Genomic DNA, 270,394 nt, shown 5'->3' on the forward strand with positions numbered 1-270,394 from the left:
AGTTACGTGACAGTAATTATGATAGAACAATAGCCCAAATGTAGCCACTGATGACTTAATTTTTTATCTTGACTAGTGTGACACTTGATTTAAATACAAACTTTCTCTTTGTAATAGATGTTCAGACTTCAGTCTTTGTGTAGATGTGGTTTTGAAAGCATGTGAAAACATGTTCTGTCACCACAGCTGAGAGGTGTGGACAAGCAAGAAGGCCAATTGCACTTCTAGTGCATGTTAAACTGAACAAATAAAAGCTCTGTAATCCAAAAGGTGGGATTTGGGCTTGACTATGCGTGCCTAGACCAGCTTTTAAATGTTAATTGGGTATATGACGCAACATGGAATTCAGTGTGTATGAACACTTGGGTTACATTGACTTTTGCATCCTTTACTGAACCTGCAATTCAGTGCTGCTGGCAGTGTAGCAAGCTACATAAGATGGTTTTGTTTTGGTGCAGGTGTTAGAGGGAAGCTGTATGTTGAACTTGAATAACCTCATTGTGCATGCTTCTTCAGCTAAAGTGTATATTCCATATAGTAACATCTGGTCAGATGAATAGTAGGAACTTTGGTCTGTTGATGGAAATCATGCCTTGCAAACTGTCTATCCGTCATGTAGTACACAATTTACTTGTACAGCTTAGTTAGGATATCATTCCTTGTATTTGTAGCCTGAGGCCTGCTGATGCTTTTTACAATTGCAGTAGCTGCCACACAGCAGACTAGATAGCAGAGGTGTTTGCATTTGGTGTCCGAGGACTTCTTAGTATGGTGAAGGTGCTATATACTAACTACTGTATCAGTTATGACTAAAATGTCAGCAGTTATTTTTTCTGTGATTGAAATAGCTGCGATGTTTTCTGGTGACTGTTTTGCAAATGGCCATCATTTGGGCAATACTTAATTTTTTAAATTATGTCATTATTTGGCAACACAGTGACTTGTTAGTGTTGCATTTATGATACTAATGTAGGGCACTTGTACCGAATAACATGCACATTTGCTTTGAGCAAGCTGCCACATTGAGTTTTGGTAGTGTTGCACACTCCGTTCACTTCATGCACCATTTTGAACTTAACTTCTTTGTTTTAATTTAGGGCTATTAGCATCTCCACAGTCAGCACCTGGAAACTTAGACACTGGGAAAAGTGGAGATGTTAAAGGTACTGGGACAGGAGGAAGCAGAGAAAACAGCACTGTTGATTTTAGTAAGGTAAGTAAACATTAAATACCTTAGTGTTTAGCACAAATTAATTGTGAAACAAAAAATGTGCTGGTTGTAACTTCCCCCTTAGTTACAACTAAGACATGTACCAGTGTAAAAAAGACATAAGTACTTAGAGATAACTTGTACATACAAGTGTCAGAATATGGTCTAGGCTAAATGTGTCACATGTTTTGAAATTCTTCCCAGTGGGATGGAACATACTGTTTGATTTTCTCATTATTTTGGTAACGTAAGAGTGCAGCTGCTGTACTTTCTCATGCAGATGGAGGTATTTTCAGATCTGCTGTTGAGTCTCATGTGAAAAGAATTTTGTAGATTTCCTTCGATGACTTCTTGTTTGTTTTTCGGTTTGTGGTTTTTTGTTTTGTTTTTTTGGTTTTTTTTTTCTGAAGAGAGCTTTTAAAGAGGATTTGCTGTATATATATTATGAGTTTCGTGTACAAAAGTTACTGTACCTCTTAATCATTAGGAACATATACTATCACTTTCTGAAGGAAACCTTGTAAAAAATCTACTGTAAATCTGTTGTTTTTCTTTCATAATTTAAATTTCCTGGGCAAGTTCCATTATGGCTTTTACTATAAAACTTAGTCTGTAGTGTCATCTGTACTGCGAAACACAGTAAGAGAATTGGTTTGCCAAGTTCAATAATTATGTGTAAGGAAAGCTAACTTACAGTGTAGTTCTGATCTAATCATGGTAGGTACCATATATTCCTGCTCCTCTGTCACAGTTTTTGTATTTTTGCTTGGCCTGTCCTTGTGTACACCTACCTTGTCTCCTGTTGGACAGGAGTCAGCCTCCTGGCACTGTAGTTGTGGCACACTTGGTGTGGGACTCAAGAGGCCATCTGTAAGTTCCCTAGCTAACGATGTACCTGGTGCTTGTGTGTGTGTATGTGAACACAGAGTTCATGTCCTGCACCGCTTTCTAATGCACTTCTGTAATTATGTACAGAAACGGATGTGAAGATTTTCAGCTGTCATATTCTTTATGGATGAAGAGATAAACATACAGATTATTTTTCAAAATTATGACACATTTGAAACACGCAGCTGCGAAATAACTCACTGCATTCTAGAAACCACGTGTAATTACATGAACTCTCTTTAGTTAATTGTGCATAGATTTTGTTAATTTATGTCCTATCATAAAATGTTTGTCATTATAGTATTAGAAAGGTAATTATGCAGTTTGGAGTCTTCTAGGTGTTAGTAATTCTAACTTATAGAAAATAGTTTATTATTATTTGGCTGGATGGCTGACATTCTCTAAATGTGTTTGTCTTTTCTGTACTGTGGGATACTTAATTTGCTTTTTAATTTTTCTTTGTAGCATAAATGTCTAATAAATACTGATAAATGTAATTATGTTACAAAATTTCTGCTAAAAAATGTAAGGGAATAAACACTTGTTTCATCTTTGTATGAATAGGTTGATATGAACTTCATGAGGAAAATTCCTTCAGGAGCAGAAGCATCAAATGTGTTAGTGGGAGAAGTAGATTTTTTAGAAAGACCCATTATTGCTTTTGTGAGGCTCTCCCCTGCTGTGCTTCTCTCGGGTCTCACAGAGGTTCCAGTTCCTACACGGTAAATAAATGCCTGTGAAGTCTGGCTTTACTTATGCAATAAGATAATAATATTTAAGATCTCAAGTAGCTGAAAGTTTTTATGTATACTGTATTAAACTCAGGAAGTGTAGAGTTTTGTTTAACATTATGCCAGTCATTTGCTGCAAAATTTGAATGAATGAGATCTGCCATAAAATTCTCTGAATGCATAAAATATGTTATGATGCTGTTTTAAGCAAGTGCAGGAGTTGAAACTGATAGATGACTTGGAGTAAAAGCAGTGAGTCTTCCAAGCTTGTGTTGCCATTTTAAAGATGGGCATGAAGATTGTTATAATTCCCTTCGGTGTGACACAGCTTGTCAGTGGGGAAGAGCCCACTTAAGTCTGAAAGATTGTCTGAGCTGAATCTCTGTTTTTTCTATACAAATACTCTCTATATGAATAACCTAGGTGGTAGAAAGACCTTTTTTTAATTATTATGTGCTCAAATCTACATGATTAACACTAGAGTAACCAATCTGCAGCTAATACATTGAAGTGGCTTTCAGTCTGCAATATGCCATCCAACCTGGTGCACCCACCCCTACTCCCCCAGAATCATGGGTCTCACAAGTATACTGTGGGTATGTTTACTACAGATGTTCAGAATATCAAAATGCTGGTCCCATCCATGATGAAGGTAGCAGATCATTTCATCAGTCATCACGGAGGACACTTGATTTTTTGTGCACGTTGATGTATCGGGCTGTTATGTGGTGTTTGGCATACATTTGTACATTCATGTTTTTTGGTGTTTTTTTTCAGTGTTTGTTTATCTTTGTAATTTTCAGCTTACTCTTTTGAAAGGCAAAGATATATGTGAGAATTTTCAGAGGATACTTGACATTAGTGCTTATCCTTATTGGGAAATTCCAAAATTTCTGCATACAGATTATTTTATTAATGTAGCTAAAATTATTCTGTCCTAAGTTTTTAGAATGGTGTAGACTTGCGGATTTGGAATAGCATGCTTGAATCCTGAAGATGCACTATCAGTTTCAATAAGGGTAGTAAATTTGCAAAGGAGACATAGAATTGAGCTTTTTTTACTGTGAGATAAAAGATGATGTTACTTTCTTTCAAGTGTGCTGTGCTTGGGAACTTCATTTTCATGGATTATAGGAAGAAGACTGTGAAACAAATGACTGAGGTTTTACTTTTTACTCCTTGGTTTGTATCCTTTTGAATTCATAAGATGCTACTTGTGTTCAAGGTTTTGGTGGAGTTTTTTGTTTCTTCTGTTTTTTAATAAAAAAATAATTGCAATAACTATTACTGGGGTTGGAAATAGAGACTGTCTGTTAACATATGTGTTAGGCTTACTTAAGAAGATTTTTGAAGTAATTTTGCTTCAGATTTGAATTCCTTCCTATAATGACTTTGAGGCAAGTTTTTTCAGTGTTGCAGCAGTCTTTTAAGATCTGAAATGGTAAAAATGATATTTTTACTTCACTACTAAATTTTGCTTAAACATTAGTTTGAAAGACCCCTTCTGAGTACATGCAGATGAGTCAGCCATATTCAGCTCCATTGCTTTCTCCACAGGTTTTTGTTTTTATTGCTGGGACCAGTAGGAAAAGCTCCACAGTACCATGAAATTGGAAGATCAATAGCAACACTTATGACAGATGATGTGAGTGATGTATTTTAAATGCTTGTAGTTAAAGTCTAGAATAATATATTTACCACCTGATTTCAAGAAATGATTTTGGAGTGACAGGTTAAAGAAAAAACCCCCGCAAACTGGTTAAATGAATAACGGTTAATTATTTCTTGTGTTGGTGAAGTAGATCATGGTAAATTAACTTTCCTCTTTGTCTGTCTTGAAGAAATCCTAAATGCATTTCTGAAAAAGTTATTTTGCCTTTGGTGTATAGATTTCATTTTTGTTTTAAATCAGTTAACAGAAAGACTACATAGAACTGGTTTTGATATGAATCACTGTATGTTAAAAAGGACACAACAAACTGTGTAAGTGTTCAGGACAGAAGGTTTTAAGAATGCATGCAATTGAGTCATCATAGGTATTTTTTTATCTAACCAAGGTCAAATAATTAAAATTAGAATTCTTCTTTCCATTTGAAGTCATATATGAAGAGCCCTATTGGTTTTAAAGGCCACAGGGGAATCAGAACTTTTTAAGGTCGTTGCCATCTTACTGAGCAGAATTAGGATGTTTTAAATTCGGCTTCACATTGAGCGCCACCTGCTGAATTGCTGATAATTTTTAGGGTTATCTAGCAGAAATTAAAGTACTTTTTACTCTAGCACAATTTGAAGTTTGGAAATGTAAACCAAAAAATTGTCATTTTGCAGTTGAGTAACCAGCCTGTGAATAGAGTTTTTGTTCAATGTGAGAACTGAATATTGAAAGCTTTAGTTGCATGTTCTGATTTTTTTAGGTAGGCTGATCTGATTTTTAGGAATACTGTAGATCATTGAAATATGAAAAAATATGAATTATTCAGTGGTCTAAAAAGACCTAAATAGGCTTACAAGATCTAATTTAAGATCAGATAATTTAATAGTCAGGTAATTAGAGACAAACAGTTCAGGTTTCAAGTGTACAGAAGCAATTTAGGATCGTCTTCTGCAGACAGTTTTTTAATAGCAAAACTAGCACATTTTCTTCTCTCTGTGTATAAAATACATCTTGGGGTTCAAGGACTGTTTTTTTATTTTATACTGCCTGTTTGTCAATTCAGAGTTTTCTGTTGTCATCTGTAAAACAATGCAGTGGTTTTGTTTTGTTTTTTACTAGTTGGAGGATTGTTTTCATGTGCTTTTTAAGTAGTCTTTTAAACTTAAATAAGCTAGATGTATACAAATGAAGTTTTTATTCTTAATAAAAACTTGTGTTTTGGTTTGAAACTCATTTGAAATACTTTCTGTCCTGATTTAGCACAGCACAGTGGTACAGTGGCTGTAGGGCAGAATTATTCAGGCAATAGTACATGAATTTGATGGCCTGAATATTGAAGATTAACTTTTAATTTAATTTTAAAAGTGAACTCAGTATTCATTCTGAGTTTGAAGATAAAACTGCCTCATTTTATGGTCCATAGGAATGTGCATACAAGTAGCTTTTAATGCAAAAGTATGCAGGTAAAGCAGAAGTCGAACATTTCAGGACCTATATTTTCCAGGTCTTTTAAATTAAAACTAATGAAGTGTAATCATTATATAATGATAACCAGTTACTCTTTCAGAAAAATAAAATAAAAACAAATGTTGAGTACTTTCTTCTTGTAGGTTTTCCATGATGTTGCCTATAAAGCAAAAGACCGAAATGATTTGTTGTCAGGAATTGATGAATTTTTAGACCAAGTGACAGTCCTGCCTCCAGGAGAGTGGGATCCTTCTATACGAATTGAGCCGCCAAAAAGTGTTCCTTCCCAGGTAAAAGAAAAAAAAAAAAGTCCAGTCTTTCTTGTAGAGAGGGGGCCAAAACTGAACACAGGATTTGAGCTGCCAAGTACAGAGGGACAAGCACTGCTCTAGTCCTGCTGGCCACACTATTCTTGATACAGACAAAGATGTCGTTGGCCTTTCTGGCCACCTGGGCATACTGCTAGCTGATATCCACTTGGCTGAAAACCATCAGGAAAGTCCCCACATCTATTTTGCAAGAAAAAGTGGATCGTCAATTTAAGTTAAAAAAAAAAATAAAAAAAGAGAAATGAAGAAAAGAGGGGAAAAAAGACATTAATCAGTTTTCTGCTATGCTGTTAAGTAAATTGTATTTACTATATTTCTTTCTGAAGTACTGAAATGAGTTCATATGAGAAGTAGGAGAATTGGTCAGAAATTGTACCTGAGTTCGTATTATAAATTTCGCTACCAGTCTAGCAATGATCAGCAAGAATATTTTTATTCTTATAAAACCTTCTGTCTGCATGCAGCTTTGATTGAAATGCCTTAATGTATTTTGTCTAGCTTATAGTGTTCACAGAATATTTATGAAATAGATAAAAATTGATCATACCACTCAGTTGTGATGATACAGGCTTAGAATGAGAGCCAGGAAAAGTGAGTCCTTAGAGAGATTGTTTCTTCTCCTTCTCCCTCTTTACAGCTTAGGGGAATTTGGGCTGACGGGATCAAAAGCAGGGGAGAGACCAGTGCTCTTGGTTCAGAAGGTTGAGTCTAGTGGTGTTTCGGTGGAGCCGCTGGAATAGAAGGGGTGACAGCAATGCAGTTTATTGGTGAATTGCCTGAGGCTACCATGTAACTTTTTTCCAAAATAAGCAGGGCTCAAGGTTTTTTGGAAGGAAAATTCAGCTGAGAAATTTATGAGGAGCTGGTGAGCAGCCTGTTCGGGAGGGGACTGACTTCTCATTTACGCTTCAGTTAAATACTGTGCATGTCATAAAGTGCTAGAGGTTTCTGCTCTGGAAATGGTTGAGAAAAAGTATCTCAATATTTCTGGGCCTCATGGTTGAGCCTCTACTGTGTCTTGAAAAGCCAGGCTTTGTTTTATCATGTTTCAGGAACCTATTTCTCGTAGAAAGAGGAAAGATTAATACTGTTGTGCAAGCTACTAGTAAGATCTTTTGGAGAGTGTTGTACAGTTCTTTGTCTGTAAACAACAAAAGATGAATTTGGCAAACGGAGGACTGCTGATAATCTGGGAATATCAAAAAAGGTTTGGAAGGCACGCTGTCTTTTAACTATACTTTATAGTCTCAGAGAATCTCTTTTTTCTTTTTGGTTTTTTTTTCCTTTTTTTCCCCCTGTCTTTTCTGTAGGAGAAAAGGAAGGCACCTAAATTTCCAAATGGATCTACTCCTACAGGAGAGACTCTCAAAGAAGAAGGCCATCATGCTGGACCTGAACTTCAGAGAACTGGAAGGTGTGTTCACTTCCCTAAATGCTAGCTACCATAAAGAAATAGAAGTGATAAATCTTCATCTTAATGATTGACATTTGAACATAAAAAAATCATGCTCTAAGTGTCAGAGTGCATCCTTTGTCCTTTTCAAGTGTTGGATTCTTGCCTGTAAGTGCCAATCTGCTGAAGTATTTTCAAGTCTGTGGCAATGTTTCTCAACACATTTGCGAAGGATTTCACATAAGATGCTGCCTAATTTAACTAACTGACTTTTAAGAGTTGGGTTTTAAATTTTAATCTTCAAGAGCATGCAATTATCATAATTACAGCAGGCATATGCAATTTTAAGTATTGGGCTAGGTACTAAAAATCTCCATTAATGCAAATCTGTTTTATTAAACATATATGAAATGGAACAACAAGAAATATAAAGTGGCAAAAAGTACTTTGGTATTGATTAGCTTTGGGTTTTGGTCAGGTTTCTTTTAGACCTAAAATAAAATTGAGGAATTTCTTTCAGTTGTTTTTCTCTGTTAATTATGAAATACTTTCCAAAGAAATCCCAACACTGGAAATACTTGGTTAAGATTAAACTTTAAGATCTCAAATGAGAGTAAAGATTAAATCAACTGAGAGATTCTGGAATATGTGTGCAGTGTTGTTTTCCCCAGAATAATAAACTTCCAAATGCAATGCATCTTTCTCATACATTTGCGAGAAAGGTGTTACAAGATTTGTGTTGATTTTTACCATTGTGATTTGTTACAATTACTTTTTGCCTCTTTGTAGACACTATGTGGAGCTGAGAAGTTCGTTTCTGCCCACAGATAAAGCTGTTCTTTTTCTTAGGAATGTTTGGTTGTTTTTTTTTAAATAATTAAAATAAATTTTTGTAAGTGCAAATTAATACCTGGTATTTTGGAGTCCTAAAGTTTTTTTAAATTGCCAAATCTTTTTAATATCTTGATATTAACTTATCTGGTTAAACTAACTTACGTATGTTTGGTTTTGTATTTACATTTATAGAATATCTGTGTACTCCAGATGCAAATACCGACCTAAATTTATTTATGGACCTAATCATATGTATGTAGGGAATTCAAATCACTACTCCAACAAGTAGTATTTAAAAATTACTGCTTGGAGTAGTAATATTGAAATGTATCAATGCAGTGGTCTTGGTTGATGTTTAGCATATTTCTTCTGTTCCTTGTTTGGAATATCATAAAACAGATTTGACTTTAAACAGCATTTAGGCAAAATAGTTTGCAAAGTTATTTTTTCAGTATCTAGCCCATATACAGCAATACCTAGCCAGCTTTAAAAAATGTGGCTAACCTGCTTGATTGTATTTGGAATACTGCTGAATTGGAATAGATAATATTCTCATTTATGTTTTTAACTGTTATGATTTAATCTGGATTATGAAATAGCTAATTTGTGCCGGCAATAGGCACTGGCAGTGATGTGTAGCCCATAGTTTTGAACTAGCTAGAATCCTTTAGTGTACAGTTTGACGAGTTTCATCTCACCTATTTAGGCTTTTTGGTGGTTTGATACTTGACATCCAAAGGAAAGCACCTTTTTTCTTGAGTGACTTCAAGGATGCATTAAGCCTGCAGTGCCTGGCCTCGATTCTTTTCCTATACTGTGCCTGTATGTCTCCTGTAATCACTTTTGGAGGGCTCCTGGGAGAAGCTACACAAGGCAGAATAGTGAGTACAAAGAATGGTAGTGGCCAGGCTTTTAGACCTTCAGAGGCAAGTCACTGTGTGCATTTGTCTCATTTATTTATACTTGTATTTGAAGAATTTACCCACAGCACTTGATTAGCCTGCCCCAAAGCAGATCTTCCCCAAAAGGTAAATGCTGTGGAAAATGTGGGGAACCCATGTGAACAGGAGAAGATGCACAGTGGAGGTAAAAAATGTTTATCCTGCCTTATTGGATGAATGGCTTGCATTGCCTTCTTTTTGGCTACTTAAAAGTAATGAATAGCAGTAAAGGTGCACCATCCCACTAGGCCTACTTTAGGCAAAGTCAGAGGCTCAAGGTGGATAGCCAAGAACATGTACTGGCCTTGAGTAGTAGGCCTACGAGGATGATAATGCCTGCGGTGTATGGCGAGCAGTTCATTGTGTGTTTATGTAACGGACAGGATATGTATGTGCTTGCACTAAAGGTATGTTGGTCGCAATAAAATCAAGTGTCTAAGGTTTATGAGCAGAAAATACTCTTCATTGTAAATGATTTGAATGTGAATCATGTCCTTACAAAATTTTGGTAGCGTTATATAACGTAATACCAGCACCTTTTCACTAGAATGTCATTGTACTTGAGTTTTTGGAGCAGGGAAAAATTACTTCGTATCAGCAGTGTTAATAACTTAGTGTCAATTGGCTTATGAGTAAACTAGTTTGAAGTGTATTTTCTGTTTTTAAATCTATCACAAAGAAACAAGGCTTTGTCCTTTCAGGAGAGGGAAGCATATATTCAGACATGTCCTTTACAAATTTTAAGATTCTGGTAAAGCTTATAATGATATAAAATTCTTCTTGATACTTAGATGAAGTTTTAAAGCTTGTATTATATTAAAATTCAGTTAACTCTTCCATCTCTTCCAAATATTTCTGTTGACTCAAATTTTTGTTAATTGTTGTAGCACTTGAAGCTGATAGAAAATGCAGAAATAAATTGTATCTTTTTTGCATGCTGATATCGCCACTCTAAATGTAGGAATTATTATCAAAATGTCAGTGTAAATTCTGAATTTACACGTATAATTATGAAAATATACACTCCTTTTAAAGCTTGATTCTTAAACACCTTCTTTCTTTTAGCTATCTGGAATTGTTTGTGGGTTTGTTCCTGCCTTCAGATACTTGGTGTGCATCATTGAATAAAACATTTAGTTACTGCACACACATGTTCAAGCACAGTAGCTGATACTGTAAGGTACACAGTTTGTCTTTGAAACCTTCCCTCGCATTCTCAGAGGTCATCACGTCCACAGTACTCCTCTCCCTGCTACCCTGACTGAGAGCCCCAAGGTTAATGCATTGACTAACCAAAAGCACTAATTCAAAGGTAATAGAACAAGAGACTGGGATTATATCTTTTTTCCTAGTATAATGAACGAAGGACTCATTTTCATTTTTAATAACCCCAGTTCAGCAAACCATTTTGACCATTTTCAGATGCTTTCCTGAATTGGAGCTCAAGATTGCACAGATACTAGGCTTGCATAATTGCATAATAGCAAACGCCTAAAAATTCCATCAGGAACCCTGTAATTCCATTACAGGAATCTGTAATCCATGACTTCTTATAGTGGTAGGTGATGTAGTTAAGTATTTTCAAAATTAAATTTAGTATAATTTTAGTATTTAAAATTCCTGCCCCTCCCTTTTGAGGTGCATTTTAACTGGTTTATTTTTTAGCAGATAATGTTATAGTAAAACATTTAATTCAAGAACTGAAGTAGTTATCTTAATTCAGTGAAAGAAATGCATTACCAGGTGGGACATTGGTTTACTGCTCATCTATTTTTGGTGTCATGTATACATAAACCAGTATTGTTCAGTAATTTCCCCTGCACCTCCGCCTGTCAGTTTGTTTTTTCTTTTGTAATGCTTGGTTGACTAATGCAGGTTTGATACGGCAGGCCGTATCATGTTTTGGCACAGGTATGTTGCAATATATATATTAATTTTCTTTACAGAGACAGATAATTCTTCCCATAAACTACATGTTCAGTAACTTTTTTTTTTTTTTAAATTTATGTTTTAAACATATATATAATTGTTGGTATGCTTTTCCTCCATAGCTAGCAGGACTAGTAACTTGTTCTAGTTGGATGGCTTTATGTTTCTCAGGAGTGAAACTTTCAAAATCTTTTGTCCATGATATTGTTACTGCAAAACTGTGTTAAGTTATTCTTGTCTCAAACATCAATATTAATTGCAATGTTTTTACATCTTGTCTTGTTTCTAAGTTAATGCGTCTTAAAGCTGTATTTATGCAGATGTGATGCTAAACGTTAACCTGAAAGGCAGCATAGTTACAGCAGTTTCTTTTCCCCCAAACAGAGTGCAATAGAGTCTCTCTTTGGAGCCTCATTAACTGGGATTGCCTATTCTCTCTTTGCGGGGCAACCTCTTACTATCTTGGGAAGCACCGGACCAGTTCTAGTATTTGAAAAAATATTATTTAAATTTTGCAGGTAAGTGATGTTTATATTAGCCCGATGAACTTTTTAACTTTCTAACCTATTAGAATAGCTGTAATTGAAAACATATGTGCGTTAAACGTGTACTTGTCCAAGATGATAAATGCAGTGGCAAGAGACTGAGAAATTTATATAGTTTGGGAAAGCTGTGAGGCACTGATGAACCTTAATGAGAAAATCAGTGATAAGAAGTGTTTAGGACTTTAATGAAAGTTATATTCTGAGTGTATGGACATGTTGGTTTTGGTTCTGCAGGGGTAAGCAAGGGTTGATCAGCAGATCAATCCAGGAGAAACTGTCTGGGTAGTTCTGGAGAGATCATCCCTGTGGTGCTTCCCAAGCTAGGTAGTTGCACTGTCAATCCTAGAAACACCTTGCAGTGTTGCTTTGCTTTGGTGGAAGACGAGACAAAAAAAGTTTCTGTGTCCTTCAGAGCTAACATCAAGGATGAGAAAAGGGATGAATACCTACTGAGCTTGGCCTCAGTATCTTGTTTTCAAATAGAATATAGTATTCATGATTTTTGGCTCAGTTAATACTTTTTGTTTCTTTGTTTACACAGGGATTACGATCTTTCCTACCTCTCCCTGCGAACTAGCATTGGTCTGTGGACTGCATTTCTATGCATTGTGCTTGTAGCCACTGATGCCAGCAGCCTTGTGTGCTACATCACTCGTTTTACTGAGGAAGCTTTTGCCGCCCTTATATGCATCATATTTATCTATGAGGCATTGGAAAAGCTTTTTCATTTGGGAGAAGTATATGCCTTCAATATGCACAATGATTTGAATAAACTGACTTTATATTCGTAAGTACCAAGTTTCTATTTGTTAGTGAAATAAGTAGGAAAATATAGAGACATACCATTTACTAACTAGCAATGGGTGCCTCTTCCAGGAGGGGTAGGAGGAATGCTGGGGGTGGTATGGGCATGAGAAACCTCAGAAAAATTCTATTCAGGATGCAGTGGAATTGAATTCTCTGCCTTAGCTATGGGTGGTTGGAAGGGATGAGGGACCGTGACAAAGCCTGCTTTAACTGCAGCTTTACTAAAGGTCAGAAAAGGAGTTCTGCCTTACTACTTCTAGAAATCAAAGCTTATATTATAGTTTCATGAAAGAGGAGGAGTTGGATTACGAGCTCACACCTGCTAGAAGGAGATTCTGCTCACCGTTGCTGAGAGAAGCTGCTCATTTCACATAGCTTAAATGAAATCAAAAGTGCAGCTGTTCTTTGATTCATCAGCAACACAAAATAAACTGTTTATCAGTGATCCATATGTTCAAGATCAGTATCAGTAATACAGCAGATAAACCACAATGTGAGAACACTTCAGAAATACAATAAGAACCTATACATTTTTAAATTGTCTTCTATTACTAATCTCCAAAAGTTCTAATTGCTCCCACACCAATATTTACCCTCCTGCCCCAGCCATGTGGATTACAGTCTCACACACCATCTTTGAGGAATACAGGTTTCTCTGCTAATGCCCCCCCTCCTGCTGGACATGTACGTCCTCCAGTTTTAGTTGTACCTGTGTGGTTACAAAGTGGTGGTGAGGGAGCCCCCAGCGAGGTCATGTCCATACACCTGAGGTGGGAGTTCCTGCTTGTTGCACTGGGCAGTCACTCCCTAGTTGGAGAGCAGAGTACTCACCATTCTGCTGGGCAGCTGCTCTGCCTGGCTAAGGCAGAGCTCATCTTAAACGCTCCTGGCAAGGTTTTGACTATTGTGCGTCTACTCCAAGATCTCTTCTCACTTTTACAAACATTGATGCTTCTTTGCTACTTTTTTTCAGGATGAAAAGGCAAACACCCTCTCAGACTGCTTCTTGTGTTCTGTTCACACATGACATTTGCACTCACTTTATTGTCTGAACAGCTTTTAAGACCAGGTCCTGTTGCCAGGAATGGGCCATGGAAGTACATTCACTTCCCAATTTCCCTTTATTTACTGGCTGATTATCCCTCTGTTTAAATGGCTCTGGGACCTCACTAGACTCCTATATGAGCATGTTAAATTCACTAATAAGGCAGAAACTGCTCTGTAGGTCTTCTAGCCCTCGCCACCTGATTGTGTTTTGCCACAGGCAGGCCACGAGAGTGGAGAGAAGAAAGTGTGATTTTTTTTCTTTGGTTTGTCTCTGTGAGGTATCACATGTCTTTCAGGATGTGCCACGGTGTTCAGCTTTGATTTGTCCTGTATTTTTTTTCTATCACAAAGCTGTAGGAGATTCAGCCTTTTACAATTGCTCTTTGTCTCTTTTTTTTTTCCCCTCTGTACCCCCAATGGTGAAGAGTGTGCAAAACAAGCATGCTTATCTAAATGAGCCACAAGACAATCTCAATACTCGTACATTTTCTGGTTTTTTTTTGTTTTTTTTTTCTTCTTCTGGATTTCCACTTATCTACTTGGTGGCATCAGTTATCTTCATTGCATTTGTTGAGAAATTTCTTTTGTCAGTCTTCCCTTTCAGCATGCTTGTTTATGTTACTGCCTTGACTAACAACTAAGTATGCTTTGTTTTTTTCTCATGTACTTATGGTTGCAATTCTCTTCTCGTCTGATGATTCTGTGTTAGCAACTACCTTGTATGAATTACTGCTTTTCAGTCCTTTCCTATTTCCTTTTGCTGTTACTGTAGGATTCAGTTAACAAAATATATTTATTTACTAATTTTTAAGTCCCCAAAACATTGTACTTTGCAAATCTAGGTTCTTTCTGCCTTTGCACATTTAGTGGTTTTTTTCCTTCTTTACCTTCACACCATCAAATGTAAATTTGCCCTTCCATGGTTCTTCGGGGGTTTTTTTAGTGTCTTGGTGAATCTCATAGAAAAGGAAACTCATTTCTTGCTTATTACCTGTTTCTTTTCTTCTACATAAATGTTTACCTGTTAAGCTTATCATTTGGTGTACTTGAATTTTATTTGAAAACATCCCATTAAATCAAAATTGTGTTTTGGTTTGAGTTTTTTTTATTTTTTTATTTGATGTGTGCTTCTGTCCAGCTGTCTGACAGAAGGGTTTCTGGTCCAAGTGTGAAAAAGAGTGCAGTAGGGAGGGACACTTTTACTCCTACAAAAATGTTACTAAAAAAAGCATGTTATGTAGTTGCTTTAAACCCAAGCAGTGTATGCATTTATATCTTCAGTTAGCTCACTGCATACTCAAAAATGGTGTCTTACTTCAGCATGACAGGTTTTGGTCATGTATAGATCAGAAGGCATGCAAATATAAGATAAATGGCTAACTATCAGAGCTTTAGAACAGACAAAAGACTTAGAAACTTCTAGAGGCTAGTCACAGTCTAGTTTGAAAAGGAGTTAAAGGAGTTGTTGAAATGTAGTCATCTACACCAGTTTTTTAAATGAAATGGTTTCAATATCTCTGTTTCCTCTTATGTTAGTATGCAGTAAGACTAACTGAAGATTCACTCATTGTGGGATGTTATGCAGTATAGAAGTCTAAAAACCTTCATTGGTACACAGTCATAGAAAACTATTTGTGCCAAGTTTGTTGAATTATTTAAAAATAACACAATATTTGTTAGTATAGGGTTGTTGGAAAGTGGAGTCATTTGGATTTTTGTCTTCATCTGTTACTCACAATATGTAGAAGTCCACATATGTTTTGTATTTCATTTTTTTTTCAGGTGCTTCTGTTTTTAAAAACTGGCAGATCAGTCAAATAGTTAATTCAGTATTTTACCTGCTTCTCATTCTTTAAAATACATAGTTTTGGGGTTTTTTTTGTACTATTTGTTAAACCTCCTCAGCAGTTGCCTCTTTGATTCTTGATTTCCCCCACCATGCCAGTAGTTCGCATGCTGTAAGGAGGAGCCTTGTACTCTGCTTCTTTCATAAAAGGTTGAGATAAACTCCGGCTTAAACTCTTAAGCATTTTTGAATTTACTACAAATTGCTGCATTTTGGCACATACACCTTAAAAGCAGAAAAACTATTTTTTTTCTTCCCTTCAGATGTGTGTGTTCTGAGCCTGAGAAACCAAGCAATGAAACATTGCGTGTGTGGAGGAGTATGAATAAATCTGGGGAAGATATAGCATGGAGCAACCTTACAGTTTCTGTGAGTATCTGAGATCTATGTATGTCTCTGTGTGTTTGTATGTATAAAAAATATCTGCACAATACCAGTTTGATTAATATTTTTTCATCTGATTTCTTTTTTTATTTGAACGTGGATTGTTTTCCTTATATATGTATTTCTGAACCCTCTCATTCCTTCCATGAGGCTTTAAAAACAGTCATTGTAGAGATTTCAGTGAGCAAGTCCAGGGCAGAAATGCTAATATTTTAGTAAATGCTAATACTAATGCTACAGTAGTCTGCTTTAGGTAGCCACTTTAACCTGATAGGCAGCACAGTTGTCTTTCTGAAGTGCAGATGAATATGATGAGGTGAATAAACAGGAACTTTGTTTCTTCCGTTTCCTGGAAAGGATGAACAGATATTTTTAAGATGATGTAAAAATGGAATCTGCAGTAAAAATGTGGTAGCAAACATGTTCCATTAGTTTGTTGGACATTGGTATAACTAGAACAGAATCAAAGGAACTACCTAAATATTGATTGGAAGAAAATAATTATTTGAAATTGAAAATAAGTGTTTGGAACAAGGTTGAAAGCATTACTTTATGAAGTGGATTTTATACCAGTATCTGATTTTGTGGGTAGGTGAAGAGGGGATAGTTTCTATGTGGAAGTGCTCTGGGAGGCTTTAGGGAGAAACACTTTTGCTGATTAGTAGTTCCTTGGGTGGTGTGAGGTGGACTAAATGCAGCTGTGTACAGCCACTTTGTGTACCCTGGCATCTTTTTCCACCTACATCTTTGATTTGGATCTGGTATAAATTTTGTGTTGCATTTGCTAGCTCTGTGTGCCCACTTTAGGCATCTGAGGCTACTAAAGCAGCAGCAGCAATCTGTATATGGGCTCCCATTGTGTCTAAGCCTAGACATAACACTGAAAGTATGTGTTTTCCACAGCAAAACCACGGTGCTTTACGTGGGCTTTAGCAATGCTGTTTTCTGTGTACCACTAATGACTTCTAGTTTACCATAATCACTTAGAATGGCAGTTTCTCTTGGACTTAAGTTTTTATATTTACTTTATTATTTATTTTATATACCTTTTCATCCTCTGAATCACCTTTAGTCTACCTGAGAGATGGAACTGATCCAGGATTTGGTTGTGCTTGTAATCAAACTACTTTTGTTAACAAGAATTCTTGTCATAAGTTACATTTCCAGTGATTACTCCGCTTTAAGACTAGGTTGTGGCAGTGCTGTTTCCAACTATTAGATTTATTGGCTTGTTGATTCCTTGTACCTCTGTGCATCTGCTTTAACTTTTTGCTTTGCATTTCAATAAGCCTTTTGGATAGGGGATCATCTGACCTGGTTTTCTTTTTTATTCAAATCCATTATTTACCATGCATTTCTACTTTGCCAGAAACTTTTTTCTTATGGTTGGATTAATCTTGTTTTACAAAGTCTGTTTGTTTTCCTTAACTGTATCAGAACAAAACAAAATCATCAATAAAGAGGTGGGAGAAACTGAGGAGATGGGTTTTTTATGTCTGTTAGCTTGAAAGTTGATGTTGGATCTTCTGCTTTTCATGGGGTTAGTCCTCAGTCTTTTATTTTATATACATTCTATCTTGCAATGCTTTGAAAAACAGAATAGAAATAATGTGAAAGTAAAGGAATTGGGCATCTCCCAACATTTTGGCATCCTGAAATAATCAGTGATGGCTACTGTGGCTTTTCTGGAACAGACAGCACACATTTTTGGCATTTCAGGGTAGGTAGTGATAAAGGAAAGAACCCCCTTTTTTGGGATTGTGGACATTCTCAAATGTGTTTTAAATCAAAAAGTTGCAAGCTTGATTGAATATACTAAATGTATAAAACATAGAAATTTAAAGAGTTTTTCTCTTTGCAGGAATGTTTAAAATTTCATGGTGTGTTTCGTGGATCAGCTTGTGGCCATCACGGACCATATATTCCAGATGTTCTCTTCTGGTCTGTCATACTATTCTTTACAACATTTTTCCTCTCCTCTTTCCTTAAGAAATTCAAGACTAAACGCTATTTCCCAACTAAGGTAATTCTGATTAGAGACTATTGTTATCTTGTGATAAATACCTTAATATAACTTAAATTGAAATTTTTATTGCGATATTTATTTTAAGACAGAAAAGGAGATTAAACCCCCCAAATTAGCTAATAATTGCAAAAATGAAGACATTAGAGGAAAGAAATCGGCTGCAGAAAATTCAGTTCTTAGTCTATACTTTGGTATAGTTGTAACAAGATGTTCTAAACATTGGAAGACCTAATCCCCTAAGTTAATGGGAATTGCCAGATATCGTTTGGAGAGATAATACTGCTGCTGTTTTCCTCGCTTATCCGTACAAAACAGTTGATTGCTTTCCCAAGACTACTGATGTTTGTAGAGTTCTGAGTGGTTTCTCAGGGGAATGTGTTTTCTAATAGAGGCTAATATGATGATGATCCTTGGACTGATTTACACATTGTCTTGTAGGCAGAATGAAGTGGTTAGATCTTCTGTAAACCTCAGTCTACTCCTGCAAAATGTTCCTTACGTTTAATAAAATTATCTCTGATAATCTGAATGTATTGCAGATTATCTGCCTCCTATCGATTAAAACATCAAATGTATGAATATTGATTTCAGAACTCTTCAGTATGTTACTGACTTAAGCTACAGGAGACTAGCTGTGATGGCTGAGTCCCCTAGTAGGGTTGAGGGGACAGGAAGATGATGAGGGAGTTATTTTGCCTCTTGCAGTAAACCACTTTTAAATGAGGTAATTGGATGAACAGCATTATGAGGTAGTTGAATGTACAGAATGTTTATCTTATGCAACTTCATATGCTGGCAGGCAGCTTAGTGTGAAAAAACAGAGAAAATATATGTAATGTTCAGTGACATAGTATAATGTAGACAGACTTCACTTTTCATAGGGGAGAAATTGTCTTTCTGTACATGCAAATTGTAATGATGAAAAAACAAGACTTAACACAAGTCTTTCCTTTATAGGTGCGTTCTACCATCAGTGACTTTGCAGTATTTCTGACCATAGTAATCATGGTTTTGATTGACTATTTTATAGGAATACCTTCTCCTAAGCTCCATGTTCCAGAGAAATTTGAAGTAAGAAATAAAACCTTTTGAAAATGCTTGCAGTTTTATAGACAATAAAACAATGGAGTTGTATAGAAACAGAAATGTCTCTTTTTTGCTTACAATGTAGTTGATCAAGTAGTCTCTCAGAAAAGATGGATGTCTCACCTGACAGAAGAGACTGCTTTATATTATAACTGAAAAGGAAGCATTCTTTTGTGCAAATGTACAAATATGAGGGATTGAATGGATTTGTTTTAATTTTTTCCACGTAAATGTTATGTTCACTTGTAATAGCTAAATCAGTCTTTTGGTCAAAGCCATTGGAAAAAAATCTGAATGCATATTTAAGAAACTGATCTGTTGTTCGTTGAAGTTGTTTGCAGCAATAAAATCTGCATTCTGTTATAGTCATTTAATTCTTATTGTTGTTGGGGGTTTTCTACAGCCCACCCGAAAAGACCGAGGATGGTTCATAGATCCTCTTGGAAGCAACCCTTGGTGGACACTCTTAGTTGCTGCTGTTCCTGCTTTACTCTGTACTATTCTCATTTTCATGGATCAACAAATAACAGCTGTTATTATAAACAGGAAAGAGCATAAACTGAAGGTAAAGTAATTTTTCTGAAAGCCTAGTGTTGCGTAAGTCAAGTTTATTTTAAATCAGATTCATTCTGCAAATTTATGGAACATTAACAGCAGCTACTAAATAAATGTTTAAATTGACTAATAAAGAACAAATACAATTTTGTAGACCCTCTCAAAGTATGTAATTTTATAGTTATATTTACCGGCTGAGTTGAAAATATGGTATCATATAAATAGAAAGTTTATCAAGATATTTGTTTGCTTAATTTTACAGAAAGGCTGTGGTTATCATCTTGATCTGCTGATGGTTGGTGTTATGTTGGGGATATGTTCTCTCATGGGTTTACCATGGTTTGTTGCTGCAACTGTCCTGTCTATAAGTCACGTTAACAGCCTGAAAGTTGAATCTCAGTGCTCAGCACCAGGAGAACAACCAAAGTTTTTGGGAATCCGGGAGCAGCGAGTGACAGGATTGATGATTTTTGTGCTGATGGGGATGTCAGTGTTCATGACCTCTGTGTTAAAGGTAAAAGTTTTTCCAAAATAGTTTCTTTGTGCTTTTGATTTTGATGTTGTGATTTAGCATTTCATAATGTTAGGAAGTTTTATTATGTTAAGTAAAACATGCCTGGACCCATTCTTTAATTTCTTTTTTAGCAACAGATGTTAGTTGAATAGAAACAGTGTGGGAGGATGTAAGAAAACAAAATCTGAGAAAACTAGGAACGTAGTGAATAGTAAAGAAAGCAACCTTTGTCTGTCATACCTGGTTTTCTTGCCAGCTCTTTTTTAGTTTATTGAATCTATATTACCCAAAACCCGTAGTTTTTATGTGAGTGCATAAATGGGGAGAGAAAAGGAGTGTGATAAAGATATCAAGTTACTTGAGCAGAAGTAATACAATACAGCAGAAGGAACAAAACCATCTGGTTTAAAAGGTGATAGTCAGAAATTATATTGTTCACTTGTTCTTATCTTCAGCTTATTAAACTTCATTTGATGCTTATAGTGTCAAGATTATCTTATGCATCATCATGGTGTAATAGTGATTTTGCTGGTTGTATTGTAGCTTCAGATTACACTTTTTCTCTTAATTGATATCCCTAGTGGCCTTTCAAGGACTTTATTGAAAGAAAACTACTCAGTTCGGTTGGCTTTTTGCTCAGATTTTACTAAAAGCTGTTCAACTTCTGCTTAGTTGTTTCAAATCCAGTAGTTAAAAGGAGAAACAAAAGAGCTGCTCTTTGTTGCCAGAATATCAGATACTGCATCATTGCTAATATCTTTATAGAATTTTGCAAAAGTCAGTTTAAAGACAGATCATAAGTAATTTAATGAGAAACATAGCTTCTTAAATTTAGATAATGGGAAGGAATAAACCTGTGAACACGCAGCTATAGTTTAGTAATTAGAGTTACATATTGTAAATTCTAAAGAATTAGCCATTTGTATGTGTTAAAGAATGTCAAGGTCTGAAAACAATAAGGCTGTACTAGTTACTAAAAATAGGTATTCAGAGTTGACAATCTCTGGTTGAAAAGCTTCCAAGAACTTCGCTATATAATGCAAATTATCAGAAACAAAAGCAAAAATAATGAAATAGATTTATTGTTGCTCAAAAGCAAAAGTTAAAAGTGCTGATTGCTGAAACAAGATGTTTACCCCATGTTAAAACAGCTGATTCTTAGAAACTAATGCTTTTTTAATGGACCTGTGGTAATAGGAATGAAATAATTTCTCTTGTTTTTTATTAAATGCTTTTCTTTTTCAGTGTGAATGACTGTTATTGTTCAAAAGAAGTAAGGAGAACAAAGCCTTGCATCTGTCAGTTGCTGTGCTTTTGTTCCATGTGTGGATTTATACTGATTTAATGCAGTAGAAGTTAAAATATCAAATTATAGAGCTTACAGTGAAGACACTAGCCACACCACACACGCAGTAATGAATCCCTAAGGCATAGTTTTATTCCACACTGTTTAATCAAAGCTTGATTATGTTCAAGTTCAAGCTTGATAGCAGCAGTTTTTATTAAGATTTCAAATTGTACGTTGACTGTCCTTTACTTGAAAGCTTCACTGTAGAAGTTTGATGCAAGTGCCACTGAAATCAGTAGACAACTTTGTTATCTTACTAGGCTTTAAATTATATTAAAGGATAAAATTATTTAATATTAAATTATATAAGATGTATATTATATATTATTATTTAAATTATTATAAATTTTATCTACAGTAAGCTTTAAATTGATCTTACTGAAGCAAAATTTAGCTCTGAAAAATTAGCAGACTTTCATAGCTCAGCTGGTCTGGTGGGGTTTTTGTTTCAACTGCTCCAGAAATGCAAGATAAGTGATCAAAAGTAAGACTTCATATGGTAATTTCATGAAATTGTGCAGAATCCAGTAGTGTCAATACAGTTCCTATCAAATTGCAACATAAAGCAGTATACTTAGCATGAATAAAAATCATGGTTGCAACCTAGAAAATTGAATGAATGGGCAGTCAAGATGGAACTGCTTTTTTAATCCTGGGGATAGCCTTGTTAGTTCTAGATTTTTTTGCTACTCAGTGATGCATATATTTTCTCTATAAATAAAGGGCCTCAGATTTTACAGATTTTACTTGAGTAAAATATAAAGTAAAAAATAACTTGGTCTGTGTCTTTCTCTGATATGGACTGCTATCTTATGCCGTGTTGATTCCACTTTTAACTGTGAGTGTTTTTTCTTCCCCAGTTTATTCCAATGCCAGTTTTGTATGGTGTATTTCTTTACATGGGAGTATCTTCATTAAAAGGCATTCAGGTAAAATCTGATATTAATGAGCAGTTTGTTTAACACTGAAAAGGAAACTGTAACACACCACATTATGTGAGCCACAATAATGCTACTCCATATTGTCTGAATAGTGTGTAGGATAATTTCCTGAGTGTCACAATTCCTACAGTATTGTGCCTTCACTTTCCAGTTCTTTTTAATTTATTCCTTCAATAGTCTAGCCAAGAAACAAATTTTCTGCAATATTCTGGAATTTTTTATTATTAGTGTGAGGGGGGGGGAACCCAACAAAATAGCCCCCAGTTCCACCTCCTTGAATATTCAGTGTCTTTCATTAGTGTTTTATTTGGAATTAGCTTACCTTTCTGGAGTCCCATAAAAATGTTTATTTTCTTTCGGAGAGACATAAAATAATTAATTGAAGTATGATTTCATTTTCCGTGCAGTTTTTTGACCGTATAAAACTGTTTGGAATGCCTGCCAAACATCAACCTGACTTGATTTATCTACGTTATGTGCCACTCTGGAAGGTTCATATCTTTACAGTCATTCAACTCACTTGTCTAGTTCTGTTGTGGGTAATTAAAGCCTCTGCAGCTGCTGTTGTTTTCCCTATGATGGTAAGTTTTCTTTTTTACAAGTTAGTAATTTTACAAGAGTATGTGATTTATTCAGAATCTCTTCAAAAGATGTTTGTTGCTTTAAGAAAGAAAGGAGTGGGAAAGAAACCAAAACCCCTTTGAAACACAAAGACTTTTCATTTCCTGAAAAAAAGCAGTTCAATTGTGAATAGCTATTGAAAGTGGAAATTATTTAACTTTGTGGTAAGATAAAACTAGTAGTAGAAAAAAGGGCTTCAACTACAGATTGAGTGTACTGAAAGCATGTGTGAATTTTTGTTCATTTAAATAGTTAAATATAAATAATTTCATTTGTGGTTCCCTTAAGGTTCTAGCTTTAGTGTTCATTCGCAAGCTCATGGATTTATGTTTCACCAAAAGAGAGCTTAGTTGGCTTGATGATCTTATGCCAGAAAGTAAAAAGAAGAAAGAAGATGACAAAAAGATAAAAGAGAAAGAAGTAAGTGTGAAAACAATCAAACTAAGCATGTTGTAAATTACTAGGAAATAATAGGATGAAAAAGAATTTTAAGTGACCTGAGCATATGACCTTATATACCAAATATACATTTTGAAATTCCTTACTAATGAGATTTAATTCTAGAGGAACTATTGCTGACAGTTAAGGAATTAAGTCACTGTTTCAATTATGCTATTATGGACCGTGAGTCTTATTTGTGATGAAAATTACCAAGCAAAGTGGAAAGAAGCAGTAGTTAACACAAAAATGTTGAGTTTTGTGTCTTTCATCAGATTAGAAGGAGAGAAAATGAAGAGGGAGAGAAAAAGGAAGGGGAGATGGAAGTGGTGGAGTAGGGTTCCTTATCCTGCTTAAATTCACCACAGAACAGTTCATAGTATCAGGGATATGGTGCTCGTGTGTGTGTGTGTGTGTTTTCATTAAAAGCAACTACGAGTTACCAGTAATATAGTAATACAGCTTGTGTAACTTCTCCATAAAAGTCCAGCCTTGCTGTACATATCACCTAGCTGAATTCCTTACAAAGCTTGTAACACCCTCCTTCCCTATTCTCCCATCTCCCTTGCCTGAATAAAACACTTCTAAGAGAAAAGGTCATAAGCTTTTTCTCCTGCATGCAACTCCAGTACCTTATCCGAATGGAATAACTGTCAGTGTGAGATACTTTGGTTTCTGCTGCATGACTAATTTTACAAACTTCTTACTTGGAATTTACAGGAAGCAGAGAGAATGCTTTCAGACAATGAAAGCGTACACCTTGCATATGGAGAAGCAAGTTTGAATTTTCCTGTAAAAACGCTGAAATGCAGGTATAATAAAATGTTGGTCTTTTAAAAGTTTTTGTATCACATGGTGTAATTTGCTTTATATTAAGTTGGTATGGGTTGAATTAATTTTTTTTCCTCCCAAGCTTGTAACTTAGCCATGATTAGGAATTATGAAGGTATATCTCATGATGCTACAGTAGTATTTTTATGTTGCATTGTTCTTTAAAACTGCATCTTAATTATAAATTTACATGACCATCTTGAACAGATCAGATGACTCAATTTCGACCAGCTGTACTAAAGGTGAAGAAGCATCCTTGGTCAGTTTTTATGGAATATTTGTGTGCTACTGTGCATGAAATACTGAGCATTAAGCAACTAATAGCATCAGTTGAGCCATGTGTTTACCAGCCACTTGGATTTTTCAGACGAAGTCTAAGTGTGGAATTCTTTGGTTTACTTCAGTGAGGTCTAAAGTCAGTAACTTCTATGGTGCAAAAACCCCTTTTTACAGGCAACCATTTTTACTTTAGTAAAAGGTCATTTTCTGAAAGTAAATATGAGGACAGGTTCTTTTCCAGAAAAGGGAGTGCTGGAATTTCACTGATGGAAATTCCTTCAGCTTTGGAAGGCATTTTGTCTCAGTACGTCTCTCCCTTACTGGGGGTTGTATTTAACTGAGTTGTCAAGTATTCTACAACTGTTCCAACACACTCTGAAGATGTGACAGATAAGTAGCTTACCACTTTTCTTTTCCTCTCTGAGGGTTCCTGGGTTAAAAATTGGCCTTCCTATGAATCTAGGGTAGTGTCAGGTCTACCTTGATGTGAGTTGGGAACAGGCAGAAATTATTCCTGATGAGTATTACTCGGAGAGCAGGCTTAATCAGACTGTAGCAACTCAAATGAAAATACTAAATGCTAAAGCTTTTTTAAAAAACAATTGAGTTGCTAATTGCTCTCACAGTAGAACTGTGATTTCATCAACTGTGTGCGTGTGTTTAATATGTATTCTGCTGCCTTGTATCTTATGGGGATTCCTGAGGAAAAATGGCTTTGAAAAATTTCTTTGCTGTTCGAAAAACTCTTACGGATAACCTGGAGTAGACTGTGAAGCTTAAGTATGGAACAGGACAGAAAACATACGTACAGGCAACACCTAAGTCTACTGTACATGTAAATGTGTGGAGGACAAAAGTGGAAATAGATTTTAAAAACTTACCATGTCTGAGGGTGAACTTATCTTCTACAGGACTTGGGAGGAGAGTGGTCTGGCAAAAGAACGTTGAAAAATGTCTTTGCTGGAAAAAAACCAAACCTTGAAATCTGTCTAGATAATTGTAATTTCTAGATTTTTAGTAGTTTTAACTCTAACCTGAGATACCAATTTTGAAATTTTATTAACATTTGCTTCTTTGCCCTTGATTATTTCCTGGAAGCCACCTAAAGTAACTGGTTTATGAAAGCCTTAGCAGAACAGCGTGATTAAATTCATTATTTCTGAGCATATGAGTTATCTCTCAAATATTCTCAATGTCTTAGTGGTATCTATGTGAAAAACTTCCAAGATGATGTGTGATTATGGTAGTGCTAGTGAGTTAAATTTTCAGTTTTTTGTTGAAATACATTTTTGAGAGATGAACTCAACTTGTGGCTGTGTAAATATTGAGAAAAGGCACAACTGATGTAAATGATGAGTGACAGTAAGTATAATACTATTGCAAGGAATTGAATACTAACCAGAAAGTATGTTTGTTCTTTAGCATTGATCCCTCAGTTGTAAACATATCAGACGAAATGGCCAAAACTGCACAGTGGAAGGCTCTTTCCATGAGTACTGAGAATGCCAAAGTAACCAGAGCTAACCTGAGGTAGCTATAATTACTCACATGTTTTCTAACTGTGGTCTTGTGTTTAGCAGCTGTACTTGTATTTCTTGAAATGTATATCAAAAAAATGAATATATGTGGTTTTTAACTCTGAGTTACTGATTTTTAGTTTAGAGGAACTTGAATTCAAACTTAATTTTTCTTCATTATGAAGTTTATCAATTTCTATAAGGAATTATTTAATTAAATGTATTATTTTAAATAGTAATTTTGAAATTACTCTTTATTTGCTTAATACAAGTGTTTACTGCTCTGATGGGCTTAGGGTTTCTAAATACTAGAGTGTATATGAGCATGGCAGTGGTTTGATCCTCAACATTACAAATTCGACTGGGAATAATGGTAAGTCACTTTCATTGTTGCTTTATGCTGCCTAGGATCTGCCTTAGGGTTCTCTGGGTGGGTTGCTTGATTCATTTTCCTCAACTCATTTTTAATATTATAAAAATTAAACCTGTCTCAAATACTACCTTCACTAAGTATAAAATATATTTGAATGAGGTACTGGACAGATCAGGAGTCTCAGTTCCCTGTGAGCTGACGTGCATCTTCTGTACTGGTTGGGAGCCTTTTTCTCAGTGAAGTCCCCGTCGAACAACCAGCTCTGGGTGCAATGAATCTTTCTGCTCTTCTGTCCTAGTTTCTTTCCTGTCTGGCTGAATCTATCAAGGGAAATAAACCAAAACCTGAATACGTGGAATATCCTCAACTTCCTGAAAGGCTTGTATTTTATAGGGACTGGTATCTGTGAACTGTTCCATCACAATGCAACTATTGCTTAGTAGTTTTTATGTAGGAAAGAAGGGAGAATGGGCATGGTTGCCTTGGAACACTAAGTTTATGCAATCCTGTTGTCTACGCATCTCTCTTGGTTGATCCCTTTCAGCCAATTCTGTCAAAGGAAGGCATGTTTCAAAGATAAGAAATTGTCAGATTTTGTATAAAATTACATCTCGGTGGAGGAGTTCATGGTGAGAAGGGAGTGTTCATATATAACTGTGCAAGCTATCTCAGGTGCCGTTGAGCTTGCATCATGGAAACAGTAGAAGTGAGTGGCCACTTAGCACTTTTGTACCATCTGACTATTCAGCACGTGTGTTGCTCCAAATTAGGCATGGAAATACGGCTTTGCTTTGACCAGACAGCAGGTCAGCCAAGGGTGAAGAGGAAAAGCTGAAGAGACTTGTGAGTGCAGGCACCATTTCGAGTGAACCTCTAGCCTGTATTTGTTTAAACACTTTTAAAATGTTTAATTTCGTGTTTAATTGAAACATTTTTAAAACTTGAGTACTACATGAACAAGACTGTCAGGAAGACAAATAATAGAGGCATTAGATAGATAACAGAGCATATCTATCAGTCTACCCTCTTCTTTTAATTGTTTTCTTTCATGCTAAATTCTCAGAAATCTGTTACAGAATTTGTGGATGTTTCTAGTACCTTATCTGATAGTTGTTGGGTGTATAAGGCTTGAAGAGATACAGACCTGAATTTTTCTTTCCAGAAGAATTAAGATTTTGGTTTTCAGGTAGTTACAAGTTAGGAAAGCACAAGATGGAGTTGTACTGTTTTCTGAGTAAGTTAAGTTAGTATAGAATTATATGCAGCACTAGCAAATCAGGCTTCTGACAAGTTTGCAATGTTTTTTGATTACTAAGCATGTATTCATTATTCCATCTATTTGTTATGTTTTGCTATTAGACATTTCCCTTTTATTCCATAACATACCCTGCTTGAGCTTAGTACAGTAAAAATTTCATCTTGGTAGAGAACTTCCTAAAACTATAAATTGAAAATAAAAAACTGATGCCAGAAACCAGCTCTTTCAAGAGGCAATCTGATATTGCATCAATCTAGAAAATGTTAAAAGGCAGGACTTCCTTGAGCCTTAACTCTGTTGCTGTTTTGAGATATTTGCTACACTTTCTTGTCTAGTGGGTGCTGTCAAGATTTAGAGATGTCACTACTGCTCAGTCAAAAGTAATTGCCAGTAAATTATTCATCTCAGTTCTGTTAAGGTTTTTCTGTGTAACAGTCTTCATTTTGTGGTATGGACAGATATTCAGTGCTGTGGTAAAAATGGTTCTGTAGGCAGTGCTATTTTCAGATTTATCAGTTTCAAATACTAATGCAAGCATGTCTTTTATAATTCCAGAGGACATGTTGTGTGGGTTGACATTATTTATTAAAAATTATATATTTAAAAAAAATATATTTCTTCTTTTTTTTTTTTTCTGGATCTGAACTGATTCAGATTGCTTTTTCTTTCTCCCTCAACCATCTGTCATAGTTTACAGACTCTGTGGAGTCTGCACACACTTGTATTTTCCAAGGAGTCCCAGAATTTTTCTCTTTGTATGAATTTTTAATACATTTTTTTCCTTAGAGAGCAACTTTACAGATGTGTCATCTCTTCTAATACTCATGCCTCGAGAATCCTTCCTCTTATGCTCTTTCATTTTATCTTTTACTGTCCTGCAATTACCTCGGGACATTCCTTTTTGTCCTTGAATAAGGCACCGTTCAATGGCTGCGTCCCTAAGAGGATCAGTTGTTCAGGTGCCAGCCAACCACTTGTCTTTAGGGTCTTCCACTTCACTTGAATGGACACTTATGCAGGTTTCTAACTGTCCTCTACTGTTGTTGCAAGTGTGGTTCTCCCTTTTGAAAAGACCTAAATGTTTTCCTAGTCTTGTATTATGAACAAAATAGTTTCTCTGTCCAAGAATAAAGCAGTGTTAGTAATATTGCTTGTTAAGTATTTTTGAGTATTTTTAACTAGACGATTTTGCAGGTTGCTGTGTTGTTGGTTTTTTTCTTTTTAAAGATGTTTTGCCAAACAGTTTCAAATCAATAATAGCAATGGGATTGGAAATGGTATTTATGGATGAGAGATTGGCATTTTCTCTCTTTAGGCTTGTACTGTTCTTGTGAATAGTATTTAACAGTTACTAAAATTTAATAGAATTGCATCATGAAAGTGTCTCTATGTAAATACTTCTAGTGTTCTTTGTAAAGTATAAAATGTTTGAAAGTGAACCAAACCTTACATTTTCCTCTTTGTTTTTGAACAGCCCTGAAAAACCAGAAAGTGTGAAAATAGAAGTGGAAAAATCACCTGTTGTGAAATATGTGGATGCTGAAACATCTTTATAGAACGGAACCAAGAGGAATTGTGTGTATTTGTGTGTGTATATATGTATCACTGTAGGATATTATACCATGGAAGTGTGATTTCCAATTTAAGGAGCAACATATATTTAATTCTGCCATTGTTTAGGGCACTGTAGATATGCTTGCGTAATGCGAAGATTTTTCCAATAAGTAAGATGAGTGGTAATCACACTTCAGCTATTTATTTTATTGGGAATTTTATTTTAATTTTTAAATAGGAAGACTGTAATGAATGCTTATTATTTTCAATAATCAATATGTGCATAAAAGTTACATCAGCTTTTGCTGATGGTTACTGGTCCACATGGCTTAAAGTTTTGCAATACCTCTGTTTATAATGTGCGCTACAGAAGTTTGTTTTCCATGCAGGCAATTAGTGCTTGTTTTTTGCAGGGTATACTTTTTTTTGTGGTTTCATAGAACAAATGTTAATGTGCTGTTGACAAGAACTGCTGTGGTTTGTCTCCACTCCATGCTAGTGTTTTCTGGAATCTGTCTCTCCTATTCTACAGAAGTGGCCTAGAGCCCTAAGTCAGATGGTTAGTTAAGCCTTAAAATATATCTAAATACCCTGGTTTCCTGCTTTCCCTTTTTTTTTTTTTTTTTTAATTGTGTCTTGGTTTTTCATTATTGTCCAGTAGCAGTATGAGTGCAGTAATTAGATCCCCAAGTCAGTATTTGCCATTCTGGACACTCCATGTTTACACAATATAATTTGAAATTACAGGCAGCAATTTGGTCTCTACAAAGTTATACATACTTACCACAACAGTACTCTTGAATTCTTTTCTTCTGGTTTTTACTTGCATTTTTTTCTATTAACTTGCAGAGTCTGATTTACTTAGCTCTAAGAATGAAATACTCTAAAAGTTTCATGTCTTCATCAAATATATTTCTTGGGTTTTAAATTTACTGTGTATTTGATTAAATTAGCTGTAGTTTAATTCTGGAATAGGTTTATGATCAGTATTATTTTATGGATTACTAATTGCTTGTGGTATTTGTGTGTACAGTTCTGATCCTCTCCATTGTAAAGGGCATATATGATATCACACCAACTTATTTTTAAACATTTTATTTATTTTAATTAGTATAAATTTTTATCATGTACAATGAATTGAAGAAATAAATATTCATTTATTAAAGTAAATGGGATTTTTGGGGGGCTCTACTGATAAAGATACAGTCAGTGTGCATTTATTATACTTAACATTTTCAAGTTCTAGAGTTTAGCACTATAATATTTGAAATAATGAGAATTTTATATATAAATGAAAATCTTGATCAATTACCTGCGCAGTTTCCATTGTTAATACTTTTTGCCTTATACCTTAGGGGTTTTTTTTGTATTTACTTTCCATCTCTTTACATTCTGTATTGCCACTAGACCTTTCTGGATGTATTGCAATGGCTTTAATTAGAATCTGTACTAATTTAAAATTAGAAGATGCTGTTTGCTATTAAGCAAACTGTTGGCAAAATTGGGAGTTTTATCATGGACCAGTTGAGGTGGTCCAGCAAAAGGAGCTGATTCTGGAGGAAGGCAGACTTTATCTGAAAATACCACTTGAGGTGGAATTTTGGTGCACTTCAGCCAAGTGTCACCTCAAGAGAAGGTAATTGTATATTACAAAAATAAAGCAATCAGTGGGAATAAATAGAAACATTTAAAAATAGCATTTACATTACACGGACTGTTACTGTTCCCTTTAAATGTAATGTAATTATTTAACATTTTTCTTCCTTTTTTTTTTTTCCTTTTTTCATTTGACTGAATTCCAAGAAGACAGTTTAAAGAAAGGAAGTTGTAGTGTACAGCAATATGAATAATGGTATCCAAACTGTCATAACAAAGGCTCAGGTCAGTGGCAAAGCAAGTGAGGTCTGCATTAGCAGTTTGACCAATACTGTGTAATGACCGGTGTTCTTAGATAATAGTGTAGCTTGTGCCTTAGTTTGAGTTTGTGCTCTTTTAGAAAATAACCCATGTTTTCCCTCTGATCAAACTGAGATACAGTGAAACTACAGCAGATGGTTTCCCAAAACTTTCTACATTATTTAAAAAAATAAAAAGCACATATCTGCATGTCAGTTGTTGACTACTAAGTAGCTCTTGCTGAATCGAAGAGAGAAGATAATTTGAGCATTTTAGGTGACATTGTCCACAACACATTACTTTTGTTCTAGTCCTCCCAGTAGTATTTTACACTTAATGTTCAGAGTCCTACAACAGTTTCCAAAGACACAAAAAATTACTATAAGCCTCTTGGATTTCTAACTCTTTAATGCTGGAAATCAGGGTTCTGTGGTGCTGCACACCTTGTGTCTGGCTTCTACTTTGGGAAGGTTAAGTTTAGGTCAATATTACAGGAAGTGGATATATTTCTAGTAAAGTAGAAAGGAAACAAAACCAAAGCCCACAAGTCTAATCACAGTATTTATTTATTGTGTAGATATTTTAATCAGTGCCAGAAAGACCATAACTTGGCAAACCAGTTTACAGTAATCTTTAGTTCCAGTATTCCTAGGCAGTAGTAGCACGTTATACTTGCACTTTTTCCCCATATGAACAGGAGAAGATCTGGTATTAAGTGCATAAATCTCTATTGATAATCCATGGTTAAGTGATTCGCTGCTCATTTTACACCTTCTCTGCTTTAAAATCACGCATGGTATTAAAATGAAATGGCTAAGGATGTAGTTTCTATTTTAGATATATGTTTTGCCTTAATGGATGCAAAAGAGCAGTGATAATTGCTGTGCACTGATTTTTTTTCATAGGGTTTAAGCCCTGTAAAAACTACGCCAATGTATTTCCATTCCAACAGTCAGAGAAAAATAAACAACCCTGCACTTTTTTTAGATGCCTTGGTTTCCTGGAATGGAGCTTAGTGCTACTGTGTACCTGGCTGCAGAGCCACCTCAGGAAGTCCCTCTTTTTTTTTCCTTTTTTTTTTTTCCCCCCTTCTTCTTTTTTCATTTTTTTTCTTTTCTTTTTTTTTTAATTTATTTAAAAATATGAATGTTTACATGAAGTGTAGGTCTTAATTTTGACCACTCCATTTAAATTATCATCTAAAATGTATCACTTAAAATGCAGTTGCATGTTTAAATTATATTCTAGACAAGTCATTCTTACTGTTTTCACATGTATTACAGTGACATGTTTCTCATTCTGTTTACATATGCCCAAGTTAATGACAGTTTCTTCCTAGATTAATTTTGCAGTTATAACATAATATTTTTAAAATTTTTCTGTGAAATGTTCCAAATTGCCAAGTTTGTCATCATAAAACCTTTTAGGGTAGAATTTGGTGCCCTAATGGTGTTTTTTTCCAACCAAGTATCTTGGCCATTTTTTCCACATTTAATGAACGTTCTCCCATAAGTTATCATTTGCTTCATTCACTTGCATCTCTGTCTGTATACAGTAACTTCCTAAAGGCAGGTTCGACAGGCTGTAAAATATATCTGTAACAAATAGTTGTCACATCACAGAGCCTGCACCATTCTAAAGGGTTTGTCTTGTACATATGTTCTGTAAATCATAAGGTAAATGGTTCATGACTTTCAGTTCACAAATTTAGTCTGTCAGATGAGCACCACAGTGAGCTTAGTTTTCTTTTTGCTTTTTTATGATTAGTAATGTTTTAATTACTCATCTAGGACAAAATTATCAAGTACAGTACAAATGTGTGAAATATTTTCTTTATACCAACAGTAATTTATTTTATGGCAAATTTTAAGACTATAGAGACACACAGCTTTGAGTCAGCATAAATGTAGTGCTATAAATAAAGCAAATTGCTCAGTAAGTTTAAGTCGATTTTATTTTATAATGTTTTTAGTGAAAACCTCTAGAACTTTGTAGTTGGCATTGAAGTTAACCTAAAGACACTTTCATATTGAATTTAGTATCTGTTGACATTTATTTGGAATAATGAATAAGTTCGAAAATGGATACTTTTCTAAATTATTTTATTGGAAAGACACATCATTTATAGTGTTTTCTTTTCTATCGTTGCTGATGGTCCTGTGCAAAAGTGTCTTCCAGGTTCAGCTTCTGCAGCTGAACTGAGGTTTTGATTTTAATACTCTTTATTTGAAATGTGATTACATACTGTATGGTTTGAATTTTTTACAACTGCTTTTCTAATTACAGTGACGTTTTCTTACTTTATAACCAAATCCAAAGCAAACGAAAACATTATTCCAGCTGTAGAATCAAAATTCAGTTTATACAGAAAACACAACTCTCAGACTTGTCTTTAATGTGAAAGATTCAGCCTTTGTGTTGTTTTAATTACTGCTAGAATAAAATTATCTTTTGTAACATTTCAGAAAGTTGGTAAAAGCAATAAAAAAATCTCCTGGACTCTATTCAGGCCGTTTCTGTTTTTATTGCCCGGGACCAGGGGCCTGGAGGTGCCGGGATCTGACCCTACGGGGAGGGTTCGGCCATGGCGTCCCCGTGCCCATGGCAACGGCACCGGGCGGAAGCGGTAGCCAGCGTCCCCCAGGGCTGCGGAGCACGACGGCTCGCGATAGGCCGGCGGGCCGGCCCGCTCCAAGAAGAGGGGAGACGATTGGCCGCAGGGTCCCGTCCGGGCGGAGGGAGCGTCGCCGTCGCCGGGCCGCGGAGCGGAGCCGAGCGCGCGCCGCGGCGTGAGTGGGAAGGGGCGGGTGGAGCGCGCGGCGCGCTGAGCGGCCGCGGGGAAGGGAACGGGAGGGAAGGGGGAAGGAAAGGCGGTATCTCCATCCCTCTCCCATTCCGCTTGATGACGTCTTCCCCAGCCCTACACCTTTGCCAGCTCTGAGCATTAGGCATTAGGAGGCATTAGGCAACCTCTCGTGATTCACAAAGGCTCCCAGTCATAGCGGTGTAATTCCCCATAAAGGTCTGACCGGTAGCAAGGGCGGAGAGGATGAACTTCACAGAGCTACGTGTTCTTCTTGAGTTGATACTGAGCTGCTCACTAGACCTCAGAAATCTGGGGTTTTTAATTCCCCCTCCCCCCCCCCCCCCCCCCATCTGTGAACTGCAGATTAACAGGGTGGATTTAGGCAGACTACAGATAAAATATATGCTGTGGAAAACAGCCCAGAGACTGACACTGCGTGAGGTCAGGAATCTGAGAACAGGCCTGTCCATTTATGGCTCCACTGGAACTGAGGTGGTGCAGAGAGAAAACAAAAAACCCAATCAAACCCAAACCAGCAGAAGCTTGAATACTCTTATTTGTTAGGAAAGCAGGAACTTTACATTGGATTCTAGTTATCCTTTAGAGAATCCCCAAAGGAGTTATTAAATAAAATTTCTGATAAATATATATGCATGTGAAAGTTGTCATATACAGCAAACACAGATTTCCATATTGATTCAGTCAATAAAATGAAAGAAATACTCTTCAAACATTGTCTGTATGGGTTCTTCAGTACAATTTCCTAGACACAGACTGTGACTGGTGGGGATCTATTTGTCTGACTGCTGTGTTCTCTGAGAACAAGAGGGGAAGACATCCAGACTTCCCTTTGTTTCCATCAGACAAGAGAGGAAAAGTACCTCTTAGTAACTTTTCATCATCTTTGATGCTTCCTTTGCCATCACTTTGACCATATTTGGAATCAATTTCTATTTTGACAGTAATATGTTGATAAATGCTCTTTTAAGGAGCGAATTTTCATCTGACCTTCATCTGACCCAGTTTATGGTATTAGATACATTCCTGTCTAGCAACAGCATCAAAAGTCTTACTAAAACCAAGATATAACGTATCTACTGTTTCTTTATCCACTTTAAGCCAATTATCTTGTGTATGATTAGATAGTGGAACTCAGCCACTGGAGTGATTAAGGAAGGAGTTCAAGGGTAAATCCATCAACTAGTTGGCTTACAAACTGTCCATATCCAGTAGTTATTGCTAATAAAGATTATAAAGAATGTGAGATGTCTTTTTGAAGAGAACGTTACACTGTAGTTGTTGTTGGTAGATATATCCTCCAACATGTCTTTGTGTTCTTGTTTATTTTGGGATTTGTTTTCACCTTCTGAAGCTTATGTGTTTAAGTCATCTGAGATGAATACTGGATTGGGCCACAGATCAAGTCTGGGATAATTCCTTTGTCTCCTGTTTCTCATCATGTGGATTCTTTCATTTCTGACAGGATTCTTGGAGCATTTCTTGTCCTATCCTGCATTCCAGTGCTATCAGAATGCATCTCCCTTCCTATGGAATTAAATGAACATAACTAATTACATGTAATTATCCCCAGTTAAAATGAATTAATTAATATTGCTCTCATTGTTTTAAATGGAATGAAATAAGACTGTAAAGACATTTTCCTTTTAATGTGTTTCTGTTCTTTTAAAGAGTTGTCTGATCCCATTTTTTTTCTGGCACAACCTAAGTGAGTGTTGTTTGGTTTGTTTCTTACACATTACTCATGGCTGGCTTAATAGCAGGGGGATAGTTATGAGGATAGTGAATAGCCTGGCTTCATGGAAATTTCTACTGGCATGAGTAAAGAAGAAACAGAGGGGTGGGAACTTATCCAGCAACTTCAAGAAAGTCAAATAAGTGTGAGAATAGTTAAGGAATATTTAATGTCTGTTTTCTCTCAGGTTTTTGGCTGACAGAATGAAAAGAGGGGGTTATTTCCTTTTGTCTACCCCTCACTCAGGGTGTGGTGCTAATATACCTACCTGATTTAATGACTGAGGAAAGAGACTTTCTGTGCCTTCCTGCCAGTCAGCAGAGATACTCATCAGGCTACTGTAACAGTGAATTAAAATGGTAGAAGAGTTACTATACTTGAAGGGAGGCATATTGTTCCCTTTCTCTAAATTGGCTCAGGTTGGGTCACATCAGCTGAAGAAGAGGACAGTGGCTGAGGCTGGGAAGGGAAGGAAAGGGGAAAGCTATTTTCATCAGCAGGTGGCTGTTAATGAATGGGTTTAATCTCTGTAGTAAAGCTGAAGGGCACAGCACTTTAAGCTGCATGGATAAATGCTCCTTTCTGGATGTTGTCCTTGCCCTTGTACAACAGAAGTACTTGGGGACAAGCTGCAAGGTCATAGGGGTTAAAATAGGAGAGTTTATTCATAACCTGAATCAGGTTTCCCAGTCCAGTGAGCTGTGCATCTATGGTGATGCTCTGCTGACAGACCAGAGAGATCTGTCTCTATGAAATAGAGGTAATACCAGGGTGAGTTCTCAGGGCTGGGTGAGGGCTCTATCCTTGAGTGAACTACATCCCTTCATTTTCAGGCAGCAGTGCAGGGAATTTGACTTGATGTTTGTGAGGTTCAATTTTGTATAGAGACTTTTGGATCTGTAATGGCAATGGACCTTAAAAATATTAGTCAGCTGTTCCTCTGTTTCATCTTTACCAAGGTACAGTAAACAGCAAAAGCATTGGACTGGCAGCCCTAAAGCAAGGTTGGTCTGCAGCTGCAAAATGTAAATAATCACAGACTTAACAATTTTGGATTAAATCCTAGCCATACTGGGAATCCTGCTGTTTGTGGTTTAGAGATTTAACCCAAGGGTTACTTTTTTTCATGGGATGCTGAAAATTTTAAAAATTTAACTCTGTTTGGTCATGGAAAAGTTGTTTGTGTGTGGTTTTGTTTGGTAGTTCTTTAATTGGTTGAAATCTGTTCTTTGTGAAAATGTACTCCTGATCAAGTTGACAGTTTGTGAGTTTCACACTTTTTCCTACTGTACAAATGTGAGGTGCTTATTGCATCGTGTCATGCCTCGATAATGTCCCAAATAGACGGGTGTACTGGGGAGATGATATAAGAACATCATTAAAACAATACATGGAAATTCTCACGAGGACTCTTAACCATGCTTAAGACAGTGTACGTGTCTTCTCTTAACTTTTAATGCTCTTGAAGCAGAGGAAATAAATGCTTCGAGCTAGCTGCATTTGGTTTAATCTGAACTCAAGAATTTTGTCTACTGACTATTAGAACAGATTCTGTTTATATTAATTCCTTGGTAATAACTGCTGCCACAGAAGTGTTCTGAGGTGTTTTTTAATAACCTTGTTGAGTAGATGCATGGGAGAGAGAGAGAGATTTCTTGTGGATCCAGATCAATCGTTCTCTATGTGGGGACTAGTGGTAGGATAAAGGCTTGTTCAGAAGACTAGAAATGAATGAACTGGGCTTACAGGCCACTTCCCAGAGTGATTTAATACAGTGCATGAGTTCATACTGTCAGCAGTTGCAGTTTGGGTACTTCTGTGATGCAAAATTGTATAGCTGGAAAAAATATGTTCATTTGGGAAGAAGCAGCTTCTTTCTGGTAGTTTACAAATGCTTTTGTTTCCTGACTGGTTTTCTTCTTCTTTACCTTTATGAGGAAAAGGAATAAAAATCAGTAATAGAATTCTACACTGCAGGAGGCTGTCATGTTTCATATGGAAAATTATATTAAAGAGACACCAAAGGCATCATCCAAACGGTCTGTATTTAACAATAGTAAAATGGGTAGAAAGGATGAGACAGTGGAATTATATCCTCATTTTTTAAATTGGAAATACTCTACCAATGTTACAGCTGTATCCAGTTCTCTAGGATAATTTTACAAACTCAGTCTGTTCCTGACCATCCTTTTTTTTTCTTCACTGAGAACAGGATCTGCATCAATATAATTACTTTTGTGGCAGCAAGAGATTCCCCTTGAATATACTCTTTCTGTATCTTTCTGTCTCTTTCTAGGGCTTTATAAGATTTTCAGTGAACAAATGTATGCTGTGCCAGCGACTAGCTGAGAGCTTTTGTGGGAAGTCAGACCTACATGTATGCTTGACTGCAGGAATTTAATACATGGTAACGGCCAATTGAGCTCTGCTTGTCTGTGGAAATAAGCTGTGTGTCCCACTGCAAGGAATGCGGACACTATTGGTATAAGGCATTCAGCTGAGAATTCAGAAGACCTAGTTCTAAACTACTGAAAATTTCTGTTATTCTTTGGCAGAATGATTGTAGATTCATAGAATGGTTTGGGTTGGAAGCGACCTCAAGATCATCTAGTTCCAAGTCTACATGTCTGGTTGCTCACAGTCCTGTCCGACCTGACCTTGAACACTTCCAGAGACGAGGCATCCACTACTTCTCTGGGCAACCTGTTCCAGTGCCTCACCACCCTCACAGTAAAGAATCATAGCCCCCCTCTGCACTCACTCCAACTGGTCCATGTCATTCTTCTGCCAGGGGCCCCAGAGCTGGATGCAGTACCCCAGGTGGGGTTTCCCGGGAGCAGAGTAGAGGGGGAGAATCACCTCTCTCGACTTGCTGTATGCATCTCATTTATTTGTAAGATACCTCCTTTTTCTACCCTTTGTTCAACTTGTTTATTTGGACGATAAAACTGTTATATTCTCTGTTGTCTGGACAACAGCTTGTTTTTGACAACCTTGATGTTAGCTGTAAGCACTGCTGTGACATAAATAGCCAATCCATGGTGAGAAATAAGAGGAAAAGAAGAGGAAAAATCCTAATAAAAATACATGCAATAGCAAGACAGCCAGTATTATCTACCCATGTGTTAATATCTGGAATTCTAAAGGATATCCTGATGTAATGCCCAAGGTTTCATGCTGAGAAAATGGTAAAGCTGTTTTTTTTTTCTTAAAGTTCTGTCAGTTGGTTCTCTAAGTAAACATGTGTTCCTTTTGCTGCAATGATATAATTCTTTGTGTCTACTTTATTTTTAAGGAAATGAGTTTTTAGCCACATAATGATGATCGTAATACACAATGCCTGATCAGGACAAAAAGTTGAGGAGCACAGAAAAAGCAACAGACAAAAAACCTCATGGGATCTCTATGAGGTATAGTATCTGACGTTTTACTTTGAACTTCAGCAAGACTCGCGTGGAATTTGCACTGGCTGCCAAAGCAGAATGCTTTAATTTGAAATGCAATGTAAACATGACAACTGTTACTCTGGTCACAAAGTTTATTTACACCTTTGTTGATTTAAGTCATTCTGGAGAATTTGTAAATTCACAAAATGGGGACACTAGGCAACACCAGAAAACTTTATTTTCTGCCAGTAGCATTGTTGCTTGTTGACCTTCCTTACTCTTATGGAAATACTTTTATGTAACTATTAGCACATGTCTTTATGCTATCGTGTTTTTTCCTAGGGATTATTCTGACCTGAAAAAACTTCAGTCTCTCTTGAATGTTCAGTCAAGGAACCAACAGGTATTTTTCAATAACTGTTATTAAACATGCTTTAGAATTCTAATTAATGGTGATTATGGTTTGTGGCATATACTTAGAACATCGTGTTCTATTATGATTAAACTTTTTTTTTTTTTTCCAATGTTAGACCTACTGTGTGGGACAAATCCCATTTTGAACGGGTAAAAGAATGAAACTGCTCCTCTTCTCATCTTACTACACTATATCTTTTTTATTTTAATGGGGAAAAAATAACTTCATTTTGTATCTTGAGCAGGTTTTATGCAGCTGTTGTTGCATATAGTCAAGTAGTCTAACAGATTTGTTCTCCTCCGTGCCCTGCCACAATGTCACAAGAAGGTAGGCTTAGAGATGTGTAAGTTACAACAAAGGGGAGAGTGTTAAAGAATATAAAATAAGATCAGCATTTTAACCATAAACAGTTTGACTTTGGAGAATAACATTTCAGCTAAAAATATTCAAAGCATAAATATCAATGCATGAAACTTACAGAACACAATAAAGTCTCCTTAACCTCAACTCACTTAGTGAAGCTTGTATTTGCCATTTGAAGCAAAGAAAACCAATATGTGATGATGGGTGTGTGTCTTCGGAATGCCAGAACATTTTTTCCCTTTCTATTCTGTAAAAAGATATGACAAAATGCCTTAAGGATTCATCTGCGTGAGGTAGGAGTTGTGCACTTTCTACGTGGTTGGAATTGTTTCTGAGCCAAAAGCTGAGACATGTGAATTCCGCAACGTAAAATAAATGTGAAGGCTGTGCAAGTGTAGAATTGGGACAGGTAAGGAGCATAGATAATGAGCGTGTGTCGCATATTTTGTTGAGTTTTGCTATTATAAATTTTAAAAGACACCATTCTTCACATTTTGTTTATGTACTTGTTTTCTGGTCTAGCTTTGCGTCAGTTTTCTGCCACCTTAGTTTTGTTTTGAAGGGGTTGTGCGTATTTTATGATGGGAAGTTATAGGTCTGAAGTTCAAGTCAGAACTTGGGAAAAGGTACTTTTACTGGATAATATTCTCATAAAACTTAAAATGCAGTGTTTGCCTAATGATGACTATCCCTTTCCTCCTTAGCTTCCAGCTATGTATTTTGAAAGTGTTCAATCCAGTGTGACAAGAGCTTGTAAAAATGTGAAAAGCAAGGAACAAGAAACCAGTGGTCAATGGCAAGAATCAACAGAAGCTGCTGAGCTTGAAAAATTTAGGTAAAAATAAAAAAAAGCTAATATGATGGCACACTTGTTTCTCTGAGTATCTTTATATTCTGGTATCTAAAGCTTATTGAGGTGTTGAAGGCATTTATATTTGTACTTATGTTTATTACTTATATTTTGATATTAACCCAGTATTTGAGACACGAATGATGTATTTTTAACTTTCTAAACCTAACTGTGAATGTTTCTGCCTTTGTAAGTTTCAAACACTTACTCCCACTCAACAGAGTATACTGTTGAGAGTTACTATACTCATTTTAAATAGTGATCATTTCTTTATTTGGAAAACTTATACCATTATAATAGTCCCAAAGTATGCGTGAGAAAGACTGTTCTTCCATACTGTTAATGTCTGGCAATCTGAAATTGTGTTATTCCATGTTAACTGCTGATATGACATTTCTTATTTTTTCTTGCTAAAGTCATTTTTTGGCAAACTAAAATTATCTTGTGACAAGTTAATTTGCAATTCAGCATTTTCCTTTTTTTTTTTTTGATCTCATTAGTGTGACCTACAAGAATGAGAGAAGTTTTAGCGAATGTCCCAAACACAGGCTGTTTCAAGATCTTTATGGCTTTAGTCAAGAACAGACTTACCCACAGGTCAGTATATCGAACACATTCATATCCGAGAAGGAGGTCCACTCTTTCTTGCCTTAAGCAAAGAATGAAGATGCATGTATAATATTTCATGTTGTTTCAACAATGTATATGGCATATGTGTTTCAACAGTACAACTCTTTGTGGAAACCACCCGCTGCACATCTCTTCATAATCTCAATTTTAAACAACTACTTCTGTATTGGTTTTGGGGAGCAAATGCACAGGTTAGTGGGACAGAGTAAAGAAGAACTGAGTATATGATAAAAATTGGTTGACCAAAATTCTAACAACTGCTATGTTTCCTTGATCATTTATCCATATCTAGTATCTGGAATCTACGATTTGCTTTCCTAATTTATTTTACTGATTTTATTTGTATTTTATGAACGGCTTACCTTTATAGACAGGCCAGTCGTAAAATTCAGATGAGTTTGTGCCACTTGTTCATATTTATTTGTACTTGTGTGTATTATAGGATTAGAAAGGGAAATCCCTTTCTTATGCTGCTCTCATTTAAGTAAGGAAAAAGTGAAAGACCTTAAAAAAATAGTGGGGGCAGATAAAGATATTTTCTGTGAAAAAAAAACATTTTTCAGGATTTCTTTTACTATACTCCACTGCAGTGTGTTGTATTTTTATTTTTTAAAGCCCAAATATATTTTCCAACAAAAACTTTAAATGGTACAGAAGCTTAAAGGAGGAATCCTAGAGCATTTGAAAATATTAATGTGTAACTGCTAGAATTTACAGAGGAACTTAAAAAAATCGCATAGCTTGCTTGGACCTTTATTCAAAACTACCTGGGGAACTAGGGATCTCATAATTGATTATATAAGTGCCAGTGAATTTAAAACTGATCATTTAAGTGATTTATAAATTCAGTGCCTCTTTTTTGCACGTGAACTCAGTACTCACCCGTGGGAGGTCAGTGTCTCAGCTTCATTTACCAGAAAATCTAAGAGTAGCTTACGCTGTGAATTCCCAAGTTCTATTTTTACATTGTGGCATGCTTGGCTTATATTTTGGTTTTCTTTGGTGATCCTTATTGTTAATAATGATATAGCAAAATGAACCTCTTTTATGAAAAATGAAAGCACCCAGGTAAGATTAATGAAACAAGCGTATCTTAGTGGGTATGTAAACCCCATGTCTTCTCTTTGGAACTACTTCCATTTCTTTGTGTCAGAACCATAGACTGTCACCTTGATTTGCATTACATGCTTTGGCTGGCATAACAATGTTGTTTGGGTGCAAGAAAAAATCACCCCTTCTTACTGGCATCACTGTGCGTGCAGAAGTCCTGGTTGCAGGTAGTTCTGTTGACAAGAAGACTGTGATCAGCTTAGCTTAAGTAGTTGGGATAAGGTGCATAACTGAGGTTGAAAAAATCCTGCTGGTGTAAGGTGGATATACACTGGCGTATCTAGTAGTGTGTGTTGTAAATGTCACCATAGTAGAAGGGGCTCTCAAATGTTAATGAGAATGACTGTCCACCATGGCAATATCTTCAGGTCACTTTAAAACCTGGCCTGCAAATTTTGCACACAGGTATATGGTTGCTGTTTTTATTCCAAGAAAGTTTTGTGCTGTTCTGAAGATGCCAATTATGGAATCATAATGAAAAATAGTATTTCTTGAGGCAGAATATTGGCAGAGGGCCTGAGATTTTGTTAGCATCTATTTGTAAAACATTTATTTTTATCAAAGTATTTTTAGCTATTGGCATAATTCCTAACTGCAAATGATAAAATAGGAAGAGAACTGACATGTCCCATAAACTTCTTCTGTTTTTTGGAAATTTATCCAAACAAATTCTATCCTCTCAGTTAAAACAACAACAAAAACACACAGCAAAGATGTCTAATTTTAGGTTTATTTTAAATAGTAAGATGGGGTTATATACCTTCAACAGACAATGGAAACTGTGATTCTGTTACTGGTATTTTATGCAGGATTACTGCCCCTGGGTGCTTTGTGCAAATCTGCAAATTTGATTGTGTTTTCTGCCAAGCCTTGTGCTGGAGAACTGTATGGAGGAATATAAAGGGGGAAGTTCTACGTGGAAATACAATCCTATTTCAAGAACATTTGAACTATAGCTATTTTTAGTTCTATAGCATACATATTTTTACATAAGTGCATTTTGTGCACTGAAGTTTGCTGTGTGGTTTCTCTCTTATTTCTGCCTTTTTGGGCCTTGATCCAAACACTTAAAGTATCTTTATATCAGAGCACACTCAATTTGTTCTTAGAGATAAGCATGTACTTTCCTGCATCAGTTCAGTGATAATAAGTGATGGCTGGCAATGCTCATATAATGAAATGAATTTATTTATAGCTGCTACTAGGTTTGAATATAAACAGTATTAAAAGTTCTATGGTATAGTATGTTGAACAGTTGTTGTAGCTCACTAATCTTCTAGTCAATTGATTCCCGAATCAAACTGTTTTATTTGTTTAAACGCTATTTTATTGAATTTGGTTAATGTTTTGAATATTTCTTTTACAGGGAGTGAGTGGGTTATTCAAGCTCCATCCACCCATTTTCTTAGGGTATTGATCTGCCTGAGATTATTAATAAGGGATCCATGCTATCAGGTCAGTATGTCAAAATATTGTTTCTTGCTTGGATAGGAGAATGCATATAAGCATCATGCATATAAGCTCTGTTGGTGCTTATATATAAAGACATTTGTTCTTATGAATGCATACTTATTATATGTATGTGCCTATATTTCTGTATGTGAAGATGTGATTTGCAAACAAACAGATTCCGAGAGTGATTTTGCACTGTTACTGCATAACTTGCTCAATTTCTGGTATTTCTTATGTAGGATCTGTTGTTGCTAACCCTAACAAAGAAACTGTAAATCTCCCAACAGATGGATGGGTCATTCCACTGAGCCCTAGGCTCTGTACTTGACTTTACCATATAAATATGTAAAATTGCCATAATGTAGTAAGTGAAGTAAACTGAAAGCCACAGTTTTAAAACCTTTAAAATTTCACTTCTGTGTTTTTATCTACTTATTTTAAGTAATTCTTAACTCTGAAGGTGCTAAGCATTTCAAGCGTCCATTGACTTTGACCACTGGAGTCAGAATTTCTCAATAAACAAACAAAGTTTGTTTCCAGGACAAACAAAGCATTTATGTTCTAGTGTTCTCTTTTTCTGGCATTTTCCATATTTTGACTGATTTTTAATTTTTTTTTCCATCTTCCCGTAGGAAATGCTTCACAGCTTGGGTGGAATTGAAAATCTAGCTCAGGTAGAATTCCTCATATACCCTTGCCCATTATGTTTGCATGTCAGTTTATTATGTTTGGAACGAAATACACTGCAAAAAGCAGTGTCCATATATTCCTGGTTTATGGAACAAAGAGAGTCCAGTACTCTGCACATAAGCCATTGGTGTGGTCTTTTTCATTAGTGTACAAAACTGTACAAAGCATCTGTCCTTATATACTATTGCATCACAGAACATTTTTTCATGAGACAGATGCACCACCTACAGGCTATTTCTGTGCATAACATTCTGGGTTTATGAAGTCTTAAAACTTTTTTTACTGGTATTCTTTATTTTTTCTCTTCTTGTAGTATATGGAAACAGTAGCAAATAGCTGTCTCAATTATGGAGAGGAGCAGCATAACGTAGACAAGTTGGTCAACATGACATGTAAGTGTTATAGCTGATAACAGACGTGATAAGGCTACTTACAACTTTTTGTGTGAGGCTTAAAACGTTGAGAATACTTGAGGTGGTCATTAAGTAAGATACTACTAGAATCATTGCAGGCATCAGCACACAAATAAAAACTGAAATTCCTGTGGAAAAATATATTTTGTTTTTCTACATTTAAGTATTTTAGAAATTATTACCTCTTTATGCATTGAACTGGAAGAGTAAAATTAGCTAGTCACGGTTCAAAGAACTTATGCAGTATTTTGCTTTATTATCTAACTAGTAAAATGAAAATATTAAATGGTAAAGATTCAATTTATTTAACTTCTTTTGTTCCATAGACATTTTCCAAAAGCTTGCTGCTGTTAAAAATCAAAGGGAATGGGTCATAGCAAGTGGAGCACATAAAGTAAGTGCTTTATAAAATTACTAATTATATGTAATTAGCTACTTAATGGAATGACTTATGCTTTTCAGATTTGACTTAGGTGGGATTAAATTCCTTACCTTGTCAAGCTTGTAAAGTGAAATAATCTCTGTGTTTGAGAGATATACTAGTTATTTGAGAGATATACTAGTTAATTGGTCTGATACATGGTTATTGGTTGTTTGAGATAAATTTAAATGTTTGGACTAAACTCTTTCATATAAAAATTGGTACTCATGTTTACACTGTCCTGAGCTACACGTTACTATGATACAAATAGTTTTACATAATTTTAAAATATAAATATATTTTAGTTACTTTTTATATAAATTTCTGCTATGATTTTTCACTTGTGAGGTATTCTAAATAGAATAGTGTCAAGCTAGACAGTGACAACCCAGGCATAATGCTATACATTACCATTAGTCTAAGGATCTGTATTTAACCATTGCTGATTTGTGGCTAAACTGAGAAACAGTAGAGGTTGAAATAATTTTAACTCGGGTTTATGATTTTATCATGCTACAGAAAAACATAGGCAATTCTGATCAGATAATATCAGACAACCTGTTTTTAGAGAATCTAGACAAATATGAAGTTTACTTTAGATATAAATCATGAACAGAAATACAGGCAGGGCCTTAAATTACTGTGCTGTTTAAATATAAGCTATATATTAACGGTTTGCTTCAGGAGGCGTGATTTAGAGTTCTGAAATGTCTTACGCAGAAACTAATTTTTACAATGGTCTAAGTTAGACAGATGCTTTAGCAGTCAAAAGATATGCTAATTGCAGTTTGAGAAGAAATGTCCTTGCTTGTCCTAAAACTAGGTGTATTCTAAGACATTTATTTAAGCGTACTTTGAACGTACCTAAGACTTTTAACATACTGTGAAAGGATTTGGTATCTTAATTTTTACTTTTCAATAAATATTTCTATATGCGTTTTGAGTTGTAAAAGAAAATATTATGCTTTATGTTTACTTACCTTGTTTCATGTTTTATTTTCCAGACCTTAGTAAATTTGTTATGTGCCCGAGACAGCAATGTCCTTTTGGGTGCCCTCCTTGCTCTGATTAACCTAGCAGAAAGGTAGGTTCAACTTCATGTGCTGTAATTAATGTTTTCTCTTGACACAATTTTAAAACTGCTGTAGAGTTGTTTTTTTTTTTCCAAAATGAATCTTTGTTTTCTGGAGATCTATGAAATGTTCTTAATTTTATACTGAAGTATGAGAAACTAAGTAGAAACTTTGGTCCTCGCAGCAGACTTTTTGCTCATGTGGAGAACTCTGCATGACTGGAGTCATAGGACCTCTCTTTGAGATTCTTATGCAGGGTTCTGGAATTCCTACTGACTTTCTGCATATAAAAGTATTTGTCCTGAGGTTAATCTAACAGTGCCTCACAATAATCAGGTATAATATTGTTCAGTGGAGTAAATAATAAAAGCATGCACTCAAATCTATGTATATGTACCCTCCTTTCATGAATTAGTGTTTAAATAAAGATAACGCTTTTATCCTGTTGTGGAGGGGGAAAAAAAGGAAAAGAAAGATAGAGCATCTTTCATCTATAGTAGTTCTATAGAAAAAAAAAATACTTCTTCTACATTGTTGTTCTGTTGTCTTCCAGACTTCCCAAAATTCTTGCATTCTGACCCAGTTTAATTTTTTTTTAAAATGTCCATATTAATTTAAATGATATTATACATACATTTTCAACTTCCATTTAAGTTTCTTCACTGAATTAAATGTGTTACATTTGGACTAGGCAAGAAAGTGTTTGGAGTATATTACAAATGTTCATGGAAATTGTGGTTGTTTCTAAAAATGTACCTCATTTGTTTAATTTCTAGTAAGAAACAAAATACATTTGTGTCTTTACTTTTATGCATTTACATTTACTTTTTTTCTACTGGTAAAATTGGAAATTTTTGAACTGTTACTCTTCACCCAATGTATATTTGTGGCTTTAAGTGTTTGTGTGTGCAATATGATATTGTTAATTAAGACTTGATTAAAAAAAAATTAATCAAATGTGTAAGGAGAGAAACTAAAGAGCAATGCATGTTTTTCATATAATTTCATCCGATATAAATACCAGGAATAATCATTTGTAGTCCAGAATGTAGGGAGAAGATAAGTGAGCTCACCATTGTTGAGAACTTGGTGGTGATATTACATGAATACGATTTTCTTTCTAAAAGGTGAGACTTGGTTTGTGGATTAATTGTGTTAAAATTTATTTTGACTTTTTCATTTAGGGACACATTTATTTAGAGGAATTAGATAATGTACCACTTTAGTTTACTCAGGACACTGAAATATCTCTGTATTTTCAGTCAGATATTGATATAACAAAATCTTTTCCAGTAGTTCCGCTGTAAGCCATCTGCTCTCTCTCCGCTGGTGGCCTCCAGTGCAGTCCAAATGAGTTGCAATGTTACAATAAAGTGATAGCAGTCACTTTTCTTGCTGTGTCTCCTCTTTGCTCATGGCAGACATGAGTGGTTGGATGGAAAGCATGATGAACTCTGACAGTCCCTGGGATGCCCAATATAAACTAGTAAAATTGCAAGAGCTGTAGCTGCTGTAGTTTATACCAGGGGCTGGGTCAGACCCCACATCCTTTCATTAAGAATGTGAAAACTCTTTAAGTGTCCTTTCATCTCAGCTAAGACTGCTAGCTGAGCATCACATATATATATTTCAGTAGAAGACCAAAAGACTTTCAAATTTGATAATGTGTGACCACATTTAAAATTCTGAAGAGATTTTTAAAATTTCATGCTTAATTATTTTGCACATATAATTTATTTTATATATTACTAAGGATAAAGAAATTGAATATATCAAGAGATTTTATTTAGTTTGTGGGTTTGAAAACTATTTAGATTATATGTTAACCAAATGTTGGATATAAAAACTAGAATTTGAATGTACACAGAAAGCTGATGAAGTTCATTACTAGTTAAGGATAATTTTAAATTTAGTTATGAACCTGAATTCATATGTTTCATCAAACACACGTGCACCTTTCTTGCTTTAAATGAAAATAGATATCCTTAAGCATATTTTCTGTGGAAATTCCACCTAAATTGAAGTGAAATTAAAGAAAATCTTGTATGAGCCTTTTAAAGGATATGTCCAATCACTTTTCTAAACATAATGTTCAAACCATACTAGAGAAGAATCATGCTTATTTGTGTTATCTGTGGAACTAGGTTATGTGAGTTCCACAAATGGACTTTCCAAGTTCATGCAGTTGGTGCTATTGGCAGTACTAATGCCATTAACAAGAAGGTGGTACCATGGATGACTGCAGTCCACCTGGCCACCTCCCATCCTGGCTGTATATGCCCGGTTGCCTATGCTGACAGTCATACTCAATGTAAATGTAATTTCATCCTTTGTGAAAATTTGGACCATTGTCTTCTTTTTTTTTGTTAAACAATGACTTTAACCAATTTGCAGTGACTATAAGACGTTTTCTTTAACTTCTTTTTTTTTTAGGAGACCTCTTCTTTCTTAAACTTTTTATGTGATTTTTTTTCCCCTTTGATATCTGACAATACAAAGTAATTATGGAGTTATTGTTAAAATTTCTTGCTAATTTTGGTTTTTTAGGCTCACAGCAGAGTTGCTATGACTCCTTTGTGCAGAGTCACGAGTCAAAGAGCAAGTAAAAATGTATGAAGGAGTTCCAGTCTTGCTCAGTTTACTCCATTCTGATCATATCAAACTTCTGAGGAGTATAGTTTGGATTCTGGCACAGGTTTGTGAAGATCCTGAGATTAGTGTGGAAATTCGGATTTGGGGTGGAATCAAGCAGCTCCTTCATATATTACAGGGGTAAGTTTTCAGTCCTCAACTTCATGGCAATTGTATGAGACTGTTTGATATTTTAAGATATATTTAACCAAGCCCTGTTTCATTAAATAGCATCTTTGGTTTGTTCAGCTTTGTATGATGCCTGCAGAATTTAAAAGGCTTTTTAGAACATAATGAGTGAGCAATATTTTTTTTTCAACTTTTCGTATTTCATTGTCATCCTTCAGGTGTTTTTCATATTTTTGGTGTATAAACTAAATAACGAATAAATCATAAATATGTCATTACTGTCTACTTAGTTTCCCAATTAATTAGACACCTATTTAGTGAGCTAGAATTGTGAATATAATTGATGAACATGGTAAAGGAGTTTTCTGCTTAAAGGCTTATTTGCTTTTTCAAAGTGTATTAGCTAATTTAGTGAAAAACATACAAATTTTCAGAACTTCAGAAATGGTTAACAAAGACATATCAAGACACTTATAATTTGATTTTTGTTTTGTTTTGTTTTTTTCTTCCAGGGAAAGAAATCTTTTTTCTGATCCCTCTTCAGTTAGAAGTTTATCTAGTGCAAATGCAGCAGGGACAATCCAGGATCTTCATTTGTCAGATGATTTGAGTCCTGAGGAGATGCAAGAAAATACTTTCTCATTTCAGGCGGATAGGTTTATAAGGTCTAATCCTCTGTTATGTCTTTACATACATTTACACAAAAACATTCAAAATATTTCAAAATTGTAAATTTTATACCTGCTTTAGGGAGTAGGAGCACCAAGTCAGATGTATTTATTTCCATATGTGCAATACCAGCACTTATTTTCAAAAAGCATAGTTTTGTTAGAAAGAAGCAAAGCATGAAGTATTAAGTATATGGGAATTAGATATATTTTTCACCTGTAAAAACATCTTGTATGTATAATTTTGGGTTTACCCTGAGATTATTTTTATTTGATCATGTTTTTCCATCTATTCAAATTTGCTATGGTAGATCAATCATGAATTGATTATGATGGAACTCTGTTTCAAAGTGGTATTCTAAAGACTACCAGTCAGGTTAGGATTCCTCAGTAGTTATGGAGCAAATTCCTTTTAGAGGAGATTTCTCAATAGGAAGTCAACTTCCCATTCTGAAAGCCTTCTGGAGGATCATGTCTTTTTCCAATCACTATAGAAGGACAATGCAAAATATCCTTACTAGAATTACATAAATGTTACCTCTGAAGAATTGGCAATGTGAAATAAATCTAGTATCCAATCTCCCTGTCTTTATCTTGACCCATGCATTTTTCCATCCTATTTTCTCCCTCTGTCCCATTAAAGAAGGGGAGTGAATGAGCAACTAGATGAGCATTTGGCCCTTTGCTAAGGTTAACCCCCACCATATTATCCAAATATATGTATGAATCTGGCCCTAAATGTTACATCTGAATTTTTATTCTAGCTTGTTGTGCTGTGATTACTGAGCTGGTGCTCAATGAGACTAATGCTTACCAAGTTGTACAGGTAGGAAGGGAAGATTTTATTCACTTAAGTAAGCTACTATAGTTTATAATTTCAATTAATTGTTGTTGTTCGCTATCATAATTTAAGAGATTGCAAAATATGCCTTTCTATAACTTTAGTATTTCTGTTTCTTTATAGAGTTACACACAGAGACATAAGCACAAAGGTATCAAAATAAGTGTCTGGTTGTCTGGAAGAATAAACAGCATTATTCAGACAAGGTTCATTTTGGTTGGCATCTCTTGCTGTGCTTTTTTCATATTCGAAACAGGATAGTAAATAAGAGTAGTCACAGAATTAACTGAGAAATGCAAATTCTGAATTACATGAAGTTTATTAAAGCAAACTATGCGGCTTAAAATTGACGTGTTATTTCACATCAATTTATCTTCTCTTAAGGGTGTTGTATTTCTGAGATAACTTCCTGTCATTCCATCTCCAGGGGTAAACCATTCTTAAAATCCCGGATTGTATTCCGGACCTAGTCAAAGATAAAAGTAATTAGAAGATAAATAGCAATGAAAACCTGTAGCCAGCTCTTACACTCTGAATGTTAACTCAGTGATCAAAGCCTTCAACTTAGCCTAAAACCCAACTAGAAGTATTCCTCAAGGAACTGAGGATCCTTAAATATGACCAGGAAATAAGTTTGTGTATATTTCAAAACTATTGGTTAGCAGGAAAGGAATGAAAGTAAGCCTAGAAAAAAATATTTTCTATGATTCTTAAGCACTAAAATCATCAATAAACAATTTAGACAACTTTTTATCTGAACAATGTAACTACATACATTTTAGGCTGAGTCTGATTTCATCAAAATAGAATATCACTTGCTTAAATTAAATGATTTTAACATAGAGGTTTTCTGTGTTGCTCTCACAATGCATGGTAACTGTAGTCAGTAAATTTCTTAAAAATTGATGGTACAATGTGCAGCCTGGGAAAAGATGTTTCAAACTTAACTTCTCCTAATCATTCTGTTAAGACACTGACTTCTCCATTTGTCAAAACACCAGCCAACAATTCCTCTCTCAGATCAGGACATACCTTCAAGCATGTTCATTTCCATTGGAGTTCCACCGTACAACAGCCACTGTAATTTAAAATCCTCCTTCTTTCTCGGTGCTAATACAACTTTGAGAGTTGCATGGGGAGCAAGATGAAGGAACTCACTTGGGTTAAAAACAGAGGAAGAAGATTTGCAGCTCATTCACTTATGTGCTGAGGAAGTCGATCTAAGTGACCTCTAAAGGTTTATACCATTTAGTGTCAAAGGACTCTTGTTTCAGGCATTTGGGAACCTTTTGCTTCTGCTGTAATTACCTTCAGGGGGCCGGTGGTGGTCTAGTGGTTAGGTTGCAGCACTCTCACCACTGCGACCCGGGTTTGATTCCAGGCCAGGGAAAAACTCCCCCGGGCAGATGGAGCTCGTCAGCCCTGTAAGGCCATCCATCTAAGAGGTCACTCTAAACAAACCTACGTCCTGAGGACCTCACTGCCACTGTCCAAGTTTGCTCGACCCCGGCAGATGAACCTCAGGATTAGAGGGTGGGCTCAGTTCAGCGCACACTGTGTCTCACCTAAAAAAATCCACTGCGCAGGCTCGAAGGGTAATGACCTTTCCCAAATCTTCGTTCGCGAAGACTGCCATACCAATTGCCTTCTACCCATCTGTCTTGTCTCCTTGCCTCAACTTACAGCCTTGGTAGCAGTCTGCAGTAATTCTGGTAGCAGATAGAATGTGCTTATGATACAATGGCTCTATTGCACCATCTAAAACCTTAGCTTAAGTCTACCTTCATGAACAGTTGAAGAAAACATGAAAAAAACTTCAACAGAGCCTCAGCAGAGCTGGCGCATATTTCCTTCAACTTTGCTAGAGAGGAGTTTTCAACAGGGAGCTTATCAAGTAATTGGGAGCACTACTCTTAGCTAAATGAACCAGGACCCATCTCTCAGACCAACACAGTGGATACATTAATGGAGGACACATGGTTGTATGAAAATGGAAGCTGAAATCAGTATGGTTTTCACAAAATCCTGCTGAAGGCACAGACTCCTCAGGCTATCACTTTTGGTGTTTCTCCAATTTGTATTTACTGAGACTGGATTTTTTGTTCCTGACAATTCAGAATATTCACATGGTGATGGGAGATCTGTTGCTGCAATTTCTTTCACCTCCAGAGATGGAAGCATTGCTTCATTATCCGTTCAAAAGCTCTCTTTGCAGTATCAGTTTAAATGGAACAGTGATTTAATTCTTTTGTAGATTTAAGTAATTTGAACTTATATTTTTAGATGTTGAGAACCTGTCTATTGGTATTAGCTTCTGATTTATCTGAAGCAACACTGATTCTTATTGGTGGTTTCTGTGCAAAGGAGCACTATTAATATTGACCTTTCTCTGTTTCTAGGCAAATGGAATATATACAATAGCAAAGCTGATTTTACCCAACAAAGAAAGGAATGCTGAAAAAGCCAGTTTATTACAGGTAACTGTAATTATTATGATTGGACATTGAAAGTCCCAAACAGTTCCTGAGAATTTTTTATGAATTGAAGTTTATTTTATAGTGAAAAAAAAAGTCATACTTAAAGGGGAAACCCCCTCCACCAAAACAAACCCAGGAATAACAAATGGCCCACGAACTAAAAGTTAAATTGTGCTTCAATTTCTGGTTTTCTGTTATGATTTGTTTCTAAAACCTTATATAGTGTAAAGGAAAGTGAATATTTTTCTTGTGATAGTCTTTCCTCCAGTTTTTCAGGTTGCCCAGCATCAGATCTTCTTTGTAGTGCCTTCATTGTCATTGAAACTCACTGTAAATTTGACACTGTACTAATATCTGTTTATTTCTGGAACATTCTACTGCAGCTGTTACATGACATATAGGAAAACAATCACATGAAGTAGAAAAAATGTAAGTGTAGGATAAATACAGACCCACTAAGCGTAGAATGCCTCTTGGTTTTGCATGTCATTACCCCCATAAATGTACTGGTTTGAGTCAACTTAGGCTAAAGGTTATCAGTAGTAATTAATTATCTGGTAGCTTTTCTCAGGCTCTGTGAAAATGTGGGTGTCTCTCTAAGCTATAGGAAAGTAGTGGGCTGGGGTTTGGGGATGAACACAGCTGCTGCTGCTCTGGTTGCCCTTCTCTGGGCAAGTCTGAGAAAGTCCTTTGCACAGGTGGATGCAGTCAGGATCCTGCCTCCTACCTGCTCTTTGTTCTGGCATAGCCTTACACTAACATGGTTACATAGCTACTCAACTATCTAATCAGGTAGGCGTGCTTGAATAGTAAGGGAAGGCATTTCCACAAAAAAAGAGTTTCGTTCTAGTGTCATCTTTCTCATTGCAGTTCTTCTAGATTAGGGCTGGGGAGCTGATTCAGTGCAGTAGGTGTCTTTCTACTACAACAGAGTTTTATAGTGCATTTCAGTTAAATCATCTTAAGGATGAGATAAATAAAAGTCTTCCTAAAGGATATATGAAACTAACATTGAGTCTAATGAATTGGAGCATATGCACACTACAGTTGCCTCACAGAATTGTAAGGAGTTTAATTTATGCCCACAGAGATTTTTAGATTGCAGCAGAATGTGTTGGAAATAACTCACAAGAGCTACTAAGCAACTGTAGCTGGGTTAAACATGAAGCCAGTGTGAATTAATAATGGACTTCATGATCACATATGAAAGCTAAATCTGTTTTGGGTAAACATTAAGAAGTATATTTTTATGAAACCTTATTCATATTCTCCCACAGCCATCTGTATTGCCTTTGTCATTGTTACTGCTATGGAATACAGTGGCAGCTATTGAAATACCCTTTTTTAATTTCTTAGGTATTTTTCTTAGAATTTTTTGAATGGTGGTCTGGTTTCTTTACTGCCCCATTGTCTATGTTTTCAGTGATTAAATGTCAGCTTCTTTCTGCCATGCTACCTTAGTGATCTTACTCCATGACTATCTTTGTTTGCTCAGCCAAACTAAAGATGAGTTGCATAAAAGCATACATATTAGCTACCTGCCAGTGGCTGTTTTAAAAATAACCTTCCTTTAGAAAAGATCATATTGGAACAAAGATACATAAATATAGAAACTGAGATACATAAAGATCCCTGTAAATATGATGAATTTAGGATTAAAAAATTGAGTGTTCTCTCTTTCTCACTCTAATTTTTTTGTCCCCTGCTAAAACTTACAGTGTTCTACACTGTATTTTTCAGAAAAAATGCAAAATGCTTTTTCTACCGCAACATTACAAACCCACTGATTACATTTACCTTTTTCAGCATTGGAGAGGAGATCAGTCTCAAGTCTTGAGCTATCTGCAAACAAAAAGAGATGATTGAGATTTAAATGTTCCTCAGCATGTGCTATTGTCACCGTTTTTTTTAAACATTTTTTTTCCCTAAATATTCCAGCATACTTTTAAAATACAGGAGGAGCTTAATATATTTTTATTCCCTTTGTTGTCGGGTAAATAAGATAATCTATCTAGTCATTTAAATACCAAGTATACCAATGTGTAAAGTCGAGGGGAATCCTTGTTGTTTATCAGTGGCTTTTCCATTTGTGTATAAATTTCTTATTAATGTAGTACTTTTCCTGTTGTAGTGTTATGCTTTCAGAGCCCTGAGATTTCTCTTCAGTATGGAAAGATATCGGCATGTTTTCAAAAGGTACGGTAACCAAATGTTTTGTGAAACTCCTTTAGGATAGTTTTCAAAAGTCCAATCAGAAAGACCTATTTTTTAAATGTAATTTATTATTAACAGGAGGAAATAGCAATGGGCAATTTCTGTCCTGTCCACAGCTACAAATAGCCAACCCTGCACTGCATCAGTGCGAGTCTACAAGATTTAGATATTCAATGTGGGGACTTGTGTGCATGCCAGACAACCTGGCTCTGCATGGGCTCCTTCTCCCCCTGTGAATCAACGTTTTAAATATGTTGAGGACAGATTCAATACTGTTGGAGATAAAACATACTTCTGCCCTGAAGACTAGCAGATGCAAGTTGCAGCCCTCAATAGTAGCAATTAACTGGGAGCAGTAAAATTTTTTCTCTGAGCCCTCAATTCCTTCACATGGGAATGACTTTGCATCAAGCTGTTTTACTTAGGAGTGTTGTTGAAAGGTTTCGATCAATAAGGACAAAATGTTTTTCATCAATTACCCATTTTTACTACTAAGATGACAGTTTCACCAGGTTGGCTGCAAAGGCCATGTGCAATATAACAGTGTGATTTGTGGTATAAGAATAGTAATCATAATGCTTAGGAGCTCTGCCTGTCAATAGTGTTTCTAGTATGTTTTTAGTATGTATCAGAAATTACTAAAATTCAAATATAACTTTTGTGTTATATTTTATTTTTTAAAAGCAGATTTTGTACTGAAAGTACCCTAGTTTGTAGTGAATTGTCATGGTTGCTGACAGGTTTTTGCAGAATCTGGGCCAATTTGCCCTCTTGATTTTTCCAAATGCCTTAATCTCCTGCATTTCTACTTCTGTCAGAACATTAAAAAGAAACAACTTCTTTTCAGCATGTAACTAATCAATTATTGCCTACTATCTGTTAGCTTTTGCTTTTCTCAGTCCTTTTCATCTTTTAGACTAGACTTCTTCAGCAAAAATTCTAATATGGGTGTCATCATTCTCTGAATGCAGAGAATTGTTAATCCTATCACTTAATGCATTACAAGAAGAAACTCAGATACTGTAAGAAAAAAAATAGGAAAATTACTGGAAACTCAGTGGAGGCTGAAGTCTGACTTTTAAAAAGTCCTTTAACTGCTATGTCTGTAATGTTAGAGGGCTAGTGTCTCAATAGATTAGTAAAAAATAAGTGTATTATTTAGGATGTTCTGAAGTAAGTTGTAATAATAAACACAGACAAGTCTCTGCTGTAGATTAATAGCTACTGTTTCTAAAATATATTAAAAAATTATACCTTTGTAGACTTTTCCCAGCTGACTTATTTGAAATCTTCATTGATATTGGACATTATGTGTGTGATATCAGAGCTTACGAAGGGTTGGCATCAAAGCTAAGTTTGTTAAAGGTAAGTAAAAACCTTAAACCTTCATAGCTTTAAGAAGTTGTATTCTTGCACATTCTTAGCACAAGAAAGGCACGAAATATTTTATATTTGTTTATTTGTCATTTAATTTATGACTAAGAGGATGTACTGAAGCAAATTGCTGAAAGTATTGAGAGTATGAATCAGAATAAGGCACCCACAAAATATATAGGAAATTATGCAATTTTAGAGCACCTTGGCAGTGGAGCTTTTGGAAGTGTATATAAGGTAAACTTCCCTTTTGCTATTATTTTACAGATTTGAGGGGAGTTTTCACAAAGAGGGTCTAATACCTGTTTTAGGCAGAACTGTCCTTTGAATTTCAGTAGGAGAATGTAGGTGCAAAAAGGCCTTTATGGATCTGGGCTTGTTGTTAGTGTTTACTGTGATTTTGTTTGTTCCATCTTGTATTTGTAAGGTTGACCAGCATATCTCTTAGGTTTTCTACTTTTACTTTCTTTTAGTTCATTTCCACAAATGGCATTTCTATCTATTACAAAGGCTAATAAATCTGTGTAAAACCACAGAAATTCAAGCATGTTTTATCTGAAAAGCAACACTGAGCACAGGTAATGTCACTTCAAACACTGTGCAAGTTCAGCAGTGTACTGCTAATCTCTATTGTGGGACTCTGTTTCTTCTATTAATCACATCATACACACATTATAACGTTTGTGAGAAAGCCCTGGACTTTGAAAACTAATTCTATAGCCACAATAACATTCTTTCTATCCCCATCCTATATTAATTGTACAAAGGTTATATCTTATTTATAGATTAGGAAGCATAATGGACAAAATCTCCTGGCAATGAAAGAAGTCAATTTACACAATCCAGCATTTGGAAAAGACAAAAAAGACAGAGACAGTAGTGTAAGAAACATTGTCTCTGAATTAACCATCATCAGAGAGCAGGTATGTCTCACAAACTCTGATTTGATGTGTGGACATTCTCGTATGGAAAACTGCCTAGTGGAAAAGGACCTGGGGATGCTGGTTGACAGCTGCCTGAACATGAATCAACGGTGTGCCCAGGTGACCAAGAAGGCCAATGGAATCCTGGCTTGTATTAGAAATAGTGTGGCCAGCAGGACCAGGGAAGTGATTGTCCCTCTGTATGTGGCACTGGTGAGGCTGCACCTTGAATCCTGTGTCCAGTTTTGGGCCTCCCACTACAAGAAAGACATTGAAGTGCTGCAGTGTGATCAGAGAAGGGCAACAGAGCTGGTGAAACCTATAGAGTGTAAGTCACGTTAAGAGCAGCTGAGGGAACTGGGGTTGTTTAGCCTGGAGAGAAGGAGGCACAGGGGTGACCTTTTCACTCTCTAAAACTAACTGAAAGGAGGTTGTAGCAAGGTGGGGCATCAGCCCAGGGAACTAGTGATAGGACAGGAGGAAATGGCCTTGAGTTGTGCCAGGGGAGATTTAAATTGGATATTAGGAAAAAGTTTTTCACCAAAAGGGTAGTCAGGCATGGGAACAGACTGTCCAGGGAAGTGGTAGAGTCACCATCCCTGGAGATACTTAAAGGATGTGCATATGTGGCACTTGGGGACCTGGTTTAGTGATGAACTTGGCAGTGCTGGGCTAACGGTTGGATGCAATGATCTTTAAGGTGTTTTCCAACATAAATGATTCTATATAGCATGACTCCCAGCGGCTTTTGCTTTTTTTTCATTCAATCAGTACTGTATTGGCCCCCTTTACCTGAATTCTGCTGATAATGAAAACCTGCTTACTGTAGTGTTAGCAACAGTGCAAATGCTTGTTACTAAAGATTCTTACTTTATATGTTGGCAGTATTTGAACTTTTTTCAGAGATTCTGTAAATTAAGATTGTGATAAAAAACTGATGAGTCTTTGTTGCATTCAGTCAAGTCTTGGTTTTAAAATACAGTGAGAAGATAGTCTTTTCTTGTAACTGAAAACTAGAAAAACAAACTAATCATTAGTGCTCCTGAGCTAAGAAAGCCAATACTTTGATACAGGTATAATTACTTGTCTTCAAACTTCATTTACTCTCTTTCAATTATTAAGGGGAGAGAGGAGAGGAATCATACTGTATTTTCCTTCTGGTTGCTCTAGTAATGTGCAACATTTCTCTGTGTTTGGGGTAGCAATGAAGATCTGCTGCACTGCAGTTCATAAACAACTTTGTGGAATCCTTATGATATCATTCCTTCCAATGTGTAGCTTAAACATTATAAATACTGTGCCATCAGTTTAACTATTCTAAGCATTTACATTTCTTTCCTCATTGTAGCTTTATCATCCAAATGTTGTACGGTATTATAGAACCTTCTTGGAAAGTAAGTATAAATGCAGAGAATTACCACATTTTACATAATGAAGAAATAGAAATATGTCATAAAACCACTTACAGCTTGTCAGGAGTCAAATTTGAGCAATAAGCTTTCTTCAAGAACTGCTACAGTTCAGACAGGCTTATATTCCTTTAAAATTGGAAAAATGGTGAGAAATTATATTTGTTTATCTATCAGTAAAACTAGATGCAATGTAAACATATGGCAAGCATCATTCTTCTTCTAAAAAGATCCAAAATTTAGAACTGAAATGCTAAATAGGGAGAAAAGCTATAGTGAGTCGTAGGATGAAAGATACAGATTGCCCAGCCACATTCTCTTAATTTTCTTTTATAAAGAGTTATCTACATACACCTGCCCCCTGAGTGATTATCAGACAGTGATTTCCTTATAGTTGCTGTGACATAAATTGAGGAAAAAATGGAATACCAAGGAGTAGAGTCATGATTAAAATGTATCTGTCCGTACAAATTAAATTTTTAAAAAGTAAAAAATAATTTCTAAAATATATTTTTACCTCAAATACTCTATTTTCAAATGCCTTCTGTATAAATATAATGTTCTATTAATTTTCTTTTATGTAGATGACAGATTGTACATAGTCACGGAGCTCATAGAGGGGGTGCCATTGGGAGAACACTTTCACTCTTTGAAGGAAAAACAACAACAGTTTACGGAAGACAGAATATGGCATATATTTATCCAAGTAAGGACCTCCATTCCTTTTACCAGAACTTTCCTGGATGTAATTGGTAGCACCATTTTTTTAGGCTAATAAATGACAAAGCAATACTTATTCTATCAGATGCTAATATCAGCTATGAATGTAATTTTATATGCCTTTATTAAGATTGTAGTTAAAGAATCTTTGTAAGGTCCTTTCTGTTTGTTTTTAAGCTTTGTCTAGCTCTTTGTTATTTGCATAAAGAGAAGAGGATTGTTCATCGAGATCTCAGTCTGAACAATGTCATGTTAGGGGATAAAGACAAAGTTACAATTAGTAAGTAGAACTGCTTTTCTCTAAGACAATTTCTTGATGTACCTGAGAAGCATTTCTTTACTGAAACTCTCAGAAGGTTTCGGTTTCCTGGGCCATTGGTCACCATACTTGGAAGCTAGTAAATTATTGCCTTGTGATCCTATAGTATCAAATGGCATGGGTTGAAAGGGGTCTTAAAGATCATCTATTTTCAATCCCCCTTGCTGTAGGCAGGGACACCTTCCACTAGACCAGGTTGCTCAGAGCTCCATCCAACCTGACCTTAAAAACTTCCAGGGATGGAGCATCCATGGCTTCTCTGGGCAACTTGTTCCAATGCCTCAGTGCCTTCACAGTAAAGAAGTTTTTCTAATATGCGATCTAAACCTACTCTCCTTCAGTTTGAAACCATTCCTCCTTGTGCTGTTACTACATCCTCTTGTAAAAAGTTCCTCTCCAGCCCTGATTTTCTGTATAGACTGGGAATGAGAAGCTGGAGAGAAGTGCTGCAGGAAGGGTCCTGGTCTATGGCAAGTTGAATATGAGTCACCAGTGCCCCGGCAGCCAGGAGGGCCAACCGTGTTCTGGGGGGCATCAGGCAAAGCATTGCCAGCTGGTTGAGGGAGGGGATTGTCCCGCTCTGCTCTGCACTGGTGCAGCCTCACCTTGAATACTGTGTGCAGTTTTGGGCACCACAATATAAGAAAGATACTAAGCTGTTAGAGAGTGTCCAAAGGAGGGCAATAAAGATGGAGAAGTGTCTGGAGGAGAAGCTGTATGAGGAGCAGCTGAGGTCTATTCAGCCTGGAGAAGAGGAGACTGAGGGGAGACCTCATTGCAGTCTACAACTTCCTCGTAAAGAGAAGAGGAGGGACCAGTGCTGGTCTCTTTGCTCTTATGACCAGTGACAGGACCCAAGGGAATGGCATGAAGCTGAGATGGGAGAGGTTTAGGTTGGATATCAGGAAAAGGTTTTTCACCCAAAGGGTGTTATAGACTGCCCAGGGAAGTGGTCACAGCGCCAAGCCTGTCTGAGTTCAGGAAGCATTTGGACAAGACTCTCGGGAACATGGTGCGATTGTTGGGGTGTCCTGTGCAGAGTTGCAAGTTGGACTCTACCATCCTGATGAGTCCCTTCCAACCTAGCATATTCTGTGATTCTATGATTCTTCTAGGCTTCCTTCAGGTACTGGAAGGCCACAATTAGGTCCCCTGAAACTCTCTCTTTTCCAAGATGAAAAAACCCAATTCTCTCAGCCTTTCCTTTTAGGAGAGGTGCTCCACACTTCTAATCGTCTTGGTGGCCCTCATCTGGACTCACTCCAGCAGGTCAATATCCTTCCTGTGCTGGGGACCTCATAGGTGTTTGCAGTACTGCAGGTGGTGTCTCACCAGAGCAGAGTAGAGGGGCAGAATCACTTCCCTCGACCTGCTGGGTGCAGCCCAGGGTAGGGTTGGCTTTCACATTGCCAGCTCATGTCTAGCCTTTCATCCACCAGCACCTCCAAGTCCTTCTTGGCAGGGCTGCTCTTGATCTGTTCATCCCACAGCCTGTATTGATGTGGGGGTTGCCCCAACCCAGGTGTGCACTTGGTCTTGTTAAACTGCATGAGATTCCCATGTACCCACTTCTCAAGCTTGTCCAGGTCCCTTTGGATGGCATCCCATTGTTCAGGTGTGTCAGCCGCAACACTCAGCTTGGTGTCATCTGCAAATTTGGTAAGGGTGCACTCAGTCCCTTCATCTTTGTTATTAATGAAGATATTACCTAAGACTGATACCAGTATGGGCACCTGAGGGACACCACTTGTCACTGATGTCCACTGGGGACTCTGAGCCATTGACCACTACCATCTGGATGCAGTCATCCAACTACTTTTTTGTCTGTCTATCAGTCTGCTCATCAAATTTATCTCTCTTCAATTTAGAGAGAAGGATGTTGTGGGGGATTGTGTCAAAGGCTTTACAGAAGTCCAGATAAATGACACATGTAGCCCTTTCCTTGTCCACTGATGTAGTCATTCCATCATAGAAGGCCACTAGGTTGTTTGGACAGGACTTGCCCTTGGTGAAGCCTGAATTGCGTCCCTGTCCTCCACCTGCCTTAGCGTAGCTTCTAGGAGGATCTGTTCCATGATCTTCCCAGGCACAGAAGTAAAATAATTGCTAATACAAACTTTGTGTTCATTGCCACCAGGTGTCATCAACCATGACTATATTTTTTTGCAGCTATATATGTCAAATATGATGGAGGAGATGATTTAGCCCGAAAAAAATTAAGCTGTAGCTATGCTTCAGTGCCTGTTTTTATTTACATCAGCAAGAATATTGAAATAACCAGATTACATAGCAAGCACTAATGAACATACAAAGTAAAACAGCTGTCAATTTTATTCTATTCCAATTCTACCATGAAGTTGCTTAGTATCCTTCAGTTGTTCCCAGTGATCAGCTGCAGTGAGGTGCTATTTGTCTAAGCCTGACTAGTGAATATTCTTGATGTATGCTTCTGTAATCACCACAGTGTGGAGGCGGGAGCCTAGGCAGGTTCTAGGATAGGCTTTGAAAGCAGTATGTGTGTGAACAGTACAAAGCATGGCATAGCTTTGGTCTTTGAGTGAATCAATACAACCTGGTACACACAGCAAGTCTTTACAGGCAATTCAGATCCTGTAGTTTTTAAAGTTCCCAGAGAACTACTGCATGCTTTCTTACTGCTCATGACACAGAAGAAAATAAACTATTTGAATGCCGCAGAATTGTTGTGAGAAGTCTTTATGCAAAATTCGATCTCTCTTCTTTAAATCTAACAGGAAGGTGTAGGTGTATGCACACACCCATGCACAAAACAATCAGCTATAAATATTCAGCAACTGTTGTTTCATAGTAAATATTTTTACCTGATGATGTACGTACTTAAATTCATTCATTATTAAATTGTACATGCCAAAAGCCCTCTAATTCATAGTAATGATATAGTTTTGAAAGAAGGTGATTTAATAGAGCTTTGAGTGATGAAAATAAATATTCAGAATATTAAAGTATCATATAAGTGTATTTTATATCATCACACTACCACTGAGGGGCACTCTTGTCTTGATTTAACAACTTTTCCTTATCTCTGGTCCAATCTAAATATAAAGAAGTGTAAGCGTACTTTCAAATGTAAGCTCAAAATTGACAGAAATATAAATGCTTTTTAATGGCAAAGATTTACGGGAGTTGAGGAAATTGGAAGAACTGAAACTTATTTGGACCATTTCTACACTGATTGGTCAAAATTATTGCAATATTTAAACAAACACTTTATTTGGTCCTACAACTAGTACCAGTGTAGTAACCATTGAATTTTTGGAGGGAGCTGAAGACCTTTTATCTATTGCTTCTGAATTTTAGTGAGCCCTGTTTTATGACCGTAATGAAATTAAGAGTAATTTACTTTCTATCTGACGACAGTAAATCTCTACTCTATTGGTGCCTGCTGGGGTATTGTGCCTTAACTCGTACCGTTTATGAGTATGCCAAAGACTGGAGCATTTTGTGATCTTGATAATTATATCTTACAGTTTTTGAGGGTAAATGTACTATCCATTTGAGAATTTCAAGTGGTTCTTGATGAAAGTTTGTTCTGGCCTCAGATGTGAAAGAGTTAATTTTCCTTCTAGTAGCTGGTACTGTGCTGTGTTTTGAACTTAGTATGACAATAATGTTATAACACACTGATGTTTTAATTGTTGTTAGGTAGTGTTTACTCTAAATCAAGGACTTTTCAGTTTTCCATCCTCTGCCAGTGAGGAGGTGCATGGCAAGCTGGGTGGGGGAGCACAGCCAGAACAGCTGACCTGAACTAGCCAAAGGGATATTCCATACGACAGAACACCACGGCCTGTATATAAACTGGAGGGAGTTGGCTGGGAGCTGCTGATCGCTGCTTTGGGACTGGCTGGGCATCACTCAGCGGGTGGTGAGCAACTGTAGTGCGCATCACTTGTTTTTCCTGAGTTTTATTCCCCCCCCCCCCGTCTCTGTCTCTCTCTCATCATCATCATGGTAATAGTTATTATCATTATATTTTATTTCGTTTCTATAATTGAACTGTTCTCATATAAACTGTCCAGTTTTACGGGTTTTTTTCCCAATTCTCCTCCCCACTGGGGGAGATGGGGAATTGAGTGTCTGGTACTGAGTTGCTGGCTGGGGTTAAACAATGACGAAGTTAATACAAAATGTCAGATGAATATGAAGCATATGCTAAAATATTAAGAAATCTCTGCATTGAATTTATCCTGTCAGCTTTTATAAAAAGAGAAGGTCTGCTCCAAGATCTACTGAAAACTGTAGTTCTGTGTTTACAAGCTGCACAGTCATCCTAAATAGAGTTAGTTCAATTTTCTGGAGTCTTTCAGATCTGAAAACTGACCCAAATGTTGCCTTGATCTAACTAGAATAATGTTTCTGTGGACTACCTGTGAAGCGGTGTTGTGTGACTATGTAATCAAGTTATGGCCCAAATTATTTTGTTCCATTAAAAAAAGTTTGTATATCTTATAATGCTGCTATTTTTTCTTTTCCTCAATCAGTTCTTCTGGAAATAGTAACTCTTGTTAATCTCTTGCTATGAGACTCTGCAGGCTGATGATATAACGAAGGCAGCTCATTCCTCTGTAACTAATGTTCTTCAAAAATGTTGTCTTTAGAGAGGCACCTTAGCTTCAGAATCTCATGGTATATTTTTATTTAAAAAAATGAATGAAGTGAGCAAAGTGCTTCTATAGATTAAGACTTTAATTTTGCAGCAGTCCCAGCAATGAATTGCTTTAAGAAAGTTCTTCAACCCACAAATAGGCATTTTGTACCATGTATGTGACAACGGAACCTCTCACATTCCAAACCCCTTGAAGATCTCTTATGCAGTTTCTGCATTTAGGCTGGTTGAAAAGGAAAGGAGTGCATAGTGTGGGAGACACTCCCACCTTGCTGTCAGAGCACAAAACAATAAACCTGCTAAAGAATTATGCTTGTTAGTCCTGAATTCATAAAGAAAAATTCTACAGGTGGTCCTTGCAGAAAATTCCAGCAGGGAGCTATGGAGAAAGGTGGCTGAAAGCAAGAATTCATGTAGAGAACTCTGCAACTGGCCTGGCACAATGTAAGATTAAGTTGAGGGACCTTTTCTAGTGATGGTCTCTGAGTATCATGTCTATAGATCTTACTGAAAAAGGTTGCCTGAGCTAATACCTCATGCTCTTGTGGGACCCCACCTAAGTACTATGTCCAGCTCTGGGGTCCTCAGCACAAGAAGGACATGGACCTGTTGGAGTAAGTCCAGACGAGGACCACAAAGAGTATTAGAGGGGTGGAACACCTCTCCTGTGAGGAAAGGCTGAGAAAGTTGGGATTATTCAGCCCAGAGAAGAAGAGGCTCTGGGGAGACCTTAGAGTACCTTCCTGTACCTAAAACCGGCTACAAGAGAGCTGGAGAGGGACTTTTTAAAAGGGCATGTAGTGATAGGACAAGGGGTGATGACTTTAAACTGCGAGTAGGCTTAGATTAGATATGAGAAAAAAATTCCTTACTGTGGGGGTGGTGAGGCACTGGAACAGATTGCCCAAAGAAGTTGTGGATGCCTCATCCCTGGAAGTGTTCAAGACCAGGTTGGATGCGGCTTTGAGCAACCTGGTCTAGTGAAAGGTGTCCCTGCCTTTGTCAGGGGAGTTGGAACTAGATGACCCTAAGGTCCATTCCAAACCAAACCCTTTTATGATAATAATATGAAGAATTTTTGAATATTTGTAGTCACACTGTGTTTTCTTTTTCTTAAATAATGTGTGTGGTTAGATACTATTCTTATTCGGGTCTTTCTTTATTGTTTTGGTTTTGAACTTATGCAAGGTACAAATAAAAATGCTAAGCCCAGGAGGTGCTTCATTTTGATGTGAAGATTATATAACTTGCTTTGTATTTCCCAGGACATCATTTACACATATCAATTAAATCTGAATTATCCAATATTTTTCAGGCTCTTCTAAGTTTGCATATGCAAGGAGACATTTACAGTCTCATCCTAGCCAGGCTGTCTCCGACTGTAGAGAACTTTAAGTGTGTTGCTGTTATGTAGTCTCTGGAACTGCCCACTCTACTAATTTTCTGTTTAATTTCTGACATAAATTTGATAGGAAGGTGTCCATAATTACTGTGTTTTATGTTAGTACAGCATTTAATCTTAATCGATTCAGCTACAAATGCTTGAAAATATAAATACCAGATTATGCTCACCTGCAGTTTCATAAAATACCTCTTTCTAAATTGATAGAAAAGTGTTACTGAAACTGTACATCTCTGGTCAGATTGAATGTCTAATTTATTGTTTCTGACACACAAAAAAGTAGAATCTTAGGCAAAGCCTGGATGAAAGTTGTTTTGTGTAGGGTTTTAGAGATTTGTTGAACTGGTACTATTTGTGACTTTCAGTTTAATCTGACCAGCCTTTTTGTAGAAGACATTGAGAAGTTACAGCTCTGAATTGAAAATGTGTATCTGCTTTTATTGCAGCTATATTTTACTGCAGCTGTATTTTGTTTCTGTTACAGTGTGTTTCTGTCTAGAGCTTCATAGCTGCATCTGTTTGTAGGACAAAACAGAAGACTCTGTAGATCATCACTTTTCCTCAGTGTCATTTAGTTGCACCAAGGTTAGACCTTGATGGTCAGAGGGCTGTGTGGAATCACTTTGACACCTTTCGGAGCTGATATCAAGGAGAATTGTGAAGGATCCCATACTCTCTTTTGGGCAGCATGTTCTGTTTAATGTTTAGTACACATTATAAAATAGCAGCAGAAAGGATCTATATGAATCAGAAACCTAGGATTATATAGCAGCAGAATAGTTGTTTTGAGACAACCCATCTGTCTGATATATTTCTAATTATAGCAGGCAGCCATGCAGTGTCAGAACAGTGAATTGAATGAGACTTGGAAAGTTTAAATATTTGCTGGATGCTGGAAGAAGGTGTAGTGGGCTGACCCTGGCCAGATACCGGGTACCCACTACAGCTGCTCTCTCACTCTCCCTCTGCAACTGGATAGAGGAGAGAGAAAAAAAACAAAACAAAACAGTTAAGAATTCATTAGTAGAGATAAGAGCTGGGAGAAGTCAGTGACAGATTACCTTCACAGGCAAAACAAGACTCAAAGTGGGGATGGTACTTATATTTCTTACTAACAGGATAAGAACCAAAGAGTGAGAAATAAAACAGTCTTAAAAACACCTTCCCCCCACCCCTCCTTCCTTCCATGTTCTCCCTCCTCCCCCCAGCGCTGCAGGGGGACGGGGAATGGGGGTTATGGTCGGTTGTTGTTTCTGCTGCTGCTCAGAGAGAGGAGTCCTTCCCCTGCTCCCGTGGGGTCCCTCCCACGGGAGACAGCCCTTGATGGACCTCTCTGGCATGAGTCCATCCCTCAGGCAGCAGTTCTTCCCAAACTGCTGTCCCGTGGGTCACTCCCCAGGGGGTGCAATCCCTCATGAATGAGCTGTACCGATGTGGGTCCCCCACAGGGGCCACAAGTCCTACCTGGGAAAAACCTGCTCCAGCTTCCCTCCCTGGGCTTCCCTCTTCATGGGCTGCAGGTCTCTGGCACAACCCTGCTCCATCCTGGGCCTCCCATGGGGTCACAGCCTCCTTCATGCATCCACCTGCTCCAGCATGGGCTTCTCTGTGTGCTGCAGGTGGGTCTGTGCACCCCGATGGTCCTCCATGGGCTGCAGGGGCACAGCTGCTCCACCATGGTCTTCATCACGGGCTATGGGGGCCACAGCTCTGGCACCTGGAGCACTCCTCCACCTCCTTCTGCACTGACTTAGTGTCTACGTTGTTATTCCCATGTTCTCACTCTGCTCTTCCCTGGCTGGAATTTCTTCTGCCCAACAATCTTCTGCTCTTAAATATGTTATCACAGAGGCATTACTATTCCTTCTAATTGGCTTGGCCTTGGCCAGTGGCAGGAAGTCCGTCCTGGAGCCAGCTGGTATTGGCTCCATGGGACAGGGGAAGCTTCTAGAAGCTTCTAGCAGAAGCCAGCCCTGTAGCCCCCCCGCTGCTACCAAACCCCACAGAAACCCACTACAGAAGGCTACCTGTTAATTTTGAAATTCAGAATACTTGCTTATTTAGTGCTTTAGAAGACCTGTTGGTTCTGGATTCGATGCCATGCCCAGAGAAGCAGTGGCCATGAGATAAAGTGGATATAACCAGTGTCTGTTGTGTGTTGGTCACTACTTTTCAAAGTCACTTGAATCAGTGCTAGTTTTTTAGCAGGTTATATGGCTCATTTAACTAATAGTCATTGTCAGAATTGCTACCCTTCATACTAAGGCTCAAGGAAATGCTTTATTTTCAAAGCTATTTTCAGAATAGGCTGAGTGGAATCCTCCACTTGTTTATGTTGACACTGTAAATGAAACATTCTGGAAACTCTTGGTGGATTAATGGCATGATTGTATCTTTACAAATCGTAGTTCTAGATGTGGATAAATGCTTAGGTTCTAGTGCAGAAGTTACAAGCTTCACAAAACTGACAGTAGACTGCTTACAAAGCATTCACAGACTACTCTGAGTTGGAAGGGACCCACAAGGATCATAGAGTCCAACTCTCGAGTGGACTCTACGGGGATCGAACTCACAGACCTTGTTGTTATTAGCAACATGCTCTAACCAACTAAGCTAGAGATATTTGATAACAGCATACAGAAAGGAGAATGATAGAATAGCTAGAAGGTTTATTTGGGAATGAGGAGAAATTAATTCTGTTCCCATTCTGTTGATGGGAAAGAGTAGAGTAAGTATGTACTACTGTTGATTAAATTGCAAATTGTCTTGATTTTGGCATATGCTTTTAGGGAAAATAAAATTAAACTTCTAATTTTATACTCTGAATTAATGTAACTCAATAAGTTGCTGACAAACTTTCTTGCTGAAGAGAAGCAAAGGAATTTTGCCTCATCCTGAACCCTTCAGTTTAGAGAAAGAAACTGTTCAGTGGGTACACAATGAAAATCTGACATGAGCAGGTCTGAAGTTCACATATGTGATGAATTTGATATTCCATTCATCCTCCTTTTTTGCTGTGCTTTTGGTTTTTCTGTGCATATTTGATTTTAGGAGGAATTAATGGCGTTTTCAAATAGGGTTCAAATATAAATTAAGGCAACAAATGTGCCAGTATGAAAGAAGTGTTGTTAAGATGTAATATCTAGATAATTTTCCTCTTGTCTTTACTGTAGAAGATAAATCTACTAGTTGAAATCATTGGGAAATGAAATAGCAAATGAAAAAACAGATATTTATTTGTCAATAAAAAGAGAAAAAAGCGTTGCATGTATCTAAAGCGCTCATTTAAAGAGACTGCTAAGATTTAGAAAGTTTTTGTAATTCGCCTATTATGAAAGCTGAAGACATCATTCTGTAGGAGGTTAAGATACTAGTCAAGTCAACCTACTTATTGTTCCATAGTTCTATCTTCCCTTCATGCGCTCTTCCACAGAGTGTTAATCTTTTTTGAAGCTATCTTACTTTGTTATCACTTACTCTGCTACTCTAAACACAATATAAACAAATGAAAACAAGTGAAGAGGGGTGGTTCAGATTCTAAAGGATTATGACTATCATACTGTGTTAATTTTTCTTCCTATCTGAAGACTGTCTTGCGTGGTTGTTTGACTATTTTTTAATGAATTAAAAGAAAATTAACGTTTAATTTACTAGATTCCTGATACACAGTCGAAAAACTCTCAAGACTTAATGTTTACAATCAGAGTTCAAAATGTAGTAAATTTGATAATACTGTGGAGAGGCGTGTCTATTGATAATGAATTGCCAGTGAAATTGCATATCTAGCCATAGTGTATAAAAATCCATCTAATGGTGAAAATTTGTTAGTTTTTTATTGTCTTTGAATAGACTAAAAATAATATTTTATTTTTAAGGATGCCAAGCTTTGAACCATTAGAGAAATTAGCTGTAAAGAAATTGCATCAGTTGAGGTTGCACAGTAGACAAAGCACCAAAAACTATTGTCATGGAAATCTTGTTTTAGAAAACTTGTTGGCTAGGTTGTTTTACCTACCATTACTCCCAATTTACAAACTCTAGTGTTAGGATGGTACAAAAAGTTGTAGTGGTGTTATGCATGTAATTCACATGAACTTGAAAAATATTAAAATAGTATTTAAAACTGGAAAATGTATAATTTTTCCAAAATGAAATGTGCAGATAAAAGCAATCATTATTTTGCAGCAACAGACAATTCTTTTTTTGGGCAGATAGATCATTCCATTGGTACCATTAGAGCTCCAAGACTGCTTCCTCAGGAAAATGGGCCATCCACTAGTTGGTTTTTTTTTTTAATTTCAGATGTACTATAGAATAACCATTGTTTGCTTTGTTTTTAGTGCAAAAGGAGTAATTTTTAATTTCTGGGAAGTAGAACAAGTCAAAATGAGGGAGTTTGTTATTTTGGGAGGATAAGGAATTTGCCTCAGTAATGCCGGTTTTATTCCTGCATTGCAAAACTACAGAGAGCAACAAGTGTCAGACAAGTCAATGATTTTAGGACTGCAATATTGGATTTGGGACTAGATTAAAGTAGCATGGAGATAGCCTAGAAAAAGGGTGAGCTAAACATATCAAGACACAAGTGTCGTGCGATCTGGTTTCCAGAGATTGTGCAAGAGAGATGCAGGAATAGTTCGTTTTTATATCAGAGGGCTACCAGCTCATCTTTCTTTGAATCACTTAGATCAGCTTATAATTTCCACTTTGGATGGACGGATGCAGCAAGCATTTCTGCATCCTGATGTTGGCAGTGGCTGGATGGCTTGCTTACCCTCTCCTTTCCTCCTGTTCTATTCTATCTCTTTGTCTTTGTTCTTTCCAGACTTTGTTTTGGTTCATCTAATTTAGTGGTTTACAAAGCTTTCACTTACTTTCTGAGTATGATTCTCTAAGGGCTCTTCCATTTTTCTCTGGTTACTTTTATTCTACTGATATTTATCATATGTCAGCATTCATACAGTTCCAGCAAGTACTCACAACACTTCTGTTAATTGGTAGGTTGCTTTTTTTTGTGTGAGAACAGAAACTGTAAGAAAATATTTGGAAGCTGTAAGGTTTTTATTTTTTTCTGAAATTTCTGAGATTTGTGATTAAATGCATCTATATCCTCACAAGTATGTGTAAATTAAGTCTAGCCTCTGGAAGGTTAGGTCTAGCTCCCCATACTTAAGAGCTATGTCTTAATGCTTGGTGTACCATTAGTTGAAGTAACTGTGGACAAATTGAGATAGTTCAGGAAGAATGTTTTCTTTAATAAGCAGAATTTTGAATTTCAGAAGTGACCAATAAGATCATATGATTCATTAGATCAGATCAAGGATTTATGCAAGTGCCTCTCTGTGCTAAAGGGTGACATGTTGGTAAAGTTCATAAGAAGTTGAGCAAGAATTGAGTTATCTTTCTCTCACAATTCCTGTTTCAGGACATTGATAAATATGAATTATTGCAGTGGGTCCTCATTAATCAAGCTGCAGTTCATAGCTGAAACAATGCTTAACAGTTAACAGGGGTCATTTTCCTGTATGGTCATATCTTCATTTAATGATATGCAAGGCAGGCCTCTCACAGTTCTCAGAAGGTATTTCGTTTGTTTGTTAGTTATTGTAGCAACTTTTGGCATCAAATACCAAATAATCATGGAGTATTAAAACTTGTAGACCAAATTATAAGCTGCAGATAGATGCTTACATAAATTAAAAGAAGCAATTTCACTAGTTTGACATGCTGTTCGACATTTGCCAGTTCTTTTTCACTCAATTCTGTATTACAGGCTTTGAAAAGCTACGAAAAAATATTTATGCTTAATGTAAAGCTGATTGTCCTGTGCTTTACATTCCTTAGCTCTGGCAGCACCAGTTGTATATAGGAGCTTCTTGCTGGTGTCAAGACAATTTAGCAGAATTTGGAAAAGGCAGTTGCCAATTAAAGGTTTTTTTCTTTCCATTTCTGAGGACTTGAGCCTAAAAAGAAGAGACTATATTTACTCTATCTGGCTGATTTTCTTGCTTTCTTCCCCCCCACCCCGATAATAGCTAATGTTGATTTAAAATAGACTACTTCCAGAACTGAAATATCCAGCTTTCATCTTTCCTTTACTAAGTCTTTCAAGCACCAATTTGTTGATTGTTGTAATGTCTTAATACTCTTTCTTCATAGAATATAATGTCTTAATACTCTTTCTTCATAGAATATTATTTGAAGGATTCCAAAGGAGGGAATTAAGAATGATTCACCCTAATTAATTCAAGGAAGTATCAACATTGCAAAAACCTCTGGTCCTTTTGGGATTAATATTCCCTGGAGTGAACTGCCTTAGCACTGCCTTAACTCAGAGGCAAAAGGAGGCTTCTCAGGGATCCTGTTAATTTAGTATTCTTTCTTCTTATATTTCCCAAACACTGCAGAGCTAGTCCTTTGGACATTTTGTTCAAAGAAAAATGATCTGTGTCTTGGGTATCTAGATTTGGGTTTCTTATCAAAGGCCCTTTCTGAATTAGAGATCTCCTCTTTTTCAGATCCTGAAGGCTTGAACTGAGCAAGAACCAACAGAAATTAATTTTTCTTACCTGTATTTCTTCTGATCTGCAGCTTTTGATGAGTGGTAACATTCTGAAATAAATTTTTTGTGAATTATGTCACTCAAAGCAATTGGAATAGGCATGGTATGGGCTCTGCCTAAGTAGAACAGGAGTCTTAAAATGTTTTAAACTATGTTATTTACACACAAATCTTCCCACTTCTGAAGTAGTATTAGCATGCAAAATTTATTAACAGGGTTTAACAAGTACAATAGCTTTCTTTTGATCTTTGTGCTTGGACTTAATGAATTAGTATGATGTATCTTAGCTGCATTGTTGAGACAGCAGTAAAGTACTGAATTGAAAAAATAAAACTTGAACTGCTTGCATGGAACTTTGATTAAAAATATCATCTCTAAAGACTTTGTGTGACATTTTGTGAAAGACTACCTAATAATTACACAAAAGGCACTTATATTAACATAACTGCATGATCATCTAAATCTACAGCTTTTGTCAAAAGGTAAGGCTGAGATTCAGCATTATTTCAATACCAAATGCAGTCTTTGAACATGAACTATCAAGTTATTAGATCCTCCTGTACTCATTTGAAATTAAATTTCTGAGAAAGTCTGCCCTTCTGCTGTCATAATTTCAAGGAAAGTGAAATAATTAGCATTAATTTGGTCATTAGATCACTGTTTATTAGATACTCACCACTGTCATACAGTTTACTGAAATATATTAATAGAAACCTGAAACTGGTCATATAGTTTGGATTGAAACCATTAGAGGTGTGTTTAAATATTTTTAAGGCGGTTAGGCCTGATTCAAACATAAGTTGCTGATGAATGTGGAGACAGAAAGATAATATGGTCCACTTCTGTGAAATGTAAAAGATAAAAAAAAAAATCCCAAACCTCCTGTCAACCCTTTCCTAACTTTTCAGCTGTTGTGAATGAGCACTGATTGTCACGCAGAGAGGGTGACTATTGAGATGTGAATCTTTTTTTTCTTTATCATGGCTGACTTTGGGCTTGCAAAGCAGAAGCAAGAAAACTGCAAACTTGCATCAGTAGTAGGAACCATTCTATACTCATGGTAAGCATTCCTGCATACAACATTCAGTCCAGTGACTTCTGTCTTCACGGTTACTCTTTTGGAGCAGATAGGCAAGTTACAATGGAATAAGGAACAAGGTGCAAGGTACCCACCCACAGCTACGCTGCATAATTGGTTGCGTGCCTATTTTATTGTCTATTCTTGCACAGGGTAGTTACTGGGAGTTAAGTTGTTGCAAAAATGAACTAACTGTGATTGTGTAGTAACTAGTTCACATATATATATATATATATATGGAATATCCGTATAATAAAGAAATGTGGGTGTAAAGTATAAAAAGATACATGTAAATGGTATCAATTACCATCACCACATGTGATGGCCTTACACCTGTGAGAATGCTTTGCCTGTGCTGTAGTAAGTAAAGGTTCCAAGCTATCAGGAGAGCTACTGATTGCTCTGAGTTAAGAGGAAGTCAAGAACCTAGGCACTTAGCAGTTGAACATAATTCATGATGCCACTTTTGAAATTGTGGCTTTTGAATTCCTAGTGCCAGTATGATAATGATTGACACTTATTCCCCAGAAATCACTAAATCCTAAAATGGCTTCAGGGGTGAGACCTTGTAATATGTTAAATATTCAAGTCCCATACCTTGAAGACTAATCCTTGGAATTTTTCACAGTGAGCAAAGGCAAGGCTGCCTCAATTGGTTCTCCAAATACTCCTGAAGCATAGCACAGTCTCTGAATGACACTCAATCTGTGAGTGATAGTTTGGGTAGTTAAAGAGTAATAAGAGTTTGGTGCAACTAGTTATGTGCCATCTTTTTCAGCTTCTCTGAAATAATTGGTTTTGTTCAGTTATAACTGGGCAGAGAAGCTGTTGATGAGAAGTTACTGTGCTCTTCTAAACAACAGTTTAAAAGTAGACGTGTCAGAGGTGTCAAAACCATGCCCCAGTGACCCTCAGGGTCACTGAGTTGTAATTTTCTGATCCTATGTAGATTCAATTCCTTTTATCCCGTTAGATGCCTGTGTTTCTGTTCACTGATGTCTTTTGGTCTTTAATATTTTGTAGGAAATTTTTGTTTGAAAGTAGTGTTCTGTAGATTTAAATACTCTCTTTTTATATATAATTTTTGCTTATACTATATTTATTATTATTCTCATACCCTGTCTTTGTACATGGAAGTTCACATAAGAGCTATGACTTTGGCAATTCTCTTTCTACCTCTTCGTCCAGTTATTTGGATGCAGGATTGAGGATAAAACGTCACTTACATGTTGCAGTCTCTCAAGTGGTCTTTTGGGACATTAGTTGTCAGTTCTACTACACAAGCAAAATCATAGAAGCAGTGATCCTTGTCTGTCTGCAGTCAGAAAAAAGAACAAGGGTAAAGTACAGATGTCTTTGTATTTAAAATATATGCTTGAGTAATATTTAAAATGACAGGCTAAAATATTAAAATCTTTCCAATGTCATAATAATTTAAGAATGTTCAAAAGGCTTTGCAAACAGCTGAATGCACTGAATGCCACCTTCAAGGTGCTTGGTTAGTACTGTGTATGACAGTGGGCTTTATGAAATAGAAACCTGTTCACAAGGAAAGAAGTGAACTGATTGAGTATTTTAACACAAGTCTTGAACAGAAGTCAGAGCCTATAGACTTAATCAGTGCTTGGACTAGATTTTTTTTGTGGTTTTTTTTTGATATGATTTAAGTAGATGTGAAAGGCTATAAAAATCAAAACATTGGGACTGCATATCTACCAATATTAGTTTTTCCAAAAAAGAAAAAGGAAAGGAAGGAGAGAAAGAGATATGAGACAGCATTTTCATTTTAGAATGGTAGAAATTGCTTTCTTCTGAATTGACAGGATAATAGTTCTGGGTATTTTGAGTTACAACCCACCATTTTGGAGCAGACAATATAGTACAGAAACAAAACAATAAATAATAAAAGTAGCGTCTGATGCTTATTATTTAAATTTGGCTATGCAGCGTTATGCAGAGTGTTTCAGATAAAAACATATCACTATATGTACCAAACATAATTGTATTTGGGCTTGACTGAATCAATTTGCTAATGCAATGTTTTAAACCCTGTGTCATCATAAAGTAACAGCAGACAGTGTTTTATGTTTAGAGAGAGGGCCTCATATAATTATGCTTTGTAATTGTGATGGTTTTTAATTTTACTTCATACTAGGTTGTATTCTACTATCATACTAATTAAATTCCTTTTAATTGGTTATATTCCTGAATTAAAGAATGCAGCAATGTGTATGTTTAGAACCCCAGATGTATTAAATTGATGTGTTTACACTTAATACATTAAAAATTGTGGAAAAAACTGCTCTAGGGAATTTGTAATGAATCCCGAAGTCTTTTCCCAGCTCATAAGTCACCAGAAACAATCTGCTCCAAGTTAACGGTGGCAGAGTCTTTATTATCGTGCTGTCTTGAAGGCCTTCCCAGAAGAGACACAGCAATTGTCCATGGTTATAGAGAATGATGTTTCCTTTCACTTATACCTTCCATTTCTTTGTTTCACAAAAAGGACTGTAACTTACGAAAGAGACATATAGAAGCAGATCAAGATATACATATATATAATTGGATATGTATAGAAAAAATTTAGATAAACTCTTGGAAATGAAATAAATTTTGAGATTGGGATGGAGTAGAGAATCCCATCATTATTCCTTGAGAACTTTACTGATCTTGAAAAGCTGTTGAGAAACTGTGAGAAGACCCCTCAGAAGTCATGAAGAAGTGGGCAAGAAGATTCCACTTTAGTTGACGAACTAACTTGATCTTTCTGAAACAAAATTGTTCTCAACTGTTAGAAAACTGTTGCACAGAACCATGTTAAGTAAGATTTGGCTTTTTGTGCTAAAGTTGAGGAGTTTTCTTGCTGTGGTGTTTTGAGGAAACTCTCATTTTAGTGATAATTAGAGGTACTATTTTACTTACATCTTCTCTGGTGTGGAGGATAAAATATTCCTTGTTATTACTTTTTGTTTACGGACTACACAGTCAGTCTGCATACTGTGTTATGTTAACCAAATTTCTTTTCTAGTACTGGTCACTGCTTCTGTTTATAGCCATATCTTGTGAGAACACTGCATAAATCAGTATTGTGATATGATTTGTGTGATGTAGTCGCCATCACAAAAACATGGTGGGATGACTCGTATGACTGGAGTGCTGCCATGGGTGGCTACAAGCTCTTCAGAAGGGACAGGCAAGGTAGGAGAGGTGGAGGGGTGACTCTATATGTTAGAGAGTCTCTTGACTCTGTAGAACTTGAAGTCAGTAGCAATAAGGTTGAGTGCCTGTGGATCAAAATCAGGGGGAAGGCCAACAAGGTTGACATCCTTGACAGAGATTGCCTCCAAAAAGATGTCAAAACGATTTAATTTTATATATTTTTTATTAAGTAAGAAGTTTGTCTAGTTTCCTGTTACCTCACATTTGAAATGTACCACATCCAGTGTGACATAGCATTATATGTGAGAGTAAAACTGGAAATGATGTGAAACAAAGTAATAAAGGATGAAGATACCTGTATTTATCTCTAGAAAAAATGTTTCAATGGAAATTATAGAAGTCTCCACCATAAGAGATAACTTAATACTAGACAGGAGAGAATGCAAAAAAAAATCTTGAACTAAAAGAAAGCAGGCTACTTTGGAAGTGACATGGACTAACCCATAGAGATTTTTTTTTTCTATCATGAGGAGAGTTGTTTTACTCACAAAAGGCTTATAAGTAGCTTAAAGTCGTATCATAGGTTTTTTACTTCAAAGAGAGTGTGAAAACAATTTTCTGTACTTGTTTTCTAACAAGTGAATGGTGCTGATCTGGCTTCTAAGATGTTACTTTAATGTTAGGGGCTAGGGTGTAGTATGTAATAATTTTATATATTCCATGATGAATTTAAACTGCTATGTTGAAAAAAACCCTGCTATTCTAGTGCTGTAACACATTGTAAACCAGCAGTGTACTTCTTGGAAATAGTTATTTCTATAGAACTTGTATAAATTGTACAGCAATTATTTTAATGTATAATAATTATTATTTTATTATCTCTATGGAAGAGATAATAATAATGGATGAACACTTTTTATTAGAATAAGATTAGTCATTTCATCAAACTAATTTATGAGCTTGTAAATGTCTTTTAGTCCAATGTTACTGGTATTTGCTTGCTAGAATTCTTCTTTCCTTTTTCTTTTAAGTACTGTTAATTGAGCTACATTTAGATAAACTATGCTCCTATGACATCTGAACTACAGGACTTAAAATACTTTCAGTGAGTTTATTTCTGCTTTTCCCATTCTCTTCTATCTTAGATGTCAGCTCTATTGGTACCTTGGCAAAACCTTACTGTTTCTAAATCTTACTATTTCTTGTTCTGCTTTACTTTGTTGCTCAGTATATGATGTGCTGTTTCAAATTCTAGTGCCATTATACGTCATTTTGCTGTCTTTGATGCTTCCTTAATAGTCTGTTTGCTGTCTTTGATGGTTAGTTAAAGCTGTTTGCTCTGTTTATTTGCGTTTTGGGCTTTAGTTTCTGGTGTGACCTTTGTTCAGTTACTTGCTTTTTCATGGTAGCCAGATTTCAAACCTCTATCTCAAACCTTATCCTACCTTCTCTTTAGTCTTTGCTCAGTTTTCCATGTAGCCTTACTTTTTCAGCTGATGTTTGTAAGTGATCTATCAAATAATTCATTTTAATATAAAAAAAATAAATTATATCTAGATTATTATGTTATGAGTCTGTGTGCATGTGTCATCTCTTAACTTCCATAATGATTTTGGGGGGCATTTCGATCAATGGCCTTTATTTAGATTTGGGAATTTTAAATTCTATGTAAAAGAAGAGAATGAAGTTGCTGTTTTATTCAGGTAAAATCTTCATCTCTCTGCTGTCTGCTTTCTTTCTGGGTTTTTTGGTGGGTTCTTTTTTCCTTTTTTTTTTTTTTTCCATTTAATCTATACTGAATGTGATTGCTAGACAGAAAAATTGTTATTAGTTAATTATTTTGTATATTAGGTCCCAGTAAATCCAAATACTTGCAAAGTCATCTAATTCATACCTTACTGTGAAACACAAGTTACTGTTAGAAACAAGTCTCTGTGTGGCTGGGATTCATCTTGCTTATATGTAGCAATTTAAAAGCTGGGCATCTTATTCCAGTCAAGCAGCTAGATGATTACTGAAAGTAATGGAAAAAATAGGCACTTCAATAATGAATTTCATCCCATCTATCTTAAACAGTTATTTTAGGATGAGATGAATCAACCACCTGATGTGCCTATCTCTCTTCATTTGCTACACAGGGATCCGAGCATAAATCTGACTTAGAGGAGTTTAAAGTTAGGTGAAATTGACACCTTATATGAAATCAGTTATTATAGATTGAGGTTTATTTTAGAGTTGTTGTAGAATTGGATTTGGTACTGTTTGTAGATCTTTTTGCAGATGCCTACTTTTCCATATCTCCCTTTGAAATATAAAGACTTATGCCATTTCTTTATAAGCTTGGTTAGCTGGACAAAGGCACTGACTGAAGTTCATTCCAAAAGGCATATATCTCATTTAGAAAAATCCTTTGCCATTTTTTTAAATGTTCAGATTTCTGTTCCACAGATAAAAGGAAAAAATATTTTCTTGAGCAGTTTATACAGTTACAGACTTAAGGCAGTTCCTTAAGCATTTTACATGAAATTTGGATATTAAGTCTTAGAAGTACCTGTCAGATGTATGTTAGCAGTACCTTTTTAGAATATGAGTGTTTCAGGGTTTTTATGTATATGGATAACACTTTGCCACAACTTACAGATACAATTTGTCTACAGCGTTTCTTTTTAAACTGACAGCTTGACAATTTGCTAGATATTTTTGTATAAATAAGAACAACAGATGTATGGACTGTACAGTGATGCTTGGTTTTAATAATATAAATAACAAATCACACTGAAAGGAAATTTTATTTTGTAAGTTTCAGAATCTGGCTTATACTTCCTCTTATTGTTTCAGACTTTGATCCACAATATGTCTGAAGGAATAATGGTGTAAATTAGAACTGTATTGTGTTTTTCTGTTTTAAGCCTCCCAGAGGATCTGTATGTAATACTGGAACACTAAATTATGTATTAATGATACTTTGATTTGTCCTTATAGCTTACTCACAGATGCATATGATAATCTTGAAAATTCAGAAGCATAAAAAAGTTGAAACAGCTGGGCACAGAGTTTAGTTAGATAACTGTATTTTTGTTACAGTGTGAAAGGTGATACTTCATTACATTCTTCAGTAATAGTAAGACAACTGAAGAAAGAAGCAGCTTGATCTTCAGATCACATTTTCTAATAGAGCCTACAAGGCTTTTTAAATTGTCCTTGAAAAAAAATTATTAAAAAAGTGAAGGCCGAGAAACACGTAGCAATTTTAAACACTGACTCCCAGCAAGTCTTTTCTGCAGATTGGCAGGTACAGCAGGTAGACGAGAAGGCCAGATTCCAACTGAATTGTATCTTTACGATATATTGTATCTTTATGAGATTTGTATCTTTATGAGATATTTTCCCAATATACCTAGACACTCTATCGTGATGATGGGAAAAAACATTGCAAATAGATGTGTGGTCAACATAAAGGATACTTAAATGTTGATACCTGGAATCTTGCATTATGCTGAGAGTTCTCCCAGTTTTTGTAGACAATGTAACTCAATAGTACTGTACACCGAGTGCTCCCAAATTGCTTTGTTTTGCAATGAAACGTTCTGGCTGGAAAATTCTAGACACCCAAAATATATCTTTGAGTAGGAGTATGGATATACATATACACACATAACACAGTCATTGGTCACAGCCGGCACGGCTTCAGGAGAGGAAAGTCCTGCTTATCAAACCCAATTTTATTTTATGACAAAGTAATCCAGCTAGCTGATCAAGGGAAGCCAGTTGATGTAATCTTTTTGGATTTCAGTAAAGCTTTCGATACTGTCTCTCACAGGATCCTTCTGGGCAAAATGTCCAGCACAGCTGGATAACCACATCATGTGGTGGGTGAGCAGTTGGCTCACGGGTCGAGCACAGAGGGTGATAGTGAATGGGGTAACATCAGACTGGTGAACTGTCACTAGTGGGGTTCCACAGGGCTCCATCTTGGGCCCTGTGCTCTTCAACATCTTCATAAATGACTTGGATGCAGGACTGGAAAGGATACTAAGCAAGTTTGCAGATGACACAAAACTGGGAGGAGCTGTTGACTCCCTCGAAGGCAGGGAGGCCCTGCAGAGAGACCTTGACAAATTAGAGGACTGGGCAATCATCAACCATATGAAGTTCAGCAAGGGAAAGTGCCGGATTCTGCACGTGGGATGGGGCAACCTGGGTGTTTATACAGACTGGGGAATGAGATGCTGGAAAGCAGTGCCACAGAAAGGGACCTGGGGGTCCTGATCAACGGTAAGTTGAATATGAGTCAGCAGTGCCCTGACAGCCAGGAGGGCCAACCGTGTCCTGGGGGACATCAGGCAAAGCATCGCCAGCCGGTTGAGGGAGCGGATTGTCCTGCTCTGCTCTGTGCTGGTGCAACCTCACCTTGATTATTGTGTGCAGTTTTGGACACCACAATATAAGAAAGATACTAAGCTATTAGAGAATGTCCAAAGGAGGACAGTGAAGATGGTGAAGGGCCTTGAGGGGAAGCTGTATGAGGAGCAACTGAGGTCACTTGATCTGTTCAACCTGGAGAAGAGGAGACTGAGGGGAGACCTCATTGCAGTCTACAACTTCCTCGTGGGTGAAAGAGGAGGGTTAGACACTGGTCTCTTTTCTGTGGTTACCAGTGACAGAACCCAAAAGAATGGCCTGAAGTTGTGTCAAGAGAGATTTAGGTTGGATATTAGGAAAAGGTTCTTCCCCCAGAGGGTGGTTGGGCACTGTAACAGGCTCCCCAGGAAAATGATCACAGCACCAAGCCTGACAGAGTTCAAGAAGCGTTTGGATGATACTCTTGGGCACATGGTGTGACTATTGGGAATGGTCCTGTGCAGGGCCAGGATTTGGACTTGATGACCCTTGTAGGTCCCTTTCAACTCAGCATATTCTGTGATTCTGTTTTCCTGTGATATATAGGTATGCACATATATATTGAGACATACATAAACATGCAGACACACACACACAGTTATGAGAAATCAATGAATGTTCATACTTGTAGAGAATTTAATTCAGTTTAGATAGCATTAAACAGATACTGTCATACTTTTTTTGTTTGTTTGTTTGTTTAATTCATTGTTCAACAATGTCAAATTAAGCATGGATTGTTTTATCCAGTTAGCAACACTGTTTCTGGTATAACTACATTGAAAGGAAGTTGTCATATTGATGTCTTCCGTGCTTTCAAGTACATATGACATTTTACATTACAAGAATTCTTGGCAACTACTTTTGTTCTACTGCAACCATTGATACTTACACCAGAGACTTTGAAATTGCCTGGTGGTGTCCCAGCAAGTACGGACATATCTAGGAATTTTTGGAAGATGTTGTTTTCCATGTATTCAATCATGAGAACATTTAGATATGGATTTCTTGGGAAACTTTGATGTCTCAATGAACATCCATGAAATACATCCTTCAGCTTTAAAGATACTTTTTAAGAAGACACTTGTGCAATGAAGTGCATTGCTCTATGAAATTCAGAAAGCGCTGAAATTAGCACTTGTTTTCTCTAGCACTAAAGGTTCATAGGTGTAAAAGCAGTGGAAGTATAATGGTCTGCACATGATAAAAAAGTGAGGAGTTCAAAGATGGAGAACATGTAGCAGTTGAATGTAACTTGCTGGTCTTCTACTTCTGAGTATGAAAACAGGAGTCCTCACAATAAGATTCTTCTGCTCTTTTCAGCAGGTTTTTATATAGCCTTTATTCTCAGAACGAAGAACTAGTAAGAGATATGCAGAAGTTTTTTATACATTTTCTGTGATATAAACTGTGTCAATGAAATGATTAAAGGGAAAAAATCCAATTGTGAAAAAAAAAACCAAACTGCAACAGCCATACTCCTGTGCAAACACAAGCATTTGCGTAAACGTAATGATAAACTAGATTAAAGAACTGAGCTGGCTAAAAAATAGTTTGGGTCTGTGGTCTGATGTATAATACAGCTGTAGAGGTACTTGTGCTGGAACAGGAGAGCAGACGGTGGTGGAAAAGAGTGAGTGGGAACAGCAGGAGCAAGACACCATTTGACTGTCAATATTTTTCAAATATACAGCCTAAACAACTTACCACATGTGGGGCTGTCCTGGTCTTCACAGTTTCATGTGCGCTTTAAGTTTTTGATGGGGAAAAAAGTAGGTATGAGTGACTGTTTGCACTTAAGAATTGGTAAGAGGATCTGGTGCTCTGAACATGCTTCTGCCTTGGATATTTAATGACTTAGGTATGAAGAAGGTTTTTGTTTAACAAAGCAATAGGAGTAAAGAACAATGGAATGAACTTTTTAAAAAATGTCATTTGATTTATATTAATACGTGATCTGGGTGAACTAGAAGTGAGTTGATGGCAGTTTTTCATGTGTTCTGGAACAATGTCTTATTATACTGCAAGGTCATAAATTATTTTTCAAAGTTAATATATTTGACATCTTTAAGCAATAGTATATAAAGTTAGCACACATCAAAACTTGAAGGTTTGTAGATGCAAAGAAATACAAATCAGTTGTCGAAGGTTAACTGGATGTCCATATCTTTATTTTCAAAAGTGTGAGATGAAAAACCCAAAAAGTAAATTATAGAACATGTGGTTCTGCTTCAGACAGAGGGGTACTGAATTTGTGCTGAAAGAAAGCAGTGAGTTAGTGAGTTCCCTAAATTGTTGATCAACAGCAGTGTAGCTGAGATTTACAGTGGTTTATTGCTAGGATCTTGGTTTTGAACATTTTTCAGTGATTATTGATGTTTTAGATTGAGACACTTTACACAAATTTATTACTAGTTGCAGTGAAGAGTGTTCTTCCACATCAAACTAGTGTTTAGGTTTTTTTGAAAGACATTAAGAAAAACATAAGGCAGGTATTATATAGTCAGCTGTATCCTACAGCTATTAGTGGCCTGTCACCGAGTGTGGATTAGTTTTGCCTCTCTGTAGACTAAATTATATGAATATAGAGGAACTTTCTGGGCAGAGACAGGCAATGCTTGGACTAGAAAATAAAAATATTGAGATTACACTGATGAGAGAGCTTACACATGAAAGTGGCCTCTCTTAGCTGACTTCACCCTTTTCAAAATTACATTCCCCACCTGATGGCAAGAGGATTTATGACACTGTAAAATTGCCATCTGAAGGTAGTAAATTTCTTCCTGTACATTTTAAAAAATGATGGAAATGATGAATTTTTCTCTAAATGTCAGTAGAAGTTTAGAATGCTTGAAAAGATGTCTTTTGTGAAGAAAATTTTATATATATATATATATATATATAAATATTTAACATAATTTGTAATGAGGAAAAAATGGTAGCAAGTTAGAAGGCAACATACTAAATTATTATAGACTTACTTGGCCTTACATTCAAAATAGAAAACTGTGAAAGTAAAATTTTTAACTAGCAATTGAAAATCCTGTTCCTACTTCATCACTCAAGGGATAGACAGAATATTCCCAAAAGGCTTGTGTTGAATTCTTCATGTAGGTGAGAAATGCAAATAGCTCACAGCAGTGTTCTCAGGAGCTCTTTATTCAAATTGTCAGTTTTGTGGCTCCTGTTTCTTCTTCCATTGGTTTTACTGGTAATTATTGAAGCTATAATATTGAACGTGTATCTGTAGCTTACAGCAAACTAGCCAGAGAAAAACTGTGACAAGGAGCAACTGGGTTTCTATTTTTTTTTCTCTTTTGGGATGATGCTGGTGGTGAGCAGCTATTTTTTTTTTCCCTTATAGTTTTTTCCCCTTCTTTCTGTGACTCAGAGAACTGATTATAGAGTAAATGTAGGTTTTTTTCACACTGGTTTCATAACTGTCTAGTTGAAACCATGTCTTATTTGAAAATAGTCCTCATACTTTATAGAATGCCATATACCAGCATGTTCTTACACCTGTTGGAAGCACCAGTGAACACTGTACTAAGATAACTCACAAGTGGCTTATTGAAGTTCTGTGCAGATTGGGAAATCTTCACTGGTTTTGCCCCATATAAAGTCATAGTATTGACAACATTTTTTAGAAGTTTTAGAAGCTCTAGGAAATTCCCCCATCTCCTCTTTTCTTCCCTCTCCAAATTCAGGACTTCTTTCTTCATTTTGAAACTTCTGTCTACTAATAACTAATGTGAACGTGAACTAATTGAGTGAGGATAGTCCTCTATCATATAGCTATGTGTTAGTGCAAATGTAGCAGATTCAGTTTTAATTTAAAAGTATTCTTAAAGAAAAACCATGACGAAATAACATCAGTAAGCAAAATTATAAATGAAAGCTTGATTGCAAAAATATCTCCAAGGCCATGTAGAGGTGATTTAGTTAAATGTGTTTGATATCTTACAAGTAGCACAAATACTGAAAAGATTTGGTTATTATAATTTTTTTTTAAATCCTAATTAAAAATGTAGGGTAGTACAGAAAGCTATCTTCTGTATTTAAAGTAGCTGCTTAAAATTTTGTAGAAGTAGTTCAGAAGAAAAAACAAGTAAGTCTTTGGATTAAGCAATGGCTCATTTTAAGGCTGTTGGCATAGAAGACTTTGTTATTAAGAATAAAAACAATGCTGGTATATTGAACAAGAGTGAACTTTCTGAGGAACAATTATAAAATTGTGTGTTAGATGCTGAGAATTAGGACACTTATTCTGTAGATATAATTTTGTGTCTTTCATTTAGAAGGATTTTTGCTGCGGACATTTTTTTAGTAAAGGACCCTCTCATAGTTAACATAATGTTCCTGGAGTAAGCTTTTTCAGCTTGAATATGTAATTTGGAAATGACCAGTTATTTGTAAACTTAGATGAAAACTGTAGTGATTATCTTGAATATATTAGCTGCAAGAATTAAATTACTAATTAGATAAGTGTCTGCCACCACTTTTAATAACTGTGGATATCAGAGAGCATGGCATCAGTACTGCTGCTTTGTGGCAGTAAAAGCAGCCCTTGAAGCAATGGAAATTTCATTCTTTATCAGCTAGAGTTCTCCCCTTTTCTGTGTTCTGTTTTGACACTGAATGCATTTGAAACTGATGCAGACATCTGTTTGCTAAAAATTTAATTAGTACCACTGTCCTTTTTCAGCCAATTGAGATCTCTTAATCTAAGAATTAAAGAAGAATCCTACCTTTACAAATAAACCTAGAAAAGGTCATACCACCACTATACCCTTAAGTTTTCAGTGTTTGTGAGTAAGGCTGGTTCTACTCATTCTTTCTGGTCTTGACCAGACAGTGACAGTTTATACACAGTTGTCAACTGAATTAGGCAAACCATATGTACTCCCACCACCCTCCTGTTTGTGGGTGTCAGTGTACAGGAACAGAAGTGGGTACTTTCTCTGCTTGGCATCCCTCAACAGCGTGGATCCAAAAGATGCAACTGGCTGCAGAACTGTTTTGCTAGTCAACAAGTACTGTACCCCACCCACATTTCTAACTAGCAGATGGTGAGGCAGGCCTGTAGAGCATGGTGAGGGATTTCACTACATCTCTTAAAAGTAAATAAATAATATTTGAAAATCCTATTAAAAAAAAAATCTAAATTACAGTATGAATTAGCCATAAAAGTATAGCATCGTATAAGTATGGGATTTTATATTTGCTCTAAAACTTTCATGGTCACCTTAAAAAATATTACTTTGCTAATTTAAAGTATTTCTTAAGCATGGGACACTATTTTTTATGGTGTTGGTCATCCTAATGCTCTAAATATCAGAGACTTCTGACTAAGACTTTTGTTCTGGAAGAAAAGATCAAATAGTACTCTGCTGCAAGTCCTCCTTTTGATTAAAAAAAAGGAAAAAGAAAAAGGCATTAGATGTGCATTTAGAACACGAAATCTTTCAGCATGAATAAACAGAACAAATTACTTCATTAACTTCCAGCTATTGTGCATTTGTGTGAAACCATGCTAAAACTACAACTTTGTCAGCACTATATTCTTTCTGTGATTTCCAAATCATAGTATTATTTTTTTCAAGTCTGTTTGCTCTGGACATCAAGCAAGGTTCTTCTCTGCTGTTCACAAACACAAGATTCTGCAGGCCAGCTAATGGGTGCTTCTGTTTCTCTCTTGATTGTATTCAACTTACTCTTCCTGTGAGTGCTATGCATTGTGTGGCATTTTGCATAGTTACATAGATTTGGCTTGAATAATCTCAATTTGGTATTTTAATATAATTTAGTCCTTTAAAAATAGTCATTTTTAACTTGATCTCTATGCATGAAAATTATCACTAGAATGAAAGACTGGAATTCAAGTCAGATTTATTTTTCTGGATAGGAGCATGCTTAGAACTTTACAAAGACAGGGACTTTGCCTTACTGAGCTCACCATCTATCTAAGTTGCTATACTGATGTTTGCTCTAATAGACACTTCTAATACATAAAAATGAAATTTCCACAAAGTCGTGAGTTAGTGTCACAGACAGTGTGATTGCAGAAATGCTGTTATGTTCTAACACGATATTCAATATCCCATATTCCACTCTATTGTTACGTAACAGCAGCAGAAGATTCAAGAAAAATTGCTAATTAGGTTTCCCTCAGGAATCTGTATCTCACTTGATCAATTTTATCAGAAGTGTGTGACCTGTCAGTTTCTCTCACCTTCCTGCACTGTGACCTCTGTTCTGCCTTTCTATTCTGTTAAATTAATTTAATTTATCTTATTATAATTTATCTTGGGACTTCGTCCCATTTATTTTAAAAATCCGTTTTCTGCATTTTATACATAGCAGCAGGACATCTCCTAGCATCATTAATTGAATTTACACAGTACCTCTCAGCTCCAAAATAAGGCATTTTACCAAAGATATCAGTAGTATAATTATGGAGTTGATATAGTGGTTCCAAATTCTAAGCTGAAGGGGGTAATGTAAACAAGTAGGTTTTCAAGTTGATTTTCAGATGAAAGAAGTCAAGTAGTTTTTGTATCTCTGAATGATTACAGAGAGAAAAAAATAAGTGAAAAAAACCCTCAAACCGCATCCTGTGATATGACTCTTACATACTGCTAAGACTTGACCTCCAACATCAGAATATACCTACTAATATACTGAAGAAATTAGAAAAGGGAAGTGGAGTCTGAAATTGCTGCCTTCTTCCATTTGCTTTAAATGGATCTTTACAATATTTTTTTGTATTGTCATCTGAGTGTCCACGCTGCATCCTCACACAAATGCATTACAGCAGTTTTAAGAGGATGAAAATGATACAATGAGTAAAGTTTATTGACTTACATTAATAGCAAACCTGTATCCATTAGCATTCTAAATATGGGAGTTGAATTTAAATCTTTCTGATATCTGAATTACAAGACAATGTGATATACTTATCTATTCTCTAGTCCATTTTATTGAAATGCCATCACTGTAAACAAGTTCTAAATCCTGTAGTTCACTTGTATCCATTAAGTCCAAAGACATAAAATGAGTGGAAAGGACAAGCGAACAACATAAAAACCACTAGTGTTATGAGAAGAACTTCAGTAGAGGTCGAAAAACTATTAATTGTGCTTCCTCTTAAAGAATTTGGCTGATAAAGGAAATAAATGCAGCCTTTTGAATGTAATTGTGTGTGCTCTGAAATTATGTTGTAGTGACTAATTAAATATTGGGTGGGGTTTTTTAGAAAATAAACCTTCTTCTAGGTGAATTCATTCAATGCTTGTGACTTGCATTGCTTTCTACTTAGTCCTGAAGCTGTAAAGAGTGAGCCGTATGGAGAGAAGGCTGATGTCTGGGCTGCAGGATGCATCCTTTATCAGATGGCAACTCTGAACCCACCATTTTACAGCACCAATATGCTCTCCTTGGCTACTAAGGTATTCAGATTTGCGAGATCAATGTACCAGTTATTTCTGCATGTGTTCGCCTGATCTGTGGGACTTTGTTTAAGGTTATAGGTGCACAAACTGCTCTCAGTTCTAATGTGTGAATGAGCACAAGTATTTATCACTGTGTGAGTTGGTATCTTGCCATTCTAATTGCAAAAATTGCTTGTAAATATTAATCTCTTATTACCTCTCAGACTAGCATATTTTACTCATTGCATTTAGTGATAGGAGCTTCAGATATATAAAATTGCTTGATGTAATAATATTGGATTTTCTACAGCGTTGTGTATCTACATCTTCGGAAGATTTCATAAATTAAAATAAATAATTGGGGGTTTGTGTTTATTGTTTCCTTGATTTTGATATTGTAGCACTTTAGTCTGCAGTGATTATATACATTAATGTGGATACCCTATTGGAAGTGATATTCTGCATTAGAAGATGTGTTCTAAGTTGTTTTGCAAGTTAGAGCTGATGATGTGATGCCCATCAATAAAGAAACAATATTTATCATATGGGATCTTGAAATAAATAATGGAGTGTTTTTCTTCAACAAACTATAGATTATTTATTTTTCAGATAGTAGGGGCTATGTATGAACCTGTGCCAGAAGGACTGTACTCTGAAAAAGTGTCATTTACCATTAAGAGGTAATTACTCATCTCATTTTATTTCGACATCCTTCTGAAAAGATGTTTTTGTTTTCTGTGCTTCCAGCAGAGATGATGTGACAGTTTGCAGACTTAAGCAACTGCCAGTATTTGTCTCTGAAAAGGAAATATCTTTAGATTTAAGGAAAAACAGAGGTATCTCCTTACCTCAATAATAACATCTACAATACAACTGCACACATGCAACAGGAAAACATACGAGTATAGTCAGCACATTCATTTAGCCAGTATACTCTTTAGATTTTTAAATTTAACAATATCAGCACTGGAGTTAATTCCCTACACATCAGTTCTTATCCCCCATGAAAATAAAGCATTTTGAGCAATATTCAAATACAGATTATGGTCAAGGAAGTACCCCAGTTACAATATATTATTTATAGATCACTGTGTGATCACATTCATAGTTTTTCTGTTTATTTGACTGATGGAAATATGTTTTCCACTGCCTTATAATCCCCTTAGCATGATAGCAGAGATAACAAAGCAGAGAGAATGCAGTAATGGAGGAAAAAATGAGACTGTATTTGTTCTACTCACTCATCACATATTTCTCTTAGCTATGTTTACATCTTTCTGGTGATAATGTCATGTGTAAAGCAAAGCACAGAGTGAAGTGGAGATCTAGCTCCCTTGATTTTTTCATTTTAAAAAAAGCCCCACTTAGCACAAACATGCTTATACTTTCTCAGATATGCAATTCCATCTCTAAAAAAGCACTTAACTGTACAAAGACTAAGGGTTTTATACTTTGTTTTGTTGTACAAAAAGGTTTCTATTATTTAAAGACCCTGAGAATGAAGGACAACAATGGCGAGTATAGGTGCTAATAGTACTAAAATTTACGTTTAGGAGATTTGGAAATTAATTTTAATGAAAATATTAAAATTTTTATATTACCTAATGATTTCTCTACATATTTTAATAGCATGAGAAGTGTAAAGTGTTGTTTGTTTTTATTTGTTTTATTTTTAATATTATCTCTTACTATGGGTTAATTCTTAAATTAAGGCTTTGTTTAAGTTGTGAGATATTTAGAAAGAATAAGGAACATTAAAGAAAAGCAGTAATAATGAGATTTTAGTTATAATATATGTGAGGAAAAATTAACAGAAAAGGAGCTATTTTTGAATGACTGAAACACAATACATATTCAAAGATGAATGTCAAATAGAAAAATAATTTCTTGATCATGATTAGAAAAAACATTGAAAGCTTAATGTTGCAACTGTAAATTTGCATTTAGCGTTATTATTCTTCTTCAGTATTGTTATTAAAATACAGTTTTATTGGATTAAACTACAAAAGAAAGTTCTGGAATCATAATCACCGAAGTTTTTCAGAGCTGAACATCAATCTAGTTGGTGTTTAGTCATAAATCATTTCTAGATGCATGGGAAATGGAAATAGAATTCATGAGAAATGTATTATAGCTCACATTATTCTGGGAAATTTTGACCAATTTCAGTGGACTAAAAAGAAAAAATTAAAAAATCCCAAACAAGAATATTTCTTAAGGGTGAAAAACTTGCATCTCTTCAAAAGAAATATAAAATTTCAAGTAAAACAGATTTTAAAAGTTATGAAAATTATTTATTGTATTTGAGAGAATTTAAACAAAAAAGATTAAAATCAAGGAGTTCAAGTATTGTAAAATATTTTCAGAACTGCTACTTCACATGGCAGTTGTGTTTTATTTAAAACTGTTTTTAAAATAATAAACCATTCTGTGACTTTCTTTAAAGAAGAGTGTTGGGTTATGTGTGCTAGCAGGTCAGTAGTACTCTGTAGGGAAATTGTAGTAAATTATCAGGTTCACTGGACTTAAGATTTAAGAGTTTTGTAGTGCATGCAGAACTGTCCCTATCAGCTTTTCTGTCCTACATTGCATACAAAATATTCTGGGGATTTAAAAATAGACCTAATAGTATATTATTTCAGTCACTAAACAGCTACCTAGGGTGCCTGAAACAAGAACCATAGAACTGTAAAGTAATTTAGATTGGAAGGGGCCCCTGGAAGTTGTCTAGTCCTGAAGTCCTTTGTTGTAACAATACGATCTCTCACTTCTCTTGAGATTTTTAACTCCACAGTCTGATGGCTGCTGTAGCCAAGGCTGTCCTTAATCTTCACATCCTTGTCTGGTTCTTCCTTGTCTGTGAGCAACAGATCTGGCAGAGTGCCTTTGCTAGTTAGCTTCTGAATCAGCTTCACCAAGAAATTGTCATCAGCAGATTCCAGAAGTCTCCTGATTGCTGCAGTCAACCATTCCATCAGCAGATATTAGGGTGGTTAATAGGCCCCAATGAGTATGAGTGTCTGCCATCACAAAGCTTCCTCCATCTGTCCAACAAAGGCTTCATTGACTTCCTCTTTGGTTTTATGTGGTTTATAGCAGGTGTCTACCACAATGTCACCCATGTTGGTCTGTTCCTCTGATCCTCACTCGTAAGCTTTTGACTATACACAGTCAGGTTGCACCCACCCTGACCTGAGCCTTTCCTCCTCACTGATAGAATTAAGGAGATCACCATCTCTGTTCAGTGTCCTTCACACTTGATCCCAGTGCACTGTAGTTACTTTCAGTGTGTTCAGAGTCGACCCTGATAGTGTTATTTGTGCCCATATGAATGAACAGCAAGAAGTAATAGCCCAAGGGTCAGGATGAATCAGTAGTATCTCCACAATGTCCTGAGTCCAAGCAACAGACATCACAGACATCAAATCAGATCAAGTAGATGGATGCCTCTGTTCCTCAGCCTCAAATGACTGTCAGCTACTGCATCTTAGTTGTGATGTGAACTCTTGATTCAGACTCACCTGGCTCTGATGTGTCCTCCATTAGGTCTTATTCTTCCTCACCTTTTGCTAGGTCACTATACCTATTCTGTAATTATATATCTGTAGTCAGAGGAAAAGCCTTCCTTCTCTTGGCAGAAGTCACAAGTCTCCAATCTAGCTCCTCTTGGGAGCCTCCATCCACTGATTCTTTGAGGGTAAGCTCTAGATTTTCCTCCTTCTTTGCATTGTTTTGAGAACATTGTTTGTCTCTGCAAAGTCTCTGTGAAAATCGTGACTTTCTCCTGTAAATCCTTCTGACAACACACTCCTTCACAGATGCTTTGTTCAGTGGTGCAGCTCCTTGACTAGAGCACAGTCGCCACAAGGGAGGCAATGTCTCTCCCAGTCCCACGAATAGGCCCTGGGCACTCCCTAGTGTGTCTGGGGGTGCACAGCTGCAGCCCCTAGTTGCAGTTTTGTCTGGATTGGTGCCAAGGATAATTGTTCCAGCTGATACCAGGGGCTGTGCTGTGGTATTTCAACAAGGCTGCACAGCATCAAACTCCCATGCAGAGTGAACAGAGTGCTGGCCTGCATGACTCCATAAATACCAGTGGAGAAATACAGTGGTGAAAAATGTTTTTTTTTTTTTTTTAGAAATAAGTAAATAGAGGATATTATTTCTGTAGCTGCTTGACTCCTGATGCAGAGGCACGTCCAGACATAGTGGAGGTCAGCTCACTGCTGTCTGATGTTATGATGAAATACCTGGATGTTCTATCCACCTCTCATCTCATGTTGGAGAAGAAACTGGATCAGGAGAGAAGACGAACCCAGCAGTACTTCCTGGAGGCTAATCGAAATGCAGTAACCTGTCACCATCAGCTTTCCATTTTATCACAAGTAAGTACATGTATTAGACTTTATTTTTTCTTATCATTGTTTGCCATATCTGAGAAAATAACAAAGCAGAAAATAAATCAAAATGAATCCTCTTGTAACATTTTTCTGTGCAGGCTCTTTAATTTATTTTTAACAAGGTATTCATTAATATTTTTTTTGCACATGCTTATGCAGGAAAAATGACAGTGTCTTAAAAACCAGTATCATTCCATGTTGGAAAATGGCATTGTTATGGAGGTTCTTGCAGTTTTGATAATATCTGATAACATTTAATTATTATTGCAGCCTTGTGAATGATTTGTGAATAGGAGAATATACACCTGGTTAGGGTGGAACGAATTGATAATCTTGTGTATGATTCATAAACGATGACACCTAGAAAATGGAACTTACACAAATATAATTTTTAAATACAGATTGCTAAATACAAACCCTTGATGCTGATAAGGTGTTTGCTCATGTTTTCTAACTGCCTGATACAGTTCTGCAGAAATACTTCTTGCAGTTCTTCCATTTGCTTCAGGCTGTGTTTTAAGCACCCTTCATGAAGGACATCAGTATTTTACATAATGAACCAAACTTGTATATGATCTCAGAGAATTTATTTAGAAAATACAAGGATAATGTTTCTGTGTAGCAAAAGCGCACTGTGAAAATTATTGTTATGGTAATTGCAAAGCAAAGTTATAATTTACACAGCCACTCTTGTCTGTTCAGAAGTTGAATCTATTAGATTCCTTTTGTCAGAGTTCAGTAGTTTGCACTGAAGAAATTCTGTGTAGGAAAAAGGTTTTCAGGAACACAATTTGGTCCCAAACTCCATGGTCTTTATGTTCCTGGCTAAATGTAGCACTTGTAGAAATTGTTAATATTTTTTTTCAATAGTTTTTTGACCTATCAGTCTAAGATCATTATTTTTATTATACCCTTTTTTTTCAAGGAGAAGAATGCCAAAAACTTCCAGAAAACTTTTAACAAACCACTCCTTTTTGAAATGTAAGAGGTATTAGGGTGCAAGAAAGATACAGAACAGAATTTTTAACTTAAAACAGTACAAGCAATTTCTTTCCATTTTTTTTTTTAATTTTCTTACCCTACACATTTGGAAGTTTGTTGTATTTCATTATTTTTTCGTATCTTGATATAGTCATTCTCTTGCATAACTGTGATGAAATTTGCAAAAAAATGTGCTATAAACGGAAAGATGCTAGATTTGGGATTTACATGCAATTATCTTGTCTTTAGAGAAGAGTCCCCTATCCAGACGTTTGTAAGATATGGTAGAACTGATAGTTTTTCATAGAAGGTTAGAGTACTTCTGTTTTGTATAAATACTTTGAAAATACACCTATCTACAAAAAGAAAAGAAAAATGCCTCTGTATTTTGGGTGATAATTTTGGGTGATAATTTCTTCTTGAGGAAGAAATACTGTAGTTCTAGTTCCACTCCAGTAGATATTTTATTTTGTATATTAAGGGAACATGAGATTCTGACAAAGAACCAGAGGGGAATATAGCTTAGTACTGAGAAGTGGGAGACCTAACTGTGTGTCCTTGCTGTAAATAAGATAGAATAAACAGGCTAGGATCTTCCAAATTTCAGGGGAGTGCTGCAGAGCTTAGAAACAGAAGGAGCCATGTTGTTTCTTTCTTCCCAGTACTTTGGAAAATTTTATGAAGTTGGAGAATTTCTAACGAAGAGAATAATTTTTCCTGAAAAGTTTGTCTTTTGAAAAAATAGGCAATATTCTGACTAAAAGTGCTAGGAAGAATTTCAAGCAGCTGCTCCTGAAATAAAAACTCTGTGAGGTATAGACAGCCTAATTCATCTTAGTCAAGGCCCCAGCTATTCCACAGCCAAGTAATTTGTCATTTTTCCATGGTGTCAGAGAATTCGGTGTTTCTGCCATGTAGTTCACTGTTTTGTTGAAGCCAACTATCTTACACTTTGTTTTCTCTACTGAAATGTACTTATGGCCTCCTTTTTCATCCCAGTTGTGTCATATTGTGAATGTTTCTGAAATAAGGACTGTACTCTCTGTCCTGCTTTGTGGAACTAAGCAACAGAGATCTTTTGGAACCAGAGCGGAATCTGTTTTATCAGTATTGTAAGACTAGTTTGTAAGCAGGTAAGTAGGCAATTGAAAGGCATGTCAATAGATGATGTTGAAGTATAGTTATCTTGTGTGATAAGTGTAGCATAAAATCCATGCTTGAAAATAATCCTAGTAAAAAGAATCATTATCATCTTCCCACATAAATTCTTATTTTTTGTTGTTTTCCATAGAAATTGTTGTTTATGTCAGAACAGAAGCAGATGTATGGGTGACAGGTCTTTAATAAAGTTAGTGTGTTCAGCTCTGAAAGGTTAAGGTTGCTGACATTATACAGGATAAAAAGGACCCAACAAGTAGTAATAATGGCAATAATTTTCTCTCACATTGTACCTCTCATTTCAAGGTGATCAATATTACATTTTCATGTTCAGGGTAGGAAGAGGTGGAGAGGAAAAAGGTATTTTATGTAAGGTCATTGAACAGACTAGTGGCAAACCTGAGTTTTCTGTGTTTCAAGGCAAATAAGAGTCTCAAAACAGTAGTTGATCTAACTAACAAATTATCTTTCTAGTGTTGTCCTTTGAAGAAATGAGTGTGTAGCCAAATAGTAATTTGATTTCTTTTTTGAAGTATATAGATTTGAAAAATTTGTTTGGTCTGTTTAGAAAAAGGTGAAATAAGTCACTTTTCTTACTTTGGAAATATGTTTCATTACATGGGCATCATCCATGATTGTTTCATCTAGCATATATCCTGAAGTGTTTTTAACTTTTTTTCCATTGCCATATTTTTAATGTAAAATATAAATATACCTAAAACAATATAGAATGATGAATATTCAGATCTGTCCTGTCTTTTGAATGTGGTAGAGAAAAATGTAAGTTTTATAATTGGAGTCTGTCAGCTAAAAATATATAACAGAATATGAGCCATTTGTACCTTCTGCTACTCTCAGAGAATATATTAAAAATGGGCAGACATGATAGACTACCTGTCTGATCAGAGCAACTTCCTTTTCTTAGTTTCTGTAGTACTGATTCGTGCATGTGGCACACATATTCTGTCACATTTTTTCTCTATACCAGCTAATACCATGTTCTTTAATTTTTGTATTAATAATGTCACTAAATATTCATTTCATTTTTAAATTAATCTATGCAAATCCATATATTCAGATCAAGTAACCAGTTAAGCAGAGTAGAGGGAAACTAAGATGCTTAGGTAATGGGAAAAGTAAGTCCAACTTTTTTTCTGAGTGTAGTCTGGTCTATGGAGTGGATCCACATTCCAGGTTAGTCAGGGCTAACAGAGTGTCAAAAGTCATTCACAGCACTTGGTCTGACCTGGTCTATTTAGGTGACCCTTAGCTGAGTGCTTTGTCCTAATGTTCAAGTGCACAAGAACTCTTATTAGCCAGGCTGCTCTCTGCATTTTTTTTGTTTTCACACCTGGATGGGTAAGTCTTCCCCTAACCCAGCATGCTGGGGGGTTGTGGCATATAGGCCACGGTGAGTCATCTTCCGTTTAGATTGGATTTTTAGCTGCAGGTCAGCACTGGCCCTCCCAGGCTAATCTGTAGGTATCAAGGTGCTGTGCTTCTGGTGGACGATGCTGCTGCTGCTGGAAAACACACTGATTATTCTGTTTGCAGGCAGCCTGGCTACTGCCTATGCTAAGAAGCCTGCCTGCCTCTCTCCTGCAGAATCTGTTCAACTTGTTATTGGTTAGAAATACTGAAAGAAGCAGCATAGCTGTTTTCAAACAGGACTATATCTAAATGACTAAATCTGAACTAAAGAGCCTGGCCAGACCTGGAATGGCTGATGGGAGTTTCCTGGCTTCTCTTTGTGACATAACCCTTAATAATCTACCTCTAGATGATTATGAGTTGATTGCATTATGTCTTTTCTGGATTGATTTAGCAACATGAATGAGTCTTGAGAAATGCTGGGATTTCTTTCTATGCCCCTTCTATCACAAAGACCATAATGTAAGTAAATGTGAAGTCTTTTGTAATGATACCTGTAAATAGAGACCATGCTACTGTTACCAGTCTTCTTCATCCACAGGAATGGATTTATCTTTTTCTTCATCCACAGGGATCTGTGACCAAAGGCTGAAGGGTTAGAGATCATGATTTAAGAATCTGTACTTTTGTAACCACCCTGCAGGCTACTGGCAACTCTTGTAATTCACAGCAGCCATCGATTTCCTCACAAGAAAGAGGACAGGATTGCAGCTATCTGAAAGACAAAGAAACACAAAATGATTTAGCTGCTTTTTCACCAAGTCATTTCCCCCCACACCCAAATTCAGTTCTGCTCTGTTGGCAATTGTTGTGCTAATAATCATGTTAGTTTCTAAGCATCACCACATGCATTACAAAGTAGTACTTAATTAGCAATTCAATTTGAATTAATCAAGTTTTTTTATTAACTCAGAAAAAGACATAAAGATTGGATTAATGTTCATTTTAATTTCCTTTTTCTTTGTGTTTAGAAATAGATTTTGTGCAATTCAGCCTTTTGGTGCATAAAAGATTTTTTTTTTTCTTAAAACAGCCATGTATGTGTGCAGCAACTGCTTTTGAATCAGTTGAAGCAATGACTATGCTTGGTTTTAAAACACTTAGAAGGCAACAGGTTATTAATATTGCAGAAATAGAGTCCTGTATTTATGTTAGATTAGAATATTAAAATATTTTTATTAAAATTTATTATTAAAATGTATTAAAAATGTATTTAAAAACTGGGTGATAATGACTGTGCACTGCTGCATACAGTTCCCTTTGGAAATGAGTGAGGACTCGGGAATGTCATGAAGACTTAACATTCCACCAATTCTTTCCTTCTTCCACCTTTCACTCCACTGACACCATTCTGTTTTGACATTTATGTAGCAGGTACTAGATTTAAAGTTTAAATGTTAGAAATGTTGGCGTGATAAAAAGAAAATAACCTTTTTAGATTTATACTGTGTATGTTTGGAGAATAGAGTAATGATATAAAAACTGTTTTGCAGGTATATTTTTTTTAAGTGTTGCTGAACGTAGAAAATAGTCATCACAGCCAAATTACTACCTGTGAAAACATATGATCAGACTCTTAAGGACAAACTCATAATATGCTTAATTCAGCTTCAATTTGTTCATACATCTAAATACTTTAATAGAATTACTGGATATAAGGCGGGAAGAGTTGTCAGAGATTATCGTGTCCCTCTGAGCTTTAGAGCTACCTGTCATTCCTGGCAGGTATTTGACCAGTCAGTCATAAAAAAGTCATGTGATAGGAACAGTTTAGAAACAGCAGAGATGCACAAACTGTCTTTACAGTCAGCAGTCACATCTGATTGAGTCTTTCTTTCCATTTGAAGATAACATCTAGGAAATGATGAAGATGCCTGAAGCATCCTGGGCATACCCACAGCACATATACACTGTGCTATACACAATATCTAAAGTTGGTCTGATGCTTGCAGAAAATTTTGGTCTTACTTTGTATACTTGACAGAGTAGATATGATATGCATGTCTTGTTTCCAGGAGATACTAGATGTACATCTGCATGTGCACTTGACATTTTCAGATCCAATCTTAAGTGCCATAAAAGCACTCTGAGAGCACTAAATCCAGAATATCCCCAGGACACTGCATTTGCTGAGCACATTCAGACCAGTTACGTTGCGTATGAACACTTATTTCTCTCTTCAGGATCCCAGATAGAGGCAATAGTTGAACACTTGATTACTGAAATTGTCCTCCTGACAGTGGAAATATGTAAAAGTTATGTCTTTTCTCTTTTATGTTGGTTCCCCTCTCTGTGATTTTTTTTTTTAATACGGACTGAATAATAAAAAATGTGGAGAGACAGGAAAAGAAAGAAATGAAAACAATCAGAGGTCTACAAAACACGACTTAAAAAGTAAGATTGACATAATTTTAAGTGTAGTGTTCAAAATTGTACCTGATTACTCCAACTGAGAATCTTATTGGTATCAACTAGAAAGAATAAACAATTCTTTGGAATTATTCTTTATACATCCCAGTATGATGTTCACCTTTTCGTAACAGCATGGTGTTGTTGAGTCATATTCTGTTTCTCATCCATCAGAATCCCCATATCTTTTCCTGCACAGCTTCTGTCTGACCAGTCTTTCCCCAATCTGCACCTTTGTACAGTTGTTCCCCATTGCTCATAGAACTCTGGTTTCTCTCTATTTAAACTTCGTAAGTTCTTTTAGTTTCTCCAGTTTCTCAGAACTTTCTTTGACACCTATTGTCAGTTTTACTGACACAGCTCTGTGTATGATGTATATGCTGCAGGATGATATATGATGTGAATGTATCGCAGTCTAGGCACCTTTAACAGGCACTCTAGCTATCCATTATTCAGATTATCATTGTAATTCAGTGACACCATTGAGTTGTTTTGGAACAAGGTCAAAAAGGATCCTGAAAAATTGTGCTCGCTACCCATTTTCAGTGTAACAAACACTGGAAGCGCTTACCAAGTTGAGTACAATTTTTATGGTCAATTATACAACTAACTGATCATGATTTTGTCTAGGTCACACTTCCCTAGCTTTCTTCTAAGATGTCATTAAAAAACATTGTCAAAAGCCTTGCTAAAACTCTTATATATAACATCTACTTCTTGTTCCTAATGCACAAGAACTGTTACCCTCTTACTGAAAAAAATACATTGTTTTAGCATGTTTTTTCCCCTGACAATTTCATGTCAGCTATTATTCATTTTATCGCTAACTGGTAGGTTTTTACAAATAGTTTAATAGTGGAAATAGTTCTGGTTTTTTTTCTTGAAATAGAAATTCAATTGATTAGCATAATGCTGTAATTGTAAATGTCTCAAATAAAGAAGATTAATTAAACACTGTTTGCAAATGCCACTAGAGAACTCTATATTTCTTGAAGATAGAAAAGTTAATTCTTCTGGACAGTAATATGACAAAACAGAGCTAAACAAAAGATCGATATCTTTATTCTACTTGGGTTTGTTAGATTTTTTTAGATTTCCACTGGAAGTCAAAAAGAGCAATTTAGGCTTCACTTATCCAAAAATTAGGTATAACTTGAGTTTACAGTAGTAATGGTGACCAATGAAGAGACAAATGTACAGGATATGGATGAAGATAGAATTTTTTCTTCATGGCTAGGACACAAGTTTCCAGAGATGCTTTTGCTCAGTAATAAAGATAGATGAATGCTGGAAAAAAAATTAATTGGTTCATTATTTGAACATTTCTTTGCAGAGGGACTTATTTCCCCTTAGCTTTTGTTTTCAACTGTGTTTGTTTGTACTAGAAGGCAGAGTTTGTTTCAACAAAAGTGGCAATCAATCTGATGCTTGGGGAAACTGAGACACTAGTTTATTACGAAAATGTGAAAATAAACTGAATCAACTGATGGAATCTCCATAAAGATTTGTAAAATACTGGAACGCTAGAATCAAGTGTAGGTATGAGCATAGTTCAAATGAATATGTATCAACCTAAACATTCAAACTCCTCTTTGAATGTTTGTGATGTTTTGAATATGCCACTGTTTCATAGATTTCTTCAAAAGATAAGTATCTGTCTACTTATCTGAAAGAAGTATGTCTGAGACTTTGAGGCATATGAAAATGATTGCTTCACTGTGTTGGAGAAAAGTTTCTCCATCCTCTTCTCATAAAATTATGTCCATATGTAGATCCTTATGTTCCCCCTCCAATGGTGACCAAAATCATTGAACTTGCATCGCAGCCTCCTCTAGTCGGGGTACTTTTGTCCCTCTAAATCATCCAGTTGTCTTACTCAAAAAAAGAAAAAGCAGTATATAATCTCATTTTTGAAACTTATTAGCTATTTTCTAGGTGGAGCAAAATATACACAGCAAATGTATTTATTGCTCTCAGATTACTAATGAATACTATAGTTTTCTATGTTCAGCTGTTATGTAAATGGGCCAGATTTTGTGTATAGACAGGTTATAGCTTTACAGTTTATTTGGCTGCTTTAAAGCTTTAGAATATGTTTCACTGATCTCTGAGCAGTTTCTATAGCAGGTCTGACAATTATTTTTATCATGAGGTCTGTGGAATTCAATTCACACATTTTGAACAAGTTTCCCATCTGGATGGGCTGCTAGATCTGAAACCAGTTGGTAATAGCTGTCTTTTTGATATTTTTTTTTCTTCAGCTCCACCTTATTTAGAAGTTATTGTTAACAGTTAGTCTTTTGAGTATGAGGTTCAGTCCTGTAAATGTTGAAAGGAGATTTAAGTTTGAAATGTCCATTCAATTTGACCCTTCTCTGTCTTGACTTTGTTTTCTTTAACGTAAAACAGGTGAGTTGGTTCTTTTCAGTAACTGTGCTCTGACTGTTCAGGGTACGATGTGTGCTCATATTCCAGGACTAGACTGCTCTCTTCAAGTGAACTAGAGAGTCATCATTAGTGGTTGTCATGCTGTGCTACACTCCAGTCACTGCTATTGTGACATCTTGGACATAAGCTCAGTCCAGTACTTAAGTATAAAATGATCTTTTCCCACCCGAATTTAAGGAGAAAGGCTTGACCATCCATCTCTTACAAGTTAAGTTATAGATTTAGGAGTAGAACCAAAGATGGGGAAGTAATTGAAGCAGACCTATTACACAGACAGTGTATAGTCAGTGCTCAGGGGTGCAGTTAGGTTTCTGAGGAGAAAGGTTTTCTGGTGCACCCACTCTGCTCTTTCCTGATAAGATCAAAATACTTCTTGGGAAAAACTTTGAAAGAAGTTGACTTAGATAAAGAACAAATTGTCTTAGGCAGACTTGGTAAAAATATAAGTATTTAGGAATGTATTATCTCCTGAAATTAATATTAAAGATACTAATTTGTTTAATCTGATATATTTATATAATTTATCTTCTGTCCTCCTTTATCACGCTTTGCTCTGACAAGATAGGGTAAAAAGAAACATGAATTTATTTACACACAACAGAACTAATATGTGAAGACTTGGAACAATATATACAGAGATCATAAAACATCTTCCTTCAAAATACGTTGCATTAAAATAGAAGCAATAACAGGGATCAGGGATTTCTATTCTTTCTAGAAAAACAATAAACACTGACAGCAACAGAGGCAGAATTTTAAACTTATTAAAGAACCTTGTGCTACAAACAGGACGCAGCAGTTAAATGTTACAGGCAAATAATTTATATTGGATGTTTTATTTTCCTAGCTCTGCGTTTGGTCATTTCAGCCTTGGGGTCTCTGACATGGCATCATGTCAAGTTAATTCCATATTTTATTACCATCTTGGCTGTTATGCAGGTTTTGCGTTGTCCGGAACTGGACTGCTGTTTATTATCTAAGCTGGAAGAGAGTAAATCTACCAATGCTCGTACCTGGGAACCTGCTGTCTTTGTCCAGTCTTCTGTTTTTGTTCAGTGTTTGCTTCTGCTCTGGCATTTGTTTCATTTTTTTCACTTTCAATGCTTGTTGTGAAAAGATTGTCATCAAGAACAAAGATGCTTTTATGTAAAGACTAGAAATATTTTTTTTTGGTTTGAAAGTTTTGTTCTAAATTCAGAATCAGTGACTGAACCAGTTACTGTACAGTCCTGGACTAGAAGCTAAGTGGGAACAAAAAGAGTGTTTTTATGCGTGTAGGCACAAGTGACACTTTCATTTTCAGAATTTGTAATAAGTTCTGGAAAATGACAATATATAACATTTCCTTTTTGTTCTTTGTTGTCAGAAAAATTATGAGAAGTTGAGTCTTCATAGTAGCAGCAATGGAGCAGCCAGTTGCAAAAGTCAATTTTCAGAAAATACTGACCTTCCAGTTGATGGTTGTCAGTCTGCATGTGGAAAATATGAGGAAGGAACATATGAAGAAATTCTGGTAGAGGATCACAGGACTATAGAGGAAGGTAGGCATTAGCAAAAGAAGCATCAGGGTGCTGATGCTGGTCAGAGGTGGGTTAAAAGCTTCTTTGTTTTGATTTTTATGTGCAGGTATGTTCTCTGAATTAGATGCTGAGCTGGATATACTTGACTACTCAAGCAGCTCCAGTTCAAGTAATTTGAAAGAGTCTGCTATTGGTAATATTCTTTAAGAATTAAGTGTGCACTAATTTCTAACAGCAAAGCAGTCGTTTATTCCAGAATGTTAGGGTATTTCATTATTTGTTGCACTATCTGAACTACCTAAGTAAAGAAAATAACTGTGCCTCTGTGGCAGCCATTTCCAGTTTAATGCATTTTGCATCTCATAGTCTTTGTGTAGCTTGTCTCCGTATTTTGCAGTAACGTCTGTGAAAGCTGGAATATTATTGGGCGACTTGACAAAGAAGGTAGTTTTAAATTTGAAGCCCTAAGATGACTAGTACTGATAAGAAACAGATGGAAGAGTGTGAAAAATAAAGTTGAAAGAGGCAGGCTTTAACTGTCTACATGAATTGGCTGAATGGAATTGAAGGAAGGCTTAATGATTAAAACAGGATTATGTGATAAAACAGAGCATTAATTCTGCTTATAGTTATTTATGGTAAGCAAATAGGAAAGCATCAGCTGTGTTGGGTGTTATCTTAAGTAACAGTTTTTTCTGATTATGTTCCAAATATGAAAATTTAAAAGAAAAAAACAAAAACACAGCTCTAACTGCTTTGAGTCACTTGCAAAATTGTGAGCTACCATGATGTACCTATTAAATGGGATGAGATTATGATTAGAGAAAATCAAAGAGCATTTTATACTAGAAAAAAGAGATGGATATTAGAGTTGAGCAAAATTTAAGATTTCCATTCATCCTGTTTAGTTCTGAAAGAAAATTTGTGGATGATTTAAAATGTACTTTTTAGTAAAGGGAATGTAGTCGTGTGAAGATTAACAAATATTATTGGTACAAGGTCCCAGGCTTCATAAAACATAGAATAACATTACTTTATCTGTTTGTAATCCTATCTGCTAGCTGGATTTCTTTCAGATTTTGGCCCAGGTGCTGAAGAAATATGACTACTTTTAATTGAAATGTCTAGCCATTAGCTCAGGGCAAATAAATGATTTAATAATTCTATTTAAAATCCATTAATATGATTTGCTAATTGTAACTGGATAGCCTGCCTTTCTAATGGCTGGAGGACCTGTGGCAGGCCAGCCCTGAGATTATTATCAAAGTTTTCTTTAAAAAATAATAATTTTAAAAAGCACTTTGTTGGTTTCTTATGCTAAGAGAGTAGCAGGAGAATGCTACGGGATACAGGGAAGCCTAGTCTAACTGTGGGAGAGGGCCTGCATAAAAGGAATCCCTTGAGGAAAAGCAGCTTGCGGAGACAAATGTTCTATTTTGTGTTTATACTGAAAAATAACTCATTGTGTGTCTCACAGAAATGTAATTAATTGTGAACTAGTTCAGCGTTGTAAACAGACATTTGAAATCTTTGTAGTTTGTAACTTGCCACGCCCAAAACATTAGTGGTAATGATTTCCTTGTAGTCTATTTTGCTTGACTGAGGTCTGGACATTAACAAAACATCAATTTTTTCTAATATTTGAATATTATGGTACCAGGTTTCCATATTTTTAATTAAATATTTTAAGTGGAAAGATCCAGTTGGTTCCTGTCAATCGCAGTAACTTTAATCAGCATTTCTAGAAATCATTATTCATTTTTCTCCCAGCATAGAGTTTAATTATTGTATAGATACTTCAAGATTGCTTTTTCAGAAAAATAACTCTGTAGTCTTATGTTCTTAAATCACCTCTAGTGTCTACTTAATGTTGAAGTCAGTGTTGTATATTGGTTGTAATTAATGCTGGCAAATGTTTCTTCTTTTCAAGGATAAAGAAAAGGTAGCTTTAAAAAAATAATTATAAATTCAGGATAATTAGGTATTACTTGGATTATGCTGCATTCATTACTGATAAATGGCTAACAGAGTTTGCATTATCAGCCATGGTTTTTTCAAGCATGTCAGCATTGCAGGGGAAAATGTGACTAATTTTCATCTAACTAACTTGGAAACTGCTAACACGAAGATGTGAGTTTTAGTTATGGGTATATTGATGAGGACCTTGAAAGGATTTGTCTAGTCATGCTGTCATCACATCATTCTCAGAATAAACATGATCTGCAACCGTAGAAAAATATCAGTCTAATTTAAAATTAGGGCGGTATCTTGTGTGATATGCTGAGTTGTTCATTGGCACTGAAGCTGGTATGCATTTGACAGTGTAATGGGGGTAAGCTTTTTTTATAGTCCACTATTGTCATAATGTTTTCAATAATTTTACATACTCTGATTTTCAATTATCCTTTAAGAAAAGGATTATTCTTCTTAGTCTAGACAATGTATTTCTACAAGACCAACTCCTTTACTCTCAAGATGGCCAAATGCAGGGTATGTAGATTCTGGAAGAGTTATTCCTGGTACTTGAAATGATTAATCCTACAGAAGCAAGATTCTATATATTTCAGAAGCATAGAGGCAGTAGTGACAGATGCATTTTTTTTTCCCCACCTGAAGTCCTATTAATTTGAAAACAGAAAGATTGACAGAGGGTAGGGCCATACTGAGTCAAAAGCAATGAAGAGTGATGGGATGATAAAAGTTTACTTGCTGCTGTTTTTTCTTGTTTTAAAATTACAAAGTTCCCAACTTTACCTTAACTTAGACACGTTTAAGAGATTTTTACTTGCTTTTGGTTTACAGTGTAACTGTACCTTCATTTCTGCTGGTAAAACCAAGTAGCAGGAAAATATATGATATATCTTAATGCATAGTAGTCCAGCAGAGCTAGTATGTCAGTTGAGTGAGAGTTTAAAAATTTACTCTATGTTTGGGAATGCTTTTTTTTGGAAAATAGTTTTTGTTTCCCTTAATCTTGTTCACTTAGACTGCAATTGGGACAGCATCCTAAATACAGTGAAAGACATTACTGTGTAAAACATTGTAAAACATCCTATTAGAAATCCTATGACCTTCCTCACAATAAAAATGAAGCATGCAATATATTCCTTTCAGAATTGCTCAACCACTGGCTTTTCATAAGGCTAAGAAGTCTCAATGTACAGTCCTACTGTGCTGCTGTATCTTTCTTAGAAGTTTTTTTGTTACTTCATAATTTAATTTATGTTTTCAGTGTTTGGGGTAACCTTTGATCTAACTTGTGACCAATAAGCAAAGACATTGATATTCAGGATTCCTTTCCTGAATTTCTGCAAAGCAATAGTATTCAGAGTTACCATGTAATGAAGACATCACAGATCTGCCTGAAGAATATTCTAGTGCTGTAACTGTAGAGGGGTCTCCTATATCTTTCTTTGAGCTTTTAGAAATATAACATGTTTACACAGTGCCAGGACTTGAGTTTTGTGCAGGTGATGCTCATATCCAGTTGAATCATTGGGGATTCTAGAACTAGGATGCTCTCAAAATAGGAACTCTGTATGTTGTATGTAGCAAATGATTGGGCTCTGAGTTTAGGTCATCGCTTAGCTCCACATTTAACTACTTTTGAGGATAACAAGGAACACTGTATGAAATGAAACTCCCATTCAGTAATGTTGCTTGCTGTCTGGAGTCAGTAATCTGCAGTCAACTACATTATATCTTGCAAGTTCTGTGATCACAGAGCTGAGCTTTTTTTTTTTTTTTGGCTTAGACCAGTTGCATTTGATGAGTTTAATGTTTTGAGAGGATATTTCTTCTTTCAATAACATGATTAGATAGTCTTGTAAGTCTTTAGGATAAGATTGTCTGACATCTGCTATATATGATTCTTTAGACTGTGAAGGGAAAGCTTAGGAAATTCCTTGAAAATTATTATTGCATCAAGAAAACTATCATTTGCACAATGGGCTGTCTGTGAAGAACCTTGGAGATCTTAGTGTTTTGTAGGCTTGCTCTTCCCGATTTATCTAAGATTCAGATTTCTCTTGAGACTTTGGGCTAATGGGTCTGTGTAGAAAATATCAACTAGAACAAGATCTGCTGAGACCCGGTTTTCCTGCATGATGCTGGAGTTAAGTTCAAAGTATGTTTATGTCAACTTCTGTTGCTGTACATGGAGTCCCTGCTAGTGAGAAAAGAACTTAGTTGTTTACTCTGCAAAAGGGCTTAATTAATGTGCTTGGGATTGGCCATTCCAGTGCACAGTGGTTTAAAGGACAGCTTACTAAGAGTATTTTGAATAAATAAAGGTAATTTGACCTTTCTCCTGAATAGATCATTAAACTGTCATTCAAAAAACCACATCCTTTGCTTCCATTTTGTTCAAAGAGAAACACCGAAGTTTTCTGCTGATGTGAAATCTTGATTCAGTGTTCCTACCGGTCTGATCAAACTTGAGAGGGTTTTCAGAGATTTTTTAGATAACATAGAAGTGAAAGTTAAAGCCAAAGCAAAAGTTATTATCTCCTCAGGTTTTTCTGATCTCATATCGTGTTATAAACTCTTCTCTTGAAATTACATGGTTGGGTGCCTGCAAGAGCAAAACACTAAACTGCCTATTAAAAGGTATTTATATGATTTGCACTTATTTCAATGCATGTTAAGAAGTTAAAGCCTTAGAAGTTGCTTTAATTACATCCGCTATTAAAGACCAAAGTAGCAGTCAGAGAAGTTCTTTATGCCTCATTTAATTTTTTTTTTTAAATGTCCTCAAGGAATCTTCATAGAGCTATTCAGAATAGAGAGGCTGATGAGAATTAAAAGCTTTGGCTTTTGCGTGTCTTTCACATTCTAACAAGAGTGGGCACAAAATAAGAGAGATGAAGGATGTGTATTTCGTTTTTCCTTGAGATCCTCTCGAACTGAGAAATATCCTCTTGCAAGGCATTTGAACAAAATATATTGCCTTGCTCTTCCTATCCCTGTCAAAGGAGTAACCATGGTAAAAGGAAATACAGTCCGGGTAACCCTGGGCTGAACATCAGGATACACAATGTGCTCCGTGACTTGTTAGTTAACTTGTCTGCATCTTAGTGGTTTTTCTTACTCCTTGTCTGGCTTTGTATGACTAGCATAACTCATACACAGAAGGCTAAGTATTATAAATAAAGTCTTTAGTGTTACGTGTGTGTATATACACATGAATGTTTGTTACAGTGATTTTTACATGTTTGAATCTCCTTGTGATTAGTTATTGAATAGATTATTTGGCTGTGTTTTCATAGTGACTAACACATAATGAGATTTTTCTCTCTGATGTAGCTGCTCAGTGGGTCTCTAACATAATAATAAGCAATAAAAATAGGGCTGAAGGATGTTTGCTATTGTTTAGTGATGTTCTGCATCATGATTTCTGTGGTTTTTTTGGTTCTGTTTTTTTGACATTAGTATTTTCCTAACTTTAGCATATGAATCAGAAAATACTATGTCTCTGCCATGTACAGTGAGTGGTGAGACAGATTCTGGTGTGAAATATCACGCACTTGTAAATACACTCATAAACTGGCAGATTAGCAAGTCAAATGTGGTGAGTCATCAAACTGATCAAGCAAATTTGGATATGAACCCTTTACTCATTGAAAGACCATTTATTTGAAACAGCCAAAGGGTATAGTATTTCAAACCCAATTTTGTGTATGAATACTTGGAAAAAGGTGTGTGTGTTTTTTATAAAATTCTAGCAAAGAGCTAGAATTCAAACTTAGCTTTCTAGCCAAGTGGCTTCTGGTACTAATTTTCATGAATATATTCACGTAATATATTGTGGTGTTTATTGTGTCTGAAGTTGGAACTCAAAATCCTTGCCCCAAGCAGCATGATTCAGGTTCAGTCAGTGCTTCTACTTTTGTATTTGTATTATTGTGTCTGCATCCTAAGCGGGTAAAATATCTGTTCCTTGAATAGGCACAATCATATTTTGCATGTCATTCTTTACTTTCTAGACAGTAGACACTGTCTTTGTCTATTTTTCTGTCTCAGTAAAAAGGTTAATTGAAGTACTTTTGCTTCTATGAGGGCCTAGTTTATTTGCTATTACATAGGTCAGTTTTTCTTACCTAACAGTCTTTTATGCTAGCTACTACAGAATTTTAACATCTGTTTTCCTAAGCAAACCATTAACAAGGAATAAAATTATTTCTTTTTCTTTCATTCTCTGTCTGTCTGTGTTTCTCCTTTTTAGGGAAACAGATTTGGCCTAAAAATGTATCGTTTCTTTTGGTTTTAAAGTGTGACAGATGCAAGCCTCCTTCAGGATTTTTTTTTTAAATTCAAAGGATATCAGAAAAGTAAGAAAAATAGAGGCACTATATTTCACAGTACAACACAAAGTATGTTTGAACACAAAAAGATTTAAGACTCTCAGAAATGTGTTTGCTCTACTGTTGCTCTAGAACTAATATAACTACTGTAACAAGACCAACAATGGGAAAATTAGTATAAATGTGACATAAAATCTTCTTTTTCTTATTTTCTATTTGAGTGATTAGTTCTTGTTTAATGGTAATGCTTGCAATGTTAGTAAGTGTGGAAAAAAATCTCATGTAGACAAAGATGAAGGGAATTTTATTAAAATCCATTAATTGTATGGGAAAATTGTTCTAGAATATTCTAATCTTACTATTCAGACTCTCAGTTAGCAGAATTATCTTTTCATTAAACATGCACTTATTCCTCATTCAAAATGAGATACTATTTGTAGGATAGAGTGGTCTCATACGTCCAAATTACCATGAAAAGATTGGTTTTACAGGAGTGTTTTAAGGCAAATGCTTAAGACTAAGATTTAAGGCAATGCTTTCCAAGCGTAGAAATAATAACATTACCCTTCCTTTTAGACATTTTTGGCACTATGCACTAATTATGTTAATGTTTACATACAGTTTTATTGCTTATTAGATGTTGGACCAATAACTGATCTTCAAAGTCTTAAATTCAGTAGGATTATATAAGAAGTGAGGTATTGTAGATGTTACTGCATATGAATAATTAGCTAATAGAACGGTGACAATAAAACCCTGGTGGAACAAGGTTTAGACAACCCCTCAAAGGTCCCCTGAAAAAGTGGACTCTATCCAGACTAGCGACAATGTTGTGGTTATAGCGGTAGCAGTAACTGTAATAATTGAATGCAAATCTTCTGTGGACATCTAGTCAATATGTATTGTTAGTATCTGTGAAATTCTGAAAGTGTTTCTTAAAATACTGTGCGGGGCTGAGATTTTAGTTTATGATTTAGGAAAATCTTCAATGCATCAAACAGTAACTCGATAATCAAATGGGGTTTGGAATTTATTTTGACACCATGTCTGGGAAATAGAAAATATTAACATGCATGTTTTGGTGTCTTTTTAAGCAGAAGATAATATTTATGTCCTTGTTTCAGATATAATTAAACAAAGTTTTAGTACTTCTGGAAGACAACCAAAGATAAGGTAGGTGTGATTTATATTTTTAATATAAATTATATAATCGATCACTGTTACGATCAATTCCAGTTGTTTGATTCACGGTGAAACAATTCTGCAATTCCCTTCGTGAAACATTTCCTTACTTACCATTACAGAGTCATATTGTATCAGCCTATGACACTCAGTCTGCTTGAAGATGTTGTAAGAGGGTGCTTGCACTCAAAAGCTTTACATGATAAATAGTTTTAAAAATGGACTTTGCTACATCAGCTAAACCGAATTATTTGGTCAGCCAAATTCTGGTTTTGTGTTTTTAAGCAGATGTTTTTCCATACAAAAATGTGTTTGTGTATTGGATAGTGTGGAGTATACTGTAGTAGTGTAGAGTAAGATCTTGTCCCTTTGAACTTCTCTAGACATAGAAACCCATTTTTTGTATTGTGGAGGCCCATTTACTTCAGAAAAAGAAACAAAAGAAGCAGAATGTGTCACGTCATCCCTCTTCCTCTTCTAAAGGTCTTCCTTATTCTTCTGTTGTTTATTTAGTACTGCATCAAACACATTCCTGACCAACCATTATTTTTTCTGATCTCCTTGGCACCACTCTTACTCACAGGCTCTGTTCTTTGTTTCTTTATTTCTGCTTTTCTTTCATATCTGAAAAAAAACCTCAAAATGACTCTTGGCTGCATCTGCCTCCTGAACAATTTTTTTCTTTTCACCTTTAACTTAGCTATGTAAGTATTTATAATGATGGCATTGATTCCTCTTGTGTTTCTCCACAGACACCATTTTAACCAAAGGCAATATTTTATTTTTGCTTTGAGAGTGGTTCTTAGCATGTCACCATCCAGTCTGTCACTTATCACTTCACAGCTTTAGTCCTGTTGCAGTCAGTAGTGGCAGCCTCCTCATGCTTGTGTTGAAGCAAGCATGTCTTTTTCTCTCTGTACAAATTCACTAGTCCACAAATCTCTGTCCCTCACATAATCATTAGAAAAGCTATCTCCTTATCTATCTTCATAACTACTCCTTGAAACTGTAGTTTTCCCTACTGCCACAAAAATATATACAAATTCTTGCCATACTCAGACTATCACAGCTGGCACCCATCAGGACATCATATCGGTTCATTCCGTTTCCTCTCTGTTCATATTCGTTTTTTGTTACTTATTTCAGCAAGTGAAATCTGCCAGCTGGGAAAGAGTTTGTGTAGAGTACAGAGCAGGATCTAACATTGAAACATGTAGACCTGTATTTCTAACATTGAGATATTGCTATCCTTGTGATGTAATATTATTTTTTTCCCCCATTTTACCAGTACTGTATGCATTATTACTCGTGTTTTTCTCCTCTAAACAATAATTGTTCTTCATGTTTTCCATCCATAAGAAGGGTTAACCAAAAGGTCCTTAAACATGTACAAGTGCATAATCTAGTGGATTATTGAGTTTTCAGTATTAAAATCCTCTCTACAGACTTTGTGTGTTCCAGGCTGAAAACTGAGCAGGGAAAGAAACTTTTATTTAGTAGAAGTTATGCTGGACACGCAGAGTAAGCCAGCCTTTATGTAACTTAAAAATGCACAGTTAAAAACTAGGGGATTTGGACAGATTTCCTTTAGAGGAAACATGAGATGTAGTCAGGAAATACTGTTATTTTATTTACAGTCGTTGATGCCAAACACAATTAAAACGTTTTTTTTTTCCAACTAATGAAAGGGATTATGTTGACAGTCCTGGATCAAGATTGCGACCAGGTAATTTCATGCTTGCAAGAAATTAAAACTTTAGCTTAAATTAAACCTAACGATTTCCGAGTTTTAAGCATTATTACGTTATTCTCCTGTTGCATATAGAGTGTTTTCTCATAGTCTACCAGTTGCAGATCTTTACAATATGAAATGTTATGGTTTTATCTAATATTTGTATTTTAAAATATTAGAAAATGAGACAATTACATTTCACATACAAGTATGTTGTCTGAAATATCATTAAGGTACTTCTTAAAAATATGAATTCCAATAGTAAATCAGTAAGACCTCATTTTAATGGTCATTATCCTGGCTAAACTTCTGCTGAATGCAATTAGAATTTCCCCTGAGAAATGAGTTTTCATAGAGCCCTTGTAAACTATCATGTATTTATACATCGTGATTGATGAAACAAGTTTTCTATTTGAGGTACTTTTCTTTCTTACTGAGAAGCTTCACATACTGTGAGCTGCTAAGCTGTGATTTCAGAATGCATATTGTCTGAATTAAATAATACTTGAAAGAAAATTATTTTGAGCAGTTGAGATATTGATCATAAAAAAGTGCTTTTTGTCTATACTAAGTTCTATTTTACATTTTTCATATAAAAATTCTATTACAATTTTTCATTATGCAGTACAAATCAAAATTTGATGTCAACCTTCTGCAGTTTCAGTGCTGTTTACTAAAAAGTGCCATTATAATAACAACACAGTTAAAACCCACTATCCAGCCGTAATGTATCAGAGATATCATGATTTACAGACAAATGCTTTAGCCTTTGTTGATATTTTCAGTTCTGTGGGTAATTTGAGTAGATCCAATATCTTTTTTCAGTGATGTTTCCCTTTTGGATAAAAGTCTTAAAAGCTTTGATCAAGTCTTCAGCAGCCTATTCACACATGTGTGCCCTCATCCTCCAAATAATGCTATACTTCTGTATTTAAAAACAACCCAACAAACAAGAAACTTGGAGCATCTGGAGTGTATGGACTTTGAGGGTACTCCTGAAGTTCCTAGCTTAACATTGGGTCTTCAGCTGTCTTTGAAACACCTGTACACTACAAGTAGACATTACATCTGGTCCTCCTAGATTTTTAGGTCATATAGTTGCTGTCATACTAGAAAAGAGAGAAAGTTCTGTACACTGAATAACAGGGAAATCCATGTTATATTCTACTCAGTCATTTTTGTTTGCTGTTATCATTCTAAACATATTTTTGTTCAGAAAAAATTCTGAAGACACACAAAAGAAAGGGCACTGATTTGTTTTCTTTTGGTTTGTTATACAAGCCATTGACAGGAAAAGAGAAGACAAATACCACAGAACAGGGAATAGCGAAAAAGATAACATGCCAAGAAAATAAAGGTTTTCTGACTGTCCTAATGAAAGCTGAAGATTCACAGGTCATAACAGCAAGACTGGGGATTGAATAGAACAGTGTTGAAACAGTTGGTAGAGAGGTGAAAATGAGGCAGAAAGAGCTAAATCCAAATTGTTTTTCCAGGGGTATGTATTTTAGATTATTACAGCATGGCTTCCACTGTCACCTTGACCAGAAAAAACAATCTAAATTCTTCTCTAAGTGACTCAGAGGAAATGCAAGACTTTTCCTCTTACTCATCATTAAGACAAGACTTAGGGAAAAAGTGTCAAACTGAATTTCACTTGACTCTGTCAACACATCTGCCAAAAGGCCACAAAACCCCCCCAGTAACAGCAATGACATCATCATCTTCCTGATCCTACTGGAAATGTGTCCCTCTGTGATGGAAAAGGACATTTTCTGTAACTCTCTATTTCTGTGATAGCACGGCTCAGAACTGAATGGTCCCTAGACACTTCAGTTTGTGAATGTCTGTCTTCTACTTCTTGTTAAAGTAGCCAGCACAGAAATTCAGCAACATTAGCATTTATATCTACAGATTTTAAACAATGTATGCTATTACTGTACTAAGGCAACAAAATGAGCTGCCCTCCTGATTTTACTCGTCATCTACAGCATCAGCAGGAATTGCTGTATCACAAAGGAAGGTGTGTCAGATCAGTGACCCCGTTCAGCAGATTCTTATTCAGCTCTACAAAATTATCTTCATCACTCAAGTATGCATTACTGTTGCTTCTGACATTCTATGCTTTTTAGTTATTTGCTGTTGTCAAAATGGTGGTACTGCAAAGTGCTGCTAATTTAGTCACTGTTCTTTAAAAACAACAGAACTTGACATTTTTGCAGATGGCAGGATGCTTTAAAAATATATCATTTAAATAAAGACTAACCCTGAATATTAGTATGTGGAGGATGGCAATAATTGAGTCATGTGAAAAAAAATCAGTGGCTCACCTCAGAAAAATGGGTTGTACAGTAAATTATTTTTACAACATTCCGTCATACTAGCAATACGATTATTTAAGGTGACAATATCATATACTGACTTGGAGAGTATATAAAATGCTTTCCTCTATAGCAATAGTTCCTAAATAACTTTAAAGTTAATACTTTCATGGGATTTTAGTGCAATAGTTCAAATCCTGAATATGTTAAATGTTTTGAAATGTTTTTAAATGTCAGATCTTTTTCAAACTTAAGACTTATTTTAAAATTAAGTTGAAATGCTTCGTAATGAAAGAGAGCTGAAGTTATTTCATGCTGATTCCAAAGCAAAAATGGAGCTGATACAAATCTACATTGAACTCTCCACTAAAAATGTGATGGAAAACTTTTTATTCTCTGGAAAGATGGCTGCCATGCAGCTACTTGCTATTCTTAAATAAATATCTTTTTGTTTTCCAAAATGAAGTGTTTATCTTCGGCATGTGATGTTTATCACCTCAGGGATTTTCAGATTGATGAGCCAAATTTGTTCAGTTTTGTTTAAAACAGAATAGCATAACTGAACTTGAGTGTACTTTGCATGTCTCTTTTCTTTCTTTTTTTTTTTATCCTTTTTAGCTGTCAAGCTTGTCAAAACAGGTAACACAGGAATTAAATTATCCGAGACAAAGAAATAATCATAATTTAAAATAATTGGAAATTATCTCCCTCTCCCACTAGCAGTAACAAGGCAGTTCAGTCTTTACATGGTATATTAGGAGTATGTCCAAGGTGCTCATTAGTGAACCTCTCCTCTCTGTTGAAGGTTTTATCAAGTGGCCTACTAATTAATAGAAGATATCACAACGTGGATGCCCAATAACTGAGAACTAACAGCAGCTCACAAACTGATTCAGAATTGACCAGTGAAGCAGCAGCAAGAACTTTGGTGCTTTTGGTGTCATTTGGTTTCAGAATGGGAAAGCAGAGAAACCAGGATCCATACCTGTGCTTGTTTACGCTGTACTATATGCTTCTCTTGTACTTGTTATGTTCTTACCAGTCTAAGGTCAAATATTTTTTATAATATATAGCTGGTTTATCAAACTCTTTTACATATTTCAGCTGACAATTCTAAACTGAAGTTTGCAAGGGAGAGTTCTTGCCTGTTAGTTCTTGGCTGCTAGCAGCCTTCTCAACCCAGTTTCCATGGGAACAAGAATCAGAGTGATCTCTGGAAAACAATGTAAAAAAAAACTTTTAAAAAAGCATTATGTAAATCCTTGGCCTTTTTTTTTTTTTTTTAACTGATCTGACAGCTGATTTCCTTAAAACAAAAGCTAAAATTGAACACTAGTGCCTAAGGCAACTCCAAGTTTCTGAAGCAGTGGACTTGTTTTTTACTGCTTCTGCTTCAGTATATCCCAGTATGCCCACGGTACATTAACTGCACACAGTTGATTGCACTGGTATGTAATCTATAGAGCATCTTGCAAGCCTTTCCTAAGGCATAATTTTTTTTACTGGCTTATGGGCTAAGGAACATTCAACACCTGACTTAAAGCGTATATGTAAGGCCTTATCTGCATGAAAAGAGAGTAGTATCTGTCTGTAACCAAAAACCTGTATGCAACCAGCTGTCTGGTGAAGTCTTTTGTGCGTAGAATGTGACTTTGATCTCTGGTTTGTCAGAGCAAATCAGGACTCCTGTGGGCCCAATAAAACTGTTCTGGATTTATAGCTGTCTAAAAACAGTAATTTGTTAACAGTGTTAACAGTGGGATAAATGTCTTTATAATGTGTACTGTGTCAGTGTTTGAATGTGAATTGTTAGTGGTCAAACCCTCCTTAAGTAGTCAAAGAGCTTCTGAATGCAGTGGAGTGGCACTTTATGAATTTATATCAATGATGTGAGTATAAAGTGTATACTAAATGGTAGAAAATCATATTTTTTCAAACGGTGCCTGCAGGTATAAGCAACTATACAGAAACAGCATAGACCATGGTTTCAAAAAGGTAGTAACATATCATCCAATTGTTGTCAGACTGAGTTGGTGTCATTGCAGTGCCCAATAGTGAAAACTTTACATTTACTGCTGCAGCATAAAAAATATTTAAAAGGAAAAGACATCCTTTGAACTCTATATTAAAGACTTTAAGCACTATAAAGTATGATTTGTACTTTTTAAAAAAATGTAAATGTAGATGAAATATGTATTCTTTTTCAACCAAAAAAATACAGGAGGAAAAAGTATACAAAATAAATTATGCTTTATAGACAAGTGAAATATAGATTACTTCCCACAGGTAGCTTCTAGCAAAAGAGACATTCTCAATTGTATTAACACCCATAATGACCTTAAAAGAGCCTGTTGAAGCAATTCTATGCACATTGAAGGTCTAAGCTTCTTGAAATTCCATTAATTTCAACTGAATCAACTCATTACAGCCATACAACCATAGTCTAATGGTTGATGGGCTTTATCTATAGAAAGTCATAGAATCAGCTGGGTTGGAAGGGAACTCTGAGATCATCAAGTCCAACTCTTGATCCACTACCACTGTGGTTACTAGACCATGGCACTAAGTGCCACATCCTGTCTTATCTTAAAAACCTCCTGGGATGGAGAATCCACTACTTCCTTGGGCAGCCCATTCCAATGTCTGATTACCCTCTCTGTAAAGAATTTCTTCCTAATATCTAACCTAAACCTCCCCTGGCACAGCTTAAGACCATGCCCTCTTGTCTTGCTGATAGTTGCCTGGGAAAAGAGACCAACCTCCACCTGGCTACAACCTCCTGGCTACAACCTCCTTTCAGGGAGTTGTAGAGAGTGATGAGGTCTCCCCTGAACCTCCTCTTCTCCAGGCTGAACAGCCCCAGCTCCCTCAGCCTCTCCTCATGGGACTTGTGCTCGAGTCCTAAATGTCCCAAATACTAGCACTTTGATCAGGGAGGCAAATCTAGTTGTACCTATGTTAGCCTTGTTATTATGGTGTTTACCTTCAACGCTAGAGGAACTGAGTTATATGATAAGCGTTGGCTTATCATAGTGGGTAAACCAAGGAGCCTTATTATAATATGCTATTAAATCAAGGCTTGTGCTGTTGTTTATCACCATGCTGTTAGATATCAGTGTTTCTTTTTGAAGTGTAGATCCTTTTTTCAATAATGGTACTGCTGCATGGATCACCTTTATGGAAGGTGTAACTGAGTGGTGGAAACATCTGTTTCTTTGTTTCATATAGCTTCCTCCAGCTTTGCAATGCAGCTTGAAAAGGAGAATCATTGAGAGGTTCAAGAAGTCCCTCTTCAGTCAGCAGAGCAATCCTTGTAATCTGAAATCAGAAAAGAAAAAGGTGTAGTGCACCATTTATTACATTGAATTTGTCCCTTTTTCTATTTGAATTATGCTATTGATATTAGTATCACAAAAATATAAGTGTAAGAGTCAATTTTTAAAAGGAAATATTTAGAATATTCTCTAGATATCTTTTATTTGGCAAATATGGAGGTTCATTAAGTAAGTAGTTTCTGTAGGTTGGTTTCAAGTTTTTGTCTCATCACTAGAACATTTTTTGTAAATGGAAAGGACCCGCAAGCTTCTAGCACACAAAATCAGACTTCATCTCATCAGAACTCATAAAGACAAGAGGAAGGGAAATGCAACTGGAGTTTATGTAAGCTCTTAATTTATGTAAGCTCTTCTTAATTTGTTAATAGTTTCTCAGTATTTTTCATGTTTTGGAATGTATTTCTACTCAAACCACTAATTTTAAGAAAGCAATGTCCCAGAGAGCCTTGAGTATAACATACTTTGTCCCATGGTTGCATAGTGTGTCAGCAACAGTTTAGTGTCATCATTTTAAAACCACTGCAGATTTGCAAGAATGGCCTGACTAAAGAACCGTGCCTACATATTTTCCAATGACAGGCTGGATGCTCTCCAACAGAGAAAGAACTAACAATAATATCAGAATTTCTACATGTTCCTTCAAAATCTCCTGAGAACACTGTAATCGGCAAAGGATCTGAAAATTACTTCCATGTCATCTGTGCACTGGGGGAGACTGAAGCTAAGACTGAATTAGTGACAAAGCAGTTATTAGGTATTTTATTGTACCTAAAATTTGATGACTAAGGTGATTTATTATCATTCACATAATTCTCCTGTGTGACCTAATTTGATTGTTACCTACTTATGCTGAATTGTGGAACCTTCTGCATCATTGTTTGCTACAAAATAGACTGACCCCAAATGCTGGATCCTTCCTATGCTTTTGTAATAATTAACCTCAGATGCTTAAGCTTCATGGAAGGTGGTTACTTAGTGTTTACTTTGGTTTACATTGGTAGTACATTAGAAAGATAATTAAAGATGTTTCTTTCTGAGCTATTGGTTTCATGCCAATTTGAAAACTGTAAATCAGGCTGCGACTTATATATTAAACAATTCTTGTATTTCACCCATAACGTTAAATCTAAGAAATATCTGCTCATTGTGTATTGAGTTGATGTTTTCAGAAAAGGATGCCCAAAAATAGGGTAAGAAAAAGGATATGTTTACTATAAAATTAACCTAATTTTCAAGTGTCTAGAAATAAATGAAACTATTCATAAATGTTATCAACAAATGTGAAATGGTGTTAGCTTTAAAACTATTGGATTTAAACCTCAAGAAAAGGGAAGAAATACTCTATTTAAAATGTAAATGGTAGCAAATTTAAAATGTTTCAAATGTTGTGTGCAATTCTGGGCATTTCCAACTTGAAGGAAATAGTTATAGAAACTATTAAAAGCGACAACAGGAAGTGCTGTTAGAAGGTTGGAGAATTGATAAGCATCGGTAAATAAATGTTAGGTGATTTACCAAAATTACCGCCATAAATGCACTGGGTAACATGGATATCATTTGGAGGTAGTGGAAGGAACCTAAATAGAGAAAAGAATTAGGTTGAACTCTTCCAACAAGTGTTAAGAGGTTGTGCAATTTCTGCAAATAAAATTTAAAAATAAAGCGATTTTAACTATGACAAATTAGAAAACCTAATTAGAATAACAGACAAAAAGATTCATCCACTCATCAGTGGTCGGGTAAAGGTCTTCCAGCAAGAGATAGTCTTCTGTTTCTGTAACTGTAAAAGTGTTATCATGCTGCAGAAATCATAACTGGAATTTCTTTCCTGCACACAAAGGTACTTTCCTGTCAGAGATGTTGCCAGTGGATGTTTTCAAAACTAGATGTTTTTAAGTTTAATATCAATATCCTTGTTCATATAATCAAGTAGTTCAACTGACTTTCAGGTTTCAGAAGTTCGGGCATCCCTCCAATGGGAACATAGCCTTGAATATAGCCTTGAATATAGGCTTGCAATTTCACTTGAAGACCCAGTTTTGAAAACGAGTTATCAGCTGCTTCTCTCCTTGGTTCAGGAAAATACACTTCCCTGTTAATCTTCACACAAATGTATCATTTATGACATTTTGTTCAGATAGTTTGAAGAACTCAGTGCTTTATACTAAGTGCAGATTGGCAGCTTGTAATGTTCAGTCAGTGTTTCTGGAGAGAAAAAGCTAGAATGTTCACAGTTGTGTTCACCACTTTTTGATTAATCTAAAAAGAGTTGAAATCTCTTGACTTTTGATTGCACTGGGAAACATAGGAAAGGGTAAACTGCCTCAGAAGTCTGAAGTTTTGGCAAATGGGAAGGATGGAGATTTCAGTTGTCTTTCTTTTCTTTTTCTTCCCCCCTCCCCCCCCCAGTTGCTGGAAGGTTCTCCTGAATTGATTGAGCCCAACATCTTCACAGCAGATTAGCATGTGGTACTTCTTTCTTCAGGTGGAAATATGTTGCTTCCACATGATAGAAAAAGTAAACAAAGCATCAAAACTTCTGTAGTGGCATATAGGTTTCTAATAAAATGTATGGTATCAAAGCAGAAGGAATTGCTGCTCCAAGATCTGTCTTCAAAGGCAACTGATTTTCATTATCAGGGTTTTTTTTTGTTTTGTTTTGTTTAATTCCTGGTGAGATGTGCAGTTCACCACTGCTGGAAATTTCTACTAATTTAAGAGAGTTTACTTTGGAATTACAAAGAATTATAAAAGATGCAAGTACTTTATGGTTCATCCATGAAAATTAATAGAAATGTTTGTAACCAAAAATGTCATACTTAAGATTTACCTGTCCTTGCACATGATTTTTAAACAAACTCTGTTCAAACCCTATGTTGTTCTTTTGTCATGTTTGGAACAGTTACAATGGATTGGTTTAATTATGTAGCTAGATCAAGCCATACAAACATAAGGAGGAAAATATGTGTATGTGTGTGTGTATATATATATATGTATATATACACTTCAGAAAATATAACAATATATATGTCAAATATACTTTGGAGAAGTGATACTCAGCATGACAAATAATAAACACCATGTTTAATCAAACCTACAGCTGTGGTATCATCCAGGGTGGGGAACCACAATTCCTGGTTCAGAGACTTGTTTTATTATGTGCTTCTTTGTGCAATGGACATAAGGGAAAAGTGCAGCCTGTATTTTGGTAACTGTGCCATTTACATTCTTCTAAATACAGGAAAAGCTGTGTTGAAATCCATGAGCTAGAGGATACAGTAACATTAAAAATCTGTGATGCCAGAAAGAAAAGTGAGAAGCTTTGGTTTTTATGGGCTTTGTGTTGAAACATTGTAGTTACATCATTTACACAGCTTATTGCAAAAACCAAAATTAATACTAGATGTCAAGGGTGATATTTGAGTAGGAAATGAGTTCCTAACAATCACTTTAAATATAAGCATTATTTTGTTCCCGGAGACAATGCAATTTTTGAGATGCTCATTATCAGTAATTTTTGAATCTCTTAACCTGCAGACAATACTTTTGTCCTCACAAATTGCTGCTGACTCTGTGCCCTTCCCACTATAAATTGTAAGTGGGAAAAAATAAGAAAGTTACATTTCCATGTTCTGTTTGATAAAGTCTTTATTTTCCATCAGTTTGGCCACTTTCATAATAAGCGCATCAAATGTTCGCATCATGCAAATGTTCACATTAGATGACCTCACCTTTTCAGGGGTTCATTGTGGTCAGTGGAAGTTACTGATAATGAAGCATCTCTCTTATCGTTATATTTGTAGTGGAATTGCTAAGAAACTTATAAGGGATCATAAATTCCAAATTCAGTAGTATAACATTACTTGCCTTTTTCTTTAAGGCATGGTTGGCACTTCTGACATGGCAGAAGGGGTGACATATGAGCAGTTGCAGGTAAGCTGTATGTATACCTATATGTATTCATTTATTACTGTTAATGAAGATAATTTACTGAAATTAAGTTCTTTTTCGTTGTAGACTCTAATTGAAGAGGTTCTAGAGGAAAGTGATTATTACAGTTTCTCTTCTAACAGGTCAGTCTAGTCAATTTAAAAAGAAAGAATTAATTATGATGTGCTAAAACCAAATGTATCATTGTCCTGTTTATGTGATTGCAATTTCACTTTAAACTTAGTGCAATATGTGGTTTATTATAATGCATGGATGCATGGACTGGAAGAAATGTATGTGGGACACATTAGCTAATCTAAGCAGGTTTTTTCGGCCATATCTGTTTTCTTCATTCAGATGAAAGAGTAGTAGAAGTATGGCAGCAATTTCCTCACGTTTTTCCACATATAAACCCACATCTGAACAAAAGGTTCACTGCATAGAAGTATATTTTACTTTAATAGTCTACCATTACAGGGTTGAAGGGATGAAGCTGATATATTTAGTAAAATACATGAGTACAGCACAAAAAGCAGTATAAGTGGTTACTAGCACAAAAGTGCAGGGGATGAAAAAAATGTAATGGTCTGTGAAACTAGGCAAATGCTTTGTCCTGGAGATGGTACATCTTTTCTGTGGGAATATTTTGAGGAAAGAAAATATATGAAACATATCAATATAGTCCACAACATAAGCCTAGCATTTCTCATATTTTTCACCTGCTAGCCTGTTATTTATCTTCTCAAATATTCTTTAGTGCAAAAAACCATTAACTACTTTCATCAAGTAGGTCTATTCTTGTCTTTGCAGTAGTCACCATTTTAAAGTCTGAGAGACTGCAGTTAGTTTTCTAAAACAAACAAACATACACCCACCCCACTCCCTTCCCCCCTAATAGAAATATTAAGAGGTTTTAAGAATTTATACTTCCTGTTGCCTCAGCGATATTTTCCAGTTTTTTTTAATCTCTGTAAACTTTCTGATATGGATTGACTCAAGTTTGAAAAATTTCTAATGATATTCTGAATATTTCTATAGGCTACTCGTTAAATTGGAATTCCAGCTTGCAAGTGTCTTGCAGCTGCCAGCTCAAAGTATTGAAAAATCATGATTCAACACTCCCAAAATAAAATATTACTTCAATCTCTAAACCTTCAGGGTATACTTGAATTATGTTTACAGATTACTGTTTCAGCCATGAGGTCTGACAAATTTGTTTATATGTGTGTTCAAATTCGAAAATTTTTGTCCTAATCCCAAGGTCCCAGGATTTGGTGATGTAGAAATAATATCACACGACTTATGAAAAAGAAAAATACTCTCATTTTTAACATCAAGATCTAAAAAGTCTTATTGTAAATGTACAAATGTGTTATAGTTGTGTAGACATTTATCTCACAGACTGCTAAAAAGTGTCTTAATTAATTGTAATGAAGCAGCTGTGTGCTAAATATGGACTTCTTTTTTTTTAGAAAAGCCACTACAAAGTTATCTATTGAAGGAAATCATAGAGTCACAGTGTATCTCATTTTAAAGGATCATTGAGTCCAAATCCCTGCTCCTCACAGGACTACCTAAAACTAAACTGTATGAATAAGAGCATCATCCAGACACTCCTTGAACTCTTGACAGGATTTGTGCCCTGATCACTTGCCTGGGGAGCCTGTTCCAATATCCAACCACCCATCCTAATGTCCGATCTGAACTTTCCCAGTGCAACTTTGTTCCGTTTCCTCATATCCTATTGTTGTAAATTTCATTGCTGAAGTGTAAAGGCTTCTTGAGATTGCAGGCACATATACTAATCCTTTCAATGTCTAACACAGGAGTGCCACAGAAATGCACATGAGACCAACAGCAGTGAAATAATTAACAGTATTTTTCTCCTGATTTATTCAGGATTACTTTTTTTTTCTGCTGTGCTGGAGTTCCCTAGAGAGTAGCAGTTCTGCAGAAGACTAAATTCAGATTCTAATTTTTTAAAAATTTTATTTTAAAGGAGACATAAGAGAACATTCTTCATAGCTACACAGGACAACAGTGTAGTATAAGGAATTCTTCTCTATACTATGTTTATTCTGCAGAAAGAAACAGGTAAAAGAGGAAGAGGTGCATTTTCATGCATACATAAAGTCTGGAGAATGCCAGTGGATGTTCAGCATCCTTCTTCACATTGGTGGATGCACTATGTATTTGATTTTTGTAGGAACATAGGAAAATTGGAAAGCACATTGTGTTTCCCCAGAGTCATGCCCTTTCTATGTTATCCACAATCAGTGTTGATTTGTGTTTTTTACATGGCACTTGTAGTGAAGACTTGATTGATTTTGGACCAACTAGATATCATAAGACCTAAATTGATTTTGGAATGAATTTTGGAGGAATGGAGTGAAATGTTCTCATAGGTACGAATCTCCTTACAAGTTAAGATTTATGTTGTCTAGATTTGACTTTTTTTTTTTTTAGTTGCTTAGAATTGATAATGGTGTGCAATAACAGCTATTGTAGACTTTGACCAACTCCACTGCATGTGTGTCACTATAACATGTCCTGGCTTTTGTTGGCAGATATAAAACAGTCATACTGCAGCCCTGTTGTTGGTCTATCACCAGCAACTTGATTTTTCAGTATGCTTTTTGTGGTGGGTTGACCCTGGCTTCATGCCAAGTATCCACCAAAGCCGCTCTATCACTCCCCTCTGCAACAGGACAGGGGAGAGAAAAATATAACAAAAGGCTAGGAATTGAGATAAGGACAAGGAGAGATCACTCATCGATTACTGTCATAGGCAGAAAAGACTCGAATTAGGAATATTAACTGAATTTGTTACCAAAAAATCATAGCAGGATAATTGAGAAGTAAAAAAATTTTTAAAAGCACCTTTCCCCACCTTTTCCTCCTTTCCAGGCTCTACCTCCTCCCCCACAGTGGCGCAGGAAGGTGGGAAAGGGGTGTATGGTCAGTTCATCACACGCTGTTCCTGCTACTGATCAGGAAGAAGAGTCCTTCCTCTGCTCCAGTGTGGGGTTCCTTCCACAGGAGACAGTTCTCCATGAATTTCTCCAGCGTGAGTCCATCCCATGGGCTACAGTTCTTTATGAACTGTTCCAGCATGGGTCACTTTTCCACAGGATGCAGTCCTTCAAGAACAGCCTGCTGTAGTGTGGGTCCCCCACAGGGTCATAAGTCCTACCAGCAAACCTTCTCCAGTGTGGGCTCCTCTCTCCATGGGTCTGCAGGTCCCTTCCTGGAGCCTACTCCAGCACAGGTTTCCCATGGGTTCACAGTTTCTTTTCGGACATCCACCCACTCCAGCATGGGTCTCCTTCACAGGCTGCAGGTGGATCTCTGCACTCCCATTAATCTTCATGGGCTACAGGGAAACAGCCTGTTTCACCATGGTCTTTCACCACAGGCTGCAGGGGAATGTGAGCTCTGGCACCTGGAACACCTCCTCTCATTCCTTCACTTGACCTTGGTATCTGCAGAGCTGTTCCTCTCACATATTCTCACTCCTCTCGTGTCTGAGTGCAATTAAATCTGCACAATAAACTTTCCTTAAATATATTATCGCAGATGTGTTACTATCATTCCTGATTGGAATTGGCCAGTGGTGTGTCCCTCCTGGCACTGGCATTGGCTCTGTTGGACATGGGAGAAGCTTCTGGCAGCTTCTCACAGAAGCCACTTGTGTAGCCCCCTCGCTACCAAAACCTGGCCAAGCAAACCCAGTACATTTTGAATCCTGTTATTTGCTGTGATGCATAATTTTGTTTGGTTCCCATCCCCACTATTACATTAATTGTTTCCCAGACAAGGTTCTACTCCCAAATAACTTATTATTTTTTCCTTTTCTTCCAGGGAATTGACAGACCACACTTTGGCCTTGGCTGTCAAAAACTTGTTTATATTTCCAGAGAACTTGCCATGTTTTCTGTAGTGTGTGCTGCTTGGTGCCAATCAGAGCTTTCAGAACTTGAGCAGTTTGGGTTGCTTCTTTTTTTTTTTTTTTTTTTTTTTTTTTTTTTTTTTTTTTTTTTTTTTTTTTTTTTTTTTTTTTTGCTGCTTGCACTCTCTCCAAATAGCCAAACAGTCCAGTTTTGATAGCTGTCCAGTATTGAATGATTCATTTGGCTGGCAGACATGAATCATTAGGTTTCACCTTGAACTCTCCAGCAGCTTAAGTGAGCTAGAAGAACAAATCAGTCTCCCAAGCTGCGCTGCAAGTCGCTTATTGGTGTCCACCATTATCTGGTTTTATTCCATCATGCAGTAATTGGTTTGCAGCCCTCTCTGCAACATCCTTTCAGCCATTCTTGCCTAAAGCTGTTTTGAGCCTTGCTCTACTTCCTCTCCTTTATACACAGTGAAACACTTCAGAAGCAACTGCAAATTTTCTGGCAGAAACTTAGTACATCCTGTGGCTTTCTTGGGATCCCTTTCTTAGAAAAGTGTTCACAGAAAAGCTTTAGAAAAAAGTACTAGGAGTAATGAGTATCTATATCATTTGCTTTAGCAACATATAGGACAATATTTTAATATTTATTTTAATATTTATTTTAAAACTTTCTTAACTTATGTTAAAAGCTTTTAGTTTAGATTGAGTTTTTCATTTTCTAAGATAGGAAGTTGTAATGATGCAGCATGTGTGGGCCTTTCGCAGTGGAAACAGTGTGACAGCACTTCTAGCAGGAAACAAATTGCCTTCCCTTCAGCCCATTATACATTTCTAGCTCTTCCAGTAGTAATGGGAAGAAAAAGAACTCCAAAGGCTCAAAAGCCCCTGGAGGACACATCAAAACACCACAAACTTAACTTGTGTTTCTTCATTTTAAGGCCAAATTTCTTCACAGTTTCTGGCCAAGTTGACTAGACAGTTTGTTGTAAGGCTACAAGTTGAATTCTGGTTTGGAACAAAGAACTGGGGCATGTGTGCTATGGCTAAAAGCACTACTAAATGCAGAATAAACAGCTAGGTATCATTATAATATAATCTTTTACCTCATTGTGGAGCATACTTTATAGAGAAAACATTCTGATAATATGTTTTATTTATTTTCAGGTTTGGGGAAATTTGTGTGTGGATTTTGTTTCTTTCCCATAACTGTTGCCCCTTGCTGTACCCTCCTGAAATTCCAATAATGTAAGATGGGAAACCAAACCTTAAGTGAGGCAATGACATGAAAATTGTAGTAGGACAAAAAAACTCTATAAAGGGTTAAAAATTATTCAAGTAACTTAATCAAGTGATGAGAGAAACATGAATTCTTTAGAAACTGAGACAGCTTCATAAGAAAAATGTCATGCTTTTTTTCCCCCCCATTTTCATTATAATAGTAATTACTATCTCAATACCAGTCATTTCATGGGGATTAATGACCAGCTGAGGATAATGACCCTGAGCTTTATCTTGGATAATCAACTTGTGCCCATTTATCACTAATCTCCTGAAATTACTCAGCACTCCAATTGTATTACTTATTTATACAGAAACTGGGTAAACAGGCAAAAAAACCCCCCCAAAACTCCTCCTGTAATGTTTCAAAATTATTCCATTCACATCCATTTTTTCTCTTTTTCACCTTCTGATTTAATATTTTACTGCACAAGAGACAGGCTCCTTGTTTGTGAAGCTATTTATGAATAGAACAATGAATGCTTGTTTCAAAATTTCATCATTTTTTTTATATTGAAGTACGCATGTAATACCCAAATTCATGTAGAAATCTATTTTTAATAAATTGCATGAAGAGACCTAATCCAAGCAGAAACTCAGTTATATGAAAAGAAGATTTGATATAAATAAACAAAAATAGCAATGGTCAGAGGAGAGTTGTGTTCAGCTGAGGGCTGTAGCTCTGTCGTGGTCTAACCCCCTGGGCAATTCAGTACCACTCACTCACTCCCCTGCAGTGGGACAGAGGAGAGAATTGAAAGAATAAAAATGAGAAAGCTTTTGGCTTGAGATAAAGACAGTTTAATAGGTAAAGCAAAAGCTGCATATCAAAGCAAAGCAAAGTAAGGAATTAATTCTGTGCTTCCCAACAGCAGGCAGATGCTCAGCCATTTCCAGTAAAACAGGACTTCATCATGTCTTATTGCTTAGGACGACAAGTCCATAACTCCAAATGTCCTGCCCTGCCCTTCCTTCCTCTTTGCTCCAGCTTTTATTGCAGAACATGATGCTATATGATGTGGAACTTGCCTTTGGTCAGTTGGAGTCAGCTGTCCCGGCTATGTCCCTTCCCAAATTCAATAATTGAAACACTAGTGTGTTGTCAACACCATTTTCAGCACAAATCCAAAACATAGCACCATACAAACCACTATGAAGAAATTTAACTTTATCCCAGCCAAAACCAGTACAAGCTCATATGACCATAGGTCTGTTTGTCAGAAATGTTGTTTCAACATTAGTTTTGTAGGAAGAAAAATTATTGCAATGCAAGTAAGAATGGAAGGAAACAGACTTCATAATGAAGTGCATATATTGATATGTTGTCATATATAATTTTCTTAACTTTCTTCAATGCAGTCTTTTCCATTGTTACTGAATTTTTAGAAATAGAGAAGCAACTATTCTTGTAGTTAAAGAGAGCTATTTTCATGAAGAGGAAAACCATCAAGTCTAGCTCTAATGATATCTATGCATTTTTAACTACTCAAAGAATAGCTCAAAGTATTATTCCCAGAGGGATTATATAGCTCAGGAATGACAGCAAGTTCTGAATTGTGCCCTTTTGAGTCAGCCCTCATTGTATTGGTTCTGTGGTCCATAATTTGAAAATAGAAATGCATTAATGGAGCTTTTTCTATCTGCAAATTCTTACCATGTTAATTAAGTATTCTTTAACACTTAATGCATCTCTTTAATTGTGTTAGATGACTAACGGATTCAAATTTGTACTTAGTTTAGTTAATGTTTTTTTAATGTTCTAGAACCTACCAAACCAGACAATAGATGACTGTACACAGCTCCAACACTCCTGGTATATAAAGTGGATTTTTTGACTTAGTGATATCTAGGTGATTTAAGACACTGCTACTTTTTATTCCCTCCTGGCACCCCTTCAGCTAATGTTGCCAGGCGTTTTCTGATAATTGTTTTCTTCCAAACGGTTGTCCATGTTGAGTCCTACTTCTTACACATACAAAAGATTGTTTTAGCCAGCAATGTTTATTAGAGTCATACCAATGTTCTGTTGAATTGTACTTCTACCCAAGGAGGTAAAAAAGTCTGCCAAAGTTCAGCAGTACTTTTTAACTATAGTTGTGATTATTTTTTCTTTTTCTTCTTCTTCTTTTTTTTTTTTTTTTGTAATTTCTAAACATGAATGGCTACAACAGTCTTTCATTCACCCTCCTGCAGTTCTGATGGCTACCAGCTGAGTGTCTGTGTGGCACCATTAGTATGTCGCTCTATTTTCTCAGGCCAGCATTAACTACACCTTTTAAGTTAGCTGTCCTTCCACTAAGAGGCAGTATTGGCCTACATTTCCTAAGTCACAGATCCTACAGAAATTAGAAGCAACACGAAAACCTGGGGTAGCAATTGATCCTACCTTCAACTCCATCCAGCTCCTAGGGGTAGACAGTGACTAATACTTGTCCCATTGATTAATACAGAGAGTTCCACCAACAATGAAACATTTGGCCAGGAGATGGATTAAAAGATATAGGGTTTGCTTCTGCACATGGCGATAGTCACACTGCTCCTTTCACACTTGCTAGAGACATAATTTTTACCAAATTGTTACAGCTGCACAAATGTTGGCTATACTCAGAAGCTACATGTGCCAGGCTTCATGGTAATGGTTGAAATCTAGAGAAATGATGACTTGTAAACTAGGAAAATGTATGCCTTGGATCCTAGGGTATTAGCAGCTGTACATGTCAAAATCAAATGCCCAGGTGTGAAAAACTTACTGCTAACTGTGTTTTTAGAGAATTACAGGAATATTCTGGTCACTTCAGGCATGACCTGAATGACAAAAAGAATTGGAAATTTTTTTTTCTGGTATTACAATACCATAATAAAGCACTTTTCCCACTTTGCTTAATAGGTTTTTTTTTTTTAAGTTTTTTTCCCTACGAAGCAGAATGATAGGGACTGTAGCAGAAACTACAGAAACTACTATTGCCCTCTAGCTGTTAGTTAGCATCAAGACTGATAGATTTGACTAGTCTTAGGTCTGCTAGGTATAAGAGGTATAACCTGGCTGTTTTTCATGACATTGTGTTGTGCAGAACAGAGAAGTGATCCAGGGATCTGTCTGGTGCAAGTACCAGAACAATCTGATCATGTGGTAGGACTGTCATTGATGCAGAATCTCTCCCCTCACTCAGCTGAAGATTCTCTTTAGCAATGAGATATGTGGAAAGGTGCATTTCACCTCTTGTTGGAAAAAATGAAAGATCATCTGACCTGAGTTTAGGCTGCCTGGTCGGTACAAAGTCACTGATACAGTTCAGTAATGTACACATGAAATTAAGTGGTCTCCTGACAATGGTAATGCCTGAAGTCCACACTGTCTGTTAGAAAATGTGCATGTGTATGAAGCTGTCTGTCAGCATTTGGACTGTGGGAATGACTGTTTTCAACAGCAGGCAGATGGCTCTGATCCCTTGCAGAGATCACATGCCCTGAGCTCTCAGACGTTCTTACATGAGCTCTCCATCTTTGAATAGAAGCATCTGTCATCACAGATTTGTTTGGCCAAGATAAGATGGGTTTGCTGTTGCAGTTCTGAAACAGGTCTTTCTACCAGTTTGAGGAAAAGACTTACTTTGAGAACGACTTCTCTGTGTCTGAGGTGTCTGCTTGGTGGAATTCTTGCTTAGAACATAGATAAAGTCTGTCAAAGAACGTCAAATAAGAAGGCACCTTCCTACTTAAGATGGTTCAGAAAGCTCAGTGTAGTCTGGAATGATTCTTGTGCAAGCAGACTGTCTTTGGACTAAACACTTTAAGTTGAAATAAAGGGAAAGTGGTGGTGGTGGGGGGGATTATTTCTTTGATTGGTTGGTTTTGAGGCTTTAGTGGTTTGGTCCAGCAAGGGCAGATTAGCTGGTAAGAAGGTAATATCTTTCCATGTCATAGCAAGATGCTGTTGTAAGGCACTTGGGAGCTCTGAGGCTGAACAAAAGACAATCTGAAAGTTTTTGAAGAAATGGAAGATGAGATTGGTTTCAAGTGTTCAGAAATCAGTGCCATAGAAAGGTAAATCCTTTTTTACCTGTTTCAAGATCTTCTTAATGACTATGGCTAAAGGAGGAATTGTTGTTACGTAGGTAGCTGTTGATATAGAGGTGCAAGATAAAACAAAAGCTGTTCTAGGATGTCAATATAGTACTAACTGGCACAGTGTTCCTCTAAGTATTGTAATTGTGTCCCTTGTCCTTAAATACTCCCTTTTTACTAGCAGAACCTCCATTTACTGATAAGGGGAAGTCAGATCTTCGTTTTTCTGACATGGTGCTTCATAAAGATAATTCTTAGACCTCATCAGATTATCAACTCCAGTTTTGAAAATTCATTTGAAACCTCTTTTTTAAGACTGATCATGTGAAAATTACGTTTATCTTACTGGGACATTTTATCTGTAAACCACTTCAGTCTCCTGAGTTTCCCATGTTTCCATGGAGTCCTGTAGTTCTAGAAATCTGGGCCATGGAAGGAGCTGAGAGATTTTAGCTTTTACAGCACTGAACAAAGGTATTGAAGGTAAGAAGCTTTGCCCTACGTTGCTTGACCATATTAAAAAAAATCTACTGTTGTTTTCTTTATTAACTTGTGTGTTGTAGCAAGGATTTCAAATTGGGACAAGAAAATACAAGACAAAAGGAGATCCAGGAAGACATTACTGCAGCCTTTCAATACTTACAAGGGGCTTATAATAGATAAGAGATAAATTTTTTACCAGGGCCTGTAGCAACAGCATAAGGACAATGGTTTTAGAGTAGATTTAGATTGGACCTAAGGAAGAAGTTTTTTTCGTGAGGGTGGTGAGATGCTGGAACAGGTTGCCTAGAAAAGTTGTGGATGCCCCATCCCTGGAAGTGTTCAAGGTCAGGTTGGATGGCATTTTGGGAACCTGATCTAATGAAAGACATACCTGCCAATGGCAGGAGTGTTGAACTACATGGTCTTTAAAGTCCCTTTCCAGTCAAAGCCATTCCCTGGTTCTAATTTTTGCACAGGTACAGTGCCCCATCAAAGATTATGTTATCCACATACCGGGCTGAACGGAAGTCTACTGTCAGCCTTCAGTCTATATGTTTTGTTTTTCCTTAAATGCACTTGACTTTACAACTTTAATAACAATCTTTCAGCGTAGGGATTTCTATCTGCATGTGTTGAAGTATGTTTGCAAAGCTGTAAACTACTTCTCATATCTTTCCTCATTCCTGCAATACTTCCATATCTTTCAGTACTTCAGTAATCAAAATAACACTGCTTCCTAAGGAACCATGTGTATTAAGGAATGTTTGAAAGGTCTTTGGATATCTGAGTTACACATATTGTATGCAAGGAGTCAGGGAAAATTTCAGAAGAGGTCTTACACTTGGATTGGAGACTGGTGGAGTTTTGAGACAAAACTAAGACAACCTGTTTTACTTTCTCACAGCAGTGATTGTGAGACGTCTTTATGTCATATTTTCATAGAATAATTATGACAATGTAAGACATCTTGATTATGAGACACGTTTCACCAATATAGAGCTGACAGATGCAGCTCCATCACTTTCTGTGCTAATTTTCTATGTAGCATAGAAGCAGGCTACAGAGGAATTAGAAAAGGAGAAAGAAGTGGTGTTAAAGACTTGCTTTCTACTAATTCTCCATAGTGCTGAAGTCTGGAGATGTTACATCAGCAACATAAGTTAAAGCTGGCCCACAAATAGATTGTGTTGCATTCAGGCTTCATTGATTATCTGTGGGAGAACTTTGCACCATGCTGCTCTAATTCTATTTGTGTGCAGTGCAGACTAGTCCATAAATTTTGAGTCAGAGGATCATTAGACAAACTAATTCCCTGTGTGTAGCATAAATGATAAAATTTCACCCAGAGATTTCTGCATCAAACTGTTGTAAGCTCTGAACTGAAACCATTTCTTTTGATAGACTTCTGGGGTTCTTTGGCTTCTGCATTATGCTCATACATCAGCTTTCTGCTGATAGCACAGAGATTGATCCCATACCTGGTGAGTGTGAATAGTGGGAAATTCTTACTTCCAACTAATAACTGATATTTTTCCTCCCAGGTGTCTCTACTTTCCAAAGGGAACAAAGAACTATCCAGCAAAAGAAGAGAATATGTGATTCTGAACAAAGGGTTTGGAATTGTTCCTAATGAAGTCAACCTGCCTGTACTTCAGCTGAGACTGATTACTAAAGGGTCAAGCTTTGCTCATTAAATAACATCCAGATGGAATACCAATGTGGGGCAGCTTCGAGACCTCACAGGGTATTTCAGGATGATACTCTTTAGCTTTGTTTACAGCATAAGCACTTTGCAAGGAACATTGGGAAAAATGCTTTCAGGTTTATAAATTAGGAGAAAAGCACAGTTCTCAACAGTAAATACCTTCTCTTTTTAGAATATGGTTTGCATAGTCAGGTTTTCTGGAACAACAGTTCAGTAACCTTATTTATGTCCATTTATGTCTTCTGTGGGAAGAAAAAGAGCTTTGTAACATGACCAGGCAGAAAATATATCTAGGTTCACTCTACCAGAATTAGAGACAGATTAAACACCATCAGTATGATTTTACTATTTAGAAGGAATTTCACTTCTTATATTTAGGTAATTGCAAATTCTAATGCTGGTGTGACATGTTAATTGTCATTATTTGCAAATGACATAGCTTCTGAAATCATTGTTATTTTAAAACCAGCTGGCTTTACTGCTGTTTCAAAATGTCTTCATATTATATGTCTGTCTTTAGCCACACGTTGTATACATCTGTGTACATAAAATGTGTCATGTACATTTGTATACATTTTATATACACGTATGTTTTACTGTTTAACAGACTTAAGTAAATTAAATACATGCTTTGCTACTAATCAAAATTGAAGTACTTAAGAGCACTTCCAGAATTTCAGTATTTATTCACTGTATTAAATGTAGATAAAAATGTCTCACTGCAGTAGCAGAGAAGCTGTGTTTTTGTCTACAGTTTAGTAAGGAATACTTATTAATAACAAAGGCTTCTCTCTACAGTTGCTACTGTGGCAATCATAACTATTGCAAATAACCAGGATGCACTTGGTGATACAGTTTTATTATCTCTGTTAAAAATTATTAGCCTTATAGTCATCACACGATTACTTATAAGTAATTTCATGCAGATGTATGTTGTGTACTTTTTTCTTTATTTTTTCCCCCAGTGGTTTGTTTGTAACTATAAACAGCTAATTGGCATTCATTTCCTTACAATTTAAGTGTATAATTTACTTATAATGTGTGACTTCAACATCCTGAATTGTGAAGCAGTGAAAAAGGGCCCAGTGGACAATGTAAAAAATAATAATAATAGTAATAAAATCTACCCTCTTTTCCCGTGTACATGGTGTTGAAAGTCTTCAGGAGCTGCCTTTGCATCCATACAATGGTAGAATACTGATAGCAGAGGTCTCTTAAGGGTCAAGACATATAATTTCTAAGGTATTACCACCAGGTGGCTACAGTTTGCACCATGAATCACCATAGAAGATGCGTTTTCTCCAATGTTGCCTCTAAAAATCAATTCCTATTTTAGTTCAGCATGTTAGTTTTGCTTTTCTAGAATGTAGAAGGGGAATGCAGTATGGTTAAATCTGATGGATTATAAAGTAAATCCATGCTGTATATGACTGCCAATAGAATTGATTACATGGATATTTTATCAAAAAATTCTTCATTTAAATTCAACCTTGATATGTTCTACTCAAACTGTGTATGAATTCTCATAATTTTCCACTAAAATAGCATATAACCGATCTACACTGAAAGTAACCTTTTAATATATTTTTTTCAGAAATGTCTTATAATTCTAAATTGTCAGAGTGCATTGAATGCCTTAGAAATAATTTGGACTTTATTTCAAGCATGTTTCATTGTTTTTATTTTGTCTGGCTTTGTATGATGTTAATTCATACTTGATGGCATTATTTTTGTTGAGAAATAGAGTATAATTAATTACTCTTATTGTGTTTTTCTTAATGTATTTTTAGTGCTGTTAACTTTGAAGGAAATTTTGTACTTGTTTTTCTGACTGTGAGGAGTGGAATAAGCTCTGGTGGCCAGCTGAGGAGCAGACAAGCGGTGGATTGGTGGCACGTGCAGCTGCGACCACCAAGGGTTTGATTTAAAGCAGGAAATCAGTGGTCTTTTCTGTTCCTTTCCCAGTCTGTGTTCGCTAGGAATTTTTTCCCTTCCTGCTTGCAACAGTACTGACACGCTGACTTGAAAGAAAGAGTTGGTTCATTTTACGTCTAGGACAATCAGTTGCTGCAGAAGATTCATTATCTAATCTGTTAAGTCATTTATGGTACTAGTGTGTAGATGCTCTCCAGTGAGATCAGTGTCCATCGTATCTCTGACAGGTATAATTTCTGTATGGCTAAATTTTGTACAGAAAATATAGATAAAGCATCTTTAGAGAAACAGAGAAACCAAAAATAAGTTGCTTAATATAATTCAGGAAATCATCAGCAAACTTGAGAATGGAACCTACATCTCCTGAGTTCCAGTCCAGTGCATAACTAGTATCCTTCAAGGTGTGGAGCTCTTTTTCTCATGTGTACATCTTTAGTAAAGTTACATCTTTAGTGTAACTTGTGCAAAAATCAGAGAAACAGGCATAGCTGTACTTAATTAGCTAGTTGAAAAAGATCCTGCAAAGTGTGTTACTAACCATGCTGAAATGTTGTACTGAACTGCAGTTAATTTTTGGTTATTCATTAGCCTAAACTGTGATTTATGTAGGCCTTTCCTACAGTTTGTTGGCTGCAGTGAAGTATCTGAGATTATGTAGTATTATGCCTTCTATTATTCATGCACTTACTTTCTACAATCATCTGATTACAAGCACTTTGTCAGGAGAACATGTTGTGTGTATATGCTGTAGTCTGATTTACATATGTTGTGCTCTATCTGAATCATTTCACAGTCTCATTTCATATCCCTGAATAATCAAATATTGACATTGTATCAAATCATTAGTTTTATTCTATAAGGTAATTCTTGTTTATGGTCACAGAATAATGTATTTAAAGACTGTTTAACGTGCTTGTAACTTTTAGGATTGCTGCCTGGTAATTGGTATTTCGTATCAAGAAATTTGACAACCAGTTATGGAACTTATGGAATTATGTTAGTTAAAGAAGAAAGGCCAACAAATTTCCTTATTAAAAACAAGAAAACTTCTAGCGGTGACCTCCCTAAACTGAATAATATACACAATTTTAGCATGTATCAATTCTGCCCTGATTTTAGGAAGAACCAGCAATTCTGAATGAACTGCATTTCAGGAGATGTGAAAAGAGGAAGCCACTTGAGAATATCTGGTTTTGAATATATGAATTCACCATGCACTTGAATTAAAAAACTTCTCAACTGAAAGTTTCATCATTCAATTTGTCTAGACAGACAACAGCAATTGGAAACAAAGCTCTTCTAATTAATTCTGTTTCTTGACTTGCAGGAAGCTAAATCACATGAATACTCTATGTTCAACTGTTCTCAACAGGAGATGCAGAGAATTGTAATGAGAAAACTAGTCATTTTACAATATTTGACATTTGAGTCTTCAAATTTCCTATCGAGCTAAAAACTTACAACTAGTAAGATTTTGCTTCCCTAGTTGAACTCATTGTCCACTGTGATATTTTGACTTATGTTTCTAATTTGTTTCTAATAATGCCAGTCAGGACATATTCCTTGACTTAAGCTATAACTGGACTTAGTCAGTTTTACTCAAAATTTAGGTTTGCCATAGCTTCATTACTGTCTTTTGTCTGCCTTCATCTCCATTTGTGCAATGTAAGCAAATACAGATAGTGTTGGACCTTGCCTGAGCAATGGAATCTGTAGTCAGCTACATTCCAAATCTTGTTTATAGACACTAAAGATGCACACATTTTCATGTATGTATACATGTAAATGTGTATATATGTATCTATATATAATATATATGTGATTTTAAAAATTAGTATAGTTGAAATCTTAGCAGTCTAATTCAAGAATCATTATTAGTCTAGATCTGTTGCAGGAAAAGAAAGAATACTAATGCAGTTAAATTGCTTTGCAAACATTTTCTAGCTTCTCCCCATTCTGGGGGTTTATGCTCACCCTTCCCCTGCTTCTTTGTGTCCCAAGGCCAGTAGTTTGATTCTGGTGGGGTAGTTACCATGAGTTGTCGTCAGCTGGAGTCCTGTGCCAGGAGGAATAGGATGTTCTTACTGATGGCTCATTCTTCCTCTAGGATCCACCACTTGGCATCATTTTTATACATTTGCTAACACATTTTGCCCCCTTTGCTATTTCTTCATTGGTCTGCAGCTCCATGATACGTCTGTTTTATAATGTATAGTGCATTTTACATGTACTGGACACTCTTTCTTTGTTGTCTCAGCTACCTCTAAACATAGTTTAGTCCAGGTCTGCATTTTGTTACTGTTTATGGCTGAGTTGTTTATAGCCGCCGATGCCAAGTGTGTGCCTCGTCTCTTACCATGCCATTCCTAATTCCTCTGTATCACATCCTGTGTCTTAAGACCCAGCTGTCTTAAGGCCCAGCTGTCTTAAGGCCCCTACTATCAGACCAGGCCTGTATCTCTTCATACTGTATCATTGTGCTAGTCTCATAAGTATCTCATCATACATTGAGTAAATGCTTTTTGCAACTATCTATATAAAACTACGGTTGTTCAAAGATAAACAGCAATAAAACAAATTAGAGGTATTGAACTGGTCAGTTAGAGGAATCACAAACACAGCTATTCCAACTGAAACAGCATACGCCTGAAGGGTTGTGTATCTAATATCAGTTGTGATCCTTTGTAGTCCAAATGCAGCCAATGAAAATAGACTGTGGACAGCAGTGTGCCAAGCAGAAGCAAGACTGACCAATTTTTCATCTGTTAGTGGTATTGGCAGGAATGGTCCTCTTCTGAAGACCTCTAGGAGCCACCAGGACCACAGTAAACCCCAGAGACTTTTGTAAAGCTCTACAATGCAGTCTGATAGTCTTAAATTAAGTTGTGCTGGATGGATCATTTCTACAATTAGGTTTAAATTCCACAGCATAGGCATTAAATAAATGAGTGAGGTGTAGCACTCTGCAGACAGCTATTTTTAGAGATGTCTTCAGTGAGGCCTAAATTAAGGTTGACCTATTTGTCATCTTCTCTTTGAGACAGACATTTACCATGCCTCTTTACATACAGTTTGAATACTGTCTCTGAATAAGAAAGCCTGGCAGTCAATTAGAGCTTTGCCTTGAATGACCTGCCCACTGACTTTCAGAAAGATTAAATGATGATGAAATAATACTGATTCTTTTAATTGAAAAATAATTATAGAATGGATGGAAAAAGATGTTCCTTACATGAAGGAATAATGGACAGTGTCAAACATCGTGTTCCTGAACCGGTTCAGCAGCAGCAAACTAACTTCTCATAGCCTTGTTCTCAGTCAGAAGTGCTGAGAGAGAGGCTGGAGGAAATCATTGGGTACAAACCTTTTTTTAACAATAGGAAATTCACTTTGTGTTCAGATTTCACTAGGTGACAGTGAGTGTACTTGACAGAGCAGCATTTTGGGACAACTGTTGAAAAAATCCAGTCATTGCAAAGCATGACAATAATGATTCAGCACTGTTCTGCTGAAATCACTATCCATTATGGAGTATTTGAATGTCTAATCAGGCTACTTCCCTTCATTTATTGAGACATGAGACTGCCCAAACTCACAAAATAAGTATTACGAGTATTTCTAAGAATGAGTCTCCAGGCTGATGCATTTTCTGAACCCCTTGGACTTTGCACTGGTGTGTCTAGCACTGAGGTGACACAGAGAAGCTCAGGATATATTGCTATAGAACCTGGGGATCAACAAATTCCTACAAGGGAGGAAGTCTTTCAGCTTTTTATTATCAACGTAACATAGAAAACCAGCTAATATGGCTGCAAGAGCTCTAGTAAGAGCTAGAGCAGGGAAAAAACAACCAGCACACTGACATTATCCTGGTGAGTACTCAGGGGGGACTTTGTTGAAGCTGCCACTGTAAAGGCATTTTGTTTGCAGACTGTGCCCTGTTGCAGGATGCCAGGAAAATATATATAGCTTCCAACAAATGGAATTTTCTTAGAGTTATTAGTAGAAAAAATATAGTCTCCACATAACTGAAGCTATGCTCAACCCATCTATTCTTAACTTTTTATCACCTTCTGTGGCTTGTTTTTGTCAGCCTATGAAGAGATAGTATACTAATATGTAGGGGAGAGATTAATTTCCTCGGGTTATTTTTCAAGATACGTTCTTTGATTTTGTGTATTCCTCTGTAGCTGCACTGTTCTTTTGTATACCTCAGAAAGATCTAGAAGATATTCTTCATTTGTCAGCCAAACATGCTTGGCAACAAGCTGCATCTTTTGTTTAAACTGAAGAGGGGTTTGCCATCTTTTTTGAATGTGTGATTGTTACCCCTGCCTCGTCTCATTCCTATTTATCAAGACTGCACATTGTAAAGGTTTGCTATTCACTGCTTTAAAGAGACAACCCAATGCATTGAATTCAAATAAACTTAAAAAAACCCCTGAAAGGTATCCTGAAATATGTTACACCATAATTTGTAAGAGAAAACACAGTGAATTTTGTACTGAATTTCCGTAATCATCACTACAGCACATACTGCTGTTTTTTCCTAAAGCAAATTATATATATCCTCTTCATTTCAATGTGTTAAGTGCTTGACAGTAATTATTCTACATATTTGCTTCATTGCCAAGTAAAATATTAAAGCTGAAATACCCTTAATGGTAGGGACTAACATCCTGTAGCTTTGACTCAGGATGTCAGGATGTTTTGTAAAAAGCCTTTAGATTTGTTGGTATTTCAATATTATTCCTTTATGTTTGTGGAATTTTCTTGCAATTTTCTTTTTCATTCAGTTTTAGAGGGAGGTGAAGATTATTACTGTGTGTCACTGAGACAAAGTAGATACAAAAGGTGGGAAGAAGACTAGGAATCCTGGTAAATATTTTGAAATTTCGTTATTACATTTGAGAGTTTTGTTTAGATGAGATAAGGCACTTGTATTTTTGTAACATATTGGAGGACTTTAATAGTAATTTGCATTCCTGTACAACTTCCCATTTAAGGCTCTGAAGTGCTTTATAGACATTAATTAACTAAATCTTTTAGCACCCAAACAAGGTAAAGATTAAGATCCTCATTTTACAAATGCAAAAGCTATACAAAGAGAGGGATGCTTAGCAATAGCTTAGCTCTTTTATCCATAGACCAGAACTCTGGTGGAAGGTTTTGTTGAGTGAAACAGCACATATGGATGAGAAGAGCAAGTCCTTGAGAATTTGTTTTGAACGCTATTTTCATGCCAAGCTTGTAAGATCAAGTTTCTTGATTTTTTTTACTTGTATTTTAGCAATTAGATCTTCTTTCTTCCCTCAAAATGGAGATCTTGCATCAAAAAACGTTCTTATAATTATTTACTTGTTTGAAAATAGAAACTTTTGATGTATTCCTGAAGAAGAGAGAAAATCTAGTTTCTATGAACTTGACTCACTTTCCAGTCTTGTTGCGTACATCACAGTTAATAGTTTGTTTAAGAAAATAAAACCTGGAAGCAGAAATGTAGTGATATAAAGCTGTGTTTTGACCTCATTCCTAGCTGCTGTTGATGCAGCTGATTGTGTGGATGTCCTAGTACCGCCACTAGTAAACTGAAAAAACCCACAAACAACAGAAGGGAAAAGCTAAAGTGGTGAATGAGGATATGCAGATACATCTTTGCAGAAAAGGACCTGGGAGTCCTTGTGGACCAAGTTAAACATAAGCCAGCAGTGTGCCCTTGTGGCATAGAAGGTGAATGGTATCCTGGGCTGCACCATAGGGCTTTTGCCAGCAGGTCAAGGAAGTTGATCCTTCGCCTCTGCTCAGCACTAGTGAGGCCATCATTGAGTGCTGTGTCCGGTGCTAGCTCTCCAGTACAAGAGACAAGTACATAGACATTTTGGAGTGAACCCAACAAAGAGAGTCCAACAAAGGGCCCCAAAGATGATGAAAGGACAGGCGCATCTCACAAAGGAGAAAAGGCTGAGGGAGCTGAGACTGTCCACCTGGAGAAGAGTAGACTCAGGAGGATCTTATCAAAGTGTATAAACATCTGAAGGGAATGTGCAAAGAGGACAGAGGCAGGCTCTTTTCAGTGGTGCCCAGTGATAGGACCAATGGCAACGGGCACAAAGATGAAGACCCAGAGGCTCTGTCTGAACACGCTTTCACTGTGAAGGTGATTGAGTGCTGGCACAGTCCAGAGAGGTTGTGGACTCTCCATTCTTGGAGCTATTCAAAAAGCCTCTGGACATGGTCCTAGGCATTCAGCTCTAGGTGACCCTGCTTGAGCAAGGCAGTTGGATGAGATGATTTGCAGATGTCCCTTCCACCCTGTAGTTCTGTGAATTTCCATTATAGCTGATCTGAAAAACCCAGAAGTTTAGAACTGGTCTGCAAAACTCAGTTTTTAATCACTCCTATGGATGTCAGCATTTCCAGTTGTAATCACAAATTATTCTATACACAATAGTCATGAAGCAATATGAGAAAACTCTGCAGGCTGACATTAAGACAGGTTTTTGAATGTGAAAATTCTAACTGCTCCTGTGTGATAGTCTTTCTTGGTGGTACTGACTGTGCACGGAATGACTTCTGGTTTTAGTTTTTCAGTGGTAAAAGGGAAATGGTACAATGCACTGTTGAAAAAATAAATAAAATACATATAACTCATGAAATGTGTTATTTAAATAGGATTGTCTAACAACAGTCATTAAATCAGTCTTTTTTTTCCTTAATTTGTTATAATCTAAAAATTTTTCTGTAAAGAACAGTAGGAATTTGAGAAAAAAAACTACAAAAGGTAAAAATAAAGGATTCTGGCATAATTTGTTATTATACTGCTGATAATGTATTTTTATAAAACTGAAAATAACTGGCAAATAAAGCGGCAAGGAATTGGTAACATTTCAGAGGGCTGAGAGAGAAAGATTGCCCATAACCTGCTAAAGCAAAGACCACAGTATGAATGCTTTTCTCGTGTTTAAATTTTTTTATTAGATAAGGGAATTTAATATTATTTATTAGGAGAAAAACCCAAAGCTGTATCTCTGTATCAAGGATTTTCATTGGATTAGTAACAGCTTTTGTATTAATACTGCTTCCTTTTGTATTGCTTTCGTGACTTGTTTTTCTTCTTTTGTGTGTATTTCTTAGAATCTCAGAGACAACATTTGGGCCATTTGGAAACATTCCGCTCTAGTGTAGAAATGTACTCTGCAGTGAGTGTTGGATTGTACACAGGAGTGTAGGCTTCCTGTCTTCCAGCTGAGCTTCTTGGAAAATGTCATCCATTGGTACACAGTACTACCTAGCTTTTTTTTCTTGATGAATTGTATGTTATTTAATTGTTTTTTCTGTATCCTTGGGATTAGAAAATTCATGTGAGGTATTCTTTTGTTCTTATTATACAGTGAAACCATATGTTTTACATGAGGCCTGGAAAAGGCAAGTAAAATCTGATCTTTCTGTAGTTTCAACCTCTTTTCTTGGAAATTCACAATTACTGCAGTAGTTGTGACTTCTCAACTACTGTGCCTCACACACATACCTTTCCTTCCTTATTTAACTGTACTTTGTTCACTCAAGCTTGTTGTACCATCATTAATATCAGATCTGTACAGTAAAAATCTCTCTGTGTAATTCTTCTTTCTAAATGTTCAGGATGTTGTTTATTCATTCATTTCTTACTTATAGTAGGTATATGTTGCTGATTCAAGAGATGCTTATTTTGTTCTCTGTTAGTTGGAAAGCTGCAGGTGTTCCAAAGTGCCATCAGATGTTCTCAGAAACCTGCTGCCAGTCATACTCACTAAAACATCAGAATTTTTATTCACAGAATTTAGGGACATAACAAAGTTTTCTTAGAACGTGGGGAGGCATAAAATACTATTTATGCCTTTTTAGAAATGTACGTTAGGTATGCAAATGCTAACCCTCCAATTGTTTTGTATTTTATTTTACTTGCTAATACTGACAGCAATGTCTTTGTTGATTTTCTGCAAATTCCTGTTAGCTTTTTAGCCTGTTCCTCGGGTCGAAATTTAATAATGTCTTTTAAACACATTTAGAGTTTTGTTTTTCCTTTTTGTTTCTGGATAGTGTTATATGCTTCATTATTGTTAGACTTTTTATTTAATATGCATTAGCCTGAAACATTCCATGAAAAATGTGTGGAACGTGAATTTTAATATATTGCAGAGACTTAATAGGTATTAATAGAGCAATAATGCAGTAGCAGACACAGACCAGATTACAGCTTGTAAATTACAGCCAATGTACTGAGGGCAAACACCATTAACAAAACATAATTTGAACATTAAAGAGATTGTGTATGTAATCAGGACATCTGCCAAAACCATATCCAAAGATGTAGAGGTCCTCTAGCACACTTCTTTTGCAGCATGCATTTGTACAACTCAATGTCTTCATCTGTCCAATTGAATTAAGTATTCTAAAGTACAGCCAGAAAGATAATTGCTACAGGAACACCAGACACAAATACAACTTAAGTGGAGGTAATGTTCGTAAAATGTGGTCTGCTGACAACCTCGGATGTAGATCTCTTTATCTGCATTAGCTGATGGAGTGATTCCTGTGTCATGTGGGGCCTCACAGAGAATGAAGAGAGTTGGCTAGTTGCTTTGCTACTGTTTTCAGTCTCTTCCTGAAACTACAATGGCTTAAATCAATCACCTAGATAAGAACAAATTTGAACTCAGTGTTGCTTGAAGAGGAGTGTGATCTTCCTAGCTGGAGCTTGAGTGTGGCCGAAAATCAGAAGGGAGGATCATTTGCATTTTGTATTTTGCCAAGGTTTCTGACAGTTTGCCTGCTTTGAGATTTCTGTTAGCAAAGGAATCAAATCTTCCCAGTTCTTCACTGATCCCTGTATGAAATGTTGTCATTTTCCCCATCAGAATCTCCAAACACTCAAGAAAAATCCAAACCCAGGACCCAATTCCATGTTGATAAAGAATTTTGAAAAATTATCCTAGTAAAAGAGTGAAATGCAAGATTATCTCTCTGCATTGGACAAAGTGCCTGAAAAGTGTTGAAGAACAGATAGATGTAATGGACATTTAATCTTTTGCACAAGTAGACTTTTGTATGCATTCTGTCCTTGCTTTGCCTGATGCAACTCACTTGAATCAGTTCTGTTGATAGATTTTGATATATGATGTCTATCAGTGGGGAACAATCTCTTTGAACTCAAAACAAATTGTTTCATGGGAGCTGGAATTTCAGATCATTAACAGATCATAGATGGTAAATGACAGGCACTACTTATATAAATCCATTCTCAAAGAAGTGACTGAGAACAGAAAGGCCAATTAAAAAGCTATGGACTAGTCATCTAGTTAGAACATCATCACAAGCTCAACAGCTGTTTCATGCCTAGCTCTGCAAGTCATCAGTGACTTAAGGCGCTGATTTTCTTGGCAAGCCACTAAAATTCTTGAGTTTACTCTCTATGTGACTCAAATGCTAATAATGTACTGTTGATAGGTTTGAATCCTGCCTCTGATCATGTAACATCTTTCTGCAGTGGCTCTTAGATGCCTCCTGCTCTGTTTTCCCTGCCTAATTACATTTTGTTTCTGTTGCTCTCTAACACTATCCTGTGTAGTGAACTTGTAATCGTTTCCACCAAAAGTGGGCTGACAGCTCAGCTCTCTTACAAGGGCTCCACATACTTCTCACAAATCAGGTCTTTCCTACCTTGAGGACTAAAGGGCAGGGCCATTTCCAAGTTGTGTGATACTGATAGACTTCAGCATTTGAAGCAGCTTCCCCCTTTTTTCACAATGACCCTTTTAAAACCAGTTTTACATATTTACATTCCACCGAAAAGCCAGCCAGAGTCTTTTGACCTGAAGTGTTTGTACCCCCACATTTTACTTAATTGACAATATGAAGGCATTTAAGTGATCAGATGCCTGACAGTAGTCTTGAACATTGATAGAAGGGGACAGGAGAGGAAGTGTCATAGTGTTATTTCAGTGTGAGAGTGTTTTCTTTGGATGTTCAGGTACATTTTTCCTTTGGTCTTTGTTCAGGCTCCTACCTTAATTTCATGCTATTCAACCAATTCACAAACCCAATTTTTGAAGCTTATATAGAAATCATGGCAACTTATCAGAGTGTGAACCTGTCACTCCAGCTATGCTACAGCTCTGTCTGATTTAGAAAGAGCTTCATTATGCTCTACACACACCATAACCAGAGCAGAAGTGCCAGTGGTGCATTGAAGCTGAATGTTTGATTTGGAAGTGACTAAAGAAGGGTTTTCCGTTGTTCAGGCACCATGAAAAAAAGGAATTCCTATCCTTGAGGGTACTGGACAATGAGCATCATATTTGCTTATACCTACCACAACAGGAACTACCCAGGAGAATTAGAGGTCAGAATAACAGATTAGAGCAAGGTCTTTTTTCTGAGGCCTCTTCTGCCTCCAGTCTGTCAGGCTCTATTCATGGACTTCAGTTATCATCCATTAGTCCTTCCCTATATGCTGAAAGGACCACTATCCTACAGGAAAAAATATGTCTTGAATCACTTTAAGGCTTTGTAGCCCTTTCAGGTTCCCCTGTCTTAATATTTGTATGTGAAGGTAACTCATGCAGTAAATCAGGCAACTGTTGATTAAATTAGAGTGACCTGAGAGGAAAAAACCAAAACAGATGCTAAGGAATTATTCTTCAAGGAAGCGTTTTAAATGGCTCAAAATCTTCAAACTGTTGCTGAGCATAGCTTGAAAATGAATTCAGAGTTTCAATTGCCTTAAGGCCCATAGGCAATTACTGGAATAGGCATCTGCATGACATGCTTTTAAACTCTATATGCATTGTAAAAATGAGGCAGGGGGTAGAAGGTGGGGTTTACAGGCATATGACAAACCCAAGAGGAATTCCTAACAGAGGAACTGTATGCTGATCTTTTTCTAAACCCACAGGTCACAAAGTGCAGGAGGAGATGTTAGCAAAATTTGTTTCACATTAAGAAGGCATCATTTCAGATAATGCAGGAGAAATGAATGTTATTGAAGCAATCAGACTGTGAGTGTTGCTGTCCAATAAAGCACTGCCTAGAATTAAGTGAATTTACTGAGAGCAGTGATGGAAAATGACTACTGCTATTATCCAGGTAAGTTTTTGGCTCTGGTAGCAAAAAACAAACTCTTGAAAACCTAGAACAAAATCATGGAGTTTAAATGTAAAGTACTGAGGCATCCATTCTTGATCTTAGATGTTGGCGTTCTCCCAAAATTTTAGAAAAGTGATGTTCTTGATTCATAAAAATGGTACAAAAGGTCGGTTCAGAAACTATCCTAGTTTTGATAATCTTGTTTGAATGGGTAAAGAACAGAGGAAACATGCCAACTTTTTGTTCTCACTGCCACTAAACAGGTTCCACAGCAGTTTTTTCCTGTCTGTCAGTACAGATCCGCTCTGTATTCTTCTCTTTTCCTTCCTGTTTATTCTTACAGGAAGTGTTAGACATCTTCTTTATAACAGAATTCTTGGATCGAAATGGTGCTATCTTTCTAATATTCCTCTGAAGCCTTTTTCTTTAGCTACTGGTTGTCTGAATTGAAGCTTGCTATTTTCACATCTGATTAGTGAATGCTCGTCATTTAAAAAAGCAGAGTAAAATGGAAAGGAGATAAAAGCTTCAAGAGGAATGGTAAAATAGAGGCATCTGCATTCTGTTTTCTGATCTTTAACCCATGAGACCATTTCTCAAGCCATGAAATGTTTAATCAGTGTTTCTAACTTTCATAGTGCTTATTTTACAGAAGGTCTTCTATGTGCCTATAGTTATTTTGGGAAAACACTGCTGGATTACTTGCATGTGTGGACACTCTTTAATGCAGAATAGGAGAACCTGATCTCTTTTAGTTCAACATATCTGTAAAGGAATAGCTTTAGCAATATCCATTTACATAAAAGCAATGAAAAATATTCTGTTCTGTAGCTCATTTGCTAGAGAAATTGGTGCAAGACATATTTTCCCTTCTTTCTTTCTCTATGCCAATAGGATCACTAAAATAATAGAAAATAAGTCTGGAAAGGATTTTGAGATTGATTATTTGCCTCAAGGTAGGACCAATTAGACTTGATAAACTTCTCACAGGTGCTTGTATGTAACCAGTTATTCTTTTTTACAAACTTCAAAGGTTGGCCTTTTACCAGTCTCTAAATGAGCAAAAGCTCAGTTATTCTGAGCCAGAGAAATGATAACCAGATAGGCTTGCAACTTTTAATAATTTGTATCCACTCTCTAGCTCCAGTTGAACTCGTGTTGGTAATTCATTGACTAATAGTTTTGATAATTCACTTGACAGCCAGAAGTTATGTTCTATTCTCTCTCAGGAAGACTCAGGCTGCTGCATCTGGGGTTACTGAGCTGCTACTGACTGTTACTGTTTAAAATTTGCAATTATTATGGATTCCGTCAAAACCCATGAGGTGGTTATGTGACCAAGAAAATCATATTGTAAAACTTTCCAGGTGCCCCAGCCCAGTCTTTCACAACTGTTAACATTATGAATGTTTCTTGTGGTCTAAGCTGAGCTTTCTCATTTTAAAGTCCAGTTTAAATTCCTTATTTATTATCCTCTTTTTTTAATGAATACTATTACTTTTCTCTTTGCAAAAACCTTTTGTATTCTTGAAATCTGTGTTCTTCTGAGTCATCTGTAGGCTTCCTTTCATTGATTTCTTAGGGAAAAAAAAGGTAGAGAATCTGACTACCAAATTGTTATATTTTGAATATTAGGTAGCCCTTGAAATTGATTTTAACATTAAATAGTTGTGTAAAAAAAAGCCCTCCTTATATGTCCATATAGAGATTGTCGTGTATGAGGTAGAGACTTAAGTTTCTGACATGTAATTAAAAATCAAGAGAAAATCAGTGCTCATAATCTTCAATGTAATCTTAGCCTGTCTGTTTCATTCAGCTTACAGGCTAAATATTGCTTCCAGAATTGTGATCTGCTGTTAATGACATGATTGTGTCAACTGTACCTACTACGTTATACCTAGCTGGTGTGCTTGACTCTTGTTCTCAGCAGATCATCTGTTTCTAGATAGCCTGACACATAGTTATTGTTTAGCTTCCCAGGCATCATTTTAACACAGTTGCAGGTAAGTATGGCTTCATGACTTTAGATAATGCTGCTGTGTTCTAATTACAGTGGCTACAGCACTACGTTAGTAGGCCTTGCACGTCTTGTTCTGGCGTGGTTGGATTGCTCAGAAAACGTAAGAATGATTCTATAAACTCATAAAAAAGGTTCAATCTTTCATTAAGGTAAAGACTGTAAAACTATTTTGTATGTGAATTCTAATGCAGGATGGTGTTTGATATGAAAATATATGTTCAAGCTTTTGTAGTAAGCTGGTACATAGTTCTCAGACAGCTTTTGCAGCTACAGAACCTGTTTAACTGATGGACTGTTGGGTCTAAATCATTTTCAAATTGCTTAGGTCATAGTCATTTCAGTGAAAAAGAACGTTAACATATGATCAGTGCTTTCCACAACCCAGCAATGTGAATGAACATCAAAGCTCAGGAAACTAAAAGCCTATGAAAAGCAAGATGAAATGAGATGTGCCATGTTAAATATTTGAGAACTCTTATGTCAAATGATTATTGATGAAATAATAAGTTCAGAGCCAGAATTCATCACACAAAATCAGTTTTGAGTAGTCACAGGAAAATATCTTGCTGTCGCAAGGTTAAACTAGAGCTATGGTTGGTATAGGGAGTGGTCTTCAGGTTTAAACACTGATGAAACAAGAATTAACAAAGGTATACAAAAAATAAACACTTCTGTGTTTAGTTGAGAAAACACTGAAAATTACCTAAGCAGCAAGAATGGGAAAATAACTGGATATTACAGGGAATGGCATAGGCCAGGGAACAGGTTGTCAGTACTGGAGCTTGAAATAAATGATAGGTGAGAAATGGAAAAATCAGTCAGAGGAAAAAGAACAAGGTAAGGCAGAGTAAATGGAAATGTTATGAAAAGCAATGGCATGAAACATGGCATGGGATTGTGAACTGTGGTACTGGATCATATATGATCAATATATGTTCCTTGCACTACATAATCAATGTATGTACACAGGTTATCACTTATTTTTACTGTTTACTGTACTTCATTAGTCAAGTCTAAGAAGGTTGGTCTTTTTGGTTGTTTGTTGTTTGTTTGGGATTTTTTAAATTTGTTTTGGTGATCTAGACCACACCAACTAAGCAATTAAAATTTAAAATTTTTAGTTTGGATCAGAACATTTTTCACTTATGTTAGAATATGTTATGTATACTCTAGAATATGAAGTCATGTGGGTCCTGTTTGTGTAGATCCTCAGAGGTGTCACAACCCAAGCCTAAGAGGACTAGATTACATGTGGTTTGGAGGGAATTCTATTTCTTTTACAGTTTTTGCTGATTCCCTGGAAGGAAGTTAGATTTATTGGTCTTACCTATGGCAATCTTCCAAAAATTGTCATCAGATTTCCAATCCTCCATTCTTCAGATAATATGTCTGATTTAAGTGAGGGTTTACAGCTCCTGCTTAATAGCACAATTCCTTTAGAACTCTTCAGGAATATCTGTTTTTTGGACATTTTTTTACACTACTTCTACTGATTTGTTCTAAAAGGCCAAGTGCTGGGTCCTGCACTTTGGTCACAACAACCCCCTGCAGCGCTACAGGCTGGGCACAGAGTGGCTGAAGAGCAACCAGGCAGAAAGGCATCTGTGAGTCTGGATTGACAGGAAGCTGAACATAAGCCAGCAGTGTGCCCAGCTGGCCAAGAAGGCCAATGGCATCTTGGCCTGGATCAGGAATAGTGTGGCCAACAGGTCCCGGGAAGTGATTCTTCCCCTGTACTCAGTGCTGGTGAGGCCACACCTGGAGTACCGTGTCCAGTTCTGGGCCCCTCAGTTCAGGAAGGATATTGAGGTGCTGGAGCAGGTCCAGAGAAGAGCAACAAGGCTGGGGAAGGGACTCGAGCACAAGTCCTATGAGGAGAGGCTGAGGGAGCTGGAGTTGTTCAGCCTGGAGAAGAGGAGGCTCAGAGGAGACCTCCTCACTCTCTACAACTCCCTGAAAGGAGGTTGTAGCCAGGTGGGGGTTGGTCTCTTCTCCCAGGCAGCTATTAGTAAGACAAGAGGGAATGGTCTTAAGCTCTGCCAGGGGAGTTTTAGGTTGGATATTAGGAAGAAATTCTTTACAGAGAGGGTAATCAGACACTGGAATGGGCTGCCCAGGGAAGTGGCGGATTCTCCATCCGAGGAGGTTTTTAAGATGAGACAGGATGTGGCACTTAGTGCCATGGTCTAGTAACCACAGTGGTAGTGGACCAAGGGTTGGACTTGATGATCTCAGAGTTCCCTTCCAACCCATCTGATTCTATGATTCTTGGATTCTTTACTACTGGCTCTTCAGTTTGAGACACCTCCTCCTAGCTGCTCCTTCAAAGCACTGTATGAGTGAAGAAACTTAACTAAGCTCCTCCATAGCAAACATCAGTGCAAAGCATTCTTTCATCTGTACCCCTACAAGTGTGCTTCTTTACATCCTTATGACCTGAAATTCTCCTGTTTCTCACACATTTTAGAAAGATGTTGTTAACCAGTAGAAGGTTGCAGCTGTTCTATCATATTCTATACTTCTAATGTGCCAATCCTAAATGCTGGGGTTTGGCATGGATGTGAATTGCTGTCTTTGAGATTGTCTTTCTTTAATAGTCATGGTCACTATATCAGTATCATTTTGATACAAATCCAGTAATGTACTCAGGAAACAATCAAGCCTTGCTTCTCCGCTTCTGGATGTTAGTTGTTCCAAGAAAATGTAGTTTAAATGGTGTAAAATTGCTTATTATGTGATATTGTGAAATTTGCTCAGTATGTAGGAAGATGAAACTGCTCCATAATTAGTCTTTTGCACTTGCACTCTTATTCCCAGCCACTCCTCTGGATACTTAAGAATATAATTATCTTTATAATAATAATAACAACAGCAAAAATAATAACAATCCTTTTCAATTTGGGCATGGAAAATTTGCTCTGTATGGACTCAATGCTTCTTATTGACATTGTTAATTTTTGTGTCCTATTTGACTCTCTGCTTTCTTTAATATGTAAATGCTCATTCAGAGTTGTCCCTACTAGGTCATTCCTATGTAATTGGTACACCTTCAGTATTATGATGAAGACTATACTTTTCACCAAACTTTTGAGATATCTTATTATCACATACAGCCAAGCATTTCAGACCATCACCTCATTTTTAGGCTCTTACAAAGTATTTGGAAGGGTGATCTTGAGCTGATCATCTGTTTTTGTAGACCTGCCATAACAAGTTTTATTTATTTGTTGACACTGTAATTCACTGTTTCCTCTTAGACTTTCATGAACTTCTATGTTAAACTTTATTTGAAAATTTAATCTTTAGTTTAATGACTTAATCCTTCAAATACCTGTTACATCATGTTACTCTCCTTAACACTTGTTTTTTTTAAAGTCTTAACTGTAAAAACTATTCTGTATTGATTTTGATTTCAGATGTGAAAAAATTATTTCTGTTGTACAGAGGCATTTCTTTCTTTATACTCTCCATCTATCCAAGCTTTCCCAAGTCATAATAAATTAAACCTTCTGTGTCCATTACCATTTTCTGAACTATGCCTTGAACTAACTCAACAGGTCGTCTCCTCTTTGTCTGGTCCTAGTCAAGCCACAAGAAGCACTTCAGAAAATTGCTGTCACAGAGATTGAAGCCTTGAACTGTCTCATAGTAGCTATGCTTCTCCACCTGGAGCAGCTCCTTCTATTGTCTTCTCCCTTGACTGGAGTTCCTGTTACATCCAAGCTTCCTCCGTTGGTTTACTTATTTTTAGCCTGTGCCTGTATACTCTTAGCATAATATACATGGACAGAAAAGCTTGTGGTAGGCTGTTTTCCACCTATGAATTTCATGTAAAAGAGATATTTTGCTGGCTGCCCATCTTGGTACGTGAGCCAGCAATGGAGATACCATCCCTTGATTTGATTGTTGTAATAATTCCTTGATTACATGTTTGTCCATGTCTAGGTCAGTTGCCAACTAGGTGAACGTAGTTCACCAGGAAGATGGTAACATATGGATGTTACCATCCATAGATGTGTAATAGATAGATAGAAAGATCAAGAAAATCCTTGGATGAGTGTGGGAAAGAATTAGAAGATTGTAACAACTGAGATCTGATATGCAGGAGTCAACTGGCAGTACAGAGTCAAGCCAAGCAGGCAAGTTCAGGTTCAGGGGGCATCTTAGCACAAACGAAATGATTTTTTATGGCTGCTTTAGTGAAGCTTTCATTAAAGTCTTGGCAATAGCCCAAAGCCAGTCTGTGTTGAAGAGATTGAAGTGCGATTGGAAAAAATAATCTTTATGCAACAACTGAGTCAGTGCAGAGGAAGGAGTGTGTGTTTTTCACTTGTGTGTAAAAGAAAGAAGGGGAAAAATCTCTCATCTTTTGCATATCCAGGAAAAACATTCAGGATATCATTGTCTTGTGGCTTGTGTGGAGTTTCGTTTGCAGTGCTGCCTCAGAAGGCCTCTGTATAGTGAAAACACTCTTACGCAGTTCAGGATTGGTTTCCTGAAATCATAAACACTGAACCTGCAAGTTTTGTTTGCCAGGAGGCAATCAATCCATGGGCAGTTTAAATCCCTCTGCCACATGGTGTTTGTATTTGCTGATGTGCTTCAGACAAGCATTTTCTTGCATTCCGAGGTCTGTGCAATAGAGATAAGCCTGACTTCACACTCCTGAACAAGCTTGAAAGGGCACTTTTTCAGCAGGAAGGAAGGGATGGTTCTAAATTGTAATCCAAATTGCATCTCAGTCTGGAAGCTTGAACCTATCTCTGTTTTACATGCACTGACCCTCACAAGAGCTGAAAAGATTTATGTTTCTTCAGGACAAATAAGGTCAATGGTTCGTTTGCCTGGCATTTCTTTTGAGAGCCCCTGACCATAACAGGCATTTGTAGTTCCCTCACAGTTAAGGCTTCACTTGCATGTCTGACCTTTTTGACCACTGTCAGAACATCACTGCCATTTGTCAGTGCCTCTGACGCTTTGTTTCTGAATATTTTGTTGTGAACTGGTTATTGAACTTCTGCTGCTGCCAAGAGATGTGTGGTCCTGAAACTGGTGACACAGACAGATGTCTGTCACCTGTGCACTGGGGAACATCAAGCCTAGAAGGCCATGAGGGATCAAGATGCTTAACTGAGCTGTGACAGCCACGTAGTGTGATGGTGGTGGCCCTGTGCTCTGGCTGGCACAAGCGAAACCCTAAAAGTGAGACACAATCTTTGTACTGCCTTGAGACTTTAGGCACTTGAGTTTCATTTCTTTGCCTGTCCTTTCATTATTGCTATTAACATAAAGCAATATCATTAATATGGTTTAAATTTCTTGAGTGCACATGACATCAACCTGCAAAGATCCACAAGTAACTTTTATAGCAACAGCTAACGTCTTCATTTCAGAAATCCAAAGAACTACAAATGAAATTAATCATGGCATAGCCTTCTAAATTTGATATAATTCAATATTAATCAGATTTAATAAACAAGAGGATGGATCAAGGCATTGCTAATAGGATACAGAATCTTCAAGCCCCCATCTGAAAGTCAGTGCTACTTACAGATTAGTGAGGTGGTTTCTGTGAATTGAATCTGGCAATATCATTGCAATGTCTCTGGCCATATCTAGGGTGGATATATTCTGCAGTTCACTCCACTAAGTCTTCATTATTCATATTCAGAGATTGGCATGAAAACCTTGCATGAAAATCAGGGCATAACGTGGGAAGGTGCACCCAGTTGTGTAGTGGAACAACTGAAATACTGAACCTCAGAGCTTGGAAACACTTGCAGGTTGTGTAGGTTGATCTGTGACTGTAGATATACCACCTTCAAATTAGCTCAGGAGGTGGTTGCAAGAATGGTTGCATTGACATCATCTTCACTGCTCATCAGAGCTTGTAGAGCCCTGGGCAGATGGGAATTTCTTAGAAGTTTTTGCAGTTCTCTGTGGGTGAAAGGGGATTCCCTTGGGTATCAGCTTAACAACTTCTGTAGATATTCCAACAGTTTGAGAAATAACCAAGATAGCAAAAGAGTGAAAAATAAGATTCTTGTCAGTGAATGTATTTTTATTACTTTGGATTCTACAGGTGTTGTTACTTCAGCTGTCACCACAGTATCTAAATAACTTCCAGCATTATGTTAACATGTGAATAATCTCAGTCAGGAGTATATTTTCCTTCTTTCATACTCTTTTCATCCTGAGACCAGAGCATATATTTCTATAAGGAAAAAAATGGAAATGAAATTTGTGTAAAAAGTGTACCTAATTTTTTTCTTTTGTATTGTTGTCTATGCATATATGTATAGATAGAAAATATTGTCTCTCTATCTATTATACATACTATATATTATATGTTAATATATTTTATATGTATTTATATCTTGCCTTTTTGAAGCCAATGATGAGGAGATTCTGCAGGCTTCAAGATGGAGATGCCATTTGAGGTAATGATCAAATGCAATGGAAAATTTAATATATGAAGCAAAGACAGTGTCAGGAGCAAATATCTAGTTATCGTCATGACCGGTATCCCAACCGAGTTGCAGGATGGATGTCTGTTGAAAGAGAGACTTTTGAAGAATACAGAAGGATTACAGCTTTGCATTGATCTTGTACCTAAGCCAGTGAAAAAGAGGTGTTCTCTAAGTATGGCAGAATAGCCATGAAGTATGTTTTCCACGTCATTCTCCTAGAGAACCTGATTGCTCATGGCTTGGATGGATGCATTCCTAGCTGTGTAAAAGCTGGCTGGCTGACTGAGCCCCGACAGCATTGGTGAACGGAGTTACGTACAGTTGGCAGCCAGTCACAGGTGTTCCCCAGGGATAAGTGTTGGAGCCAGTTCTATTTAATATTTCTATCAATTGGATAATGGATGAGGGGATCAAGTGCACCCCCAGTCAGTTTGCAGACAACAACAATTTTGGCCAGGACTGTTGATCTGCTAGAAGGTAGGAAGGTTCTACAGAGAGATTTGGACAGGCTGGATCAATGGGCTGAGGCCAGCTGTATGATGCTCAATAAGGTCAAGTTCTGGGTCCTGCACTTGGGTTGCAACAACTCCATGCAGTGCTACAGGCTGGAGAAGGAGTGTCTGGAAAGCTGCCTGGTGGAAAAGGACTTTGGGGTTGTCATAGGTTTACTCATTCTAAAAATCCAAGCAGAAATTTTCCTTTCCCCTGTCCCACTGTAAGAGAAGGAGGTTGAACGAGGAGGGGGAAGGGGTAATTAACTATACAAAAAAACTAGCTGGCAGACCTGCATTCCCGGCTAATAGCCCATCTAAAAAAACTGCAGGAAGGGAGGAGGAGTTTTTCTCCTCTCCTTACAAAACAGGGAACACTTTACTTTGAGCCTTAAAGGGGACAAGATGTATTGGAAAAGCTCGGAGGCCATTTTGCTCTCAGCCTGGTCATCTGTCTGTTCTCTGGCCTCGGTTTGTCTACGGTCTGCTCTGTTCCAGCCAAATCTGCTCAGATTTCATCGTAGAGTTTGTACTCACTGACGAACAAAGGAGGAGTCCTGTCTACAGCCAGCCGCTGTAGACAGCGTGAGTTTAGTGGGAAAGAAACAACCTTTCTTTCCCCTTTCTTCCCCTTCTCCTCCTTGGTGTGGGGAGGTGATCTCCATTTCGGCTTCTCCCGTGATCCAGGGCCCCCACACGGCGACCGCCAGAGCCCAACAGCGCCCCCTGCCGACCAACACAGGGCAACTGCAGGCTCTGCTCCTCCAGAGATCCAACAGCGCTCCTGCCCACCGTGATTAGAATCGCGCTGGAGGACAGAGAAGTATCAGACTGTTTCCTTTTTGAGGGGGACTTTTTGGGTACAGGATTATTGCTTAGCTGTTTTTGTGTTCTGTTACTGTTTTTGCCAATATACATATATCCTTTAATAAAGGGTTGTTATTTCTTCCTTTTTCCATACTTCCTCAATTGGAGCCTCTTAATTTCGGGTTTACAATTGCTAAGAGAGAAGAGTTTGGTCTACCTCATAACTCATCCTCCTTAGCAAAACACTCCAGTCTCTTTAAACTGAGACAGGGGTGCTGGTGAACAGCCAACTGAACATAAGCCAGCAGTGTGCCCAGGTGGCCAAGAAGGCCAATGACATCCTGGTCTGTATCAGAAATAGTGTGGCCAGCAGGACCAGGGAAGTAATTGTCCCCCTGTAGTTGGCACTGATGAGGCTGCACCTCGAGTCCTATGCCCACTTCTGGGCTCCTCACTGCAAGAAAGGCACTGAGGTGCTGGAGCATGTCCAGAGAAGGGCAACAGAGCTGGTGAAGGGTCTGGAGCACAAGTCTTATGAGGAGCAACTGGGGTTGTTTAGCCTGGAGAAGAGTAGGCTCAAGGGAACCTTTTTGCTCTCTACAACTACCTGAAAGGAGATTGTAGGAGATAGGGGTCAGTCTCTTCTCCCCGGTAAAAAGTGACAAGATGAGAGGAAGTAGCCCCAAGTTGTTCCAGGGGAGGTTTAGATTGGATATTGGGAAAAATTTCTTCACTGAAAGAGTTGCCAAGTGTTGGAGCAGGCTGCCCAGGGAAGTGTTTGAGTCACCATCCCTGGAGGTATTTAAATGACATGTAGATGTGGCACCTGGGGACATGATTTAGTGGTGGACTTTGCAGTGCTGGGTTGATGGTTGGACTCGATGGTCTTAGATGTCTTTTCCAACCTAAACAATTCTGTGGTTCAATGATTCTGTAATGTACATGGATACATAACTTTCTTCATGGGTGTCTGTTTAGGATATGAATGGAAAAAAATCCTGGGGGTTTTCAGTATGTGTGTGCTTGTGTGTCCGTGCCTAACACAGGCAAAATTAGAAAAACATCCAAAACTGCAAGAGTTGGAAAATGGCCAAGTAGGATGGGCAAATATATCAACTTCCTGCCTTGTGGTGGGGAGATCTCTAAAATCCTGCAGCTTCCTCGAAGACCTCCTAGTGTTCAGTATCTGTATGTAGTCTTCTCCTATATGCTGTATTTCATACGGAAAACCAGAAAGAGTGCCCAGTGTAACAGTAATCCAATCCCAGCTATCTCCAGTTCTTCTTCTACAAACTCCAGTTGTAGAAGACTGCCAGGCATGGATCAGAAGGGCATAAATCAAACTCTGCTTTTATTTTTCCTTTCCTAAAATCCTCTTTCAAAGAAATCAGAATTGTATTTAAGATATGAAAGAACATTTATCTTCTTTGCTGATGCCCTCCTCTGTTAGCAAAAACATACAGTAAGTACAGGCATATGGGTGAATTTGCACAGCTAACACCTTTGAAAAAATGTTGGGTTGTTTCCCAATGTTTGTTCTCTTCTACAGTTAAACTTTAAATAAATGAGTTTTTATCTCACTTCTCTTTTGGGCTCTTTAGAAAGGATGAAAGAATTGATTTTTGTATGATCTGTTCCCCAGCAGTCTGATAGGCTCAGCTACCAAAGTCAAAGTTTTGTCACTGTCTCAAACAAGTCACCCATTAAGGTAGAATGTATAGAATTGCCCAGTTTCAGAGTTTGATGTAGGTCTTACTTTGCTTGTTTACTTTGTCCATCTAGACCTTTGTGTGGAACAAAACCTGAAAATATGAAGCAAATAAAAGGATAAATTAGAAAATCTTGTGTTTATTTTTAATACAAAATATTTTTAAGCAAAAAAATGCAACATTGCTGAAGGGCCTGATTCATTGGCTTTGCGTACTTCAGGAGTGTCAAACTGAATGCAGGTTCAAATACTTCACTTGAAAACTTTAATTTAACTGTAACAGAGAGATGGCCAAACTGGTTCTTTACCTGCATGTAGCCTCTGGTGCCACGTCTATATCACACAAACATCAGAAGGCTGACATGGAGTTCTTGGAATAAAATTTGGGTTGTGGCTGTGGAAACAGGGAATGTAACATAGGCTGTGAAAATATTATTTCCAAACCGTCCAAGAAATTCACCCTTTGGGTCTGAGATGCTTGGATGTGTCTTGTGGATTTTTTTGTTTAACATATGAAGAATCTGACACATACTTGAAAGAGGAGAAAGACTGGTCATCTCTTGTCAGAAAATATGTTTTCCCCATGTTGTTTAACTTCTCATTTTGATAATGCATATTCTTACTGCTTCAATTTGCATTTTGCTAACTTTTTTGTCCCTGTATACAACTACTTCTCAGGGTAAGCTGGAAGCTGCTTCTGTCAATAGTCTGCAGGCTTTGTTTTTGATTTAGGAAGAGGCCAAAGGTAATGATGATTCTGCTGTGATTAAGAGCTGGTTTGCAGGGAGATGAGAAACTTCGGTCTCCAATGAATTATCAGCTCAGTTTTTGTTCAGATGTCTGCTCCACCTGTCCATCTCCTGGAGAAGAGCAGACAGGCAAAATGAGCAAAATCCTTACTCCATTTTCTAGAAGGAATAAGAAGAAGGTGCAGAAAAATCCCAGCAGCTCTACCCTCTTGTACCTCTCCTGCCTCATGTCACCCTGCAATAACATAGCTGTTCAGTCCCTTTTGACAATGCTGAGTCTTGAAAGAGAAGAGTATGGATCAAAAACCAGGAACTGAAAGTATGACACTGGGAAGTAAAAGTGGTGGTCAGGCTCTATTTGCCTCAAAATTGCTTGGAAAGGGAACAAGGCTCTCTAGAGAAGGCTGAAAGTAGGCAAATATCACTCCTATCTTCAAGAAAGAAAATTTGGAGAACTATAGGCTGATCAGTGTTATCCTGATGCCCGAGAGCATGAGGGCATGAATAATCCTGCAAATCATTTCCAGACACTTGAAAGACAAGAAGGTGATTAGGAAAATAAGTATGGATTTATAAAGGGCAAATCATACCTGACCCAATCTGATAGTCTTCTATGATGAGCTTGGATGAAGGGAAAGCAGTGCTGTAGTTTTTCTTGACTTTAGCAAGGCTTTTGACACTGTTTTCCCTAGCATCCTTAAGCCAAAATGGTGATGTATGACCTAGATAAATGAACAGGGAAATGGATTGAAAACTGACTGTACCAATGGGCTTAGAGGGCACCTGTGACACAAAGTCCAGCTGGAAGCTGGTCACTAGTGAAGTATCCTCAGGGTCAATATTGGGTCCAGAACTGTTTAAAACTTCACTAATGACCTGAAGTATGAGACAAAGTACACCATCGGGAAATTTGCAGATGATAGACCAAATGGATGTGTTCCTATTTAAAAGAAACTCAACAGGCTGGGGAAATGGACTGACAGGAACCTCATGAAGTTCAACAAAGGTAAAAGCAAAGTCCTGAGTCTGGGGACGGATAACCATGCACCAGATGTGGTGGGGGCTGACTAGCTGAAAAACAACTTTCTAGAAAGGTACCTGGGGGTCCTGGTGGATACAAAGTTCAATATGAACCAGCAATATGCCCTTGCAGCAAAGGAGGCCAGCAGTAACCTGAGCTGCATTAGGAGGAGTTTTCCAAGCAGGTCGAGGGAGGTGATCCTTCCCCATATTCAGCACTGGTGAGATGCATCTGCAGTGATGGGTCCAATTCTGGGCTCCCCTCTCCAAGAGACATGGACATACTGGGACAAGACCAACAAAGGGCCACAAAGATGATTAAGGGACAGGAACACCTCTGCTATGAGGAAAGGCTGAGAGAGCTGGGAGTGTTCAGTCTGGAGAAGAGAAGGCTTGGGAGGATTTTTTCCATATGTAGAAATACTGGGTTGGAAGGGAGGAGAACACGTGAGTAAGAAAGATGGAGCCAGACTTTTCTCAGTGGTGGCAGGCAAAAGGCATGAGACAATGGGCAATTATTCAAATGCAGGGAATTCTACCTAAACCTAAGGAGGAAAAAAATCTTTATGATTAAGTGAATACTGGAACAGGTTGCTATACAGAAGGGCTATGTAGTCTCCATCCTTTGAGATAGTCAGAACTCAGCCAAACAACCTGTGCAACATGTTCTAGTTGACTGTGTTGACCTAGATGATGTCTGTAGGTGGTTTCTTCCAACCTCTACCATTGTGTGATCCTGCCAATCAATATGTGGACTCATCTGTTCCAATTGTCAAAGAGGAGTCTGAAAATCCCATACAAAAACATCTTGCTGTTTCAATGTCAGTGATATTTTTTGTGTGAGGGTATTTTTTTATATTTTTTTAACCTTTGGGGTTGTCACTAAAAACTAAGTATAGATGTGTTTTCATGATGAAGCCTGGCAAGATAGAAATGGTTTCCTCTTTTCTTCAAGGATAAATAAAGATAGAACCTTACCAACTGTTTAGCTGGCTACTGAGACTCCTTAGGTGCTGAGGATGTCTGTACACAGGAAAACTTTTCACTTGGGAGACCCACTAAATACCTGAACTTCTAGCCAACTAATAACTTCCTAGATCAATAGCGGTGCTCAACAGAGCAACATCTTCCCCCTTCTCTTTCTCCAATATCCTAGCAGAGAGATGTATGTCAGCATTTGTGCTGGTCCCAACTATTCCAGACACTGCTGGACACAAAAGATAAAAAAATCAGTTGAGAGCAATTGTGTGACGGTTGAATAGCTTTCCTGCAAAGTGAGGCTGAATGGGCTGGAAAAGTCATGGTGGAAAGGGGAATGTAGAGGTTAATAAAATAATTTCTGTTGTGGGTTTGGTGGATTGGAAGCAATTACTTGTGGCTGCTCATAAGAGGAAGCACTGGGGACATGAGCTGAATTCCCTACACCCCACCTTCCCCCTTGCCCACAAAGAAAGGAAGAAAGAGAGAGGTATTTACTCCTCTAGTGAAATTGTGGCTGTTATTGTCACAGGAGTGCAACAGTGGTGAGAACTAAAGCAGGCTCTGAAAGAGTTGAGATGTGGAGCAGGAGGAGCAGCTGCCTTTCAGTCTTGATGGTCTGGATGATACCTGTGGCAGAGAAAGCTCACCAGCACAGATGTTATGAGGTGCCCCATGCAAAGATTACCTCTAAGCATACAGTCCAGTCTATACTTAGAGAGAGGACACTGGGATAGAGAGTCCTTTGGCCTCACCTAGTTAAGACTGTGCTTCTGTACTCAGGCAGAACGGTATAGCAGACCTCAGAACCTCGGAGCTGTCATTCCCAGAAGACAGCTAAATCCTGCTCTTATTTACGCATTTTGGCAGTATAAGCACAATTTCCACTGAATTAAACACAGATCAGCACTTGTCCATGAGAAGATATTTTAAAACCTCTTAATGCAATTAGAATTGTATTAAGGTTGTAAAATCCATTACCAGGACACAGGAGCTAAAGAAAGTACCAGTAGCAGGAGCAGGTGATAGTGATGACATGCAACATCTTTTCTTCCTGCTGTCATTCCTTGTGTCCCTAAGTACTGGCATCTCAATTATTTAGTGTCACGTGACAAATACTGGTGTGTTATGTTATAACTATTGTAAGAAACTGTGAAGGTAAGGTTTGGAGTCTTCATTATAACAAAAATGATTAGGCATGCTTTCTGTATTTTTGCCTGCAGTATTTTTGTCTTGAACAGTGTCTGTCATCTTTCCTTTTGGTGATAATGTCATTTTATGGTTAGGCATTGAAACCCATTGATTATAGGAAATAATGTGGAAAACTCCTAGATACATGCTAGTCTCCATTTCACTATAAATAATGAGTAATCAGGAAGCTGAAATATATTTGTCTTGTTGGATTTTTTTTTTTACCTCTTTTAGAGTCCATTTCATTTATTTCTGATTAATGTTTCTGAGTTGGGAGCCGTGAATAAGTCAAGAAGAAAGATCATAACTGGAGGGACGCCATACTGTCTGAAGGTAATTTGTCTACTCTTGTTTATGGGTTATGACTAGTAATGGCATTCTTAGTTATCTTTTACACTTGAACAGACAACTTAATTAATTCACATACAAAATTTTGAATCCAAGTAAGTGGTGAGTATCTCATAAAACCCCCTTGCTTTTAGTGTTTTCTGAGGCACTCTCTCATTTCAGAGCATGATATAGCCATGATCTGAGGCAGTATCCTATTTAGAAAAGCATAAACCTGGACACAGTTATTCTGCTCTCAGGGATCTTACTTAAACTTTAGGCTATACAGATCAATGGGGTTAAGAGTCTTTATCTTCTTTGATTCACCGGAGAAATGATATTGCCTGTCTACAGACATACAAAGGCTTTTTGATCGTATTCTTACCCTTTAAAACCCCACTGTTTCTCAGGTTCTTTCTCTCCTAATGCATAGTCCTTAACATACAGACTCTGACTTCATTTACATAGTCCACCCAAAGACCTTTGTGCTCTCCTTTCTAACCCATCACTCTTTATCCAGCTGTCATTAAATTAAATTTACATACACTCCATCATTCATAGCTCCTTAACTTGCAGCACGTGTATTCAGCGGCAGATGGAAGCAGGAAGAAAAATTGCCTCTGCTGCCAGGTTACATTTCCCAAGGTAGAGAGAGGTTATAGATCAGGAATGAATAAGGACACTTAATAGGAAAATGCACACAAACTTTGTTGTACTGTGGAGGATGCTTGAACAGCTGTAAATAAGCTGTACTTTTGGAGTACTGGTCCATGAACAGTTCCAGGGACAGCTTCCTTTGTTGCTCTGTGTTGGCCAGTTCCAATGGTGAGTTTGTGCAGGAGTAGGTATACCCATTAGCCAGAGTACAGACAACACTGAAGTGGACATGAAGGCCATCTCCACCTTTCTGCAGTGGACAGCCTTGACCCCAAAATTTAAACCAAGTTTTCTTAAAAACTGAAAACATAAATATTCCATATACCACAAAACTCCTGGTTTCTGCTTCAGTTCTGGATGCATCTTGCTCCACAACTACTGCCTTTTGTCATTCCTTTGGAATGGCAGTAGCTCAAAACTTCCCTTATCCAGTCCCCTCTGGATTCCTAATGGTGAATGGTGACATAGCTTCTTTGTGGTTGTACTGGTTTAAAGGTAAACCAGCAGGGGAAATGAACTCAACTCAAAAGAGAGATTATAAGTCAGGATAACAATTTAATAAAATAATACAATAAGTACGATTATACAGACAAACAGTTGGTTTTAACCCACAAAACCCAAATGTATAACCCAGCACCCTGGGGCATGAACAGAGTGCTGTTCTTTGGGCCCTCTGAGTCCAAAGTAAAAGGAGAGGGGAAAACTTGTTGGTGAGAGTGCTGTTGCAGTCTGGTCAAGGGTGGTGATTGCAGTCCGGTCGAGAGTGATGGTTACAGTCTGGTTGAAAAGTGGTGGTTGCAGTCCAGTCAAGAGTGGTGGTCTGCAGTTTGGTAGAGAGCGGTGATCTGCAGTCTTCCTCGGATCCCACGAGTGGTTCCAAAAGTTCCAAGACCCCAAGATTATATATTCTCCAGTTCAGGCAGAAATGCTCAGTACTTCCCTCAGGGCGGGAAGTTCCACAAAAGAGTGTGAGGACAGGGAGGCACCCTCCTATCTCACAGGCCTCTTAACACCCAGTTTATAGCCTGAGGAGTCAGGCTGCTCTGGGCAGATGGTGTAAATGGTCTATTGATAACAGTTTCTGGGAAATGGCATGGAAGGCTGTAGAATACACAGTTTTGGATTACACCCATACAGTGATGAACTGGTCCCAGCTGTTCTAACTAGGACAGTGGTGGAGAGGCCCCCCTGACATAGCACTGAGTTCACTGGCTCATGTGATGTCAACTCGACTGCCACACAGGTATCTGGTGGCTGGGCTGCTTAAAGAGTCCTGCTTCCTGACATTCACTTGCAATCCTGTACAGCTCCACTGTTGTACTGGCATAACTGATCACGCAGCTGGCTGAAAAACAGTTTTAGGGCTGGATCCTTTCCCTCCCCTAGTTCTCTGACAGACCTTGTTATCAGTGCTGTCAGTGGCACAGGGATGTGACAAGGGTGGCCTCTGTGGGGAAGCTCTGTTTAGCCAACAATGCAGCTGGAATACAGGTTAACCTTTAATAAGCAGGAATAGCACAAAGGAGAGCATTGTCAGTACACAGAACACTGTGAGAGCTGAAAAGTCTTTTGGCAGAAGGAGAGTGACATTGGCAGTTTGAGCTGTGCATGCAGAGTATTCATACATATGTTAAGAAACACAGAATTTGGAAGTGTAGCACATGGAAGACCTACACTGCCAATGGATTTTGTGGTTCCCTTCAAAGCCAGGTATGGGATCCTGTCAGCCCATATGTACTGTTTTCCCAGAATAGTTGACTGCTTCAGTACCTGGCTAGAGTAAGAACCACACATATGTGAATGCTTGTAGAAACTGTGTTTATGAATGTCCAAATCACGACAGGATTTAATGAATGAAGATATGTCACACTAAAATATAGGCATATAGTGACATAAGACTGTGGGACCAAGAGGAGTGTTACCTCTCATTCAGCCAAGAAGTTGCTAGCAACTCAGTCAAGTACAGAAAATAGTGACTGGACCCTTAAAGTACCATTTCCTTTTTCTTCCTTACTTTTAATCCTTTTCTTGTTATCTGCTGAGTAAGACAGAATCAAATAAATTTGATCACCACCCAGAAAGAAGGTGGAATATTGAGGGAGGTGGAAAATATCAAAAGGGAGGTTGGCTGAAAAAAACTGTTGTTAGCATGCTTCAACAGGAAGATGGTTTGATATGAGTCAAGAGTGCAAATAGTCAACCTTTCAGATATGGTCTGAATAGTGGAGGCATGAACAGGCTTTTCTTTAATTTCTTCACCTGTATTTTTTTATAAACATTTGAAACTGGGTTGTTTCCTTTGTAGATTGGAAATCAGTGCTTTATGCATTTCACTTTACCCTCCTTTGACCTGATAGTGATTTTAAGGTAACTGGTTAACACAAGATATTTCTCATCCACAGGTGAGGTTAATCTTTAAGTCAAAGCCCTGACATGTGTGAAGAAACACTCAGCTCCCTTACATCTCACTCAGGGGTCAGGTACCTACCAGCAGCTAGAGTAGGTCAGCACAGAACCACGTGAGCCTGTTGAAGGGCTGACACTGGAAAAGCTGGGTGGGGAGAAGTGTCATCTAGAGAGGGTGTGTAACTAGGAAGGCTCCCCAGCTAGCCACAGGTCAGCAAAGAGCGCATCCAAATCCCTTCTGTGAGAAATGTGAAACTCTGTGTTATATCACCACCTCCCAGGCACCCATCCCGCTGTTCTAACAGGTGTGCCAGTGCAGAGCAATGCCAGGAGAATTCTATTGATAATGGGAGTGAAAGTGGAGGTAATGCTGTACAGCAGAGCAGAGCTAGCAGCTGGGATGAGTCAGAGCAGTCAGTTTTAGCCTCCTAGGACAAATAAGAGTGCTTAGTTCTTCCTTCCCTAATGCCTTCCTTTGCTGACTTAATGTCCTCAGCATCTGATAAAGTATGAAGAGAATTAGATTATTTCTCACTCTTGCACATTGGGGCATTTTAAGAGGAAGCCATTATCACAGGTACATATTTGCAATTTGCAGTTTTGCTGTCCCCAGTGTCTTGAAGTTGGGGGCAGAGGCGTTCATCACCTACCTGTTACATCCCCAGTGAATGAGCAAGAAGATAGAGGATTTGCTGAGAGGACACTGAGAAAAAACAAGGAGTATTTCCAAGTGTTAGAAGAGAGCTTTACCAGGTGCTAAACTCACTGGCCCAGGAAGTTGATTTTGGGGAAGTCAGCAGTGTTTGCTGAAAGAGTCCTTCCGTAGTTGAAGTTCCAGAAAGTTGCCTCAGGATTTGATCTAATAATAGATCCCAAATGATGGTTATGGTAGAAACCTAATTTCCAGCTGCCCTGCCTTGTCTATAAATTAGGACATTAGCCTGCTACTCACAATTTCCTCTTGCCATTTGTAAGTACCACGGAACAACAGGGTCTAATGTAATATGATATGGAAAGTTTTGAAGTAGATTTTAATGGAAAATGGAAAATGAAATGATGGTCCTGTAAGGGCTGTAATAAGAAGAAATGTATTCTTCTTGCCTAATGAATTTACTGGGAAATATATTGCCAATTATGCTCAACTCTTTCTGCATAAAGTCACCAACTAACAGACGTGGTTATTTAAAGAGCTGCCAGCGCAGGGCAGATGGGAAGAAAGGAGTGGAAATGCAAAGGCACTTCTGAGGCTGGCAGATGCATCAAAAAGCGGAAATAAGGAGAAATGGCTGTTACTGACGAGGACAGACTGACTGCTAGAGAAACCATGTTTCAAATATCATCTTTACATAGGTGATTCTCCAGAGGTTTCTGGCGGGTGCTTCATGCCCTTGGTTAGCATTTCACTGACATGGGAAAGGTAGAAAGATATTTGAGACTCTAGTATTCTGTTGTCAGGATCCTTCACATCAAAACCTTGGGAAAAAAATGAGGTTGAATTTCGCTTTGTTTCTTTTCAAACTGTTTCTGAATCTTGCACATGTCTGTCTCTGTAAGATGAGATAAACCAGACTTTAATCTGCAGAAATAATTTCTGTAGTCCCTCAACTGACCCTGAGATTAGCTCAGTTGGTTGGAGCATGGTGCTAATAACACCAATTAGGTGGGTTGTGGGTTTGTTCCCTGTATGGGCCATTCACTTAACAGTTGGACTTGATGGTCCTTATGGGTCCCTTCCAACATAGAATATTCTGTGATTCTATGAAAACAGCACTGCATGAGGTTTTCCTGGAAATTAATCTGCATAATATCTTGAAAAATAGAATTATCTCCAGTAACTCTCACCCTGCAACAAATGAACTGAGCTTATATGAAGTATATTAACAGGGGCAAAAGGGAGTGCACATTCCACTCTTTATTGTCCCTCTATTGCACTAACTCTCCATTAGAACTGTGTCATTAATCTCGTGAGAATTTTGCTGATAAAGCATCGGTTTCTTAACCAAGTCAATGCATATTTGGTCCTGAATCCTTAGCCCATGTTAATTCTCTATGCATTACATTACTGGTTGTTTTTTTTTTTCTGGTGTAAACACTAAGTTAGATGGATTAGACAGGTTTTGGCCTAACTAAATTCTTGGCCAGAGCATTAAGCACAACATGAAAAATCAGCCATGAAAATCAATCACAAGGATTGGATCACAGAAGTGGATATGGTTGATCTAGTTTTACTTGCTGAGTGGCATTTCCAGGATAAAAGGAGAACATTATTGTTTAAAGATACCATAATGAAGTTTCTGCAGCTTGAAAATGAAGCAACCCTTAATGTGTTAAGTAGGCAGTGCGGCATTCAGTAACATAAAGAAGCCTTCAGTAAAATAAAAAAGGTCTTTTACCTTTAGGCTTACAGCTAGAATCAGCATCGTTGGATTACTGTGTGGATGCAACTTTCATATACGAGTAGTAAAGGGCTTTGACTCAACTTTCTGTAAGTTTCGTGGGTCTTATATTAATATTGAAAAGTGTGATCCTTTAATGACTTTGTTACTTCTCTGGAAATGGTCTGAGCTTTTTCTAAAATTCTTCTCCTTCTCTACTTGTTTTTTTAAACTTATTCACCTTGATCTGTCTCAGTCCTTGGGACCCACAAGTGTTTGACAACTGTCTGCCGTTGTAGGAGGTAGGCCTTTACCTGAATGAGTTTGGAATTATTTTATGTAATACTTGGGAAATAAAAGTTTGTTTTAATACAACGTGCTGACATGCAGAAAAAATAGTTCACTTGCTTCAGTTATGTAGGAGGTCTCAGGTTGAATAACTCACCTCAAAAACTGCACTCAGGTTGCTTTTCAAAGTCTCCTTTTTCAAACATTTCATGACTGTGAGGCATTTATTTATTTCTGCTTGATTCATTCCAGCTCTGAGTGGCAGGCCTTGTCTGGATGAAAAACACAAGCATTTGACCATGGCTGGGAGTCTTTTTTCTAACTCATGAATAGCTTGGCAGCATTACCAATTTAGCTATCACCTACTTTTATGCCTGCCTGTGAAGGACTGTTTTCCAGGGGGGATTGTCTGATAAAGCACACATATGTGTGTCTGATAGACACAAACATGTGTAAGTGCATTCAAGATCCCAGAAACACCACCTCCCACAGCAGAGCACTGTGCAGAAAATCCGGGTCAGGCACTGGAAACTATAATGTAGTCATGTCAGTACATTGCAGTACTTGGGCTAATAAACCACATCCCTGAGCAGGTCTCTGTAGTGTAGGAGCAGCACAGCTTTGATCTTCCACTTCCTTTTCTAATCCTGGAGGTGGATCTCTTGTGGATTTTGTTTGGACAGGTGAAACTGCCCCATGCACCACAGCACTGGGCTGCTTCTCCAGAGGTGTGGGCTAAATTGAGAACTACATGCAGACACTGGTTTCATATCTCCTAGATGCTTCTTCTCCTAAGGCCTCCTGTTAAGAAGGAAGGATATGAGCAGATTGACTTCCAGAAATGCTGACAAGAAGTTGTTCTCATTAACTTCGATGGGAATAGTCCTGCAAAGGAGCTGTTTTTGACTAGTGCCTTCTAGATGCTAGCAGTCCCCATATATTCCTTACTGCAGAGACATGCCAGGTTTGATTAATTCTGCTAGGATAGTACAGACCAGGATGCAGTAGAAGTAGCATGTGTGTATATGTCAAATTGCTAATGACAGCTCTGCCTACACTTCATATTGAAACAGTTCCAAGATGTGTCAGAAAGAAGAGGTATATAATAATTGACAGTGAAGAAAGCAATGTGAAATTTAAGCAGCCATCATCAGAGCTTGCATCTAAAAAGCAGAATAAGATTACTGTGAGACTAGTTAATGAGTTGAGAGTCATGAATTTGAACTAATATCTGACTTGATTGAATCCTTGCAGCACCCTCTCAATCTGCAGATGAAAAAAGGGAAATAGTTTACCTTTCACTATGGCAGTGCAAACAGATGAGATATTGATTAGAGACCCCTTAGTTAAAAAGAAAAAAAGTGAGAAGATGGACCCAAATACAACAAATGTCTACATCTCAGAGTAATCTCAATAAGGTAGAGTTATTGCAAGGTTTCCAAATGATTCACAGTGCCTGAAGTACCATGTTTTCATGTTCTAGTTCTCTATTTCTTGGAGATTTGAGTTTTCTTATCTGATTTCAACTCAGAAATTATTTATGGTAATTATTTGGTCAATTGTTTTAGCTAAGGAGATATTAATCCAGAAGTTTCTGGGTAGTCTGTTTCTATGAACTGATCTTTCTTTAAAGCTTTACAACAGCAGTAAGAAAATATTCTTCAGTATTCTCCCATATCTGGCCATTTCAGAACGGGGAATATATCACCTCCATCAGCCCAATCCCTGCTCTGCCTTGAAGGACTGAAAAATCCCCAAGTCACAGGAAACTGAACCTAAGGAGAAATGCCAGGCGATAGAAGATGAAAAGCGATTGAAGTGTCTTACATATGCACATTACGGTCTCTGTGGGGACGCATTTGCTGTCCTTTGAAGTCCTCCATATGGACTGTTGAAAATGTCACAGCCTGCAATTTAGCTCACTAAGAAATACAAGATGTTTTCTTCCTTCTTTCCTGTAGATCTTTCTATCACCTGCCATCTTCTTCAGCCACTTCTAGAAACTGCAAAATTAGGAATGACAAAACACGCAAAAATGAATCATAGGTAGAAGTGACAGCTCAGAAATATCAAAATGTGCTGTAGGTGGGACTTGATTTAAAATGGAACATGAAAAAAGAGCAGGAATTCTTTGGAAAAAAAAAGTAATATGCAGAGAGTGGAAATCTGATGCCTCTGAAAATCCTAGTAAGAAAAGAAATGGCAAAAAAATCAACACAGCCAAGAGAACACCACAGAGATCTATGTAATTAAACAGCTAGATGTGTTAGAATTTGGTGATCCAATTTGCTCCTAGACATTAGCTTCTGTTGAAGTCAGACCTTTCCAGATGTCTGGTTATTTCTACCTCTTTAAGTCTAGGGTCAATTACTTTGGTTCACGTTTGTTTCCACTGTAAAGGTTTACGTGCCTTTGATGACTTAGCATTCACAAGAAAAGACAGAACAATGTTTTGTTTATATTGTTGCAATAGCTAAAGCTGAGTCAGCTGTTTTAAATATAACTTTACAGGGTTCTCTTTTCATTCTTTAAGACTCAAATGTTTTTTTTTTTCCTTAACAATGCCTGCAATCACTTACAGTGAAGTCTGTGAGCCAAAGCAATCTGATAAACGATGAAAATTGAATCTACTATTGTGAGCATTGAATCTGCTATAGTATCAAGGCCTTAATGCTTGGAATTACAGGAACTACAGGAACTACCTATATATGGTCACAGTGCAGCTGGCATTCAAAGTATCCCTCTGGGGCATGCAGTGCCACAACTGTGTTTATTTCTCCATCTTTAGGTAACACTCTCAGACCTCATTTTGCTGAAATGACAACTTTGAAATCTTCCCCATAATAAAGCAGGGCTTCATTTGTATCTTACAGGTGTTCAGACCTCAGTCTTCTGCATAGCTGTGACCTGCATCTAGACCAAAAACCAACCTCTTTGTTTTCTTCATGAAAGAGATGTTTCATAAGAGAGACAGCTCCCACCCCAAAGAGCTTGTGGTTTGCACCTAGGCCTAAGATTGTGGAAGGATGCCACTAACAGGTAAGAAGGATGCACAAAGTAGCAGTGACATGGCTGTGGGTTCTGGAGTACATAGCAGCCTTGAGCCTACACCTCTGGGGAGAAACTACAACGGAAACCACAAAATTACTTGGAGATAAATGTGCTTCTACACACCTTTTCATGACTCTAGGACAATGGTAAGCTCTGGCACACTGTATCTTTTACCTTTAATTCTGTTGTGTCAGATAATGCCTTCAAAATACCTGTAATATGTAAAATCTCTGGGGCCTTTGGGCCTTTATGGTTTCCTTGTCACCCTTGTGCCATTTGGACAAGTATTGCAGAAAAATGATGAAGGAGGTTTTTGAGTCTGAAGAAATTGATTGAAATCTTTGATTTCAAAGAGCTTTATCTCAGGGCAACACAGCTGAAGTCAGTTCTTCAGTTCTGGAGAGATTGGAGCCAGGGAAGAAGAATTAGGTAAATATTTTGAAGAATTTTTCCATCTATATGACTTTATAAGTCAACTTTCTCCTCTTTTTTGATTTTAGAGGGTAATCACTTATCTAGAGAATAGACAGCCTTGGGCTGATCTGAAGCAAGACTTCTCTAAAAGCATTTGCACTCTCATGCTGGTTCTGAGAAACATCAGGGCAGGCTTCAAGAAACACTGTAAGGGAATACCAAAGCTTCCAGGGAAAATGCAGATCTTTTCCAGCTGAGTTGGAGCTACCTCGTGGAACTTGAGCTGAAACCCAGTGTAATTTTATGCTCCTGGACTGGTCTGAATGTGCATTCCCTTTGACTGCAGACCAGCACACTAATGCTAGGAACAGCATTCTTGTTCTATAAGGAGGGGAGTTGTTTGCAAAGGGGTTTTAAAGCGTGATGGGTTTCTTGCAAGTGTGAAACGATGTAATGACTAAAATACTAGTCACATACCATTCTGTTTTAAAATATGTTTTTCTCTTGCAAGGGAGGAAGAAGTTGAAAAGTTGAAAACACTATATGCTTTTTATTACGTTTCTTCTTCATATGCCCTGTATTGGCTTTTATCCCCTGAAGTATTAAAAAACAATATTTTGAAAACCACTTCAAAGAAATCAAAGAGCACCCCAAATTCTCATAAACACACACAGTTATACTGTGTATATATAATGTTACATATGGCCTAACTCCTGAATTTGCAGCCTAATCTTCTCTTGTGCTGGGCACATGAAATCTCTAAAAGCAAATTACTCAGCACTAGCAGAAGAAATGGACTCTTTGCCCGTGCTTTCTGCCAAAACCCCTATGCCTCACACAATATCATCCATATGGCTCAGACAGGATGAGATCCCTCCAAGGGATTAAACACTATCCCAGCAATTCTTCCCCTCCACTTTATCCAAAAACTGCATGAGCACAACTGTCCCTTTGGCAAACTCAGAGGTGATAACAGGCAAGAAGGGTGAGGGATGGCTCTCACAAGAGGTGACAGATCTCAAATGAAGCCATAGAGATAAACTAGGAGGATGGTCAGAGGCACAGGTATTTGGACAGGATGTTAGAATATCTATGTGGGTTGTTAAGAAATGCACATGGCGAGAAATATTTTGTGAACCATTTCTTCAACATGGGCTGCTCATGTTATACAAGCAGAAGCATTCCCTTTGTGAGTGCCACCACAGGCAACTGCTCAGAAACCTTGGAAGCACTGAACCTGCATGTACAAAAAGACTCTATGAAAGCAATGAGAAAAGAAATGAACATAGGTCATGAAAAATACAGAGACTACCAGTAATATATGATGAAGAAGATAAGTGACCTCCTGGCTATTCTTGGCCATAATCTTCAGTTCTTTGTCTCTGCTCAGGGTTATAAAGCTATAATGCTCTTACTTCTGTTTGCCACAGTCCTCACAGACAGGTGAGAGGGCTCACCAGGGTGGGTTTCCCTGTGGCTTCCATGAGTCTGATAACCAGCTGATACTCTTGTGTGACTGCTGTGTATCTCCTGGTCTGCCCTTGCCCTGGTGCTGGTTCTCATTCTGCCATGAGGCTTGGTCTGGTCACCCAGCTCCTCATCCTAGCCTAGTCTTTGTGGCTTAGCTCTAGGCATGTGAATGAGGTGCAGTGCTACCTACCCTACACTGAAAGGGCTGTGCTGACCTTCTTCATGTTGGCAATGTCAGTCTTTGCAGGTCCTACCAAAAGAAACTCTCTGTAGGTCTATATACTATGTAGTTCTCTCTTTAAACCCTGCACAGGCCTTAGTCACAGTCCATCTTGGAGAGATTTCAAATTTAAGTAGAACAATTAACAAAACCTAACAGGCATATAGGAGCTATGCTGCTATCTCTTTTCTTCTTCCCTTTGTCTTTCTTCCCTCTGTAATTATTCACAAGACTATCCAACCCAAAACCTGAAAGAAAAGACATCCCTGAGAGGTTATGGTCTGAGATAGGCTGTTTTATTTGATGCTGTAATTTCCCTTTGGCCATGCCACTTACACTTGTTGCAACCTCTGCGAAATAATATATTGAAGCAATGATATGGTGATAGGGACACCTTAGGCTTTGTGTGTAGGAGGCTGTAAAGAGATTAGTGTTAGTGATTGGCTGTATAATGCAAACTAGATGCATACGTGTGAGTATGGCTATTCCTCTAAAGGAAATATTTGCAATCTTTCCATAACTCATGTTTTCTGCAAACTGTGAAGCGAAAGGTGTCAGCGTTAATTCTGCTTGCATGTCAAGGTTTTTTCCCATGGAAAATGTCCCTCTCCTTTCATATTTCCTACAGTGTTTCACTGTCTGAAGTTGAGAAGGACTTTCACAGTTCCTTTACAGAAACTGCTGTAGCATTTCCTTTCCCAGAAATGCTGCCTTCCACAGGTAGCACAAGTGTTTGTGCTTTCAGAGCTTTATCCAAAAAAGTCAGCTGTGTTGCTGTAGCACTGTTTTTGCAAGCAATGCCTCAAATACATGCATCTTCAAAGACCAGGGACATAGAAGAAACACTGTGTGGGTAGATAGCCAGTATTGACTTCCTCAGTCCTGCCTGCCTTTCCTAAAATGGTCTCTGAAGTGATTTTTTTTTCCAAAAAGTACATGATTGTAGTTAAGAGAGAAAAATGAGCTGTTAATCAGAAACAAACCATTTGCTCTAACAGCTCAGATACACCTGGGGCAGAGATTGCCATGTGTGATACATCCATATTAAACAGCATATGGGCAGGCTTTTCTTTTCATGGTTGCCTTTATCATTAAAAATTAGTATCATTTTTGCACAAATGGCTTCAGCCCAAGCAGAGTCTGGATGACTCAGTTGTCCACTACATCCTCAATTACATTTGGTGCTAAAGAGGAAAGGTACTTTGCTTCAATCTGCAAACAGGATATGCTGAGTACTTTTTGTGCCCTTTCTCTGGACCTGCTCATACAAAATAGAAATGCCAGTGATTAATATACTGAAACAACTGTTTTATAAAGGACACTAGCCACTGATTTCAGAGGCTTCTCTCCCTTTCCTGAGTGCTCCAGATTCACAGAGCAAATACCTGTGTCTACATGAAGTTTCTTTGAGGTATTGTTATGATATGAAATTACAGCTCTAACTCCAGGCGGTTGTATGTCCTCACATATATTTACTCTGGTTGACCCACCAGGCCTTTCAGGCACATGAGTCAATTTAATTCTGTTGACTTCAGGGCCTTATCAGGTCACATACTAACTCTTTCAGCAGTAGCCTGTGCTTTGTCTTATATTCTGTTTAGGTCTCACTGTGGATTAATACCATTTGAAGATTTACAAAAGCAAATGTTAAAGGCAAACAGCACTATTGTTACACAAGCCTCTGACAATGAAGTAAGGATAAAATTAGAGATCAGTGAGAACTGTTATTTCCTTGGGCATTTTATGCATTCATACACACCCCTAGCCTCACCTCCAAAAGCTACAGCCAAGTCTCAATAATAATGCAATACTCCCATGTGTAAGGATTCCTTTGGTAGACTTCAAGGTAGTATAATCTTGCAGAGAGCAGATGTAAATTCTCCAAAGTGATTAGCAGAGAATTCTTTCAGTGCAAAGGAAGATAATAGTTGAAAAAATTATGGATGACTTGAAAAGGAAGGGACATAATAGATAAAATTCCTCCAGTTTTATATTAGATGGGCTGAAAACTGCAGTGGTTCAGGAGCTGGTTTATGGACAAGCTGCTACTATAAAGCTGGCAACTTCCATGGGAGTGGCATGGCAGAAAACCAAAAATAGGAACAATCTTAGTGAATTTTTATATACTGCTGCACATCTACCGGAAATCTTGGAAATGCATTGCATTTCCAGGAATCCCATTCCCATCATCACTGAATTTGTCATAATGTTCTGGGAACACTTTCCTGAGAAAAAAATTTCAGATATCTGTAGGAGTAAAGCATCAGAGTTCAGTAGCTGAGAGATCTGTGCTAAGAAGCCACAGCACACCACTGCTGGTATGCTAGAAACACTTATATACAAGGAAGAGCTGACTTAGATTGGGAGCAGGATTCCTTCAGCAAAATTTGACCTCATTCAAGTTATGGAAGTTCTGTAGGTCTAATCAGATTAATTTTCTCTGACCTATCATTCTAATGCACGCAAACATGCACACATACACGCCACTCCCCTTGCCCTTAACTTAAATTATCCTTAAGAAATTAAGACTCTTCCTTATTCTGAATATGGAAGACACTGTAAGCTCTTTGAAGAAATGAGACATGATATTTAAATAAGGAGTTTAGCTGAAACCCCAGTTTTATTTCAGAAGAATATGTTTATAAACAGTTTTCAGTTCTTTTAGAGCCTGACTTCAACAGAGAGATTGTTTCTGGCCCATGTTAATTCGATGAGAGCCCTATCTCCAACTCACACTAATTGCATCTCTGCTTAGGTGGCTTCAGTGATTTCTGGGAGATATCTTCTAAATAGCATCTGACAGAACAAATGCTATTAAATATGAGTAAGAGCACTGGAATCTGGGTATGTATCAAGGTGAGAATCTTGACTGAAAGCCCTTGAAAATGAATTAGTCTTTCACAGTCCTTTTCTCTGTCACCACTGGTCATTTTCTACTGGCTGCTGTGCTTCCTGTTGTTGTCCATGTTCCTCGTGCTGCCTTACCCTGCAGATTTACCATTCTTTGTCTTTGACTCCTTGTCCCCGCTCCTTTTCCTTTCCAAGGAAATGATGAGATGTTGAAGAGACTCAGTTTATCTACTTTCAAGACATCCAGGGAGAGCTGGATCACATTGAAATATCTCAAAAAAAATGCATCTCTAACTAAGCCATTTACTACAATTCTGATTTGAGGTGCCCCGGTCTCTACTGTGCCTGCCAGAAACTAATTTTATTGAGGCAGGAGCAAATGAGACACCTGTAACCTGACAACATTCAGAGAAATACAATTGATTTCCACAAGAAAGCCTGATACTCCAGCATTGAAGGCTCGTGTTCGAGGAAGCTTAAAATCTTTCTCAACTGCACTTAGATTAAAGGAAAACAATCGATGTGATGGATAACTTATTTCCTGGAGAACCAAACTAAGGAGCAGTGCTCATTTGGGACAGTGCATTTCAAAGGGGTTTCATTCACTGAAGGGTTAGAATTCATCCCCTCATTCCATAGGGCAGGAGATATGAATATATTAAGACCAGTTGAATGACTGTGCTGGGTCAAATGGCAAACACTTATGACGCTTCCTCCTACATCTCTCTCAGGCCCCAAATATTTCCACTTCAGGGACTTCCTGATTTTTCATTATATGTGTAATTCTCACTATATTTCTTTTTCATGAACATGTACTGTTTCACTTTGAACCTATGTCAATTTTTAGCACCCTTAAGTAGTTTAGCAACAAGTTCTCCAGTCTACTGTTTACTATGTGAATAATCAAAATATTTTGTTTGTATTGGATCTGGTTCATGTTATCTTTATTTGATGCTCTCCAGTTCTTGTACTAAAAGACACTGAACATCAATTCCTATCCATCCATGACACTCTGATTTTGTAAATGTATACTACATCATCCCCACTTATCCCTTTTCCAGACTGCAGTGCTTAGACTTAATATGAATAGGCTTTCATGTCCTTGATCATCCGTACTTCTTGCCTTTCTGTCAGCTTTCTCAAAGTCTGAAGTAACAGACTATGGATTTATACGGTCACAGAATAGTATTACATTTTGTTCTGCATTCCTTTTCTAATAATGCCAAACATTTGATTTCCTCTGTTGTCTGCTGTGGGGTATTGAACTTTTGTTTCAATGGAGCCACTTATAAGAGCCTCGGGACATCCAGAGGGGGTGAAAGCCAGTTTAAAGCCCATCATTCTTTGTGTGAAGTCAGAATTATTTTACCCATGTGCCTCACTTTGCATTTAGCTGTACCAAACATCTTCTGTCATATTATTACACATTTTATTCTGTTTCTCAGTCTTGATCTGAGACTTCATACAGCCAGCCTGCAGGCTGACTTATAAAGGTGGTGTTGCCAACAAGTTTTCTTGTTCCCCTATTCAGCCATTTCCAGGTTTTCTTATGAGTATATTGAACAGTAGAGGTGTCAGCACAGACCCCTGAAAAATTCCTCTTAATTCTTCCCTCCATTGAAAGAACTGATCATTTGTTCTCTTTTCTGTCTTATAACCATGCATGAAATTCCCTCTATGAGCTGCATTTGGTGAGGGTCTTTCTCAAAGCCTTCTGGAATTAAAAATAGACTGTATTATCAGATAACCCTGCCCCATATACAAGCTTGTTGACATCACAAAAAAAAAAAAAGCAGGATTATGACCTTTTATATAAAGCTTCTATGACTCTATCAGTGTGGATTATTTATGGTGCAATGCTTACGCAATTGCCTGCTAACCCTTCATAGCTTCTATTTGTTTGTCCAATATGGACATCAGTCTGATGTTCCTGTAATTCTCCACTGGGACCTCTGCATCACATATGTTATCCTCCAGTTTTAAGTACCCAGACTGTTTTAAATGAAAGGTTACACAAGTCTCCAGCAATTCAGCTATTTCATCCTTGAATTGCTTTAAAACTCTTGAGTGATTACCATCTGGTCTTGGCAATGTATTACTGTTCTTTATATCATTTTTCCCAAACTCCTTCTGGAGTCACTTCAGTATATGTAATGACCTGAACTAACCCGCGAGTCTCTCTTTACTCCTGGGTAGGCCAGGGTGTAGAGCATTTGAGTGACTAATGCATTTCTGAAAGCAGAGATCTTGCTGCTGGTGTTTGGTTTGGGCTGGGCTATGGTTTGGTTATGTTGCATCGGTTAGCCAGTAATTGCATGTGTAAAGGTACTCTGTGAAGGAATGTAATAGTGTAGTAGTGAGAAGGTCATTTTTCATCATTAATTGTCAGGGTGGCTGTGCTTGGAACACTGGCTGCGTTGTTCAGGGACAAAGTGCCACGAAGCCAGTACCCGCACTGAGGTAGCCCACCCAGTTACCCCCACTAACATCTGCTGTCTGGCTACAAAACCAGTTATTCTGTGGAAGAAGAGACATTAGTAAGCATCGCAGGAGCAGGGTTAAGGAGCAGGAGTTGCATTCTGTGTGTTGGTGGGTCCCAAGGAGTGAGCCCAGGAAAAGTATTTCCTTCTTACAGCCTAACTACAGCCTCCAGAGAGCTTGTAGCTGAAAGTAGGACACACAGGATAAGGGCTGCTTGGAACAGCAAGGCATCACATACAGCTCTTCACGAGAGCAATTACAAGTGGCTTTCCTTATGCTTAGAAGTACTTGGAAATACGAAGAATTTCTTAAGGCAGGGACAACTTTATTTTGGTTATGCTCATCTCAGTTTAGACTGAGTCCTTGCGTTGCAGCACTGGGCGTTGCATTTGGCTGAGTCCGGGGGTTGAATTTGTGTATTGGCACCAGTTTCATTCTGTGTCTGCACCAGGTGCTTCCATGGTTTCTTCTGCCTCCAGCTCAGGGGAATGAGGAAAGGCTGCAGAGAATGGATATTGTGGAGCAGTGAGGGCTGCCTGTGCTTCCCTGGAGGTCGAAGTGGCCTGAGGGAATGCGTGTCTGCTTGCCAGCTGATTTTCCCTGGCTCAGCGGAGCCAACCTACATGACTTCCAGGCTCCGTTTTCCTTCTCTTTGCTTTTTAATAAAGAAGAGCAGTTGAGTCAGTTCATACTGTTCCTTCAAGCTTCAATTTTTTCACTGTCTCCATAGTGAAAAGGTTATAAACTTTCTCCTGTGAGCTTTCAGCTCCATGTTGCTTCTGGCTCTGTACATTGCACACATAGAAGGCACTAAAAGCATTCAAAACAAATCCCTGGATATATAATTCTATAATTTGTCGTGTTAAGCCCTGAGAGAGCATCTTCTCTATCTGAATGAGAACAGAGTACTGTGAGCTAAGAATTTTGAGTCAAGAAATAATAGTGGCTACTGACAGATGACTTGCTTGAGTGAGTTTTCATTATCAAACTAAAACATAACAGTTAAGATAAGGCTTAATAACAGGTGTTTTTTTCCTTTAATAACACATTACACTGAACTGATCTCTTGATGGTCCACTAGTCTCATCAACTCACAGCTGGTTTCATGTCTTAATGAGAGCTGCTGAACAAGTGGGCTGTGTTCTGGATTGTACTGAAGTGTGTTTGCACCCTGGCAACTCCATATGATTTAAAAAAAAAATCTGTTTGAGGTGTAGCATTATCTTAAGAAAACCAACTCTCTCCTGCTGTACATAGTTAATAGTAGAAGGAGCGGTGAAAAATAGCATGAAATTGCAGGAAGATTTATGTTAGACTTACAGGCTAAAGGAGGGGAAGAGAGGGAGAGAGAGGATAAGATTTTAGAGAAGTGGAAAAATCATGACGAGAAATGACAGTAAGTTTGTTTAAGGGTCAGATCTATTTCCCTGCCTTCGGCCACCTGAGGGGTAGATGCATAATCTACAATGCTCTGCCATTCTGGTTCATGGGAAAAATGTGTTTTCTACTCCCAAGATAGAATGGAATGCCCCGTTAGAGATGTTTATGTTCTGTGTGAACTGTGGAGGAAAGCTAGGCCAATGGATTGGATGGCTAGTTTTAGCAAAGATGAACTCCAGACCTCATCTAGTCTTGAGTAAGGCTTTTAAGGTTTGGTTTTCATAGAAGCGGCCATGCAATTCAATATGTGGCAGTATGTGTCTGACATGCCACCAACTTCAAGATGCACTTTTCTTCTTGCAATTAATGCAAGTCATTAAGTTATTGTCTGTGAGGATTTTGCAAAACTCTGTTATTGACTTTGGATCTTTCCCTAATTCCAGCTCTGATGTCTTGGAATAGCTGGGAGGAGACTTGCTAAAAAGTCAGCAGTTGTGCCTGCAGACACTGAATTCCACCTGGTGAGCTGGATGCTTTTGTGACTCAAAAACTGTCTCTCTAATTTCAGAGTCAAACTTTTCCCATTACAGAAAACATAATGATATCTGAATTGTAGGTGTGTTGCAAATATTAATGAATTAATGCTTCAAAAATGCTATAGAAAATGTAGAAATGCCTTAGAAAAGTGTTGTCATTTTCTATATTGTTTTAATTTTTAAAGATCTTTTCACCACATTAATTAAATCAACTAATTAAACTAATCCTGTAGTGTAATTCGCAATCCCCTAATAGATCTCCTTTGATTTGGATCTCATAGATTTTTTTATTTTTGCTCTTTTCTTTGTCTTGCTCTCCTGACAAACTATAACAAAGCACCCGTTTAGCACACACTGGCTTTTCTTAGGAGTCTCTGTGCTGGGAGTGGACACAATAATCTAGAATAAGTATTTCCAAGCTCTTGCTATTCCCAGCTGTTACTCAGAGGCAGATCAGCATTTAAGTCCTTCTTTGCTCTCTCACTATACTGAACTTGGTACTCCACAGGGTCTAAGTTTAGCTCTCATTTTTCAAATGTCTTAATACCCTAATATCCAAGGAACATGTAGGTAGTCTGTAGGTAGTGAACCTGCAGTTAAAAGAGATGGAAATGCAGGTGTCTCACCTTCTCTTTTTCTTGCCCTTTCCCCACCTCATGCAATTAAAAATTCTGAGGTATCTTCCCATTGCCTCTCCCACTATAGCTGAAACACATCTTAAGCTTGTACAGAAGGAAAAGGCTGAATGGGGCCAAAATTAGAGGGGTTTGAAGAAAATGGTGCAGGGAAACTGCAAAATAGGAAAAAAAATTATTTCTAGATGCAGTGAAAAGGGTGAGGGAGATTTTTTTTTCCTTACAGCCATATTTTTGCCCCTTTTACTCATAAGTGGTTTAATTCCTCACAACAACAGTTTTTGGACAATCTTTCATTAAGATAGTGATTTCCCAGCAGTTATTTCAATATGAAAAACTGAGATTGTCATATGGAGGTATACAAAACTTTGTGGTTGAATTCACACACAAATACTGGTTTTTGGCTCAGAAGTCATTGGTTTTCACACTTCATTTGTTCCCATCCTGCCTTTCCAAATAGCTGATTTTGAAATGATTTGATGAGTACCCAGATCAAATAGGGAGTGCTTAGGTCCTACCATAAGCTGGCATCATTTCTCCTCAAGGCTTACTGTGAATGCTGTGTTGCAAATCTCAAATGCTGCATTATAAAACCATTTAAAACATATGAGAGAACGGATTAAATAATAGGTTTTGCTACAAACTGTATGATGGCCAGTTTCTGTTGAAAGGGAGCTGACTTGCCTGTGCTTTTAAATGATACTTAAAACTTGTTAAAGTCTATGTTTCAAGTTACAGTTTAGCTAGGTAAAGGTCAGTTTCGAAGATGATCTGTAAACGTTTAATTAAAATCTGGTTTTACTTTAAAGCTCTTCGTCATATTTCAAATCTGTCTATTAAATGCAGTTTTAGCATAGGTCCATGGTTTGGATTACTGTCAAGCGCGCTGCTAACTCTTTGGAATTGCCTTGTTTCAACCCAGAGCCCATCTTTACTACAGAACATTGGTCTGAATTTCTAAAGTTACTTAGATGGAAAATGGTTTTGAAAAAAGGGGCTTATTTAATAGCTGAAAAGGCTCACTCAGCAGCTCAGGGATCAGTTTTAAGTACTCAGGTTAGAGAGATATATATACCTACAGTCACATAGGATTGCATAGATTAAATTACATATACTGTTACGTAAAAATTCCTTTTTGTCTTCTGGATTTGCTCATCTCTTACTAAGTCAAGCCATAAAGACATATAGTGTTTGTATATTTTAGCAAAAAAGGCCTGCACTTCTTGAAAAACAGAAAAGCAACTTTGAGCCTTCAATGTTACAGTCGATTAGATTCCCTGATGTTTGCCCTGATCATTTTTGTCACAAAAAGCGGCGTTGAAAGAGTACATGTATTAGTTTCTCATAAGCATGCTGTGGTTTAATCATGGCCAAATTGCAAAATTCATTAGGCAGTTTAGAAAGAATGTATTTTCTTCCAATATTTTACAGTTCTATCTCTACATTCAATCTCCCTATCACAACATAAGTCTTCCTCAATGGTGTTAAAATTTGGTGATTTCTTCCAGGCTTATAGCTTGAGGTGTATAAGGGAGCGGCACGTGAGACCTGCCAGGGCAGTTATCCTGTGGTTTCTGCATGCTTCCCGTTCCCAGGAGGCCAGTGGGAGCCCAGAGCTCAGTGATGGCAATGGGGACCTTCACATTGCCCTGGCAACTGCTCTGGCAAGTATGTGAAACTTAGGATGTTAGCGAGGCTACCTTATTCCCTTTTCTACATCCCTTGCAAAGCAAAGTGTTTCTCTTCATGAGATCAAGTCTAAAGATCAGTATTTGATTGTGTCATTTGTGTATATGAAGTGATCCACAAAAATGGACTACACACCACAGACAATCTTATAGGAAATAAAAAGTAGAACATAGGTTTCTCTGTGGTAATGAAGAAAATTGAAATGTTTTTTCTGCAAAGTAATGTTCTTTCTATGCAATAAACAAAATACTTTCTCTTTGCTTTCTGTGTTTATGTGTTTCTGTGTTCTGTGTTTATGTGGTAATGAATTATAAAGAGACCTTTGTTTCCCCTCTGCATATTCCTAAGAACATATTCCTTTGTTTCTTAGGAAGAAGACTAAGTACACCATCACCAGATACTTTCATATGGATTAGTGATTAATGCTCCTTACTGTAACAGCAATGGCTAGATGTCTGCTAATGCACTTCCAAGTGTTCCCAAAGAGTGGCTGTGGATGCACTCTCTAGATTTGCATTCAGAAGGTAATGACCTGATAGTAAAAGCAAATTAAATTGGACTGATCCAAATATATTGTCACTGAGTCTTAAATCCGAGTCACCTACTGGGGTTTTATTTTGCTTCTGCTGTTTGCTAGGTAATGAAGGATTGACTTCTAACATTCATTATAACATGGCATTATTGTTATGAGTGAGAAAACACTCTCATGGTAAAATCTTCTATTCAGCTGCATAAAACTTTCTAGCAAAATTACCCTTTGGGCTGAAGCTACTTATTCTTGTTCTTCTCATAGAAGTAATTTGTTTTTAAAAAGTATTACAATACTCTTTGGCGGTGGGGAGAGAAATACATTAAAAAGAAAATAAAAGAAAAGGAATTACCTTGTTACAGAATGTGATTCTTTGATCATTAAGAAATGACTTACAATTACAACTTCAGACTTGCTGGGTTTCATACCCAAGGAGCACAGGTGATTGTTCTGTGTTTGGAAAAGTTTCATTAGTTAGAAATATCAGTGCAGTCTTGCCAATTCCATTTGCCTTTTCAAGGCAAACTGTGAGTCATTCTGCAAAAATATGTTTCTTCAAGTGTTTATGTTTGTGCAGGCAATGGGATATTTCATGTTCACAGAGGACTGCGTGGCTAACAAGTTATTTTGTATATGTAAATGTGTGTCTACTGTCATGTAAAGCTACACACTAGCACATAATCTTTGTGACTTTTTGGAGTTCCATTGGAAAAATTGGCCCTTGGTATTTATTCTCTTACTTCTCTTTTCCTTACAATAGTTTGTATGAGTAGAACCCCAAATACAGCACTGAGCAGCAACAATTTAGAGGTTATTTTGGTGGATGTTGTTTTCCCTGTCCAATATGAATTGTCTTGCCTGTATAAACCTTAGAAAAAAGAAAGCAACATGACAATGAATTTTCAAGAACACAGTTAAAGATGAAAGTAAACCAGTGGAATTGGGTAGACAAATAATTTATGAAATGAAGAGGTTTTTTTTTCATTATTATTTTCACATTGCAGTGGATTTGAAAGAACATCAAATGTAGCATATGAGGGGAAGTAGAGCCATGAATAAATTAACTGGTTGCTCCATTCCTTGGTTTTGGAAAGTCACAGATGTCACTGTAGGAGTTGTGGCCAGGAATAATAGTATGTCAGTGAAATTACTTGTAGTACCACAAGAAGGGCCTGCTAATGTAGTAGGGTGAACAGGTGAGAGAAGAGTACTTGGAATGTCATTGGTTTGCCTTTCTGACTGAGACATTTTATTTCAAATTATGCGGTATGTCTCTTGCTTATAAAGAGAGACTTTGAGGAATTTTCAAAATCAAATGTAGCAGTAAAGCCTGCCAGACTTTTGAGTCTGGGCATGTCTGCATTCTTCTGCAGCTGGCAATAGCACACCATAGTGACAATCACTTGGAAACCTAATATTCTGCTCTGATAACTTTATCCCAAGTCTCTGTGGCCAGATAATCATGTGATTTCCCTTCTCTTTGATGCACACAAGGAAGTATGGTCTACTGGCTGGACCATACTCGGAATTAAGGGAAATTGCGTCACCTGCAATCCTATTCTATCACTTTGAGGTTAAGCTAAACTCAGAAACAGTAAGGTGAACTGATCTTCATATTTTTGGCTCATCACTTCCAAATTTGGTGCAATATTTAGGAATTTTAAAGAGCTCTGTTTGGCTCTGTAGGCGAAAAAGGGGGGTCAGTTGTGATTGCACGACATTTCTCTTTAGGTCAAGGCTGACATGTTTTCAGCTATGATGATGATAGTCTATGACCAGAAGGAGATGTTCTAGGAATCATATTGCAGACCAGAGAGATTAGTAAGTCAGTAGTAACTGGGAAAACTGATTTTAAAAAAGTTCATGTGATTTTATGGGGAAGAGAAATTGAAGTATTCTCTCACAACAAACCAGTCCTCAGTAACGAGAGCTGTTACCCAGGGGACAGGTAATAAACCTATAGGAAAGAAAGCGGAATGTAGCTAGAAGAGAGAGAAGGGGGTCAGAATTAGCAGCAGGATTTAAGACACACTGCAAAACCTATCTAAGACACAAAAAAATCAGATGAAATGAATCTATGAATTTCCCTTTGGCTAGTGTCCCTCAGTAGAGTCTGAGGCTCATGCCTAGTCTTTTTGGTCTTCATTTCACTATGCACCAGATGTTTTGGCATGGCCTGTGCCTCAACTTGACAGAACCCTGAAATACACAATGACAAATACATGGGCAGTCATATGAATATGTTAAGGTATTTCATTGTGTCACTGATCCTTAGTGCTTTAAGAGATCTGGTTTTATATCTCCTGATATTTTGAGGTTTATAAATTTACAACAGAACTGTAAACCAGGGCCAAACTTGGGTGCTCAATACCTAGGATTATAGGACTATTTTTCCTCCAAAGGCTGATCCCTTCAGTCTGTGTCCCAGAACTTGGAGGACATAGCTGCAATGCATTAAATCTTGATTTACCTCAAACTAGCAGTGGCCTAGGTTCTTGCAGCTACCAGAAATACCCTCTTGTATCTCAAAAAGATAGCAGAAACACTAGAGTGGGAGATAAAAACCTCCTACACTACTTCTGTGATTGAAATTCTTCAAGAGAATAAACCTTTCTCATTTTAATGACCAATGTTTGAAATGTAGAATAGGCCACCAAAAAAAAAAGTTTCGTAATCCTCTGCCTCAGTGCGAAACAGGCCCTGGTTATCAGTTGTATAGATAGCTTAAAAAAGCAATGAAATTCAACCAAAGCTGCAAAATCCACTTTTAAAGCTATCACTCTGCCCAGAGTTCGCACTTTTGTGCCTTGCTTTAATGAAAACTTTGCTCAACAATGGGTGATCTTACAGGATACTAATGAAAATTTATATTTTAATATTGCCACTTATTATGTTCTGAACTACTTTTGAAACAGGTGTCTCACTCCTCCTCTCTTGCTCCAACAGTTGAAAACATACTGTCAGGCTTTTCTTTTTCTAGCTCTGAAATACCTAGGTTCCCTGAGAGTTACTGTTTTTCACTGAATCCTGAAACATTAGTGAGAGCTAACCAGTTTCAGCCAATGCACCACTATAATCAGTGAGAGCAGTCCATTCTAAAAATGCAGTCAGTATTTCATTCCTTTACCCTTAGCACAGAAACTACACACATTTCCCAACCCTACTACCCCATTCTGTGCTCCCTATATCAATTCTACCCCCGAATTCCAGTAGAAATGTTTAGTCTCCTTTAAGATAGGCCTGTTGTGTTTGGAGAATGCTTGTATCTTAGCCTAAACCGCAGAACATGGTCAGAAACTGGATGTACCCTTTGTGCTCTGAAGAAGATGAAGACTGATGAAGAGAGGGTCTTAAAGACCCCAGCCCCAATTCCCAAGGGGCATGACTGAGGGTGGTCCAGGGCAAAAGCCATGGGGTGGAAACATCTGGGATTGGACAGACAATATTATAAATTGTAACATCTTTACAGAGGGGCTTGCATGCGCATTTTGTAATCTTATGCCTAGGCACAAATTAAAACCCTTATCTCACCTTCAAGACTAATTTGCTTCGGAGTTTTTTTCTCCCTAGATTTTCTTTTAGGCATCAATTTACCCTCTGCAGCTCTGATTCTGGTGTGAGAGGTGTATGTGGCTGTAGCTCTCCCTCAGGTCAGAGCCTCACTGTGGGTACTTTCTCTAGGCCACCAGCTCTGTGTGGGGATAATGTTTGTCACAAGATCAGTCTAGTCTTAGTGACCTAGGGACCCATGGACTACAAGGCATTACTCTTTTCTTCGTTTTCTCCCCCACGTGAAATTTTGCCTGACAGAATCCAGGCTGTGCTGAAGGCAGTGCTCTGAAATGTGCAATAAGTTATTTTTGCCTTGGCAGTGCTCTCCAGACATAGCAACAGTATTTGAAGACAAAGGGCATGAAGCAGTAAAATATGCCAGATTTGAGTATTTGACCAAGATACTAATAAATCTGGCAGTGTTGGCAGGGATACATGCCAGTGAGCTCACATAGCAAATGTATGCAGATGCCTCTTTTTATATTGAAATTACCTCTTTTTCTTTTCCATGAAAGAGGGGAAGAAGTTGTTGGCCTTTTCAAACCGCTAACATTTGGATTTATGAGCATGCCACCCATATTTTTGTGTGGGGAGGACTGCCATCTCTAGTCTTGTCACTGCTAAAATTAACTGGCATCTTAGGCCATATAAGCTGCTTATTCCCAAATGTCAAGTCACTAGGGGCACTTACAGCAAAGAGAATGTTAATGGGATATTTCTGACAATGAGCATTAGGTATGGGAAACACTGGAGCAAAGAAATGCATGTTTGAAAGCCATCTAAGTACCTTAGGCACCAGCCAGAGCGTTCTGTGGTGGGAAGCTGGTGAGAGGCACAGTTGTACAGAGGGAGTTGTGAAACCCAGTCATTTCCTCATCCTGAACACTTTGTATTAGCTTCCATTCCTAGCACAAGGAGCACTTATTCCTCAGCTTGTTCAGCAAAGATGTTCTTGACTTAGCTAGCCCATCAACCCATCTGTAACAGAACCTTATGACTGTGGCCATCTCATTCAGATTTCACAAAGAAAATTGCTTTCTTCTACCACAAACAAGAATATAATAAGGGAAATACTGCACCATAACAACTGTTTCATGTTTCAGAAGTGAAGCCTGGGCCTAATCAGACCCTAACTTGATTTGCTGAAGTCAGAATCATGTCAGAAAGAAAGAAAATGTATGCTGTGCTTGAGATTAGTATTTTGTATGTTTTTACAACTGACTAGCTATAAAAGCTAGTCATGTGAAAGGAAATAATTTGCCTATGAAGCCTCACTGCTGTGTGCAAGCTGTTTTAAAAGGGACGGTGGAAATCTGGGATCTCTCCTGCACTTGCCTGTTGGGAGGGCAGGATTGTGTGAACAATTTCTCCTGCATTTTTGTAGGCCTTGCCTTGACATGGCTTGGCACAGACAGTAAAAAACACTGCACAATCAACATGGCTTCAGGCTCTGAAGCTGACACAAAGAAGGATCTGTGCCAAGATTAAGGAGGAGTCCCAAAAGTTAAACATATGTTCTCACCTTGTATAAGCACCTGCCATAATCCAATTAGAAGCGGTCAAAAGAGTACGTTTGTATCGTGAACACTTTCATGTAACCAATAATGTGGAAGAGAAATCGCGCGCCGGGGTGTAGAAACAGTATTTAAAGAGCATCTTTGTAAATAAAGCAGACATTTTGCGGATCACATTGGTCGTTTGAACTTTGTCCTGAGCCCCTCCGTCGATACTTGCCCAGACCACTGAAACAGATTTGCATGACAGCTCCTCTACTGTGTAAAAGGTGTATTAGATTTGAGATCTGGCACCTCCTTTTCTCCTCTGAACTCCAAAACACACCTGGGCAGTTCACTTCTCTCCCTTCTCATAATGCTTATCCATCCTTAGAAAAGAAACAAAAAAAAAAAAAAACCCTAACATAAACCCACCTGAAATATCACCCTTTTTGGCATTTGTAGAATAGACCAAAACCAGGTTATCAGTTTCTTTCATTTCCCCTTTCCTACCCCCTTTCACCGTTCCCCACTTTGTCCTAATCAAAGTTAATACATTCCAAATAATATCTATGTTGACATAGGAATAACTTGGTGTTTCTGAGGAGAATGTTTGCTAGGTAACCTTGAATGCAGAAAGTCGATGGGGTCTGCAGAGATGCATACCGATGTCCTAGTGAGGCAATTCCCTGGGGAACACCGTCTCGTCTCTCTAATTGGGGGAACTTGACTTAAACGGCAGCTGGCCAAGTGCAACTCCAATTACTGGAACCACTTATGCAAACCTCAGGAGACATGATCAGGTTTTCAGCAGCAGATGATTTGGGGTAAGTAAGTACTGGAAATTCAGCAATGCACACTGGGCTTTTTTTGAGTTTGACTGTCAGGGCTTAAACTTAAATCTACTGTTAGTGCAACTACATTTTTTCTCATGGGAATGTAGAGAGGTCAGTTCTCAACTACACTGTTTCAGCTTTTACATTCTTTAGTGTAAAAGCCTCTTCTTGGGAGAAATGGATACAGAAAAGTATTGTCTTAATGAACTGACTGCCAAGTCCTTAGCAAAGCTGGACTTTTTGAAGCCACATTTTATAGCAGAGATGCATTGAGATTCCACCCATTCACCCATAAACCCAGTAATGAACTGCATTACAGTGCTGATTTCATGATGTTTCTGTCTAAACAGCTTTCCATAGCCACTATTTTATTCATTTTTATATTCTGCCTCTTCTTCCTGGTATATATGTGCTGTCTAGCTATCTTAACTAAGGCCCAACCTCCTCATTACTGATCTCATCATAGTGTATGACATTATGACAATTTTATGCATACAAATTTTCACATGGTTTGCTTCTCTTTCTTGTCAGCAATTATGAGCTGTCATTAAAAGTGTGAGAAATGGTTACTGTGCTGTTAGAATTTTAAACTGACAGATAATCTAAAGGGAATTACATAAAGGGGAAGAACATAAAAACTCAGAAAAACAATGCAGAAGAGGAGAACTTGGAAATAGATGAAATAGTGGAAGAATATAAAGAACAGGAAAATATAGTTCCTAGTCTCATAATTTCAGTTTATTCTCTGGTACAGGTTGCCGGTGACAGTTTTCTAGTCACAGTTTAAGCAGATGTATTTGGGAAGAGGGAAGGGAGTCTCTATATAGTCAGCTAGACCACAACATAATCAAAATCAGCTACGGCCATGTCATATAGATTGACATGGATGTATATTTGTGGTACCTCAGCTATACATATAGGCTTTCTGTACAGTAGCTGTTTCACTCTGTCACAATGTCCCATAATGATACAGCTCTGTCACTATATTGTATTATATACTGGACATCACTGTTACACATATACGGTATTTCTAATTCTTGTTTGCTTCCACAGGAAACTAAAAAGCTATAAATATAGTGGTATAATATTGCCTATCACAACCTACATCAGTATTTCAAGCTTCTTGCCTAATCAGTTAATGACATTTCTCTGTTCTACTGAAGAGAGAGAGTGAAGCCTGTGAAAAAAGCAGTCTTTTCATCCTGAGACAGGTGGGGAGCACAAAGAACTGAGCAAGCACCAGGAAGGGCTTCCCAGACCCAGCAGTAGGCTCAGGATGCAACTAATGTGTCCAGGCTCTTGCATCACCGGTCAGAAAGAAAGATTGTTCATGGGTGACAGAGAGTCTGCTGAGTATCTTGTCCAGCAAAGAATGAATGCGACTGAAATGGCTGATGGATATCATCACAGCAGTAGTATCTGCCAGCAAAGGATTTATGACAACAGCTCTAATTGTTTTTACTGAGAGGGAGAAATCTTCCTCATAAATAAGCCACTAAATTGACTGCTTGATTCTGGTTGTTATCAGAATTTATTTGTTTGCCATAGTAAGCAGATTCTGGATCAACAGGGGCAAAGACGGGGTTAAAAGGGACTCCACATAAGAAAGCTGAGAATAGTCAAGAGCAATAAGGCCTGTAATCTCTGTCACGTAGTTATGCCTCCTGAAGCCTCTTTTCTGCAAATGCGTTGACTATTCTTTGCTATGGAAATTTGTTCGTTGACACTGTTCTTTGGGTTCTCACAGGATTTTATGGAGAACAGAAAAAACCAAATGATCCTATGTTTATAAACGTAAAGAAAATGTCTGGGGTGATGTAAATGTAGATTCTAACAGAGTGGTGGGCTTTCTTTTTCTGCTTGTAGTGCCCAGACCATTTCCATCCCATCAGCTGAGGGAAACATTACAACCATCATTATAAACAGACATGAGATTCCTACCATTCAAATGTATGCATGTATTGGTCTAAAAATGCTACATTCTAGGGCTGAGTCTGGGCATGATTTTGGTTCTACTAGGGAATATTCATTGAGCATCCTAATATCTGGGGATATCAGGGAGAGAGATTCAACACCAGCTCTTTAGAGAGTTGTGTAAAAAGGAAGGTTATTGTTCTGAAGGATTAAAAGGAAATTAGGAAAAACAGTGTGTCTTGATGTGTCTTGAGAATACTCCAGACAATTATAAGCATGAGCATGTCAAAGCAAATTCCTATGCTTTCCCCCCCCCCCACCCCAGGATATGCATTGTAAAAGCAGACATTCATCTTGATAGATATTTGTCTCATTTAGAAATGAAGGCAGAACAAGCTACAGAAGACTAGTGGAAAAAATTGGTAATACAGTTAGGTAAAACTGTATAACGATATTATCTGAAAGGAGGAAAAGGAGATTTTTCCTGATCCCAAGATGTATTGCATACCTTCACATAAGCAGATAGCTGCAGAGGTAAGTCATAAATACCATTGCTAAGTAAGTGTGAAATGGAGTCACGGGATATTACTAGTCTTTGACATTCTTGGATAAAAAATGTAATGAAATCAAAATAGAAAAATGAGAAAGGAGGCAAAGAAATTCTCATTTTTCTTCCACATGCAGGTGGAATCAGCCTACCATGTAATTCTGTATCGGAAGGAAACTCTATAAGCTAACAGACCCCTCCATCTTTCGTAACTGATCAAATAAGGCATTGCCTAATAACAAGAAGACTGCAAGAAATTTTAATAACATCAGGTTATTGAACAAGTGAAATACAGAAACATGACAAACCTCTCCTTTCAGGATGTTCAATTAGTTTATGTTATTGCTGACTCAGGGAAGGATGGTCCTGGGCTTATCTTTCTTGAGTAAAAGCACAGAGACCAGATGCCAGCAGATATTGAGCATCCAGAGCATGTCACCACAACGGCCCTTTCTTTGAATCTTTAATTTATGTAGCATTTACTAGATCTCTTGCTCAAGTTTTTACCTTTTTTCCAGAAGACTGTGAATAGTGGCCTTTCAGCTGCTGCTATGGTTTACCAGTTTTCAATCAGAAGCTGGAAGAAGTACTAGCTGGCCCAGGAGCCCAGAACGGAGACATTACCTCAGCATTTGAAGATGGATCTTGAGGTTAGTGTCTAGCACAGACCTGGGTTTTATTTAGCAATGAAGAGAAGTGGAATAAGTTCCTGTCTCTGCCACAAGCCTTCAGGACAAGTAGAGGGAAGTATTCAGGTAGTACATCCAGGCTGATACGAAATGGGTTACAGTAACTGTGTCCAAAATGCTAATGATTGTAATCTGAAGTCTGAAATATTATGTACCACAAAATGGTAGAGATCTGTCTAGACTTTGATTGTGGTGTGTGAAAAAATAATCTGTCTTTCAAGTCGAGCAGCACATTGGCTGATTCTTGAATAAAACCAGTCTGGATTGTGTAAATGAATATTTTCCTCACTCATATGCTGTTTGTATGTTTTGAACAGAACATGAGTATTTTTAATTTTTCAGCTAAGAATTTAAAGTGGCCATATGACCAGTTTTGAGACTTTTGGCCTCTCCTTTTGACCCACTTTTGAGGCAGGGTAACCGAAGTTCTTGTTAATAGATCCCTTGGGGTGGATTATTGTGAAACAACACTGAATGACCAATATATATGTGAGCCAGGTTTATTTTAAAACAATTTGGTTGTGGTGGAAAGGAGGTATGTTGCCATTTTTGTTCTTTTCCAGAAAAATATTAAATTATCTTGAAGAAAATATACAAGGAAAAGAAAGAAAGAGAAGGAAAAGACAAGAGTAGATAATGGAAAGATATCACCACCAGATCCAGCAAAGAGACTTAATCATTGCAATTATGATGTCTGTGGCCTGAGTGAAGGTCACACTCTTGATCTGTTGGGGGTGGGGGCCCACACAGTAGAGTTCAACAGGTTATGTATGTTCAGGCCTAAGTGTGAACTTTTACATTATCTGATACAACACTGTGGAAATGAGGGGCATGGGGGGAGGTAGGGGTGGGAGTGTGTGCTTTAGGGGGGGTCTTTGATGGTTTGTGGCCCCTTCTAATGACATGTTTGGCCCTGCTTCCCATGACTGTGTGCTTGTGCCAGTTGTGCCTTATCAGAAGGGAGGAATACCTTCAGGCTTACATGTGAATGCCCAATACTTTCCTTGGGGGGAATTTTTACAGTGTTAGGTGCAGTTGTGCCTTACTGGGAGGGAGGAAATCGGAGTGATAAACAGCATTACCCCACCTCCAAAGGATCTGCTTCTTATCTTCTTTTCCCCTTATCTGGCTTGAAAACACCTTAACAGTCCCAGGTTATCAGGGAAAAACTGATCACAGGGCTCAATCAGTTTACCTAAGCAAAGTTCAGCCTATTACATTCAATGTATTTTAATGTTCAGGGGATAATTAAATGACAAATCTACTCTCTAAGTGAATGAACAGCTACCACTATATCAGTGGGAAAACAGCTCTGATTTTGGCTGAATTATAGGCTTTCAAAGAAGTGAAATGGTTGGAGTGCAAAAGTTCATAAGCACTGAAATCCCAGTGATTTGTAAAGCACTGAAGCCTAATAGGGCCAAGATTTTGGCTAGAAGATATGAAAAAATGTACTACTAGTTCCATTTTCAAAAGTTGGCCAAGTCTGCTGGTGACCGAAAGCTGTGTTATGGTCTATAGGAAGATTTTTGGACCAGGGAGGTCATGGTTTCTACTTGTCCAGTGTCCTGTTTCATGACTCTGTCACGTTTTGTGCATATTTTCAATTCCCATCCTTCCTCTGTGCTTCTTTCCATCTGTCTTTTCTGTGGCCTCTCTCATCTCTATTTATGTCATAGTCAAGCCAGTCTGGCAAAAATAGGAAGGAAAATATCATTGTTAATTTGCAGTCAGATAAGTCCTGAAACATGTCAGACCAGGTGCTGATTGGCTTCATCCCCAGTTCTTCCCCTCCAGCTTCAAAACTAAAAGGTGAAGTTGTGAAGCCTGTGAAGGCTTTGCACGCCAGGTATTTTCATCTGGGGAGAAACAGATTGTAATCAAGAGCTGGCTGAGTACATATAACATATTCTATAGGAAAATGCATGTCTTTCATGCAAAGGAAGGCATAGATTTGTGCAAAACATGACAAACACCAGCCATAGGAAAAATACTAGAGCTTTAAGATGTGTTTTTAAACAATTATAAGTTAGAAATTTAAAATAGGATTGATGTCAAGAACCAAGTCACACAAGACTCATAATTTAAACATTTTTCTGTATGCCATCTCACAATGTCAGAAGCTTAATTAAGTTTGGCTTTAAATTCTTCTAGCCTAAAAAAATAAATAAGTGATGGAATTGAACTGGCATGCCAGTGATTTAGAAATAGCTTCTACATAGTCAAGGGCAAGGAGCTCATTGTTAAATTCAGTACCAATCAGAGGTTTTACATTGTTTTGAAGCCCAAGGAAGAGGAAAAAAGCATTCATTTTTTTGAAAACTTAATTCTGTGAATTAAGACTTTCTCATATGGTCTCAAAATTTGTTCAGTGAGTTCTTTTCACTTGCATGAGCTACCTCAGAATTGCTGTATAAAGTATGCTGTTTGCTCACCAGTAAAGACAGTGACTCCTCAAGGGAAAGTAAAATCTACTCCTCATAAGATATGAGGTTAAATACTACATCCAATGAAGTCTATAGGAAAGTGCCTGATCAGTTTAGTGCAGACAGGTTTTCTTCCATGTGTATTTGTTGATATCAAGAGAACCTTCTGGGAAATAATAGAAAATAATGAGATTTTTGTGTTACAGAATTCTCTTCTTATACAAATTAATGCCAAGGCTACTTCCAACTTTTGTGCTCGATCAAAACCATAGATTAAAAGTGTAGTCAGGTGTGTAGGGTGAACAGGCCTTGATGTGACATCTCTGCAAAAGATTGAAAAATAGTGTGACATTTACATTTTTACAGTGTGCTAAAACCTGAACTGAATGTATCTGGAGACTTCAGAGCTGCAGCTGCAATGGCTTTTCTGAAATAGAAAAGGTGCTGAGACATTACTCTTTTTATCTTTCTAATTTCCACTCACTAAAAACAACATAAAGGCAAGAAAAGAAAAGAGGCAAGATTATGGCAAACCAATATTTCCAGATGTTCCAGGTAAATATTTACTTCTGAAGATCAGTTTCTCCCCATCTCAGCACAGGTGCTTATCATATCAGGTGCCATGTCTTCAGTGCTTAGGACTAATGATATTCAACTATTTTCCTCACCTAAGTATGCCTTAAAATCCTAATTGATCGCTGAAGGTAAGATTCAAGTCCTAACAGTGCTGGAACGGGGAATACAGGGACATCTGAGTAACATGCTGGAAGATGGAAGGCTTAAAGTGTTTGTAATTTTGTCTTAAAATACCATGAATATTGAAGGTTAGTGGGCCTTTTTGTGTACAGAATGCAGCATAAATAAATGTGCATTGCACAGGTGATGGTGAACAGATTTCTATTCCTCAGAGACTGTTAGACCAGTCTGTGGGTGCTGTTTTGGCAAAACTGTAAAGTGAAAGATGCATTCAGTTCTCTATCAGTTCAGGTGCATTATAGACCTATCTTTCACCAAGTGCTCTTTCCTCCAGCATTTAAGCTTCCAAGGTTGCCTGACCATGCATTGACTTATGCTTCTGTTCCCTTTTATTTTAAATGCAAGCTTTCTTTTGCAGCTTGTCTATTTTACTCGTATGTGAGTGAGCTTCTATTTTTAGCATGATCTTTTTGTTGATCATCAGTAAACCTGTCTCATTATTTGCCTATTCTAGACACTAAATATTCGATGCTATTGATAGCAGAACATAAGTTCAGTCCTTGCAGTTGTATTGTCTTTCCTTAGATAAGTCTGTAGGAGAAGTCTCTTTGATTTGATTTTTTAGTTTAATTTGGTAAAAGCTTGACTGGATGTTTCATTTTCATTTTACTTCTTTTCCTGAGTTAATTAACATATTCTTTTTGCTACATCCAGTGAAACTGATAAGAATGCCTACATTCCAATTCAACTGAGGATATAAAAGGAGCCTCTTGGTGTCTAATTACAGCAAGTAAGAAAGAGGGCTGAGGCTAGAACTGATTTATGGACTAGTGCATCAAGTAATCTACCTACTGTAAGTCACTGAATTTCTAAATGGCAGCCTATGGAGGTAAAAAATCTAGAGTACTTCTCTATATTTTCTTTTCATGCCAACAAAATACTTAACTAGGAGATAGAAAGTTATTTTGCATTAATACACCTTTTCTCATTTTAGGGAAAAAGGGAACCTTCTGAGACAGTATAAGGATAATCCTCATTAAGGCGTTATTAACAAGGCATATTATTAGAACTGTTAAAGCCATTGCCCTTGATTATAAATGAGTAAATTGGTTAATGAGAACAGTAGTTAATTGGGGATATTATTGCTAAATGGGGAAATTATATGAAAGTTAAATACATCACAGTGGATCTTCTACACAATTAAATATCTAGGAGGAAAGAGATTGAGGAGGAGGGAATGAGAAAGCAGCAGTCATAAAGTAGAAGTGCATTTTAAAAAGTGTATTGCAAAAGTCTATTAAAACGGAATAAAAGTCAATGGTGCATATTTACTCTGCTGAAACTCACCTGAAGCTACTTCTTGCAGACTATAGACAGAAAATCTCAAACTCCATCACTGTGCTGAAATGCTGTCTAATCACAGAGCCATCTGGTAGGGATAAGATTTGCCCCCCTGCAAATGTGATGCGATGTCTTAAGATCCAGGCATCACATCTGTCCTTCCTCAGGCTTCTTCTTTCACATGTTTTATCCACTGTAATAACTCTGAGTGTTTTGAGCAGCTGTTTGCTATAAGGATTATATTTTTTCTGTCTTTTGCAGGCTTAATTGTACTTCCTTTTCCAGTTAGCTCTGCTGAAAATTGCATGCCTTCCTGCCAATAAGCTATTGTGAGGGAAAACAATGCACATACACATTATATCCAGGGACCTCAGGAAATCATCTGGTCCAATAACCCTTCTCAAGCAGGGCTACCTAGACCTGTTTGACCAGGACCGTGTCCAGACAGCTTCTGAATAGTTCCAAGGATGGAGGATCCATAACCTCTCAGGACAACTTGATGAAGTGCTCCACCACTCTCAGTGATGTAAAAACATAAAAAAGTGATTCCTGATGTTCAGACAGAACCTCTTGTGGCTTTGTCTGTGTTCATTGCCTCTTGTCCTGTCACTGGATATCACTGGAAAAAACCTGTCTCCCTCTATTTTTCACTCTCCCTTCAGGCATTTATACACATTAACGAGATACTCCTTGATCCCCACCTGAGCCTTCTCTTCTCTAGGTTAAACAGCGTTCCAGCCCCAACCATCCTATGATTCTGTGTTTTCTCTTAGGCAGCTAAAATACACCCTGGGTTAGTTGCGGTTGGAGAAGGTTACCTGCCTTTGGAGAAGAAAAGGGTACTGTGGGGAAGGAAATTGCCTTATCAATTCTGTCTTGAAACCACAGACATGGAGGTGGGTGTCCACACTACCACAGAACTCAGTACCAGGCCCAACCCAACAGCAGGCAGAATCATCTTGGAAGGTTTGCAAGAAAAAGCAGCACTCCTTTGGGAATGGTTTGCTTTGCCAGGTAAATCATGTGGACAAGATGCTTGTTCAGCTTGGAGTGTGCCTAGGGCCACTCTCTGTGGCTGTATAGATACAGTCCAGCAAATAATACAAGTAAACACTGATTCTGTACCTTTGCTGTCACCTCTAGCCATGCTGTGTATTTTTAAGCTTGATCCACAAGGAAATCAGTTCGGCCTAGGGTTGTCAAAAGCAGTATGACAAACTTCTGACTGGAGTTCCTTGCAGCTCCTTAGGTGCAATGAGACTACGTGGCAATGCCTTTATCTTTAAGGTGTTGCAGGCTACTGCTGGGGCAGTTTGTCAGCCAGCTGCCTTCAGCTTGTGTGTAGTCAGGGTTAAACTTGGAGATGAAGGGATAGGAGGGTACAGCTCTGGCAACACACTTCTCGACTTAAATTAGTCTCCATTTAAAGCAAGAAAGATGCACAATTTAAGGCCTTCAGAACTACATTGGCAAGTCCTGTCTTAGCAGCTTGTGGAATATTTAAGAGTTTAAGGTGTATGGCTGGAGTTACAGTAGAAGTGCTAGGTGTGACTCAAAGCTGGCCACTTGAGAGCACTGGTGCTGCTAGCTGTAATTATTAATTGTCTATGGGGTGAACAGCCTGGGGCACAGGCTGTCATTTATAGTGGCATGTGCAATGAACTGCTTAGTTTCCAGATGAAATTGTAACACAAACACAGATGGAGTGATCACATCCCACCCACTCTAATTAATTCTTCTTGAAATTCCTAATGCAGTATTTTCTCTTCCAGATTTCCCCTTTATGAAGAAAAAAATAAAAAATGTTCTCTGGAGTGTTGTTGGAAGAGGGGAGGAAGGAGCTGTATGGCTCCCAAGTGACACATTGACAAACCTTATACTAAGACTATGAAGGACTGAGGCTTTCTTCAACTTTAGAGCTACTTTGGAAACCCAAAGACACGGCAGGAGTGGATGAAGAGGGAAGGGCAGGAGATCCGTACTGAACAGTGTTTTCCATTCAGTTGCAGAAAGCAAATCCACAGCATGCTGCCAATTTCCTGTCATTTGTTTGATGGTGGTAGCATACTGTGGAGCGCCAAGCTGAGCATCCCATAGATCTCCTGCATAAAAAATGTGTGGGAAGTTGATGATACATGTCTTGTAACAAAACAACACATAAGGCCTGTGCATCAGTGAAGTCTTTTTCTATCTCTTTATTTTTTAGTATTACCCTGAAGAAGAGTTTGAGTTTGTCATCCTAAAGCTACAAAACAATTTGGTTCTTATGTGAGATAGTAAAAACACCCTGCAAAAAACAAAATGTGACGGAAATATTAAATATCAGATCATAGCTCTGTGAAAAGAGTAATGTGAATTATCCACAGATAAACTCCCAGGAATACTGTTTAGCTGGGGCACCTCTTCTTTTCTCTGATCTTATCTGTCAGAGATTGTTCTGGTGATGTATGTTTCATTTCATATCTCACTTTAAAAAAGCAGTCAATCTTTGCTCTTCCATTTTCCCACATTGCTATGAGTTAATGTAATGTTCTTTATCTTGCCTGATGTAAGAACAAAAATCCTAGAGCTGTTGCTCTCCCCCTACCCTCTCAGTCATCACAAGAGCTGGTCATGGTTATGCTCTGCTAAGCTGAAGGCCCAAGAGGGCTACTATGTTTCCTTCTAAACCTCCATAACCATTTTCATTTTAGCTTAAGCAGCTCTCAGTTTTCTGACAGTTTTTAGCCGCTTGTTCCTCAATTGCTTCAACTATGTCTAGGCTACTTCAAGGAGAGAGAAGGAATTTGAGAATAAAGGATGCCCTTTAGGCCTCTATCCTGTTGAGGGAAGGTTAACGTATTAACATAAAACAAAGAACTGACAGTTTTGGCCAGGCACATCCATGGCCTTTTTCCACTGTAGTGTTTAAATACCTCATAACTACCTGTGAACTTACCCTTACTGTGCTACAGTCAACTTCATAAGTCATTGTTCTTAACCCCACCCGCTATAAAAACCATAGAAAAATGTTAATTAAAATTTCCCAGATCGTGCCCCTTAAATTGACATTGAAACCAAGAAGTTGGCTCAAGTCTGAGTCACCAACCTGTGTTTTAACAAGGCCTTTCTCCCAGCTCTCCTAGTTGTTTGTCTGGTGGGGCTCTGCTTTTTCCTAAGCAGGGTATGTACACTGAAAGGCTTGGGGTGACCTGTTTTATGCTGAGTCCCTCATGAAACTCATCTCAAGTGAGACATAAACTTAAGGCTTTTTCGGGATATTTTGGACATCTTCAAACAGCCAGCACCCAAGCTGTGCGTGCAGGGAAACCCATTACAGATTTCCTGAGATGTAAAAGAGGATCTTGACTCCAGATCTGCTTGAAATAGACAACATATCAGCCAGAGAAGGAATATTCTGCATAAAATTCACTCTGAGTCAAGTTACATCAGGAACAAGACAGCCAAAATCAAACTTCTTCCCCAGCTAAATTACAGATACTCATAAAGTCTAGCTGCAGGCTCACATAATTGAAGCTAATATGCTAATTGTAGCAAAGCCTGGACTCCAGTCAGAATATAAAGCCGTGTTGCAACACTGGTAGATGATCTGTGGCATTAATGGGTACAGAGTGATCTCTTTTCTTAGAGCCCCTGTTGATATCTTGTCTGTGCCACCATGAGCTGCCACTGTCTCTCTCAGGGGGGCTAAAATGTGCTGTGGTAGTGACAGCTTATTGTGGGTGGGAGTTGCCCACTGAGTTGCAACAGGAAATTATACCTCCATCTTTAGACTTCTTTTAGATGATCCAATTATTTCTCTGATTTTCTTGAAAGATAGCAATGGGCCACACTTTGAATTGGTGAGCCAATACAGACCATGAGACAACAATATACAGAGGTTTTGGTACAGAGACAGGATGGTGCCCCAGAGCCTTCATAAGATCAGTCTGTGAAGAAAGACCAAGGAGTCAAAAGGAGCCTAGAACAGACAATGGAAGATCTGGTAAACATCTGCACTAAACTGGCCAACATGGCAATCCCTTGTTGGAGATAAAATCTCATGTGGTATAATTAATGAGTAATGTTTTATAATGTCTCAGTTTGCCCCAAAGTCTCCAACCTTTCTTGATGGACATATGTACAGTTAATCACTTCTCCTACGGCAATTTGACATCCTGGAGCCCTGACCCTTTGGCAAGTAAATCCTAGTAGTATAGACAACTGCTTGGTACATCCTCAGTGCCAAGGCTCCCATGGCACATCCAACTAGTGCTTCACTCTCAGCAAGGAACTCCAGATAAAGTCAGGATGCGGGTTCTTGACTACCTGAAGACTCAAATCTCCTTGACTGGGCTCTTCTGATAAATTTGGCTGAATAAATTTCCTTTACTAGACCTGTAGTCGCTGATGTTGCTTCTCTCAACTGAAGTAGGAGTGCTAAGACGTAGTGTGTTCAAGTTCCACTGCTATTAACAGGTACTTTTGTGTGTATATCAAATATGTTTTCAGGTGCCTCCACAGACGGATTAAGCTCGGTGGTGCTACAAATGACACAGTGACTTCTGGACAATCTATTACTGTGCTCACAGTGAAGGAAACTAGATGACAAGGTCTGTAAGGAGCAGATAGCAGATCTGAGGCAGGTCTGTGTGTATGGAACACACAGTGTTCTGTGTACCCCAGTAACCTAAGAAAATGCATACTGGGCTAAGGTGTTAGTGGTACTTTTCCACTGAAATTGCTGCCATGTTCAGCCCTTGTCTCACTATGCCATCCTGCCTGTGCAACTGCAGAAAACCTTCCCTCAGTCAAAGGAAGTACTGGAAATTTTACTGCAGATGAACCTGTAAGTTCATAGGTTTAGTCTAAATCTTGTTATGGTTTTGCCTATAAAGGCATAATTTTATAATAATAAAATTATAGATTTATAATTATCATTAATTTTATTATAAATTAATACACTTAATAATTAATACATTGTTTTTGTTACATGTAACATTTGTGTAAACACAAAATATTTTTATCTCTTTATATGACATAAATATAAATCAAATGTAATTTTTTTCAAATTAATGTAGTTCTTGGCTATGGGACACGCTGGCATGGAACAGAGGAGATTTGACCCTGTAAGCCAAAGCCTAATTGCATCTTGAGATGGTAAACTTTTCCCATTCCAAACAATAAGTATTGTAAACACTGTTACGTCCCAAATCAAGGTCAATTATAAGATTGCAGAAGGCAGTGCTTTTCACTAAAATATCAAGGCTAAAATTAAACTATATTTTTTTTTTTTTGAAAAGTCATCATGTTACAGAAAGCAACAATGAAAAAAAACCTTTAATCCAGAAGATGGTCCCTCCTCTGATGCGTGTAGAAAGAATGCCTAAGCACAGCTCATGTCACTATATTCTCCTCAGTAACAGAAAGCTGGTGGAAAAGATGATGGGGTTTTTGGAGTACCAGCAAGTACTGTGTTAGTATGTTAGGCTTACATGTGAATGGAAATATGGGACACACATCTGCTCTAGATAAGTTTAGGTGATTTTGTTTTCCATTTTGGTTGCACATTCAGTTTCCTGTGTTGATGAAGTAATTACCAGTATGCCTCAGGGAAAATCAAAGGATGATGCTGGTGTACTGTCAGAACTGTAATTTTAGTTAGTTAGTTAATTAGTTAGTTTAACCCAGGGTGAAAAGTGCGAGGTAGCTGTATGTCTGAGATGGATATACATTCTTAATGATTTCTCTAAAATTAATTGTTAAAGCATATGTAGCCAGATAATTTGCTGGGGGCACCACCCTGGGGTAAAGACATTCATTTGTCTAGGGGCAGTTTTAGAGGTGCAAATTTGTTCTAAATTTACTCCTACAGTAAGCAGCAATATTGCTTAGCATGGGGTTAGTCCACAAGAGCTATTTCCCATTAACAACTATCTGCTCACATCAGCAGAGCAGCTATTTGACGCTGAGGCTGCTATGACAGCTACTTGAACACATAAATAGAATCACACTTTATAAATGTGACAGTATCATATGGTTGAATGAATGGAAGTGCTGAAGTAGGAAAAATTTCTCTTGCCTCATAATTATGTGTGTGTTAGTATTACATTCAGTGAAGTGGTAGGCCTGGTTAGACCCAAGAATGAAACACTTTTGGCAAGCTTTAATTTAAACTATATCTGTGATAAAATTATTAAATTCAGGTTTGTGATGTAGATGAGTACCAGCACTGTATCTGTGCACATAGCCAGTGCATTTTGCCTTCAGCTCCCTGTCTGATCCAAGAAGTCTTCAGGTGATCTCTGCGTGGATGAGGCAATGAACTGACTTGAGTCAATGCGATAGATTGATCGCTTACTTGTTTTGCAGCAGAGCAACTGACTGATTACTACAGCTATCTAGGTGGGAATTTCAGATAATTTCCTGTTGTGCCTAGACTGGGTGATAGGCACTATTTGTGTGCTTCAATGTTGGTGAACTCCCTGGGGAGGAATCCTGGGCAGTCCCAGTTATAGCCTTAGTTCCTGCAGCAGGTGAGGGAACTGGCCAAACTGTACATGGATAAATTAAAATAGTCTGCAGAATGCAGATGCAGAAGTGTCTTAGGAAATGTTCAAGATTTGACTAGATAACTACCTAAGCAACCTGAACTAATTAAGGGAGTGCAGCAGGAGTTTGGATTAGATGACTTGTATAGGTCCCTTTCAACCTAAATTATGCTCTAGTTCTGTGGTTATAGGTAGGACACTCTGTATGTAGTATGAAAGTTAGATGATGTTCTATGCACAGTTTTAAGATAATAAATATAAATAGATCCTATTTGAGAGGTTTGATTCCCCACATGACTGAAAATGTTTATGCAAAATACCCCAGTGTTTGTCCATAGATGTCTGTGCAGTGCAGCCCTGCAAGCTTCCACTGACTGGAAAGGGATGGACTATTGGAAATTGTGTATTGGAAATTGTGTGAACCACCAGAGTTTAAGTGGGTTTTTTTTCTGCATCCTAGATTGTGCTTCTGGTCCTGCTTTGCATAACAACACGGGAGTGGATGGGATGTTGGGGTCCTGAATTCTTCTCAGAACCCATTCAAGGTTATCATTGTGTGATCAGGAATGAAGGAGTTGGGCAAGAACTGGTTAGTTCCAAGTGGTTTTCTTGTGGGTTGTCTTTCCATCAATATGGCTTGTTTAATATAATCATTGCGAAGAACACTAGTGGATTTTCTTTAGGAGGTACAGGGGGAAAAAAAATGTCAGTCAAAAAACCCAATGAAAAGCCCAACCAAAATGCAGTGGCAAATTGTGTGAATTTGTGGTACTTGTTCTATAGCAATGGAAAAGATTAGAACAGAAACTTCTCAGCAGGTCCTGTTTTTTCCCCTTCAGAACAATTATTCAGATGACCTAAATACTTATTAAAATTTTCTTTTCCTTTCTGTTTTACTTTTCCTTGTCTACTCCAGTCCAGATACCACAAAAGGCTATGTCTCTATGCTATGATGAAGACTCCAATTTGTACTTCTGTGTGCAAGAAGATATAGCTCAAGAGACCAGCAGCAGAATTTATTTTCTACCATACACACAGACACATATATGAAAATGACATATTTCAAGATGTTCCAAATATTTCCTTCTCAAAAACACTGATGCCACATTCCTGCAACACAATATCATATTCTGTAGGTGTTGCGGACAGATTATGCCAATCAAACACTGGAAGCAAGAATATTTTTATGTCATTCTCGCACAGTCAATCTTATCCCAGAGATAATAGCAAGAACAATTTTTCTTGAAATCCTGATAAATGCACCATTTTCTAGATATGACTTGATTTCATGCTGTCTTGAAAGAGTTATCGGCTTCGATTTTTTGAAACCCTGTGCACAGCATAAACAGTGCAAAGTATTCTTTCCCATTTGTAAAATATTATTAGTAGCCCTTGGAAACTTTGATTTCTATTTAATCTTCTGCTTCATACCTTCACTGATAGTGAAAATCATTATCAAATGCCATTTTGATGTGTTACCTCATGCAGTGAATTACTGGAGTCAACTGAACAGTAACAAACAGAGTGAAGGCTGGTCTGCTTGCAGACCTGTATAACTTCACTGATGTCAGTACTATTAAATTTATCTATGTCCAACTGGAATTGAACCCAGATCTTTATTTAGTTTGCTAGCAGGCTGTAGATTTACATTCTCAGAGTCTGTTCCAATGTCAGGTGAAGTCAATGACAGCCTGCACTGACTTTAAGTGGTTTTAGATGAGGCCCCAGTTCCTCAATGTGATTACATAAAGGTCATTTATAGGTCTTTTTTGGTGAAAATGATGGGTGCAAGACAGTAGAGCAGATTACCATGTAGCCAATGACTGTTTCACTGGATAGGGCTTTTCTGGCTCTGAAGCTGGAGCAGTCATACATGGTAGTCAGGAGAGGTAGAGGGGGAATTGTCCCTTTTGACCAGGTTTGGTGATTGCTTTTCCCTTTTTCATAGGATGTATGTTTTTACCTGATTCTGAAACTTTAAAACTGTAACTTTAATTGGCTGGGATTTACATCCACTAGGAATCTGACCCAGAGGTTTTGTACCTTTCTGATAATCAGCAAACCAGAGTATATTGACAAGCCCTGCAACAGTTCTCGTTAACTGCAAGCTGTTTTCCCTGATTTTCAGTGCACAGCAGGGCCATCTGTTATACCAATTCTCCAGGGTCCTGAACTTCTTACTCCACCCCTTAAAATCACCTGGAGCACATCATCAGTGGCTTCCAGCCAGCAGGTTCCTGCCCTGACACACAGACCTCTCTTACTGATTGTCTTAGTGCCTCTGGGAGCCAGGTGTGACAATTGGACTCCTGCCTTTTCAGAAAACACTCAGGACATTAAATAAAAATAAAAATAATGTACTGTGCATGATTTGTCTGCAGCATTATTTCTTTCTTGGTAGTCATTTTGTGATTGCTTTGTGTTTCCTTTTGCCAGGTCCTAATCAACCCAGCAAATCCATAATCATCAGAAAGCAGGTCTGGACATATGGATCCACAGAATTGTTCTGATCCCAGTTCACATTCTCACTTGCTAGATACTTGCTGAACAAAAGGAGATCACATAAATGCTCCATAATTCCACGGCATCCTTTGGCAAGTATTTCAACTCGCACAAAGAACCATTTCCTTTGTTATTTGTTCTGAATCTGGCTCTCACCAGATCATTTGAAGATCTACAGTTCTTGAAGTAGAAAACACTGTTCCAGTTGCTTCCTGTTACCATTGTTGAGCCAATCATAATTTTTTTGGGATAATTTTTCTGAATTCAGAAGTCATAGCCTGCCTCAGTTGCTTCTTATATGAAGATGTTTGCTGTTTCAGATCATCCTTCTTACTTTTCTTTGGATCTTTTCTAATTCTAAGTTTTCTGACACAGGGAGATTAAAACTGCATATTTTTTAAAGTGTAGGCAAACCATGGATCCATACAGTGGTATGGTAATATTGTCTATTGTGCTTTATTTTTCTTACTAATTCCCCTTATATTATATTAGGTTATATTTCCCCCTGACTGCTACTGAGCAATACACCGATGTATTCATGGAATGATCTCACTTCTGACTATTAGTGCTGGGCTCAGAACCTATAATTTAAGACATTAGAAGTACTTTTGTCCAGCACTCATCCCTTTATATTTATCTGTATTGAAAGCTCTCAGCTGTTGTGATTCTACCCAGGCACTCAGTCTTGTAAGTTGTGCAGTTCTTCACAGACAGTTCATTTATCAATATTCTAACTAGAACAGGCTCCTGCACACATCACTGTAGACCTTCACTGCTTTCTACCTACTGTCATGGTTGTTCACTCCTCCTCTCTTATTTTTTAATGTTTTTTAGAAGTGCTAAGGAAACTAAATGAGAAGAAATTTGCCAAAGGTGCTTTCAAAGTACAGATGCACCCCACCAGCCAGTTCACCCTTATTCAGCTCCTTGCCGACTTCTTCAAATAACTACACTGAGCCTGCAAGATAAGGCATACTCTTTAAAAAAGCCCATGAGTACTCTTCCCTAAGAGATCGTACTTATCCAGGTGTCCGGTCTTTGTGATATTAGCATGCTGTTGAAGACAAGGACAGGTATTAGAATTCCATATTTGCACTTCCATGGTTCTCCCTGAAACAGTTTTTTTTTTGTTCATTTAGTATCATATCTGATGTCTTCAAGTGCTCAGGTGTGTGAAGTTTAAAGCATGTTATCCACCCCTTTTAGTAAACAAACTACTTCATTGTGGAGCTCTTTCAGAGCTATTGGGCGAACGACATCTTAATCCTGACAATTTGCTACTCTTGTCCATTTTCTCAAGGACAAAAATAACCTCATCTATTTTACAGTCAATTTAGTATCACACAGATTTTGTAACGAGGTCTCCCACAAAAAGGAGTGTCAGCACGGGAATTGTGCCTATTTTTTCTGTTTTGTGTGTTGATTCTAAGGTGCTGTTTAGCTTCTTGGCAATCACCTCACTCACTGAATCTGAGCATTTTTTTATATCCTGATCATTCACAGACCCAAAAGACTCTCAAGCAAGCCCATTTTCCCTCATGTGCTTCAAGATCTGTTATTGTGCTTTTGCCAAGAATTAGGAGAGCAACTAGAACTAGTGATGGGAGTTATATGTCCATGAGAAGTAGTGGATAACAGAAAACATAAAAAAAAATATTCTGTATAGTTTGGGCAATTCTTTACTTCTTGAAAATCGATCTATTCATGACCAAAGACTATCTGTACTTTCTGTCTCCTGCTCATCTTACACTGGGGGAAATCTCGGGTTTAGATCCAGGGCCAGCTGCACAATTCAAGTATTTATCATCACATATTGCCAAGACCAAATCATACCAGAGTGCATTCGTGGAACGATGATAGATAGCCAGTGTGATACAAACACTCTTTCAAAGATCATGGAAATGTTGGCTGCTTTCTTCTGTGATTTTTCATGAGTAGGATTCAAATATTTATTTACCAATTCAGAAAAACCTTATGTTCCTTTAAAAGTACAAACGACGTTAGAAAAGTTCTGGAAGAAACTCTAAGTTCCTGTTTCACTAGGACTCTTTCATTTTTAAGTAGATTATTATAAAGTGATATTGGCAATTGCCAAGGCAATTGCACAGGGTACAACTCTTTCCATCAGCTGAGCAGAGGTAATTCGATTGAAAACCTAGGTGCATTAGTCTAATTCAATACTGTACAGAAATGTACAATCAGTTATACATCATATCATCTCAGCACTGTGTCAGATCAATATCTGTTTTCAGCAGGAAAAATATGCAGGTTGTGCTGAAGATATGACTAATGGGAATGCTTTTTGGAGTGTGTGTGCAGTTTGCACTGTAAGGAAAGATGACAATTGGTTTCATCTGAAGTAATTACAGCTCAGTGAACACTAGCTAGGCAATTACTCAAAGGAAATCCTCTTGAGGAAAGCATATCTCAGCTTTGAGAAGAAAACACATCCAATATAAATTTCTTATGTGTGGTAGAAAAACGTTTATTCTTCAAAAAGAAATAAAAAGCAACAAAAACAGAGTAACAGACGATTCACCAAGTCCCACAGAATGTCGTGTTTCCTACATGGAAAAAAAAATCTTCATTTTACACTGTCAAGTTTTAGTCTCCATGATGCCATGAACTTCTTAGGAAGTTGACAAAGTGCTTGGTCGTCTGCATTTCTAATACTCAGTGTCTCCAGAGAGTGCTCAGGGAGAACAAAGGATTATGCATTGGGTAAGGTATGCATGTGATGAATGCGTTTTATGATATATGCTTTATGAAACATTGTGGGAATGTTGTATCTTGAAATAATCTTTGAATGGTTCTGACCTCCAGGAAGATCATTTTAAGCAGGAAAAAACATACTAATTCAAGAACATGCCTAAACATCCTGAATTCCGGATGTCCCCGGGGAAGCAAAAGAGGTATTTTGCATGTGGTACTTCAGAGTGCAACTCCAGAAAGTGACATAATAGGGGAATGGTGCTAATAATTAGAACTTTTTTCAAAGCCTTGGAGTAAGGAGCTAAGAAAGATGAGGAAAAGGAAATTCTGAACTAAAGAGATAAATGTAGTGCCAGGTGGTGTTCCCAAGGCTCTTCCCTTGGATTAAAAGACCATCTTCTATTTTGGTCTGCTGTTACAGGTATAAGCAGAAGCCTTAATCCCAATCTATCAAGACTCTGCAGAACTACCCAAAGGAATTTACTCATCAATAAAGCCTTTTTTGGATTGTAGTATTCAACCTGCAAAGAATCAGGTCTTTTAACGAAACCTATTGACAAAGCTTATAAAACGAAGACATTATGTTTTTGTTTTTGTTTTTGTTTTAATTTTTTCCCAAGACCGCCTAGAAATAAAATCACAGCTATGGCACTGCATAAATAACTTCTGCTGTTTCTTCTACTTGTAACCCAGATGAGGATCAATTCACAAGAGGAAAAAGAGCTGTTTTTTTGAAGTGCTGTTAATTACAAAGTAAAAATGAAATACTAGACACAAACAGATATAAGGGTATTTTATTGCTGAATTTTAGTACCAACTGTAAGAGGGCTGTGAAACATAGATTCTCCACACAGGTCTTGGAACTTTCCAGGCAGGTATCATGGCAGGGCTCCTTACAAACTTCACTGCAAACTCTCCTCCAGAGGTCGCAGAGGACTCTGACGCAGGGGAACTTCTGAACTACTGAGTCAAACCTTCCTTTGATGAAACTTCATTTCTCCCTACATAGCTCTGATCAGTGGTCTCCATCAAAATAACATTTTTACATTGGTGTAGAGCTTTTTAAACTGCAGAATCCTTTATTTCTTTATTCATTTTATATGAAGAGAAATTTAATCCTAACAAAAAAAGAAAGTATGATATGTGTTTTCAGTGTAGTTGAAATTTACCTTGAGGAATTACTCTTAGGATTAGCCTGTGTATTCAAGCTCTCAGACAGTAAAGAGTATTTTATCACATGTATTTATTATAACTAAATAATAATTGTGTAGAATACATATCTAATGTCTGTCTTGGTACAGACCAGGCATATTAAGTCTGAGTTTAAATACCATAGCATTTTTCATTGGTTGAGCTACATCCTTACAGAAATTTTAATTTTGGCACAATGGCAGTAGTAATTTCTTCAGTAAATCACAATACACTCCCTAAGTAGAAAGAGCCTTGCAATTTCCCTAATGATTGGAAAATAATTTTGCAGGATCAGTAAAGGTAGCACTAATTGTTATAAGGCCATATGCAGTTTATGCAAAGAACCTCAGTTATTCACAACAGACTATTAGACAGCTTGAAAGTGGAATCCATAATAAGTGTAGCATAGTTTAAGAGAACAACTTTCTTATTGCTAAAAAGTATGAGTGCAGAAAGTGATGAAGTGACTTCAGAAGTAATGAACTGCAGAATGCCAGGTCACTTCATTGAGATAGCAATGTGAATAATTTTTTCCAAGGTCCACTTAGAACTAGACTGTTTTTGGTAAGCGCAAAAGTTTTTTTGTTTTAATTTAAAAGGCCACTGATATCCCAATACACAGAGATACTAAAATGTTCCAACAGTTGTTCCTAACCATATGAGCAGATGTATAGTCCATTAGTTGCTGTCTATTTTGTTGCTTATTTTGAAGGCATCATGAAATTGCATCAGGAATATTGGAAGATATAAAAAATATTTAGCTAGAAAATAGTGCAAAAAAATTGAAAAATTTGAAAAAAGTGTTGAAAAACAGACCGTGGAAATACTAATTTAGGGAGATAAAACTATCTACATATTAATATAGTTTGAAAATTAATTCCAATTATTCCAAGTAATCTCCTGATCCACATACTGCATAATACAAAATGGGAAGCTGTATATGACTCATTATATGGCCTTGAATGTATACAATGAACATTTAAATTATTTGTCCCATTTTTACTAAATGCCTGTTATAATTACAGGGCAGTTTTCATTTTGTCAACCTTGAGTGCACAGAAATATTGAGGAATTTCTCTGAGAGGTGGCTATCTCCAAAACCCAAATTAAGAAGTCTGAAAATGTTTATCTTATATTAGAAGTTGTTGTATTTTAGGCTTAATTTACTTATTTGGCTAAGACAGGGATGATGAAAAGACTTTTTGAATAACTGATACTTTATTCTTTAATCTTCCTTCACAATGATGACTTTTATGTCTTAAAAGTAGAACAATGAAAGCTTGTAATGTTGTAGTTGATAAAATACAGAAAATTTTTTTCCAAAATTATGTTCAGGAAATACTAAGCATTTCTGAAGGACCAAATTAAAATCTGTGTGCAAACTACTAGCAAACAGAACAGTGTGTGGTCACCTCAGTGCCACATCTGTGCCAAACCTGTATTCTGGAATAGAATGGCGTTCTGCCTTCCCCTTGTAGTTCTTTCGTATCTCTGAAATTAATTTTTTACAATCCAACCTCAAATGCAGGACTAAAAAGAATATTTTCCTTTTGTGAAAAAATTTGGATATTTTACAAAAAAAATACAGAGTATCAATTCTCTTAAGACAACAAATAGGTTAGTTTTAGTTGCACACAAAAAGATTTTAATGGATTGATTGAAAAGAATCAAGAATTATAAATACCATTTTAAGTGAAAAAAATTGAATTTTATGGCAATGAATTTTATGATGAAGGCATCAAATGTACATTTGAAGAAAACTAGATGATATGCTGTGAAACAGTGTTTTTCATAGAATAAACTAGATTAAACTTGTAGTGAATTTAAGCTCTTCAGATGTTAAAGTGACACATAGTACAGCTGATAAACCTAAGCACTTTGTGTAGACACCTGAGTGTTGCCTAACATAACTTTTTACTATTCTTTTAAAGGAACTCCCACCAGCTCCTACATTCACATTTTCAGTTCTTTGCCCTCTTCATTTTCTTGATGTAACTAACTGTGGGTAGTGACCTGCCCTGTAAGCAGGACCAGTGAAATGAAGCTGGTTGAAAAAAATCCACAAACATGTTCTCTGGGGAAAGGACAGCCTTGCCCTCCAGAGCGAGACTTGCCTGCAGGCACCCAGCAAGGGTGAGGGTGGACTTGACAGAAAAGATTCAGCATAGATCGGTGTCCCTGGAGCTCCAGTGATAGAGAAAACAGCTGGCATTCCCAGCACCCTCAGCTTTGGCCGGACCATGCAGATTGCTACATCTTTGGACTTTAACAGGTAAATGAATATGGCTCTGAAGCTGTATCTGTTTGTTGGCTTTCACAGGGAAATCTGAGAGGGTCACATAGGTGGTTTCAGGGAAAGCATGTTTCCACCCATTTGCTAGCTCTGAAATGCTTCATTGCTGAAGGTGCACAGTTGTGCTTTAGACAAAATATGTTTTAGACTAAGCCACCACAGTGAGCATGTCACTCAGTGTAAGTAATGAAAATGCCCTGCAGCATGGAACCATCCATTTAAACTTTTCTGAAAGAAGGTATCTGTACCAGTGTGGGTAACAGCAGTCCAGACTTCTCTTTGATGGTAGCTGGAATTATGAGTACTTTAACATTATTCAATGTTAATGTCTGTTAGTTAATTCTTGTGTTAACTAATGATGTATTGTTCCAGGTAGCAGCACACTGTGAAAGGTCAGTGAAACTCTAAAAAGCAGTCAAGAAAGATAGTTAACCAGTGAGCAATTTACTGATTTTTCTTTTGGTAGTAAATATGTTTAATTGTACAAATAAAAGAAGTTAGAAGTGATCTAACTTGTTTCTCTCCAAGGAACAGTACAACGGCTGATCATGTATTTGGTACTGAGCACTACAGAATGAATCTATAAGAAAAAAAACTCCTCGGTTACAGAATACTCATATACTAGGGAGAAAATACTGTGAGTGAATCATCTATCTAATATAGCAAGCAAGGGCACAGAAAGAACCATGAAGTTAAAGAGCAGCAAATTCAAACTAAAAACAAGTCACAGATTGTTCTGGTAGGAGTGATTGAAACAAACTATCTGGTGAAGTGATAGATTCTCCATCTTTCAATGACTTCCAAAGCAGGCATGTTCTCTGAAGATGTGTCTTTTTTGCCAATGACAAGTTAATCAGAGGACAGTTTGAAGGGCAGTAGCTGATGAGCTGAAGATCCCCTCTGGCCTCAAACTCTCTAAACATGGCACACTGCACAGATCTTACAGACAGAACACAAAATACAAATGACGCCACAGCTTTCTTTTGCAAGCTAAAGGGAAGAGGAGCAACAAAGGCCACAGTGCAAATGGAAGCCTGAGAGAAGTAAAGCTCCTGAGCAGGTATATCTAAAACAAATAGGCTGTGGGATATAAATAGACTACAGTCCAAGGGTGAGAAGAGGATGTATGAGCTTCTCTATGATGCTTTACACAAGAGATCCCGTATTAGCTTAATTGTACATTAATTCAGATACGATATGCATAAACCATATCAAATCCACAAAGCTGCTACATGAAAACAGCTGGAGTACTCTTTAATTATAAGGAACGCATTCCACATGGGATGATGGGGATCTGAAATGAAAATTAAAAACAATGCTGTAAAATGTTGGACTGGTACAATAGTGAAGGCACCTGTGGCAGGTGCCTATCTGCATATACCCACTGCTTGCCAATTCCCTAATTTTTCAAGGCATAAGGATCTGACAAGCACACTACATGTTCACCTGGTGCATAGGATAAGGCTCGGTGCTTTACCACTGGGAACAAAATATGCCTTATTTTAAGGTCTTAACTCATGACTTTACCACACCCTGCCGAGTTGGTCACATCACCTGCACCTAGGGGAAAAATACTAATTACCAGCCTTGCCCTTGCACCCACATAGCTCTCCTGTCTGGTTTGGGAAGCTGTGTTGGCAGTTCTGGCGTGTGATATTTTTTATGCTCCCGTAGGCAGGCAGCAAAGCTGTAACAGCAAAGGTGGTAGTGTCTGGTTGTCTTCTTGAAACAGTAAAATGTGAACAATACCATGTAGCTGCACCTCTAAACTGTTTTTTGCAAATGTCATTACAAGATCTATGAGGGAAGTTGGAGGGGGCAGGGGAAGTCTCAGGGGAGTGATTCACAACCCCCCCCCCCCAAGTCTATACCAAGGTTTTAGTCCAGAAGTAATATTTGTTTCCAATTTCATTACCCATATTTTTTTTTATTATTTTTACGTAGAGCTTCTGCAATGTGCCATTTTGCTTGTACTGCTAAAATCAACTGTCCTTAATCCTTTTTTTTTTTTTCCCTAAACAGGAGTCAATGTGATCATTATCTTGCAAAGGTTCAAATCTTTGTAATTTCCTGGGCACTGCCATTACACTGATGTTATCAGTGGAAGAGCACAAGCTACTCTGAGCTGTTACGGATTCATCATTAGCATAGAATCCTATTGATTTTCCATATCTTTTTTCCAAGGCTGAGCTACATGGACAGCCTAGAATATAATCATTGAGCACCAAGTTTAAATTGAAAGTACTATAGCTTTTCAGTTGCCTCAAAGCAGAGTGAATAGCAGGAAATATTCACAAATATGTGAATCTGAAGATATGGGTTTGACTGTTAAAATTTTTTTTTTTTTACTTCGTGGTGGATAGATGTTTTCTGATAGGTTCTTTTCAAATGAAAGTTAGAGACATATGATTGTTTTGTTATTTTGTTTTGTTTTCTTTTTCTTTTTTCTTCCTGCTAGATATTCAACAAGTAGTACTTCTTTTTCAGATCTTTTATTCTATTCTGTCCTTAATACCCAGCCTTGGTTACCTTCACGCAGCACAGAAGGAGTTATATAGGTATTAGTTGGGTATTTTCCTCCAGTTTATAGCTCTTTTCCTTCGCTATCAAAGGTCTGTTCAGTGTTGAGCATGTCTCTCCTTTTTGTTTAGCTTTATTATGTATGGAATGTGGCTCATTGGCACTGTATGCTCTATTGCTTCTTGAATTAGGCAAGTTCTGAGTGGATTGTTCTTTGAATGTTGCCTGCAGATTCATATGAGTACATCCTTCCCTGGGGATGTACATAATCTTCTCCTTTCCCATCAAGGGGAGTGTAATTACAACAGAGAGTGGTGTGACAGATGTGAGTATTATGAACAGACTGTCATTGCTTTCTGAACGACTCAGGCACCAGTTTTCCCTTCTACCAAACACTGATGGAATGTTCTCTGTATCTCTGTATTGTCAATTATCATTCCAGCACTGTATTTTAGCCAAGTGCATTGCAATGTGTATGATCCCTTCTTCCTTTGCTCATTTGTTCCTGTCTCCCTTCCCCTGCTTTAGTTGCAACTACTGGGAGCCTTTACTAGTTCTTAAATGGAAGTCGGTCTAGATTTGCTTTTATCAAGTATGTCATCCTATCTGTCATTTACTGCCTTTTTATTCATTTCTGGGTGCTGTATTATTTTTCTATTAATAGAGAACTGTCTTGAATATTTACACCTTTTTTTTGTGTATGTTTATGTAGCTGTTCAAGTCACACAGCTCATTGCTCACTTCTCCTCAGAGTCCACGTTTTTATTGCTACAAATCTGTAGCAAAATCGGAGAAGCACTCTACCTGGCACTTACATGAACATACAGACTGAAGACATTTTATTCTTAGAGGTCCCACTTCCTTGTAATTCATTTCATGCTAAATAAAATGAAGGGCTATCCATTTTACCTCTGACCTGGAAAATGAAAAAGAGAAGAAAGCTCAAAAATGAAAGCAAATCTCCACTGAAGTTTAAATGCCTTCTTTTCAATGCCGGAGTTTTTTGGATCCAAATGCAAATGGAGCTAGAGGACCCTAATGTATACTTTAAAGTTATTCTGTCAAATCTAATTGCATTTTTTTCTTTTGTCCCATTGAGCAGATTTGTGTCACTATAGTACAGAAAATATTAATAAATATTCTTCCATATAAAGGCAACTCTCCTAATATTTCTGAATTATCTTTTTTTTTTTTTTTTATTACTCAGAAGTTCAAAGTCTGATATCTGGGCAAGTATCTTAGTACTCTTAGTTGTTAAGCAAAGGGAATCCTCTTTTCTCTTGCTGCCCTGCAGTATGAGAAAGCAGTGCTCTTGCCAGTGCCTGAATGCACAGTACTGATGCCTGAGCCATCAGTGAGATCTTGGAGGCTGAAACCCATCTTCACAGCTAACTGATGATCAGGCCAAGGGAAAGATAAAATTTGAATCTCTCTCCCCTACTCTGCTTTCAGCATCTCCTGTCTCCAGGTTTGGACTCCCCATTCTCAGCCACAGCCCCAGCACTTGGAGGGGTTTGACAGACACACTTTGGTGGGCTGATTCCACTCTGCATACCCTTGGCTGGAGGGCATTGCCACTCTCACAGAGCTGACAGGTGGGCACACCACAGCAGCACAAGTGCCCGGTCCTTCAGAATAACTCAATCCCCTCTTCCCAGCAGTTTAACATGGGACTTCAGGTTGGCACTGAAGCTGCTGAGATGCAGAAGCATGTGCCATGCTGCTGATGTGGAGGAGGGTAGCAGAGGCACAGGTGGAGATGCAATGTGGACAGTTCCCCGTGTTCATGAACTACCTGTCTAAGGCAACCTCTTTCCCTGTGGAACAGAGGATATGGGACATGCCATTCCTTCAGGGAACAGAATAAGGGGGCACAGCTCCTAGTTCTGGTCAGATATTACAAGAACTGAGCATATGCCTTTTTTCCAGCAGCAGCTTTGTGAGTGAATTGGTGGGTAAGATTTGTTTGGAACTGTATAGAAAAATTGTTAGCAACAGTCTTAACTGGACAAGAAAGGCCTGCATTCACAAGGTAATTTATTTGGGGTAAATCACGAGTGTCTCCAATCTGCTTCAGTGCAGCTGTTTACATGAGGTGCCACCAAACCAAGAAAGAGGCAGGAAGGACAACCTGAAAAGAATGAGGTGAACAATTTTCTTTCTCAGTGGCTGCTGTTACTGTGTTGGCTGTGTGACTGTTAAGCTCTACAGTCTGTTAGAATGAGATTTGTTTCAGATCCAAGCATTTTTTCCACGTTTTGGGTTCATATTTACATTTGTTAAGGTTAATAGACCTGACAATTTCTTCGTGTTCTCACCAGGGAGCAGTCACTGACAAACTGTGGGAGGGACTGGAACAATATTCTCCACAGAAAGTAAAATCTGTGCCTCACAGGGCTGTTACACATTCCTCCCTAGTAACAGTTCTCAGTCCTTGATGGTGCAAATCAGTGTAGTGCCCCTGAATTTACCTCAGCAATGCCAGTTTGCACTTGAAGATTTAACTGCCCTTACTACATCTTCCTCAGTGTTCTTCCAGGAATCATGGTGGAGCCTCAGCATTTCCTAAACCCACTTTCTTCTTTTTCTTCCAGAGTGTTCTGCTTTCTAATTCTTCTGTGCTTGTGCTACAGAGCCCCAACACTATGTATTCTATCCTGCCTTTAAGACCTCATCTGCAAAAAGAAATTTTTTAAGAGCACAGGTAGAAAGGAGAGGTGAGGCAACAGATGCCTTTGGCCACTTGTGAGGTTGCATGCCTTTAAATAGAAAATAATACAGGAAGCCAAGAAATTCATTCAAGAGAGAATTGAATTGAATTTTTAAGGGTAGTACATAATCTGGAGAAGTATGAATCTGCATTTTTCCCACTGGCATCAGGGCTCTCAGGAAATCTGAGGCAGAAACATTACTGAGTCCGAGACACTATTCTTTCAGCTTTCTTCCCAGACTCCATGGAGAACCACACAGGTAGACTTTAAAGATTCAAGCAGACAACTAAGATCTAAGCAGTTATCTCTTTTGAGATGACCTCAGTAAGTGGCCGTATGCCTGCTCTTAAACTTAAATAAATGTGGGCTAACATGCATTAGCTAAATGAAGAGATTTAAGGTAAAATATTTTATTTGCATTTAAAGCAGGATAAATGGTATAGGCAGATCCTGTGACTAAACTCATTTGTGGTATCCTGCCACTGTGGGAACCAAATCCAGTATGTGAGTCCGCATAGAGAGTACTCTCTCTTCTCCTTCTTCCAGGTTCAGTACAAGGAGGCAGGAACTGAAAACTGGTGACAGCATTTAAAAGTCCCTGCTTTACAGACTAGGTAAAAGGAAAGTCAGCCTTTTTTAACGCTTTGTATCAGCCTCTGTAACAGATCATACTGCTCTTTCCATAGAGTCCAAGCAACAAATGCTGCACATGGCCAAGTACTAATCATAGTTGTTTATTTGCAGACCAACCTTCCTCTCACTGTGCCTGTCTCATTTTGCTGCCTACAGCTCCACGCCCCATATCCTCTGGCATTTTGGAAGCCCAGGAGCAAAAATGTCATAACTTGTGATCAGTCCACCTTTGCAATCTGATGTCATGTCTTGTTTACCATGTGGCTTTTGTTTTCATCAAGAAGGTCTAGTGCACATTCTCTCTGCGAAGTTTTAATTTAGTCCTTTGTTGGACAAATCTCATATGGTGACTAATGCAGGAAGAAAGACTGGGTAAAAGTCAAATAAGGTCTCAAACATTTGGCCCCGAGTGGAGATGCTAACTATAAATGCAAATAGGAAAGGTAGACTGGGGGAGAGAAAAAATTCCGGCTTCCATACAGCTTTTCTTCAGAGATAAATAAATTCAGAACATTTTTAGACACAGGCTGAATAGAGTATAATGCTGTATTTGTCTTCAGCTTTTATCACAACTGAGAAGAGTGAAAAATTGCCTCATCTGTAAGGGCTTGGAATATAATGAGCAAGAATGAGCTTCTCTGTCAGTCCTAATAGCTTTGCCTCTGAACAGATAACTGCAGTGGGGCAGATGTCACTTCTTCCAGCAGTTACTGAGTAGTGCTAGTAAACTACCGAGTTTGCCTCTGCAACTCAGCTCACTAGTAAGAAATACTGACACCTTCCATGGTATGCTGTGGAGCATCAGTTACAGACATTTAATTGTAGCTACAGATACATATAAAGAAAGACTACACATGTAAATGCATGCAGAGAAGAGAAAAAGGCTAAAAAGTGTGTAGTTTACAAACTGTTGTGCTCCATCATCTTAAATACATAAAGTAAAATTTTATTTGAACTAAACTTTGCATAGAGTAGCACCAAATTTGCTTAAAATATCTCTCTATACTAATATATTAATACATGCATCTAAAACACAGAACATATATGTATATGTACATACATTTGTATATGTACAAAATATATATTTACATATGAACCACAAGTTCATCCTGAGCAGCACTGAATATGTTATTTTAAGTGCCTAAACCCACAGGTTTATTTAACCTCTATACTTAAAGAGCAGTAGTACATGATCTTATGTGCCACTAGATGGTGACTTGTGTAATGAGTTATTGACTTTTATCCTAAAGCACATTTCTCTTTTTATTGGAATGAAACAGAATCACAACATTACTGTCTGCATTGTTAATGATTTACATGTAAGTATATTGCCATAAACATCCTGCTGGTTATGGGGATCTAAGGCAAAACTACGGAAAATTAAGGTGAACATGACCCCTGCTAGATTCCATTTGGGGTTTTTAATCTTTGCACAGTTCAAAACTTTGTTTTGTTTTTTTTTGTTTTGTTTTGTTAATTGGGGTGCAGGATGTCACGTACAAATGATTAGGCTACAATTCAGATGTCTCCTGAGACAAAAAAGCATCCAATTACAATTATGTAATGCCATGTGCATCATCTTGTATAAACAGTAAGCCTTCACACATCAAGCAAAACTGTCTCTCTCCATGTGTGTTGTGTTCCCACTCAGAGCAACCTCTCATTTTAGCTATCTGCTATTAAAAGGCTACTTCAGAATCATACTTGGCACCTTTCCCTACATGGCTGCAGCAACGAGATTGAACAAAGGCGCTTTGTTTGGCAGCTGTAGGCTCATTCTTCAGCTGGACAGGGGATCAAACTCTTATCAACAACAGGCTGTACTGCACACTCACTCACCACTTTCCTCCAATGACACTTGTTGCTATTAATACTCTTCATCTTACATAAATGATGAGAGCCTCAGATAAGTGGTGAAAGTTCATTGATGACCATGCACTGAATAAGGAAAAGTAACATCACTCTCTCTCTCCTGTTAATGCATCATTGAGATTGGAAACTATTAAGAGCTGAATTTGTCTTTTTTGTACAACATATTTTGCAAAACTTCCTACAAAGAGGGAACCTGTCTCCGACTGTTTAGCCCAATCTTTGTCAACAGCAATGCAAGTAATAATAATAATTCATTGCAATAAGAAATGACTTCCTCTAATTTGTTTGTTATTTAACAGACTGTGATATATACACATTATGGCTTTCAAAAGCAACTGAAGAATGAGACTGTCTTGAAGACCTTCATTCCTGAAAATCAGACTCCTTTAAGAAGACTTAAAATCTGCAATCACAGATCACTTTTGGCCTATGCAGTAGACCTCCTTTCTATAAGTGATTAGTGAATAGTCTGTAATGGCTGTTCCTGTGATTTGTAGCCCAAGAGTGTGACTAGGTATCTCCTTGCTTTACCTGTGCTCTCCTGTTGGATGACTGTGCCATAACAGGGGTCTTGTTCTCTCCACCAAATCAGATTTTCTTTTCTCAACAAGCAAACTTCAACCTGTGAACTAGCATTTGTTTTCTGGGAGCATTAACACAAGCTGAAGTTTTCTTGCGCCAAGGAAAAGCCAAACCAGGCCTTGGCTGAATCAAAATGTGTCTGAAAAACCACAAAGGCATTTGAACATCATTCTGGTCTTCACCTATCTCCACTTTTGATTGATCTATTATGGCAAAGCCTTTTGCGTGGCTGGACTCCAGGCATTTTCTGGTATGGTGTTTATCAATGTCTTGCCAAGATGAAACATTTCTGAAACAAGATTAGCATCAGTATTTACAAGCAGAGGGTTAGCTCTAGAAATAGCTCAATCAAAAGATGTCAGATCAGGCAGCTATTCATGGGAAATTATTTGCAAGGGACACATTCTCCTCTCCTCAGTTATGCTTAATGTTTTCTTCCCAGCATCAGATTCACTCTCCAGTTCAAAGCTTAAATGAGGAAAATTCATAATTGCTTCCTAGAGTACAGCTCTGTGTATTTTCTGCTACCTTTCTGCCTGCAAAACTGCCTATTGATTTCTTAACATGTGTATTTCTGTTCTAATGACTAATGACTAAGCCTTAAGCTATTCCAACCCTGGCAAAACAGGTTGTGTCTGTGCCACACTGAAGTGGACATAAGAGGAATTTTTTTTAAAATGGAAATAATCTCTTATTGTGTCTTGCTAAGCAGAGACTGCTCTTGTCCAGCTGTGTGTGGACAAAAGAGATGGGAAATGTCCTGGGAGAGCAGAAGCTTTGGAGGTACACAGAATTTATACTGAGTTCATAAACTATTGGTCAAAGACTTAGACTATCCTAAGTATGAGCATGGTTTTTAAATCTAGCTTTCTACTCTGAAAGGATGTGTTTTTGAGAGACACAAAAGTCCTTTATTTTCCATTCTGAGGAAACAACAACCAGTATCCTGGCATTCAGAATGTGTATATGGCCAAGCCTTTTGAATGCATTATCACTCATTTGCAATGTCCTGCTGTGAGCCTAGTGACACTGTAACCTCAACCCATGATGTGACCAAAACTGGCCTCAGGCAGAGTGCATATCTTCTGAAGCAAACACTCAAAATGCAACAACAAAACCAAACCCAACACCAACCCAAGTAAGTAAAAATATCGGGTAAGGTGAAAGTGAGAAGAAATTGATGATTGTTCCTTATGGGGTTTGAAACAATAGCTTTTGCTAGACCCTAATCTATATTCTACCTCTCTTTTCACTGTAACTTCTCAGATGACTTTTTAAATGCAAGTTGAAAATTGGTAGTTTAAAAAAATTGCTCCCATTAAACTATTTTAGAGGGTTACAATCTAATCTGATCAAGAAATATGTTCTAAATTTACCTTGTTTTTACTAGGTAGAGGGATTTTTAAAGACTGATATGGTATGGCAAAATATACATGCACATGCCTTGTAACTGGTATCAGCTGAAGAGTTAATCCTTATAGAAAATGTGCATAATATCGACTAGAGCTTCTGTGATTTTCTGTTTTCCTGTTGAATGAAGTATCTGGGAACAACGAATGGGATACATAGCTGCTACTAATGCTGTAGCCTGTCCCTTTGTTTAATTACTGCAATTAATCTTAATCTGTCTTTGTTTGGCAACAGCTAGGTTAGGAAGAAGCAGCTGAATGCTTTTCATAGAGACTGTTGTTTTGATCACTAAACTCACAGTCTTTTCTTTGGCAGATAAAAATATGCAGCATTTTATTGCAATCTGAGTATATGCTGTATGGTTCTCCAAAATACAATTGTCTATTACTAAGAGAGTGGGAAAAATATTTGCTAAAAAGGAATTTTTTTTGTATACACAGTAGAAAAATGAAATTCAGTGTGTCTAGAACATTTTGCCCTGTTCTGTCTATAAAAATGACACAGCTGTGTTGCACATTGTATGAAGCACTCACATAAGCATTTAATTCACTCATTGTAAATTGAGCTACATAAAGATGATGTAATAATTAGGTCTGAAACAGATGGAAGTCCTACTTTAGATAATACACCCACTAAAATAGCACATGCTGGCTTCCTTCAATTCTATACGTTTTAGTCTGTAAAGCTGTATTTTTGATCAGATGACAGTTGCTGAAAATAATAGGCAAGGTTTGCAGAAAATTTTCTGAGACAGAAGCTCTTCATTTTTTTCTGTGCTGCATTTTTGTAGGCATTGCTGTATATTCATAGAACTCCGTGTACAATTTCTTGGTTGTGATTCTAGGAAAACACAGTGAAGGAGTAGCAATCTCATGGAAACAAGTTTAAATTTTTCCTTTGAGTGTCAGTGAATAGAATTTTACCCTATGCAGCCTGAAGGACCATGAGCTACTGTGGTCTCATATGGGCAAAGATCAGCCACATGGGTCATCTGGTCTCTGTCTACCCTTGATTATGTGAAGAACAAGACTGTACATGCATAGAGAGGGTGGAGCACACTGTCCAGATAGTCACAACTACAAAGATAAGCCCTCTTTTGCAGGTGGGCCTCCAGTATCCCTGTAAGAAGAAAAGGTTCTTTTGCTCCATTTGCAGTGTTCATTCTTATGAGAGTCCAATTAAGCAAAGTTTCTACTGTTTTCAGCTCCTCTGGCCACAAACAAGAGCTGTGTCCCATCTGCCATAGCAGAACTTTACGTGGGAGAAAACTGGAATATAATGCAGCATTTTGCAGAGCAGGCATTGCCTCATGAGCGAGCAGGTAAACACAGCTTCAGCAGGTTTCAGTGACAGCCTTGGTAAGAAAACGCTGGGTGTGGTGACAAAGGCATCAGGTATTGTAAATGCTGCCGAATAAAGTTGATCATGATACATTCGCAATTCCTATGCATTAAAGAAATTCTAGAGATATAGGGACATGCTAAAGTTTGACACTGTATGGTAGTGGCTAGTGTGCTCAGATCCTAGGATCTGGATGACTTTCTTTTCAGAGTGACTGGATGCCTGACCTCTCTTCCAAAAATATTCAAAATAGTAAGAAACGACCTGGATCTTCTGACCTTCTACATGTCCCAATGACCTTCTACTTGTCTACATTTCCTCAGCATGGGAAAGACATGGACCTGTTAAAGCAGGTCCAGAGGAGGGCCACAAAGATTATCAGACGGCTGGAGCACCTGTCCTACGAAGACAGGCTGAGAGAGTTTGGGTTGTTCAGCCTAGAGAAGACAAATCTCTGGGGAGACCTTAGAACAGCCTTCCAGTATCTAAAGAGGGCCTATAAGAAAGATGGGTGAAAAACCTTTTAGTAGGACCTGTTGCGATAGGACAAGGGGCAATGGCTTTACACTGAAGGAGGGTTGATTTACATTAGATATAAGGAGAAAGTTTCTTACAATGAGGGTGGTAAAACACTGGAACAGGTTGCCCAGAGAGGTGGTGGATGCCCCATCCCTGGAAACATTCAAAATCAGGTTGGATGGGGATCTGAGCAACCTGATCTAGTGGAATATGACCCTGTTCATTGCAGGGGGTTTGGACAAGATGACCTTTAAAAGGTCCCTTCCAACCTAAACCATTCTATGATTCTATGATTTTATGTCGTCCCTACTGATGGCCAGTTGTGTCTCACATGGTTCTGCTTGCTATGAGGTGACCTTTTAGCAATTATACATTGTGTTGCTTACAGCCATGATAATGCAACTCAGCCAGGACTTGTGTTGGGGAATTTGTTTGGAAAACATGGTAAAGTCTGTAGAATCAATGTGCTGAGGTTTTGAGTTGATTCTTGATTTTGTGTTGACTGGGTTAGGCAGGTAAGGCTGAAGAAATCCCTCTTTGTACTTGTACTCCCAGTCCCTTTAACAGGGCTCTCTGTGCTCCAAGGGAGTGCAGTCATGTTTCAAACCATTGCTCAGACTCAGAATGAATGAGAGCAGACTAAAGAAACAACTAGCATTAATACCCCTCAATTTAATCAGTACAGAGTCACCCAGCAGCCATCACCTGCTCCCTGAAGAACCAGTTCAGCACTAGGAGCACATGTGCTTGTGTTTTGCCAGATAAACTTCAGTCTGTGCTTGCAAGATGTCCTCCATGGGGATGCAAGTCTAAATCACATAAATACACATAAAATGACTCCATGAGTGATTAGTTAAAATCTAAGAATTTTAAAAGCAAGACATGGTGGGTTTGTTCACTTGAGGAAACATTCAGCATCTATTTATTATTACGAACAAACACCAGCAGATTATAATTACTATTTTCTTTTCTTGTTACTCTGGCAATCGTAATTGTGCAGAGAAAAACTATTTGTGGCCCAAAGAGCTTTCAAGCCAAGCATAAGACAACCGATAGTAGATAATAGTGATGGAGGTGTCCACGTTGTCTCAGAAGTGAAAATAAAAAAGCGCTATTAAAAAAAAAAAGGAAATAAAATCTCAGGACTGAGCACAGTATTGCATCCGATCCCAAAAGAAAGCTTGTTAAAAGTGCCTGGAAAAGATGGAAAGGAAATGAAGAGCTGGATTTTTCACAGAGCTGTTACAGCTCTCAGCACTGGTACTTCTCTTACCCACTGGCTCACATGTAGGCATCTTCTGTTGGGATTGTTGCCTCCCGGGAGCAGAAGAGCACAGACAGACTCTGAGGCTTTGTACCATTTTAAGTTTGGGATATGGGTGTTATTCATAAGAGGGACTGAAATCAGACCTCTAGGTCATCCCAAAGAAGTTTTCACACATCCTATATACTGCTCCATAGCATTTCTGCTGCATTCGTGATGCATGCTTTGTAGAAAAAAAGCATTTTGTGTAAGCTTCGAAAAACAGTCTTTACTGCTGCCCTTTATCTTCACCTGTCAGTCATGTTCATAACTGCAGGGAGAGGCTTCTTTAGTATACTGCAGAGATGTGTCCCTTTGTTTGGTTTACAGATTCTTCACCAAGAACTTGTTTGTTATTTGGCATTATTAAACAGCTGATTTTGCAGTAGCATATTTGAGCCATGAATTGTTTGCCAGCAGTTTGTAATAAGCCAAGAAAGAGCAACAACATATAATCAAATCCATTATGACTACATTAAGATTACAGTAGAGAAAGGAAATTAAACAAACAAAAGTATTGCAAAAGTACAGCTAAGAACAATGAAGATATCTAAGCAATGTTGTAAACACTTATTACTACTTACATAAGGTCCACATGTCTGTTTACTCTCAAGCCTGAGACTGAACAGACTTTCCTTTTAAGGTTGCCCTCAGATAAGGTCAACCTCTGTTAATATGGAATCATATTGAATACAAATTTGTTTTCAGCAGCTCTCTTAGCATTATTGAAACCATTCCTTAAGTGACTTTATCAAGACTGAACTTCCTTCAGTCTTGATGAATTTTATTATTGAACAAACAACAGAAATGCAGGTGAGATGTTAAAATCACAGTGAAATCTATCAACCTTAGGAAAAATAAATATTGAATATAGATAAATTTAAAATTTAAAAGAAAATACTAATTACCATAGATACATAATGGAGAACAAGTATTTAAAATGCATTAATGCAGATACACTTGTGAGTGCAGAAAACAGTACTGTGTCAGTTCAGACCTGAATGGTCACCTTCTTCTTGATGTGGGGAGAGAACAGAAGGCAAAAAAAGTAAGTAAATACAGACAAGCCACTAGCACAGAGGAGCCCCAGGCTCCACAGAAGGCAAATGGGAATACTTTTTGTAAGTCAAATCTCTTTCCCACTTCTCCCTTACATTTGCTGTGGGAGAGGCGTTGGAGGTGGCTGACAACACCGTCCGTCTGCCCTGCACACCACGCTGCCGGCCAGCCCACGCACTGGCAGCAGCTCTGTCTTGTCAAAGTGCAAACATGAAGGGCAGTTGCAGCAATATGCAACGTCCAGCCAGCAAGAGAGGCATCCTGGCTACTGAGAAGCATGTTTTTAAGGGAATGACCTCATGCAATTATTACTATAAAAAGTCTGCCTTTCTCTGCCAGCACCTTTTGATGAAAATTTTAATAGCAGACTTCAGATTATTTGACCATAAAGTGGATTGAGACTTTGTTCAGTCGGCTATTCTGCTATTAAGATCAGTGGCTTTCCCGGGACTGAATTTGTCTAGAAAAGAATTATTCCTTCTCAGAAGGAAGGATTGTATTTCAGTATTTTGCTAGAGAAGGCTGCTGAGGCAGAAAGAGAATAGAGAGAAAGGAAATATATAGCATGCTGTGCAAATTATATGGTCCTCCTTTCTTCTCTGCATAATTCAGTCCTCACCAGATTTTAGCAGACAGGCTGCACTCAGTTTTCCTTTGAGAAGCTGTTGATTGGAAATGTCAGCTCTCCCTTGTTTCCCTGCTGTAGAGGAAACATGCACCCCCAAACACAGCAAATGATTCCCTCAGAATAGAGACTCTGAGTAGATGGAAATCATTACTTTTTCCCCAGGTTTCTCCTCTGATCATTTTGTCATTTAGTTTAGAGTTAGCATTAAAACAGAAACTAGCTGCTTGAGGTACAGGTAAATTAAGCTTATTGAGACTGAAAAGACAAGCTCTTTTTGTCAGTATGTTTACACTGAAGTAAAGCTGTTGGGAAGAAGTCATGGATCTGTCCCACTAGGACAGACCTGGTCATACAAGGAGGTGGCATTTCTACCCTCTCTCTACAGGGCTTTCTGCTCTCATGTAACCAGGTAGTAAAAATTAGTTGGAGAGGAATTCTTATTCCTCTTAGGCACAGCCCTATTAATTTCAGCCAGCATTACCACTGCCCTCTGGGAATTAAGTCAGTATCTTTGAAAATTAAATTACGGGGAGCATTGCTGGATATGCAGCAGTTCAAGATCTGAAGTGCCTTTCAGGCTTCATAGAAAGAAAACCACTGATCATTTCTTCATACACAGAGAATGGCATGATGGTGAACTTTTTTCAGTGAAAAAGCTGAGAAGATGAGCTAAGAACATGGATGTGAGTTGTCTGGGAGAGGGGCTCTGGTGGTAAACTGTTCAGTGGGAAGGGAAGGCTCATGGGTCAGCACTTGGCCCCAAAGGGTGGTGTAGGAATTTTGGTTATCTACAACCCAAAGCCCTGCCTGGTCACACAAAGTTTGTAGCCTGCGAAAGCCCAACATAGCAGCATAGCACCTGTCCAGTGTATGCCTGAGCCATATTTTAAGCGTGGGCCTGAGCCCTATTCACCCATTAAGAAGTATCTGGGTGCAAGTCCTCTGTGCAGTGCAGAGATGCAGGAACAGGATGATCAAAGCCCAGGACTGAGTCATCCCCTACCTCTGTGTGATCAGGACACAAGCAGCAGCCAAAGCTGTCATCACTTATCCCATGCCTGTGGGAAGCATTGGGTATTTGGTGTCTGGTAGGGTGCCTCTCTAGAGAGACCCAGCATTACAGGCTGTGGAAGCACAGAGATGAGCTAAAGACAGTATGACAAATGGGCACTGGAGATTAGGGGGCTTCTGCTCATGCATTAGCCCATACTGCTGTACTCTGTGACTCCTTTACTGTGCACTCGGATTATGCTTGCATTCTTGATGATCTATAAATTAGATTAAAAGCAGAGAGATAAATCCTGCCACATAGGATCAGGTTGCTGAGGTGTCTGTGCCAGTATCCTCCTCTAGGACCAGCTGCTCTGAAAAAAAGGCTCCCAAAACTCAGTAAGTGGCGTGTAAAGGAATAAACTCCTCCTTATTCCTCTCTCACAGAGACTTTGTTCAGCTTGAAGTGTGGCTATGTTTAGAAACATTCAGAGTTACTTTTTTTCAAGGGGGGAAGAATTTTTGTGCAACATTAAAAGAAAAACTAATTAATAAAGCATTTTTATGGTGAAAATTAATTTGTACTTATGTATGTTTGTGTATTTTGCTGTGAATACAAACATACAACATCCTCCTACACCTATTTACCTCCACCTAGACATATATACAAACTATATATTTGCAACACGCTCAGTTTCTCCCATAAGTTAATAGGGAGATCTCTATCTATCCCTGTCTTGGTATACTCTCTCTTCCCCTCTCTTATATCACTTTAATAAAAAGCCAAAATTCAGAGGAATATAATAATGCTGTACAAACATTTAAAATGTGAAAAGAAGTGAGAGAAAAAATGTTTTGCTTACCCAAAACTGTGAGGGATAAAATGAAGTCTCATCACCTCTGTGTAAAGAAGCTGAGATTCAGGTCAGGTATAAACCTTCCCCAGTGCTAAAGCAGATCAGGTTGTGGAATTAACCACCTGAAAATATCACTGAGTCACATCAAAGGAGGGGTGATGGAGCTGGAGGCTGTGGAAATTGTGTTGGCATTAGAATGCAGCTGTAAGGCTGGCTCAGCCACCTGACGCTGCTGCCTCCACCTGGGGGTCAGTTTTTATTTCATGCACAATTAAATGTGACTTTTACTTCATGTAACAGGCTTGTTGTGCAACTCCTGGTGCCCCTAGAGTGAAGTCTTAGGTATCCCGCCTCAGATGGAGGGGCAGAGGGATGACTGTCCCAGCTCCCTGGGCTGTGCACTCCCTGGAAGCCTAGGAGTAGCAGGACAGCTCCTTTGTGGGCAGGGCTGGCAACAATGGAGGGAGGAGTAACAGCTGCTTCCCACCTGCAACAGGTGAGACATGAGACCAGCACAGTGGTCACATGGAGCTGTGCCCTGGACTGCTGCTGTTCATGTTGACTACCAGCTAATGAGCTGGAGAGAGCAAATAGCAGAGACAGGTAGAAAACAGCTGGCTTGGCACGGCTGTAAGCATATCAAGCACAAACACTGATCAGTCACTGCCATTTCCTGATGTCAGATTGACCAGTTTACCAGGTGCCAGCAGCCAGCACCAGTGGGAGGAGGATTCTTGCTCCACCACCTGCACTGAGTCAGGGAGCAGCCTGCCCAGTGGAGTGAGTTCCTTTGTGTGCAAACAGAAGATGCCATGTACCACATGTGTTTATGTGTTACAATTTGTGTTTCTCTCTAACTGTACTTTCCTTCAAATTACTTTTTTCTGCTGCATCTTTCTCACTTCCATGACAGCACATTCCCAATGTCACTGGCAGGTGCTTATACTGACATCATGGGAAAAAAGGTCCTTGGTCATGGTAACGGTATACAGTCATCCTAACTGAGCTGTCCTGTGATGTCTTTTACTTGCCTGGCCTTTCTTCAAGCAAACACTGACTTCACTGAATCACAGAGTCACAGAATCACAAAATCACAGAATGGCTCAGGTTGAAAAGGACCAAAGTGGGGTCATTTGGCCCAACCTCCCTGCTCAAGCAGGATCATCCCAGAGCACATGGCACAGGATTGTGTCCAGACAGTTCTTGAATATCTCTGGTGAAGGAGACTCCACAGTCTCTATGGCCAACCTCTCTGAAGCTTCATGGCCCCCTCTAATATTGGATCAGAATGCAATTGAGTCACTGTGACAGACTGTGTTACACACAGTAACTCTACACAGCAGTTTGGAATAGGAATTAAAAACAACCCCACTCTGAGTTTATCTGGCTTGGGGATGCACAGGATGTTACAGTGTGTAACAGCTCCTTCTGGGACCCAAGATGGAAAAGACACTCTAACAAGTTAGAGGCAGGCGCTGGGCAGGCTGAAAGGAGAGGCTGTGTTTGGGTGCAGTCGGCATCATTCCTACACAAGCTGGAACTGGGCACTTCATCCTGGATGCTTTTGGCAAAGGGAGTGCAGCTGGCGTCCATTCTCAGCAGGCTCTGAAAGCACAGGCTGGGAAGAAGGGGGTGTCTGCAGTCACCCCAGCCTCAGGGTTTCTGGCCCTCGTGCTTTGCAGCAGCTTTGTAACATCTTTACCTCTCTCTGGTACCTGCCTAAGCTCCTCCACGGGGCTCTGTGTGTGAATAAAGGAATCTTTATTTATTTCCATGAATTACAGAGGAAGTCTTGAACCACTATCACCTGGTCACCTGCCAAAAGTAACTGAAGTTATGTGAGGTGAATGACGTAAAAGAAACTGTTCATAACAAAGGCACAGGAGAAAGGACTACTTAAGACTTATAAATAACCAAACTAGTTGTTTAAGACTGGTGGCAATGAAGTTTTTCCAAACTAATATCCCAAGTACTATGAATAGTTAAGACTGAAGGTCTTAAAGAACCTCTCTGTTTTTCAAATCTACTGTTTTATTACAGTAGCAAACAGAAGGACAAGCCTTACAGATTGAGTACACCTGAAATAGGGATTTGTAATGAAAGCAGTGGGTTCCTAATCTGCGTCAGGCTGCTTCAGGCTTATTTTTGAGAGTGCCACCAATGTATGCATAGTTAATAAAGAGGGTGTAGAAGGGTGTAGTCTGTGGTTTATGGTTATTGTATGTTATGTGCATTGCAGGTGCTATCTTTCTGCTTAGGGATGTGTAGCTGGTCACTCAGCAACTCTAATCCTGGAGAGATATTCCTGTTTGGCTTGCATTGCATTTGCATGAACATCCATCATTATATCAAATGAAGATAAATTGCTGGGAAGAAAATTATTTAAAAGGAGGTTCAGAATAGTTTTCTGAGAAGAAGGCTGTGCTAAAAACAAATACCTATTTATGCACATGCATAGTGTGAGGATTATCACATAAGGAAAGTAGGATATAATGCAGTTAAGTGCATGTGACGCTTCTCCACACCTCTACATGCCACCGTGGGAATTAGCTTCCTTTCCTCTATAAACTCCTCCTTGTTCTGGCAAGAGAGGGTCTCGAAGGCAGATGCCAGCACTAAATGAATTGCCCAACAACCATTGTTACATCCCACTGAACTGCAGAGACTTTCTATTTTCATATCTTCTGTTTTTCACTCCTATAAAGAAACACTTTGAAGCCCAAAGATGGTTGACTTGCAGTAGACAATCACAGCCTCACCTGGACATACCTGCATGCCTTTCCTATTTATCCTACCTTTTCTTAAGGGCAATCTCTCTTGCTAGTGAAGAGTAGGACTCAGTCTGTCATCAATATTGTTTACTAGAATCATGTGCTGTTCTCCCGCTAAAGAAAACCCAAAGTCACACAATCTCCTGGAAAACAAAAAGAATACTTTACATATTTATAGATCTCTCATCAGGCTGTACTAATTATAGGCTGTTGCCTTCTGCTCAGACTCAGAAAAAGCAGTATGCACAAATATTCAAGTGAAACAAGCATGCAGTATCTTGCATGCTTCTGTGGTTAAAACAGTGCTTTTAAAAGCTGAAGCAAGTATATGTTCTGTGTGTGAACTTGGAGCGGAAGAGTATATTGTAATTTCAGCTGAGAATCCAGCCAAAACCCCCAGTAAAAGTATTGCCTGAATGAAACACCTCATATACTATGCCTGAGAACACTTTCAACACCTGTAGTTACAGATCTGTGCCTGCGAAGTTTGCCTTTGCTTGAAGAGTAATTAAATTGTTCCCACCTTCCTGGTGATAGATTTGCAAGTCCAATAAATTACAGGGACAAGCAGGTAATTAGACAGCTAAATGTTGTCATTTACAATTGTATTTAACCTACAATCTTATGCTTACAGCTGAACGTTAGAAAGGGGAAATGTGGACTCACAGGCTGTTTAAATGCATTGGGTCCATAGTGTCTGACTAGGTCTAAACTGATGAAACAACTTTCCCTTATATTTCCCTTATATTTCTTGTTGTCTTGCTTTGCATCAGCCCCTTGCACATTTCCCATTCTCATTAGACACAAACCAAATCACTTTCCCCTATTCCCTGCTACGTGGTTGGTTTGTCTCTCACTCTAGTGAAATGCCCTTCCTTTTTTCCCCCCTGTGATTTGAAAAATGTCTCATCCCTTGTCGTTCTGCTCTGGAAGGTAAGTTTTGTTAGGAAGTCACAGGTCATGTACAAATACATTTGCACTAAAGGTTAGACACTTGCATCATCCACTTTCTTAGCCGGCGGTGCTCAATAGCTAATATGTGCAGTAGCTAAATAGCAGCCTTATGTTTTTTAAAGGTTACATTGCTTTTAGCTTATCTGCATTATGCTGGGCATGGCATTACTGGCATTTCATGTCATCAGGGTTACCTTTATTCTGACAACAATACAGAAATACCCATAAGCTGCAATATGATTTAAGCTCTTTATGATGGCTATGTTTAAGGTAGCCTTACAGAAAAATGCAGATCTATCTTCAGTCAGAAAAGTAAACTTTTCTCAGGGCTGTGGTAAAAATGTGAGGTCTCTCCCCATTCCTTTCTTCATTTATTTCAGTCTGGAAAACTATCAGACTACTTTCCGTATGAGATAATCATAAGATTTTTATGTCATATTTTAGTCAATCCATTTTGCTGAACTGAAAGAAATCAATACAGAAGGTAGAACACTTCTACAGTTGTAAACTAGAGGGGAAATAAACCAGTTTCTCCCTGTGTGGAATCAAATATTTCTTAGAGTCACACACAAATGAATGAAGAAGAAAAAAAACCCCAGCACATTCCTACACTCTCCCCCAGTAAACACCAAATTAAAAAAAGGAAAAGATCCAGAAGGTAGGTGAGTTTCTGCCTCTTTTCTGTGTCTGTGGAGAAAAAAAAAAAAAGGAAAATTGTTCTTTTGACTTAAGTAATAGCTCATTCAGTAACAATTTTAGATGTAGGATCAGTTATCAATATACTTTGATTCAAGACAACACTTTGAACCACATGTGGAGGGTAATTGAAGGCCTGGTACATCTAATGAGTTGTTAATTTCTACGCACTAACTTCTAAACTAAGCCTCTTTTGTCCATACACAAGTAACAGCTTCAGATTACACAAGCGGGACGCTGCAATCTGTAGGGTTCAGAAAAGGATTGATGTACCAGGGTTTGCAGCCTCTTTCTTCCAGCTTCACAGATTACGGGTCATTTGAGAACCAAGGAGATCTGTGGAGATGAAGCAGGGAAATTTGGCATTAGTGTGTCACTACACATGAGAGAACAGTTGTTTGTTTTGATGCTGTACAAAATCCCAGTGCAGATGATGAGAGTATTTCCTCCCCTGGAATTCACCACGACTTTTGCAAAAAAAAATACAGCAAAGGACACTACTGAACAAGATGAAATATGCAGTAGTCAAACAAACCACAACTTTGATTGAGATGGCAGAAGTGAGGTGCTAACATGGTTTTATTTAATATGAAAGGGATTTAAAAATAAGCATTTGCCTAGCATCAGGGTTTAAAAGTGAGGTGGAGGAAGAGCACCTAAAATTACTTGAAGATGGGACTATGGGAAGAATTGCATATTATTAGAGTCAGGTCAGGTGTCTGGACCTAGAAAGAAATGACAGGAAATATTGTCTAATGCAGCAGTAGAGATTCTCCTGTGGGGGTTCTGGTGAGTGAGCTGAACCTGAATCAGCATTGTGCTTTCACAGTCACAAAGGCAGATCAGATCCTGGGCTCCATCCTCAGGGACATTACCAGAGAGATAGAGACGTGATCATCACACTCTATTCAGTGAAGGAGAACATTTCAATATCTAAGGAGGTTTATTTGGTAGTAGACTTGAAGGAGGGAATGGTTAACATAAAGAAACACATAGTCATGGCTGAAAATAGAAAAGAGAAAGATTTAGGTTAGACATCAAGAGAAGTATCAAACCTGGTATATGACACTGACTTGTGAAATAGTTCCTCACAAAATGTGGAAACAGATGTTGGAAAGAAGTCTAAGAGGAGAACACCTCGGGAGTTAATACCGCTAAATATATCTGTCTGGTTGTGCCTCTTCAGATACAGAGAGAGAAGACCTGAGTGGTTCTTCCCATCCCTTAACTTATTGTCTAGTACCAACACAGTAAGAAATGCAGCCACCTGCTATATTGTGTGCCAGGTTAACCAGGGACAAGATTTCATCCATGAAGATCTCACTTTAATGTCTCTCCCGAGGTCTCTCCACTGGTGTTAGGAAGCAGCTTGCTTTACATTTCAACCCCATTTATGAACCCACTTGGATATTAAATAACGATATGGTACCTTTATGAAAAAATGACTAGCTCTTTGTTTTCTATTGAGAATATTTTATATTTTCAGAATACCATGAGGAATATGTTGCCAGAAAGCAGAAGAAAAGAGCTCATGAACCTTAAATGTATAAGTGAATCATATTATCCCTCTTGGTAAATATACAATGGTTTATTCCTTGACAAGGAACATTCATTCACCTCCGTTTCTGCATATTTTTCATATTGAGTGAGTAGGCAGGCTGTGATAAGGGGTACTTGATTTGACATTGCATTTATTTATGACCTAAAAAACTTCCTATAGACCAAAAGGAGTGGGCAAGGGAGAGAAACTGAGAGCTGGCTTAACAGTTGAATGTAGACCTAAGAGACAAGAATTCCCCAGTACTAATTGTACTGCCTTTACTGATTTATGGAGTGGCCTTGGGCACTGTTAAAACTTAGCAAGTGTTTTGAGATGGAATAGAACTATGTGTTTCTATTAATGTGGTATAATGAGGCTTTAATTACGGTAAAAATGGCTACTTGTCTGCTGGGATGGAAAAACTATTGTAGATGTGAATATATAAATACATTACCGAAGCTGAAAAGAAAGCTATTGGTCCCTCTTAAATGAAATCTTGAGAATGGGCCATAGAGCAGTTTCAGTAATTATTACAATAGAAATGGTACGTAGTTTTGTATGTGTTGATGTTGCCATCAAAGGTAAATACACTTTAATTAATTTTAATTTATAATTCTTTCTGATTGAAAATATTGTTTTCATTCCATGCAATTCATATAAACCAATATATACTCAAGATTAGTGGAAACTTGGCCATATATCCTTCCCACTGGAGTATTAAGCCAACTTTGACATTTTATATATTTTTAATTAAATCTCTATGATCTTTGCAGGTCAGTGTTTGCTCTGACAGATTCTTTAGCTTGAAATTCAAAGGTAAATTATTTTAACAAATGTGCAAAAAGATTAAAAAGTGAATCTCTTCAGTGTTGAGACTGTGTTGTCTGTTATCTCTGTTTTGAGCAAAACAGATGGTTCATATTGCAAATGATGCACGAATAGGACTTCCCCAATGTGATGCAAATGGATCTGTGAAAATGGATCTGGCATTGTACGGAGGAAAAGAGGCTGATATTAGAAGAAACTTCTTGGACAAACATCAGTAATGAACATGTTCTTTGATTATGTTTCACTACCTTTTAAAAAGCAAAGCATGTTCAGAAAAATTCATCAGAGAGAAAGATGTCCTTTCAGTGACTATTTGTTCCAAGAAGAATAAACCAGCTCAGTAAGTCAGTGCCTGGTGCTGCTGCTGATTCCCATCATCATCTTTGGCAAGTTCATTTACTCAGTGTCTCTGGGTCAGCCTTTGTAACACAGGGGTCAGAGTCTCCTACTGTTTATCATCTTTCTAATGTATTCAGACCATGCATGTTTGGGGCAGACATTTTTCCCCAGTGGCATACTGCTGTATTCCAGAAGTTGGTAACCAGCAATAGTGTGATGGGAGCAATAGTTCCCTGAGCTAAAATGACCTTTCACGTGCACTGAATTGTATGGAATAGATCTGTGGTTGCTTATAACACAAAATTAAAAGCCATTTAATAAAAATAAAAAAGTCATTTAATTTGAGCAGAGTTTCTTACCTCACTGTGTTCACAACAAACTATTTCATTGAAATACACCATTGCCCTTTAGGCAAATGAGAATCAGGTCTAAATTCCTCTCTAAGTTCCCAGTTTAGAACAGGACTTAATGAACTTCCAGTCTGTTCCTACAACTGTCAATATATGTGTTTCAGTGATTAAAATGAAACACATTCCCAGGTTGGCAGTATGCTGACCAGATTTACATGCCCTTTTCAGTTACTGATTCTTCTGGTTCTTGAGGAAAATTCAGATTTACCTCAACAAACCAGTATGCAAAAATGGGCTCTTGCCCTTAATCATGGTATGAAAAGTGCCCAACAGCCTTGTTTTAAAATGGAGCACCCCAGTCACTCTGTCACCAGCTGCTCTTTCGTGTGTTTTATTTCACTGAATATCATAGATCACAGAATGTATCATGTTGGTTTTGTAAAATAGATGAATGAGTTATTTATTTGGGTGTTTGAGCATGCTAACTAAAGGTTTTACAAATTTATGACATGTCTGGGAGAGCAGCTGCAACAAATTGAGCTGAAGTATGGGAAAAGAATGCTCATAAGAAGTAAGAACCCCAAGTTTTTGATTGTACTTCTATGTGCACATCAGACTATGTTGCAGATTCTGATCACAAGGGTTTACTTTTGTGTATTTGTTGCACCTATTCCACATGCACCCCCAACATGGTCAAGATTTGCCTCTCCCTGTTAAGTGCCATAATTGCCTGAAAACCCTTCCTTTTCCCTATTCAAAATTATGGTTGCCAAAGAACATTAAAACCTCTGCATTTGCACAATTTCCCACAGGACTGATGAATTTCAACCTTGTTTGCTCTGTGACTTTTGATTCAGTGCACACAGGTAGAGAGATCAGAGATGGACCCTACCAGGAGGAATCCGAGAAACCCTGGCATCCAGGATGACCAGCTGGGAAGGACAGAGAATGCTCGTGCAGGACTGAGAAAGGAGTGGGACAGAGCATGTGGAAAAAAGGAGGTATGGAAATTTGAAATTATAAAAAAACCCAGAAGTTTGAAATACCATGAAAGTTTGCTTGGTTTTAGTTGTTGAACATTATACATCCCGACCTCTCTCTGAGCTTGCAGGGGTACCTAATTCCTGTATTACTGGCTTTATGGTATACTAGGCACTCTTGTGAATGCTTCACAGCTCACCAAACTGGAAGCCATGGCAGAGGTTTGCTCCTTGCTTAATAGAAAAGTCTGATCTTGAAGGGGGCTTATCTGGATGAAGTAGCAAGTGATGCAGGCAAACCTCATTAAATGGAATGTTCAGTATTCTGTGTGTGGAATCACATCCATTTTCACAAGATCTAGAATGATTCCCCCGACTTTTCATGGCTCTTTAGCCTAAATGCTCCATGAAGTCTTTGTACAACCAACAGTTGCTGCTTTTTTTTCTGGAGCGAGAAGAGAATGTACATTTTTGCATCCATTTGTGTGGCTTTAGGGACTTTTTCTGCTTTTAACATTCTGTGTCAATGCCTCAACCTGAGTCTGCCTTTGGCAGCAGCCATTGCACTGAGGGGCCATGCAGGCAGAATAAATAACAAGGAAGTACTGAGAGGCTTTTCTTTATACAAATTGCTGTAGGCTGTGAAGATAGGAAAAATTTTCTCAGCAAAGAAATGTCCCCCTTGGCTGCAGCAGCTACAGGAAATAGATCTGTTGTTGCTAGTCTCTGTTCTGGGAAGGGACAGAAGAACTTTTTGATTTTCTTTGCTTTTGCTCTATAGTCTGCCACAGCAGGCAGCATTAGCAAAACCAGACCCATTCTGATCTGTTCAAAATATCACTATTATTTCTGAATGCTGATTACTCAGGCAGACTGCAAGGCAGAGCTGTGAGAGTTTCAAAAGCAGGACAACAAATCATTGTACTGGAGTGGCAATGACACGAAAAATGGAGGCAGGGTACAAGCAATTCTCTTAAGAGACCCAGAAAAGCTATGAAGAAAAAGGATTGTGGCTGAAGGACAGCAGTTAGATGAAGAAAGCATTTACTCAGCACTTTTTAGACTCCATCTAGAGTATTGTGTCCAGCTTTGCCCCCGGACCCCAAAACAAGAAACGCACTGATGACCTGGAGCAAGTTCAGCAGAGGAGCTCCAACATGGTCTGGTCAGGAACACTTGCCTTGTGAGGAGAGGCTGAAAGAGGGGAGCTTCTTCTATCAGGAGATACAATGGTGTTGGAAAGACTTAACAGCTGATGCATACAAGGTCACTGGAAAGATGGAACCAAGCTGCTCATGTCTGGGCATTGCAGGTGGACCACAGACATTTGGAGTCTCACTAGGTTTAAGGAAAAGTTTTTCACTGCAAGGACAGTCAGGCAGTAAAGCAGCCTGTCCAGAGAGGCTGTGCAATTGGTCTCCACCCCAGGAGGCTTTTTGAGACCCAACTGAACAAACCCTCAAGCAACCTGATCTAAGTTCCAAGCTGACCTTGCTTTACACAGGGGCTTGGACTAGAGACCTCCTGACCCTTCCCACCTGAGTTACTCTGTGATCCTGAATACCAGACCCTTCATCACACTAAATGTAATGGCAGCTCTGCACAGTTCACTACACCTCAGTCATCACCCAAAACTTGCAGCCACTACACTAGCTCCTAATCTCAACAGGCAAACTCTCAAGCCTCCCTAGGATCTTTGCAATATATTGATTTTCTTAAGAGACAAATCTTGAAAAGTTAACTTCTGCGTCTTCAGTGAAGTCACAGCAGTTTAGGGCTCCAGAGAGCATGAAACAATGGTTTCTACTCAGAAATGTGCCCTACTTGTGGTATATTAAGACTGAAACCTCCTGTTTCTGAGGCCATGAGTCCTCTTAAAAGTAGGTTGGTGTTGGGTGCTCTTCATGGCTTAGGTGGGCCATCAAAGTCAAAGGCTGAGGTACCAGGAGTAGTTTGAGATGCTCTTTTCTTTCAGACTGTGACAGAGGAAATGGTATTAATCTTCTTTTCACACTCCCTGTTTTGATGTTATTATACTCATATAATGGTTCTCTGGTTTAAAGCTTCTAATTTAATCCAGAAATAAATGTAAGGCACAGAGCTAGTGCAATGTAACAGTGTTAAAGAGGGGTAAACAACAGCTATCAGTGAAAATAGGACCACTTATAACTGCAATAGACAAAAAAGGAAAGAAATTGTCAGTAGGTTTTCCATGCTGTACTCGGAGAAAAGCAGGTGATAACCCTATGCCACCTTAAATGTTTTCCAGTTCACTGAAAAGCAAGGAAAATTCTACCATCTCTTTAAGAAGAATGTTTATAAATCATCAAACCTGAGTAACTTGCACCAAAATATACAGCCAATTATTCAATTTTTTGGTGATGGTACAGTAAAAAGGAAAAATGGGTTAATATGGGCAATCATCTTGCTATCCTGACGTATATCCTGTATGGAAAAACAAACAAGATTTAAATATTTAAAGTTGCAAACAGAGAATAAAGGTGGGAATACCATTTCATGACAGTCAATATGATGCTATTAAAAAAATAAATCTTGTTGAAACAGCCTGATTTTACTATGAATTATGTGTTTGGCTGATAAACACTGTTGTGTAGACATAGATTTCTATGGTTTAATGTGTACTATTTGCTGGCATAGGATAATTTGAGCTTTTAAAAAATGAGCAACTGCATGGCAAGGTTGCAAAAATGAGCAATTAGTGTCAATAAAGCTTGGATAAGATGAATTTAGAACTTGCTAAATGGCAGATTGCAAAGCTGTTGCTAACATGAAATTTTCTCTGAATGAGTATGTTTCTAGTGGCATCCCATGGTGGTACGTACTAGAAACAATGTTGACCAACTAATTTCATCAGTGATCTGGAAATAAATGCAACATTCCTGTTGATTTAAAACAAATCTGTGAATGTCACAGATGCTGCTGGAATAGAAATAATGACGAGGGACATGACAACCATATGAAATGGTGATTAGGTGTAGGGAGTGCGATCAAATAAAATTTTTTAATATGGCTGAGTTACACAGGCATAGACTACAGGCTGTATCTGCAGTGTTGGGGAAGCAGCAATGCCAAGAAGAGTCTCAGAGTTGCCACAGTGCAAGTAGAGTCCCACTGTGATGCTCTGGCAATACAAGCAAATGTAATGTCTGGCTGCATAAACATGAGATAAACAAGCAGGAACAGGGAATTGATTTCACTGGAACTGAAATATTGCTTGAAGTTCTGATGCAGGCATCTTAAAAAACATGTTGAAAAATGAAAATGTGCAGAGATGATTTGAAGCCTGATGAGTTTGAGAAAATTCTGAGAGGGTTTGATCTATTTATTGTGAAGTGGCTTGATAACAGCTGAAGCAGGGAAAAAGGGAAGATTGGGCTCAGTGAATTCTTAATCTAGTGAGAAGAGTTCAGCAAGAAACAAGAACAGGGGGTTATCAAGCTCAAGTGTTGGAAGCCAGAAATGGCTGTAGTACAAGAAAGTGCATTATTTTTTTAACAGTGAAGTATAAATCTTTGAAAGAAATTACAAAAGTCATGGTGAATATGTTTCTAGATTTTCATCTCTGTCAAGAAGAAAATACTTTGAAAAATAGGTTTTAGTTAGATAGAGGTCACTTAGTGTAGTAGAAGTAAAACTCCTTAAGCAAGAAGTTGATTAAACAGACAAAAGTCACTCTGAGATCTTCCCTCCTGTTACCCCCTAGGTCTTTTGGAGATGTCCAGTGGATGGGCTTGTGAGGGTAATTTTATGCTTGTGATTGCGTTCTTGGTTTAAAAACCTACAGGGTTAACCCACAGCTGTGGGGCTGGCTGTGCTCTAGAAACACTGGTTATACTCATATTTTTGTTGCATGCTGAATGGTTATCACAGTCTTCTTTTTCTGAATGGAGAATAGCCATCTTTGTCTTTCTCCCAAGTTCTCCTCCAGGCAGGGAAGAAACACCAGGAAAATATCCTGCTAACAGAAATTTGTCTTCTGAAACTTGTAAGTAAGAAACAATTTGTGAAAGAGGTATGAGCCATTGTGTTTTCTCCCTGAAAAGATCCCTTTCCATATTTATTGAGTCTGGCCTTATTACAGCCATCTCCATTTGGCAGGAAAGTTATGTATGTACTCAATAACAGCAAACATCAATGAAATGAGCCTTTAGAGCCCCTCACTGTGCTTGACCCACCTTCATTGATGCAGTGGGATGCAAACTGCATTTCCAATAGCAGTAGCCAGTGGACCTCAGGGCCAGACAGAGGAAGCTGCCTCCAATTGGGGAGAGAAAATCTGAACAGTTCCCAGGTGCCCCAAAATAACTTCTCAAGCAGTCATGGTTTCTGGAGGGAAGGCAGAGCCGGCACCGCTACAGACATCACCCAGCTGAAGTGTACATTTGGAGTGGCACTTCATCTGTCTCAATAAAATGGGGACAGGAGTCACTTACCTAAATGTAGGTCACCTGTGCTGACTGAGGGGGGGGGTAATGGTGGAGGGAGGTGTCGATACTGAATGGAGCCCAAAGTGTGATTCAGCCCACCCTAAAATAGACATCTAAATTAAGACAGAGGTCTGCTTCCTAGAAGTGTCTTCCCTCTCTGTTGGCTGCACAGGGAGTTTTCTAAGTAGCTCAGCTACAGACTACTGTGCTGCAGATGTCTGCTTTCATTAACATTTGGGGTCTTACAGCCAACTCAATTTCTGCCATCTGTCAGCACTGGGACAAGGCCCTCATGGACCACAGTCCCACTCATCGTGTACCATGAAAAGGAGCAGATGTGATTTCATTGTGTTCCACATGCACAAAACGCATATTCACACTGGCTGGTGAGCACTTACTGCAAGCAGTACAGGGAGGCAGTCCAGGCTTCGATCATCTAGTCTTTGTTAGTAATCTTTGGACACCACTTATAAATGAGTGAAAGTGATTTTTAATTTTTTTACCCTGCTCCTTACAAATGAGGATTGATCCAACACTGATATCAAAAGGCAACAGGCTCATTCCACTTATTAACTGAGGGCAAAGCAAAAAAGCCAATTTGAACTTTGCCCTAGAGATGCATGGATAATATGGTGGAACAATTTTTCTGTGTTTTCTGATTATAGACTGCATCTAAAAGGTAAGGTAGGACTGCCACTTTGCCAGAACCAAAGTGTCACCAGTGCTGAAGGAGGACCAATGGGCATTATCAGAGGGCTGAAGGAGGAGCAATGGGCTAGGTCCTGTTGCAACTCAGTGCTAGGAGGTGAAAACAGCATTAGTGAAAAATTTGCACAGAGCTCTGGGACTTTTTGTGTGCTGTGGGATGCAGCACTATTTTTGAAAGCTATAAAACTAGTCAAGTGACTTGAAAACATCTCATTATGTCATTCATTGGGAAAAATATCCTCTCTATCAGAGATGGGCTGTGAAGCAGCATAACAGAAGCCAAGATTAGTTCAAGATTCCTAGCATTTGTAGGAGCTGGATAAAATTTTACTTGCATGAGACTATTTCCTTGCAAATGTAAGACTGTAGTTACAATGTGACGGAAAAGAGGAGAGGAATTTGCGGTTGGCTACTAGAGAATAATCTGACATCAAAGAAAATCCTGAGACTGGCAAATTTATACAGTTCAAATAAATGAGAAACTGCCTAGTAAGCCTCTTAAAATGACAACAATGCTTGAAATGGGCTAACAAATGAGTTGCCATGTAAAAAATGGCACTGCAGGTGACACCAGAAGCAGCTCTTTGAGCAGCTTCAAAAAAACCCACATCATTGTTAATCTTTACTTGAAAGAGGACCTTAGATTCCTAATACAGAAATAACACATGGCCTAAAATAAATATTTTTCTCTTTCCAATATACATCTTCTGCCTTTCATTGTGATTTTCACTTTCATTTCTTGGCTAAGACCAAATTAAGAGTCAGTTGTAAATACCCTTTTTCTCTGTTGTCACATGCTGCATGGGCAAGAAGATGCTGAGTGAGCACTGTGCTTAAAAACATCTTCATCTTCAGAGACTAGACACAGAAGATATGTGATGGAGAGAACCCAAGAGCATGCATTATTTCTGTAGTGAAATAAAACCTGCAGTAGTACTACTAGAGGGAAGCATCTTGTTGGTGGTATCAAATAAAATGGGACAAATACGTATGGCAAGTACAGCGTCTCAACCCACACTCTGTAAAGTGAGACCCAGTCAGCAGGCAATGGTGACAGGCAAATCAGCAGTGATGTGCAGGATCTGTTCCAGTGGAAGTGAATATTGGACTGGGCCTTGTTACATGAAAGCATAACTGATTAATCAAAACTGCACTATTGTGGACTGTGGGAATTGCTAATGCAACTAAGGTCCATGGCCTTCACCATTTGTGTTTATTCCCAGATGCATTTGCTGGAGCCAAGATGCTGCTTACAGATCTTCAGTGCACAGGTAAAACCTTTGTGCTGGGAACTTTTAGTTCATGTTCCCAAAGCCCTACTCTGTGCAATTTCCTCCTCTGCCATTTGCTCTCAGTATTCTCTCTCCCCCAAGTTTTGCAGTATCATTGCTGTGACATCTCCAGCGTGATCATACCCGACATTATCCTGTCTGTTTTTTTCTTCCTGAATGCCAGTCACAGGAAATTCTCATATGAAGGTGGATTTGTGAAGAGACCGTCGTCTCTGTGTGTTGCCTCTGACTTGTTCCCTTTTTGCAGTTCCTGTCATAGCTCCTTGCTGCTCAGTCTCAGTTCTCTGCTGAGTCTAATCTGTGTCTTCCCCCTGCTTCTTGACTCGAAGTACCTTCAAAGCTGTTGCTCTGCATAGCAAAGGAGACAGTCCCATTTTATTACTGTCCTTTAAAAGCAATAGCTCTGTGCATAATGTTTACTTTCTTGGGGGCTGGACTAGATGATCTAGTAAATGGACTGGATTTGGACCAAGGGTTGGACTTGATGATCTCGGAGGTCTTTTCCAACCTAATCGATTCTATGATTCTATGATCTCCAGAGGTCTCTTCCAACACTAACAATTCTGTGATTATGTGATTCTCCCCTTTTAAGTCACACCTTCCTTTGTAATTTATGGTGGGCTCTTCATTTCTCATCCCAGATTTAGACCTTGGGCTTGGAAAGAACTGACATTTCTGTCACCTTTCCCTCAGTAACCAAAGTCATCTGCTTTGATCTGGAAAATTTATGTTCTCTCCTGCACAAGTTCAGTAAATGCCTTTAACCTAACTGCGTTCATTCCCACTGAGGTAAGAGCTTGGAGGTAGTTGTCAGAGGATTCACCAACCTGCCCCCATATTTCTCTCTTTCCACCACAAGGTTCCATAAAGTCCCACATTTTTCTGCAGACCTACCCCTTCCCTGTGGTTTCTCTCAGGTCAACCGGACTGTGTGTCTCATTTGTTTCATCAAAGGGTTTGTTAGCATGAATCAAATAAATCCCTTCAACACCTTCTTTAGACTGTTTCTCATTGAAGACACCTCTTTTTTTCCTTCTAAAAAGGAAATGCTAGAAATATATTTTCACTTTCTAATACTGCAGCCCTTCTTGACAAGTGCTTCCTTGGAGTCAGTGGAATTTCCCAGAGTGGATGTGAGAGGACAACTACGCTGCTCAGGGTCATATGGCTCCCAACCAAGGTGTGCAATTTCCCCTCCCAGCTCTGCTAGAATGCTGATTCATTCATTACAGGGAGCCGGGAGTTGAACAGCAAGGGGAAAAAAACTGCTTAGTTAGGCGCTCTGTGAACAAATTTTTCCCTTCAACTAAGGGGAGAAGATGCTGAAATGTGAAATGATCTTCCTGCTCCTACTAGGGATCACAGTGTGGTTGGACTTTATTTTTAGTTCTCTACCTCTTTTCTTGGCCATTTATTATTTATCTCACATCTTGGGAGAGGTCACTCTTGATCATCACTTTCTGAACTTTCAGGTAGTCAAAGACTTCAGCTCATGCCTTTTCCTGCTTCAATTAGGTATGGTCCAATAAGCCTGACTAATGCTGGCAGACTCCCAGTTTCATCTGCTAAAAAAAAAAGGCCTAATGTCCATTATTTTACCCCCAAAGTACTCCAGATTTCCAGACAGCTTTCAAATTTGAAATTAGGAGGCATAAACAAGCCAGTTGATTAATTACAAGAGGTATTTTATACATCAGATTCCATTTTTCAGCTGCTAAGGAAGAGGAAAGCCTTCTCATCTACCAGAAGTGTGACTTTTTGCTCCTGTGGCTACTTTGCAGGCGAGCAGGCTGCTCTCTCTTTAAAATTCCTGTTAACAAAAAGGAAAGATTTTCCAGTACTTTTTTTTCTCCTCTCCTTTACATGCGTAAGAGAGAACTACACTTTAAAATTCCAAGCATCTTGTTTCCTCATGTGTATGCTTTTCTTTAGTGGGAGCCAAGCTTCTCTGCCCCTATCTAGAAAATTAGTTTTGAGTTTCTGCTGTTAGTAGGCATGCCACAGCATGGAGGGCACAATTCAAGATGGACTTAGAAACAAATTGCATTTTCTGGTATTTGTAACCTGCATGACAGATGGAAGGTTTATGCTGCACTTAGACACTAGCTAGCCCTTAGAAGGAAGTTTACCTTCCTATTCCTCCCTAGGCTTAGCTCAGTATCTGGGGATCTGCAAAATCAAACATTCTGAACCTTCTACAGAAAGACAGGAAGATTCAAACACCCCCCTCCTTCCCCCCCTCCCAGAAGATTGTCAATGTACAAGCACAGAGCCCCTACTAAACTGATTTCTCTAAAACCGTAAGAATTGCCTAACTAATTTGAGGAAACAATAGAGAACAAGCAGCATGAGGCTAAGGAGCAGTATGCCCACCCCTACTGTCCTTGCTAGTGGTTCTTTTCCTGGATGACCATGGAATGAACCAAAGTGCCTTCTGCATGTTGCTCTTTATTTTTCTCAATTCAACTTGTTGGAGGCTAACAAAACCCCAGCATCAAATGAGCACAGCCAGAGTTCATCTTCACTGGAGGGAGGATAGGAAAGCCTGTCTCCTGCTTTCCATGAAGGGACTCACCTATAGCTCCAGCAGTCATTCCCAGAATCTGTGTTGCTCCCTTGTTGCCTCTGTAGTGGTGTCCCACCCCAAGGCTGCTCAAGCTCTCCACGCTGGTGGCAAACTCAGCTTAACCATGGCGTTAGAAAGGACATCACAGGAATCCCCCAGTATCTGCCAGGTTAGTGTCAGAGATGCCAGGGTCCTTGTCTCTCCCTCCTAATAAGGGTCTTCATGACTCCTGCTAGTACTGACTTCATGGGGCTGGGACACCCTTCCTTTACATGCAGGAATGATATCTTTGCAGGTGCAGTCTGAATCTGCTGCCCTTCCTCTATCTCACCCACAAATGTCCCCCTCCCTTAAGCTAATCCTCAGTCCCAGTCTGAGAGATACAGGAGAAGGGAGGACTAGGCCTACATAGAGTTTATCTGTGGTATCTCCCTAAAAGCATCCTATGCATTTGAGCAACTTCTTGCAGAATTTCCCCATGGACATAAGTTTTTAGCTGGCTTGTAAGAACATCATTTTTTCACCAAGTGTATTGGTCTTACCACCAACGTAGAAGCAGTGGCAAATTAATCACATCTGTTAATCCCTATCCCTGCATAATTCCCAAATGGTTAGAAGCTCTGAGTGTAGAAGACAGCAGGGAAGAGGGCAGGACAACTGAGCAATGCCATGAAAAATGAAAGCTACCTTGAAAAAAACATTAGAGTATAATTGAAAGCAGCTGCACTTTTTAGTTTAATGTCCATCCTGGATACAAAATTAAAACAGTAGCAACATTTGTAATAAAACAAAGGCTTAAAACATTCCTAAGAGTGAGATCTCACATATCACAGACCTGATCTTCTGCTGGCTTCTGAAGAAAGATACCAGGGCCACTTGAAAAGTGCTAAGTGGTGTCATATTACAACATTTCAAAGAAAGTCTAGTAATATAAAATTTAACCTCAACGCTACAATAGCTACAAAAAATGACTGAAAATATTATGAATGATTGAAGAAGAAGAAGAAATTGCGGTAAAACACATACTCCCCTCCACTACCCCACCATGCTCTGCTGACAAAATGTCTGAAACTTATGCACAGGGAAAAAACCTTATTCCTCTAAAGTAAGATAATAAACTAGTCATGGAAGACTGTGGCAATGAAGACACTGCATCCATATTTCAAGTGTTTTTGTGACTGATGATGACAGATCCTTTCCTGGCTGTGAGTGGTATAAGTAGGAACTAATTTTCTTTGGCTTTCCTTGGGCATACAGAAAAAAAGGCACTGAAGCATAGATAATATGGTTGGCAAGTGACTTCTGTGAGTTTTCAGTAGGACAGATCTTTAGCTTGCATATATCAGCATAGCATCATTGCCTTTATATATTAATTTAACATCTGCCCCAGTTTATCAATGGTTCTGTGACTGTTCTTTCTGAATGGACATTCGGGCATATCCCAACAAACAAACCCCCAAAAGAGCTGTCTTAAACCAATGGACCAAAACAACTCACTCCATGGTGAAAATAAATGTCAGAATGCTATTCAAGGGCTCCAGACCAATGCGAGCAACTCAGTCTGGGATTTGTTCGCAAGAAAAATGAAGATTCAGGGCATGGTTTAATTAATTGCTACCAGGACATGGCTGCCCACTGTTGCATCTCTAGCTTCTATGCATGCATGCCTCTGTCTACTAAATGAAATCCAGTACTACTATTCAAAATCACTCCCCGATACAGGGAGGGCTATAATTAGATTAACCATCACTGAGCAAGCATGTGTCTAATCCTTTACTTGGATTCCTCTATCGATCATAACTATTTCTTTTTTTGGTATTCTGTCCAAATATATTCTAAACATAAAATTCTGTGTTTGGTGTTGACAGATGAGGAATCAGGGGTGGAGAGTAGGGGTTGTCTTACTTTTCAGTCAGCAACTACTAGCTCGACAGATTCTTGCCCATCTGACTGCCTCTCCTTGGACCTGAGACTATTTCCTCCCACAGGTGCTGAAACCTGTACATTTGGAAGCCATAGCAATAGGAATAAATTGTTATTTTGGGTATTGAAGCTTGCCTCAAAGGTTCACATCTGTCTCTCCTGTTTATTACCTACTTAACTGTTGGCTGTTCCTTGGCTCTCCTGTCCTTCAGTCCACTGGAAATTCATCTGCTCTTAATGAGGTGTCAAAAATGATTGATAATGCCTCTGTAATTTTCTCTGCCTGCTCTTTAAGAACATTCAGGTGAGACTATCTGTCCTTGCTCATATGTGAGCCTTTAGTTTGTCACCATCGATTTCCTCATTCTCTTTCTCAAACCCAAACAACTGGTTTCTTAATTGTTTTCTCATTTTCTCATCAACTGAATTGAAAGTACAGCTTCAAATGCAAAGCAACAAATTCTGTACTTGCACACACTTTGCTTGTGAAATCTCACTAAGGTCAGGGATAAGTGCAAGATACAAATCAGAGCACATGTTAACCTTAGAGAAAAGTGCTCTTCTATGCTTCTAGCTATTTCTTCCAGTTAATATGTTTGGATCCCAAATTGGCTTTGATTCCTGTGCTTTCGTTTGCTGTGCCAGTCTGTATAACTGGGGGCCAAGTTTCTGTATTAGAAGACAGATTCTACCCTTTGATGGATTCAGTTTCACTCCTGAAGGCTTTGGGTTGAACTCCATGCCCAAAGCAGATGGTGAAGTCAGATTTACAACCCCAGACCTTAATTTGGTGTGGATGGATGCTCTAGAGCACCTAATTTGCAATGAAAAGGTAAAATTTTTTGCTTTTGAGGTAGGTAGGGAAATTTTATCCATTTATTCAGATTATGATGCCTTGGAAAACATTATTCCAAATTAAGACAGTGGCAGAAGAGGGGATGATAAAGGCTGTTTTCACTGAAAAATGAGTTTAAAACAAATGTTGATGTATAGAATATCAGAAAGTTTATTGTGGATTTTGTCTTCATAGGAAAGATTCAATTCATTTAAACAAACACAAATTAATTTCCTTTGATTACCCCTGGTTGTAGGGAAGAACCACATGACTGCACCATTTTTTTTCACCAATTTTTTAGGAGTGTAACATAACTGAAAACTTAAGGCATTGAAACTGAACAGCAAAAGGTACATGACATAATTTTAAAAGTATCAGGTCCAGTTTTTAGGAATTAATTAGAATTCTTTCTATAGACTTTGGTGCACAGAAGCATCCATTCAATATATATACCAAGGCATATATAGTGGGCTCTTCATCCTGGTATTAGAGAGGAAGCTTCACTGAGCATATTTATTAGGTACTCCTCAAGTAGGCTCATCTCACCCAATCTTAGATATTTAAAGCATAAACATTTATAACAATAATTAACTTAATGTAGTCTCGCTCCAGTCAATGGAATAAGCAAGGCACGTCCTATCTGTCGCTTAAGCATCACCTTCAGAAGAGGAGGAATTGTGCTCTAAAGCATCTCTTTTTCTCCCACTTAGGAGATAACTCTATTTGGTCAAAGGATCTCTTCAGTCTTCCTCTTCTTCATTTCTCTTGGATTTCATGAAAAATCTGGGCTGGTCATTTAGAGATAGGTTTCTCCATGGTTGTTTCAGAAATCTGGTTAGGGTTTCTAAGATTCAGACAAGAGGCTAATGGTTAAGTTTTTGGTTGCCTTACTTGTGGAATAGGAGTGTTTCTACTGGTATGAGATGGAAGCACAGCTCCTAGCACCCTTGCTGCCATTTTCAAAAGGAATCACTACTACAGCATGTCCTGCTGCTTTTTCTGGCTCAAGCCTAATGAAATCTGAAGTTTGTTATACTGATCCTTCCTTTTGTTTCTTTTAAGATCTGTTTTTGCAGTTCTGATGGAGCACTGCAAATAATGGTTACAGTTTCACTGCTGTCATTACTTTTTCATTAAGTTCTCCCACATCATGCAGTAATTGGGTTTCCTGATTTGGAGTCCTGAAGGTTCTCAATGTTCTTTCAACATATCAGTCATGTTAATGTCTATACCCAAATATGTCTTGTCCAGCCACTGGCATAGATCATTATGCACCCTGCACTTCTGCTCTAGGCAAGTCCCCTTCTATCCCAATCCAGTTATCTCTGACATAGATGAATTTTGCAGGCATTCTAACTACCCAGAAGACCTAATGTTGGCACCAATGAGAATTTTGTATGTACCACTTTTTGTCCCAAAACTGAAGAAAGCACACTACCATTGTTGGCTGGGAGGATGCCACCCTGAAAACAGTATGCTGCTATGCACATTGCTCTGCATAAGCAGAGGAACCTGCCCAAAGCGATCAGGTTCCAGTTTGGTAATTTTTGTGGTCAGAGTGATGACCTCTATAGCAGTTATCCATGCTGGCACTGAAAAGGAGTGTTTAGATTATTTTTCAACACATCTAGTGATCTTGACTTGTGTACAAGAAAGCCAGAATGTTTTATTCACATTAAGCCAGGCCTGGAAACATGTTATTTCATGACAGACATTTTAAATACAACTTCTATGCACAAATCATGCGGCGGTTTTACTTTGGTTTTGTTTTTGTTTTTTTTAAAGTGCATAGATACTCAAACTTACACTGAAACTTTTAAACCATTTAGCTTAATGCTTATCCACTTCAATGATTTCTTTTTTGACTTTAGGTTTTGCTCTTGAAACAGCCATCTTGGGAGGGGGGACATTTTTCCTTGTGTTTTTGGAAGAGATTTAGATAAATCGGAGACTAAGCATGAAGAGCCTGTACAGATTAAATTGGTGCTTTTTAGATCTTCAATAAAGGCAACAATGTTCTGGATCATCTTAGAAACGAAGGCCAAACTGTTAGACCAAAAAAAATTCCAAGCAGGAAGAAAAAATACGCACCTTCATAACTGCACAGTGAATCCCACCCACCCGCCTCCCCATGTTCACTCAGCCTGAAGCAACTACAAACTACTGCGTGTTTGGCTCTGGTCATAACACCCATGCAATTACTGCAGGTCCCTTGCAGTACGGTAGGTAATGAGGTGCTGATAATGCACCACTCACTGAAGTGGATATTTCAGAATCCACTCCACTGAGAACACCTGTGTGGGGAAGGTGTCCATCCAGGGCACAGCTCTGACCCCCGCTTCTGGGCACCCACTCGGCCTCCATTCCGGGCACTTCCCAGGCCTAAGTGAATAATTACCTGTATTTCTGAGATGCAAACATAAAGCTTCCTCTCTGCTAATTGCAAATTACTTAGATTTTGGCAAAATATTACTGCAAAAAGAAGCTTTGGAAGCATTAGTGGTAGAGTAAATAGTGCTGAGAAGGCAAGCATATAACCCTGAAAAAATAGCATGTTATTCAGCTATCGGAGTGACTGACATGTTGTTTAACTTCAGCACTTTCTTGTTTTAATTAAACATGTCCCTTTCCTTCTTTGATGAAGAGACTGTCGGCTAAGGAGCATAATGATTAAAATAAAAATTAATTATTCAGAGTTTCTGAGGACAAAGAAAGATTTCTTTCTCAGTCAATTTACAGTAAGTCAGTCTGCCAGGGCCAAGAATCAGGACTAAGTGAAAAGAAACCCAAGTAGGTAATTAACAGCAGTAACAGCAACACCAGAGGTGGGAGCTGAAAACACCATAAACATAAATGTTCTTCAGATGCTGTTTTTGTTCAGACTGACTGGAAAATGAGAGCAGTGCACTTTTTCTTCAGAAACTCATACTGAACTCTTTACCTTTGCCATACAACTCACTCCAACCTTATTCTCAAGGTTTAATTTTAGATACACACCTTCACAATCAAAATTGTAATTGCAATAAGTTGTTGTTGAGAAATAGGCAATTAGATATAATGTTCCTAATGTGCCAAAATCAGTGCCATATTTGTGAAAAGGGCTTCATCTGTCACTGGAAAAATTGTAGACCCATTACTTACTGTTTTGTTCCTATTTTACTTGTTGTTTATTTTAGGGTATTAGATGGTCATTTCATTGTGGGATTCAAGAAGTCATGATAAGGCTGGCACAGCTCAAATTTCAGCTGAAAAACAATAGGAGTAGCAGTTTATAGGTAAAGTGATGCAGAATCAAAGACGCAGCACAAGAAACTGATAGCCTTATTTTGATCATGGCAAAATATAGACTGAATACTGATGTGAGGAACTCTGATGCTTGAAGAGCCTGAAGTTGCCTAAAACATACTGCAGCCCATCCAGATTTTTGATTTAGCAGGTTTTTGGGAGAGCTGCTTTTTATTCAAATTTAAGTTACTTTGTGCATATGAAGTTATCTCTATAAATCATATTGGACATATATTTAAAACCAGACACACTTGTGAGTAATTCCAGTTTTATACTGACACAGATATATCAGTACTGCTTGTTTCTGAGGATAAAGTATAATAATTAGAGATAAAAAATACATTGCATAAATAAAGTTATGTGTGACATATCATAAATTAGATTAGAAAAGGTCAGATGATAACAAAGCCTGACTATATGCCAAGACCTCCAAATACTCATTCAGCTATTAATTGGGTGCTTCACACAGAAGAGCCTTGGCTCTTGGCCATTATATTTGACAGTACAAACTTGGTAACTCAAAGGGAGTGCTCTTTGAGGGTCAGATGGATGCTGCTTTGGTTCCCTTCTCACTTCTGTCACAAGCAGCCAGTCTGACTACAGACAGAGACCAGAGCCACATCCATGGCTCTTTCTCACTTCTTCAACATTTGGCAGTGCTTAGCTGGCAACTACCTTGTGAATCAAATGACTTCTGTCAGCCCTTTTAAGAAATGCAGAAGCTGGAGATTAGGAAGGGAAAGCAGCCTTTTATGTCCCCTCCTGGTGGTAAGGATCCTTCCTAGAATCAGGCAGAACCTGGCTTTCCAGTAAATACTCTTTGAAACATGATTTTTCTCTCAACAAAGGTTGTCAAAGTAATTAGCGTACAGCATTCACAGTAAGATAGGATCTGACCATTAAACACCTCATTTAAAAAGGAAAATATCCTCCTTATGTGTTTGAGGATTTTGCCTTCACTGGGGTTAACCCATAGGTCTCCCGCTAGCATTTTCTACTCAATTAGTTCTTTCAAAGGGGTTATTGAATCTACAAAAATATTGCGTAATCTGGGTTAAATCAGGAAATAGTATAATGAGAACAAGTTACATGGGAAAGAGAGGTCAAAAAAAGCAGCAACAGGAACTCAGAAGATATGAGGATATAAATAAAAGGACAGGTGCTATCTTCAGTCATGCAATGTGATTTCGACTCAGTAATTGACCTAAAAATAGAGGACACTAGAAGAAAACATTCTGAAAAGCACAGTAGAGGCCCTAACCTCAGCTGGTATAATTCACAGAAATGAGTACAGAAGTGAATCACTATGGCAGAATAATAAGAACTTACATATTTATAGAAGAAGTGGCAAAAATAGCACTTGTCAAAAAACATTACTCAAAGCTAGAGAAAAATGCTTATCGAAGTAGACCACATTCTGTGAGCAGAGCTGTGATTACTATATTATGATTACAGTAAAGGCAGGCGATGCATAGATTAGGTTAATTTTAAATATAAGTTAAGCAAGAAACATTTGGTAACTATGATACAGATGGTAACAAGCCTAAAAAAGAAGGGATCATGTTTATATTTTCCTCCACGGCAGTATTTTTGGAATGACAATGGCTGAGACAGAACAAATACCTAAGTGGATCATGCTCGGCTGCATATATATCTGATCACATTTCAAACCTTGCCAGTTATGTGTTGGATATAATTATCTCAGACCCAGGAGAATTACTGAAGGAATTTTACTTATCAGAGGCAACTGGTGATTTTAAAGGATGGGCATTCCTCATTGGCCTACGGAGAAAAAGACATGAAAGCCTAAGATTGCCTTAGACAACATACACTTGAATTTTAACCTTCTTGCTTTGAGGTGAGATATTAGATCTCCAGTTTTCCGTGTTTCAAAACAGTCCTGCTCAGCTCCTGAGCAATTTCACTGTAGAGAAACTTTGAGAGACAGAATAGGTGAGAAAATGCTACTTTCCTCTTCAGTTAATTTTTTTTCATTTGAATAGAAAACTTTCATAAAGTTGGAGGAATTCTGCTACAAGAGGAGTAAACAGGAGGAGAAACATGCTTTTTGGCCGGTATCCTGCAGGCCAAGAATACTGCTAAATCTGTGCTTTAATTACTAACATTTTATGCAACTGTCTATAATTAAAAGCAGAGTTTTCACCCAAAATGTATCTTATGCAAGCAACATATGTTTCGTGCAACTGAGCTTAACTGTTCCTATCCACTGAAGGAACAACTTAATTCCTGGAGAGCTGAGACCAGACCGTCTCCTTACAACGCTGCTGTGCTTCAGGAACCCAAGCTCAGTGTTACCACTGCCAGGTTCGTAAAGACTGAGTGCAATACCCTTGTTGTTCTAAAGCAGCGTAGCACAGGTTTAAACCTACAAAGACTGTGACTCCTGTTTTAGCAGGACTATTTGACTTGAATTCATGCAGCGCCAGGATAATTGCATCCAGAAGCAGTTTTCCCCCACGGTGGCTAAATGCAAAGCCCTGTAGCAGAGACAGCTCCCCAGATGCATTGCTGGGTCATTGCATCCATTTTGCACATTCATAGCTGAGCAGCTTTTGTATGAACCGTTTCAGAACAGTGTTCTTCAGCATAACAGAGTTATGATAAAGGGCAGAAAGTGCTCTTGTTTCAATAAAGTTAAGGAATAATTCAATAGCACAAAAATCACACTTCTTAATTGAAACTTTTAATAGCTTTCAAAATACGTTTATTAACAAAATAGAGTTCCAGCCTTCTCAAAGATCAATGAAATCTGTATGAGCGTGTTATTTCTTTCAGAACTAGCAAGGCCAGAAAGTGTTATGGAATTGCTATGGTTATTGGCTTTAAACGGAAGCCAACAAATTATAAAATAGCTAAGCCAACAGCTTTGATTCACTATACTTGCTTTGCAACTGAATAGGCTAAAGTGAAATAAAACTAATAGACATGCCTCAAGGTTAAAAGATAATTTTTCTGCAGAGTAATAAAATAACAGATATAGTTTTCTTCCAAGAGAGGAATGACAACAACAAAAAAGTAAAAAAAAAAAAAGCAGGAAAATTTCAACACTACTTGGAGCTGTTTGCAAATCACCAACAACAAATCATCTCAAAAAAAAAAAGTCAATTTTTTTCACATCGTTTTGAACTAACTCTCCTCAAATGCTTAGAAACCTCTTCTAAGAGCCAAAAAAAGAACTGCCACCAACTTCAATTCTATGCTGCAACATCACGAAACGCAGTGCAGTAGGATAATACAGTAATAATCCTTCTTGTTCTCCTAATATCTTCTCTTTAGTTTGTTTTGCCCAGAAATGTCCTAAGGATTTTTTTTTCATTAGTCCCTTTTTGTGTGAAATACTGATCTGATGCTGTGAACTCATTACCTTATCTTCCAACAAAAGTGTCACTGCAAAGCTCACACAATGGTGCCAAGTGCTACAAAGATGTCTGCCGAGCAGCCAAAACGTGTTCATGGTTTGATTATTTGTATTTAATCACTTTAGAAATATCAGAAACCATACAACTAAGCACACACTGTCATCACTTTTCTTTTATTCCATTCTATAAACATAGACTTTGTTCAAGTCTTTTCTAGGTATTGACCCTGTACATTACAAACATGAGTATATTCTGCCTTCTGTGCACAAGAATCTTCTTGTTCTCACTTGAAAGTCTGACATTAAACTTGTACGTGGTCATGAGAAATGTGCTTAGGATTGTGCAGTGGCACTGAAATGCTAAGGAAGCCTCACTGTGAGTTTATACTCCCTTGGTAGAGACATGGGGGCCTGAGGTTACACAGTAGCACAAATTTCAGATCAAGTTTGCAGCAACACAAGATGTGATCAGCAAATCTGTCCAAACGTTGTTTAATAATAGGCAAACTCTTTCTGACCATCTAGTGAAAATCATTACATTTGGATTGTTTGAAATACCACTTATTACGTATTTACCAGTCTGTGCGTTTTCCAGTTTGACAGTGAGCTAGAACAAGATTATCTAGCAAAGTGGCCAGTGGAGTTCGGGCTGTTTTGAGACAGGATTGTAAAATAAGCAGTTGATTGGTAAACAGTGTTCTCCTCTACAGTTATCAATATTAGTGGGATGATGAATACTATTTGTTCTCAAAAGTTGGAAACACTGCATTCATTTAAACAGCATCAGCATTGTTTTAGCTGTCATAAGGCCTCTGGCAAGGTATGTGGGAGAAGTTGACATGTTTTTGTAGCCAACTGACATAATTGGGAGAAAAAAACCAAGCAAGATTTTTTTCAGTTTCTGCAGTTTGCAAGATCTTGTCTGTTGGGTTCCCCCCCTTTTTCTCAGCTATATCCACAAGTCTAAGAAACAACAGTACCTTTTCACTTTTATAACAGGCACATTAAGCAAAAGACAGCAAGTGCAAATGTGCTCGAGGACTTAAGAGAAATGTAAGATCTTTGATAATTTAATTCAAAACCAACCAACCAGAAATCTCTGTGTGACCTTTAGTGTTCTTTAATAGTAGATAGAGATGATCAAGAAAAGCATATTGCATTCCCCTATATACGAAATTTTGCAACTGCTTTGCTCAATGGCATATCTGTCACCAGCAGTGGAACATCTTAGATGTTACTAACATTGACAGATCTCAGATTAGAAAAAAAAGCTTAGACAGCTGGGTGCATTAGGGTACTACATAAAACACAGCTTATCTCGATCCTAAAATTCTGTCACAGAGTATATTTTTTTATCCTAATCTATCTTAAAGTTTTCTGTTGTTTCCCCAACCTCTTTTCCTAGGATAACTGTAAAAACAAGAGAGGAAGGTAAACTCAGAGACTCATACACCATGTAACAAGCCAGAGAAGTTTGTCTGTGAGCAAACAAGCCATTCTGTTGTCAGCTACTTTTGAAGAGCTTGCAGATGCACAAATTGATCTTCATGCTGAATTTGATGAGCCAAGTGGAAGCACTTCAGGATGTCACATATTTCTAAAGCTAGACTTTCCCTGCCAGATGATTAATACATACTCCATTAGGATATGATGTCTGACATCAAGACCTTTAATTGTAACGAGCGGCTAAGCATTCGGATACTCTGAGCCCTTAATCCTCACTCGAGACACTAAAGTAAACGCAGTTTTACCCTGGAGTCAGTCTTAGAAAACAAGATATAAAAGGAATGTCCTTTCTTTAAAAGTGGTCATTAGCAAGCTGTACGTGTTTTAGAGGAGTTCTTTGGATTTTGTTCTCACAATGCCGGGGCCCCTCTAACCATGTGCACAAGAGATACAGTTAACACACCGCATGTAGAAAACAGCGTTCTCAAAACATGAAAATCTTTTTCTAAACATGCTTCCTCCCATTATGGGAATCATGAATGGGCTAGATAAACTGTTCTGCAGAGCCTGGATTTGGATATATCTGCAGAACACTCCCCAACCCTTAGACTCTACTGGGGTTTGTCATTGTTCTGTATTGATGCAGAGAACTGAATCTTGGCTTCAGTGACTGACAGGAAGGAAAAAAGCAAAATGAAATGGGAAGAAACACTTGTCACAAACATCCCCACACGTAGGGGTGATCTGGGAGATGATCGGGGTGAGTCCCATGCATGGTGCGGCATGGAGGCAGCAGCAGTAAAAACTCTTGCTGATGACCAGGTTGACAACCCACCAAACTGACTGAGCCCACACACTGCCCTTACTCCAGGTGGAGCTAGAAAGAGCAGCTCCTATCCACTTGTTTCCCACCTTGCAGGCAGCAGTATCCCCACAGACCCTCAGCATCTCTGAGCACCATAGCTCAGCACAAGAAGAAGAGGACCTGGGTTTGGCTCCATTCTCCCAGGATGTCCTGCACTTTCAAAATGAAGAATTGTTTTTATTATTTTAAAGAAAGATGCTTTTATTTCTGACTTTTACCTTCTTCCTAAATGGGCATTTCTAAATTTAGGGTCTTCATTAAGAAGATTCTAAAGGAGCCTTGTTCTTTAAGACAAATTTTTAATCACCTTGACTTCCAAAACAATCCGAATAATCCAGCTCTAAGTCTCTCCATTAAGGCCAGATTTATAAACTTAATCAGACTTTTGCTTGAGGTTTTGCAAACTTGGTCCTACGTATCAGTGTACTTGGAGCTGGAACACAGATCAGTTTGAAACTTCAGGGAATTAAAAGAAATTTAAACCTGTACACCAAATATTCCTTCCCTTGTAGCTGTCATGAGTGAACACACATACTTTGTATGGTGCTTTTCTTCCCCATTGATTTGGTGGCTAAATTACAGCTGGGTAAAGTACAGATGAAGAGAATAAAGCTAAACCCTTCTTGATTTTCTTTTACCTTAAATCTTTCTGAAAGATACTGACTTTAGTCTTTCACGCTTTCCAAGACTTGATAAAGGATGCATCAAGGATGTTTGAGTTGCTGCATCTCCATGAAGAACCCAAATTGTTATTAAAACTTTATGATCTCTTTTATCTGAAGTTAATTAGCCACTGAAAAAAAATTACATGCTAACTGAGTCTGAGGCAGTCTGACTTAAAAAATCCCCTTTCATTTCTCTTGTTAAACATCGACTCATTTGGCTGTGGCAATTCACTACTTTGCTATTTCTGCAATCACTGTAACATTTTGCAGCCCTGGTAGGACTTCAATTTCAAAAGTGAAAAGTATGCAAGATAGAAACAATAAAATTGAACCATCTGTTTTCTGAACACCTTTCCAAGCATCCTCCATATATCTTTTCCTTTGCGGGTGACCTGCACCAAGGTGCATTTGTCTAAAAGTTGAAGAACACTCCTGTATTTCATTTGGAGTTTGTTGATATCAAGCATCCCAGCAGACAGGTCTCCCATCCGTACCATTCCCATCTAAGAATGATGAGGTCCTAGAAGAGGCTGGTAGCAAGCAACAAGGGTTTATGGACTTGAGTATATTTCATGGAATAATAGTGATAATAGTTCTGAGTAATTCTCATTTCCTTGACAATGATAAGGATCTTATGTAGAGACAGCAACCGTACCTAAAACATTAAATAAGTCTTCAAAAAAAGGTTATTTTTAAATGCAGGATGCCTGTTTGCAAACTATTTCTCCAAAAATTCCTTATAGAAGCAATGGACATAATACTAGCATTATAAACACTAACCTTAATAACCATTAACCTCTGGTTCAAAAGTACAGTTTTTAACTTACAACAAAGCCTGAGACTGAAATTTTCAAAGTTCTTTAATTTTTTTAAATCTTTTTGGATGAGGGAGATATCTCCAGACTGGGAGGAAGGTGGTCTTGAGCCAACAAGAAAATTTTTGTGTTTTAGCATGAAAGGTAGAGCATCTCATAGGTTCAGTTTTAGAAACTTGCTAATCAGACCCTGTTCACTGGCAAACAATTAATGTGATGTGAAAAAAGTCAGGGAAGATTTAGCTACATCAGCACGCTAGGAATTGGTGGGAGGGTATGAAACTTGGAGAAAAATATCAGAAAAAATGGTTCAGAGTATGTCATTTTGTGCTCACAAGATACCACTCACCCTACTATGTACATGTGTGTCCACTCTCAACTTAAGAGGATAAATACAAAGCAAAACTAACATGGTCATAGTAGGCCTTCTGAACACACAGGCTTCTTGCTTCTTCTGCCTCCATGTCTTTGTGGTATACTAGCAGGCACTTATAAGAAAAAGAACAGAGACACAAGTCTTCACCACTCCCTGGTACTTCTTAGTTAGATTATAACTTCTGTTTCTTAGCTCTGTTCTACTGTCCTTTCAGTATGGCAATAACACTTGCAGTATGGCAATAACACCTGCAGTATGGTAATAACTTTGCAGTATGGCAATAACAACAATAATATTGTACTGAATAATTCCAGGGAAAAAAACCAAAAGTCGTATTGGCCTTCATAGGCTTTGGGCTAAAAGCCAGGATTGTTACTAGCTTTAAGGTGGGAGAGGAGTTCATATAGATGCTTCTTGTCCTTCTATGCACTGATGAAAGAATCTGATCTTTTCAAAATTCCCTGAAGAACATAATTAAAATTAGATTCTCTTAGTTATCTACAAAGCCTTGCAGCTGTCATAATTTGAGTGCTACTCTTCTTGATCTACTTAGCCCTGACAGTTTAAGTCAATGTTGAATTAAACTTGTGCCAAACCATTCCCTTTATCAGTATCTTTTTCTCTGATAGGAATCCCTAGGCACAACTGAAATAGGAGCACCTTTAAACTAGACTGGTTAAATATTCCCCCCAAATTACCATGGATTTCTTTCCCTCATGCTCAGTGAGGATGCTGGCAGTTAAAAATGCTTTCTGCAAGAGGACCCTCAATGTGATAAATGAGAACAGCTTCTTTGATTTTAATGGAATTATATTAAACTACTGCAGGTAGGGATTTGACCCTCTACACTACTGGATTTCACCCAGGAAGGCATTACAGAGGGATAGGTGGTCTCCCAGATCACAAATTTTTAAAAAGACATACAAAGCAGACAGGAGCAAGCAAGGGATGAATTGATTATATAGCCTGCTCCCTTCTTCACTGCATCTTCCCTGTGTTTTCAAAGGCACATACAGCTGGTTTAAACAGCTTTCAGTGGGAAAGCAGAGCATGGACATTATTTACAAATTGCTTCCAGAAAGGTAAAATATCTTTCCTATTCAGTCTTTGATGAGGGCTGAGCAGGGAAGAACCAAGTATCAGCTTGAAGAGCCAAGCCGTGGGGTGGCAATATGGCACTGTGGGATCAACCCAGCAGCTACCATAGATTTGCTGGCACCTTTTTTCCCCTACCCCACTTGGTGGGAACTGGCCTCGCAGCAGCAGCTGCAGCAGTGGGATGCCTTCTCCCAACCCAGGTCACCAGGCCACTAAGGTCTCAGAGGCTGCAGGTGGCAAGGGAGAAACACTCTGGCCAGCCCGAATGGAACTGGGGAACTGACCTACTCATCGGAAGCATAAGCATCCCAATACCCCTCTCTCCTAGCCCAGCTTTGCCCCCAGAAGGCCTTTTCAGAGCAGAGAGCAGCATCAGTGGTATTATGGGAGGCGGAAAACAAGTCATGGTGTCAGCAAGGGTTGTGGCGACTGAATAGGAGAATTCCCTCTGCATCCCCCTCTCCCTCCCAGCAGCTGCCTGAATGAATGCATCCATCCTCTCCAGGGAGTTTTCTTACCTCAGCCTCTCTCACTTCTTCCTTCTCTCTCTGCAGGGCTTCTCCCATAGATAGATTGCCAGCTTTCTGGGTTTTACTGGCTTTTCCAGGCATTCCTGTAGTCCCTTGCTTCAAATCAGGTCCTCTTTCATCCACCCCAACTACTCTTTTCTCCCTGGGAGCACAAGGTGCAGACTTGCATCATGCTTCACCCTGACCTTCTGAACGACCTCTTTTCTCCAATAGGAAATGAAGTTTGCATGTGGACATGCACAATGTCTGAGAGACAAGTGGATGGTTTGGCACTGAAAGACAGAGAACTCCCCCAGGTGTAGCTGCCCGGTGAACAAAGTGTGTTTTGCTCAGACACAGATGTCCTGCGTTCAGTCAGGGATGTTCCAAGAACCTGGCTGACTCCTTGCCCTGGGGTAGTGCCCTCAGACAAAAGCAACCTGGCAGGCTCTGACATGACATATATCATGCAGTAATTAAGTGTTTCTGCATTATGGCAGTGATAAGTATTGATTTAATTACTCTGCTTTCATTTTTACACAAAAGGTTCCAGTATTAGGCCAGTAAGAGAATAGAAAACAAAATAAACACAAATCTCTTATATGAATACTGGAATAACACATGAGCACAGCAAGCACCCTCTGACCCTCTCCCACCCACTCTCCAACATGTCTGCAGATAGTTTCCCTGGGATGCCGCCCAAACCCATCATCTTTATACGCACTAACTCACAATGTTGGGCATAAAAATTCCTGCTCTCCTACCAGCAAGACCGAGCTGAGTCAAATCCTGCTGCACCCACACAAGTGCACACACACGTGTATGGGAACAGGAAGCTGGAACAGCTGAGGTCCGTGCTTCATGAACCACTGTGGTTTTCCACAAGGGATGAGAACTGATGTTTCAAACCAAGTTCATCACAAACAGCATCATCAGGCCTGCAGTGAGGGGTGCCATCTGCTCACTTTCCCCAAATTCAGCCAGCCCACGCAGTGCAGGCATCTTCTCAGTTTGTGTGGAAAAGCTGGTTCTCTGTGGAGCTCAATGCAACACCTGCAGCAGAAGGAGCACGTTCGTCAGACACCCAATACTGTGCTCACGTAACGTGAGCAGTTGTCACCCATACAGCCCTACCAGCTAAAACTGACTGTTGTACCTATACTCATCACCGTGCTATGCCAAAACAAATCTACTGGCAGCAGAAGGAAAAGCATTTCAACAATGATTAAAGACTTGCCTGCAGGATTTTCCAAATGTAAAGCCTATTTAATCATTGCATTTCTGTGTGCTTTCAGGAAAAGAAACTCAGCTCTAAATGACTCACTCTTCTCAGCCCAAATAATTTGTTCTCTGTGCTAAGTACGGCATCTATTTACTGAGACAGTCAGGGGTCAGGCATGAAATGTGTGTCAGGTCTCCTCAGGTCCACAAATATGTACAGTCGTATTTTTAATTGAGGTACTTTCCATGAAAGACCTTTCCTCCACTCCCTCACAGCTTGGAAATTCAGAGCTTGTTCATCCCAAGGCAACTTTCTGCTCACCTCCACAGTGGTATTCACAGAGAACACAGTGGTGCAGAAACAAAAGTAATTGGAAAAAATATCGGAATACAAGCATTTAAACAATAATGGTGGGTATTTTCCAGAAGCCTGTTGACTCCAGCAATTTTGCTATAAAGTAACTATGTGGGTGATGCTGCCTGAACTGTGACCCATTACTAGAAGCTAATAACATGCAGTCAACCCTCTTAGATTCCTTTTTGTCACTGAAAAAGCCTGCCCTCATATACACGCACTTAGGGATTCCAGAGGTCTATGTACAGGAAAATACGAAAAGACACAATGTGTCTTTATTCATATAAGAAATAAAAATTTAAGGCACTTGTCACTGCTAATTGTCACCAGCATAAGGAAAGGCTAGTCCCTCATTGCCACTCTAGAATTCTGAGAGTGCACCACTGTAGAGCTGTGTGACATAATTATTTGGAGGCTAAACTCAAATTAACCCCTTCAGTACAAAAGCAATTGCCAGAACGGTCACTCAGTTCACTCAAAATCAATAACACATTTATTGCAGAAATGCTGATCCCACTGAAGGCAATAGTAAAACTTCTGTTTCATAAGCAGCCCAAAGTACATTCCCGGGTGTGGGAAGAAAGTTTTCTAAAAAAACAAGCACAAATTTAAGTTCTGCCAGGAATTTTGGTGCATTACAACATAAAAAGCCAAGACAGATATCAATTTCCTTTAATTATCTAAAAATAAATTATTTTCGGCATTGCAATTTGCATCTACTATCATGCGTAGTTTCAGTGTTGCCACAGCTTTTGAAAACAAACAGATGTTTCCAGGTACTGCAGAGCTTCTTTGTTTGAAGGAATACCTTTATACCTTAACCAGCTCTTCTAAGCAGATAGCTTTTTTCTACTTCAAAACTTCAGAATATAAAATGGTAAATTTCACTTTACTCATTTAATGACTAGCCATGTTTTAAAAACAGCTTGTGTATACACATCACCTCTCATTTACTTTGTAAAAATCCCTAATATATTAATAAGTTCATGAATCTTGCAAAAACCACAAGAAACGACCAAATCTCTGCCCACCCGTGCACATATCTCCTAGTGAGGTCTAATATTAATAGCGACAGGAAATAATTTCTGATAAGTGAAAACAAATTTGCTTGAAGATTCAGTCTGAAGAGCCATGAAGTTTATTGAACCACAAATGTAATACTAAATAACAAAAGACTAAAGATGGGGGGAAAAAATCTAGTTCGCATATAGCTGTGATGTGGTTAGACACCCTCTTCTTGGAAATCCAACTGGCTCTGCTGGTGTTTTTCCGTTTGTTTGATGTCCCAAAACTAACTTGTACCACTCTGTAGAAAAGATAGTTCCCTACGGTTTTAAAGGATCAGCTGTCTGGGATCCTGACCTGTGGTGTATCTGCTACTAGTGGTAACCAAGTCACTTCAAGGAGAGGGTTCACAGATGTCGTGCAATCAGCAGTTTCCCTCCTTCTACGTATGTCCTACAACAAAATAGCTGCCAGTGCTGAGGTGGGACTCCGAACAAACTGCTCTCAGAGTGGCATTTCCCAGGTATGGTATTTCCCAAAGCACTTATCCTTAGGGACTACATGAAGAAAGAGACAAGATGTTTTGTGTTCTGTAATAGCAACCAGATCCATAGCTTCTGAAATAGGATAAAAAAGGTGTGTTGGTTGCCCCATATACAGCCACATTAAGAATATAAAAGCCAGCATTTACTTGAGAACCAGAAATCTCCTTAGTATTACCTTAATTCAACAACAACTCCTTTCCTTTGCCACTAAATTTAATTAACAGGGTAGAGAGATATTGTCTAGAGAGCTTATTTGTTGCTGTCACAGGTTATTTTCAGCCAACTTGATATGCCTCAGTACTCTCTGTAGCTAAGAACTCCATTTAAAAGAGACTTTGCTGAAAAAAAAGTTAATCTGGCTTAGGTACAGAAATAAAAAATTGGTAAGCCATGAAATGCAGCATTGAGCACAAAGCAAATCCTCAAAGGAAGAAACAAGAATGGGTCCTGGTAGTGTTTTTTCTTCTCTCCTTTTTGTCTAGCTTTGATGTCCGAAGACAACCTGAAAGTTCTGGAGTCTGTTTTTCCTTTCCAATTTTTTCCTTGCTTTTATACATTAAAAACTTTCAGAGCATATCTGAAAGAGCATGATTTTATAGCCACACCTATATAAAGAAAATGTATATTTTTCTGATATATACCTAAATATCTTTTTACAGATGTGCAGACAGGCATACAAACAGACCTCAGTGAGGCATGGTTTAGCTAATATGTTAAACTTCAATCTCCATTTAAATATAAGTAGTGTCAGGTCATATAGTGCCAGTATTGGGGCAGATGTAGTTAAAAAGACCTATTTTTCCAAAATAAGATGGAGTTATGAAGAAGTCTAGAGATCACAACCTCTTTGACTATGAGGCAGTGACTAATAATTATGAAGGATGAAGATGGACATTTTTTGTTGTGTGGTTTTTTTGTTTGGTTGGTTGGCTGAGGTTTTCTAGTTTGCTTGTTTGTCTTCCCCTCAATGTCCAGTTTAATCTCAAATTGGAGATTGCTGCGTCGTTATGAAATCTGCTTGCAGACTGCCCCACCAACACAGCAGGATGCTCACAATGTGCTTCTGAATCCTCACAACAGAATTAAGAATAACACAGATGTTTGATTTCCCAAATAATTAACTGCTTCTCAAGTTTCCTTGCAGTAGGGAAAGCTTAAAACCATCTCATTTTTCATTCCGGAGTTTTTTTGGAATTAACAGCTGTATTCAGATTCACAAGCATCTCAAGAAATCTCCTCCAAGGGCCATAACTATCTCCTAGGAGAAAAACACAGCCAAACACATTTGTAATGCCAAGAATCTACTCATTAACAAGTGCAGAAGAGAACAGATTCAGGGACACTAGCTGCACTTGCACATTGGTTTTTACACACAGGACTGTTCCTTATGAGCTAGAAGGCCTTACATCATCCACCTAACTATTTTGCTTTCTAGAAAATTGTACTGCTTCCTGAGACAGAAGGAAAACAAAAGGTTGTTCACAAAGGTCTGTAACAGCTTTATATGGTAACCAATGGATGTGACTAAGGATCTCAGAAAGAGGATGAGCTGTGCCAGTGTCACATTTTCTTCCACATCGTGTGCTGGTACTTGGACCAGGGAATATTGCTAAAGGCTGAGGACGGAGGTGTACTTGGCTTAGAGGCAGCGTGAATCATGGCTTTGAAGCAACAAAGCAACATGTTTCATGATTAAATACGGGAAATCAAAGCAGCCAAAGGAGTTCCTGTTTTATCTGTGTGCATGTGTATATACACATATCTGATGTAGTCACGCACGTGCCTAACCGCAGGGAAATGAGTGAATTTCAGAGATGTATGGATGACCTGCACACATACATACTCATGTATTTACTGCCATGCAAAAACCACCTACTTCATATGTTGCTATAGTACGGCACGTATAAGCTGTGTTTAATGCTTGTTGGCTGGTTTCACTCCCCAGATTAACTGACTCGGGCAAAACAAAACCAAAGCTTCCGGGGTGTTTCCCTGTCATAAGTGGCATTGTGAAGTACTTATACTTTCAGTAAGTCATCACACCAGTTTTCACTTGAAGAAACAAGGATGAAGGGATTTCTTTGTGAAAAACAAGTCTTTAGCCTCGTTTTAATGAAGAATCTGCAGGGAAATTCCCATCCTTTCTAGATGAACCACCAGGTGAGCTGTAATAGTATCAATGCAACTTGATATGTCAGGCAAGGTCTTTGAATAACTTTCCCACAGGTCCCCAGTGGAAAGCTGTCACTCCTTTAGTTAACACGATCTTGGCACAACTCTACACTGAGCATCCGAACCCTGTCCAGTTGTTAGTACTGCAATTCACCGCGAGGAGATACCAACATTGAAACATGATTTTGCTTTTCCTGGACTTCATTCCCACTCCATACATGCGAAACCTCCTTGTCCACAACAAATACCCTTTCAAGCCTCACAGGTTGGCAACATGATTTGTATCCCGCTGGATGTATGAGAGCATCGGTGCCATACAAATCAGGCCCACCTTCTCTTCTTCCACAAACACCCACAGCAGCACCTCAGACAGAATAAGAGAAGCATAGACTTGTGAGCCTTTCCTAGGGAAACCATCCCTGCTTCCTGGGATGAGTAGAGACCTTCCTTGTTAAGAATTGTATCTACATAATGTTAGCATTGTTAAATGCTAACAATCTTGATTTCTGAGAATTTGTGGAGTCCTACCTTTGAATTTTTCTTCTCTACAGTACCCTGTACTTCATCATTTAAATGCATGCTCTCTACAAAAAGTATTTTAAGAAAAACCCAATACCCCTTGCCTAACACTGTCTAATCAGAACTGCTCTATGTTCTGTTGCAAGAAACAGAGATCAGACTTCCTGAAGTTACCTTTTGTGTACTACTCCAGTTATTATCTTACGGCGTCTCACCCCCATGCTTGGGGATTTTAGATGTCTTCCCCTATGGAAACAACCTCATATCCTTCATGATCTTATCGTCTTTCTCTACACAGTAATTCGGATATAAGTTCATCTTACTTGAAGACAAGGAGAACCTGAACCGAACGCAATGCTCCAGATGTGGGTTCATCGCAGATTTTATTCAGTGGTTTATCATGCCATTCCACCATGATGTTTGACTATTTCCCTCCTAATAATTTCTGGTGCTTGTCATTGAAGAGCTTCCCATTGTGCCTCCAAAATGTTTTTTCCATTTGATTATAGCCAATTTAAAGAATATCCTTGGGTTCATAGCTACGGATGTGCCATCTGCAGTACTTTGTAGTTATTCAAACCAAATCCAACCTTCATTTTATCATCACCTGCCAACACAGAAATGTGAGAACCTTCTGTATTTCTTCACAGTTAACTGTATGTTGGACTGCCCTCCATAACTGTTTATAATCCACAAATGTTATCAGCTCCTTTTTCCACACCACCCAGAAGTACACTGTACAGCATTGGTCCTATTCTGAGACCTTTGAGACACCTTCTCAGGAATTTCAGTAACCATTCTCCTTCAAGAAAATGGACAATTTCTTACTAACTCATAGGATGACTTTTTCCCCTTCTCACATGCTAGCCTAGTTTCTTTCAGAACATTTGTCCTGTCTATCCACAGTGCTCCTTAATACCCAATTAACTCTTGGTCCTTGCTTAAGTGGGACTCCTGTTTCTGATTTGCTTAGAAAAAAAACAATGTTCCCATTTGTTTTGGCCACACTATGGCTTTACATCCAACCTTACTAGAATTCATATCCTGTTTGCCTTCTCTGGATTTCCCTCTTACAATTTAAAGACTATGTTTTTAACTCATGAAAATCTCATTTACTCTTGTTTAGTTTAGCTCTTTTTCCAGGTGTGGAAGTCAAGGAACACCCTTTTTAAAATTCTGAGACTCCACTGCACATCTAAACATGCTGCAAGACTCCGTGACACCTTCAAGCATTTAAGTCTCTTGTTTTGCTTCTTAATACTTACAATTTAACAAGCTGAAAAACAATGTGGTAGATTTCCTGCATGGCACCTCTTTAATAAACTAGGGTTCTATTCTCTTCTTTCGTCCCTGGGAAGACGAGAACCTGGATCACCACACTTTCTGTCCATACTCAGCCTCTGAAATTTATGGCAATTGCAGTGCAAAATCTTACTATTATGAAGACTTGAAAACACGTCTGTTAACAATGAAGATATCTGTATCTAATTCTGTACCAAGCTAAGAGCAAAATAAAAACATGAAGTCTGAGCCTAAATACACACAGACCAAATGCACTATCACAAATCTTACAGATCATAATAACACTAGAAAATTAACAGAGAAAAATCACCATTAGTTTTAAGAAAAAATTCAAGCTTGAGAGAGTTATCATTAACCATTTTGAAAAAAAAACTAGAGAATTTTTTTTAAGAAAATCAGGGTAGAGAAATTAATGACATATAAGTTATTAAGCCCCAGCTCTACATTTCCTGAATTATCTTAATTGAAAACAAAAATAAAAAATCACTGTCTTATGTATGTCCTTCATTTTCTGTCACATGCTATCTCCTGTGAATAAGGAAACATCAATTTCCTCTCATCTGTATTTACATGCTAAGGTATCATAGCAAAAAATACAGCAATTTACTCATTTGTGAGCAAAACTGTTTTTGTAAATAACTCCTTGAAGTGTTAAACTTTATCAAACTTTAAAAATTTGTGCCATTGACTTCAAAGGGCAGAGTGTAGGCTTTTCTCCAGGGTAGTTTTGGACAGAAAGGTGTGTAGTAAATGTGAAAAAAACATGCATCTTTTCATGCTAAAAGTTTTTATCTTTCTATTCTGTTTCTTTTCAATGAAATAAAGAGATATAGCCCAAATATTTGAGCTGACAGGAAAACTTGCATTGTCAGGTCCACATAGCTGAGGAACAGTGATTTAACTAATTTTCCTCATCAGCTAAATTCAGCTTGATGAGTTTGCGTCTATTGGTTGTCTGAGTATTGCCTTGATTCTCACACTTTAAAAAAGAGATTTCAGTACAGCCTTCAAAGGAAAACTTTTGTGAGGAGAGATGTTTGATAGAGATCAATTAAAGAAAATCAATAGACCTGGAGAACTGACTGGAAACCATCCTTCCAAAACATTTCTACAGAGTAATGCTTAACTTGGTTTAAATGAATTTTGGTCTGGATGTAAAGATGTAGAGTCAGAAATTCAGCTTGGCTAAATCTATACCAGCTCCAGATGCTGTCTTGCAGATCAAGTAATAAAGTGGAAAACCAGAAAAACTAAAGATACATTCTTTACATTTTTGTCAGTCAGGTTTGGGAAGAGGGGTTCTTTTTTAAAATGTTGCTCGAAATATAATTTTTAAAACCTTCAAGTGTTTTTAAAATCTTCGTTTGCGAAGCCTAGCCATGATGAGGACCATCCATAAATTTGTAGATGTTGCTGTTTAAATAATTTTGTCCAAATTTTGTGTAGAAATTTCTGCATTCAGCTGTGAATAAACACTGAATTCTTGATTATATTAGTACCTCCAGCTCAGTTCCTTCTTTTAGCTAGTCCCCCCTGCTTTTTCCAAAAGAAGCATACTAGATGGATCCTAAATATCACTCGGGGAACACAGTGATAGAAACTAAACCAATTTTATTCTGAAGGAAATTTTAGAGAAATTAGAAGAATTACATCAGGAACAAATTTGGCTCAGCCTATACAGAGGCACACACATCCCATTCAGTAGGATTTCTTATACTGCCAGTACAGTATAATATTTTATATGCTCTCTTCAGAATCACATGTGTATTTAACCCTACTGCTTTTGGCTCCTGAAGGAGTCTATGCAGAGCTTGGGGGGCTGGGGTATATAGCCAGATAGAGCTTGGAAAAAGGAAAGTATAAAATGCTAACTAAGGAGGATGTGTAATCAGCAGTCTCCTCAGCTTAGAAAATAAAATTTTTACTTAAGGGAGGTAGTTTCAGGAACAGAAATATCAGACAGCAGATATTTCCTGGACAGACTGTGCCCTTTACAAACATTAACACTCTCTTGATTTGCCAAAAACTGTTCACGGAGATAAAGCAATGCAAACAGCTAAGTTGGTCACAAGAACTCAGGTAGGACTTAGCCTACAAA

General features: G+C 37.8%; 2 protein-coding genes across 2 annotated transcripts; both read left to right on the forward strand.

The window, feature by feature from the left end:
• Positions 1-1,081: 1,081 nt before the first annotated feature.
• Positions 1,082-33,746, forward strand: SLC4A7 (solute carrier family 4 member 7; the record flags this gene model as incomplete). Its single annotated transcript, XM_039387244.1, has 21 exons — positions 1,082-1,213; positions 2,021-2,080; positions 2,663-2,820; positions 4,387-4,474; positions 6,094-6,240; positions 7,590-7,693; positions 9,213-9,387; positions 11,761-11,894; positions 12,463-12,708; positions 15,885-15,990; positions 17,867-18,028; positions 18,989-19,102; positions 19,521-19,682; positions 19,935-20,186; positions 22,395-22,463; positions 22,883-23,056; positions 23,385-23,516; positions 24,255-24,346; positions 26,067-26,174; positions 29,267-29,367; positions 31,153-33,746. Coding segments are annotated over 20 exons (2,697 nt in total), but the record flags the coding sequence as incomplete, so codon positions are not given.
• A 144-nt stretch (positions 33,747-33,890) lies between these two features.
• On the forward strand, positions 33,891-125,814 carry NEK10 (NIMA related kinase 10). Its single transcript, XM_039387245.1, is given in 37 exon segments — positions 33,891-34,031; positions 39,097-39,211; positions 39,530-39,590; positions 40,670-40,800; positions 41,316-41,375; positions 41,377-41,416; positions 43,930-44,010; positions 44,640-44,681; positions 45,011-45,089; positions 45,437-45,504; positions 46,536-46,615; positions 47,645-47,731; positions 49,152-49,376; positions 49,877-50,016; positions 50,797-50,858; positions 53,273-53,350; positions 55,482-55,546; positions 56,827-56,933; positions 57,048-57,175; positions 57,724-57,861; positions 59,210-59,255; positions 59,855-59,976; positions 60,168-60,270; positions 73,903-73,978; positions 88,872-89,001; positions 89,593-89,663; positions 93,155-93,368; positions 103,177-103,351; positions 103,437-103,523; positions 110,757-110,805; positions 112,503-112,540; positions 114,538-114,638; positions 118,096-118,206; positions 120,612-120,720; positions 122,083-122,135; positions 122,220-122,275; positions 125,040-125,814. Coding segments are annotated over 36 exon segments (3,918 nt in total). The 5' UTR covers positions 33,891-34,031; positions 39,097-39,137; the 3' UTR covers positions 125,671-125,814.
• Positions 125,815-270,394: the final 144,580 nt, after the last annotated feature.

Source organism: Pipra filicauda, unplaced genomic scaffold (genome assembly GCF_003945595.2).
Source record: "Pipra filicauda isolate LSUMZ 115617 unplaced genomic scaffold, ASM394559v2 scaffold545_size329813_pilon, whole genome shotgun sequence".
Lineage (NCBI taxonomy): Eukaryota > Metazoa > Chordata > Aves > Passeriformes > Pipridae > Pipra > Pipra filicauda.